Source organism: Patagioenas fasciata, chromosome 5 (assembly GCF_037038585.1).
Source record: "Patagioenas fasciata isolate bPatFas1 chromosome 5, bPatFas1.hap1, whole genome shotgun sequence".
NCBI lineage: Eukaryota > Metazoa > Chordata > Aves > Columbiformes > Columbidae > Patagioenas > Patagioenas fasciata.
Genome location: NC_092524.1, coordinates 32,024,239 through 32,312,596, shown reverse-complemented (window position 1 = coordinate 32,312,596; position 288,358 = coordinate 32,024,239). Strand labels below are relative to the sequence as shown.

The 288,358-nt window shown below is 41.3% G+C and overlaps 7 protein-coding genes across 30 annotated transcripts in view; 5 read left to right on the top strand and 2 right to left on the bottom strand.

Annotated features, from left to right (window-relative positions):
- DCAF4 (DDB1 and CUL4 associated factor 4) overlaps positions 1–6,361 on the top strand; it is a 13,916-nt gene extending 7,555 nt beyond the window's left edge. For all 4 annotated transcript variants that reach the window (XM_065840077.2, XM_065840076.2, XM_071809258.1 and 1 more), the window contains 8 exons: positions 1–40; positions 724–773; positions 1,913–1,992; positions 3,576–3,671; positions 3,783–3,880; positions 4,574–4,750; positions 4,955–5,069; positions 6,005–6,361. The exon at positions 1–40 is cut by the window's left edge and continues 104 nt beyond it. In XM_065840077.2, coding sequence (XP_065696149.1) covers positions 1–40; positions 724–773; positions 1,913–1,992; positions 3,576–3,671; positions 3,783–3,880; positions 4,574–4,750; positions 4,955–5,069; positions 6,005–6,198 — 850 coding nt within the window. In that variant the 3' untranslated portion in view covers positions 6,199–6,361. The remainder of the gene's footprint in view (positions 41–723; positions 774–1,912; positions 1,993–3,575; positions 3,672–3,782; positions 3,881–4,573; positions 4,751–4,954; positions 5,070–6,004) is intronic.
- Positions 6,362–13,589: 7,228 nt separating this feature from the next.
- On the bottom strand, positions 13,590–42,039 carry ZFYVE1 (zinc finger FYVE-type containing 1). 2 transcript variants are annotated; one of them, XM_065839535.2, is made up of 13 exons: positions 41,389–42,039; positions 40,102–40,296; positions 39,429–39,965; positions 25,225–25,729; positions 23,061–23,275; positions 20,813–20,919; positions 19,745–19,853; positions 19,076–19,173; positions 18,854–18,971; positions 18,311–18,481; positions 17,425–17,605; positions 16,797–16,910; positions 13,590–15,722 (listed from the first exon to the last, which is right to left on the bottom strand). In XM_065839535.2, the coding sequence occupies exons 3-13, from the start codon at positions 39,924–39,926 to the stop codon at positions 15,490–15,492; spliced, it is 2,349 nt and encodes a 782-aa protein (XP_065695607.1). In that variant the 5' UTR covers positions 39,927–39,965; positions 40,102–40,296; positions 41,389–42,039; the 3' UTR covers positions 13,590–15,489. The 2 variants fall into 2 exon arrangements, with proteins under 2 accessions (XP_065695607.1, XP_065695605.1); XM_065839533.2 differs by lacking the exon at positions 41,389–42,039 and adding an exon at positions 40,970–41,337.
- Positions 42,040–46,159: 4,120 nt separating this feature from the next.
- Positions 46,160–80,951, top strand: RBM25 (RNA binding motif protein 25). Of its 4 annotated transcripts, none has more exons than XM_065838164.2 (19): positions 46,160–46,357; positions 53,935–54,055; positions 57,827–57,876; positions 59,361–59,531; positions 59,819–59,876; positions 60,917–61,077; positions 63,754–63,936; positions 66,131–66,184; positions 66,434–66,517; positions 70,107–70,375; positions 71,311–71,533; positions 71,826–71,915; positions 73,580–73,653; positions 74,348–74,498; positions 74,850–75,174; positions 76,194–76,468; positions 76,901–76,999; positions 78,280–78,327; positions 79,399–80,951. In XM_065838164.2, exons 2-19 carry the CDS (start codon positions 53,950–53,952, stop codon positions 79,489–79,491), a joined length of 2,514 nt encoding a protein of 837 aa, XP_065694236.1. In that variant the 5' UTR covers positions 46,160–46,357; positions 53,935–53,949; the 3' UTR covers positions 79,492–80,951. The 4 variants fall into 4 exon arrangements, with proteins under 4 accessions (XP_065694236.1, XP_065694238.1, XP_071665355.1 ...); XM_071809254.1 differs by lacking the exon at positions 46,160–46,357 and adding an exon at positions 46,705–46,824; XM_071809253.1 differs by lacking the exon at positions 46,160–46,357 and adding an exon at positions 47,067–47,086.
- Positions 80,952–84,017: 3,066 nt separating this feature from the next.
- Positions 84,018–110,963, top strand: PSEN1 (presenilin 1). Of its 6 annotated transcripts, XM_065838126.2 has the most exons (12): positions 84,018–84,129; positions 87,669–87,812; positions 89,601–89,639; positions 92,489–92,745; positions 93,991–94,132; positions 97,858–97,925; positions 99,634–99,854; positions 102,090–102,188; positions 103,465–103,551; positions 104,399–104,572; positions 106,362–106,480; positions 106,781–110,963. In XM_065838126.2, exons 2-12 carry the CDS (start codon positions 87,729–87,731, stop codon positions 106,934–106,936), a joined length of 1,446 nt encoding a protein of 481 aa, XP_065694198.1. In that variant the 5' UTR covers positions 84,018–84,129; positions 87,669–87,728; the 3' UTR covers positions 106,937–110,963. The 6 variants fall into 6 exon arrangements, with proteins under 6 accessions (XP_065694198.1, XP_071665352.1, XP_065694193.1 ...); XM_071809251.1 differs by lacking the exon at positions 89,601–89,639 and having other exon boundaries at positions 104,405–104,572; XM_065838121.2 differs by lacking the exon at positions 89,601–89,639.
- A 20,219-nt stretch (positions 110,964–131,182) lies between these two features.
- Positions 131,183–180,335, top strand: PAPLN (papilin, proteoglycan like sulfated glycoprotein). Of its 2 annotated transcripts, XM_065839392.2 has the most exons (28): positions 131,183–131,226; positions 141,004–141,066; positions 152,943–153,058; positions 154,403–154,463; positions 154,755–154,857; positions 155,743–155,873; positions 156,253–156,376; positions 157,154–157,234; positions 158,432–158,604; positions 159,180–159,303; positions 160,322–160,448; positions 161,150–161,215; positions 163,670–163,877; positions 165,614–165,790; positions 167,083–167,239; positions 167,832–167,918; positions 168,457–168,745; positions 168,875–168,992; positions 169,687–169,816; positions 171,036–171,687; positions 172,436–172,573; positions 173,392–173,516; positions 174,410–174,548; positions 175,973–176,110; positions 176,774–176,901; positions 177,493–177,601; positions 178,903–179,078; positions 179,600–180,335. In XM_065839392.2, exons 1-28 carry the CDS (start codon positions 131,221–131,223, stop codon positions 179,773–179,775), a joined length of 4,122 nt encoding a protein of 1,373 aa, XP_065695464.1. In that variant the 5' UTR covers positions 131,183–131,220; the 3' UTR covers positions 179,776–180,335. The 2 variants fall into 2 exon arrangements, with proteins under 2 accessions (XP_065695464.1, XP_065695465.1); XM_065839393.2 differs by lacking the exon at positions 161,150–161,215 and having other exon boundaries at positions 131,184–131,226.
- Positions 180,336–183,373: 3,038 nt separating this feature from the next.
- NUMB (NUMB endocytic adaptor protein) lies at positions 183,374–278,542 on the bottom strand. Of its 11 annotated transcripts, none has more exons than XM_071809245.1 (11): positions 278,439–278,542; positions 219,981–220,124; positions 206,873–206,947; positions 201,635–201,712; positions 196,051–196,125; positions 194,001–194,141; positions 192,311–192,512; positions 189,868–190,170; positions 187,953–188,102; positions 186,949–187,092; positions 183,374–185,309 (listed from the first exon to the last, which is right to left on the bottom strand). In XM_071809245.1, exons 2-11 carry the CDS (start codon positions 220,104–220,106, stop codon positions 184,609–184,611), a joined length of 1,995 nt encoding a protein of 664 aa, XP_071665346.1. In that variant the 5' UTR covers positions 220,107–220,124; positions 278,439–278,542; the 3' UTR covers positions 183,374–184,608. The 11 variants fall into 11 exon arrangements, with proteins under 11 accessions (XP_071665346.1, XP_071665347.1, XP_065696035.1 ...); XM_071809246.1 differs by having other exon boundaries at positions 189,868–190,167; XM_065839963.2 differs by having other exon boundaries at positions 201,635–201,667.
- Positions 278,543–286,047: 7,505 nt separating this feature from the next.
- Positions 286,048–288,016, top strand: RIOX1 (ribosomal oxygenase 1). The gene has a single exon (XM_065840237.2). It carries the CDS (start codon positions 286,053–286,055, stop codon positions 287,973–287,975), a length of 1,923 nt encoding a protein of 640 aa, XP_065696309.1. The 5' UTR covers positions 286,048–286,052; the 3' UTR covers positions 287,976–288,016.
- Positions 288,017–288,358: the final 342 nt, after the last annotated feature.

Genomic DNA, 288,358 nt, shown 5'->3' with positions numbered 1-288,358 from the left:
TGTGGAGATGTATGACAACCTCTACTTCACAAACCGCAAAGTACCGTGTTCTGTTCCTGCTTCCTTTGGTTGTTGCATTCTCAGAATGCTGTACTTGGGAGGCAAAGGTGGAAATGCATGAGGGTTGGGGGAGGGATTAGGAGGAAAGGATGGAAGAATCTAGCAATGTGAAGCTTGGATCAAGGCAGAATCATAGTAAACTTGTTTCTGAAAGTCCTCAGTACCTGTGTTACTCCTCAGGAATGTTATGGTGCAATTAGAACAGAAGACTATGTAGCAGTACCAGCTTCCAAGGATAGTGCTTACTTCAGAGTAGCACTTGGCCATAGATGACAAAACTCATGTTGAGGGCCAGAAACTACTAAGATTTCCATGCTTGCTTCTTAGAAATAATTTTGTGAAAATGTTTTTATCCTTAGACATGAAGCATATTTAAAACAGGCTTTTGTAGCCTCTTCATGCTCAGATTCTTTTAATGATGATCTTTAAATAATAGGATGTGCTTGGTGCTTCAGTCCATGTTTGGACAGACTTCTCAATGCTGCTCTGTCTCCTCATCTAAGAGGAGTATGAGGCTAAAATGATCCTGTCCCATTACTGGGCTATTTAGTGGGTTGAGGAAGTTTGCCCAGGGCGTAGTTTTATGTCACCTTTGCATGGAAATACCCTTTCATGAATTGAATAAGAGATTGCAATAATAATAATGTCTTTTTGTGTCTGAAGGTAAATTCTGTGTGCTGGGCATCATTGACTCATCCAGATTCTCATGTTTTATATCCTTTAAAAAAAAAAAAGCAAAATTTCACTTCAGCTTTCACAAGTCTGCATCATGCTGCACAGAACAACTAATTTCCAGGAAGACCTTTAATGTAGCTGCCCCAGAAATTAAGTTTTCTGAAAAACAGAAAGCTATAAAAATTGATGGATATTTGAGCTAGTGAGACAGATGTATAGTTCTGTTATAGATACATGTAAAATTGTTCCAGTGTAATAGTAGGTAAAAGACCATGTTTCCTGCCCTGGAGGCTTCCCACTTCATTAATAACTTAGATGCTGTATCCACAATGATTTGATGTTTAGAAATTGCCCGGTTCAAAAGAACAACAGAGAAAAGCGAACTTTGTCTTTGAAGTGGACCTCTTTGAAAGGAGGTTGGTTGGTTTCTGTTGTAAACCATCCCATATTGGTTGGGGCAAGGTGAGAAGAGAGGAAGAAAGGGCATTTTAATGTGGGAGATGGCAGGCAACATGTGCTGTTAAATTGCCAAAAGAGAGGAAACTATATAGAAATGTGTGTAATGGATCATGGGAAAAGCCAAGCAATTAAGGATCGATCCAGAAGGTGGCAGGAGTTCATCAGGCTCCCTCACAGCTGGTCAGGCGTTGGGGATCGTTAGTTACTTTGTGCTTTCCTCTCATGATGTCACAGATTTACCTCACTGAACTTGAAATGCAGCTTTCAAATGCTATTTATACCTGTTATAATCTTTAGAAAGTATTTTAATATAATCTAAAGTGATTCTTCCCCACTTCCCCCATGTGTGCACACCTTTCTCCAGCTTATCTCCATGAATAACAGATGTATATTAATGCAGTGTAAAGATGAAAAGAATGATCCATGTAGGTGAGGCATTTTTTTCTCTATTGCTAGAAAGATGCCTTAGTATTCCCCTTATGTTGTCTTTCTGGTAGTGAAAATACACAAGGAAGAATTAGAGTTCTTTCTAGTTCTTTACTATGAAACAAATGAAAAGTCAAGACTTTATTGTAAACTGTAAGGCACATCAAAGGTCTCAAAGGGAAAATACTGTGAGCTGTGACTGTGTCAGAGTATATTGCTTTTAGCTATAACTGTTCCGCAGAATGTTACATTCTAGGGAGAAATCTTTGTTTTCCTTAACTCACGTCAGCAAGCTGTGTCTCATGGGAATTGCAGAAACACCAGGCTGTGCTAGTCTGCTTCCAGCATCATTGTTCAGCAGCACTAACCCAGGTAGGGTGTTTTTGTTTGTTTTCTCCAATTTTTGATAGCAATTATGGTATGAAAAGAGCACAAAGGAAAGGTTATTTCCACACTTTTCTTCACTAGCTGGTGAGACTGTTGTATTCTTGTAAAACTTACTCTGAAACAGTTTAAGAAGAGAACAGATGAAAGAACTTGCCTTAAGAATGAATTAACAAGCAGTATTCAAAGCACTAGTTTATTTTTAGCTGCTGCTGATGTAGTACTTGATTTTTGGCAGGACAGCACCTCACTTGTAAACATTTGAGATTTCTCAGGAGTAGCTTGACCTGTAAGTAATGCTCAGAAGCTGCACACAAGAAGTATTCAAATTTCCTTATAGACTATCTAGAATCATTGCAGAATCCCTTCTCATAGTAGCTACTCAAGTATGTTCAGTGGATTAATCCAAAGTGGAAAGCTGGTAAATGTCTAAGCACAAAGCTCCCTGTGCAAGTTCATGCTCAGTTGTGTGTAAGTACGATTGATTTGGAGAACCCTGTGTCTTAAGTCTGGCTGTAGCTGTATCTTTATGTATTTGTTTTTTCAATGTTCTTGGGGGCAGGACTTTATTAATTGGATTTTCTTGATAGATGTCAGAACCACGCTTCTTGAAGTCACACATTAGTCTTCTACCCCAATTTCCATTCAGATATGATGAGTTAAGTTTACACAGAGGAAATCTGTGATAGATAAGTGTTAGACTTATTTTAAATTTTTAGTGTCATGCTATTTATGCAGCCATTAAAAATATATGCATAGTGTTATGATGAACTGAAGAGTCACTGAAGATGGATGGCTAGTAGGCCAGCCTGCCCAATTGCTCTGTAGAACAGTTTAAGCCCTTCATTATAATCAGATGACCCAAGTTCCACCGATGTCCTCCTGTCTAGTATTTCCTATGGATTGGTTTTGGTATTTCCAAGTTTCTTGACTGACTTCACTCCTAAATTGTTGGTTTGAGGGACCCTTGCTAAGTAGATGCTGGGAGCAAAGTAGAACTTAACCAGTCTAAAACCGTGTTGTGCTGTTTGACATATGTATGATCATGGTGAATGTGCCATGAAGGAAGTGAAAACTGAGGGCTTAAAATTTGTCAGTTACTAGACTTTGTACAGGAGCTACATGAGAGAGAATCAAATCTAGGGTATTGTTACTTTTTTTTTTTTGTGAATAGACAGGCCAAGAACTTACGGCTTAGGCTTTGGCTAACCTATAGTTTATAAAGTCAATGTTTTGTGTTTCTAGCTCACTCATCTTTTAAAAAATGGCTTACTTAGTGCTGTAAGGCAAGTGTTATTCTTCTCTTTCCTGCCATGGTCAGTCCTCTGACTACTGAAAATATTTCACAATCTCTCACAATCATCTGTCTATACAAACTCTTAAGTTTTCAGCTTACAGTCTTGAAGTCCTAGTTTTGTTTCCTGTCTCTTGGGTAGCACAGGGGCACTAACTGGGCAACATTTTCTCTGCTTCAGATCAAAATGTTAAAAGAAATATGGAAATCCAAAGAAGCTTTCTGAGTTATCCTGTCCTAACATTTTATGGACTCATGTGTTGCTTCTCTCTCATAGGAGATCGACCTGGAATGCTGTGCAGCTTCAAGATATCCACTGCCTGGTCCTGTGCTTGGTGCCTGAATCCCCAAGCAGACAATTGCTTCAGCACAGGTGATCTGCCAGGCTAGCAAACACTTCTCTCTCAGTCAGAAAGACTTCTTGCATTAATCTTCCTGCTGCTACCCAAATTACAGCTAAACAAACATAATCTGTCTTCCTTAGGCCTGACACGACGAGTTCTTGTGACCAATGTAGTGACAGGGCATCGACAGACATTTGGAACCAGTAGTGATGTATTGGCACAACAGTTTGCCACACAGGTGAGAAGAACCGAGCAGAGCACTGCCTCATCAGTGGGCATTTTGTTCTGTTTGTGATGGGACTCATCACACTGTGTGAGGCTCTGATTGCAGTTACTGTTGGCAGCTCTTCCACAACAGAGCTCATGTGGTCTGATGCTTGCACACAATTGAATAGCAACAAAAAAAGATTAACTGATTTCAAACTCTGTGGTGATGGGGTGATTTTTGTTAATTGTACAGAGGTAAAAAGGAAATGAAGGAAGTATAAAAAGCACAGTAATAATGTGTTGTACAATTGGTTTGGTTTTGGCAAATGACCTCATTTTGTTAACACTCAATGTATTGTCTCTATCAGGAAGGAAAAGATCCCTATAAAATACTAATGGACTTGTTCACAGATTTAGTGAGAAGGGTGAAATCAGAATATGAGCATTCCCATTCCTGTTTTGGTGTTATGTTACACTACATTCCTACTTACCCAGGGGAACTTCTACAGCTAAAGTAAATAGTTCAGGTTTGAATGGAACTAATTAGTTGGCCAAAAAATGTTGCAGTGTGTATTAAAAACTCTGGTTCTTAATGCCTGTGTTAATAAAATAATTTGATGACTGCACCAGGGAGTCTGAAAGCTTGACATAGCTTCTGTATGTATAACTTGTAAGATCCTTTCAGATGTTACACAGTATGGTTCTGTCTCTTGGATTCTTCCAGACCCCAATGCTGTACAACGGCTGCCGTTCAGGTGAGATTTTCAGCATTGATGTGCGTCAACGCAACCGAAAGGGCCAGAGCTGGAAAGCGATTCGTCTCTTCCATGACTCAGCAGTTACCTCCATTCGCCTTCTTGAGGCTGAACATTATCTTATGGCAGCAGATATGGCTGGAAAGGTATGGGTATTCTGCTCCTTTTAGTACCTGGGCATTGACAGGTGCTTATCCTGGTCCCAAGAGTGGGTGCCTGTTCTTTGGGGGTTAGTATGGAACTGGGTGGTGGTCCCATACATGAGTCTTCCTCCAGATCAACTTATCAACCATCAAGTGCCCTCTGCTTTGTTAGTATATTCTCTTTCAAACAATTACTTCAACATGCAGATAAAACTCTGGGACCTGAGAACAGCAAAGTGTGTGAAGCAGTACAAAGGTCATCACAATGAATATGCTGTTCTCCCTTTGCATGTAAATGAGGAGGAAGGACTTCTTACAGCAGGTGGGTTGACTTTTTTCCCTTCTACTTGCAGAATGCGTGGTAGTGATTTTCTTATGCCTGAGGAACATTTATTACCTTACAGCTGTTGAAAGCTATAAAGCTGTTAATTCTTTAAAATTCACAAGAAACTTAGCCTTAGACATACTGTAGTATACTATGAAAATTAAGAAATAATGTCACGGATGCACACCTACTGTCATTGCTCCTGCATGGCACTTAAATGGCTTTATCTGCTATTTCCTGCAAAAGTTTCATTATGCTTCCCACAGTATGTGTCTACAGTAGAGTAGAAAACGCTTGATTTTGAAACTCGGCAAAACAGTGTGTAAATGGGAGACTTGGTGATAGCTTTATATAGAGACTAAAGACCATGTGTATGTTTATTCGGTGTGGTGCTTAAGTGGGTAGCGTGGTGATGGACTGAAGCATTGGTGTGTAAACATAATTCCTTGTAAACTGCTCAGGTTCATTTTGAATACACTTGGCTACAAGTCTGAGATTATTTGATCTTACTTGGGGTTGGGGGAGGAAAGGTACCAATAAATGAAGCAAAGTATAGCCAGGTTTCACAGCGTCACTGTAAACAGAGTGATCTCTCCTTGGATTTGTCAATACATAACAGAATAATGAGAAGCATTCAAGTTAATTTGACAGTTTTTCTCCCCTTTTTTGGCTTAGGAGCTTGATAGTGAGGAAAGCACTCTAAACACTGATTTTGTCTTACCTTTTATTGCCTAACAGAAAATGCACATTTTTCCCACTTTTGCAGTGTTCAGTGTGCAATTTCTGTTTTGTGAAGTATTGATAAGCACTTTGCCTCTGATGTGTGTAGAAATGGTCAGGCTTTTTTTCCCCATAGACCTTCTGCTTTTGTGATAATCTTGTAGAGCCGTGTACAGTGTTTTTTGTGTGATGCTGAATTCTTTCCTTTCCAGTTGGTCAGGACTGCTACACCAGAATTTGGAGTCTCCAAGATGCACACCTGCTTAGAACCATCCCTTCCCCTCACCCAGCCTCCAAAGATGCCATTCCCAGTGTGGTCTTTTCTTCAAGGCTTGGGGGTAGACGAGGAGTTCCTGGCTTACTCATGGCTGTCAAACAGGATCTCTACCATTTCTCCTATAACTGACACTGCATTTTCCTCAGGCATAGTCTACAAAACTGCACCAGTCACTAGGTGCTGCTGTTGCATTTGTTTTACCTATGTAATTCTGAACGTCCTCCAGCAGGTTCAGCAAATCTTGCTGTATACATCTGGGACATTTTGTAAATAAAAGCTGAATGCTGAGTAACTTCTTTGGCAGTGTTCATCCTCTTTGCAATCTAGCTATAAGCTTTGAAAAGCTGGTAGCTTGCAGTAAGGGCCTGACTCATGCTAGCTGAATTTGCTGTCAAAAGGCTGCCTCAACTTAATCCCAGTTTGGCCACAGGACCACTTAACTGTGGTTACATCCACTTTAGCAAGTGGGCTGGTGCAAGAGTGAATTAACAGAGTAAAGTAGATGGTGTTGAGAAGGTGACACTCTGGGTGTTCTGGAGCAGCTTTGGTGTGAATCCCTATACCAACTGCTACCTCTCAGTCCTTTGAGCTGGGCTATGCTAAACTTGGTCCTTTTCAGATGATGGAAGTGTGCCACTGCCCTGCCACCATTCCCTTTAAAAGGCAGCATGTGTAGAACAAAGCCCCTTTCCTGGTCCAGTGGCCAGGCTGAATGTCCCTCTTAATTTATCATGGTGTTTCCTAACTGAGTCCCCACCTAACTTGCAGTTTGGCAGGCTTACTTGTGCAGCTGTAGCAGGAGACAAGCCCAGCCTGGACAGACCACATCCTCTTTGGGATATGAGATCACCTGGGCAGAGCTGGGACTTTTGCATTCAGAGGTACAGCTGCGCCCTCAACTGCAAACTTGTAGCACCAGCTCCCAGTAATTAGATGACATCATATCTGTGTTTGAGAACAGTTGTTGTCCCATGGAGCCTTATTATCTCTAGCTCCTTCCCAGTAACCAGTCTGTGTTGGGCAAGACCATCCTGCAGCTGGTATATGTAGGAAACACTGATGAGATCAGGAGTCTACAGTGGGTGAAGGCCTTCATGAGCTAGGTGGGGCTTCTGCTGGGCTCTGGAGGACTTGATTTTTCTAAAATTCTTAGAAAAGCAATTCAGGAATCATCTTTTCATTCTGGGATCCACTTAGAGCACTTAGATGTACAACTGTGTCATCAGAGATGTTACTTTGCATGAGGTCCTACCAGGTCAGCAGGTGAGCACACAAACAGGTTATAATCACCTCCCTGCTGTCCAGCTGGCTCAGTGAGGTATAGGCTGCACATATACACAAAGGTAAGGGTTGCTGGTGACTACAGGTGTGGCCTAGAGTCAGGAGTAACCAGCACCAGCACTGACACCTGGGATACCATCTCTCTCCATTGCAGAGGGGTGCAACAGTGCTGAGCATCCTGGAAAGGAAGGGACTTGCAAGTCCATATCAAAGCTTTTCTACTTCACTAAATTGCATTCTTGTATTAAATAGTAACAGGGTCAATACCCATCTTTTGGCTGCTTACCCCATTCTCTCCATGGTATCTTTTGAGCTGGCATGATGGACTTGTGTTCCAAGGCCCTTCCTGACTTTGCTGTGTGTTGTCCTGTGCCTGTAGTGCTGTCTCTAAAACCCTTCTTGTAACTGAGCAGGAGTATTCACAGTTAAACAAGTGAGTTGGCAAAACTGTTCAGTCACATTTTTTTTTCCCAAAGGAGAGTGTGTGCTGCAGCATGAGCACAGCCCTGTTAACAGGGGTGAGGCACTCAAGGTTGTGGTGTCAGCCTGCTAAGTGCTCATTGAGGACTTGGTCTTGCAGCCAGTTCATCCCTTTGTATCTCTGCTGGTGCCCTGAGTTCATGGAACACACTTCATGAGTGTGTCTCTGGCTTGGCTTCATCCACAAGAAAGCATCACCTATGCCCTGCATTGCCAGTGCAACAGAGGGAGATTACATTCACAAGCCCAGTGCAAACCCAAGTGTATCCTGTGGTTGGTTGGTTGGTTGGTTCCTCTCCCCTTCCCTTCCATTTTTCAAGTGACTTTGGCTACAAGGGAATTACTAAAATACATGTGCTGGTAAGGTGCTACTAGAAATCCTTTCTGTCCTGCAAGGCTCCACACCCATTTCTCCGGTCCTCTCACAACCTTCAGGCCTAAGCAATGCTGTTCTAGAAAAGTCTCTTCTCAGCAACTCTTACTGCTCGCCATACTCGAGTGCTATGTGTGGTGATCTCCTTCCCTCTCTTCATATTTCTTTTACCTGTTAATCTATATAGAAGAAAACAGGAAAACCCTCCTCCTGGGAGCAGTGCAGTAACTTTACAGTGTGAATATATTCTGTATGAAATAGCTGTTGCAAGGGTAGTAAAAATGAAAGATGAATCCCAGCAAATATTCAAAATGGTATCTTCCCTGCCTGAGCATACATTCAAAATCCTCAAGACTTTCTTGTATCCCATTAACATCTAACTCTCATTTCCCTGTAGGCAGATTGAGCTGTGAATTCTTTACAACTATGGCTCCCCTGATACATCTGGCTTTAGTGTTCCTCTGCAGAGCCTTCTTGCTTACACAGAGTGGATGCTGCTCACAGTATATTCTGTGCTGCCCCTTCCTTCTACAGACCTTGTTTATAAGACCAGGGGGCTCCTGTTCTCCTCTGATGGTAAGTCAGTCTTGCAGGCTCCTCTCATTCCCTCTACTACACTTGGATAACCAAGACACCTGTTTCCTGGCTTGCTTTTCTCTTCAATTTGAGAAAATATTCTGCAATTTATCTTGATTAGTTATGTTAATTTGGGACGCTTTCTGTTGCATGCACAGTCATTAATGCATATAGCACAACTTTCAAAAGTATTTGCATTGACTCAGGTAATAATGCACGCTGCAACTAAGCATCTGTCAGGAAACAGAAATATAGCTAACCCATCCCACTGCAAACTCCTGACATCTGATGATCAACTCACAGTTGAGCTGGAACCTACTTTACATTGATATTCTTTCTAGAAAATATGTATGATTCAAACACTTGCAGGTAAGCAAGCCACAACATTCATTAACTCCCTTAAATGAGAATTCCAAAATTTAAATTAGCATTTAAACTCTCTTCAGTGCCTTTAACTCCAGTAATGCCTCCTCTGCAAGGACAAAACCATGCAACAATTGTGCTCAGCTACCGTGGGAAACAAACTAGGAATTGTAGCAGAAAGGCATCTTACATAACTGAAGATAGCTTCTTTCTTTCTTCCCTTTTAGGCAAAGTTCATAAAACAAAAGAAAACTAATTTGCTTTCTGTTGTTTCTAGGAGCCAAATGCATACAACATCCCTGCAAACACATTCACCAAACTAGTGCTTTTGCAGCCAACACTTCTAATTACGCCTGCAAGAACAGTCTGAAAGGAGAGGGAAGCAGGGCAAGAAGAGGGAATTCAGCTTCAGTGACAAATAGCAAGCAGCCTGCAGGCAGTGGCTACAGTATATTAAATCAACTATTTTGTTATGCAGCAATAGCTAGGACCCTAAGGCAGTTAAAAAGTAAGGAACTGCAGCACTCTTCCCTTCTGCTACAGTATCATAACACCATAATTCTTTGCTTTAGCTTCTCAGCAAGTACTAAATCTAGCTGGAGACTTTGGAAAAGCCAAACCTGCCCTCCAAGATAGGTTGTAACATCCCTTATCCAGCAAGCAGAATTTGTTTAGTCCCTTTTACTCCCTGGAGCAAGGCTGAGAGCAGATCACCAGCTTCTCCGCACTGACCAAGCTGCCAGTCCCTGCCATCAACACGATCATTTCAGAAGCTGCAGAGTCTTGCCCTTGGTCTGGTCCATATAGCCTGTTTCTGTTAAGTCATCTCTCAACCCTGATTAATAAGATCACATAAAATCCTTTAGGTCACATAAGGTTCTTAGACACAGCAGGCAGAAACTTAAACTTCCATCATTTTAACTTGAAGTTTTTAAAGCCGGGGAAGAGAGGGGTGGATTTGCTTTTGAGTCTTCTGTGGTGTTCATGTCTTTCTGTTGACCTTGATTTATTGCAGTGCATGGTTTCATGGTCAATTCTCCTCTATTATCCTGATGTATACTAAAACTAAGAGGTTAAAAAAAAAAATCAGTTTACTAGTCACAATCTCACTCTGCTGTTTTTACATTTTTGAGCTTAATAGAGACATATTCTAACAGTACTAAAAAAATGGGCATTCATTGCAAGGAAGTGAGAATTCAAGCCAGAATGTGTACATAGTGTTGAGATGTCCCCTTACAATAGCTACTTTGAGAAAATGTATAATCTAGCAGCGGACAATTCAGCTTTGGTCCCCAAACCTTCAGTTGCTGGTGGCTCCTGGCATTTACTATATACACTACATATACTGCGAGCTGAATCAAGCATCAATACTGACCCAAAGTACTTTCTAGACAGAGGTTCTGGGGAGAGGGGCTGGGGGGTTGAACAATGTTTGATCCAAGTGTTTAAAGCACTTAACAAGTTTCAAAAGTGAGAGCTAAGGCACAAAGTTGATAAACCATTTTAGGTAATGTCTGAAAATATAATCAAGATCACCTGCTTTTTTTGTTTGACCAATATTTATCCTATCTGCAGTTCTATTAATATCATAATAGCTGCGAAGCACTCTGGTGCCTTCCTGACAAGCCATCCTCTATAAATTATCATACATACACTACTGCTCCTCTCCAGTGCTGTAAAAGCACCTCTTAAGCAGAACCAGAAAGAGGTAGAGAGCTTGTCAAAATGTCAGAAATCAGAGTATTTCAAAATCTCCAGGCATTTTTTATATTAGAGTTTCTGTAATGCTACAATTAAGACATTTCCTACATGAGGACTTTATACAAATTGTGTGTCTTGCTTTATTTTTTGCTTGAGTTATATCCAACAAAAATGAAGTTAAAAAGCTGAATGCACTTCCATTTTGGCTTAAGATAACTGGCTAGCTGCCAATCTAGTTTAGTTTTGTCTTTGTCACATTATACTGTCGATTATGAAAGCCCTTATAGTAACTTTTTATTTATTTTGGCATTGCCATGATTTCATTGTTGATGTGCCTGTGCTAAGAACATAAACATTTTATGACATACTGTGTGCTGTGACTGACAGAATATATATGTCAACATGGCTTTACCAAGAAAGAGTGCTCAGCTAAAGTAGGAGGAGGGGATGGGACATGAACAATAAACAACAGACAGTTCTATGGCTTGTCCAAATCACACTCTGTTCTCAAATTATTGGCAGGCAAAGACATATCTGTTGGTGCCAAATTATATTACAGCCATCAAAAATAAATCAAATGCAAGGACAATCCTACAATATGTGGATCTACAGTGACTAACAACATCAGTTGACAATGAAACATGAAAATGAGAGACTGCAAAATAGTGTGATAATAGTACTTAAACCTCCTTGGGCTGCTTATGCTGGAACCAAAATTTGAAAAGCAAAGTCTGTATGACCAGGTGGGAAGCTGGAGTCCTGCAATGTTAAAGCCCAGGCTCCCAAAAGCAACAGGGGCATTTGTATCTCACCAGACAGTCACCTAGCTAAAATGCAAGGCAGATCTAACATAATGTTTATTTCAACAAATAAAACTCTTGTGGACATCAAAAGATAGCGAGGGTTGCCATGTTTTCCAGAACATGACCGAAGGTCCAATTCACAAGTGACAAAAACAGGAACAACTTGACCTGTGAGGAACTGGGCAGGAGGATGAATGAGCAGGAAAACCAACTGAGAAGCAGCAGGGACTAAAAGACAAAACAGTTTTTTCTTGCGCAAGTAGCTACACATTACAGTCTGCCACTACCCTGACAGTAGCTATGTGTTAGAGCCACGATGGCTGTCCTGCCATCTGCTTCCCTACCTGCACATCTTGGGTGTGGTATGCACCTGGTATACATTTAAGCCAAGTCTGGCCTGAAGGTTTTGGGTAGGGAGTCTAACTAAAGTCTGACTAAAAGCTTGCACGTCTATATGAAGTTCACATATATCTGCTTCACATAGAAAAGGAAAACCCACATCACCTATTTAAAGATGAATCTTTATGCGGAATTGGCACACATACCAACAATGGAAAAAAAAAAATCCATCAGAGCAACAATATCAGCTGTTGTGGTTTTTTTTCCTCTACAGGCTTGTTTTGTGGTGATTTGCGCGAGGAATTAGTTTTTCACTGGGGCACATCTTTGCACATCAATTAATTCACATTATTCTTATTTTACTCTATGTTTTTCACAGCATTTCCCAATCAGAAGGGGTGCAGGGGCTGCTTGATGTGCCAATCATCAATCTGACATCATTTTTCTGCCAAGAGATTTACATCAGTCAACTGCATTCTGTAACTCAGAACTTGCTTTTATCGTGCCACATCTCAGACCAATTGAATTCATTATCTCACCAAGACAGTGTGCTGATTTCAACTACTGAAATATTAACATTACAGTGAACTTCGGTTGATCTAAAGGACACACTATCATCTTGGCTAACTGCAATTTTGTGGTAAGTAATTAATTTGTCTTCGGTAAAACACACAAAGTGATCTTCCAGAAATTTCCTGGAAAATAGTCCCCTCCTATCCCTGTCCTTGTAAATAAACAAGACTTGTTTGCATAGGAGTTGGATTAGAGCATCAGAACCTGTCTCACACTGCTGTTATGAAACACTCACATTTTGGGCTTTTGCAGAGCCCCAGCAAGATTCCTGTTAACTGCCGACAGGTTTTGCAAAGACTCGCTCTGGTTAGATGCCACCAGTACCTCTTTACACGCAAAGCATCCCTCCTAAGAGTTTAGGAATAAAAATATCACAGGTTTCTACTACTAGGATTAACCCTTGTCATCAGATTGACAGCCCCACCCAAAGCACAAGATGCTCCCATGTTACTTACTTTATTGATTATGTTCAGGATTTCTATTTCCTTCATTTAAGTTTCCTACTATAATTCTTTCTGTCCACAGACATCGTTTAGAGCCCTTTTGTTTACTGAATCTTAATGTGTTAAAACCAAAACACGTTGGGCTCTGCTAGAATATGCATCTATTCCCTTTAAATAGCTAATCCATTTAATAACCATATTCTATACTCTGCATAGTCACAGCACTCGATACTGTCAGAAAAAAGGAAAACTCTGTGCACAGAAAACAGTAGTGAATTTAAACCTTACAGCTTTTTTTTTTTTTTCCATTTTGGAAAACAAAGAACCCAAATAATCCTCTCAACACAGTCCATAAAGAGTAACACCAAGCCTGCTGCAGTTTAAGCACCACATTTTAAGGACGAGATTTTGCTTTGCTGAGCAAAAGATTCAGCTCCAGGATAATCAGTCAAGAATGGACTCTGCATATTGACAGGTTGCTAAGTTACTAAGATCACATATGTATTCAAAATGTTTAGACAATATATTATCTTTTACCAAGTAGTAATTCTGGCTGTGACAAAGGAAAAAAAAAAAAAATCAGACAAGTTGTTGAAACAGGTGCCAAAGATTTTATACAAGGAATGTCATGGCTGCTTTCTCTTTGTGCATTAACATGGTAGTGAAGCCACATGCATAAAGGGCAAACAGGGCAAACCCTACAAACCAAGAACACATTGCTCACCCATTAAAAAATTAAAAATACTTTGAAGCACAGAATTATGCTGGATGTGCAGAATGTCTTTTAAGAGAGGACTTCTACCTACTCATGCCCTCCCTTGGGCAACTGTCGGTTTATGGCAGACCTTGCTTACAAAAACATCTAGGCAGTCCCCAGTAAACTCAGCCAGTACCAAAGGCGTCTTGGAACGTCTTCCAAGTCTACTCCCATGTGTAAGTTGGATGTAGTTGTGAAGGGGCAGTTGCTTTGTGAGTCTGTTCTTTCAGAAACAAAGTGGGGACCACTTGTTACAAGGAAAAAGTCAGTACGCTTGTTCAGAAGATAAAGTCTTTTATATCAGTTAATTTAATAACACAGTCCTAAACCAGGGTGTTGGGTACTCATCTACACAAGAGCACATTTAATAAGCTGGGGAAAAAAAAAAAAAAATCACAGTTCCGGGACATTGCATCAAACTCCAGCCACTCCAAGAGGAGACAGCTCTCATGTGGTAGAAGAATTCTTGTCTATGTAAGTCAAGAAGGGAGAATTTTAGGCAGTTCAATCCACAATGGTCTCTTACTTCTCATAACTGGAACCACGAATCCACAGTACAACACAGTATTAGTTAGGTTAAGTCATGGGTTTGATAATAAAATCAGTGAATTCATTGCAGTCCTTTAATAAAAGGATGAAGTCCAGTGAGTGTCAGTTGCTAGGAGCAAAGAAGAAAGGTTCCCATTTTCCAGGTGGATTTTTAAGTTCATATTATTAGGAAAAAGGTAAGTCCAATCTGTGCAGTTTCTATGCAACCATGTCTGAGAACACACAGGCTCCATAGACTCCAGGATCACTTAAAAATTGGGGGAAAAGTCATCACAACCCAAACAACTCAAACTTCATTTTTCAGAATTGCCTACATAACTTGTTCTCCTGTTCTGCTCTGGACAAAACTTTTAACTACAACAAGCTGGCAGAGCAACTTGAAGAAAACCTGAGTACATGAGAACATTGTCAGGGAGAGCAAGACCCTGCTACCTTTTGATCTGGTACTGAAGTTGAAATGGCAAAATCAGAATGCTTTGCCTTGTGCCATGTGATTTGCTTCACCTTTCAGAGCTCCACTGGTCTCTACCAGGGCATCTATTTCAACTTGATACCTCTTGCACTGCAAGACCACACTGTTCATACCACAGTTCAAAGAAACTTGCCAATGAATCTGGGTTTAATCTTCCATCACCAGAAGTACAGCACCTCCAGATGTACGGTTGGTTGAATTACCAGGTGAAACTCATACATCAACATCGGAGATTTCCTGGCAGCACAGAGTCCAAACCTTCCTCACAGGACATCATGATCAGCAAGATGTTCCACAAGAAGAATCAGAAGGCCAAAAGTCTGATCCAGCATAGTTAGGAACAACACCATCCATCATTTGAACTAGGAATACTCAAAGCTTCATTAGCCAACTGCATTCTTAATATACTAAATTATACATAGATATATATAGATATATATATTTTAAATTTGAATAAAATACACTGGATTTTTGTTTGCTGATTTACAAGGGAGCCCCCTCCCTTCCCCGCTTAATTTGAAATTAAAACCTAGAGGCTGAACATAAGCTCATTCCCAGTGTTCCAAGATGGATATAACACGAGAGGAGGCCAGAAACTGGAAACATGCACTCTGGCTGCAACAGGTTAAGAGGTGAAAGGGAGACCAGATATTTTCATTTGTAACCCTGAGAACATAAGGAATTGCAAAGATCTGGAGAAGAGCCTGGGGTTAAAGGTCACCAGGCTTTTTATTGCAGTTAAAGCAAACTCGGACTGGGTGATCCCATCCACGAGAGGGAACCGCTCTGCGGTCGTGTGAGCATTCATCACAGAATCCCTGGCCACAGGCCCGACAGTGGTGTTTGGAAAGTTTGATACTGAATTCCTTCCGGCAGTTGTGGCAGTGCAGGATTTCGTGGTCTGGTACCCAGTATGCAGGTCGGGCAGCATCTTTGACCAGACCTATGGAGGAAGTGAGGTGGGGGGGATGAGAAAGAGGGAGAAGAAAATCTGTGAATGTGAACATGTCAAGAATGTACCCTAGTGGAAGTATTCACATGCTGCAAGTCATGCCACCGCCATTAAGGGGAAGAAGAGGTGCTGTCAGAATACTTCAGTGCAATGGCCAGCCCTTTAGGCTATTCTCCCACATTCTGCCTCTCTTCAGAGGGGTACATTGTTTATCCTTAAATGGTGGCATCTCCCCTTACTCAAACTCTACCAGAGGTTGAGGCATTTGCTTTTTCCTACCTTCAGTTTCAGCTGTGGCCAAAAAAAAACCCTCAGTCACCAAACCAAACATTCAGAAATGCATGTACTGTCTGAACTGAGAAAGGGATTTATTCTGCATTTGATTGAGTTGGGCAACAAACACCCACAAGGGCGATGGCAGGACATGCTGTAAGCAAAGCAGTGGAGTGATGATCTGTGCAGTGAGTAGGAGGTCAAGTCCAACAACAGCAGATCCAAATGCAAAGTGTTTGCTGCCATACGCTGTGCCACACAGCACATGAAAGAGCATCAGACTTTCACTGTACTAGGCTCATCATTAAAGACTACATTACTGATTACTCTCCCATTGTTACCAACCTGGACAGCTTGAGATTCTCAGCCCTCCCCTGCATAAGTACCAAGTGCCAGCAGTATCCATGAACACTTAAAAGGCACTCAGCATCTCTGGAAGAAAATCGAACCTGATAAAGTGCTTCCTAATTGGCCAGTCTTTAGGGAATTCCAGCTGGCAGGTCACTGCAGTGATGTATCAGGGGAGCATGAATTACTCACAGCTTGGTGCACACAGACTTGCATGACAGGGAGAAAAGAGAAGGTATGAACAGCAAAAACGATGTGCTGAAAACCAAGAGGAAACATCAAGCAAGAGAGGTGCAGGGAGCTGTAGAACTCTTAACCAACAGGTGTCATAGCAGAGGTGCCAGCCTGTCACACAAACTAAGTTTAATCAAAAGTTTTGCTCTGTGAAACCAAAAATGTGTCTAGAAAAAAAAAAAAAATCCAACAGAAGAGAAAAGAGCTCACCTAAGGGAATGTCCATGGCTGTCACCACTGCTCCAAGAGTGTTCTGCACAGCTTCCCCCACCTTTCTGGCAATAAGTGTCCCCCCTTCCTCATCCGAAGGCAGCTCAGCCACATCTGCACAACACAAGAATAAAGGGCTCAACACCTCAGTCCAGCACATGCACCAAGCTTCAGTTAATTTACATTAGCAAAAAACCAGCAGCAAACCCAAAAGGCAACTTGGAGCTTCTCCTCAGCCTTTATATCCCACATCCCAAATCTTGGATTGCAGAGTTTTCACTTTCATTTCAGCAATAACAGACAAAATACACAGTTTGTGGAAACGGCAGCACCCCTGCTCTGGTGCTCACTCTACACCATCAGCAGGTGCTGGGAAAACATAGTAAAGATTCAATTAGAAAATAATTTTGTCAGGGGGCCAGATATCTGGTACCTCATCACAAGGGTCACCTTCCTGCCAAAAGACATTGAGCTCTTGAGCTTCCCTACTGAGGACATTATGCCGAAGCCCAGTTAGAACAACATGGTCTACACCCAATGGGAATGGTTGTGATCCAGAAGCCAGGGACAAAGACTTCAGACTAACTATTGCCCAGGGATAATTCGGTCACAATCAACTCAAAATTACCTAACTGGATGCCCCTGTTTTCATAGCAGTTGTCACACACACGCACTGGTGCTGGTCCCCAGCCTCGCTCAGGCACTGGACGGGTCTTGGAAGAACAGCCATCACAGAAGCCCTCTCCACAGGCCCGGCAGTGATGTTTAGTGTCATTATCTTTAAAAGGTGTGTTGCATTTATTACAACTCTAATCAGAACAACACAAAGAAAAACTGTTAGCTTGATCTTCCTTAACAGAAAAACAGAGAGCAGAGCTGAAATTGTGAAAAATATAGTTACACCTCAGACTTGTGTGCTACCAGCCCCGTAACTTTACCCTGGGGAAGTTAAGCCAATAGTTTGCTACAATTCACAATGACAAGTAATTACAGCCACAGCATGCAGGGCTGAATGGTGGGTATTTGATCTTTATCGGGTTAAGAATTCAGAAGGCAGTTTTCATTGAATATCTGTTTCCTGTAAAACACAGGGAATCCTTTTCTGGTTGAACTGTTAGGGCCAGGTTTTTGCATCTGGTATAATATCAGAGTTTAACCTCTGTACCTATATGAACGGTACTATCAACTGCAATAGCCAGATTTAAGACCATGATTCTTTGCTTTGAAGAGCAAGCTCATGCAAGCCAGGATTTTCTGTCAGAGGAGGTCACAAAAAGTAGGGAGGAAACAGTCTCTTTAGCAGGGATGGGCAGAGTCTATCTTCGTACTTTCTCTGGCTAAATCAAGAATGGGAAGAGCTAAAACCATTTCAGGGTTCCCAAAATCGTAGGAGAAGGGCTTGCTACAATAAAACAAGAAAGCATTTAAGTAATATAACATTTTGCAGATTCTAAAGGGCGCAGAAAACAGGTTTTAGCTATGCAAAGCTTTTGTGTACAGCAGCTGCCATTTACCAGGATCTGAGAGTTGGGTCTCCAGTAAGCTGGGGCAATCTGGTCTGTCAGCCAGGAGGTCACAGCTTTTGTGGGTCCCAGGCTAAGTTCAGATACTGATTGTGCCATGAAATTCATCCCATCTAACAAACGCTGGGCTGCATTATTGTTATCTTTCAGAAATCCATCAGTCTGGAATGAAATGGATATTCATTTAAGAATAAAAAGGGAATTTTTATTTTTTTTTTAGAAGCAGATGGCTCTGCAACTCCTGTTAAACTGGAGGGTGAACATGAGGAAAAATTCACCAGCCCTGCTTTGAAACACAGGGGTAGGTTTTAATGGTGTATCATTCACACAAAGTGTTCACAAACTGGCAAGTCAGCTATTTCAAGATAGCCAAAAGATGACTGAAGGCCCTTGTAAAGGTTCTTTTAAACAGCAGAGACAGGGACCAGCTCTAACAAAAGCAAATCCCTCTTCTCCATCAATGTCCAGAAGAACCAACATAAACATGTGTGTGACTGCACACATACACAAAGACTATCCAGCAACCAGACTTACCCCTGGCCAGACATGCTCGATTTCTGTCCTCACTACAGTGTTGACAGGATCTTGGTTGCCAAACCAGTACTGTCGGCTGCGGTACACTACCCCACAGTTGGGGCACTCAATCACGTATCTGCAGAAGGGCAGGATGGGTTACATCAGTGAGATACTGACATCCAGTGCCCCAGGCAGTATAGAAGTACCAGTGATCAGAGATATCTTAGCTGCAGTACTCACCCTGACCAGGCGTACTTGGCAAGGCCCAGCCAAGGGGAGTCAGTGGAAGCAGAGGTTTTTGGCACCACGCTGACCTCCATCCCTCGTTCATAACAGGCCTATAATACAAAGGCTCAATTAATACTGCACTCTTGGGAATCCCAGACTCAAGGTCTTGCAGCTGTTTGGTGACGTGAAGCACATAATTGTCATACAGTTTCCACAGCAAAGGAGAGCACTGATCAAAACTGATTTAAAAACAAACCAAAACCAAACCCACTGTCAATAATGACATCAGGGAAACATGTCTACAATAATAAAAGTAATGATCGTAGCTGTAAGTTTTCCTACCTCTGGAATACACTCTTCAGAAAAAATTGGCTAATACCAAGCAATGGGCATAAGCAAATAAGCATAACCACATCAAGCGTGTGGAAGGTAAATATCACCCAGGGTAAGAGCATCTGGATTCACGATTTAGCTAGCAAATGACACACAGCACACAGAGGTGATGACCCCTCCAAGTGAAAATACAAGTTCAATGGGGATCAACTTTTTTTCACCAAGGCCATGAGCATCTCTGCCATTTGAAAAAAAAATCCAAGAAAACAGACACCTGCCTGTGATATTCCTCATTTACTGGGCCATCCTTTTCCATTCTTCAGACCTGGTCCTTGTGTTGCTACTCACCTTGCAAGTATAGACTCTGTTATCATACTGGTGAGAATATCTGCATCGACTTTTGGATTCATGGGGGATGCCTTCCTTTGCATGGTTCATGCTCTTCTTACAGCCACACCTGAATATGCAAAAGCAAACCATGAGCTGATGCTGTTAGATATGGGACAGATGTCACCAAGAGTTTATTTATGCTATTATCTTGCATTTGTATAGGTGTTGCAACGCCAAACCATTTTCACAATTGTACATGAAGCAATGACATCATTCATGATTGAAAGGCAGGCTCTTTGGAAGAAGATGTACCAACTGTTTCACAGCACAGAGCAGGACCACACAACAGTTCAGTGCAGGAAATGATTGCTGTAGCAATTTCAGAGAATTTCAGGAAGGACTACCCAAATCTGGAAATCAATCAGGACACTGTTAACACTGCAGCCTTTGCAAGGAGCTGCTAGCGGCTCTCTAATGAGCATAAAAGAGCAAGAACGCAGCACTATATCACATTTAAGAGAAAATGTTTCCAGAACATAATCAGCCATAACATCAGGCTGCTATAGACCGCTCACAGACTCAGAGCACTGACTGCCATCTACTGCCCTTCCAGCCTCAATCTTCGGGCTTTTCCCAGAGAGCTACAAGCAAAGGTCTAGGTAAACCAGATTAGATCTAGTCACTGAACACAGCACAGGCCCATCATGATTTGTGCTTTAGGATTCTTTATGCTGCTTAGGTAATAAAAATGGCAGGAAAAATCATCATAGGAATTTTCAGGGGATTTCTTTAGACACTCATTTATTCCTGCCCTGTGTGCACCAGGGAAAAGATGTGGGCAGAACAGGTTTGTAGCCATACACACAAAGAGAATAGCCAAAGACCATACATCCAGCTGGGACAGTGGCTACAGCAGCTGTCCAATTCACATAAGAGCTGAATTTCAAGCAAATTCTGCCTGAAAGTACTAGCTGATAATAGGTGGTATCAGGTGTCAAGATGTCACAGAAACTTCATATTCTGTGGCTGTAGACCAGGGCAGCACTATCTTCTAGCAGGATGAGGGTGCATTTTTCATCTACATACCCACAGCTGAGGCACACAGAGGAGCATGTGAAATATTCATCTGGAAAGAAAGAGCTGTGAGCCATCTGGTCATCGGGGATCTCCCCACTGAAACGGTCACTCAGAGCCTGCCAAACAGGAAAGAATGAGCTGGTGAGGGACTGAGAGCAATGCAGACATTTTATGAAAGCTTTTGCAATCAAAAGCATGAGCTCCTCTACCGGAAGGAGAGAGTACACAGCTAACAAATCATGTCTTACTAACCTGGAAACCAAGACAAGGATTAGAAACCAAACAAGAAGACAATCTTGCACTTGTATGGAAGCGACCTAAATGCTCCTAAGATATTTAGTCTTCGCCTCCTGTCCCTACTTTTAATTTTACAGCAGAAATGGGTGGTGGAAGATTGCATCCACTTCTGTGCATACAACCTGTACCCAAAATAGCAGGGTGCTTGCTAAAAGGGCTTTGCATTCTGGAAACCTCCAGAAGGAAATTCAGAGTCATTTCTCACAGTACATGAAGACACATTCTTTGTCCCTCAGCTCACAAAGTGCTGCCCTGAGCTTACCTCTGGTCCCTTGAACCATTGCACTTCTCTGGTGAAACTGAGACAAAGGGATTTGTTCCCTTTCCTGGGAGCACCTGTTCTGACATTAAGTCAGTCCTTAGCACACTTTTTCAGTTCTTTTGGGTGTTACATTAAAACCAAACCAAACAAAACAACACAAAACCAAAACAAATAAACACATCCACCACCAAGACGCCCCACCCCCCAAAACTAAAGAAAAAACAAACAAACAAAACACACAAAAACAAAAAAAAAACCCCACCAAACAACCAGATGGTTATGTTTTTTCTTGATGGAGATCCGTGAAGGCATAAGATATAGCAAACTCTTCCTACAACTGAGGTAACTACAGTGGCTGCTCACCGTTCTCTTCCTCCTTCTGCCCTCCTGGGGAGGAGCATCTCTGCTGTCTAATGAGGGCTGACTGCACACACAGACATACATATCTCACTCAGCACAGCTTCTCTGCGGTAAGATCTCCACAAAGACATCTGACTTCACAGAATTTCAAGGAAACTACCCTCAAGATCACTTTCAAGATTGACTGGTACTGGTCAATGGACCCAAAAGTTAGAGATGTACACAGATCTCTAGCAAGCCTTGTGTCCTCTGGGAGTGAAGCAAAAAAATGTTTATTGGTAGTTAGTAGTGATCTGAACACAGAAACCACTTTACTGGACATGAACACACTAGCACTAGTACACTAGAAGCTATATCTGAAACTGAATTACTTGACTGTTGCAATAAAGTCCTAGAAATGATACTGGAATTAACCTCTCCAGCTGTTTTCCTGTTGCCCTGATACTTCCCTCTGTGCTTCAGCTACCCCAAACACAGAGCAGCTAGAATTATCTGCTCCAACAGCTGTGACAAACACCAGAAAAGCCTGCTAACACTGCCACCTTCTGCAGATATGCCCCAGCTCTGCCCACCCCTCCCCGATGACAGCTGTGCTCTTCAGGCCAATGAAAATATGATGTTAATCAGGCACTGGTAGCAACAGGTGGAAACTTGTAGGACAGACTGCAAATTTGAAGACCCAAAAATCTCTCTGACATCCTAGCAAGCTGAACCTTCTAAAAAAAAAAAAAAAAAAGAAAGTCACCAGCTGCTCTCTCCAATTCCTTTTCATCATCCTCCTCATCTGATGCAGTACCTCTGAAGTGATCCATCATTTGCCTTGATCCCACCTTGTTTCCTAGCTACCAACACATCTACTTCCTCCTTTTTGCCTCCTAGCCCTTGGGTTACACCAAGCTCAGTGCCAGGTTTTGCCAACCGTTAACTCCCTCCAAGTTTCTTACATTCCCTCCCCTTATGCTGAGGCCATCCTTAGGAGTTTCACCAGCAACTCTTTCTGGGCCTCCTCTTTGTAAATCACTGTCATTAAGTGCTTGTCACTCACATCATCAACTATTTTTTTCTTCTCCAGTCAGTTTCTTCCTGGCTCAGTTTTTTGATTTTGCTCTGTTTTGCTTTTCAACTTTTCTCGACCTTTCAGGGTTTTTGCTAAGGTGCTTGTTTGTTTTCAAGTGAAAAAAAAAACACCCAGCCTACCTGGCTGTTAGGCAAAAATCATCATTTTTGCGGAAGAGTTGCTTTATCTCCAGACACGTGCTCTACCTTTATTAGCTGGAACTAACAGTTACTAGCAACAGTGAAACAAATAAAGATTGTGACGAACTCTTCTCCACTTACTTTTAGTGCTTTGTAGATAACCCCAGGCTGTCTAGGTGACCGAGTGGTATTGTTCTCTAGTTGCTGTTCCACAGCTCGCCTAAGTCCAGAGAAATCTGTTGGAGGATTGTATGTCCTTGTTCCCTTGTAGTGGATTGAGCTGAAGGCCTCAGGAAAACAGCTTAGCTTCCGAAACCGATCCTGAATGAGCTTCTCAGGAACCTCAGAAGGATGATCTATATATAAGAGTATCAGCAAGTATATAAACAACTGATTGTTTAAAATAATATTTAAATTGCACAGTACTTTCATATGCAACACAGTGCTAGTTTTCTTAATTAAGCCTTCTAACACATCTGGAATGCAGTTGTTATATTTTACAAGGAAGAAAAGAAACAAACTGTTTCCAAAAGCAGATTCTGTTTTTTGATACACAGCTTTAGATTCTAAGACCAGCTAAAACAGGGAACATCTAGGTTTGGAAACACAGATATCCAGAATAAGAAGAATTTATGACACAGTGTAAGAAAAGTCCATGTCAGCACACTTGTTAGCTCTTCTCACCAGACCACAAATTGGTATAGCTAGTCGTAGCCCCTGATGAGTGGGGAACATGAACCTTACATGGACTGCTTTTTCTCCTTGCCAACACAGTCACAAGGATGAGCAAGGCTCTACCAAACCTTTGTACACAGTGAAGCACTTCAGAGCTGAACACATCAGGTCAGACTCCATAGAGTCGACCACATTCTTCTGCCTGCTCCCAAGCATCTGCCATACATCTCAGGATAAGACAGGCCCCTTCTTCCCTGCCCTGAAACTACATAAAACACACTTATCTCAATTATCCATCAAGGCAGATGGTTACAGCTTGCTGCAAATCCACATGCTAAGAGGTTTCTTTCCTAGGCCTATCATGATCAGAAGTGATCACGAAAATATAATTTTTTTACTACCCTGACTTTGCACACAGGTGCAACTATCACGATGGATCTCTAAGTCCAACCTGCTGAAACGGCAAACTTCAACAAGTATGTGAAAGTCTGCATTGCTAATCAGCAAATTGGTATGTAAGAAAACGAACTGCCTTGGCAGCTAAGTTAAAAGTAATTAAGAAGTCACTCTAATAATAACCAGAAAGAATGCCAAGTTCTTCCACTAGGCTCAAGACCTCACTGGATCAAAAAGCCAAAATGAGACCATGGGCCAGCAGGGAGCTGCTGTGGTATTACACGGCAGAAACCTCCCAGATGTTCACAGACAGCAGGACTGAGCCGCAGCCGCTGCAGACCAATGCATTAGGATTCTCACTTATCAAAGCACCAGAAATGGACAGAATGAAGAAAGGTTTCATCATGCCTTTTGAAACATGGGAGAAATGGTGCCAAGATAAGAATTTTATATCCCTGTACAATCAAAACCAAAATGTGCCGACTTCCATGGGACAGTGCATTTAACTCAGATGTACAAATAAAATACATAACTTAAATATGCATAATCCAGTGTGACACAAGCCAAGTTAAAAGTACTGGTGAAAAATACTGAAAGTGATAGGAATAACAGTGTGCCATGTCTGTTGCTTTGGCCATCAGATACTTGCACAGAGAAAAGTGGTGCTAAACCATCAGGTCTGAGCCACCACAGCCTCAGTCACAATCTCACACCAGCCTCCGAATGACACTGGTCTGCAGAATTTTAAAAAGTAGAGTGATAGTACTTGTATGTACTGAAGTTCATCAGTTTCATTATTCTTGCTCATCCTAGTTTCTACATGGAATTTTACTCTAGGTTGTTTTTTTTTTTTTTTTTTTTTTCGCAACAGGATCCTCTGTATCCCTGCCAAAATGTCAGGGTGTCTCAGTTTTCGCCTTCATCTGCCACATCACCCATACTCATGATCTTCTACAATGACCCCTCCTACAGCTGGCGGAACTCCCATCACGACCAGTCAGTGCTCATGTCCAGATGGCTAAGAAGATTATTCTAGCTGATCTTGGGTAGTCAGATCACCATCAGGGAATGTTCTGCTATTTCCATAGCCTGGCTCCCAGGCCAAGACAAGGGAGAGCAAAACTCAAACCTCATCTTCTATGTGGTAGTAAAGAACTCTGAATATTCAATGCAACCTGATAATTTATAGATAGCGTTTAGCACATTATAATTCAGTTTCTTACTGCCTACTCACCAGAGCCCAGTAGCTTGGTGTACACAGTCTCGTGAAAGATGATGACACCTGGACCCAAAGTTGACAGAGGAACATCTAGGCCACAGCGGGCTGTGGTAGCTTTTAGCTCCTTGGTGAAATGTTTTAAATAAGCCTCCGAGGCATCACCAAGGAATTTGAAGAGATCATTGTGGAGCCTGTCAGCACGAGTACGGTAGATGACAAGGTCAGAGATGGCCAGGACCTTCAGCAGCAGCCGTGTTCTCTGGCTCAGGTTCACAGTGGCCCCCAGGAGCCCCTCTGTATCAATTACCACGACTTTGCGGACAGGGTCATAGGCTGCCCAGACTCCAACTGTGCAAGACTCTTGGGCTGGAGATGTCTTGAAGACTTCCCGGCCGTAGAAGAAAGTGTGGTTAAGGGTGTGAGACTTGCCATCCCCTGTGTTCCCAAAGATGGACACTACCTTTAGATGCTGGTCAGGACTGCAGTCCAGTTTCTTAATAAAGTCTTCTTCATTCCTCACCTTCAGGAAAAAAAAAAGAGAGAGAGAGAGAACTATTATCTCTGTGCAAATGGAGTAGACAATACTGAAAATACAGCTGGTTTTGGGATTCATAAGCTTAACAAGAGTGATTGCTTCCTGTTCAGATTTCATCATAAGCAGCAAGAAGTCCAAAGCAAAATATTAGAAAGAAATTTTGTAACACATAAACATCAATGGGATTTAGGTTGTTCTACCACGTGGCTGTTTCGGAAGTGATGCCTCATGGTGACTACCCCTCTAGTGAAATCTCTGGTACCTAACGTGTTACCTGAAGCAGTCCTTTCAGAAAAGGGAGCACAACTCTATTAATACTTTCAAGTCTGCCAGAACAACTACTTGGAGCACAGCAGGCACTCTCAGTAACACTCCTGGCAAGCATCCAAATTCAGGTGCAAAACAGTGGAGAGTTTTTGTCACTTTAACATGCCTCATCCAAAAGCTGAGAACCAGTTTTGGGAGAAAAAGCTCTTCTGTGCAGCTGTGCTACATCTGTCCACAGCTGGGGCTCAGACACCGCCTGTCCCGCTCCCACTGCTCTCCAGATGAGAGACCCTTCAGCTGCAAGGAGGGCAGAGAAGAAAGCAAAGTTGTGCACTAGAGTCAGGTGGCCTATAAGCAGATCAAACTGTCTTTTACAGAAGTGCCACAACTACCACAATGATCTATTTCACAACTTACTGCATTGTGCTTTCTTTTTAAAACAACCAAAACACACACAAACACAAAACCAGAAAAGAGCAGACAGCGTTCAGCAGGTAACTTCTCTCTGGCTTTACATAGATTAAATGACAAGTGTCATGCTATTTAGGTTAGAGAACAGGGCATTTTCAATACTAGAACAACAGGAAATAGAAAAACAAGCAATGAAACGGGTTAGGGCTCTGTACAAGAGCCTGCTGTGTTTTTGTTGCAGAATACAGCCTTGACTTTCAAAGCTTTCTGGCTATGCTTGTTTATCGCTTGCTTTTTCTTCCTCTAAGAGATTTTATCCATGTGTTATGTTACGTGACAGTGAAGAATATGACAAGGCACTTTTTGAGAAGGATTAAATTCACCTCCTCCATCACAATTCCCTCCTCAAGGAATCCCCGTCAGCTGACAGGAGCAGGGCTTCCATCCCCTCCCGTCTATCTCTCAACTTCTGGAAGCTCCTTGGCTATCTCCCCCCTACACGTACAGTTGGAAGGTCTCATGATACGTGATCCACAGAGGCCATAAGGTAATAAATGGTTTCTTTGAACAAGTTTATTCTTAGATCAGCAATTTAGTTTAAGGCTCAGCCAGCCCCATTTGCCCTGGTCAAATCTATCACCAGCATTCAGATTTTGAAGGAAAATAAAAAACAGCCAAAGTGACAAAAAATAGCCAGTGTGCCAGATTGTGGTTACAAACAGCATTCAGAAAGAAAAACAGTGAACTGTAGGTTTTTTTGCAGACCCAAAGCATTCAAGGCAGCCTCACAGTGTGGAAAAAAAACAGAGAAATCAAAATGCTCTCAACAGAATATTTTGTGGTGTCTGTGGGAGATCACCAAGATACACTCAAGTTACATCTACACAAGACAATTGCTTTTTTTGCTGTGATTATTAGCTTGTCATCAGGAAGGTAGTTTAGATGACAGATACAGTTTCTCTTCGTGTCTCTGAAGATGATTCTGTGGATGAAAGCAAGTTCTTTGTTCATGGGATAGCTCCCAAAAACATTCACAGACATGATTATATAATAAGGTTATGTGTGTGTAAGCAAAAAGGAATATGATAATTTCTTCTCCAGATTGTTTTGGTTTTAACTCTCACCTCCCAAACTTCTTACCATAAGGGTGTCAGTCCCTCTTTTTGCCAGAGTCAGTGCCTGACTAGACCCAGTGATTCTGGCTATGGACTCCCTGGACAGTACAAAGAAATACCAGTCTTCAAACAGCTACTTAAGTATTGGCAGGACTAATAACCAAGGTCTTTAGGCAGCACTGGTTATTATTCTGGTATCCGTTTGGGAGAGTATGTGGAAGGGGCTGGGTCAGTAATGTCAGAAGACAAAGGACAACAGGAACCACAGGGATAAAGGTTGTTCTGCAATGCATTCCCACCAGTAAGAAACAGGAGTCAACTCACACAAACTCCACTGCAGATGAAATTGTCCCAAGTGGAGCTAATGCAAATGTCCACACCACCAGCCTTCTTTCACATTCAACGTACTTTAACAACTGCTGATGCCAGGGCAAGAAGAGCTGGATTGCTGAGCCAGGCAGAAGAAATTTGGTTCCAGATCAATAATCCTGATCATTCCAGCAGAAAAGTTACTCTGAATATCAAATCAGACACACATAGAACTGAGAGCTTACCCCTTTCTAAAGCTCAAGGCTCTTTCAGACTTCCTTGCAGGACAGAACTCTGAAGTGATTTGGACAAGCAAGTCACTCAGGAGCACAAGAACAAACCGAAGTCCAGCTACTCCAGTGTGTCTCACAGGACTTGGTAAGAGGTTGGAAAGAACTCAGATATGAAAAGAGTAAATGTTTCCAAGCATGCTTTACCAGTTTTCAGCAGTCAGATGCCAAATGACTTTGAGTAGCAGCTGCCTCTAGACAGTCGTGTTTGATATAGAACTACTAGACCTACCCTCTAAGGCAGGGGTGTCAAACTAATTTTCCCTGGTGGCCACATCAACCTCATGGTTGCCTTCAAAGGGCCAAATGTAATTTTAGGACTGCATAAATGTAACTACTCCTACATTTTTACAGTCCTGAAATTACATTCGACCCTTTGAAGGCAAGCATGAGGCTGATGTGGCCCCCAGCAAAAATGAGTTTGACACCCCTACTCAAACAGGATGTCTGACCCCTTCATGGACCCAGTCAGTTTTGGATCCTGTAACATCCTGTTACAACAAATTCCATGCACGCAGCAGGGGGAAGAAATAAAGCAAAAAAACAAGTCAACACAACCAAAAAAAGCCCCTTCCTTTTGTTGAATATGCTCGTATGTCATGGATACTCCTCGCTCTTGTGTACCTGTCTTCTTTAACCACTGCTGAGCACAGGGATCATACTCTCAAAGAACCATCCACAACAATCCCCATATCAATTGTCAAATTTACTTCCCTTGACCAAGTTCCTTTAAGGCATTTAAAGTCAGAGTGGGTATAGTAAGTGTGTCAAAGTACTAATCCTCCATTGTCTCAACTCCCACTTCTCTGTTTTGCTTCTCAACTCTAGAGAAGTTAGCATGGTACCACCCTCTGCTGCGTATACAAAGGACTTGTGTTTCCACAGCTGTGTCCACTCCCATGTGGACTCCACATCTCTGATATAAACAGCAGAGGGTAAATATGAAACCTTCCTTAAATTGCACAGCAATGTCAATTCAGAATAAAAACTTTGTATGTCTAACCTAAGAGGCATCTCTCCAGCCCCTTCTCTACTGTGCCATTTCTAGTATCAGAAATTCATTTACACTTTTGTTATTGATCTTAGAAGAATATTATAATCTAGAAAGAATAGTTTTTATTCCATCATAGGTTAGAATCATGGTTAGCCTTCTCTTATATTTTTAACTGCATTTCTGCGAGCAGTTGTCATCCAGCCCTTCATGCAGCCACTCCACCCAAGCTGAGCTGAGCTGAAGGTCTTCACGAGGAAAAAAAAAACACAGACCTTTACAGCTGGAGTCCTCTCTAAAGAGGACACAAAGACTCATACCACACTGTCATGGAATGCATTTAGATCTGAAGCCTCTTTGTCACCCATACTTGGAAATCTATTATACCCAACATAACAAGTTTCCTAGATGTGAGTCATAATAAAAGTAGAACTGTTTAGGAAGAGACAAGAAACAAGAACTGCTAAAATGACATTCCAGCCTACTAATTTCCTGGAAACAATGTTATTAAAATAATAACATGTTAAAAGCTTAGGAACAAAATCCATAAAATAGAATGTAGTTTCCAATGACCTGTACTCATATAACTTTAACTCTGCCTCCAGGAAAAACAAACACATTAAGTGAACTGGATATTTTTACCGGAGTTTTCTCCTTTTAAAACTCTTTATGAGCCTTCTAAGGCTTGCTAATATTCATGGAACCAGTGCACAAAGGCAGAGCTGTGCCACAACAACACAATAGCTAAAAACAAAAATCAAGAGCACCTCCATTTGCTAGTCTTACACTGTCATTTTGACTTATATTGGTACTTTTGTTGTTATGTTTTGAAATCTTACTCTTTGCTTGACCTAATTTTAACAGAGTATTTTTAATAGCTAAGCATTTTCTGCAATCAAGAAAGGTACCATCACATAAATAATTACATTTATGAGTCATTAGACTTGTCTGACAACCAGCACACAATATATTCTGATACACAACCACTAAATCAATAAAGAGAATATAAACTAACACACTTTTCGATGAATGGAAAAACAAGCTACAAGACTTGTAACAGCACATCCAAATACATACCAGCATAAAATTGCAACCATCTGATACAAATCAGTCTTCAAGTACAAGTGGTCAAAACAATCAAGTGGGGGAAAAAAGTACTCTTTGCCTTAAAGCATTACGTAACACTGGCAATACAAGCAATTCTGCTCACAGTTCAGAAAACATTTTAAAAAGACAATGCTTACAAGAACTCAAACTCACACCTGAAATCAGAGGAAGAAACAGCAAAGCAAGCTAAAACAAGATCTGCAACATTTTAAGCAGCCCTCAACTTTTAAAACACAAAACTGAGACAATTTTAGATAATTGATCTTAAGATCATCTATCAATCATTAAACCTTGAAACAGAATGGATCTGTCAGATCTGCCCACCTCAATACAGATCAGTTCTTTATGACACAGTTTCTAAATTCTGGCAGTTGTGTTTTGACTCTAAAAACTTGAGTTTCTATCCAGAGGTGGATTTACACAAAAGTCTTATGGTTGCGTGCCTAAAGCAACAGGTCCTTCTGTTGGTCATTACATCAGAATTTCAGTGTACATTGAAAACAAACAAGAGAAACATATAAAGCAGATTTCTTCCTTTCACTAAAGCTTATAAGACAAATCTAAGAAGAATGACCTGCACCACAGCCCAGTGTTGCCACCAAAATTCACACCCCTGCAGAGCTCCCCACAGCCACTGCCAGAAAGGCAATGCATGAATGCAGAGAAGCACAGCTGGCTTACGCCAGCAGCTCAAATGCAAGAGGCTTTTAAAAAGGCAACTAAAAACTCCCTGCATTTGCTCCAGGAGAAACTTTTTTTGATGTTCTGAAATGTTTCTTGCTACTAAGTGAGAAAAAGGATGGGGTAGCTCCTTGTGAGGAAGAGAAATTATCTGCTAAGTAACCCATGACATCAGCAGAGCCTTGGGAGGGACTCTGGACTATCATAATTCAAACCCTGTTTCTGCTAAGATCATAGACTAATTCAGGCTGAAATGGACCTCAGGAGGTCATTGCTCCCTCACAGCTTTGGAAGGCCTCCAAACAAGTGAGAAGACTTTGGTCAAAGCAGGTGGTCCAGAAGAATCAAGGCTGACTTATAAGTCCAAGCAGCTCTAGTTTTCTACCTTAGTTTGTCTCCTATACCTTTTCTTCTGCATGACTTCCCATGGAAAATGTCTTATGTCATTACTCGAGTCTTCCACATATAACTTAAAATTCATAATCTAATTACCCAAACATATTTGATATAGAAATAAGTGCCTCTAAAACATAAATTTCCTAAAAGTTCAACAAAAATAAACAGCAGAGTAGAAAAGAGAGACTCTAACAAGCTTTCTGAGGAAAAAGCTTGTCTCCTGCCCACTCCACACAACCACCAAGACAGAGGAGTAAGCTGAGCAGTCATGCTCACAGTTACTGGCTGGTGCATGATCACACATCGGCTGCTTCTGACCCAAAAGAGAGAAGATGTGGATCAGCATTGGGTAATGGGAGACAGACATCTCAAATTAGACTTCATTAACTGTACTGCTCAAAGAGTTACTTGTTACTATGTAAACATTCTACCCTAGCTTGGGAGAGTTTTCCCAAAAGCGAATGGATTAGTCTAAAGGTCAATGGAGTAGTTTTATAAAATTGTGTATGTCGTACCAGTAGTTACAATCCAGTATTCAGGAGTAAGTTATTATATTAATCACTGGCCCAGCAAACACTTAAATGTATTTGTCATTACTGTCCTCAGTAGTCTCCTAGACTTCAACCAAGCTGTCAGCAGACGCCAGCAACTTTAAGCTCTGAGTACTACAGAGCCTCAAGCCCAAAACAAGTGCCCTGACACCAGAAGATGAGAGTGCAAATTAAAGGAAGGAACAAACACAAAAAAGGATTTCAGGTTCAATTCCAACACTTCTCCTCAGCTTCAGCTAGTTTTGATATTATTCCCCATGCATGGGTGCAGGTCTGGCTTAACCAAAGAAAAGCATTTGTATTAGGGGTGGTTTTGAAGCTGCAGTTTTCTGCACCTGCTTGTTTGCCTTCACTGCAATACCACCTGTGGGTTCTGATCAGATTCATTCTATTAGGTTTTATACGCATCCACAAAAACAGTGTCCCTGAGCTGACCACCTTTTTCAGACCAAAGCTATCCTGTTCCTTCCCACAGCTCTGAAAAATGAATTCAGTGACAGTATTTTCATGTGTTTGTACAAAGCTTAACAGAATGAGTCTCAACAGGATCTACAGGTCCCTGCAACAAACAGGGGAGGTTGCCAGACTGCCCATGTCTGAAGCCCATGTCTATTACAGGACTCCTTCCTAAGTGAGACAGAGGTAAGAGTTAAATCCTGCTTAACAACCCTACCCAAAGAAAGAGACCCTATTCCAAAGGTTTTAAGACAGTGGTGGAAATAACATAGGGGGATTGGAGGCAATCCAATTTGATTGCACTCCTCCCTGACCCAAGAGGCAATACTGACTGAAATGTTGCTATTACCAGGCAAGTTACCCTCCTAGATGACAGCTGAGTTACATGAAACCGCTGAAAGCAGAAGCAAGACTAGACATCCCACTAACCTGTTTGCTAACTGAAAAACAGCTTTTGCAAGAACCCAAAACTAATAATGATTTTAAGGTAAATGTAACTGCTGCAGAAATAACACTAATTTAAGAGTGTCATCTAACTCTTAAAGAAAACAGGAAACAATGTAGCAGAAATAATTATTCTGTATCCTCAGTACCTTTCCAATTCTCCATGGATGTTAATTTGGCCACACAACTACCAATTGCCACCCCAATGTCACAGCTGTAGCGGCAGACAAGACATCCAAGTGAGCAGATTTTGCCCAGAAGACTGCAAGTCAGTGAGCAAGCTCATGCTGTAACTGTCTTCCTCAATACAACGGGTAACTAGGTTAGCTGTGCAGACACTACTTTATACCACTACCCTTGTTAAGAGGGGCTTTTACAAACTTACTTGTATTATAGTTTCATTCTTTCTAGTAAATACTTACTCAGGTTATTTTCTCAATTGCAGGGTGTTTTGACAGGAAGCCCTGTGAAACTCCTGCCTCTGTGATCCTAAAGCACAGCATTAACAACCCAGGTGAAAAAGTAGAAGGTACACTGCAGCAACATCTGCCTCCCAGTGATGCTTGCAGAAGTAAGGAAGCAGCTGAGATGAAAAGGACAGAAGGGCTGGAAGACAGCAGGCTGCCAGTTCCCTTTCTTGAACGCATCCCAAAGCACTCAAATCCTGCTCATGCCAGCAGTACCCAGGAGCCCAAAAGGATTCAATGGATAAATGCAAAGAGGAGTACAGCAAAGAAAGCACTAGAATATCCCCTTCCCCCCACCAACCCTGTTTAGTTCAGGAGCTGAACTAAGTTCAGGAACTCCTCAAATGAAACAGTGTGTAATTCAAGAGTGGCTTGCCACCAGCTTCTCTCGCCTGTGACATGCTCTCCTTTGCTTCTACACCAGCACTCATTTCAGCATAAAGACAAAAGAGACGAGAAGCAAGCAAGAGATTTACTTTAATTACAGCCCAGGAGAACTGCATCATGAATAACATGTAGGAGCAGTTCCAAGGAAAAGCAATATTTGTAAGTGGCTATGTTCAAATTAGCTAAAAGTCAGTCTGAGACTGTTTGTTGAACAGACAGTTCCTCTCCCATCTTCTAAAAATACTCTTCAAAATACTGGTATGTGTCCAGTGGAAGAAAGAACACTCCTAACCAGCAATTGCTAGGTAGTTTTTCTACTACTTTGTTCCAAGGACAGAAAAACAATGGTGATATAGGAAAGGGAACTGCAAAACTGATAACAGACTGGTATGGAGGAATACTGAAAAATAACAATGTAATAAGAGAAAAATTCCTAGACTATAAGACATCAAATTCACAAAAATACTTTGGCAACAAAACCTCTCGGAAGCACAAAGAGGAGGAAAACTCATCAACAGTGCAGCAACAGTGAGGAGGGACAGAAATTACATACCCTGATCCACTAGATCACACTGACCTAAACAAATTTGGATCCTTCAATGTTCCTTCTTCCTCCTTTGCAACCATGGCAAATATACCAGCTGTGACTTTTCAGTTCACAGGATATGGACTAAAATTCCCAGAAACTTACAGCTGACTGTGCTACCCTAAAAAACACACACACCCTGCCAAAATAACATTCTCCCAACAGTAAATCAAGCAAGAGTGTCATAGAAACTAGCACACTTGACTAGAAAAGGCATTCCTAGCAACTCCATTCACTCATCCTCAGACTTTGGCCAGCCTCAAATCAGTAAGTAATAAGGAAAAATCACAGTACTTTAATCAGGTTTACAGTAGGAGTAAGAAAAGCAATGCAGCTAGCACCCCTTAAAGAGTTATCGCTCTGTATGTGTAACTTATTAATAAGAGGGGATGGAGGAGGATACATGGACTGTTACACTGTTGAAGGCTTGTTGTTTAATTAATGTATAAAATGGTCTGCATTTAAATAAGGGCTACGGGTCATTTTGCATCATCTAAATGGACTGCAAAGCATTATATAGATTCTGCTCAGTATTTGCTGAGGGAAAGAGCTTAATCCTTGAGGCATCTAACCCTGCTAGCAGGAATAAAAAAAAGAATTCAAGGCATGGGTCTGGATTTAGGAAATGGAGATGTCTATTGGCAAAACAAAAAGACCCTGCTAACTGAAAAAAGGGAGCTCATACTTGGTATCTCAGGGGAGACCCAGTAATAAATGCATGTTCCTTTCTCTCACATAAAATTATATTGCTGGGGATATTTTTGGGACTAGCTAGGAGAAAAAAAAAAAACCTGCTTTTCTTCCTGTCTCTTTAGTAAGACGAGCTACAAAGTCAATACCTTTTATTTTTCATTGCAACCCACAGATTGGATAATTTCTTATAACAGTTAGTGTTTGGTCAAAGATCAGTGAACTCTAAGGCAGACTAACAACAATCAAACGTGTCCCCTACTTTCTATAAAGTATATGAGCCGAGTCCTTAGCGCTTTGGACAAAGTGTTATCATAGAAGCCACTAGTGATACTACAACCAAGTTCTGATCCTGTGGTAAGAAGTCTCAACATCTGTTCCCTGTGATAAAAATATCAAATTGTCATTATGCGTTGTTAAGCACTTCTTCTCTCCTACCTCAGAAGTGGTAGTAAATAGAGATCACTCTACAACTGATACACGGCTCTCTCCTTTATGCTAAAGAGCTCTATTGCAAAGGTATTGTATAAATACAAAGCTAAAATTGATACTTTTTGAGAAACTGCATAAACATAAGTACAAGAGACAGATTCAGACCAGTGGAAAAGTTCAAGAGACAGTGAGATGGTGTCAGGACTCAAAACAACTATCTTACCCCAAGTCACGTTTTTATTGTTGTATATTGCTGCACTTTTCTTAATAGATCCACAGATATAGGGGAGTTTTAAACAAGATCAATCAGTTCATTCTGTAAGTTCTTAAAGGAAGTGCCTCCTGTGTGCAAGGAGCAGCAGTAACGACAGCAGAACGATGCTTGTTTGAAAATTCAGCAAGTTAGAGATGAGAAAGGAAAGCTGACAGCTTGACAGAGCAGATCAGGAGATTCAGTTGGGGGATTTACACACACACAAAAAAAAAAAAAAAAGAAGGCACCCAGTTTGAGCCTAACACAGCAAAGAGGAAATGTGGAAGATGTAACGTGAGCAGTGACAAGTCCAAAGCAACTGACTGACGAAGTAATCCCCATACTATCATTCTGAGTACAGATGAGCAAGGAGGATAGACTATGTAGGAGAAAAATTACCAAGTAGATCCTGCAGTTATAAAGAACAATTTGATTCAAGTCCCAGCTTTAGATATGCAAGAGATTAGGGCCAAAAGTTTAATACTGCGTAAAGAGAAACTGCATAAGACAGCCTGAGGAAAAAGGACCTAGAACAACATCTAAACTGCAGGTGATGTAAATTTGTAAAACATGGACAAGATTTGTTTTCTGATAGAAGTTGTCAATCAGGTCTATAGGGGGCAATAAGTCCTGAAGAGGAAAGGAAAATTTGCCATGTAGGTTAAGACGGCTTGGGGACTAATTTACAAGAGTAGCAAAGCATCACGCTGTGTGGTGTGTGAGATACCTGCTGTGGGACTGCATGGGGAACAACCTCTCTCTCTGGTTCTTCACAGACTTGCAGTACTAACTTGCATTTAATTTTTAACATAGTTTTCTTAACATGAGATAACCCACCTTTTCTTAAAGTGCTCCAATATAGTGTTGTTATGATGAACATCACAAAGAAGCTTGCATTTCACAGGTATGAACTTGAGCTACCATCAGTTATCTACAAACAGCTGCTTCACAAGTGATGGTTTAAAATGGGACCTTTCCTGATTGAGTGGATTTGAAACTAGCACAAGAAGTCCTCAGCTTTCTGAGCTTATGGTTATGTCTGCAAAGTGCAAAACGCTCTAAACTAGATTTAGACAGGCCAGCACATCTGTGCAACATGGCACAATTATGCAGACCTCAGAATTATCATAGTTTCATTAGTGCAATGCTGAGCCAAAGCTTAGAACTTTCACCTCTCAGCTAAACTAATTTGCTCAGGCACAGATCCTTATTGATTAATCTGTGTTGCTTCTGAATCTGGAACTAGCTCAGTCATTGCTTACACACTATAAATGTCCTTCAGTTTTAGAGCTACCACCTCCAAGAAGCCAACAGGAACAACAAGATTAAATATAACCACTTGAGCTTAACAACTCCATGTTCCAAAGGAAACCAAAAAGAAATCTCTCTTGTTCCCATCTCATCAAGCCACTTTCAAGTTAGAGGCTAATAAAAATGTATACATCAATTATTTCAATCCACTGTGTTTGCTCAGCAGCATAACTAGCTCTGCCCATTTTTGTAGGCCTTGCATTTAACATCGCTATGGCAGAATCTACCACTGACAGCAAATAAGCAGTTGCCTCTCCTGTTTCCTAACTAATGCAATAATTTTCAAGTTCCAAAGGTCAGAAAACAGATTGTTAAAGACAGCTGGACTCCATAATTCTGATAAATACTCCTCCTGTCTGCTCAAGCTTGAAAAGCCACACATCCTCAAACCCTGAATCTCCACATTTCAGGTTATTACTATTTTAGCATTTTTGGACAAAGTGCTGGTTTAAATAGAGAACATTTTAAGGATTTCTCCCAAGCAATCATCAATAACCTTGCTACTGAGAAGCACAAAAGACTGAGGATCACTTTCCTGTAGCTAAATCGCCTGTTCGGAATTATCAAGAGCAAAAGATGCTACAGAAGATGTCTTCAGAGCAAGCTAATTATCTGACAGCCCTCTCCAAATCACTACAACAGCAAGAACTCTAAGTTAGCTGCCACAAAGTATTTTAATTGAAAACTCTCAAAGTACTTTGACACTGGCTGTGAGATGTCACATAAGTATTCCATCATGAGGAAGAGATCACTTTAGATGGAAGAGCACTGATTCAGCATCTTGATAGTGAAGCAAGATCATTTTTGAGAGCATTTTCAACCCTGTTCTGACCAAATTGCTATGATCCGATAAAGGGCCACTGCTGTCCCAAAAAGGAAGCTGACTTTATTGCCCATGACGTTAAAATACCAATGCACCAGCTTACAAGAGGCAGCCAGAAGTCTGCCTCAACAAGGCTTACAGATTCACGAGTATAAAGATAACTTAAACTGGTACAACCACACACAGCTTGTGAGCAGCTTGCCAGGACAGACCTGTTCTAATGCATCTCAGAGCTTGCTCTAGTGGCTAGATGAACATTATTAAAAAGACTGTTTCTTAAAGTCATAGTTGGATCTACAAGGAAGCACCTGCATGTTTAGGTGAGGCATAAAAACTTAGGACTGCTACTACACCTGAAACTCAGTTTACAGTCACGGGTGTTCTGCATAGTATGTTTTCTATGACAGTGCATTGTAAGTACTGCCATCCTTTCTTCCCTTTCCCCTCCAAAAGCCGTGAGAATTTGACAGTCAGTACACCTGAGCTGACCAAAATGTGACACAAGGATCTTGCATCTGTTCTATACTATAGTATAATCACACTGTACATTTCTATACTATGGAAGAGTGTGTGTATATATGAGATAAAAGATATCTAAGTCACATTTCCTTGCCACGTACGGCAGAAACATTGATTATTTGTAGATTAGTTATTTGTATCCATCATAGTAACAGTCGGAGTATCATCACAACTCTTTTTTACCACTGGTAGCATTAATATATTAAATTAGAGCAACCAGATACTGAGTCTTCAGGTGACTACACATTTTCTTTCAGTGTCTCCTGAACGAGGTTTAGCATGAAGGATGCAAACTGGAAGCCAAAAGAAAAAGCTGAATTTTCAGTTGTGTAATTAACCTGCTTTGTGACTTTCACACATTACTTTACAAATGTAAAACCAGCATTTTAACACTATAAAGTGCTTCTGTTCATCAAATGTAAGGACAAATAGAAGAGTTATTTAACTGCCTATATTGAATGCTAGACTCTCTAAAACAACGCCTCCTGAGAGGCTGTTCCTAGTCAACTAGTATTTCTGTCATTATTACCAGCAGGCCTACCTCAAATTGATGGCAAATTTCCCCCTCTTTCAGCAAAAGGCTAACATGAAATAATATTTCTCACAAGCAATGTAGTGTAACCATGGTGTCTGTAGGGCTTGGATGACACACTTTGGACCCTTATTTCTACTTTGTCCTATTTCTAAAAATCAGGTGGATTTACTGATGCTGAAGGAGGGTAGCAGGGGACTGTAGTCTTGTATTAGCACTGCTTGGTACAGTGCCCACTCCTAGTCATACGCTAGGAAATTGGCTGCCAGCACTCCCATTTGCAGGGTATCTACTGCAACACTCTCAGTTCAATTTTGTTCAGGAATGATCAGCATCTTGCACAGAGAGCTCTTATCTTAGCTGCGTGTGTCTCATTACAGAGTCAGTTCTTTCACCAGCTTCACTTAGCAAGCCTCTCAAGAGGAGGCTCTTGCCACACATAGGGTTTTAATGAACTTGACCTTTTGAGCAACTTGTGAGCAAGCCCACTCCAAGACACTGTCTTTTTGGCCCAAGATGCTCAGTTAGTGCCACTTAACTGGCTATCCTCGTTTTAGTACCATTGCTGCCAGTTACACTTCAAGTGTTAATCATGCATCAGAGCAGTGTGTCAGACTAAGAAACTAAAGGATCTCACCCATTCAAACAAACCACACCAGTTCTTACCTGAATTTCCTCAGTTTCATCCACCAAAAGGAAACTCACAACTTTCTCTGTCATCTTCCTTCTCTTGGTCTCCTCATCCATTCCCTCCTCCTCTTCCTGCTCCTGGGCTTTGCCAGGATGGTACACGGTGACAGGGTGCTTCCTTTTGTTCCCCCCAGCATGTGTTCTCTTCTGACACTCCACGCAGAGGTTGATTTTGCACACCTGGCACCTCACTGCTGCTATCTGCCTCGACCCCGTCATACTGGCATGCATTATGTTCCCATTGGCACCTCTGCAGGAATCACAGTACGGGACATGGCCGGGTCTTATACGGGTCCGTTCGTGGTTCCGTAACCTTTCTGGCTGATGCAGCTCTTCTTCACAACGCTGGCACTGTAGGCTCCTGCACTCGTCGCACTCATAGATAGCTTCATCTGTCCCACTGCAAACATAGCTTTCCTGGCACAGGAGTGTCGTGTTCTGTCCTTTCTCTGCAGTTTGTGTGTGGGCGCTCATCTTCGGATTTCTTTAAAGCAATGTTTTTCCCTCCTGTTTCTGTTTCGAACAAGCATACATGCCAGAGTCAGTTGCAAATTTAGTATTTTCACAAGGGAAAGAAACACTACAGGAATGCTGGCTGTACTTAGTTTTAAATAATTAATAGATGTTTCTATAAGATTCATACACTGACCTGCCTCCCAAGAAGAGTCTTGTTAAGCACAGATGAAGTTTTCTTTCTCCAAAACAAACAATGTGGCTGGTTTCATGTATTGTTCTGCCCAAGTGCCAGTATATGTTCTTTCTATGCTTAACTGTATAATGTATTTTCAGTGATGAGAAAAAAACCCCAGTTCAGCGTACGTCAGCAGATAGGACAAGTATTTCCCTGAAGCGGAGAACAGAGGGAGACAGTTGGGGACACAGAGGCAAAAAAGACATTAGAAATGCACAAGTGCACATACATCTACACACACACAGGACTGTGTCAATACTAGAAAATTCTCTGCTTTCACTTCCCAGCTAAGCTCCTCCTTCAGGGTTCACAGCATTTATTTGCTGGGAATTTCCTGATGTGCTTTACCAGATAAACAAAAAGCCGCTCTCTTTGTGCGCTCCCTCTGGCACCGCTGGATACCGATCGCTGCCGCGGCCGGGCTGACAGGCGGATTTTCTCCCCCTCCGCCCCCAGCTGCCACAGCAGCCCCCGACACCAGCGCCGGCTAAGGGCAGCCCGCGCACCGACCCGCCTTTGTCTCGACCTGCTGCCTCCCGGCTGCGCGGGGCCCCGGCCCTGCCTCCCCGCACCGGCCCTCGGCCGCGTCCCCTCCCCAGCCCGCACAGAGCTGCTCCCGCTCCGGGCTGACCCCTAGCACCCCCCTCTCCTCGCTGGTTCCGCAGCCCGGGCGGGGGCCGGCCCGGGCCCGGCAGCACTGCCCCGCGGCGGGCGGCACTTGTGGCTCGGCGGTGGCTGCGGGGTCGGGCGGGGGCGGCGGGCGCCCCCCCGAGCCGGCGGTATTACGTAACGCCGGTGCCAGCCGACGCCGCGCTCCCGCACCTACCTGGGGTTGCGATCTGCGCGGAGCCGGCTTGTTCTAAGCAGCGACCAGGGAGGAAGGGGGAAGCCCCGCGTTCCTCTCGCCGAGCGGCGGCAGCGGGCCGAGCGGGGAACAAAGACGGCACGGGACGGGGCGCCGCGAGCCAGGCTATTGTTTACAAGCCGGCGGCCACCCTTCTTCCCCTTCCTCCCGCCGGCACCCGGTGACTAAGGAGTCGGGTCCCGGCGGCCGCTTCCTCTTCCCCCCACCCCTCCGCGCCCGGGGGCTGTCCCGGTTCTCCTCCCCCAGGGACTGAGGCGGCGACCCGACCATGCAGGCGAGGCGGCCAGGGCAGGACCCGCGCCCCCGCCACCCTCCGCCCGCTCCCCTCGTCGCCAGCCGGGATCAGCTGATCGCGGGCAACTTCAGGGTTATTTTCTCACCGCGGAGACGGGAAGGCAGGAGGCGGGGCGGCGCTGGCACGCCGGGAGCTGTAGTTCGGAGTCCCGGCGCTGCCTCCCGAGAAGCCGGTGGAGGACTGCATGTCGCTGCGGGGCCTGCTGGGAGCCGTAGTTGCCGGGCGGGGCGGGAGGCCCGACATGTTTTTTCCCGGGGCGGAGCAGAGAGGTCAGCAGGGCAGAGGTGGCGGAGGGTGAACGCGCGGCGGGGGCGTGCGTGAGCTGGCGCGGTACTCCCGGCCCTTTCACCGCCCCCTGGACTTCTCTTTCTCCTTTGCTTTATATTTGTTCCACGCCGCATCGCTGGCGGGCTTGGCCGGCCTTCCCTGAGGGCAGGTGGAGATGCAGGCCTCTCTGCCCCGGAGGAGCGGAAACAGCCCCCAGCAGGGGGGCTAAGCTTTTTCCTTCCACCACCTGGAGAGCGAGCAGGCAGCTGCTCCCAGGCCCCTGGCCCTTGCACAGAAGCAGCTCATGGTGTCCACTGGAGAGAGAGCTGGGTGCCTGGCCCACTGGTACCATTCGTGTCTTTAAACAACGTCTTGACAAGTACTACCAGGCACTGTAATTATTGCCCTTTTTTCTTCTTTGTGACGTTATCTACAGACATAAGCTGCTGCTTATTTAGCTGAGACCCCAGATCTGAAATAGAGGCACAGGCCTATGAAAAAATGGCAGATTCGCAGTCAAAAACTGGAGCTGTGGGAATGGGTACTGGGTGCAGACAGAGATGGTCAGAGAAGCCCCAGGGTGAGGCGGTAACATGGGCCAGCTATGGCTGCAGGGAGATTTTGGGTTGTGGCACTGGCTGGAAAGGGCACGGTGCTACAAGAAAAGGACAAGTTATTTTTCATTTTATATGAAAGTATGTGATTTAGATAATATCCAAAAACATTTTTCTTGTAGAGTAGCCCAAGCAGGAGCAATTTCTCTTCTAAAGTAACCAGAATTTTTGGATGGATGCTTGGATGAAAAGCCAATGAAGTTACTTCACTGGAGGAAGGAGATGTGCTGTTTCCCTTCAGTGGACTTTATGTGTTGGTAACCGTAGGAGGGCAGCTATTAAGTGCCCTGTTGTTTGGTTGTATACAAATATCTTTGAGAGGGAGCGAAACTACGTAACTGGATACCCACACAACCAGCAGTGACTGTGAGTTTACTTTTTGTCAGGTATCATCATTTCACAAAACTGAGTTGGCAGGTCCAATTACCACAAAAATGAAGCACCAGAGAAGTTCCTAATGCTGGGAGTGACTGAGGCCCTGTCAGAATTCAAGTGGATCACTGAAGCAGTTTTGTTCTACTAGATTCTACTATATATATTCGTGTAACTAGGCATATACATGGTTTATCTATTTCTCTTCTATGCAGTTTCATTATGATGAATGACTGAAGACTGGCACAGTAACTGTCTTCCCCGTTCTCTTTCACACTATTACAATAATGTATTTTCACTCAGTATTTTGCAGAAAAGATTAACCAAAAAGATTAAGTAAATAGACTGATATATATAGGAATAAACTTGCTGAACCAAATGGCTTCAGAGTGAAAAAAAAAAATCCTCGATAGTGTATATATTTAATATATGTGAGGTAGAAACTTTAAAATCTCACAGCGCAATTCACGGGGAGTCAAGGAATCAAATCAATGAGTTCTAAGGGATTTTCCTCTGGGCGGCTGTATTAGGCTGGTAATGTAAGAGGAAGTGACTAAAAAGTACGAGGAAGAGAAGACAAAATGTAATTATTAATTTTGTGGTGTTAAAAAAAGTACATTTGAAGTATACTTTTATTGAAAATATTACAAAATGTACAAAGTTGCACTAGTTATTATTTTCTCCATAAAGCCTAAACTTTCATCCCCCACCATTTCCTGCTCCTTTAAGAAAAAGTGCAGCACTGCTCCTCTCGGAATAGGCACTATAGATTTATCTTTTAAATGCCATGCTTATAACCATAAGTTTGGGTTTGTTATATGTCAAAAATCAGGTCCAGCTGCTCCTTGAAATCTAGTTTTACTGATTTCCGTGGGAGTAACGTAGCATATCATAAAGAAAGAGAAACCTGCATTGGATAGAGCAGATAGGCAGTAAGCATCCAGGATCCCAGTTTTTAGTCACAGTTTTATAAAGACCGTACTTCTTCACTGCTGTAGTAGATCCTTTATACCCAGGGATTCTGGAGCTGTGGACTAGAACTCTGTCCCACCCTTAAAACATTTAAGATGTTGCATAGCCTCAAAACAATCTGACTGCTGTACCCCGAAATGCTGCCTAGCATGTTTTGAATGATTTCTCATGCTTGCCATGCAAAACAATCTGCAGACATAAACCCCACCTCTTTTAATTTTGGCCTTAATATTAAAAGCCAGGTGCTACAGTCTTCTTGATTGCCTTGAGCATGAAACACTGGAGTCCAAAGCAAGGAACTGAATAAAGTGAACTGTGATCCACATCTGAGAAGTTTCACAACTGAAGGGTAAAAAGATAACATGGATAGGTTTAGGGGTAGGTAATTCTAAAATTCAGTAGCAGAAAGAGTAAAGATGTATAAGTAGCTATTTTTACTGGATGCTTCTGATGCTATTCTTCCTTGACTAGGAAGGATACTGGAGGCTAAAGTTCATTATTTGTACAAGAGTAAATGCAAAATGGTCTATTTCTTTGGCTATACAAAGAGATGAACATCTAAATTGGGAAAGCCTTTGTAATGTTCCCTGTAAATAAAAGCTTGTTACAGCAGTACAAGTGAGTTTGGATTTCATTTCTTTTTCAAGCAGGGAACAATTTCAATCTGAGACAACAGCAGAGAAACAGGAAACTCAGAGGATTCCTTTTATGCCCTTTCTCTTTTCCTTGGTTTGTCTCAAGCTGCAAAATTAGTACAATTTTTACCATTTTTTATTTATAAATTGTTTGAAATTCTAACAGTAGTCAGTATCGCAGTTACTAAATTTGTATTAATTGAAGGGAGATATGCAGGCTGCATGGAAGGAGTTGTAATTTATAGAAAGCAAAAAAAATTTATGTTTCTGATAGGGAAAGGAATTGAATTCAATCTTGAAGTATTTCTTAAATCTGCTACTGCAGAAATATTTACCCTTGCATATCATCTTGTAAAGCAAGGTGATGAACAGGACCTGAGTTCCAGCTCAGTTGCTGACTGTTCAGTAGCACATGTGACATCAGTCACATAGATTTAATCTGCTTTGTACTGAAGAAGTCGATGGTGTCTGCATCAGATGTTTTTCTTGCTATTACAGGAGTAGGGGATTGACTGTCATTAGACTCTGTCTTTTGAGCACTTTTCCTTAAACAGTGTGTATAAACAGTGGAAAATATAGAGATAATAAGGTTGTGGGGTTTTGTTTGTTTTTCCTAGCTGACCCAAAATGTTTAACATAGTCTAAGTGCTAGAAGTGGGGCAGAGAAACTACTGGTTGTAGACCATGGCTAGGCCCAACTGCTTTATAGCAGAGTCTAATGACAGTCAATCCCCTACTGCTGAGTTTATGGCTATCTAAGATACTGGTGTTTACTCTTTTTGCCATGTAAATTATTAGTTTTTTTTTTTTTTTCAGCAGAGATACAGCCTTCCACGAAAGCCCACTGCATCCTGGGCTGCATCAAAAGGAGCATGGCCAACAGGTCAAGGGAGGGATTCTGCCCCTCTGCTCTGCTCTGGTGAGACCCCACCTGGAGTCCTGTGTCCAGCTCTTGAGCCCTCAGTACAGGAAAGACATGGACTTGTTGGAGAGGGGCCAGAGGAGGCCACAGAAATGATCAGAGTGGAACAGCTCTGCTGTGAGGACAGGCTGAGAGTTGGGTTTGTTCAGCCTGGAGAAGAGAAGGTTCTGGGGAGACCTTTTTGTGGCCTTTCAGTACTTAAAAGGGGTCTATAAGAAACATGGGGACAGACTTTTCAGTAGGGCCTGTAGCAACAGGACAAGGGGTAATGGTTTTAAACTAAAAGAGGCTAGATGTGACAAAGCAATTTTTTACAATGAGAGTGGTAAAACACTGGCCCAGGTTGTCCAGAGAGGTGGTGGATGCCCCACTCCTGGAAACATTCCAGGCCAGGCTGGATGGGGCTCTGAGCAACCTGATCTAGTTGAACATGTCCCTGCTCATTGCAGGGGGTTGCACTAGATGACCTTTGAAGGTCCTTCAAACCCAAACCATTCAATGATTCTGTATCTACACACCTCCTGACTTTAAGATTGCTTTTTCTTGTAGCTATCTAGATCCTTAGAATTTGAGAAACACAGCTGAAGCACACGTTCCCTCCTTATAAACACCCTCCTAAAGGCAAGAGGCGTATTTCCCAGGCGGCTGTGCCCGCGGGCATACTCTGCACCTACCGCTGTCACGGCCGGGTCGCAGCTCGGCGGTGGGAAATGGCGCCCGCACCAACCGCGGGGGCGCGGACAGGCAAGGGGCACACACGAGCAGCCAGGCGAGGAGCCGGTGCTGGCCCACGGTGGGAGGCTTTCCAAGGCCTTCAGCCACCCGCGCCGCGGCCGCCGGGAGCCCCGGGCGGCGGTATTTGACCTCAACATGGCGAAGTCCCGAGCTGGTTCAAGGCACCGCACCGCCGGCCCCCAGCAAAAATGGCAGCCGCCCGGACACCGGTTTTTTCTCTCTGCCCTTCTAGCCGTTCTTGCTCTATGGTTATATGCGTTGTTTTCTGCGTAAGGCGCGGGGGGCGCTCTGGCACGGCCGCTTCTATGCTCGCGCGGCGCGGTGCAGGTCGGGCCGCTGACGGAAGGGGCGGGTCACATGGCCCCGCGCAGCGCGGCGGCGGCTCGGTGCGGTGTGTTCGCGGCCTAGCGGCGCTCCGGGGCCTCCCAGTCGCGCCTCACGCAGCCCAGCAGTGTCCCCCTGCGCCATCCCCGACCCGCGCGGCTTGGAGGGGTCGCGGCCGCGCTCCGGACGTGGCTTCTGCTCCGCAGCGAAGGGGTAAGAAACGACGGGTTGCCGGGGGACGGGAAGGAAAGGCGGCAATGGGGCTTCAGCCGCCTGTTGAGAGGAGGCGCGGCTGGGCCGAGGCCGCTTCGCCCCTTCCTTGGGTCGGGGCAGGCGCCGGCGGCCTTTCGGCGGCCGTGGCCCACGCGTCGGTGGGGAGGCGGCGTGGGCCTGGTGGCGGGGTGGAACGGGAGAGTGGCCTCAGGGAGGCGCTCGCGGGCGGCGGGGGCCCGTCGCTTCCTCTCCCGCCCAGAGGCGTGGGAGCCCCTTCCGCCTCCGGGAGGCGCGGCGGGAGCCGGCCCCGGCGGGCGGGGCGGCCGGCGGCTCCGCGGGAGGCGAGAGGAGCCCGTCTCAGGCGCGGGACGAGGCCCAGCGCCGCTCAGGCGGCAGCGGGCGAGCCCGTGGCCGAGCGTTTGCCGGTGCCCGAAGCTGCTGCCTGGCTGTTCCGGCCGCCGCTGGCTGTGGGTGGGAGTTTGTTTTCCATGTTGGGGAAATGGGGTCGTGCGAGAAAACGTTTTTCGGCGGTGTCGCGGCAGGGAAGTTAATGTCCGTGCTGTGGACTGGTGTAGTCATCTGAAAACACGTGTTAGCAGCTTCTGCGTAGAAGAACGAGTGATTCATCCATGTCAGTAAGCAGCTGTGACATGTGTATCGGTGTGTTTTTCTCGTGGTCTCTTTTTTTCATTGTAGAAAAACCCATTGTTCACTTGAAGGAAAATAAAGGTGTGTGGTTTTTTTTTGTTATAGTGAATATCCCAAATGCAACTCTTTCATTTTCTCTATTTCTTTTTTTCTTTTCCCCTGGTATTAGGCCCTGTGTGAGCTTACAGGAAGTGAAATCTTAAAAGTTGTGTAGTTCTCAGTTTATTCAGATTAAAATGCATGCACACAGATTTTTAGGTTGTTTTTGGTTGTTGTTGTGGTTTCTTTGGTTTGTGGGGGTTTTTTTGTCTGTGTGTGGTTTTTTGGTTTATTTGGGGTTTGTTTTTTGTTTTGGTTTGGTTTTTTTGTGGGACAGGAAAGCTTTACTTCAGGTATTGCATCAGCATTTGTGGGACATGGTTCAGAACAAACTCAAGGAAGGAAGAACTCTCCCTGTAAAGAAGTGGTGTTCCATATAGGGCTTTGTGTTTCTCTGCTTCTGAGTGACCAGTTGCATAAATACTGTAATGCCACAGTCATGTTTGTGTTTTAGGAAGAGTTAGTAGCAAAGTTAGAGGGGAGAGTCCTTTATTTGACTGACTAGTGCTTTATATGGGTGCAGAGGCAGAGAATTAAGAACTAAATCAAAGATCTTAGAGCTCCGCTGACATGATTAATGGAGCCCTAGTTTAAAGGGCTTTTGGACTGAGGCTTTAGTTTGGATAAGCATGTTGCTTTTTGGATTGCTTCATGATAGTAGTTCAGGATGCAACTAATTTTATGGCAGTTAGTGAACACTTTCTAGATTACCTCTGAAAAACAGGCTTGAGTAAATACTACTTTTGTTTGTTCAGGAATAAATATACCTAGAAAATCTATAATCTGTTTTATTTCTCCCCGTGTCTGCTGTGTTTGACATAGATGCCTTGCTTAACTTCTAGGCAATTTTGGAGAAAACTGTAGGGCTCTATGAGAAAGTGGACGTTTTCACTGAGAGAATCAGTTTTCTTGAAATGAGGGATTTTTCTTTTAGGGAGTTTGTTTTTTGTGAGAAGCAATAATATAAACAACATCTCCAGTGGGTGACAAACTATGGGGTTATTTATTTTTATAATGGAATGGCTTAAAAATCCATACATTGTGTTGAGACTCTTGTAAAAGCCTATGTGATAGCACTGACTGTAACAGGTTGGTTTACCTCGTGTGTTTTCTCCAGTTGCTTCTGAAAGCGATTTTGTTACTCAGCTGTACCCATGATATGAGACAAAATGTACAAAATACTTTGTCGTAAATTAGAGGAAATTATTATTCATACTCTGTAGCTCTCTATGTAGTGACATTAGAATCAAATGCCAAACGTTGCATGATTTTTAATAGGAATTATTCTAATTCTTTAAAAGCATTGAAAACATTATTGTGTGTGAAAGCTTTTCTATAGGGACATTTCAGTGAAACATAATAATATGGATATACAAATTGGATGTCTTGGTATCACATCTCTTTAGCCAGGGTGTTAGTAAATAGCATAGTGTTACACACTTACCATAGGTGTGGATATTATCAGGTGCTCTTGTAATAATCTAGATGGTAAGATTATAATCAAAACTGGATTGTGGTTCATTTAAAAATAATTCCAGACAGCAAGTTTTGTGCTTACTGCTCCCTTATTTGAGGGACTAGCTAGCATGGCAATTTCATGCAACTTATTCTAGAGTAAGTGTACAGATTTTTTTGTAGTGCAGAATAATTTTCTTGGGAAAATGTCGAAGATAAGTAAAAATCAGATAAAGTAAATCAAACTAGATCAAGTTAAAATCAGACAAAGTAAATCAAGCTAGATCAGCTCTGCTGTCACTGCTGTTATGACACCAGATATTTGTATTCTTAAAACAAGCAAAGTTTGGTTACATGTTGAGACTTCAGGATTTTTACAGTTAATTTAAAGTTTGTTTAGTATAACATCAGTTCTACAGTAAGTATTGTAACTTTGTTTCCTGGGGAATTTATCTATTTTTAAAATATTTTAAATGTTTTGCAGATTTTTAAGTAAAAGTTGTAATGTGTAAACACAGATACTAAGGAGATAAATCACGTGACACTGGTAGAATTATGATGCTGCCCTGAGTAGGTGATATAATTGTCAGTTTAAAACACATTAGTTACCAGTGGTTTTTATTAGACTTAACATTCTGTTTGTGACATGCCTCTTATCCCCTTTATTAAAAAAATGAAGTACATTTTTAAAAATGGTTTAAAGAATGCTATGATTAAGAAAAAATACATTAACAGTGCATCCAGACTAGTACACATAGTCAGTCCCTTCTTGTTGGGACTCTTGGGAGCCAGAGGTAATAAAGAAGCATGGGGCAGCAATGTCAGAATGATGGTGATCGTTGTTTCGTAGTAATTCTGAGTTCTGTGTGATCTGAGCCCTGTGCATTTGTTCAGTGGTGTCTCAGAGCCTCCTTCTGGCCTAGTGGGGGTGGCACTGACTCGAAGTTAACACGTCTCCATGGATTTTGCCAACCCTTTGAGCTGTACGGGTATTCCTGTGCTGTCTCCCAGTTTCAGAAGACTGATGCAGCTGATGCCACATGGCATTTGATTCCACCAGGACTTATTAACCACTGTATGAAAGCAACTGAATTCCTTCTAGGCGGAAGTTGAACTTGGAATATTATAGCTGTGTTTGTGCAGTGCTTCCTTTAGTTAATAGCTTAGGCTGAATTTGAGCTGGGTCTGCTTAGAGTAAGCTTAGCTGTTTTGCCATCCACGCGATCATTAATCTACACCTTACAAAAATTGCACAAAGCTAATAAAGCATGCACCTATGTTACTTCGTTAGCTTGAATCAGAAATGTGCTTTTGAAGGAAATCTCACAGCTATCTGTACTTGAGAAACAGTTTTTCACATCCGTTTGCACTGTTCCAGTGGATGAACTGGATTCCTTTTGGGTGAAAATGTACTGAAAAATACACTCTTACCTGCAAATCAGCATTCATTCCAGGGCAGTGGACCTCCTCAAAATGTGTAGTGTGGACTTTAGGGTCTCAGCTCCATCTGTATTGTTTAACAGACCTGCTCTGGTTGTATAGCTGGCACAGACACAACTTAAATTGACTACACATGGACTCAGAAATGTGATACTAATCCATCATTTTGGGGGCTGTAGATGTCATGATTGCAGTCTTTTGAATGGTGTCAGGCCAGATGCTCACTGCTTTTCTTACCTCTGTATTTTTGTGACCACTGTAACATTCACAGAAATTAATCTGTCACTTAAAGAGCTGCTGGTTAAAATGCAGCTATCTAGAATGCTGCTTACATCCAGTTTCACTTGCAGCAACACTTTCATAAGTCACGTGAGGCTTTAAAATATCTCAGGACTGTGTAGTACCTCACTTACACATCTGAATATATTGGGGAAATTTGAAGATCACCCTCTACGATACTGAGACCACAGTAAATATGTGAGACACTGATCACTGAGCTGAACTGGGCAGGGTAGTAGGACGGTATGCAGAGAAGTTCAGGATACTGTTCCTGAGGTTTCTGCAAGTGTATTCTACTTAGATCCAGCTTAGCATTTCTTAACTTGCCATACCTAACCCTTAGTTTGTAGTTGCTTATACATTTGATGTCAGAGGCCCCTCTGACAGCTGGAAGAAGAGCGTGTGCGTTTCTTGTATGCTCTCTAGCTGCTGGCAGAAAAAATGTGCTGCTCAGTTCCCTTCATTGTAGCATCTTGGCTGCTGCAAGGAACTGGATGAATGTTCCTCTCTTGTTCAGTTCTCTCACTTCTCCAGTGAGCAGTTTCAGTCTTGATATCTGTTAATCCTCACAGCTTTCATAACCAAAACAGAACTGTTCTCTTTGCCATTTTCACATTAGTAGTTACATAGTAGCGAGAAATTCTTCAGTGTCACTGACAGCAGAGGCCCTAGAATTGGTCTGTGCAATAATTAAGTCAGTAACAGAACTAGCAGCTCTGCAAATAACTGTACAAATATGAAAAAAAAAAAAAAACAAAAAAAAAACAAAACAACACAGTGCTTCAAGTAAAATGGATTGTTGAAGCCCTACAGGTAACCGTGTGTTTCACATCTGACTAGAAGACTGAAAGACTAAGTTTGATCCATTCTTACTGACTTCCTTATTTCATTTATGCAGTAATGATTACTTCATTAGGTGCTAAATCTTTGCTTAAGAAAAAAACACAAAAAGCAAACAAAAACAGTAACAACTTTGCCTTTGTGCATATGTAACATCCATTAAGCGTGGTATATTTTAGCATCTTTCAAACCAAATAACTGTTTTGCCTCTTAGTCCCTAGGCTTTTTTTAGCTTCTCTGAAATGGTGTCTCATATAAAGTGCTACTCTGTTTCCCTGAAAATAAGACAGGGTCTTATATTAATTTTTGCTTCAAAAGACGCTTACTTTTTTACATGTATAGCTGCCTGGACACAATTTAAATTGACTTTTTTTAATGGACGGTACCTAGGGATTATATTTGGAGTAGGGCTTATATTTCAAGAATCCTCAAAAATCCTGAAAAACCATGATAGGGCTAATTATTGGGGTAGGTCTTATTTTGGGGAAATCGGAGCAAGAGAAAGGACTGCAACTACAGGCAGCCTGGAAGGTTACTTGCCCAGTTGTGTTTTGTTTGTTTGTTTTTTTTAACAGACCACTTCTTAATCTTTCGTGGACCTCAGATGGTGTAACGCTATTGCAACCTGTTTAGAACTGTCTCAGACCCAATTGCTCTTGCTTATTGCTCTACCATCCTGACCCAAAACAATTTTGGATTTTGTCCAGTTGTCTGTCAGCTTTCAGTACACATAAGGATTGAGAGCTTTAAAGACCTTAATTTTCTGCCCTTCCTAGGACCATTGGCTGGGGGTTTTTTTGGTAAAAAAGTTCCAAATAGTGATACCAAGGCAGATAAAGGAGTTTTGCTGCCTTCCATGTCATCCAAGTTTCAGATTCCAGAGGAAGGTTGGTTGATTTGCACATAGTCTAAAGAGACAATGAACAGTGTTCTTCCAAATGAAATGTTTTGGCAGTGCACCTTTACTGCTTTTCTTTGCCCATTAAGTTTTAGAAGTTCAAGAGTGACAGAAAGGAAGTGTGTTCTAAGGCATATAGATTCTAAGGGGAACAAAAAGGTTTTGTGTTTATTATATTGTATAAAAGAATCTTTATTGAACTGTTGGAGGAACGCTTGCATTTGTTCTCTTGTTTCTTCCACCATCTTAGACTTTGTGTCACAGAAGTGTTTGTATTTTCTCCTGGTGAGATGTTGATGAAATGCTCTTTGGGGCTAATTAATGACTGCTGTCTTCATGAACCTCTTGTAATAGATGTAGTTGTAAGTGTGTCTTTGGCTCATTTATGCTATAGGGTCATATATGTGTTCTTATACCAGACTAAATAGGTTCTAATGTTCGAAGGTATTACCCAATACATTTGGTTTTCCCTTTCATCCTGTCCAGTCCACTATATACGTTTATCTCTCATAGTTGTTTCCAGATGCTGTGGGAATAAATTTTTGCTACATGATTCTCTTGGATTTTTTAGCTATTTTAAATGTATCTACCATTATGGTAGAGTACTGATATTAACTCTTCTAGTGCTTAAGACTGTCATTAACTACTTGCTCCTGTACATGTGTGGATACACATCTGTCTCCAGCAAAGCTCGTTGCCTGTTTCGTGTGTGTTCAGTACCAGGAAGCTGGTGAAAATGTCTTATCTACAGAACTGTGTGTGTATCAGAATTTTGGTTATCATAATGCTTTTTCTCTAGGCCACACACCACAGTTTTGACTTGTGGTTGCCTGTTTGGAAAACAGTTGCAGTGAAGGTCTGGCACTGTAGGTTGTAAAGCAGTGTGTACGGCCATTGAGGAACGCAAACATTTGTGCAGGCAGCTAACTGGACTCTTCTCGCTTGTGACACTGTGTCTTTGTGATTTGTATCCACACAGGCCAATGTGTGTGAAGTTCCTCTGCTGCTTCCTCACTGCAGCGTGAGTGTACCTACCCACTCAGCAGTAATACTGGTGACCAGCTTTGGTTTTCTTTAGAACTCTGACGTTCAGCCTTTGTTGAAGACTTGACCATGTGAGGTTGTTAAGGTGATAGTGGAAGCAAGAACATATGCCTTGTTGCCTTGTTCCTTGTGTTAAGAGTGATCTTGAGGGTTGTTTTTGTTTTTGTTTTTTTTTGTTATTGGGTGGTGTATGTTACAGGGTCAGTAATACGCACATAATAATAACTGTCTGAATAGCAATGATATTAAAACAATCTTTACTCTCCATGGTAGCATATTGACTCTCAGCTTAGGGGCTATCGTCCAAGTTGAGCACTAGCGTGTGTACCAACTGGGAAGAGGGTTTGATGATCTGTTTTTAACTTCCAAGCTTTTAACTGTCTATGTGCTGGAATTTGGGGATCTCCCCAATGTCATCTTAAATACAATTCCTGTCAGTGCTGAGTATCAGGATGTCCCAGTTCTTTCTCTCATCTTGTTCCACAGTTGTTTTCAGATACTGCAAAAGATAACTTTATTTTAAAGAAACTGTACAAACTACTAAATGCTGCTGTTTATTTCACACTCCTTCTAAACCATTGGTATGAGAGGTCATATAGTGAAATCACTGTAGCTTTGAAATTGGATCCATCTTCTTGATACACCCTGTAGTTTTTGTTTTCACTTCATTCTGAAACACTTTCCTGGAAGTACTGTTTCTCATTGTGATAGAAGACTTGTACTACATTTGTAGCTTAATGAATAGCTGGCGGAAAAGAGTTCAATGTCCATATAGAGATTTGAAATCATTATGGACGCTTGTAATTTGCACTGCCTTTGTAATTCATGTTTGGGAATTGACTAGTACAAGTTTTCTTTTCTGTCTTTTTGACAGATTGTGACTGGAAGAATGTCTTTTCCACCTCATTTGAATCGCCCTCCTATGGGAATCCCAACGCTTCCCCCAGGGATCCCACCTCCACAGTTTCCTGGCTTTCCTCCACCTGTACCTCCTGGTAAGTTATGTTAGTATGTGAAAGTGTAGTAGCAATAAATTACCTTTTGTTATTCTGAATTGTATTAGTTACAAAAGTTACTGGCTCTTAAGGTATTTCAATAACTCTGATTCAAGTACATTGCAATTGATTTTCCAGTTTACCCACAGATCATGTCATGTAAGCAAGCTTCTTTTGGTCTACCAAGAACTGCTTATTGCTGACCAGAAATCAAGCCATTAGGGACAGTACCGGACTTTGTTTTAGACTGTTTTTTCAAGACTGAAGCTAGGTGGTGATTTTTGCCACTATTTTGACAATAGACTATGATTTTCAGTTCCTTTCAAATAAACAATTTTAACGAACTTTGGAAATGCTTGGGTACACTGAGTACATGTGGTCTGAAAATATGAGTAAACTTTCAGAGGAGATCCAACTTCCATTGTTTTTCTCCACTTTTTTAAAAGTTCCACTTTCTTGTATTCTGCTTCTTACATACTCTTCCCCACACATCTTGCAAACTTACTGTTACATTCTTTACTCGTTCTCATCTTCTGAAAATGAATCCCACCTTTTTTTTCTTTGCTCATCTGTAAGACCAGCCTCTGGTTTTTGTGTTGAGACTTTTAATTTGTTACTTTGGAACCACCTTCTTTCTATACATTGCCAGTATCAGTAACTGTGACTGAAGACAGGAGACCAGAGACCAAGTGGGAGAGAGGAGTATTCAGAAAACTGCCCATTTAAAATTTGTCACGAGGGCTGCAGAAAATAACTCTTGTCCTTATGGTCATAAGCTGTGTTGTGCACAAGTGTTTTGTAGACAATGAAGGCATTCAAAAACCAGATGGCTGAACTCAGGAATGGTTTGTGCACATCCATTCATCAAGTTAAACCTCACTTGCATTAATTATTCAAAACTTTTTTTTCCTGAAATCCATGAGATATTATCTGTTTTCTGCTAATGGCAGAGTTCTTGATTAGGTAGTATTCTGCCACCAAAAATTTCAGGTTAATTTAAAAACCGTACCTCTTTACTAGCTCCAGTTTATATATACTAGTGTGAAAAGCACCAGATACTTTACAAAATAACTTTCTGAAGAATATTTTAAAATACCTGATGTAAGTTTCTGTTCTGAACACTTGCTTCTTAATGTGTGTGACGATCTTTTTGTTCTCTTGCTGTGTTTGACTTTTTATATAAATAGTCTTGTTTCAGTATTAGTAATCCAAACAGTATGTAGAGTGGAGGAGCCTGGTGTTAGGCAAGTATTTAATTTTTCTCTGCACGATAGAAACATGATTTGCCTACCTGTACAGATAACATATTTTGTCATGTAGAGGATGTGGATCTCTAGTTTGTTAGCGCAATGTATTCAACTCGTTATTGGCAAACTGGAAATACCACGGTGACTTTATGAAAGTCTACTCTGAAGTTCTTCCGTATGTAGGATTACAATTTTAGTGGCCTGTAATATTATCTTTAGCTAACTGTTTGGCCAGCATTTCATGTTCTAGTTACCTTACTCAGCCTATATTTTTTTTAAAGGTTCAGCTGCAGCAGTTGGTTGTATAAGAATGAGGTTAGAAAAAGCGTTTTGCTTTGTTTAAAAAATGGCTGTTAAAAATAAGAAGTTCTAGGATTTCCCTCTCTTAAGTGGAGAAGACTTGATGAGGAGGTGATTCTGATAACTGTTGTCATCTCTGAAGATAATTGGACACCATTAAGATGTAAAAAAATTACTGTTCATATGTTGGAAATGCGGTATTGGGTCAGACCAGCAGTCTGTACAGCCTGATGCATTGTCGAGGCAATGGGAATACAAGATGGTATTTAGGGTGGACATGTACACCTGTCTGCTTTCTGAGTGTACCCTTGTGCAGCTGTGGTGTTAGGGATGTTACAGAGTATGATCTTTCATTTTTCCTTTCTCTTATTCTGGACCTGTCATTCATGAACATTTTGATGGTTTTGAACCTGTTGATACTGTCCATCTCCACTATTGCCTCTTCGTCAAATGTGAGAAGTTCATTAACTACTGTGTAAAGCACTACTTAAGATCTTATGTCTGTCTTTAAATTCACTGCCTACTTAGTGTCTCCCTCCTGCCTCAGTTCTGATGTGGGAGTTTGGTGTGTTGTGTTTTGTGGGTTTGCACGCTTCAGTCATGTTCCATGCCTTGTAAACCTGCACGCTTGAAGAGTCTCAGAGTGTGGAGTCTTTCTTAGTAAAGCAGCTGCTTCAACACTTAAGTCATGTAGTTGCTCTTCTCTAAGGCTGCGTGGTGTTCTTGGGTTGTAGAGACCAGGTCTGACAGCAGTAGTCAAGGTACAGGTGCACCAGGTTTTTATATAGCACCTATGTGATTCCCATGGTCCTGATCATCAATGTTTGCTCATGATGCCTAAGATTTTACTGGATTTTTTTAGCTTCTGCTGAGCATTGGGCTGATAGTTTCAGAAGACTGTCAGTGATAACACAAGTATCTTTACTGAGTTGTAACTTTAAAATCCAAGTTCAGCATCATGATAATTATAATAGTTATAGGGTTGCACAACCAGACTCTTGTCTTGGAGTAGTTGCTCTGGTCTATGAGATGCCATGGTGCATTAAAACTGAGAGCATGGGAAAGCAAGACACTTTTTGATTCTCTGGACAGTTTGGAGAGATAGGAGGTAGTATAACTTTAATATGAAGGGAGCAAGGAAGAGGATTGAGTAATGTAGAAAACAAATGATGGAGTTGAAGCAAAACCAGAGCAGATGAGGAGAAGGCTGGAGAATGGTGTCTGAGAAGTGATGGTGTTTCAGGACTAAGCACTGTAGAAACTCAGGGAATGAGTCCAGGGACAATAGGTTGCAGATATTTGGTTAGGATTTTACAAGTACAGCAGTAAGAGAGATGGAGAAGGGAAGGATCAAAAGGGAAGGTCTGAGAGTGAAAGGTGAAGGATTTTTTTTTTGTAGAATGAAAAAAAATACCTAGGCTGACTGGAGAGTATTTCTATGAAGAACATGAGATTGACTTCATTGTTCTTGAGTCTTAAGGTCTTTACTGGCTAGCAAGTAGTTTTGAAATCCCTTCACTTAGTATCTTTAACCTCCTATAGCAGCTGGCATGGAAAGATAAACAAACAGTCTTTATTGTGATCAGATATTGGCTCACATACTGCTTTAAGCTGCTGGTGAATTTAGTAGTGGGAAAGAGGGTATTGCATGGTTTCACCTGATTAAATATTGTTTTAAATTAAGTTTTAGAGACTTAGTCAAGTATTCACTGGGTAGGGAGCTTCTGGATTGAGGTTTTCTATGCTGCCTTTATTAAGCTATTCCATAAGTGGTAACGTGAAACCTGGTGACCTCTATAGGGCCTCATCCCTATGATGTAGCCAGAGTAGATTGTGCTGTGAGAATTGAGCAGGTCATGAATGAGATTATAATCTGTAGGACTTCAGCTGCTTTTGTTCTCTATTTATGGAATTCACTGCCTCATTCATCACATGATTATCTTCTAGAACAATACTGTGGTTTGAACGTGCTTTGAAAATAGATTTGTTTGCAACAGACCAAGTTGGAATGGTCGTATAGTAGAAGTGACTGGGGTGCACATGGCATGTCAGGGAACTCAGACTATGCTTGAATGCTTAAGGAATTACTAGTAATCAATACTGTGCAACTCTTTATTTGACCAAAATTGCTGTCTGTTTTGGAATCCATGTCTGCAATTAGTTCACTTGTATTCATCAGTAATCTCAACATGGCAGATTAATATAAATGTTTTGTCTTTCTCAGGGACCCCTATGATTCCTGTACCAATGGGCATTATGGCTCCTGCTCCAACTGTAAGTATTGCAGTGGATGTGAGATTGTAGTAAAATAAAACGGAGAGTAAAACTTAGATGTCAACAGTATGTTTGTTTTGCTCTGTTCCATCAGAGTTTGTATTATGAAAAGAAATGTTTCGCTTTAAATGCAACTATTATGCAAATATTATGCTCAATTCTCAGCTAGACAAAGTTTGAAGTAATCTCTGGGGTACTAGCTGCAAAGGTGAAGCAATTACTGTTCTTGCAAAAGGCTGTGCTTCTCTCAATACAATGATGTAGGCTTTGCCTTCAGGTCATCTGTGGTCTTTCTATGCAGTACGGTTAGGTCAGTTAGATTCCAAGACTCTTGCTTTTGAGTTTGTTGGCCTGATAGTGCTCTGGAGGCATCACCCCATCTATGTTTATAAGGCCATCATACAGCACTGCTGTGTTGGCCAGAAGATGTGTGTTAACAAGCTTGTAAACGATTTATCTTTTCCCATTTTGTAGGGGAAGGAATAGTTAGTTACGTGTAATAGCATCTATGGAAGAGCAAATGACAGAAATGTGTCTTCTTCATTTGTCTTACTAATTTCTAGTTGAAATTAAGGTTTGTGATGAAGGGGGAGGTGCTCTTTGAAATACAAAGGTTACTTCATGGCTTAAAGGGGAATTACTATTTCTATGATTTTGCATAAGTGAAATCTCCCCAAAAGCCTGAATTTTTTGTTTGCTTCTGTTATCTGTTACAGGAGGATATGCTGATGGTAACCAATGTGTTTATAAGACAAAGACACTAGAACAAATGCATTGTTCTATTTTCTGATGAAAATAATTTTTATTAAGTGATAACTCTAGAAGGGTGTTTTGAGAAGAGGGACTCAGTGCATATGTACCATTAAATCTTAGGTGGAAGGAGGGAAGTGCAGCAGAATGGAACAGTTGATTGTGCCTGTCTCTGTATGGTTTATTTTACAAATGTTTGCTCCTTAACCCTAAGAGGCTTTGGGTTGTGTATTGATTAAATAAAACAGTAGTGTTTATTCACTCTGTGAAAGCTTTAAGACCTGTCATGTGTCCATTGAAGCCTTTTGAGTCAGAGTTACTGTTCTATTTGCATCTTGTTTTTTACATTGTTAGGTAAGGTACTTCAACTTGCAGTGATTTAAATGTTGCAAGTTACTTATAATTTCTTCTACAAATAACTAATATTACTGTATGCTTACCTTGAGACCTTCTGGTAGCCATGTTCAGGTACGCTTTTTTTTTCCTGTCTGTATTTGCCAGAAAATGGCAGGTTTTTTTGTGTTGCATAAAGTGTTAAAGCCTGAACCACCTCGCTCCATAAACCTAAGGCTCATATGAAAATTTTATTTTTAAATATGGGTACATCCCCAGCTCTATTGTCATATGGATGTAAGTACAGGGAAGGGAAAAAAAACCAAAACACACAAACAAACAAAAAACCCAAACAAAACCACCACGACACTTTATTTTACACTCTTTGTTCCTCTTTCTAGGTATTAGTTCCTACCACAGTGTCTATGGTTGGAAAACATTTGGGAGCCAGAAAAGAACACCCAGGCTTAAAGAACAAAGAAAATGATGAAAACAGTGGTCCCACTACCACCGTTTTTGTAGGCAACATTTCTGAGAAGGCCTCGGACATGCTCATACGGCAGCTTCTAGCAGTAAGTACAGTGAGCTGCTTGTTAAATTTCATCTGTGGCTGCTGAATGAAGTAATGACCTACAAGCAGTGGATTGAAACTAAAAGCGGAGTCAGTCCCACTCACTGGAACAGTACTCCATTACACTTGAGTTTAAACTCAGTGAAGAGAACAGCTCTTTTTAAGCTGTAGACGTCAGTGAACTTAGACATATTTTGGTTTAACAGTTTACCCATTTTAAATGTCGTCTTTTGCAAAAAGTGGTGAAGTTTTTGTAGTTGAACATAATAATATTTATCTTTACTGCAGAAATGTGGCTTGGTTTTGAGTTGGAAGAGAGTACAAGGGGCATCTGGAAAACTTCAAGGTAATTGTTTCAAAATCTCTAATCAGATTCTTGTTTTTATTAACTGGCAGATTTTCAAATGTCTGATACATCTATGTTCTTAATAATTGTACATTTTAAGGTATTATATATGACACTTCAATGCTAAATACTGCCTAGCTAGTATTTTCTGTCCTTGGAATTGGCACAGAAAGAGAAAGTAAAATCGAGATAAGTTAAATGGAGAAATGTCTCGGGGGCCTAATTTTGCTCACCTTTGTATTCTGAGACTGAATCAGGTGGTTATAGATCATCCCGGACAGAGGTTTGCGAGTTTGGATTTAGCCTTCAAAGGAGCATATATGCAGGACTGTTAATAGTTCCTTCCATTACTGTGTATTATCATTCTCTCTTGAAGAGGTTTTCCTGATGTAAAATTTATCTTCCTTTCCTGTCCTCAAATCAAACTGATTTTTTTTTTTTTTTTTCTTGTGACCTTTCCCCAGTAGATACAGGAAACAATTTTGGTTACTATTTTTTGCTGTTAGTGTTTTCGTATCTTCCCTAGGTTGTTTTCTTTCTTTAAGATGTAGCTCAGTTTCTTCAGGTTCCGTGTGTGTATATATATATATATATCTATCTATATCTCTATCATACTTTGTTTATTTTGCTCTCATAAGGTGTTTTTCTCGTTTCCAACTTTCTGTAACTTCTGTGAAGAAACTAGTTTGAAATACCCCTCCCTCTAGGTTAACAGTGAGCTGTTGATTGATGTCCTTGGTTTTCAGACAATTACACCTCAGACATGTCTTCGTATAGACTGCATTCCTTAGTTCAGACATGTCAAAAGCTTTACAAGCACGATGTATGTATTGCTTTCACCTTATTCACTGGGCTGTTTGTTGATATTCAAGGACTAATGCACTGAATGATCTTTCTCTGACTTTTTATGTTCGGTACTTCTGTTTTTAAAAAGTGCTTAAGTTCCAAGTGTATTGATTCAAAACACTTTTGTTACACAAAGTGAAATACCTGAGGAGCTTTAACACTTTTTTACTTTTCCTTTCAATCATCTATTTCAGCCTTTGGATTTTGTGAGTACAAAGAACCAGAATCCACTCTACGAGCACTGAGACTACTCCATGACCTCCAGATTGGAGAGAAGAAGCTGCTAGTCAAAGTTGATGCAAAGACAAAGGCTCAGCTGGATGAATGGAAGGCAAAGAAAAAAGCTTCTAATGGGGTAGGTATATAATACGTGACTTTTTTTTTTTTTTGGCAGGAGGGCAATGTAATATACTTGCCAGATCAGATTGTGAGTGTGTCTCTTGGTTTCTGTTCTTGTCTCTGCCCCTATTTTGCTTTAGGATTTTGCCAGAATCACGTTAATGAGTCTGAAGGTATGTCAAAAGGCAGTGAAGTGTACCCTCTTAATTCACCAACGTTCAAACTTGTCTGTAAGCTACAAATGAATCTCTAGAAATAGTTCTGTAATTAATTCCAAAATGTAGTGATGTGTGCTATAACTTACGATTTTGTCACTTAGTTTTTGTTTAGAAACTTTTTGAAGAATATGAACTCCAGAAGTAGTTGTTACTTTGCCAGAGTCTGTAAATCAGCTCTCTGAGGAGAATTGGATTGAATTTTGCCTCCACTGGTGATCTACTACAACAAATTAATGAAAGGAAAGAAGTAGATCATTCAGTAGATGACACAGTTATCAAGCAGTGAGCAGCTTACTGACATTCAGTAGACAGGGAAATTGCTGTTGTACCATTCCTTTTTAGAGCTAAGGATCTGTTCTGGAATAATTGCAGATATTTGATATGTTGAATTCTTGTAAGATACAAAGATACTTAACTGAAAATTTGCATTGAAATGAATTTTGTCTATTTCGTTGCTAAAATAAGATATTTAACATCACAATCAAGTTGTTGGTCTTGGTCTCCTACTATTTTGAAGTTCTGCATATACCTTAAGATAGTACTTAAAACAACTGGTTTCTGTAAAATGAAAGTGAGAAGAGGCTTGTGTTCAGAAAACTTAAAATACTAATCGCACTGAAGCAGGCACATTTTAAAAATTCCAATTTGTAGTTGTTCTTAAAGGTATGTAAGATACGATGGGAACTCAAGTACTTTTATTTCATTTTATTTAACCAGAACTAGAGGCATAATGATGGTTTAAGTACCTGACATTTTTTTTTTTACTGTATACCCAGTGTATGGAATTAAATGCAATGGCTCAGTAGAGCAGAGAACTAACTTTATGGGTTTTAAATGGGATAAATCAGGGGTGTCAAACTCATGTAGGAGTAGTTACATATATACCATCCTAAAATTACATTCGGCCCTTTGAAGGCAACCACGAGGCTGATGTGACCCCTGGTGAAAATGAGTCTGACACCTCTGGAATAAATTATTAGCTGTTAAGGGAGGTAAGGGTTTGATTTCACTGCCCGTTCTGTTCCATACTTCCTTGTTTCCTGTTGGCATCACAGCTGACAGTACAAGCAAGCTTGAAGTATCAGTGGAGTTCTTGTGCATCTCTCTCATGTATTTCAATTTCTGTGAGCTCCTGTGGGTTACAGTCAACCCCGGGCTGGATTGATTGTAATGAAGCAGAGGGTACTGTCTGTGGCTTCAGTGAAGACAACAGTATATGTTGAGTCCCTTGAACTGCAGAGTGAGATTAGCTCCAAATGTTCTTTTAGTTCATGGTGGTGCAAAGAAAGGCTGTGAATTGCTGAGGAATATTGATGAGGCGTATTGTAATCATTTTGCTTGTGATTCCTTTCATACCATAATTGGTGTGCTGGTGCCACTCAGATCCAGAAGTTGCAACTTGTTTCTTTAAACCTTTTATTAAGAAATCAAACATGTACACTACAACACAATTTCTTATAGAGACACACCAACCAAACCTGTATCTAATTAGCTCCTCTCCCTGATCACTTCTCCCTGGACCTCTTCAATTCCACTCCCTATCACTACCTTCTAGCTCTTTTCAGCCTGCTCCTCCTTGGACTGGCAGCCTCTACAGCTCCAACTGAATCCTCCCTTCCCCCTCATTCTTAGCTGCTGCTCCATCAGACCTTTCCCTCCCCCTCACTCCACCCACCACCTATCGCTTGACGGGATACCCAGCTGGATTCTCAGGTGAGATTCCATTTTTTTTAAAAAGATTCAGGGGATCAAGAGGTGGGCTGCCTTGCTCCGTATGCAGATCGTTGTTCTACCCTTTCATGTAACATTTAGTGAAATGCACTTCTTTGTGTGTGTTCTGTTTCCTCCCTACAAGCTGGAAAGGGCAAAAAAGATGAGTTCCTAAGAGATCTATCGACAATAATAAGAAAGTGTTTGCTCTGCAGAGAATGTCTTCCCCAACAATGTTTTTTTAATATAGTTTTCCCATTATAAGTTGAGGCTTGAAAGTTATAGGTAGACATTTGGATTGCATGGCGCTTAAGTAGAAGGCTTGAGGAACTGCTGTTGAAATAACTTGAGGTTTTGGAGGATACAAGGTAGAAACTTGACCAAGAGCTGGACTATAGTGATTACCTTTCTGTGAGCGTGCGTGCACTTTCTCTTTTCCTGTCTACCACCTTAATCACCATTTCTCTGTTCTGTTTTATTATGCAATCCTACACTTGCCCTCTGCAGTCATTCCATATGTAAAACTATGTGGTCCCTATGGTATTGCCAGTGTGAAAAGATCTGACTAAAATAATGCAATGGCTAACTACTTGGAGATGGTTTGATTTTTGTGGTTATTTTTTGTTTTAGTGTTGTGGTTTTTTTGTTTTGTTTTAAGTAAATGCTGTAGGGGCATGAATGAGATAATCAAAGGTAAACTTCTGAAATAAAACAAACATTATTCTCAATTTGTTGATTCCTGTTACTTTGCTGTTTTTCCTTAGAATGCCAGACCAGAGACGACAAATGATGATGATGAAGCGCTGGATGAGGAAACGAAGAGAAGAGATCAGATAATTAAAGGGGCCATTGAAGTCTTAATACGAGAATATTCCAGCGAGCTCAATGCCCCCTCCCAGGAATCTGACTCTCATCCCAGGAAGAAGAAAAAGGAAAAGAAGGAGGACGTATGTGTTTTGATTTTGGACAAACCAGATTTTTCTTCAGCTCACCTTTATATAATGGCCAAACCTTGTGCAGATACTTTAAACATAAACTTCTGATGAGAAAACCAATCAACAAGCATTGATGTCAGCAGCAGTTTTTTAACTGGAAGCTAGTCAGTTATAGACACCATTCCTTCTGGATGGTTAAGGTATCTAAGTACCTAGACTTCTTGGAAGAACAGGTTTGAATCTGGGCAGGATTGAACCGACCTTTCATCCCTCTGAAAGTGGAAGTGCTGAATTTAGTGCAGTTTAGTCTGTATATGCACGTAGGGTTTTTCAGATGAGAATTTAAAAAACAACTGTAAAGAGCTCCTGCATACCATCTCTTTCCATTGAAAGATACCAGGGTGCTTTTGTAATGGCAGGAATTTGCTCTGGTAGTTTTTACAAAATTCTTCTCTCTGTTTATAGAATGCATTCTTGTAGTGTGCCTTGATCCAGCTGGTTGCAGCTGTCTCTCCAGATGTGGAAGCACTTCATTAGTTTTTTGTATGTAACCTCACAAGCCTTGGAGGGGTCCTTCAGGGATGAAAGGCGTATTGTAATCTTCTTGCCTTAAAAAAATCACTTTTACACACGTGTCAATTTGGCTGGATTTGATCATCCAGTTTTCATATATTGTGTAATGCAAAAAAAACCAACCAAACTGTTAAGCAAGAATGAATGTTCTGGTTTAGACCTGCTTCTGTGGATGACCTTTCTATGGAGTAAAACAAACTGGAGAAGGGGGAATAAGAATGAGCAAACTCAGACTTAGCTTTTCCAACCAAGTTTCTAACCATGGGAAAATGGGATTTCACAAGTACTCTTCTGCACCTAATTTGAAAGAGATTGGAAAATTGTTTGACCAAGATTTTCACCCACTTAAGTCTTCTGCTAAGTACCTATTCCAAGGCAATAATGCAGTTTCAAATGCTTATGGGGTTAAAATGTGGTGCAAGAAACAACATCTCCCTCAGGGAGCAAGTAAATCTTCCCACAACATTGTTAGCTGTGGCTCACCTGAGGTGTAAGAGTGCTGAGCTGAGAATTTGTTTTTCTTTCCTCTCCCTCCCTTTGGGAGAAGATGCTTTCTTTGATGAGAATTTATTTACAAATGAGACACTGTCTAATGTTATCAGCTGTATTTTTTGTTACAAACACTGTTACAATGTGTATTGTCCTGTGGGTAGATACATATATACGGCCATGAATAATGTTAGGTAGTTAAACACTGCAAGAGACCATTGCAGTCTTGGAAGGGCTGGGTGCTGAGTCTGTCCCTGCGACAGAGGGATATTCTGCTAGCTCTGTATGATGTAGAATTCGACCAATCAAGTAGACAAAAAAGCTCTGTTTAAATACATAGCACTTGTGGGTTGAAATTGCATCCCATCATCCTTCCCATACTGGGAAGGAGGAAAAGAAACTTGTAAGTTGCCATCTTTGGCCTGTGTGGATAGAGGTGGGAGTGAAGAGATGGTCCAAGCTCATTGCTCTCTTAAAGGAGAGAGGAGAGGAGGACTATGGAGGGTGGGGGGAAATGGAAGATGGATGCAGATCTATGGGGATGTGGGGTGGAGGGGGGAAACTCGCCAGCTTTGGTCCTGTTGTCCCCTGAAGGGCTTGATGTGAAGAAGACTCCCAGTGGTGTGAGCAGCAGAGTCTGTTGTTAGTTCTTCTGGATGAAGAATGACTGATGCGGGGGAGTTGAAAATGTGTGTGGGGAACTGAGAGTGAGTGGAATCTGGTTTTCAATTTCAAACACGGGGGAACCTCGCTAATTCGCACTAACTATTAGTTAGTAGGTGTGATCTACCAAATTTTGCGAATTAGCGAGTAAACGAAATCAAGGCATACCCACCACAAATATACCAATCATTTATATTGGCAAGTGTAGCTTAGTCTTGTTTATGATGCTACCATAGCATACTAATATCCTGTAGTATACTGTTATTTCAGTGAAGTCTTGCTAATATCAGACCTCACTATGTATTTTAAGTAGTTCAGAGAAGGGAGAATTAGCGAGGTTCTTCTGTAATTTTGTTGGATCAAAGAAATGAGATCACAGCAATACGAAATTGCTTTATAGTGCAAACATACAAAACATTGTTTTTCAGAGTAGTGTGCAATCTATTTTTAAAAAAAAAAATCTCCGTGGATTTTTCCGCAGATTTTCCGCAGATTTCCAGTGGCCCCACTGATACCTTATCCACTCATCACCAAGGTTCGTTTACATTGTAGGCTTTGACAATGACTATGTTTACTGCTAGTTGCCAGATTTGTGACTCTTGTCCATCTGATTTTTTTTTTTTCTCTCATTAACATCAGACTGTCAGGTTTGGTACTGCAGAAGGACTTTATTTATCTCTTGCAAGACTGGTTGAAAACTTCTAACCTTTAGATTTTCTCTTGTTCTCCTGTGTCTGTACAGATGGCTCTTAATGCTTTTCCTCCTGTCCCCCTTGTTTTTTAGGAGGATATAAATGCTATAGAAATGGAGGAAGACAAAAGAGACCTGATATCAAGAGAGATCAGTAAATTCAGAGACACACACAAGGTAGTATTCTTGTTTTTGCGCTTGATACAAATTAGGCTTTTTCAAAATCCAAAAAAACCACTTTTATAAAATTTAGCATTACATTGCAATATCACTTAAAATGATGTTTATATTAGGTTTAATACCCATATCGTTCTTTACAAGTCAGAAGAAGACAACCACCACGTTAAAGTGGCCCTTGACATCTTTATGCTAAGACTTTGATTGCTACTGAGTATTTTTCAGTCTTCTCACTTTAACATGAATAAAGGCAACTTAAGTTTCTACACATACATTAAGATATTTATAACTAAAGGCTAAACGGGGCTGCAGTATAAGACATACACTTGAGTGTGTTTCTGTAGGTAGATTGTAACATAATCCAAGATTTTATGAAGAGTTGAATCTAGAATTAAATTTAAGTCTTTTATTTTAATAGTTCTAAGTTGAGAGTGGGGGAAGATAAAACTAGGTCAGTGGTTACCAGACTTACCAAACTTTAGATGCATGGAAGAACTGTAAATTCCCATAAAGCTAATCTATTCATTGACCCCCACCATTATGATAGAGATCATATGGTGACTAATGCAAGATGAAACTCACAGCTTGGAAAGTAACATGGAATAGGATGTAAGTATGAGCTTCTGTTTTTTATTATACTTATGGATGCCCCCTCAGAAAAATATGCAAAGGGGTAACTGGCTTGGAAATGTTTATGCACATAAAGTCCCACTTCAGGGTTCCCACTTACGGAAGTTTCTGCTAATGTTAGTGCATCCGTGAATGTTTCTGCTTTGGAAAATTATACTTGTGGATAGTAAAGCACAACTATGCATGTGATGTTCTTACTTTAATGTTTAGCTTAAAGTTGGTGTTACTTTTTCCCCAACAAGACTGGAATTGTCTTTGGCCTAGGGAAGCATCAGCAGGCTCCTCTTTTGAGCGCACACTTATTTCAAAGTACCCCCAAATCAACGTTAAAGAAAATGTTAAAGGTACAGCAAGGTGAAGTATGCCCGTGTTACTCAGCTTTACCACATGCAGTGACTGGGGATGGTACCATGTTTTCACATAACTGTATCAATGTAAACACAAGTGACTACACATTGTTGTATGTACACGTATTCTGTTTTTCTCTTGGCTGAAGCTGTTGGAGATAAAAACCTGGGGAAAATTTGTAGAAGAAATTATCTGGAGAAGCCTGGCAATTGAACATGAAACTGGTCAGTCATGAAACTTCAGTAGAATGGTGTTCAATTCCGAGCCCCAAGTTGTCACTGGTACTAAAATGCAAACAAGTAATAAGTTAAAAAGAAAAGAAAAAATAACAAGAACAAAACAAAAAGCATGCTTCGTTGTTTCAGAAGCTGTTGGGCATTTTACTGCCTTTAATCTTATTATTGGAATGCTATTTTGGGTTTATCAACATTAAAAATCAACTGAAAGTCATCATTGTGTATATTGGATCTGTTTAAAAGGGGCTGTTGAATCTTTAGCAGCTGACTAGTGAGCACAGTGAACCTTTGCATGTTTTTGGTATGAGTTTGTAAAACAATAACCACAGACTGTCAGGGTGTCAGCATTGCAGGGGGCGTCCATTTACAGCACTGACGAGTCTGAAGAGAGCTCAAGGTAAGATTTATAATTCTTCTACCCGTTCATTTCTGTTCATTACTTCAATATATCTGATACCATTCCCATCCCATTACCCTTTCAGATCCTCTTATTTAGGCTGATCGAGCAGATAGAGGTCAGATTTTGATTACGAAGTAGACCAATTTATTTTTTCAATTGGATTTTAAGAAAGTGGACCTACAAAATGGATTTTAATGCACCGACTTATGTGTATGTGTATATTTTCACGTGTGAATATATTAAAAAAAAAAAAAAACACACACAAAAAAAAAAAAAAACCCAAACACTCTCTTGAGTAATCATTTTCTCACCACAAAGTTTTTGAGAGTGGCAAAAAAGCAGAAGTTCAACCAAAGAAATTTCTATTGGAACACCTAAGATAACCTGTAAGTATCAACCACTTCAGTATCTAAACTTTTCTTTAAAAGTATATGAAATTTGAGGTAAGTCGGATTTTTAAAAGTTGACAACCTAGTTTGACATCTGACCGTACTGAGGTTTAATACTGTAAAGCTCCTGTAAAATACAGTCCTTTATAAACAGGACTTCAGCCCAGTGTATATTGTAGAATCTGAGTGTTGCTTTTTCATATCAGTTTTCTACCAATTCCTACCATTTTTAGTCCCTTTTTTCTTTTGTGATTTCAATGTATCCAACATTGGTTTGCCTATATTGTGCTATCAATGCAGCTCAGTTTCACTGGATACATTAATCACGAGTAAATTAGCTTTATTTCTGTAATCCTTTGTTGGTTCTCTGGTCCCTGTGCCTTTGGCAGAAGAACACTTATCAGGTAAGATTGCTTTTTAAAGTTGTCTTAAATGCTTTGTTTAAAAGAAAAGAGAAAAAAAAAACAGAGAAAATGCCGTTTCATTGTTCCAGTTTTTAATTTCATTTCAGTGATGGTAAACGTGGAGCCAAAGGGGATAAGCCTGTTTATTCTGCTCAATATTTGTTCAAAAAAAATGGTATTCTGGCATCCATCAGGTTGAAATTTGGTATATTTGGTTGTTATTTGGTATATTTGTGAACCATGTACTTGCTCTTCCTCCCAGAAACATAGCTTATAGGCAAGGTTAATCCAGTGTTGGCGGTCCATGTCCTAGCACAGCATCTGTAAGTTAACACATAACAATTGCTTCCAAGGATGGATTTATCTATCATTCTGTTGATGTATTTTCTCTTGTCTTATAGTCTGGTCATAGGAACTGTTTCTAATTGAAAAAAAAGTGGCAGTTTTGTACAATTTCTAGTAAAACTGTAGCAGGTAACCCTTTAGTTTCTGTGTTTCAAAAGAGCTATTTCCAACCTTTTTTTAACTCTTTCCATCTTGCAGTGGTGGAAGTTAAGGATTCCATTCTGCAGAGTCCAGTTCTTACCAATGAACTGTTAGAACTTTTTTAGGGAGGGAAAAGGGGAAAGGTTGCAGCTCTCTTCACTGTTTAACCACATGCACCACGTGTAAGTGGATAAATTTCTTTACCCAAGTTTTCCTATAGGACTGTTTTGGTCTGCCAAGCCTTTTTGGGAAACAGCTCGCTGCCCCAATAAGCGTTCCACTGAAATGTATTTACCCAGTTGAACAGCATTAACTTTATAAGCCAGAAGTTCACTTTGCTTGTACCCCAGTGGTTTATAGGGCCAATGGAATTTGTGGCCCAGCTGAATCATGACTGGCAGTGCACTGTGTATGTGCAGTTTAGTCAGCTTGCAATGTGAGGCCAGCCCTACTCTGCTAAGGTTGGAGATTGCTGGTCTGTGTAGATCTATGCTTTTGCACGAAACTTAGTCTTGTGATTGCTGCATTTTGATTTCATACTTATGAGTTCCAAAAAATACCCACCAAACCCTATTTAATATTTTAAAATCAGTGGCGGTTTTGGTATTTCCATTACCAGCCTTGTGTGTTGCGCCGGGATTATCCAGTTCCTATAACTGCAGAATTAACTATGAAAGTTCTCTTATTGGTTTTTAGAAACTGGAGGAGGAAAAAGGCAAAAAGGAGAAAGAAAGACAGGAAATTGAAAAAGAACGCAGAGAAAGAGAAAGGGAACGGGAGCGTGAACGAGAAAGGAGGGAACGTGAAAGAGAGAGGGAGCGTGAACGAGAGAAGGAGAAGGAACGAGAGCGTGAACGAGAGCGAGATAGGGATCGTGACCGAACTAAGGACCGAGACAGAGACCGAGATCGTGACAGAGATCGTGAAAGAAGTTCAGATCGCAACAAGGATCGGAGCAGATCAAGGTAAATGCAGTTGAGTTGCTATTTATTTCAGTTTTTCCTGGTGCTACTAAGTGCGTGTAGTTCAGCAGATCAGCTGCCGTTCAGAAGAGAATGACCCTTGTAAGATCACAGTAGGAAATCGGAATTTTAGACGAATGTTGTATTTATACAAATTCTATAAAAATCAAGTATAAATATGAAATACTGGATTCCCTCCACAGCACAGGAATATAAGGACTGTAATATGCAGTAAGCAACCACCCAACCATGACTTCAACATACTGGTTTTATCTCAAATCTTCCTTATTTTTTGATGGGTAGCTTAGTTCCTATTTGAGGTTCTCTTATGCCTGTGGTGTCTTTTAGCTGAAGTAGATTTTACCTTTTCCTTTAGTATCTGGGGTTTCTTTTTTAGGGGGGGTGGGCAGGGGGTGGTGTTGTTTGTGTTTGGGTTGGTCTGTTTCTTAATAAGAGCCAGGGCGATTCCTCTTTCAGTCTTAAACTGTGACTAATGTTGGGCTGTAGATGCTGTTTTTTCCCTCTTCACCATAGAAAAAAGAGCTGTTTCACGTTTAATCGTCTTGTCAGTAGGGCTCTATTTCTGTAAACATGTAGGATTTATTAAGCACACGCTTTTATTTGTGGGGTTTTTAGCTGTCATTTATGGCGAACTACTAACACAATCTGGTAAGAATTGCTCTGTGCTCATGCTTAGTTTCTATAGATGTCACTGTTTAACGGTTAGCGCTCAAACTACTACTTTTAGGTAAATGACATTTTGAATATATTAGAGGAATTGATTTATGCCCGTTGCTATATCAGGTAATCCTTTTGTACAATTGCAGAAGAAGAATAACTTGCAAAATGCTATAAGTAGCACACATTTGAAGCTAAATTATTTGACTGAGTGGAGAGGAAGGCTCAGTACTTAACCTTGGACGGTTTCCTTTTTTCAGGGAAAAAAGCAGAGACCGAGAAAGAGAACGAGAGCGGGAACGGGAAAGAGAACGCGAACGAGAGAGGGAAAGAGAACGCGAGCGGGAACGGGAAAGAGAACGCGAGCGGGAGCGAGAACGGGAGAAGGATAAGAAGAGGGACCGAGAGGAAGATGAAGAAGATGCCTACGAACGCCGAAAACTAGAAAGGAAACTGCGGGAGAAAGAAGCTGCATATCAGGAGGTAGGTTGGGATTTTTAAGGTTCCTTAAGGAAATAATTGTTTCTGAGGGGTGATAGTAAGTCTTCTACTATAAAATATGTCATTCCTTCTCCTCCTTTTCCTAAATATAGTTTTAATCCTTTGAGTACATTAATTGGGGCAGAATCTGTAAGACACTGTCAGAACAACTTTAGACTTCTTATTGCCCCCTTAGGGCAATTTGTTTTAAAAAATAATCCAAACTAACTTTGAAGTAGTACTGCTATTCTTAATGTTCTTGAGATTGGAGTGAGTATTTTTTGTTCTCTTTTAGCGTCTTAAAAACTGGGAAATCAGAGAACGGAAGAAAAGTCGAGAATATGAAAAAGAGGCTGAAAGGGAAGAAGAAAGAAGAAGGGAAATGGTAAGGCATATTGTTTTATTTGTAATTCCCCCCACTTGTTCTTTTTGTTCCATGTAGAATGGAACATTCTTCTGCTATGTTTATGGATAGTGACAGAGCTCTCTCTTTGTATAAACACCACATATGTATTTATACCAAAAGATGAGTTAATAGACTTGAAAGAGAAGGTATCTAATAAGTGAGAGTAGTATTGAGAGTCTGGAAAACAAAGCCTAGTGGTTTGGTCTTGTGAAGGCAGAAGAATGAGAAGTAAGTAGCTGTAAAATACTGTGGTTTGATCATCATGCACTATTACATCTGTAATCTGAGTTTGTGTCAAATTTGTGGCAAAATCTATTACATGTTTTATGTCATGCTGGTGGAACTAGAACAGTCTTTTTACTTCCAACCTGCTTATGTGCCTGAACCTTCTATAATATATAAAATAAAGGTGTATAATGTATCTAAAACACTTTCTAAATTTCTGTCTCAAGTTCATTAGGTGTGAAATTATCACAGTTATGAATGTAATGCTTGGAAGTTTTGTCTGAAAAGACACCTTTGGAAGACAGATACTTCTGTAATATCATAGTTTTGTGCTAAAGTGTAAAGGAGTTATTTTAAATTATGGTGATGTTATTTCACTCAATAATTATCCCAGAGAAGGAGAGAAGATAAGAGAGAATTCTAAGTGGGAGATGGATTGGGAATTGCTTCAAAGCAAAAGATGCAGAGACACAGAAAAGAAAGAAAAAAATAAAACAATGTAGTTTCTAATTTTCTATTTATGTGGAATCTATTTTTTTCCCCCTGAATGCTTGAAAGGGAAAAAAAAAAGTTTGAGAATGACTCAAGGATATTTTCTGTTCACAGTCCTCGTGGATGCTGTACTGGCCGTAGATGGCAGTTGTAGAGAGCAGTGTTAAGTTTTGTGCTGTATTTATTTCCAACCATGATCATAATTTGTTTCTCAAAGTTATTAGCATAGGAATATCTTACTGTTGTTCTAAATATTGGATACAGGTTAGAATGTCCTAATTTATATTCACCTTAAAGAACTGATTTGGTTTTTTGTTTTTTATGTTAACAGAGGAGGAAAAAGTATCTCCCCTCTGTCCCCCTCATCCCCTTCAGTTTTAGGCCTGTGCATTAATACAGTGCCACGTGGGTTGGATTAGTAACACAGCAGGGGAGAGCTTATCCTAGAAGTATCCATTATATTTGGTTTTGTGCATAACTAAATCTTTTTCAAAAAGCACAAATCTTGAAACAAAACAGTACTGATAAAATACACTTAAACTGCCATGCTAAAAATATCCAATACCAGACTTACAGATTTGAAGAACAGGAAATTGGATTCTCTTCTTTTGTGATGTAACAAAAAAAAAAAAAAAAGAGGTGTGTGTATATTTAATTGACATGCTAAAAACAGAAGAGTAGTCTGCAAATCAGAGACATGATTGTAGTGGACTTAGTGGATGTACTATCTGCTATTGAATATATGATAGGAAGTTTACAGATCCCTGGAAGATGATGCAATTCCAAAAGCTTTCAGTTTTCTGTCTGGAAAACTCTATATCTTTAGTTGTAAGTATAGCAGGTATTTAATGTTACTAATTTTTAAACTATTAGAAATAAAACTAGAAATAACTTTATAACATTGCTTATGTTTCAATTTCTTGCAGGCAAAAGAAGCCAAACGGTTAAAAGAATTCTTAGAAGATTATGATGATGACAGAGATGATCCAAAATACTACAGGTATCTCTTTTTTTTTTTTTGATTCCTAACAGTAAAATCTTCATTGTTCGTTTTGACACTGTTATGGGCTTTGTTGGCAGAGGCTTATGGAGTTTATATTTGAGTGAATATGTGGCAATGTAAGGGTCATATAATTATCTGAATTATTGCAGTGTCACTTGCTAAGTACCAGAGGGAAAAGGAAAACTTGTTGCTACTTGTTAATGCTTGGGAGTAAGCTGCTCCTTCCTACCACTTCACTTGTGGGTGAGGCAGAGCAGAGGTCAGCAGGGAGAAGAGATCAAGTATTCCTCTAAGAAAATTACTACAAGGAAGTTGTAAATCGTACAAAGAATGAGCTTATTAACTCAAAGGATGGGGAAGGTCCTTCAACACATGACTAGCTAATATTTGCATCAAACTAATTTAGCAGAGCTGATTCTTGTCAAGTAAAAACCTATAAAACAATTTTGTTCTTTTTCGGAGAAGATTGGCAGTCACGGTTTTACATCTGTTTAATGCAATGGGATAAATTCTGTGTAGTCACGTAGGGAACTTGTATCTTAGATTCTTCCGTTATAAAAATAGAGGACAGCAGATGCTCTTCTGAATCTTCATTTAGTGGAAGGTACATCTCTATCAGGTATTCCTTGTATTGCGTTACAAGGTTCTCATTACAATGTTCTTTGAAATATAAAATCCATGTCTTTTGTAGGGGTAGTGCTCTTCAGAAGAGGTTACGAGACAGAGAGAAAGAGATGGAAGCAGATGAACGGGACAGGAAAAGGGAAAAGGAAGAATTAGAAGAAATTAGGCAGCGCCTTCTGGCAGAAGGACACCCAGATCCAGATGCAGAACTCCAGAGGGTAAGTAGCTGTTGGTCTGACAGGGAGAAGAGAGTGCTTGGTATTTTAATGGTATCGAGCAAAATTGTGTAAGAGATCTGATAGTTAATATTTGCTCTGTTTATTTTTTCTTAAAAAGAAGTTCAGAGAAGCAGTAAGAACACTGGAAACAAAAAATAATTTTCCAGATCTATGTTTGGATGGAGTTCAAAACCAAATTCACATTATTCGCCATTTTTGACTGTAATGCCAGTTACGTGTATTTGTTGACTAACAGAGACTTCTTTAGGAAACAGAGGATCTTAAGGTTCTTTCTGAACATCGCTGTTTTTGAGAGAGCTGCTTTTTTGTTAATGGTCTGTTTCATTGTAGATGGAGCAGGAGGCTGAGCGGCGTAGGCAGCCACAAATAAAACAAGAGCCAGAGTCTGAAGAGGAAGAGGAAGAAAAGGCAGAAAAAGAAGAGAAAAGAGAAGAGCCAGAGGAAGAAGAGGAGGAGCCTGAACAAAAGCCCTGCCTTAAACCTACTTTACGACCTATCAGTTCTGCCCCATCTGTTTCTTCTGCTAGTGGAAATGCAACCCCTAACACACCTGGTGATGAATCGCCCTGTGGCATTATTATCCCTCACGAAAATTCGCCTGATCAACAGCAGCCAGAGGAACATCGGCCCAAAATAGGACTTAGCCTCAAATTAGGCAAGTTTACCTTTTATTTTAATGTTCCATATTGGATAAGAATGAAAAAATGTCAGGCTGATTTAGCCACATAGTTTTCAAAATATATTGTATGTTTTGACATGCTTATATCAAACTCTTGTTATCCAGATGCTGTGCTCAATTTCTCCTATCCAGTTGGTACCTTTTATAGATCTCTCTTCTTCCAAAATCTGGATGGGAAAAGAGAGGGAAATTTTGGCATCCTCAAGGTTTAATTTTATTGAGAATGCTCTGAGCTGGGATTAGTTATTTCCACATGCTTTTCCACATTAATAGAAGTCTAAATATCTCTTTTCAAACTCATTGCTACTTTTCATTGATATAAATACATGTTAGATTTAAGCCTTAGATACTACTTATGTTTATTCACAAAGATACTTTTACAAGAAGAAAAATGAAAATTAGGTTATTTTTTCTTTCTCTTAGAGTACTACAATGAACTGATGACATTTGTGAATGGAACATGAGTGTAGAGTTCCTTAGTACTTTAGCACCTTCCTGGTGTTTTTTAAAAAATTTTGTTCTGAGTAGCAGAACTAAAGATACTTGTATTCCAGAACATTTCTGCATTTATTATTTTGAATAAATTATGGTAGAGCTGCAGTTTGAGTTCACATAGTATTAGATCTTCAATGAAAAGAGACTGTATTATATTAGGCTAACTAATTAAAGCTTTTCCTACAGCTAGATTGATTGCAGCCTTTCACTTCTGTGCTCTCTCTCTGCAAAGGTTTGAACTCATGCTATAGTCCTCTCTCAGTGAGGGTACTAGTTCGTTTCAGGGAAGAGAAAGAACACTGTATTTTTCAAAAATCTTGAAGAAACTCTGAGATCTTTACTGCTTTTGCCGTTTCTATAACAGAGAGATCAAAACACTGATGCTAGGCATTCACAGACATTTATATACATACAAACCGATGTTCCTTGAGAAATGTGTGAAGGGCAAATTAGCTTTGATTGCAGTTCTTGAATATGTTATTCTGTCTTTTGGGTTGTAGGTGCCTGTAATAGTCCCAATCAGCCCAATGCTGTAAAAAGGAAGAAGCTTGCTGTGGATAGCGTTTTCAATAAATTTGATGACGAAGACAGTGATGACGTACCCCGGAAAAGGAAACTCGTCCCTCTGGATTATGGAGATGAAGATAAAAGCAGTATCAAAGGCAGTGTCAATACAGAAGAAAAACGCAAACATATTAAGAGCCTCATTGAGAAGATTCCCACAGCAAAACCAGAGCTCTTTGCTTATCCTCTTGACTGGTCAATTGTGGATTCAGTAAGTTGATTTCTTTCAACCATTCACGAAGCATAAACCTTGGAATTGAATAGAAATCCAATGTTTCTGAGACCCTAGTAGATTGGAGCAGCATCATCAAATGGAATCTAATTTGTGTACTGTATTTCTTGTCCATATATAATACTAATTCTGAAGTATGCCTGCTTACTTTTGTTTGCTGTCTCCTGAATTCTTACTACAAATTGTCTAGCAGTTTTATGGAAGGTGGGGAAAAAGGTCCTATTCAAACTTGTTCGAATGGCTGTCAGAAATACTGCAGATGCCAAATTGCTAAGGATTATATTGATAGCAAAAATGTATCTTTTGCTAAATAGTTGTTTGGGTCTTCTAGCTGCCTATCTGGCAGTGTTGTTTCAGGACACTAAAACTTACAGAAAATATGTTTTTTGGTTTTTTTTTTTCTATTTTCAGACATTAATGGAACGTCGAATTAGACCATGGATTAACAAGAAAATAATAGAGTATATTGGTGAAGAAGAAGCCACGCTAGTTGACTTTGTTTGTTCTAAGGTTAATATCTTCCAATTCTTTTATGAAGTGTGGGTTTTGTTCCCTATTTAAGCTGCAGCAGTTACTGCCGTATCTGTATTGGAAGGCAGCCTGCTCTTAGCTTCTCTGTAATCTGTGATATTGGTCAGTAGAGACAGCTGGTGTACTTGGAATCAGCATATACCTCGGTATTGTACAACTTACCTCCTTTAAAGCCTGTGCACAGTATGTACATGTCAGATGCACCGTGTTATCTGTTAGATAAACATATGGAACTGGATAAAGAAATCAGCAGTTGACAAGAGCAGCTGTTTTAACTGATAGTTTTATCATTAGATTTCAGAGTTAATATCTCATTGACCATTAAGATTTTTAACTTTAGACCAAGATTTTTGTGAATTCAGGGGAAAAAAGCCAGTAACTTGATTTTTACATACATTTTTGGACTAACTAGATAAATTTCTTAAAAAGCATTTTGGATGCTGCTGTTGCTTTAGTAGTAAGCAAACACTAAGGCTTTAGAGTTAAATTAGAAGTCATTCTGCTATACCTTTTAGCCATTGGATGACTTGTTTAAACCAAACTCTGTAGCTTCTTCCATCCAATTATAAACTAAATTCTAATAACTTGCCTTTTTAAATCTGTCATGACAACTCTATGGCAGGGAATTTCAAAAACTTCTCAGCTTTCATGGTACTTCTCTTCATAATGGCTTGTCTTGGTTTATGTTTTAGGGCTATTGTATCAGAGGCAAAGCAAGTGATAGTTTGGTGGCACAGGTAGTTAATAGAAAGTGAAAAGTAGAAGTTGAATATTTGCTAAGCTTTAATTTTATATATTGATATTAAAAAAACAATTTTCTGATATTTGATTCTGAAACAAATAATTGAAATACTTAACTGAATTTTCCATCTGCTTGTAATGAAGAATGACAGATGGAGGATTTGGCCATTACCTTCCATTAGAGAATTCATTGTTGAAGGAAGGGGAGCTTATTCCTTCAATTAGGACAGCTTAATTGAAGATGCAAGGATAGCCAGCAAATACAGGACCTGTTAAATCTCTGGAGCTTCCTGGAACTTGTTCCTCGGTAACTAGCCATAAACTAGCACTCACTTGGATGGAATCCAGTGTAGTTTAATACTAATTTTTACCCTGGGTAATACTGGGAACTAAAGAACTGCAAATACTTTTTGCTCATGCAAAGCATTCAAAATCCTTGAGAAGTAACTGTTTTTTGTCCAAAGATGTTTGTATGGTTTACTCTGAGTTTTCAGCCTAAAATCATTTGTTTCTTTCAGGTTATGGCTCACAGCTCACCACAGAGCATACTGGATGATGTTGCCATGGTAAGCAGACATTGTGTAACTGACAGACCTTCTATGTTAATACTGAAGCTAATAGGCAGTTCTGTGAAAGAGTAGGAGTCCATAACAGAAATATTTGTTGTTCACAGAAAACATGAATGAGATATGAAAGCTGCTTTGATTAAACAGATTATGCTAGTGCAGACATGATTTTGCAGTTACAGCATCTAGTTAGAAATTGCTGATCCCTGATGAGAATTTCTCAGTATTTAGAAACATAGAACAAAGATTCTGTCCCTAACAGTAGAGAGAGGTAGGACTTAACAATAACAGAATTGCATCAGAAATATAAACTCTTATTCCTTCTCATTCTTGTAACTAGATTTTTGTAATTAGTGGTTTAATGGGTCTGTTCCCAGTTGATGACAAAAGGTGTTTTTTCTCTAGGTCAGTAAAAGCTCTTTTTTGCCTGGTATTGAAAGAGAGAAACTTTACAAAATAATGCCATTGTTTCACCATGTTTTCATACACTGAAAGGTGAATAAAAAACAATTGTTCACTCTCATCCAATAAGGAAACTTGAAGGCAAATTTGGTAGGAGCCAGATTCATAGCAGAAGTTAGTAAGTCGTTCTTGGTGTGATTAGTAGGTGAGACTGGGGAACTTCCTGAGGGATATTGTGCATACTAGAAATTTATGTGGATTCCCGAGAAGCCTGGATAATAACTTTGAGGAAGAGAATAATACTTAATAAATATTCAAGGAAGTTCTAAGCTGAAAATGAGCACAGACTAGGAGAGAATTAAGGGAAAATACCAGATGTATGTCTTGTTCTTACATTTTTCCCAAGCCTGCCATTGTTCTGCCTCTTCCCATGCCACTTTTGGAGACTGGTACTTTTAGTGCTCAACACCTGCCAGTATAGAATTAGAATCAAGTCAGATGATAACTGCAGGACAGACAAATTCACTGAAGTTTTACCCAATGCCTCCCTCAAAGGCTTAACTTGGATTACACTTCATCTACTTTATAGTTCTGATGTGTCTAAAATTAGTCTTTATAACAGGAAATCCTAACCTAAAAAATTGTCTATAAAATGTCTATTTCCCACAGGTACTAGATGAAGAAGCTGAAGTTTTCATAGTCAAAATGTGGAGGTTGTTGATATACGAGACAGAAGCGAAGAAGATTGGTCTAGTGAAATAAAGCACTCTCCTTGCTTCCAGGGTTCCATTTCAATTTTGGGCTTTTTTTTCCCCCCCCCTGTGATTCAGAGACTTTGAATTTTCTCTGTTCTCAGAGACTTGAGACCTGTATTTTTTATGTAGAAAATGTGAATTTTTTTTGTCCTCTGCTCTGAGGCTACTTTTACCCTTCTCAGTTAGTTATCTGAATCCTGCATTGGTTCTCTTTATAATTCACAAGGTACAATTACCGGTATGTTTTATAAGCTGCAGCTACTGTACATGTTCTCTGGTAATTTTGTTATGTTACTCTGGTTCTTGTAAATATTATGAAAAAAAGCCCCTGTTTTGCAAAACATTTGCACTTAATGTGGAACTGTATCAGTTACAGATGAAAACAAATTATTTTACTGCAAATTTATTAGTACTTTTTTTTTTCATACTCTCCCTCTTTTTATTTAAGGAATGATCAGAAAACAATTTAAATGTAAGTGGCTTGAGCTGCTTTCACAGAACAGCTTTGTGTGTTCATTTGGTCCCCTCAGCTGACTCTGGATGAGGAATTCCCTCAGACTTTTCATTCTGATGTGAACCAGCAGGAGCCTCAATACTTTGTTCCACATTTAGAATTACTAATGAAGCTGGGAACTTAACCTCTTACTGATGCTCTGCTTCTTTCCTAGAAATTGCAGGAAGTTTTTTATTCTTTGCTCAGTTAAAACAAGAGCAAGACCTCAATTCAATAAGTGCTATTTAAAGATATTTTTTTAAGCAGGGTGTCTTCTGCTCAGTATCATTTTAGCCCTTCCCTATTATGCCTTTTGTCTCCAAAATAAACAGATTTTTTTTTTAAAAGAAATTATTTTTAAAACATTTTTTTTTTAGTATTTAGAAAAAAAGTACCTGTTTTGGATGTAGCTGACCATAGCAGCTGACAAAAACTAAACCATAAGTTTTCAAACAAAGCGGAAGTCTTGTTTTTATCCATACTATTGGACTAGCCCCAACTTTTGTTTTCTACTGTAAGCAGTCTGTTGTCCACAAAAAGAGGGTGATATTTTCCTGCCTTGTTTATATGAGTTTTTATGAATAGGTTGATATGGTATAAATGATGAGATGTACTGTAAACTGCATTTTTTTATCTCATACCTGGGTAAGCAGACAAATTCATAATGTGCTGTGAGCTGTTTTGATTGCAGGACGACTGTGTTCCAGGGAGCAAACTGTCTCTACAACCTTTTTAATTTTTAAACACAATTCTTAATAGCAAACAAATTAAGTAAAGGTGTTCCAGTATCTCTATATTGTATTTAACTGAAGGATACAGGTTGACCTGTTCAGAAGACATAACTGTGACCTTGAGTTACTAGTTCTTTGTATCTGGAGAGGACACTTGAAAACACTGTTCTTAACAAATGGGATCGTGTAAAGGTTCCACCGTGTAAATATTTCAGATATTAAAAATGTATATATTTGATTTAAGGGCTGACGTTCTTTTGGAGTCTTGTGCAGCATGCAATTACATTTAACACTGCTTTCTGTATCAACAAGTGTTCCCAAATTAGGGGCGGGGTTTTTCAAACTATGTCCTGCTTTCTGTCACGTGACAAGAAGCCTGCAAATATACAAGTGATCCAAATATATTCTTTCTCATCCCTATAATACAACACACCACAAAATATTCTCTTTTTTTAAGTTGAAGTGTAACTTCATAAAAGTGTTACTTCTATGTTGTGCTTGAGTTCGCATGAGAATGTTTTGTTTTACATACTTACATGCTGCAAACTTCCTTTTTTTTTTTTCTGAAACTTGATGTTACCCTAAGAAATTACTTCCCCCTTTTCCGCATACAGTTTTGTATCAGCATTTACCAAAAATTCTCCAAATTCTAAATAAATTAAAAATTTGCTCTATTTGTAGTAAATACAGAGAAGGGAGAGAGTGAACTTCATGAGTGTCCCTTGTCCTGCTAATATGGCATCATTTCTCTGTCATTAGTAGCAGTTAAAATAAATGCAACAAGTGCATTGTAATGCCACTGTGTGGCAGATTACCTAATGTCCTTGTTGAGATTCTTCCGTGAAATCTCAACTTGTGAAACTTCAGATTATTTTATTCTGCCCTAGGCTGAAGCTGTATATTCATCACTTCTATTATTTATGCATTGGACATAAGCATCTACTCTTCCTAATGAGACTGGAGGCATCTGGGTGAGGAAGACATAAAATTTAAGCTGGAGTTTTAAATAGCCAGGTAAATAAGTATTTAGAAGCAGTTGTGACATTGAAAAAAAAAAACAAACAAACAAAAAAAGTGGAAGTCGAGGTTTTCTTCAGTAGTGGAAGGAGGAAGGAATGTTCAGTGTAGCATCTCTGCCTTGGCTTATGCAAGTACTTCAACAAATTTTCGTCTTTCAAAATGTAAAATGTTGCTTGGTAAAGTCACTTGTAGTGTTTATCTCGAATTAGTGTTTTTACTTCTCAGTGATAACAAAATATATTTTGTGTCTGATGCTAGGAGGGTAAAAACACAAATTACTGCTGAGAAGTTCTTGATATAGAAAGTAATTTTCTTTGTTAACTGTTTTGCTTTCAACACACAGTAACAGAATTATTTCAAGATGAACTTGGAAAATTTGGTGTAGAAAAAGCCTTTTTTTGCCAATGTTACAACATCTGAATATGCGATTTAATACACACTATGTGTGTTAATGTTGGTGAATGCACAGATTAAGAGTATACTGAGAATGAGATCCATTACCAAATCACGGGTTGCCACTAGGTATTCAATGCAGCATGCCATAGTATGATCCATTCTGTGATGGAAATGTACTTCAAGAGTTACATACAGTGCATAGAGGGGGGAAAATATCAAGTTATGCCACAGAACTGGGTATACTAGTCGTCAGTCTGGACTTTACTGTGGAACGAGGCTTTACACCTTAACACGTGTCCTTAGTCTTCAGGTAATCATTCTGTGTAACTGCTATTCAGTGTCATTTGGAATACGTGAGTATGAAATACAAAGTATCGTTGTGTTCATTAGTGTGCACTGCAAAAAAAAATAAGAAACCATGAACATGTAAGATTCATTACCAAGACTGATCTATTTTTATATTATTGTTAATTTGATAAGAGGCTTTTTTGTTTTTAGAATATTTAACTTGTTTACATACTGATTTGGTCTTTCTAATTCAGGGCATTTCCTTCCTTCTTTTTAAACAAGAGGCTGCACTAAAAATAGCCATCTAGTTTGATGACGGTGGCTCTAGATGTGGGCAGGGGGAAGGCCCCAAACAGTAGGGTTAGTTTCTTACTGAATTCCTATTTCTTGCCACAAGTGCTTTTCTGTTAATGAGTGGGAAGCATTAGACCTTTTATGCTTTTACTAAAGGGAGTTGCTAGATACCTCACTTGCAGGAACAGTACTTTGGAAAGGGGATACACGTAAAACTGGAAACCCTTGGTTTTTATATTACAGTACAGTCATGCTTTTTCATATTCTATACATTTTCTTATGTAGGAACATAGGATGTTGTACCTGCAGACGTATAAATTGGTACACAGTCATGCAGTGTGAGCGGTGTAAGGTATTGTGAATAGACATTTCATCATAGATAAAACATAAATAGAGAACAGTCTGGTGCAGCTGTAGGTCCATGTTTGTTTTCTTAAAATGGTAGTCTGATTTGGTTAATGGTTAGGCATTACTTTTGGTCTGAAACCACTTCGTTTTAAATGCACTTCATATGCATATAACCTACTGAAACTCAGTATTTGTGTTTAAATGTCCATGTAAAACTAACATTTATGTGTAATATTTTTGTGCCACTTCTTTTTCCCATCAGTCTTCCTGCAGCGTAGCTGAGTAGTGAAATACAACATCTGTTTTAAATATGCATAATGACACAGTCTCTCAGTAGTTTACTTTTGTTATATTTAGAATGATTACATATACCATAGCTTTCCCTATATCTTAGTAATCCAATTAGGTTCTGCATGTTTAAGAAGAAACTGTGGATTGCTCTCCAAATATCATGGACAGCAAGGTAAGTTTCAGGTTTGAAATCAACTTCATTTCTTCTACGAGTCAGTGGCAGTTGTACTAGAAGCCTCTTGAAAAGATGCCACATTTACTTAAAGTTTTGGGTTTTGTTTTTTTTTGTGGGACCCTTTTACAACAGGGTCACTGTCTTATATATGACTGAAATTCAAACCAAACACAACCAAGAAGTGTGTTTTCTCGTAACACCCCTTTCTTTCGTTGGTAACATCTCTTACAGGTTCCACAGGAACCTGCTTGGTTTTCAGGACTGCTGCAGGCTGGAGCGGCGGAGCGCTCTCTGACACCCACCGAGCCTGTGTCAGTCACCATCCCCTCGTCTCTATGTCCTGCTTTTGCTTAGCGACGAGCTTTTAGCTGCTTCGCGGGTCGCTGGAGGGCTGTGCTGGCTGGATCTACCTCCCGGACCCGACAGGCCCTCTCAGCCGCCCGCAGAGGGCCCGGCAGCTATACCAGCGCCCCGTCCTCAGCGTTTCCCGGCCGCCGCCGTCGGAAGTGAGGTCGCGGCGGAGGGCGGGGCGCGGGCCGGAAGGGAACGGGGCCGGGCTGCTGGGCGGCGAGGAGCCGGCGGCGGAGCGCACGGGAGAGACCCGTGCAGGTCGGTCTGTCAGCGGCCGCGCGGGGGGGCGGGGGCCGCCACGATCTCCGGCCGGGCGCGGGTCGCGGGTGCCCGTCGCTCGGCGGGCCCGGCCGGGCTAGGCAGCGTGGGGGGCGGGCGCGCTGCGCCTCCCGGAGCTGAGCCGGGGGCGCCCAGCAGGCCGGGCGGCGGCGGGGCCGTGCGGAGCAGGCCCAGTCCGGTGTTTGTGCGAGCCCTGCGCCCACATGCCCGCGGACCGGGGTGCGGTTCCTGGCCGCTCTCCCGGGCGGGCGGGGCTGGGGTGGGCGGGGTGGACACGAGTGGGGCTACGGTCGGTCAGGCTGCCCCGGGACCGGGGAGCTGGTGCCGCCGGACGGGGGCCTGACCCTCAGCCCCCCCGCCTTGGGGGCCTCCCCGCCCTCACGGCCTTTCTGGCGGACGGCGGCGGAGTCGCTTGCCTCGCGTGGTATTCCGCGCGGGCTCACCTGCCGCCGGGGAGTACCGGGACCCCGGCCGGGGCCAGGTTCCTCGGGCGGGGCTGCGGGCGAGCCTCGCCGGCCTCTGGGAGGCGGGGGGTGGGCCGGGAACGCAGAGGCTGCTTCTGCTCGCTGGAGAGACAGCCGGGCCCAGCGGCTGTGCTGGGGCTGAGCGGTATTTGCTCCTCTTCTAAGTTGAGAGAAACATTATGAAGCTCACTTGCGTGTTATCTCTACCTACTAGGTTGCAAAATATAGATGGATGAAAACTACAGGTGTAACTCCTGTTGTTCTTACTAAAGAAAGCCAAAGGAAACAAGGAAGGACTCTTTAGGCAGGTTGCTTTAATGTTAACAGCTTCATTAGAAAAAATGTTTTGGTGAGTCTGTTTTCAGGTAAAAGAGGTAAAAATTTAGTTTGTGTCTGTTTATGCACAGTTCATTTCTAGATTTCATTCATTCATAGTTGAATTTCAAACTTGGGAGTGTTTATTTAAAACTAGAAATTAAAATTGTTTGGGAAGATGTCCTGAATCTGTTTTCTGAACTTTTGAGTTTTCAAAAGGGCTTGTTTTGACAAATCAGAATTTTTAAGGCCTGTTAGACACTATCATTCAATCTTTGGTGCAGCTCTTCTGTCAGTTACTCCTCCCTGTCTTTTGTTTCTCTCTGCTTTTCAGTAGCAGTTGTTTCACAGAATCACAGAATGTTAGGGATTGGAAGGGACCTCGAAAGATCATCTAGTCCAGTCCTCCTGCTGGAGCAGGAACACCTAGATGAGGTTACACAGGAAGGTGTCCAGGCAGGTTTTGAATGTCTCCAGAGTAGGAGACTCCACAACCCCCCTGGGCAGCCTGTTCCAGTGTTCTGTTACTCTTACTGAGAAGAAGTTTCGTGTCATATTTAAGTGGAACCTCTTGTGTTCCAGTTTGTACCCATTGCCCCTTGTCTTATCATTGGTTGTCACTGAGAAGAGCGTGGCTCCATCCTCATGACCCACACTCACCCTTTACATATTTATAAACATTAATGAGGTCACCCCTCAGTCTCCTCCAGGCTAAAGAGACCCAGCTCCCCCAGCCTTTCCCCATAAGGGAGATGCTCCATTCCCTTTATCATCTTCGTTGCCTTGCACTGGACTCTCTCCAGCAGTTCCCTGTCCTTCTTGAACTGAGGAGCCCAGAACTGGACACAATATTCCAGATGTGGTCTCACCAGGGCAGAGTAGAGGGGAAGGAGAACCTCTGTTGACCTACTAACCACCCCCCTTCTCATACACCCCAGGATGCCATTGGCCTTCCTGACCACAGGGGCACAGTGCTGGCTCATGGTCATCCTGCTGTCCACCGGGACCCCCAGGTCCCTTTCCCCTATGCTACTCTCTAACAGGTCATTCCCCATGAGCTTGCGGTGGTTTTCTTTACCAGTCTTTAAATAGGATTTTGTGAGTTGATGTGGACTTTTATTTGTTTTCCCTGTAATTTCATTAGAATTTTAACATGCTGCTATATGAAAAATTTCACTCTAATTCTCCGCATTTGGATAAAAATACCCAACTTTTTTCTCTGTGGTGGCCCTGTCACTGAGAATATTTTACCAATAGCAGCCTTAAAACAACATTGTATTCTGTAGCTCAACCAAAGAGTTAGAGCAAGACCTTTAAAAGCAATACAATGCCTGTTTAGATTTTATTTAATTTTACATTTCATTATATTTTAAATTAGATGTGCTTTGTTTTTAATTAGAAACATGGAAAAGAGTCATTCTAGTGAGTACTACATTGTCTTTCTTTTTCCAAACAATTTGTGTACTCCCACTAGACATGTTAAATTGGTGTTGTCTCCTAATGGCTCTTTAGTGTAAGCTAGTTGCTTGCTGAAGTTAGTAAGCACTATACACTAGTCTTGTAAGATATTTATTTGTAAGTAGAGGAACAGCTTCTGAATCTTAGCATGTATGAAAATAGGCTTAACTCCTTCTTTAAGTAAGAACCTGTCTTGCAGCACTTGTGGCTTGCTGCTGCCAAAAGTGAAAGGCCTTGCTTTGTGATGTCCTCCTTTGTATGAGTTTCTCAAGATCCCTCCATACTTTAGTTGAGTATACTAAAAAGGCGAAAAATATTCTTGTTTTCTTTTTCTGGATTTGTTTTCTTCCATTTTAGTGAGTAAAAGTGACCGTAAGGAGGACTGGTGAGTGCTGGAGTTGGCACAAGGTAGGAGCAGGAGCCACTTGGGATGAAAGTGGGGGCTGGCACTCCACCCTCGAGGCAGTGCTTTACTCACTTCCCTGTGTTTTGTGTAACCAAGCCAGTGATTTATCTAGACCTACCCATTGTTTCTTAAAATTGTGGTATTTTCTGGAACTTGTGTAGTTATGTCACCCTTCTTCCTTTTTTGCCTATATTGCTTTATTCTCCTTTGTTATGGAGCACATGGTTTAATCATGTTTGTGTGGGAAAATATTAGCATGTGACTTTTCAACGGAAGAATGTACAAAGCTGTTAGAAATATTTATGTATATTTAGCTGATACATAAAACCTACAACTCGGGGAAATGAATGCACATTAGTTCTTGAGGCTTAGCTGAAATACTGGTTAGTGTGGCTCTAGGTCACTCTTAGGGCATTGCAGTATTAAAGATATATCCAGATTTTAAATGATGAAGTGTAAATCAATCATCCTTGCTTGAAGATTCCCCTTGAGCTTATCAGCAGTCTGAAAATGAACAACTTAAGGCAATTGTACTCTGCTGAGGTAAAAGCATACAAGTTGTGCTCTGAGCAAGTGTGCAGTCCTTCTCATGTATTGCACAAGAAGGAGTAGAGAACTGTTTTGAATGATTAGTTTGTTGTTGGCTTACTTCCGTGGCTGATGAACTAATTTGATAACACCTCGACAGTCTTCTTTTTATGCTGGAAAATCCCTATTATGACCCCTTAGTAAAGATGTGATACAATTCGGTATCATGGTGTAGGTAGAAAATGTTTGCCTTTGGTTTGTGTGAACTCTAAAAAATGGGGTAGGTAGATGATGGAGAACCTGGTCCTGTAAGAGCAAAGCCTTTTTACACATCTTTTTCCTTTCAGCGTTTCAAGAGGAAAGCTCCATTTTGTGTAGAAATAAGTGATTTTCAGAGGACAACGCCAATGACAGAACTGTCTGCACATTTACCCCAGTTTCAGCATGGGCAGCTGACGGAAAACTTCCCTGATAACCACCTCAGCAACACCGTATGTAACAAACAATTTTATTACCTGGTAGCAGTTAAAACATGATGAATAATGAGTGTGGATGAAAAGTTCAGCTCTGTCTGGACTGTTGGGATAATTAAGCAGTGCCAAAAGAAATACTCTGTAAAATATCTGATGTTCTAAACTCATTTTTATATACAGATAACACTTCCCTCAATTTAAAGTGGTGTTGGAGTGACCAAGCCCTTAGAAAAATCAAGATGATGTGGTGGGATGCTCCTTTGTCAAACATTGACCTTTAAGGGGATTTAGTGAGCTCTCTTGGTCTAGCCTGGCTGTGGTCTGCTTGATTCACACGTTTCTCAGATGCAGAGTTAATTTTAGTTTAGGTAGAGCTTGAAGCCTGGGTTTTGTTGTTGCAATTGCTGGGGGACTCCTCTGCAGGAAGAGCAGCACTGGTGTGTCTTACTTGTGAATAATTGTCAAGGTGCTCTCAGAGTTCTTGAGGTCTAAGGGGGGCGGGGGAACTCAAGCCATAAAGTTTTATATGGTTGCTTTGAAAGACATAAGCGCATAATTGTTGCTAAAACTGTACTCATTGTGCTGCTTGTGTTTTAGTAAAACTAAGTTTAGATGATCTGCTTGGGTGTGGTGCTCAGGCTGTTGCATTTGTCACGCTTGGTTCTTTGTTCCTGCTACAGCTCCTGTATCAGGTATCCTTGCGACACAGAAATGTTCTCGTGAGGCTGGGCCTCACTTGTAGACATATTTACGTTAGTAATTCGAGAGGGTATTTTGATCTCTGCTCTAACTCTTTTATGCAATCCTGCAGTTTAAGTAGAATTTGGAAAAGTACTTGCCTTTATCTCAGGTCAGCGTCCTGCTATATCAGTAAAAATACAAAATATTTTAAAATTTATCTGTAAATTAAGAAGTCAGTATGACTTAAGACCTTACTGGTTATAGAAACTGTTAATAAAAATAGAAAAGTGGAAACTTCCATACTGCAACCTTTGTGCTTTTGCTTCAGAGGGAATGAAAAAGCTTTTTTTTGTCTTGGACAGGTGAGAGATTAACCTTTATTGAACACTTCTGCCCAATTAAAAAGGCAGAGCTCAGTGCTAAACTGTGGGCTCACCATCCTTACAGGTGACTTGGTGATGCTCCTTCCCAGCAATGGCGGGCGAATCGTTCTGTTCTCACTGACAGACTGTACTGATTAATAACTGCTACTTGTGCTTTTTCTTGCCGTGTTTACCTGTAACTTCAGGTGCAGTTTCAATACTTAGTTGTAATGATTTTGCTCCTCCACGCACATCCACTTTGGTTTTGTACATATGTACAAGTGTATGTAGCTGCTGTGGCTAACAGTGTGTGAAATCACTAAGTGCTATAATTTGCCATCTCTTCTTCCAGTCACCCACTAAGAATTCAACCTGCTCTTCAATAGCTGTCACTGTCTAATGACCTTTAATCATAAGTGGTGTATGTGAGAACTAACTAAGTCTGTGCCCACTCTAAGGCAGGGGGGTCTGTCCCAATGTATAAATCTGGATTTAATTAACAAAAACTTCTTATCAAATATGCTAGTTTTTATCTATTGGTTCAGGGGCATTGCTCTGGGTTTGCTATTAACTATTTTCCTGATAGGAAGAAAACCCGTATCATTTGCTTTTGCTATTGTTTATTCACCTGAAAGCGCGTAGTTCGTAACTTACGTTTGCTTACGGTGTTACAACAGGTGTTACTGACTTTTTAGCTTCAGAATTTTCACTTTTAACTATGTCTGAGGAAAGTGAAGAGTCTGTTCCTTTGCTTCCACTTCAGCAAGAGTCCATGGCCTCTGCTCTGTTTAATACTGATCAGGTAGGATATGAGTGCACTTTGTTCTTTTAAGCAGTGGGGCACGCGCATGTCACATTTAGCTACACTTTAGGAACCTGAAAAAAACAACTTTTTCCTAGTTTTGACAGTGAATGAGAGAATAATTCGTATAGCTCTTTTGATGCTGATCTGGTTTTCATGCACTGTGTTTTAATATGTAAAGGCATTTTGTGACTCTGTTCCTAACTAGTGGAAGAAATAAAATGGCACGTACTGGTCTAATTTCTTCAGCTTTTATCGTTATGTTTCATTTTGCAGTTTTTTGTAGTGGTGTGCTAGTAGTTAATCAGGCTTTTCCTTTGGCTGCTTTTGTGTTTACTTTGCAAAGCTGTAGATTTTTATTTTACTTTTTATATTTCTGTGCCTAAGGTAGGGGTAAGTGCTCCTTCATGCAGGACTGCTGTGACAGCAGAGAAGGAGCAACATATTCTGTAAGTGTGCAGAAACCTAAATACTGGGTCTACTTTACTTGTAAAATGTTCCAAGGCTCTGGTCATCTCCAATGTAGTGTTACTTACGATCATCTTAGGCATCTTATTTATACAGGTAAGCTTATTGTTGTGTTATTATCGACTGAGAGAAACGGAGTATTTTGACTATCAAAATGAAAAAAATGTTCTATTTGAGCTATAATCTGTACAGAACAAGGTTCAGTTGCAGCCAACATTTCAGAACAATTAAACATGATCTCTTCATTTGCATTCTCCCATATTCCTGTTTCTCTCTGACTTTCAATAATTGTGTGTGAGAACTTAACGCAAAATGTCAAGTGATTTATAATGAATCTTTCATTTAGTAAGAAACAATATTAAAACCTAAGTCTTTTTCAGGACATACTTTAAGTTAATGATACAAAATTCAAATTAGGGTTAAAACCTTAATTCTAAGAATCTGGTTGCCTGATAATTTTAATTGCTTAATTAAGATAATTTTGGATTTTTTTTGCTCACCTTATATTCAGCTTCCTTTTCCCAAATAAAGCAGACTTTCTTAGAGGACAGTTCCTGAAACTCAGCTTAACTTGATCCTGACGATACCACAGAAAAGAAGTAAATACACAGAGTGTTTGGTGTGTATTGTTAACTTGTAATGTTTTGTAAAAGTGAGTTTTTCATGAGTTGGGGAAGTTGTAAAACTTCAATGAAAGATTTTGCAGCGTCAGTATTTGCAGTTCGAAGTCCAGGGGCTTGTACTCCTTAATCACTTAAGCACTTTAAAAAACCCCACTATGAGTTCATGAGTGTGTACTTAACATCTTTCCTTTCTGAGGTTGGGGCTGGGAAAATTCTGTATAAAGAATTCCCAAAATTACTGTTGATTTACCAAAAAACTACAATATGTTAATGAGATACAAGTCAGCAGTTAGGTTTGGAAATGCTACTAATAACAGGTAATGAGACTAACATTGCATGTTTCAGGAAAAAAAATTACCTGTATAAGAGTACTTAAGCAGAAGTACATTAGGTTGTTTTGAATGCCCTATGTTATGTCTAGAGCAATATTACTAAAGCTGAGTGGTATTTTAAAGGTATTGCAAAAGGTATCTTGCTTCAGTTTGTTGTACATTTTAATCTAAAGCTACTTTGATGCACTTGCTCAAAATGAACTGTTTGTAAAGGAAGTAATTCTGAAGAAATTAGATTCATTTTGTAACAAAGAAAAATATCTCACGTTAAACCTCTTGAGTAGAGGGAATGGGAACAGCACAGCATTGACTTCAGACGTGGTAGTACAGTAGGAAAAAGAGTAAGCTGTATAAATGGTTGCATTTTAGGACTTGTTTAGGGTGACTGATAAACATAAAATGGTTTTGTTTCTTTGTAGTCCAGACCAGGTGAAATGTAGCTCGCTCTCCTCTTGTGTTCTCTGTTTGTGTACACAACATATGGAATGCTGAATGTCCCTGGCTGATGAGGCTTCTAGGAGAGGAGACAAAAGATTTGTGACAGAGGAAGTGCAGGCCCGATTATTTACTTGTAGGTGGTGGTCCTGGTTTGTGGTTTTGCTTGTGGTTAATCTTAATTCCATTGAAAGTTTACTTCTGTCCTTATGTTTGAGTTAAACCCTTGATGTTTCATGTAGCAGTACCAGGAAGGCGAGGAGGCTCTTTTATATTTGTTGACAAGGGTGGTGGACTTTCTTCAATGTCAGTGGAGGGATGTAACAGTAGTATCCTTAGGAAAGGAGGGGAGAATCTGCACATTTGGTTTATCATGTTAAAACTCTGAGATCAAATCTCAGTATAAAGACTGAGAATTACCTGAGTTTGATCGCCATTTCTGTGTCATTCTTCTCACTACGTAAGTGGGAACACAAAACCTTGTGAAACTCCATTTTGCTATCTGTTCTAGTTAGTGTACTATAGTGGGAGTAGCATGGCAAGGAAAGTAGAAATTTTATTGGGACTTCTGTGGAGTTAGGTTCATAAATGTCTGTTTCTAACAGGTATAGTTAATTCTGGTCAAACTTTGAGTAATCTACTGTCATGCACCCTTGTATCAACTGTAGTTTGGATCAAGGGAAAAAGATGTCTTTATTCAATTTCTTAAGTTCTCCTTCAAGGAAGGGTGACATAGGCTGTTAGATGTTACCAGCCTTACTTTCAGCTGCTGCTGCTTTTAATATTAATGCTTCTAACACAACCCTGTGCTCCCATTCTTTTGATGACTATGTAGTGCAATTAATTACTACTATTTAAGTCCTTGCGTGGCAAGTGTTCTTGACAGTAAATGCTTCTTTACACCTTTCCCCCTCAAAATCATCTTTAGCTTATTGTACAAGAATATGATTGTGGATAGTTGCCAAGGAAACTTTTTTTTGATGTATTGCAGAATGACAACAGTGAAAGACGTCGCCATGATAATAGTGGGCGCAGAAGAAATGACAATCCTGAGTCTGAGACCAATGGGCAGCCACAAAACAACATTCAGCAAGTGGTGGAACAAGATGAAGAAGAAGATGAGGAGCTGACATTGAAATATGGGGCAAAACATGTGATTATGTTGTTTGTACCTGTCACACTTTGCATGGTAGTCGTTGTTGCAACCATCAAGTCTGTCAGCTTTTATACACGCAAGGATGGACAGCTGTATGTATCTATTTTTTTTCCCTGTCTTTTCAATGGACTCAGATAGTTTTCTTTAATTTCTGTTGCTTCAGGAGTCTAATTTTAGCAGTGAAGTCCCTCTCACTTCCCTTTTCCCCTCCACTAGCCCTAAGATGGTTTTGTTTTATTCCTTCCAGAAACCAGACTCTGTATTTGTGGTTCCATTGACATTTATTGTCTGTCTGGTGACCAGTTGGCATAATGTTTTGGTTGTTACTGCTTGATTCAAATCCTAGTCCTCATTTTAATACTTTGTTATGCCCTCTGGTATTTATAAACTCAATACTGAGCCAAAGCCATTTTGGTTGTGCTCTGCTAGAATACAAAGATTTTGGAAAAGGGGAAAAAACCTACTCATTTAAGTGAAGTGACATATATGCCAAGTTCTAGTTTTCCTGTGCTGTTGTATAAAGATATGCAAATGCAAGAGGAAGATAGCTTTATGAGGTTCTCTTCTGTTGCAGTTACAGAAACTTTCCTGGCAGGTTTACTGTATAGAATTTTGGGCAAAATACTAATATTGCCAAAAAAGTAATTTCAGTGAAAACTGATTTGAGAGAAAGGAGACAAAGGAAGAACACTGCAGCAAATCAGTCTAAATGTTCCAAGATGAAAACGTTTAGACAAAATGATTTGAAGTGTGTTTGGCTTTGAAATGTTTGTATAATATAAGCGTGTCATAAAATGTTCCAATAAAACACAAAAGTTTTTTTCACTATGAAAGTTGTTGATTAAAGAATTGTTTTTCTGGAGATTATAGTGTTTTCTGCCATCTCCTGTGCCCCCTAATTAAGTAATTTTTTCCCCAGGTTGTTGTATTACTCTAAGAAATAGAGAGTTGCACCCATAAGTAGTTTTGTTGGAATCACTGGGGAACTTTTCACTGTAAATCCAGTAGATGCTGTGCTCATAAAGATCTGGGTGCACTAATAGTTTCATGCAAGTCGTATCCAACCAGGTGGAGTTATCATTTTTGTTTGTTTTACAAAGTAGAAAATAGTAATAATGTAAGAATGTAGGAAAGGGAAGTCTTCAAAGGGTATTTTTTTTTTAAAGTGTGCCTAGCATGATACTATGTTGCATTTTGAATTTTGTCAAAGTAGAAAATGGCTGTTACTTTTACAACTCTGAATTGAGAGATTACTGCGATTTCATTTGATGTTGGCCTTGCATATCGGAAACATCTGTGCATTCAGTGGCATTTCAGTTGGCTCTTTGTTGTTCTAGCATCTACACTCCTTTCACAGAAGAGACAGAGACAGTAGGACAGAGAGCCCTGAATTCAATTCTCAACGCCGCTATCATGATCAGCGTTATCATTGTCATGACCATACTTCTTGTTGTGCTTTACAAATACAGGTGCTACAAGGTGAGTACAAATATAATTGACTTTAGTAATTGTGCTAGTTTGGTTTATCAGTACAGATTATCGAGAATGGAACAAAATGAAGTGTTGTCAAGGATGAGTGAGCGAAAGTAGCAGAATTGGTGATTCAGTTCACTGTTTAAATTTTGTGGCTTCCGCTCCTTTGACACAAGGGGAAGGCAAAGGCCAGGTGCTAACTCGGCTGGCTGTTTCCTTGGTTAGAATTCAAGTGGCATTGCCACCTGTTCCTGTGAAATGTACCATGTACTGAAATCTTCCTGTGGTCAAGAACTACAAAGTGAAGACCTGGTCTCACAATTTGAAATTGACTTGGGGGACTTTTCAAGGGCTCCCCACTCCTCACCCTGCCCCCAGTATAGAAGTCTCCCAGCAGTGTGGTGTGTGTGTACTGTCTGTACTGGCCAGACAATATCCTTATAGCAAACACAGAGACTCTAAGGCTCTTTTGTGAAAGACTTAAATAATGATGTAATTGAGGCAAGTCCAGGCTTAGCATAAATAATTGCAATGTCACCTGTCTGTGAGGAGCTGTTTGTGAAAATTCCTGAATGTCTTTCGATCTTAATGACCCATTTGACAAGGCTTAGCCTAGTAAAACTTCTTGGTGTAAGCCAAAACGTTGAATCTGTTTCATAGTTGTAAAACTGCCTGTGGGATCTATGCAGTGGCACAAAGCTTTGCTCTGTTTTGGTGTCAAGAGGGGAAGGTGCTTTTGGTCTTCATAACTGTGGGTGAAATCCCTTTACAAAGTATCTGTAGAGCAACTTGGGAAATTATTTCTACCTTAATCTGCATACAGCTTGGAATAGTGTTTTTTAAATTATGGACCTTCTCTTTTATCACATTCTCGTGTTAAGTCTGAACTGACAAAGTTTTCTTTTTAAACTGTGAATTGTGTTAATTCTAATGAAGTCAAATAACTGATGTACTTCAGCTGGCTGCCTTGGCAGCCAGGTGGTTCTCCTCAGGTGCTGAAGGCATCAGCTAGTTTTTTATCAAGCTTTTCACATTTCTGGCTTCCTTCTTGACCTTACAAAACACTGCACATTCTCCTTACAAAAATAATTGTACTAAAAATTAGAATGATTAGACAACATAAATTTCCTTTTCTTTGAAAATTACTTCTTTTATAATTATTTTCAGAATGACAGAGTATTTCTATGCTGCTGTACCAGAGTGCTGTAAAATGTATTACCTGCCCGTTGGATTCTGTTTTACATGCAGGTCTATAGAATGTAGTCTAGATTATTGAGAATTGAATTTACAATGAAGGAATGTTAGGCCTCCAACTGGTAGTGATAATTTGCTTATATTCACAAGACTGTTACCTGAAAACTCCACCGAAGAAAGGAAATACTATTTTAGCTTTACTGCTGTTAGTTTCCTGTGTTTCTCCTATATGTGATAAATTGAGCGTGGTCCTGATTCTAGTCCTTAAATCTAACCAGAAACAACATCTTTGAAGGCAATCCTATTTGACTAGGTTTTCCTTTTAACATATTTTATTCTATGCATTCTTCTTTGTTTTAGTCTGCCTAACCGAATTCTGGCTGTTGTAGCTCATTTTAATTATCTACATTCTGCAGTTCTTAGTTTTTATCCAAGTTGTAGCAGGCAAAGCTGACTCTGTAGCAGCAATCAATTAGTGTTGAAGCTGTTGTCAAGTGAAGAATGAAAATTCTTTCATTAGAAGGCAACAAACCTATCATGGTATGCTGCTAGGAAAACGCTGCCCGAAACTTCACAAGTAATGCTTTGGAAAAGTCACTTGTATGAAAAGAGACTGGTGATCTGGAAAATGCTATAGCAAATGAGATACATACCATGAAGAAAACGAACATCTGTGTGTAAAATACCAGCTTGTGTCAACTCTTGAAACTACCTCCTTTAGTACTGTTGACAGGACTTATGCAAAATGTGTGTAAACATTTGCTGGACCATGGACTTGGTGTTTGACATTGTTAGCATTTTACTCTTTACTAGAATGAAACATTAGCATTCCCATTATTTTCTTAAGTGGCAAGAAGGTTTAAGAGCTTATACTGCAAATAGAAGACAGACAGGCAGAAGTCTTGTTATCACTAAGAGAAATGACACAGCTTGCTTTGCCATTTTCTTAATATGGTTTCAACTAGTTTTGCAGAGAAATAAAATTACTGTTAGGTCACCACTTATACACCACTTATAAAGGTAGCTTTACAAGTGGTTTGGAAGTTGGATTCTGTTTCAGGTACCTATCAGTCCTTGGATTTAGTAGGTTGTGGTGTTTTTTCCCCCCAATTGCTATGAGTGGTGACAGTTTGACAGACTGAGACAGATACTTTGACAGTTTTCCTGCAGCATCTCTACAGGCACCGTACTTTTTACACGTAGGGAAGTCTTAAGTCTTTTTGAGAATACACTAACAAATATCGAAAGCAAATCTTAGATTAGCACGTTAAATGACAGTTTTGTTAGGTTGAAGGTTAAATTTGAACTTGGTTTAAAAGGCAGACAGTTAAGGATGAGAAAGGATGTTTCAAAAATTACTGAGATTTTAAAAATGCTTATGAAAAGCTTAGTGTTAGATTAAAGGTACTAAATTACTACATGTAATAGCTGGATTCTTAATTTGCTGGTAAGTCCTGGTTGCCTCACGTGAATGTGATCCCTTTAGTCTGTGTGCATATGGGTTTTACTTTTAAATTAACTTTTGCAAAATATTTTTAAAAAGATAACATAAGATGCATTCTGCTGCACATCTTTCAGAAGAAGAGTAGTAGATAAAACCATTTCTAAGCAGTACTTTGTTCTGGTGTACATACATAGCTAATTTAACCAGTTAATCTCCCACTGAACATGTCTCTTCAAAGCAGGAATTCTTATGCTGCTTGAATTTCTAGACCATTGCTTCTGACTGGTTATCTACTTGCAATGTTGGGTGTGGCTTTATGTATATGATTCTGTGCTGGTAATTTGACAAATACATGTTTCATTCTCAATTCAGAGATCACCAGAGTTACAGGGCTCTTCGATCTTAATTTTTAATTTTGCACGGTAAGGTACAAGAGTGGTGTGCACCTTCGTCAGTGCAAAGTCTGAGCACTTGTCATTTCCAGGTTTAAATCTATGCACTAAGTACGATCCTGAGCTGGTTTTTGTTAAATTGTTGGGCATGTGTTTCTGCTCTCATGTCAAAATTAGGGATTATGTGTATAGATGATTGACAGAGAACACAGAAATCCTTGTATAGTGATTCATTGATAACATGCTAATTCTGAATTCCAAAAGGTAAGCATTGAAATGCTGGAATATAGAAAAACTTTAATTCTATAACTGTATTCTGCAAATGATTCGGAATCAGAGCAGACTTTTTAATTGCGCAAGAATGAATCATGTTTTCCATCTGTGTTAAGGCTGGATACTTCTGCTGTGTTATAATGCCACTGTTATCAGAGTGGCCTAAAAATATACACATGGTAGTTTTCATTGTATAGAACCTCTACTGAAAGACAACAAAGCACTTAAAATGCATAAGGGTAAACCGAAATACAATAACGTGTATAGACTAAATATTAATTTAGCAACAACCAAATAGAGAGTTATCTGAATATAATTTTCTTACTTTAAGGTTATTTTCCCTTTTGATTAAAAGCATTTTTAAGTAGATACTAAATATCAAATCTAAAAAAAAAAAATACATATCTGTCTTGATGTCTTTTTTCCAGGTGATCCATGGCTGGCTTATCATTTCTTCTCTTTTGCTGCTTTTCTTTTTCTCATTTATCTACCTGGGGTAAGTGGATTAAAGCATTAATATGCTGTTTTTCATGTATCACTTTGTTTCTGTATGTATTTATTTTAGAACTAGACTTTGAATCTTCACAAGAATGATAGCGAATAAGCTATTGCAATATATTTTTTAGTTTTTTATAGGTTCATAGAGTACACATAAAAGAGAGATTATGGGGTTTGTAGGACATTTGATACTGTACAGGAGCTGTCCATCACACATGCATCACCAGAATAAACAATCTTCTCTTGGGCAGCGTATTCTGTCAGCATATCTTCTGACTCATACTACTCAAGGGCAGTTGTTTACATCACAGCTTTGGTGGCGGACTGTATGTGCAAAGACCGTTTGCATGGTGGTGGCAGTAGAGGATCAGCAGGAGAGAACCTGCTCTCTCACCAAAGTATATTCAGTGTTATTCTTTTCAAATTCGGAAGCGTGCCTTTATCCAGACATCAGAGGAAGTTGTACCTAATACTCGGTATTCTCTAAAACGGGCAACCTGACTGGGGTTTGTAAACTAGAGATATGCCATGAAATTATTATAGTGTGTGTATTTTTGTACTGCTTGATGATTCTTCTCTTTGAAGAAGCGTATTTAATTTGATCTCCAGGGAGAGAAAATGGTGTTCCTTCAGTAACTGATTTTTACCTGATTTTTTAATAATGACCTTTGAAATACAAGGCAATGTGTGTTGCACCAGTGCGATGCGGTCTGGGTGGAGACACATTGCCAGGCTCACTGCCTTTGGGTTTGGGTTGGAGCTGATACTCTTCCATGAGCGTGTGGACTGGAGGCTTTCCTGATGCTCTGCTTCCCCCCACCTCTCCTGCTGCCTCCCAGCAGCTCTGGCTTCCTTCTGCAGAGGTGCAGTGAGCCAGAGGTGAGTTTGTAGACCAATTATACGTGGTGCCAGTAAGGGGCATCCTGTTAACACGCTACGTCTTGAAAGCCAGCTAACAGCTACGGAAGACAAATTTCCTGGAGGAAAGCATCATGTAAATTATGAGATTCTTGGTAGCTCAATGAGTTGACAGGACTGGAATCTGCAAAAAGCCACCACAACCATTTCTTTCCAGGATGAGTGCAAATCAGCTGTGGCTTGGTGACAACACATCTGTCTATTTTGGTTTGCTACTTATTGGGGATGTTAATTAGTTTCTAGTGTTTGGTGTGACAGAGTGGCACAGTTCATCCAAAATGAAAGCTTTTACTTTACTGTTTGTGATAAAGAATAAAATAAAATAACCATGATATCTTACTTTGAAGCTAGCCAAGTGTTTCCTTCCATTCCACAGGTGACAGGTAAGGAGAGAAAGATCTGTTTGCCTTTAAAGGTCTATTATAACCTCACAAGTACTTATTCTTCTGATTTTTAAAAATCATGAGCATAATCAAAATGACTGGTTTTGCAGTTGTGTCCTTTCCTGTCAATTTCTGCTTTGAGAAGAAAGAGAACATTCATGAAAATTTTCAGAAGAGTGAAAGAGTTGGTGTGAAACAGACACTGGTAAAATTATCCACTTTGTGAAGAACAGTTAAGTACTAATTAGAGATAGAATTTTACATTTGTGCTACTGCATTGAATATGGAAATTGAAAAAAAAAAGTTCTGAAGCTTGCATCTGTAGCTTGTTTCCATTGTTTTAAGCAAATACAGTCCAAATCATTTTCCTTTTTGTTTTTTTTTTTCTCTTTTTTTGCTTTTTAGTGAGGTTTTTAAGACATATAATGTTGCCATGGACTACATCACAGTGGCACTTATAATCTGGAACTTCGGTGTTGTGGGAATGATTTGTATTCATTGGAAGGGTCCACTTCGGCTCCAGCAGGCATATCTCATTATGATAAGTGCTCTCATGGCCTTGGTGTTCATTAAGTACCTTCCTGAATGGACTGCGTGGCTCATCCTGGCTGTCATTTCAGTGTATGGTAAGGTCTGGGGTGAGGTATACTAATAATATGGTGGGAATTTCTTCTGTTCCCTGACCAGACCTTAAAAAAAAAGAAAGAGTGTGTGGATAAGGTGATTACAGACTTCAGAAGTAAGATCAGGAGCTAAATGGAGATTGGTCCCCTGCTGCTAAGGGCTTTGTGTGACTGTGTGATGCCATCTTCTTTCATGTTTACTGGATTTTGTAGTTTCTTTGGGGAGCAGAATTGAAGGAATTCAGAAGAGGAGATAAGAGGCCTATGTTGCCATTTTGATCTCTTCAGTGAAGTTGGAGAGCTTTTGGCTTCTCATTTTCCCCAAGAAACCTTGGAAACTACTGTATGTTCAGAATTTAGGAACTTCTTGTTTGGGTAAAGTCCTATATAGGTACAGATCTGCCCAACCTACAAATTGTTTGGACTTTTGGACGTTTGAACTGTTTGGACTTTTTATCCATGCCTGATAATATAACAAGGAAGCAAGGAGGGATTAAAGGCAGTTTTCTTTGCTTAAAGTCATTTTACAGTTGGAAGAATATAGTTGTGAGATCTGTTTCCCTGATTTTTTTTAAATAAAAAGAAAATTCATTTGAACTATTGCATATTACACTTTTTCAGAATGACTGAGAGATACGGAGATGCAGTTTTTTGAAAAAGCTTTAGAGGGCACTGGATACTTTTAGTAAGAAGATGACTCTATATCCCAGATACAAGTTTAGTTCTCGGGCAAGACTAAAATCCAGTTGCTTAGACATAATTAAAACATTATAGCTAAGTGTATCTATGAAGATATGCTCATAACTTGATTTTTTCTTTTTTAAGCCTGTAAGTGTGGTGAATGTGTACTCTGAAAGTAATAATGAAGACTGAGAATCTGTCCGATTGCAGGAGTTGCAGGGGTTAATAAGATCTGATTAGCTCTAGTAGGTCAGTGTGCTCCTCAGGTATCCTCTTCCTTCAGAGGGAGGAAAAATACCCTGCGTGTGTGGGCTCATGGATCATAAGGCACATTAGAAAAACCTTCCAATCCCTCCTTCCCGCTTCCACTCCTTTTACAACTGCAACAAATTGAGTATTCCAAGCATTCAGCCTTCATTCTGTGATTGCAAAACAAAATTACTCTTCAGATCGTATTCCAAGGCCGCAACTTGGTTGTTTTGAGTAAAGGGGAGGTAAGATTCATAGCCTGTGACCCCATGCTAAGAATTCTTTACTTGAGCGGGACCAACAACCCTCAGGTATGGGCAGCCTGCTCTGTGCAACATGCAGCTCCTGGCAAGTTACCTGCTCCTTTCGGTGTCAGATTTTTATTTCAAATGAATTTAAAGATATACAGTGAGTGGACAATTGCAAAAGGTAGTAGCAAGTTTAATACATAAACATAACCGTTTTCTGTCCAAATATGCAAGACGAGGGAAAAATAGCAGAGGTTGTTTGTGAAGTTGCAAATTTAATTAACAAACCATCAGCATTCAAGTGAGAAAGCAAATGGAGGATCTGATGGATCAGATTTTCTTAATACTGTTTTATGATCTTTATGAGTAACTTGTACAGTCACCCAATTTTGTAAGTGATTGCTTTTCAGTTAATTTTCGCTTGTTCACCCAGTTTCATATACTGTCCCATGAACAAGAATTGAGGGAAGCAACAAAAACCTTCTGTTTGTTTCCTATGCTAAATATGCTTTGAACACTTCTTGAATCTCTGCAAACACAGTATTTTTCCACAATGCTTAATAAACCTGTTCTTTTTCCTCTTGACATGCACATTCACTTTTTTCCCCTCTTTAAGCGGGAATAAATTGGCAGTCGTGCCTAATTTATAGAAGTTATTTGAGCCTCACTTACCTGTTGTCTTAAAATTTGTTTTAGCATTAAACTTGGGTTAAGAAAAGCATTGATAATAGAACGGAAGCTTGCATATTTCCGAGGTGTTAGTTGAACAGTAGCTTTTATGATTTGCTTTCAACTTGCAAGTGAACATACAGTTGCAAATGTGGAACAACACATTTTTTAAAATTTGTATGCACATTACAGTAAAATGTAAAGTAGGTTGTACGAGTGAGAATATTCAAAAGTATTTCTGTAGGATACTGGCTTGTGGCCACAGGCTCTCTCAGAAGTCTATGTTCAGGGTAGCATTTTACCCCATTACCAGTCTCTGCAAGTGTTATAGGAAAACCTTCTTAAAAGTATTTCTGTGTTGATGTAAGATTTATTTGCTCTTCATTCCCAGACCTGGTTGCTGTTCTGTGTCCTAAGGGTCCTCTTCGTATGCTGGTTGAAACAGCTCAAGAGAGAAATGAAACTCTCTTCCCAGCACTTATTTACTCCTGTAAGTATATTTCGTTAAATACTTATACACTTACGATCACCCACTCAGCTGAAGTGATTTTTCTCAGTTTTCTCTTGTTTTAACGTGATACTTGTCAGATGGAATTCTTAGTCTGTTTTCTTGGGCCTCAGTTTTCCTTTCACTGTGACTCAAAAATGTGGAACATCATCTGGCTAAGATCTTTCAAGATAAAAACCAGCATGTTTCGTTACAAAATACGAACAGAAAAAAATGGTAGTACACCTTGGTTTTGCCAAAGTAGTATGTTATTGGGCTGTGAATCAAGCCTATTCAAAAGGAGTACTTGTTTTTAGAAAATACTTATCAGCTTTCAGTGCTTGAATAACCTGTGTGTTTCTGGAAGGAAAGGGAGAAATTGCCAGGCAGAGATTCTTTTACAGAGCTATTTTCTACAGGGCTTGTCTTTTTTTGATACATCATTTCTCCCTGCATTTGCAAAAAAATAACCTGCTGAATGCAAATTGCTGTTATGAGCTGTGTATCAGTTGGTACATAATTCCACTGCTTCTGAAGTTCCGTGTTGCAAATCATAATCGTAGGGATAAACAGTGAAATTGGTTAGCCATAAATCATTATACCTGAAAAGCAGGAATTGTGTTGTGGGACTGACTGGCTACCTCAGGGGCAAGTTCACAGTGGAGAAAGAAGAGGGGTTTCTGTGTCTGTCACTGTTGCTGTGTTTTACTGATACTGCTCGCAGCAGCCTTTTCTGTTTTGTGGGAGGAGAGGTTAATGCAGAGAAACCACAAACTCAAATTAAAATGCACCATTTAAGTGTGACAACATTTCATTACCTGCAGATTGGAAATTCTTTGTGATAGTGGGGGCAGAGAACAAATGACTTTGATGCAGATGCTGCCTCTGATTGAAGTTACCTCAGTACCAGTCTTAATAGACTCTTTTACTTGTGGCTAAAAGAACTGATTAATGGCAAAAAGTAAATAATTTATTCAGATTTTCAGAGTGGGCCTCACATACAGGAGTAACTTCTCTTGCAACAGCTGTTGCCATATTTTTCATGATCTAATAAGAATAAAACTTTTGTTCACCAAAATCTGTAAATACATGTTGTAATTGGTACTGATGGTGTTCTAGATATTACTGTGCTTTAACGAGGGTAAAATTGCCTGTTGCAAAAGATAGTTCAGGGAGCAGGGGAGAAAAAGCCTGGATTGATGCCAGTGCTATCTCAGAACTGCAGACATCTGAGTATGTTATTAGCTGTGCCTTTTTTTTTTTTTTTTTTTCCTGGTAGCAACAATGATATGGCTTGTGAACATGGCTGAGGAAGATCCAGAAGCCCAACGGAAAGCTACTAAAAACTCCACTTACGATAAACAAGGTGAGTCTTTGACAAGCCTATATCGTTGTCATTTATTTGGAATACACGTTTATGGAGACTTGGTTTTCTTAGCTTTTAAAGTGGCCTGGTTGCTGTAGAAGAGTGAAAACATGGAGGCCTAATTAGGAATGATGAATCTGTCAAGATTTCAAAAATTGCTCACTTATTGTGCAGTTATTGTTCTTGCATTCATTTTTCTGAGATCCTGGATGTTGGTGGTGAAATGATTCTCAATAACTATTGACTGAGATCAATTTCTTGTCAAATTGGGATGATATAGTATAATACTAGCTCATTTATGTTTGTATTAAACACAAATGTGTCTAGTCCTCTTGGCTATGCAGCCAGTGTTTAAAAACATGGGCTTTTTTGTTTACATGTGTTATTAAAGCAGAACAGGATTTCTGAATTTAACATGCTTGAAGGGGTGTATGTATATGTAACTTGTAGTCATTTTTTTTATTTTACTGCAAAGTTAAGCTGTCAATATTGACTGAAAAAGCTAATGAAGTATTAGGTGATAAATTATTCCTGAAACTGTGATCTTTATTTAGGTCACCACAGAACTTCCACTCTGTTATGTCAAAGTACTCCTGAATCCTAGGGCTTGAGTGCAATTCATAGGTGCTATGGCTGCAGAGTGTACATTGCCTTCTGGTTGTTTAAATAAGTACTAAAATCCTAAGTGAGAATGTCTTGTAATGGTGTGTGCTCACGTTAGATGTTGCTAAGTATTATGGAATACCTGTTTTTATCTTGTTCTTCTATGATCTTACATGTGGAGAGATGGTCATGTTTTTGAAGGCACATTTTTGAAGTAGATCTTAAATGCCTGTCTTCTTTTGAGCTCCGGCAAACCAGACTCGGAATGAAGATGCTGAAGCAGATGATGGTGGCTTTAGTCAGGAATGGCAGCAACAAAGAGACAACAGAATAGGACCCATTGAATCAACTCCTGAATCACGTGCTGCTGTTCAGGCTCTACCCAGTAACTCTCAAACCAGTGAAGACCCCGAAGAACGTGAGTGTGGAATACTGTGTCTGAAAGACTTAGCAACTATCTGCAGCTAGTTAGTGCTAGTCTTAGTCATCCTGAGTGCAGGGGTGTAGTATGCTGTGAGCTAATAGCGAACTGAAGAGCTGCTCTTGCTCATGATCAATACTAACATGTCCCCTAGAAACAGCTGGAGCTGCTTTTTGGCAGTTTTTTTTTGCTGGAGCAGTGAGTGATATTGGCCAAAGTGATCCTCAGTTTGATACACAAACTCAAAACTTCAATAGCACAAACTGCTTTCAGGCCATTATGCAGCCCTTTGCATTAGCTTCTGTCTTTTTCACGCATTGTTCTGCTGTGTATCACCTCTTTTGGACTTTAGAGCCCGTAAATGTGGTCATTAACTTTTTTTTGCCTCAAGATTAAACTACTGTAATCCACTCTGCACAAAGCAATGTCTAAAACCTAATTGGAGACTGAAACAAATGCAGAATGCCATGGGCTTGCTTATTTTTCTCCAGCATCTTGCTGAGGTGCGGTATCTTTGGGGAGCATGTTACATCAATACTCAGATCTGTTTTAACAGACTCGTGATTTCCAGTTGGAATTTAAGCTGGTATTAGATTTGCAAAGCTCTAAATAAATTGGGGTATGCCTGTCTAGTAAACAGCTCTCCCCATGTGATGCTGCCATATTTAGCAGGTGCAACTGCTTTCTCTGATTCTCAGTTGCTCCTCTGTTTAAAAATACAAAGACTTGTACTTTAAGAACAATTTTGGAATGTATTTTGTCAAAAAAATTCAAATTCAGTGCATGTTGCAAATCTGTTTTCATTCTAGAGCTTAGAAAAATAACATAAAGATGCAAAAATCGTAGGATTTGAACTATTTTAGTTAGTTAACTGGTTAACTAAAATTCTTGTCTGACCAGACTAAGAATTTTCTCCCTCCTGTATTCCTACAGCAAATAGTAATGACAGCTGTGCAGTGATCCAGTCAGACTCGTCAGCCAGCATTAGCTTACTAGAAGTTTGGAGCAGCTTACTAGAAATTTGGATATTTCGCTTGTGCGGAAGGAGTTGTCTAGTAGTTGCCTTTGCTTATTGTTCTGTCATCCTGAAAGCAAGCACCCAAATTTTGTTTCAGCAGTGAAAGGGTGTTTTAGTGCTTAAGAGCTTTTCATGAATGCGCTGTTCTAGGCCTTGTATTGGAAACCTGCTGAACCTGCTGAAAGAGAGTAGAATTGGCTCTTTTGCTTTTTTCTTCTCTTCTTTTTTTTTTTTTTTTTTGATCGCCCCCTTCCTTTCTCCCCTCAGTAGTCAACCAGGTATAAGTTGCTTTTTAGACCTACCTTAGCAAGAATTCTGTAGGAAAATTGAGAGGGCAGTGCTATATTTTGCTGGGTATGGGTTTCTAACTGGCAAATGAAACATCATCTGCAAGTAAGCAACTTCTTTTTTTTCTCCTCCACTGGCCAGCTTAACGGAATTGTACTTGGATGTTTTGTTGAATATGACATGACAACCAAAGTGGACACCCGCCCAACAAATCTAGTTACAAATATCTGAGTTTGTATATACTGCATTTGTATGTACAGGAGACTAGGAATATAGAAAAAAAAATCTCATTATAGGATGAATTAATTGGTGTAATGTTCCTAAACCTGATTCAGGAGCGGTACCAGTTTTGAAAGTAAAATGTCCTGATTAGAAAGTCTTGTTGATACTTACTGTAAATCTGTATTATTCTCTGATGATTACTGATATGTAATATTAGTAGACTGATACTTAATGTGGCTATATATTCACTTTTTGCAGGAGGAGTAAAGCTAGGCTTAGGAGACTTCATTTTCTACAGTGTCCTTGTTGGCAAAGCCTCTGCAACAGCAAGCGGAGACTGGAATACAACTTTAGCATGTTTTGTAGCCATATTAATTGTGAGTATAATGTAATATCATAATAGGCATTGTTTCTGTTGTTCATCAGGGACAAAGTTGTAACTGCTACATTTTTTGTTTGGAATTCATTTATTTGGTGGTCTGACTGAAAACTGATGAGGGCTTCAGCTGTGATTTTCATTGGCTGTAAATCCATCACTTACGCCTTTAGTTTCGGAATGCGTGCACTGTACCTTGTATTTCTGTGGGATTAGTGTTTATATATGTGATCTTTTGCTTGTCAGAGTTCCCTAATTTCTCCCTGTGTTTTTATTTGTTTGTTTTTTTTCTTCCCCTTAGGGCCTGTGCCTTACACTTCTGCTTCTTGCCATCTTTAAGAAGGCCTTACCAGCTCTTCCAATCTCCATAACCTTTGGGCTAGTTTTTTACTTTGCTACAGACAACTTGGTGCAACCCTTTATGGACCAGCTAGCGTTCCATCAGTTTTATATCTAGCACACTTGATGCTGGTGTTCTATGGATATTTGTAGCAAATCTGGGAGGAGTAAAAATGTTTTTCCCTCAGTTCTCAAGTGAAACTGAAGTTTAATATTCAAGATTCCAAGCCTGAATCATCACAACCTCCTCCGATGTGTTTTGGTTTGTTTGGTTGGGGGTTTTTTGTTTGTTTTGTTTTGTTTTTCCTGAGACAACTGCTGCACTGGGCACCATATGAATTTTCCTGTCTGAAAGTGGCTTCTTCCTGATGGCCGGTCTAAACCAGATGTTATTATATCAGAGGTAATCTGATGTACATATCTCTGGTGAGGACCACCAGTGTGAAAATTGCGAATGCTTCCACCAGCAACATGATCTCTTACCACAGGTTGATTACATTCACAGCATTAAGGGTGCTCAGGACTTCCTTGGTGTTAACAGAGGAAGCTGACAGATCCCATGGAACTTGTCCCTGTAACCACTTGGAGAGGGAGAACCCAATTCAGACTTCTTCGACAGTGATTTTTTTTGACAACGGAGTCTTGGCTCTCTGCTTTGTGTAACGAGAAAGGACTTTGTAGCAATTCGACAAAGGGAGAAAGTACTGTCACTCTGGGAGTTCTCCACCACATCATAGCCTCTGTGCCTGAGCGTGCTTGGTGTAGTAAATTTAGGTTTTGTGTTCTTTTTTTCCCACACTGGAACTAGAGCCTCTTCTCAGTTTTAATACTTTGTATCCTCAAGCATGGTGTGCACCTTCTGTACACCTGCTGCAGTTTATGTAGCTACTTAGACCTGGACTGAATTATTTGGCATTAGTGGATCACAAAGCCCTAATTTGGATCTTAAATTCTAAAAGGTTAATAAACTACATTAAAAAGCAATTTCAGGACTTACTCTTTGTAATCTTGCAAGTCATTTTGCTAGAACACCATTTCAAACCCTGCGTTTGAGAATAGTCACTAACAGCATGGACTGCATTGTTGGTATAAGTTCTTTTTATTGAAATTCTTATGAAATAAGTAGACATTTGCAACAATCCCAGATGGACTTTTAGCTTGCCAGATCTAGAGGCCATAGTGTTATTATTAGCACTTCTACTACATCACTGAGATTTTTCTCTTCAAAAATACGGTTTACAATTCTGTTGACCTGAAGTATTGGTCACTCAACCATCTAACACCTCAGATTGGACAGGGATTTTTTTTTTTCATGCAGTATCTTTATTGGCGAGGATACTTAAGTTAGGTGAGATGTAACTTAATGTTACCCAGGAGCAAAATTTGTGGCCCTCTTCACTTTAATTATCTCTTCCACGAGGAACAGAAGATTGGAGGCATGAAAGACAGCTCAAAATCACTGCAAAGAAGATACGAGATTTTGAACTTCTTAAAAGAAAAATAATTGATTCTAACCTTAAAACTGCTAAACTCTGTTTTCTTCTTCATTTGAAAGACCTCGTTTATGAATAATTACTTGGAACTGAGACTTGCGTGAGATGAGGTTGTTTTTGCCGTAGGCTCTTACTCTGTACAAGTAATTTTTTTCAGAGGGAGGCACAGGGAGTGGGTACTACTGATGGGCATTCCATTTTACTTGCATTTGATACTAGAGTCCTTGCCAAGTAGAACAACTGTCAAACTCCTGAGGCAGACTCCTTTTACTCTTTGTCTGGGGCTTTGTTTCAGTGCCTGTATATTCAAAGGACGGAGACATCACAGATGCTCACCAACCATTGCCCAAATAAGGGAAGAAAGGCTGTGATGTGTAAATCTGCTTTAAAGCCAAGAAAGACTTACTTGATTGTCCTTGGAAATGTCTGTGTCTTTTCCAGTATGACTTGCTAACTGTAGTGTTAGCGTTTATGTTTGCAGAAGGTATATTGTCTCGGTCTCCTCTAAAGTACTTTTATTCATCTCATTTGTGTGCTGATTCGTTGTGGATAGCATTAATAAAGTAACCATATCAAAAATGCTTACACTGACTTTTCCAATCAACCTTGCTTGTGTTTTCTAGCATAAGTCACTGTTCCATATTTTGCTGCAATGAAACCTGACTTAAAACACGTTGTTTTGGCTTTTCTGGTGTTTTTTGACTTTGTTTTTTTACAAGACCTTGGGTTATTTTTATACTATTGTCACTTGTCCCTTTCCTGAGCATTATATCTAAGAAAATCCCTTGTGTGTTTTATTTGGTGTCCTAACTATTGTTTAATCATGTAAAACAGGTTTGCTAAGAGTTGGCATCACTAGCATCTGTGTGCGTATCTGAGCTGATTCCCAGGGAAGAGTTGTTACATAAATGCAGCAGTCATCTTTATTGTTTCGTTTTGGTTTAAGTGTGCACCATGGGAGCACCAGCTCCATTAAGAGTTGTTTTAGAATCAGTAGAAATACACAAAAGCCTCTCCACATACTTGAATGAGTGTTAGATGTACAACCCAAGAAAGAGCTTAGAATCTTCAAACACTACGTTGCCAGTCTTCCACTCTCCAGAGCTGCTTCTGCTACCCTGAACTTATAATTTATGAGCTAGTGTGGAGTTACAGTGTTGGAGACTATAAAATTTATATTCAGAGAAACTGTTCAAGTTTATGTATTTGAATTTGAAAATGAATTCAAAATCTGCTGTTCAAGCCCCAGCCAATGTATGTTAAAGTACCCAAAGTCCTGTGTACACCTTCAAAAACCAGGATGAAATTTTCTAGATTTGCCCTTTTATGCCAAGTCACGGTAGCTTATGTTCTAACTGAAATCTTGCAGCTAAAGATCATTTCAGTACTTAGGTCCATAAGGTTCAGTTGAGAACAGTTTTTGCTTGCATTTGGGTTGTTACTATGTAAGCATGAAGGTTGTGTCACTTTTCTCTCCTTTGTCTTAAAACACCTATCTCATTTGAGATCGTGAACCATTTCAGCTTGGTTAGCTTGGTATAACTGAAGGACTTTCTGAGATGTAGTCTGCATTTTTGAGAGAGTTTTTCTTACTGTTAAATTAGAATGTTAATGGCAGCCTGTTAGACTGTAGCTCTGAAAGAACCCTTGTGTGACCCTTCTAGCTTCATTCATCCCTTTTGTGCCCAAGCAGACTGACTGGTAACTTGTGTGACTGTTTCAGGAGTCACACTTTGAAACGGGGGATCATGAGAGCTTTCTCTCCTCTTTTTCAGCTTACAGTAATGATTAGTCTTCTTCTTTGGCTAAGCTTCAAATAAATAGATGAGAAAACATAATACTGAGTTACAGAATTGCCTGAAAATCAGCCACTTTCATTTCTCCTTTTTTGTGTGTGTGTGTGTGTTGGAGGGTGTAATCCAGAGCAAAAAGACTTCTTACAGCAAATGTGTATTATACTGTCATATCCATGTATGGCTACTGTGGTGGCACTCAAATTCAAATGTCATCAGCGTGAGGTGAGTCTTGAAGGTGCGTGTGTGATGCTGCAACACATTCCGAGTGGTTCTGACTGGGCAGGTGATGACTTCTTTGAGCCAAATATTCAAGGGCTGTGCTCCACTATAAAAAGCAGACTCTGACTATTTCAGGCATAGGAGACTGGTGCTTCTTGGTTATGTAGATATATACCTGTACCTATAGAGATGTAGATATGTATAATATGTGCTCTGGGCATGTAGATGACAACTGTTCTGCCATTAGTGCAGTCAAGAATTAAATATGCAGAAGTATCTTTTGGGTGGATGGTACTGTATGAAGAAACTTCTCAAAATGCTTTATTTAAAAAAAATACTTTTGGCAACGATGCTGTTGAAATCAATTTAATAGACGGTGGAACATGTCTGCACTGTGATTGCATCTCGGTGGTAACTTGGTCATTGGAAATGCTGAAACATGAACTAGAATGAAATTCTTTTACACTCAAAGCATTTGCTGGTTTTTTTACAAACACTGGTTTGTACATAATCTGAATTGAATGTGAATGTTTTTTTAAACACCTTTCCCGTTCTTGATAAAATACTTTTTTGATAGGTTATTGCAAATTTTCCTGTATTTGTCTAATTATTAAAATAAAACTTGCATGGATCCTGACTTATCTTGCCTTTACTATATTATTTTAAAGCCATCACTTAAAGCTGTTGGAGGCCTGAACACTGTAGCTGGTTTATTCAGCTTTTAGTGATTAAGATTTCTGGTTTAAGACACTGAAGTAGGTGCTTTTTCCCAGCAGAAGAGCTTCAGACTGATTTCTGTAGAAGTACTTTCTTCTAAAAGCTAATGTTGTGTTCATTTAAAGAGTCAGTCAAAGCCTCTTGCAAAAGCACCCATAAGGTATAATAAAGGTGTAAAAAATTATGAGTTTATACTGAAACACTCGCTGGCGTGATGAAGATCAGTGTTACCCATGAAAAGTGCATAGGATGCTGAGAAAGAAAACACTTCCTGAGCAGTAGTGTGTGGTGTTATTTTTGTGTTGATTTTATATCACTGTGATTGAAAAAGAGCTTTTACCTAGCAGCACTTTTGTTTTGGAGAAGTATTTACTGCAAAGTTCAAATTTGTCTGAGTTGACCGGCTGCCATTAAAGACGTTTCTTTGGGGTATTGCCTTGTCTCCGCATGGGAGACCTGCAGAAAGGTTCATCCTGACAAGTAGAAAGTGAGGCAGAGGTGGTAGGAGGCCTGCACAGGTGAAGAAGGAGCTCCTAAGTGAACCCACCCAGGAAACGCAGAAGAGGTTGAGGCAGGGGCAGTTGACCCAGAAGGAGCATGGAGTTGTTTTCTGATCCTGCAGGGATAGGGGTAAGAAAGCCAAGGCCCCTTTGGAGTTGAGTCTGGCAAGGGAGGTGAAGGGCAAGAAGAAAGGATTTTACAACTGGATAACTGCAAAAGGAAGATTAGAGAAAAAAAGGTGCCCCTCCCTGCTAAATGGGGCAGGGGAAGTTGTGACAAATGACAAGGAGAAAGCTGAGGTAATTGATGCCTTCCTTGCCTCAGGCTTTATTGTTAAGTCTGGCCTTAAGGAATCACATACCTCTGAGACCAGAAGGAAAGTCTGGAACTAAGTAGACTTAACCTTGGTGGAGGAGGCCAGGTTAGGGAGCATGTAAACAAACTGGATCTACATAGGTCTGTGAGGCCTGACAGGTAACTGTGAGTGTTGAAGGAGCTGGCTGATGTCATTGTAGGGCCACTCTTAATTGTCTTTGAATGGTCATAGTAGTCAGGACAGGTTCCTGAAGACCGGAAGAGAGCAAATTTCACTCCATTCTTAAGAAGAGCAGGAAAGAATTGGGGAGCTACAGGCTGATCAACCTCAGCTCAGTCTTCCCCTCAGGAAACTGACGCAGAAAATCATCCTGGAAAGCACTCAAGTACATTAAGGATAAGAGGGTGACTGGGGGTAGTTAGCATGGATTTTTTGAAGGGGAAATTGTACTTGACCAAACTCATTGCCTTCTACAATGAGGTACCTGGTTTGCTGGGTGAGGGAAGAGCAGTCGATGTTGTTTGCTTTGACTTTTATAAAGCTTTTCACACCATCTACTGTAATATCATCAAAGACAAGCAAAGTATGGGTTAGGTAAATAGGCAGTGAGATGGACTGGAGCATCCCGTGCCTGGAGCATCATGATCAGCAGCACAAAGTCCAATTGGATGCAAATCACTAGTGGTGTACCCCAGGCCTCAATACTGGGGTCAATGCTGTTCAACTTCTTTGTTAATGATCTGGATGATTGAATGGAGCACACCCTCAGCAAGTCTGCAGATGATACAAAAATGGAAGGAGTGGCTGATGGACCAGATGACTGTGCAGCCATTTAGAGGAACCTCAGAAGGCTGGAGGACTGGCCAGAAAGGAACGTCCCGAAGTTTTAAGGGAAAACACAAAGCCCTGCCTCTGGGGAGGAAAAATCCCAGGTACCAGTGCATGTGGGGCTCTGATCAACTGGAAAGCAGCTCTGCAGAGAAGGACCTTGGGGTCCTGGTGGACAGCCAGCTGACCGTGAGCCAGCAGTGCACCCTGACAGCAGAGAAGCTCAGCAGCATCCTGGGCTGCATCAGGACGAGTGTGGCCAGCAGGTCCAGGGGGTTGACCCTTCCTTTGCTCAGCACTGGTTAGACCACATCTGGACTGCTGTCTGCAGTTCTGGGCTCCCCAGTACAAAGAAGATGGGGCTTACTGGAGCGAGTCCAGTGCACGGCCACAAAACTGTGCAAGAACATGTGTGTTTCTTAATTGCAATCTAGTTCTGATGTGTGAGATGATGAAATGTTTTAGGAATAGAAATAGTTTTTGGAACTAAGAGCTAAAACTTCCTGTAAAAGTGAGACTTTGGACCTCGTTTGACTTCTGCTTTAGTAGTATCTTACTGAGGTTAAATACTGAGCTTGGCAATATGATTCTAATATGCTAATTTAATTCCAATTTGCTTTCTTCATTCCATTTTTAATGTCATCTTTTGGGAAAAATAAATTTCTTTTGACAGCATCAGCTCTCAAGGATATTTTGTCTTGGTCCGTAGCAGTCACTGCTAGGTATTTTTAAATTACAAAGAAATCTCAAAGGTATGTTTAAGGCTGAATTCTGGTCTGTAAATGTCAGGATTTTGTGAACTCCATAGAGAAAAGAACTAGCCTCCGTTTACAGGAGGTAACAGAACTGGGGTTTGGGTAAGGAAGCAATCCATCTCTCTGGATTTTACAGCCTGAATTTAGTTATTTTCTTTTTAAAGCCCAATTTGCTGCAGGAGGGTGATTTCAGATTGGGATTAAGAGGCACTGATGGGTAGTACCAATGTAATTTGATTAGATTTGCTTTTTCTCTGTTTTGAAATATACTTTCAATCTAAACTGACTGGAGTAATGAATATACTTCTATGTTCATATTAATTTTCTGATTGCAGTAGTTTTAGATAAGGGTGCCGCTTTGATCTGGGTAGTGCTGCTGTCAGAATTAAGCATTGTACTTATTACAGTTATTGTTGTACAAGTCAGCATGAATGTACTTGGTGATTGCCTCAGAGCACAGCTGGATGTCCATCAAATGTAGTGTCTGCATATTTGATTGAATCAATGGCTTATTTAGCCATTCTCAACAATATAACACTAATCACAGATACAATAGCCTACTCAAATGAAGAATGTCCTGCTGCCATCTGGTTATTGGCAGACTTATGCCCTGGGCACAAGCTTAGTTGATAATGTTTGGTATTGAACTGTGCAACAAATTCTACTTCCAGTTGTTACCTATGAGAAAGGAATTATTTCAGACTTAGACACAACAGAATATCTGTGGGTGTCAAGGGGGAGATTTGTAAGAAGATCAGAACTGGCAGGTGTCTGGCAGCATGGAGCAGCTCCAGGGGCTGGTCAGCCCCGCTGGGCTCTGTTTTGGCACAGGGGTTGATAGTGTCTGGGGGCAAGAACCCCCACGCTGCCTCGGAGCAGAGGTGGGAGAGCAGTGCAGGTCCTGGTGCCTGCAGCCAGCTCCCCACAGTCGTCACTTCCAAAGCTGTGATCGCAGCCGCATGGCAGCACTGGGCCTTTTTTCCTGCTTTCTATTCATAGTGCTCGTAACAACGGATTAAAGAGCACGATAAAAATATATTCTTAAAAAAACCAGACTGTTATAAAATATGATTTCCTTTTGAAGGACTGTATTTAGTACTTGATGAATCCTGTAGGCGAGGCATGTGTGCGTTTCCAGTCACTGCCAAGGTTTCAGAACTATTTTAAGAGCAGCAGAACCTGACTGTTGTCATAGTAGCAATAAACCTTTTAATCCTACTTCCTGCGGAGGTGAAGCTGTTGTGTACTTAATCTGCTTAAGGATCATCAAGGCTGTTTATGTGACAGGGAAGCAGGGATGCAGCACTGAGAAGATGCTACTTGTTGCCTCCAGAAACCTTAGTGCTTTTTGTCTGCTTTGATAGTGTTTGACTGGGATTTGCTGGGAGACGGATCTTATGAGGAGCTGGTAGGAGGACAGTCACCAGGGCAACTGGCCTTCATTTATACCAGTGTTTTGGCATTGACAACTTGTTGTCATGGTTAAATGAAACCATTTCTAGGTAGTTCTTGCCACTACCATGGATCTCCCAAAATTTAAAAGCAACCTTTTTGAAGAAGTCCTTTCATCTTCAGTGCTTCCATTCCTTTGAGTATCTGAGGCTTCCCAAACAGCGTTGAGTCACATTTATAAATTGCTGCAAAGTCTGTAGTCCTTGGAAAGTTAATTTTGAATCCCTTGAAGTATTTGGATAATGCAAGGTGACTTATTCTTAAATGTACAACAGGTAGTGATGTCAAATCTACAGAAAACCAACAAATTCTTCAGCTGTGTTGTTAAGATCAGTTTAGCTAGGTAGGAAGAATTTTAAACGTCGTATCAAAATAATCATTATAATAGGATTTTCCATCCTGAACCAAAAATAGAGTGAAAGTTTGTTCATGTGTATCTATAACTAAAACAGACCTTCCTTCTCACCAGATCAAATTTCTTAGTAATTACTGAGATCTGCATCATTGCAAATTTATTCGGTGTTGTCCAGTTACAGTACTGGATTACAAATAAGCAATATACATACTTTTTGGTAGTATTTTGATACACATGTACTGTATAGCAGCAACAGTTTGGGGATTTTTTGTTTGTTTGTTTGTTTTCCTGAAGTCTGCGTGTTCTGGCTGGAGGGACCCTCAGTCTTTAGGACAAAGTACATGGCAGAGTAAATAAAATAATGTTTCTAAGGCTATATATATATATGATTGCTCCTCTACAAAGTTTTAATCATGGGTAATAGTTTTCTGCTCCTTCCCCTCCTTTCTGGATGCCCTTAGTCAAACATGAGATGAAAAGATGTGTTAGACAAACCACTGACTATTATCCCCGTCCCTCTGTCCGTGGGTGGATTCCTGGTATTAAAGGGAAGCCGGCCGGTTACTGCGAACATTCTGCAACTCTTTCTTGACTGAAATGCTGTGATAGACTTAGCAGTTTGGAATAACTAACTGCACCTTTGGTGACTTTTGTTTGATGCCTGGTGTGACCACTAAGCCTTTTGATCAGGGTGCCATTCTCACTGAGTTACCTGGGCCATCTCTTGGTTCCTGTACATCCAGTCTGCCCGTGCAGGCTTTGGAGATGCTGGCTGGTCTCCATCCTCACCGAGAGACAGCGGAAGGTGGTTCCTTCCTCTTTTCCCTTCTTTTCACAGCGTGGGCTTCAGACACTGCAGGGAGGGAGCGGTGAACACCCCCCAGTTGGGGCACAGGCCAAGGAGACTGATGTGGGGATGAAATCCCCTCGGCCAGTTCCACATTGGTCCCCAGGAGGTGTCCTGTCTGGTGTCCTTACGAGCACACTGCTCAGGTGGGCTGGAGGATGCCTTCCCAGCAGAACGGTTTGCATTTCTGTTTGGAGGAGCTTTGGAAACTTTCCCATTTGACACTCTGAGTGCGACAAAGTTCTTATTTTAAAACAGCTTCTATTTTGAAACATTCTTAACGTTCAGATTTTTCACTTGTTTATTTAATCTGAAGGTTTCAACACTTCGTCCCACTTCAAAGGTTTTTTTCACCTTGTATCTTCAATAATTTTATGGCATGAAGCAACTGTTTCTCTCTCTTCTTAGATGGTAAAAATGCTGGTAGAGGGGTTTTTTCAGTTTATATAAGCAACCTGTTACTGTTTGGTATTTATGCTACCCAGTTGATTTCTTAGCAAGAACTCCACCCGGTTTGGGGATAATTCTGCTAAAGGTATAATTTTTTCTTTACTGAGCTGTATTATGCTAAATTTATTCTTAAACGTTTTGATCTGACTGTTGAGTAGATGGAGACTGAATGGAAGAAAGTACCTCTGTATTCATTAATACCCCTTTAGACACAGTACTGAGGCAGATTGTTTTTTTTTTTTCTCAAGGATTTTGATCATAACTTGGGGTGGATATCCTTTTGGTGCAGTATTTTTGATCAAAACCTGTAAATAATGTGGTTTTACGTCCAGCTCAACTCAGGTTCTGCTAAATTGCATAAGATACGATTAATACTTGTAATAGTAGCTAAAATTAAATTTCATGTTTTAATAAGAAAGCAGATTTTATCAATAGTCCCTTAAGCTCTGCAGGGTGAGATCATCATTATGTCAGTGTCTTCCACACTGCTGGGTATTTCGGCACGTGTAGCAATGGTCTTTGTCTTTTATTAGAAACAAATTGGACAGGTGGGTACAGATGTTTCCCGCTCCCTGTTGCAGGAATGGTCAGCACCTCCAGGTGCTGCTTGGTCTTTAATGTTTGTTTGTTTGGTTTTTTCCAAGTGGTTTTACTATAATTATAGAGATGAGAATTCTTTATGCTTCATCTTGTAATGAGTTTGTTTGTGTAATGCATTTACCCAAGTGGGCTTCCTAGGTGCTGAAGCAGAGAGCTTGTGCCTGCTGCTCTGGCTGCTGGACACGCCACTGGGGATAAACCAGGTACAAGTGAAAAGGCTGCAAGAGAAAACAGCATGGAGAGACCTAATGCTATCACTGCAGTTACTGGTGCACCGAATGTATTTTAAAAAAGAAAAAAAATTGTTAAAATAGTGACTGTTGCTAGCTGGGAATGGTAACCTTAAACCAGCTACAATGAGACAGTACAGTGCTGTCTTCCACCACAGTTCTGTGAGCATTGCATTTAGTATTGGTGTCTGTGGCTGATAAAACTTGAAATAGCTACAGCAATTCAAGTATGTGCCTGAGAAGGTGAGGTATGTGGTTTTTTAGCTTTACTTCTTATTCCGCAGGGTTTATGCCAAGTGGTTTTCTTTATCAGCCTGAGGAGTTATTTAAAAGCCATTCTTGTTGGGGTTTGCAGTTTTTAATTCCCATTTAATAATACAGGCTAGTGAATTGTCCCCGTTGTGTTGCTGAGAAAATCCCAGAGAGAGAGTAGCTTACTGATTCATTCCACAAATGTTCCCAGCACCCCTTTTGAAATAAGCTAGACACTGTGGTATGCTTTCAGATGGATACTGAAGGGATATGATTTTTGTGTCTCCTCCTCAGAGGTATGCACATAATAGGAAACCTGCATTTCTGGCTTGCTTGTGCCTCTGGGGGAGAGGAACAGTTGATTCTCTTTGGCTCAGGGACCCGTGAAGAAGCCATAAGTATGTCTCACATGAACCATCCCCAGCTTGGCAGCCTCATACTCTCATTTGCTTCTAGTGCTAAAACCAGCATAGTTGAGTGTGGTATTGCAGTGAGACAGGGCAGCTCCCGGCCTTTATGGGAAAGCAGCAGAACTTTCACTTCCACCTGTGCCGCTTTCTACAATTTTCCTGGCATCCACAAAAGCAACAGTGGGTGTTCCCTGGGGTTGCTGCCCTGGTTTGTTCTCAATTAACTCTGCATTTCCTGCTTTCATATCTCTCAAATCCATGTGCATGAGGGAAAGATGGAATAGAGGAAGAACACTCAAGGGAGGGCTGATTTAGCAATGGTGTCCCTCAATGTAGTGGGTACTATAGAGAGAGGTTGGACACCAAGTTTTCCTCACTTGATAAGGCTACTAAATGACCAGACAGGCACCATTTGGTTGAGTCCATACAAGTCAGTGGTGTTTTCAAAATGCTGATTGCACAGTCTGGCCCTTAATAACTACAGAAGCATTCTTACAGCAGAGCTATCTTCCCTAGAATGTGCAGAGGACCCAGGCCTGACTCCGAAACAGTCCTAGAAATATCTTGCCATGCAATTTTCAATCCTTCTTCCTAAAACTGTTTTCTTGAGCCTGCAATTTTGAAACCAGCATCTTCTCTGAATATTTGTCTAAATTTCAAACTCTACTTTGACCCTTTTAACAAGATGCCCAGAACAAAACATTACATTTCACCTCCAGCTGGGTGAAGGGAGGGAGACGCTGAAGGTGCTTCATGCCCCTATGGTGCAGTGCCTCTATGTAGTACAGCCCAGCAGTGCGTTGACATTTTTCCCCTGTTATGTTCTGTCACAAATTTCTGTCTGACATGCTATTTCCCCAGCACTCCTGACACTGCTGTTTGCTGTCTGTCCTTGTGCACTGAATTCTTGTGGTTTGAATTGTTTTTCTCAGGTATGCTGTTCTGCATTTTTCCCAGATGAATTCACTCTTGTTGGTATTTGCCTCTGCCTCCAGTTCTTCTGCAACGGTAGAGCCCAGCATTGACTAAAGGTAACAAACTGCAGTTCATGTTAGAGTCTCATTGCTGTATTTCTCTAGCTGAAGTGATTTTTGCATCATTCTCCCACTGCAATTTTCATGAGCATGTTTTCAATTCCTGCTTCTTGTTTCGTCAAAGAATACTTTGAATCAAACCAAACCTAGTAATGATTCCCATCTTCCTTTGTTAGAGACTCCTCTCATGCTACTCCTTGTTTTCATTTTATATTTTTATTTCAGCAGTGTCTCTTACCCAGTTTCTGTTGCCAAGATTCTGTCTGTATCCAAGGCAACTTCAATAATTTTGAGAGTAACATAGTGAGAGGTGATGTATCAATTACTAATATCCAAGTAAATGACCTCTGTGGCACTCCCTTCATGCATCCCTGTAATTCTGCTTCATTTAAAACGTTTGGGTGCAGTGTGTACAGTTGTGGAGACAGGGAAGATTCCTTACTAATGAAGATCTGCTGTTTTGTAATGCTGCAGCATGTTCCAGCCTATTCCAGTGCCATGTGCATCACGTGGCATCTGGGCTGACAGCCAGCGCAAATGTTTCTTCAAGGACTTTAGGACATATTCTAATTATGTTTAGATTCTCCCACTCTCTTTTCATCTGAAGGATGTCACTCTTTCTGCTCATTTCAAAGTGCGGTGCAAAACCCTCTGTCTGCCAGCGTGAGAGGGGCCCACTGGTGCCCTTGTGTGGGAGGAGCAGCATGGCTGCCTTTGTGAGTGACTCTCGAACCTCCAGCTGTGAGAAGTCCCAGCCCTTTGAACACTGTCAGAGCTTGGCCAGCGTCCAGCAGCGTTTTCATCCAGTGCTGGAGGAGATATAAAATCCCCTGGAAGAAAGAGCTTCATTTCTAAGAGCCTGACAGGGGAAAAGCGGGGAATGAGTCGTGGGATGAAGCTTCTGAAATTCTACATAGGTGAAAAAAGCCAATGTTTTCTGGAGGAAAATTAAGGAAAAATGTATTTGTGGGAATCACAGTGGGAATCACAGTGATTCTGTGATTCTATGCATGTGAACACGTGTTCTCTCTCAGCCTGGTATTGAATGTGTGTGGTGCGACTACAGGATCTTACCTAGGGGTGATGTTTAAGGGAACTGGAATTGCAAAACTGTGTGTAAGAATAAAGGCCGTTATGCACTGCATTGGAACCTAACTTCTGCAAGGTGAATACAGTAAGGACAGATCCGTGTCTGTATGTGATATATGACAAGTGAGACTGTGCATTTCTGTGAGTGTGTAGAACAGGCTGAGGGCTTTTGAAAAGGTGCAGACTCAGCCTGGAGGAAATGTTCCTGATGTGGGGAGGAAGGAGAATGATGCTTTTCTGTCCTTAATTTGCAAGCTATCCAAGCACAAACCTATGTTCTTGTCTCTGCCATGGTCTATGGCCTCTGACCAGACAGTCAGTTCTAAATTGCATGGGTTCTTTCCTGGAGAGCCACATGCAATAACACCTTATTTTCAGCCAAATTAATTCCTCAAGGGTGATAATGTTACATCAGATCCCTGGCTAATTAACTATTCTTATTGTCTAGGCAAGTGCATTAATTAACTGGATAGATAAGAAAGCCTGGGTCAAACTTCAGAAAGTCGGCCAGACACTCTCAATCCCTTGTGGCTGCTGGGATCATCCTGCTGCCTGGTGTGACCTAAGTAATTGGTGTATTGTCAGACTGGCATGTCTCAGTCCCTGTTCTCACAGGTTCACGACACTGTTCAGTAGCGGTTCAAGACTCTTTTGTGGGTGACACATGTGTCCAGGAAGAAGTTTTTGTGTTCAGGCAGCACCTGATAATGAACTGGAAGTAGCTTGGGAACCCCTTCAATAGATCATTTGGCATATAACTTCTGGGGACAATGTTACTTATAAAGCCGAAGTGACTTCAGGAGAGGAATGGGACCAGGGTTCAAAGTCTCTAGCCTGCATGTCATGAACAGAACACGAGACACCTTTCAGTGGTACATGGCCCAGTAACTGTGTTTGCCACTGACTGTGATAACTGTTGTAAACTCCTTCAACAGAAGATGGGGTACAGGCTGTTGTGGAGTTTGTTGTTGGATAGACTTTCTCCTGAAAAAAAAGAAAATTTATGTTCTGTTCCTTCCACTTTGCCCAAGCGTAATATTAGGAGAGACGAAGAGAAACTGAGGATAATTCTCTTCTTTTCTTATACTCTGCTTATATTGCTGGAAGCTTGCTTACCTCAATATATGTAAGACAGAAGTCAGGCTGTGCTCTTGGGATTGGGGGTGCAAGACTGGAGTAGGCGCCTGGATTGAAGAGGTTTCTTTGTACTTTAATGGGCACTGCAAGGGGTTCCCAAGAGAATTCTTCAGATGAAAGCTGTTTTTCTATGGGCAGGCTGCATAGAGCCTCATTATTGCTCTGGCTTTTGCTGCACAGCACATATGTTACTGTGGGGTTGTCAGCCCTTCAGTAGATTTCTTCAGTGCAATAAAAATAAGTAGATTAACCAAGCAAAGAAGATTAGAGACACTTTGGGGAAGGAAAGGGAAGGGAAGGGAGGAGGATGATCAGGAGGGAGTATAAAAACGGATCACAAGACTGTGAGTGCCAGGCTTCCCGGTGCATGTTACACAGGGTGGCTTTCTTTGTCCCTTTCGGGTTTGGGTTAGGCAGGCTGAATCGAACGGATCCCAACGCCATGTCCAAAGAGAAACTGGAGTCACTGGTCAAGAACATGGAGATCATGCTCTCTGAGGTAGAGCAGCTGAAGATCCACTGCACCAAGCAAACAGAGGAGGTGAACCAGGTGGTACAGGAACTGCGCCGGGAGAACAGGGAGCTGACAGAGAAGTACGAGCACATCTGTCAGGACCTGAGGGAGGCCAAGGAGGCCATTGCCCAGCTGCAGGACACCAAGTTTGCCTTTGAGGCAAAGGAGCGGCAAGCACAGAAGCTCAACCGGCAGCTGTGAAGAGGCAGGAAAGAGAAGAGAGAGATTTCTCAACCTGATCTAAACAGACAACTTCAATCGCTGCAACTGAAAATCCCTGGATCAGTATTTTAAAGCAACCCTTTCCCTTTCTCTTCAGACTGAACCTGTGTGCTGGGAAAAAAAAAGGTCTCTTTGTGGAGGCAAGATCTCAGGCACAGCTGGAATTCTGCCCCAGAAGGCTCCTTTGTTAATGACTAAATACCTCATTATGCTGGGACGGAAATCTCATTCCAGAGTTCCTTGTCAGAGATCTGAGCCACAGGCGCACCGCGATGGCTGCCAGGATCTGGACACCTTCTCATGCCCCATGAGGTTTGCACGAGGACAGAGCCCGTGAAGAGAACTTTTGCTGCCTTGAGCCACTGGAGATTGCTGTGCCGTGAGAGTCTGTGAGACAGAGAGGAGTATCATCAGAGCCCCTGTTGCTCTGTTTCGTTGCTGACTTTTCTCCGTGGCGCAGCGAGGCTGGGGTGCTGTCCTCAGCAGAGTGTCAGCTTCCTCACTGCCTCACACCGGAAGACATCCACAGGAGATTACATCGTGCCTCATGCTTCCAAGTACTTGCTATCAAGGGCATGTTGGTCCAGAGGGTCTTTTAATGCTACTACAGTTGGTGTTGTCCTCTTCCAATTCCAAAGAAGGAAGGTTTCTGTCTCAATTTCCATTTCAATAGCATTAAATCCTAGTGACTCCATGTTTAGTATGCCAGAGTTAAACCTTCTCTGAATGTAATGCTTTTTTAAACCAAAGAGCTATGTTTTGGCACTGGATTTACTTTTCTTGAGCAGAACTAACATGTATAAACGGACCGGGAATTAGGAGGGATAAATGTATGTGGGGTGTGGGGCTAAGAATTGCTTGTCAGAGGTTTTGCTTTCAACTTTCATCTCCTCTCCTGTCTCTCTTAAGCAGCATTTGGGGCAGCCAGTGCAAAGCCCAGCTCAGAGCAGGTGACTTTTGGCTCCACAGTGAAGAGCAGGAGATCCCTGGGGGGAGCGAGGAGAGATTGCGAAGGGGAAAAGCCTGAATGTTTAAACAGCGAAGAAGCCTGAATGTCGAAACGGAGAATAGCTGGAATAGTTCCAGGAGGATCTTTCTTCACGTTGGCTGTGATGTAGCCAGCTTCCTTCTTCCCTCCAAAGCTTTGCTGCGTTGCTGTCTCTTGCCCAGCAAGCTCTCTTTCCCTGGGTGGGGCTGAGGTTTGGGAGAAGCAGGAACACTGTTCCCATCCCCGAGGGGTTCAGGGTCTGTGTGGCACCAGGAGGCCACACACATGGTGTGGGGTGGAGGGGACAAATGGTGCTGCAAGCCAGGGGTCAGCCCAGGGGAAAGGGAAACCTGGCTGCTTCTGTGTCCTCATAGAGACTGGGGCAAGGGAAGAAGTCTTCAGCAAGACCTCCTCTCAGGAGTCAGGCCAGCACTGGTGAAAATAATTGTAGCTTTGTCATTGAGTGTGAAAATACTGAGATCAGGCCTAAAATTGGCTAGTTATTGTTCCTTCCCTGTTCTCCCCTCTGCCACATCAGTCTAGGCCAGATCCAAAACCTTTGGAAATTAAAACCTTCCCATTAATTGGACTGAGCTCTGGGCCAGACCTGAGCAGAGGGCGGCTGTTTGTGTGGCAAACAGAGCACGGGACATCCATGGGGAACAGCTTTTCCTGTGAATCGCTGTAAGTGGGAGCTGTGACAACATGTTTTGCTAAATTTTTGTGAGCTAAACTTATTTTTTGCTACCTTGGGTGGAACAGGTTGGAATATCTAGAAAACATTTGGGAGATCAGAGACTGTCCTTCATGTTTTAAAATGTAATCTGAATACAAATGACCAGCCTTGACCCTATGCTCTTTGCTCACCAGTGACAGCTTGAGGAGGACAAGAAATCAACATTAATCACTATATTTGTTTGTATAAGAACTAAAAATGTTTTCTCTTGAAATTAATTCTCTATCCCAAATCTTCTTACCACCTGTGATTTCTTCTACTTTTAACATACCATTAAAATGTAAAACCAACAATAAAAGGAAAACAAACAGCTGAGGGAGCGTCTGTTTTGGATAAGGCACTGCCTCATTCAGTGCATGTGGATGTTATTTTTTGAGTGTGTGTGTTTGTGCTTGCTAAATATAATTATTCCTGTTTAAATCCTGTGCAACAAGGAATGGACTAATGCAGACCCTCCAGATCTCTCTGTGTTCCCAGGTTAATCTCTCCAAATGAGATTTTCTGTGTGGCTGCCAAGTTCGCCCTACGCAATATTTAAATCCATGATACAGAAAAAGAAAATGGGATTGCAGTATCCTTATGACTGGCTTCTTAATAATTAGCAGGATTCAAAGTATCTGATTTTAAGGAAAGCCATGAGAAAGATTTCATGTAAATGTCTTAAGATTAGGCATGGGACATTCAGAAAACTGGATGCATCACCAAAGGCTAGAAAAAATTAATAGAACACCCCTTCCCTTCCAATAGACTCGGTTGTGTCCTGGTTTTGCTTACATGGGTTAATCTTGGGAGCAGTTTGGGCTGTTTTAAAATCAATGTATGTCCAATTACATGTAGGTCCTCTCTTTTTTTAATATGCAAATCTTTGTGTATCCAAGTATGGTCTTAGCAACAGATCAGTGCTTTCACTTGCATCCTGAGGTGCAGTGTATTGGAGCGCCTTTCACAACAAAGTTTGCCTGGAATTAGTCACAGCACTTTGAAGTTGTTTCTGCTTTTTGAACACTGACATTATCAGTGTATGCTGCTTTTCTTCTCTAAATATCTAAGGATGAAGAGCTGAAACTTGTGTGTAGCATCATCAGCCTGTTCAGAACGTTGGCCTGAATAAAAGTCTCACCTGATTTGATTGAGAGTCAAAATAAATATGAAGTGACAGGCTTACCATTTCCCTCATCTTGGAAAGGGTTGAAGATCTAATTATTTTAATACAAAAAGGCAATTTATTTGAAGGTTCTCTTGGAGAGCACAGCATAGGAATTGGCTCAGTTGTCAAGAAGGGACTAGGAGAAGAGGACCCAGTTAGACCAAGTGCCTGTGAGTTGGTCCGTTCCTGGAGCAGATTATAGCAAAATACTGATGATTGCATTGGTTTTCTCTGTTCTGGGCTGCATTGTATGGAAGTGTACAAGAAGGGATACTGGATAGGAATTAAGCTGATACCTCTTTCTCTGTAATTCAGCACGAAAATCCTTGGGTGAGGGAGTTTAATGATGCACATGAGCATATGAGCTGATGGATGGGAATCCTGGCCTAGTAGCTCACAGCGGACAAGAAACTGTGTTGGTGAATCAAAAGTAGAAAGTAGAGGTATTTTGGGATCTGTAAGGAGTGTGAAAAGAAGCAAGAATTTGTTGGGGATTACTCACTTACTGAACAAGCAAAAATGGGCTGCTGTCATGCAGACAGAAAAACATGGGGAAAATCTCTCAAAAGTGGACTAAAAGTCCCCAAAACTTAAAGAAAGCACAGCTGTAAGACCCTGCATGTAAGAGGTGAAAGAGCCCTGTGTGATACTTATTTCATTACATATCACATCACTGCTCATGTAAACTTGCCTTTGGAAAGGTCTCCAGATTTTAGAAATGCAGTGTCCCCAGGAGAACCTGTGAAGGTCAGCGGATAGAGTTTGATCCTCTAGACTAAAAATCATGTGGGAATGTGAATACGGTGTAGAAGGTGATTGTTTCAGAAGTCTGTTGGGTTTAGGTCTGTGTGTGTCTGGTTTTCTGTAGTATAGTTGTTAAGTCCTCAAAGCCCTGGCCTAGGGCATCTGGAGTTATGTACCAATAACCCTATTGATACTGGAGTCTGTTCTCCATGTATCTTACTCCAGTTTGCATTACTGGCTTCAGTGGCTGCATGCTGGCAGACAACGATAAAATTGTCTCTGTTAGCAGCTGGATCTGTACAAAAGTTGTAGAGGGTGAACTCCTCTGCATGAGTCCTTAGCATCTGAAAGAGTTAATGGTTAGCCAGGTCTCTGGAGCAGGTAGAGACCAGTGCAAGAGTTACTGCAAGAGGCTTTGATGCAGTTAAGTTGTACAGCAGAACTCATCAGTGTCTAATATACTTTCCACCTTTCCACTAAGGACTGTCTCCTGGGTGTGAAATGGAGCTTCTTTTCCTGAAGGATTGGCAAGAATTTGTTTTATATACTGAGAGGCTGTGATTCAGAGGTTTAAGTGACATGTCGGTCCTGCGATAGTGAGAGAGAGTCTGGGAAGAATGGAATTATTGGTGTGATATTCAAGTCTGAAAAAAGCTCAGTTCAGATTGAATCAAATTTTACTTTTCTTACTTTTCTTTAAAAAATAAGAACAAATTCAGTGGGTCCAAAGGTGCACTCTTTTCAGAGTGAGCTGAAGCCTCCTGTTTCCAAACTCTTGGGCAGCTGACGGATGGAGTGATATGCTGTAGTGTCTCCAGTAGCAGTGAACATGGTTTGCCAACCCAGAGGCCCTTATTTCTCTACCTTGTCATTCAATCATCAGCATACTTACCTGGGATGTCAGGTTACTGTTCAGCACTACCTTGTGCTCAGAAGAATTTGAGCATATCCCCTGAATAAATGTCCCTGAATAACACAGGCTGAAGTATTTAAATGGCTCTGAGTTTCCCTTGATTAGGCTACTACACTTCTCTAAGAAACTGGATATTAATCTGAAAGCAAAGCAAGGCAAAAGTCCAATTTTTAGTCATGTGACCTAACCATAACATCACATATCCTTACCCTTTGGCTAAATGACTGAGGGATAATGATCAAGAACACCAGTTTAATGTCTCTACACCATGGTTTCCTGGTCACAATAGTCTCCTGGGAGGTTATCAGTTCTCCTAAACAAACTGAGCACAGATCCTTCAGTTCCAACTTCTCTTCTGGAGGCTTTGTGAGTCTTGTCTGAATTTCTTGGATGCTGCTCAGGGGGAGGGGAGAGGAGGTAGAAGAGTTAGGAGTGAAGTTCCCCCCCTGGGAAGAAGGAGGGATGGGGAGAAGGTGTTTTTAGTTTTGTTCTTATTTCTCATTAATTAATTTCTCTGAAGTCAAGTCTGTTTTGCTCATGACAGTAACTGGTGAGTGATTTCCCTGTCCTTACCATGACTGATGAGCTTTTCCATTATATTTTCTTCCGCTGTCCTGTTGAGGATGAGGAGTGATAGAGCAGCTTGATGGGCATCTGGCAACCAGCCAAGGTCAACCCACCACAACACTGTGACTGTTAGACAACCATAACCAGTTAGACTGGAGCTATGTCCAGTGAAGCATGCAAATCTTTAGATCATTGAAAACAGCCTCTGGCAATAAGGAATCTTGGTGGGTTTGCTTCTGTTAAACGTACTTCTGGAGCATAACAAAACAGAAAGCCCAAGTCCTACTACTGATCTCTGGCCATGTAACTGTGGAAATTCCAGTATCACAGCTCCTGTAGAGGTTGCTTCTTTCCAAAAGCACCTCACTGATGGGATTAGAAGGGATGTCTTGTTCAGCAGTATCCATTTACTATGCATTCACCTCAACTGTTTCTTCCTGGTGATCACATCGGTGACACCCAGATACGGTTTCCTCCAGGCTAGCCACTGGGGAGAGCTAGTGGTGAGAGGCAAATGCCTGTGGTCCTGACTGTTCACTCCACAGTGAACTGGGAGTGTCTTCTTAGAAGACTAGAATGGTCTCGAATCAGTGGACTATCTCTCTTTCACTAAATGGTAGGTGTTGAAAACAATTTCCATACAGAGATCATGTTCTTTCTCCCAGAAAAAACGTATGCATGCAAAACTCTCTGTGGAACTATAGGGCAAAGGTTTCCTTCATGTTTGCATTGTCTTTTTCCTGGTATGGGCTGGCCTCGCATTCAAATCCCACACTAGCAGACTCTGATTTTGCCATGTCTCTACTGGAACCAGCAAGTATGAGCGGATTTTTTTTTTTTTCCTTTTGTTAAAAAAGGGAGTTTCATCAATGTTTCCTGTTGCTTAGTTGTGGTAAAAGTCTGGTCATTTCTTGTTTTATTTCAGCATCTCAGGAGGTTATCTATTAAGCCTTCATGGGGTTAAAAATGAATCCAGATGTGTTTACGCAGTATCTGCTTTAATGCAGTAGGCACAGCTGTTTTTTGGATGTATTCTGGCTAGACTCCAGCATGAACAGTCACATTTTCCCTGTCTCTGAACTCCCTTGTCATTTTAACTATCAACAAGAACACAAGAACACTACTAAGCTTGGTATTTCAAAAAAAGCATGAATTGTGGGTTCTGCTACTGCGAGAAGAAATTTTAAGAATCAGGTATTTATGAATTCATCTGGAGTCGCGGGTTTTTTGCCTCCTAACTTTTGAACCTTTGAGGTTGGATTTTGAGCATTTTCTTGCCAGTGATGCAGTCTAAAAGATTTAAACTGATCTGAAAGTGTGGTTTACTCATATAACGTCAAGGGTTCAGATTTTGGTTTGATCAAATATCATGAAGCTTAGGATATAACTGTGACATCTGGCAGGATGGCCACAGCCAATGGCCAGCAGAGAGCATAGGTGGGTAAAGAAAAAGCATGTGCTGATGTAACTTCTCTATGATGAAAAAGTTGGGCCTACAGCTTGGTCCAGGGCCCGATTTATTTTCTTAGAAGAAAATTCATATTTAAAGGGGAAAGACAATAATTTATATATTCTTACTAAGGCATCAGCAATGTCCAGTTGTTGTCTCTCCTGACAAGGGGAACATAGGTAGCCATGTCTCAACACCACCATTAGGCCCTTTTCTGGGGTGTGTTTTATCTTTCAAGTTTTTGGGGTTCCCCTGCTTCTTGTTCGAGGTGTTGCCATTTTATTTTGGTTTTCCTGTTAGGGTTTATCCTTGTTTATTGTGAACAGAATTGGTTTGAACAGAAAAGTACAGGATTGCTTGTGTGTGTGGAAAAGGTGTGACTTATATTTGAACTCTGTCCCCTGTGGGATGTGTAATAGTAGGATTTGAGTAGCGTGTGCCTTTCATGGCTGGTTGCCAGGCAGGGATTGACCAGCAGGACTGAAAAGAGCTGTAGGCCCGGAATAAAATTATTTCTGTGTCACCCAGTGCTCTTATGAGGCTGCTAGAAACTTCCTATTTTATTTGGAGCTACGTGTGTCCAGGCTTGTCGACAGTTGCCAAGGACATTGTCTCCTTTTATCATCTAAAGCAGTAGTGTGGCCAAAAAGGGAGTAGTGATACCAGTTCTGGAAACTTCATTGCACATCTTGATGTCTTCCCTGGATGATCCAACACGTGGAATTACCTAAAGGTAGAAGCTGCATCTTTCCTTCTGAAAGCAAGGTTCTCTTTCTCATGGTTTCCAATGAACTACTGATGAAACAGGACTCTAAAACTGAAAGACAATCGAAAAGACTAACCCAAACTTAAGACTTTAAAGATATTTTCATAATCTTGGAGACATCTGACATAAAGTAGAGTTGAAATGCTTGTAGCTTTTATAATTGCTGGACCACAATCTATTATTACAGATTGGTAATCTCTGTGTTTCAATATTTATTTGTTTTACTACTAAGCAGAGAACAAAATTGGGGTGGGAAGGGGGGAATTGTCTGTTTTCAAGACAAAACAATAGCAACACGTAAGTTGTTATGCAATGGTTTCTCTAATATCCACATGATTAACAGCACAAGTTTTTCCTTGTAATGCATCCAACAAGATTCCTTTTCCCTTAACAGTTTTCTTTTTGTTATTGCTAAATTCTTTCTTCATGGGATTTTTCAGAGGGTTTCTGAGTTATATGGCATTTGTTAGAGGAAAAAATGGAGCAACCTGAGCAGCCATTGTCTTTGCTTAAATTCAGATCTGTATCCAAAGTGCTGGTATTTTCAGACCTTAGGGATTTGCTTAACTGTGCCTAAAGCCATATCTAGTTGTGAATTGTGTTTAAGTTCAAACTTTAATTAGTCAAAAGCATATCTGTGAGCTGTGATTCAGGCTTTAATTTTAAAGCAAATGTTAAGTTAAATACATTTTTTTTTATAGTTGGGAACTCACTGAAAATGAATAGTGATCTGTGGATAACTGTCTCTCTTTTGATATGCTGCCCACAGCTAAAATAAAACTAGTTGCAAAGGGCCCCACCCCTGCAGTAACTCAAGGTTTAGAACCCACGTGTGTGCTCACACAGGCTACGGGAGCTAGGAACAATTCCAAAGCGTGCATGAGTGCGTGCTTATGACTCTGGCTTTCCCAAGCAAAAGCAAAAACTCTTGTGAAGAAACTTCAAGGCTGCAGGGGTTAAATGAAATACAACTCTCCTTTTCCTGTGCAGTAAGGATTAGTAACCAAACAGAAGCTGGAGAGAAGAGCGTTTGAGAGACACTGTTTGAGCCAGAACTATAGGAAAGTGGGCTTTGAAGCTTGGCTGCAGAGGGGTGTCAGTGTCTCCAGCTTTTGCACTCACCTTGCACAGGTACACACAGAAGGTAAGAGTTAACTTTGTATTCTGGGCTGTCTCCTGATCCCTCTATTGTGATATTTATTTTCTAATAATCTTTTCAGTGTTGTTCGTGCTTTTTAAACTATTTTTCATTTCCCACCTTTTTTGCCTTCATTTAAAAGAGTACAGGAGAGATGAGAGACTGGAGTCCTTATGGATGCAAAATCTTATTTTGTAGAAGGCAGGCAAGAAGACACTCCATGTACTTGGTGAACATAAACCTCTTTCACTCGCAGTTAGCTACACTGAGACTTAATGCAATCAAAACTGCTGTTCCTGACATTATAGGTGAGGGGAGCAGGGAGGTGGAAGAGGAAGGTTTCAGTTTGATAGGATGCTGGACAAAAGTAGCAGGGATGTTGACTGGAGAAACATAATTTTTGCTGGTAGGAATAAAAGCTTGCCCAGGTGCTAGGACTCTTGTCTCTCCAATGATCACCTCTGGAGTACACAAATACTTCTCTTCATGCGCTGAGGGGAGGGAGTGCCTTCTAATCTGCTTTGCATTGCTTTCAGCTGTGTGAGACAGTATCCCTTTGGGGGCTTCCCCCCAGTCAAATGGTGCTGTCAGAGCCAACAGAGCTGCTTGCGAAAAGGGGAGGTTTGCAGGCTTGGATCTGTCACCCCTGAGGAAGCCCGATGCCTTGGTGTTCCTCGTGGGTGGGCAGGTGGAGGCAGAGGAGCAGCTGATTTAAAAACTGAGTTTCAAATCTTTGATGAAGGTAATGCAAGTCTTGGAGTTCATAGTTACTAGGAATAACTGGTGTTAGTACATTTCTTTAGGTCTGTCTTTAAAGACCCTAACAGGGTTTTGTAAACACTTCCACTTATTACTTTTGAAAGTGTCTTCACAATACTTGGAGTTTATTTTACCACTTCTGCATTACACTTACGAGTGCCCTTCAACAGGTTCCCTGCAAGCTGGCTTGCCTCTTAAATATTTCTCTCCTGGCTTCTTAGAGATGTACCACACTCTGCAATGCCAAAGCATTTCCAAGTCTCTGTAGACAGAGCAGCCATGAGAAACCATTCTTTCTGAGGTGCAACATGTTGGTGAGCCAGTGTGCTTTGCAGACGTGTGTTGGACAGCCACATTCTGGATTTTTGGGACAAATGCTCTGCTGTTACAGGGAGCAAATGGAAGTGTTTGTGATGAGCAACAAAGGTAGGTAGGACCATGTATCTTTGGCAATATTTATTCATGTTAGTAAATAACAAGATTAATATTTAAAAAAAAAAAAACAAAACTTGCTGTCTCTGGAAGTTTTGTTTTTAGCATATTTTCCTATCCAGTGCGAGATAATTGAGATTTCTGTTTCAAGCATATTTTCAGGTTCTCATACATTGTGGAGCATCCTGACATCTAGGAGGTGTTTGTTTTTAAAATCTTTTGCTTCATGAATGTAAATTCTTGGTAGCTTCACAGAAATGCTGGGGTTGGGGTAGTTACTCTGAGGCATGTCCATAGTCCAAATCTGTCTACTAGTAAACAGTCTGCTCTGTAGCATTTGAAAAAAGCTGAGTGACAAATTATTTTGAGCTGACTTTTCAAGCAAGGCTGTAGGTTTTTGTTTGCTGGTATCTCTGTGTATGTATATCTATATATGTATATATCTATATATAGAGAGATAGATATATAGATATAAAATAGAGTTAAGTATCAAACAAATGAAGTTGTCTTGATTTTAAGGGGAAAGTGGATATCTCCATAGCATTATAGTAGCATAATGAAGTTAGAGAATGGATGATCTTGAATGCTGTTGCTCAGTAAGTGCAGTACTTTTTGATGCAGATTCTATATGTCTCTTTTTGGGTTGGGTTTGGCTCACCCTCAGATCCAGCTACTTAGCAGCTTGGTAAAAGAGAACACTGGTAGACCTCACCTAATTGAGTTGCTTAAGGGATTACTTGCCTTGCAAATTAGGCCCCAAGGTTCAGTTGGCATCTGTGTGAGTGGCTGTGCCCTGACTTGCTGAAAGAGTTTAGGAAATGGGAACAGAGTTATGTTGTTGCAACTGGTTTTCCTGGTGGTACTTGATTTTGAGCTAAAAGAGCAAATTTTATTCTAAAGAAACACAGGCATTCTGATTAACTGAGGAACCTAGGTGGGAGTGGCAGGGAACCACACACTACAAACCTCTGGTATTGATTGAGGGCCCCTTCTTCTGAATGCAATGTAAATAAGACAAAAAACTGTTCTGTGCTTCAGAACAGGTAGGGCTTAGGCTGCCAGAAGGCTTTCTCTTTGTTCAGAAGGGTCCTCAAATGTTAATAAAATGTTAACCATTTTATTAGATCATGTATGTACTTTGTGACTCATCAACACAAAGCAAACAAATAGCCTTTTTTATAAGAGGATGAGAGCTGCTGTTTTGTGAAAGACCAGCATCTAGAAAAGATAGAATTACAAATATGACAGTTCTCATGCTTCATGTTATAGGCTCATCATTAGTCGGGTGAGGGGGAAAATGTTCTCCTAGTGGCATATTGATGCTCAGTGAACTACAGAGGAAATAAGTTGCTTTGCTGTTAGGTCTGTGGGAAGAATTATACAAAACTGATGATAAACCCCTCAGTGTACCCAGTGTAGCTACTGAGCCTAGACAGTGAAGGATGATTGCTCTGATTCAGTACAGCCATATGCAGTTATGCCCATAGTATGATGGACTTGTCAAAAGAACTTATTTCACTGGAAATTATACTCTGCTGGCTACAGTTTCACTGCCTCATTTTTTAACACTTCTGGTTCCAAAATGTGATTTGTTGTGGTCCAGTTTTGTCTTGGATGATGAATAATAAGGATTACTAGATGTCTGAGGAGGGACTTTAAGAGGATTTGAGTGGGTAGCTACTCATATTCATATTCAATGTACAAACCTCTGTTCATGCTTTCTCCCACAGTAACAAGCTCACCCCCTTGACATGCAGACGAGACGTGCAGAAAACAAGTACCATCCACAGATTGTTTATTTCTCTGCCTGGCCCTTAAAGCGGTAATTGGAGGCTCTGGTTTAGGCATTTGTGGGAGAAACCAGCTTCAGAGTAAAGAACAAATTTATTTTTAGATCACACTGTTGTCATTTTGCTGTGATCACACAGTCAAGCATGTGCTTCCTTTGAGATCTCTCCAGGCACTGCAGTGTGATCGCACCCTCCTAAGATCATTTCTGATGAAGTTAATTTTTAGTGACAGATGAAAGATGCTAGGTCTGGTATCCTTAGAGACAGCAGCCCTAATTCCACTGCTTCATAAGTTTGTTAGCCAAAAGTTCCAGGTTTGTTTTTTTTTTCCTCTTCATTTCTTTTGCAGAGTAGGCCCACTGACTTCTCGGGGGAGGAATTCCTGCTTCATACTGCTGAAGGTGTGTCTGCAGCACAGTAAGGGTGATTCCTTAGGGAACAGATGTACCCACACACGGGTGGCCTGCTTGGCATTTTTACAGATAGATACAGTTAAAACTGAGTTACTTTTTCTTTGTTTTTTTAAAGCTATCTGGTTCCAAAAATGATGTAGAGGCAGCCACAATCAAAACCCACATGAGGTGAATACTCTCATGTTTTCCCATCTATGTTATTAGTCCTGGAGCAAATTTATTTAGAGGTAATGCAGGTGTTCCTTACGAATACTACAAGCATACTGTTGAATGTGGTGCTAGCAACCTCTTGGTGAACAGAGATGCAGATCTTGAAAAGAGAAATAAAATAATTTGCATTGTTTTAAAGTTTCCTTTTGAGATCACACTATTTTAAAAAACTTTTTAAACCCCTTGCACGAGTCAGAAGACTGCCATATGTATATTTACGATGGAGTGAAGTTAAATGAAATTGGAAGTAATTTTACAGCATTGAAATCCTTTCTTTTCCTAAAGAATTCCCCAGGATTTGAATTGGAAGGGATTAATCTCAGCTAGCTGACACTGAGCAATGCTCAGTGTTGGGTAATATATTATTTCAGATCAGGCAAAATAAGGCATATAATTGAAGCTTGAGCTGTGACAGGACAGTAGTAAATGTGAATGGTTGTTAGCTATTCCTTTTCAATTATGTTAGTGTTTGAGATATTATATCCTTGTCATGTATTTTCCATAGGCAGTGTATGGCTTTTTGTTGCGATGTTAACTGTCTAAATTACTCTCCATGCACTTGTCTTTATCCCTATGTGCTCCCAGATTTAATTAGCAGCTAAGAACAGTAAGGCTACCAAAATAGAAGGCAGAATCCTGTCTTTACTCCTTATAATAAATCCCTAGCCGCAAACCTAATAGTGGAACACTGGCTGCAGAAAATTGAATCTTGGCTGATACTAATAGGGAGACAGAAAACTGTCCTCATGAAATACTGTATTAGCTCCTGGCATAGTCACCACATTTACTTGGAAGATGCTGCTTCCCTGACCTAAACCTTAGATGCTTCACTGTGGATTTTGGAGAGTGAGACAGAAGCAGGTCAGCCTCTTCCCTACCCCCAAGTAGGGCATGGCATGAAGCCTCACTAGGGCTTCTGTGTGTTTCCAAGTCTGATCTTGCTCTTACACCTGACGATTTTTCAGTTACGGTTTTGTGTAATTTTAGCATTTGGATTAAAGCTGTGTGACAGAGGCTGCTACAGCTTCCTCAGGTGTTGCTGAACTTGGCATTGCTGTAGAAGTCCTCTGTAGAAATGTTGTCACTCTGAGTCAGCCGCATTAAGTGATGTCCCAGTGAAGATTTCTGTGCCTGTCATGAATCAGGCTGAAGGCTGAGATGAAAGCCTCTTGATAGAGCGATCAAGAAGATGCTTGTATGGCACCACTGCTCAGTTCTCCAGCCAGATGGTGCTCTGCTGCTGTGCTTATTAGTAAGTTTTTGTACCTTGTTTGTTTGTTTAACAAGGTGAATGTTAAACTTTCAGCTAGAATAACTTTATCTTTCATAATGTGCGAAATATGGCTGAAAGTATATCTCAGCAGGACTAATTTCTTGATGAAGACTCTTCAACTCCTAACATGCATTTTGAGTGAATTAATAAATCTGGATACCAATGGTAAAGATATCTCCTTAAAACTTTTATTTGTGCAACTTGTGTCATGCTCTTCTTTATTTTCTCTCCCACTAAGCCCTTCCAACCAGTCTTGTATTTAAACACATCTTTATAAACATCTATCTGTTGCTTTGTATATAAGCAGCTCTTCATGAATGTGGTTCATCCTGTGGTCAAGGCAAAGGAAATTTGGCATCCTCCCACTTCAACAGGAATGTGCACACTAATTGGCTTATCTGCCCTAGCCCAAAGGACATCAGGTCCAGGATTTTCTTTGGAAAAATGTCAAACAAAACATGGTTTACTGTAGTTACAGAAGAAAACAGGCATATTAAGAAGTATCTTGCATGTGGCATCCTTTGCCTAAAGGGGTGATTAGTTTCTTGGTTCCTCTGGGCTGTGTGATGTGGTTCTCCTGCTCTCCCAACTCTACTCTCAGCCTAAATGAAAGGAGCTTTTTCCCTACCCTGGATCTTTGCTCCATGGAGCCCCTTTTTCTCCTCACTTTCATCTCATGCTTTGCTGTTGGTATGTATTTTCTCCTTTTAACTCTTCCACTGAAAGCTTAAAAGGTGCTTCTCAGTAGACAGGGCAAGTAAAAGGAAGCTGGAACTGAGATATGTTGGACATTTGAGTGCAAAGCAAAAATCATAATGTCTTTAGAAAATGTAATAAGTCTAAAAGCTAAAAGACTTTGCTTTGAGTAAATGGCTAAAAAACAATATGCCAATGGATAACTGGGCAAAATATTACCATCCTTTCTGACTTCCCGCCTCCTTCAACCAAACTTCTGAAAATACAACAGCTGAGTAAGAAATGATGTGTTAAAGCGGGTTGGAGTTGGGAGTGGAGGAACAGGAAGGAAAACTCTGAAAAGGTGTGAGCAGTGGTATCACAATGGCAACTTCTGCCTTGCTGTTGGACGTGCTAAACTTTACAATAAGTAATGTCTATCTATATTGCAACAGGCAAATATTTATTGCAAAGGCAGCCAACCTGTGGCTCGCAAGCAATGCAAAAGCAGCTTCTGTGTCAGGGCTACCTCAGATGGGAATAATAGAGCTGTGCTGGGTAATTCAAATCCTCAGCTGGGAGATGAAATGAGCTTTAAGGACCTGCTGAAGTATCGCTAGGTGGCTTTGCTACTCCCAGAACAGTCCCTGACCCACAAATGTGGTATGTGTCTTTGGCCAAAAGATTATTTAGAAATGCTATTCACATGCAAAAGAAGACCAATCTGATAGGCTCAACAGAGGAGAGCCATATAGGACTGGCTGTCAAATTATTTTCAAAAAGAACTGAGAAAAACCGAGACCAATAAGCCTATGAGCAATGGAAGTCATGAAACCTGTGCTCTTCTGACTTTGTGATCTGATTCTGTAGTGTCTAAACATCTTAAGTTCATGTTTAAGCAAGGCTGGATTATTTGTAACATCTTTCAAGTTTGGATTCCCTCTCATTGGGGAGGAAAAAAGTCATCTGAACAGGTTAAAAAATTCTAACGTGTCTCTCTGTCCTGGCCTAGTATTATTTCCCTCAAACAAAAGTTAAATTTATGTTTAGGAAACCTTGAAATTAGCCAACTGATTCAAAGTTATTTTTACATATATATATATATACACGGGCAATGTAGATGTTGTTTTCCTAGGAACCTGGATGTTTAGAGGTTATTTGTAGAAGATGCCAAGTTTAAGTAAGCAATCTTGAACCTTGGTTGTGCGCTGGAAGGTGGAGTTTGCACAAATATAAAATAAATACAGGAGTCATTAAAACTGTCCTTGATTCTGAAATGTACTCCTTGTCTTAATGAAGATTTGATTGATCTTGCTAAGCCTGTATGGCCCTGGACAAGAATTTGCAACTCAATGTTTTTACAGCAGTTCATTTCTGGCTCCATTATAGAGAAATCTCCATGTGTTGTTTCTAGACCTTCTATTTGTTAAGACAAAAGCTTCTTTCCTGAGTGGGTTCAGTGTTAAGCCCTGAAATAATGGTGCTTATCCCAATTTCCATTTGTACTGGAGTTCTTGTCCAGAGCTATGAAATTCCAGCCATTTCCTTTGTGGTGCTCTGGCCCTTCTGTCCACAGTGCCAGGGAGAAGGAGGTGCTGTGGAGGCAGTTCAGAAAGGGCACTAGAACATCCTTTCAGAAGTTTCTGAAATTTCCACAATATATGAATGGATCCATACTGTTTTGGAATAGAAGTAAGGGTCCTGAGCTGGTAAAGTCAGAGCCAAGTTTGAGCTTCTCTTTGTTCAGAAGAGCTTGGGCCAGCATCTCTTAGTCCAGCATCTGGGCTCTTTTTGACACAACTTACAGAAGGCTGGAACCAGTCATCACTTCAACCCTTTTACTCGCCTACCCTGAACAGTTAATGCCAGATGTGGCTGGCTAGGCAATTTGAATCTCTTGTGGTGTATGGAACAGATACTTTAGCTGGGTACTCCACTAGTTCTGGTTCAAGATTCTGGTTGCTTGTTACTTACTTCGAACTGATTCTCATAATCTCTCTCACTGAGCTAACTTCATATTTTAGCTCTATGGCAGGAATTTCTCCGTGTGAGCTTTCCAGCAGCTGTTCCATATCTTGAGCATAAAGTCACCATTTCCCCTTAGGCCTTGCTGCTGTTTCAGGATGGAGGGGGTGGCGATGCTGCTCTAGCACACAGTGGGAAAAGGGAGCTGGGGAGGGTTGAAAAGAGCTGAAGAAGGGCAGGAGGCACAGGGAGCAGCAGCTGCTGTTGTTACAAGTGAAAGCACTGCAAAACACTGTCCTTTTCATTCCTTCCCCCGCACACCCAGCCTTCGGTGAGAATGGCAAACAAGCAGAATAAACATATGCTGATGTATCCCAAGTCCTACAAGGAGTGAAAGAGCTGTTAAATCTAGAAACAGAACTTGACCTTTTTTCAAAGGCTTCAGGCAGATTCCCCAATCCCATCTGTGTTGTTCCTGGTTAAAAGGAAGGCAGAAGGGATCAATGCTGAATACAAAATCTGAGGAAGCTTTTAAAATAACAAGTTTGTTGAAGCTCAGAGAATCAGACATGAGATTAGTTCTGCAGTGGGGGACTTAATAGAATACAGAAGGCCTTGTTCTTCCTTCTGACCATCCTTCCTGGAATCTGTTGACTAGTTTAATAGGGCTGGATGGTCTAAACTTTTTATTGTGAAATTTGAGCCAGATGTTAGACATATGACTGCAGTTTCCACGCAAGTGCAATACCAAAAAAATACAGGTGAGCACCAGAGCTGTAACCTCTTGCTTCTTTAATGCAGGAGATTGTCTCAAACATTAACTGCTGTCTCTAGTTGTCTCCTCACTGAATCTTTTTATTCCATCTGGCTGAAAACCTCCACCAACCTGGTGAGCTAATTCTCTAGTCTCTTCTCCTGGAGCCCAGCTCCCTCTCCATCTCTTGGCTCAGATGCCAGGAGAGACTGAGTGGGCAGCCCATTAGTCACAGAGCAAGGCTGCTGGAGCAAGCGATGTGACTTCCACGGCCATCTCTGTGAACCTGGCAGGTGCTGGAAAGGAAGACGGAGAGAGAGGAATGCTGGGGAAGAGAGATTTTTTTCTCTGGGCAGTAGGAAGAGGAGCTGATCAGTCTCAAAGATTTACCTCAGTTTGACACCAACACCATTCAAGGAAGACACTGTTTTTACAGTGCCCTTTGCTTGTGGTTTGAGAACATTATAAGCTGCTTCTGAAAATCTTTGTGGTTTGTACACACAGAACTTGTAGCAAAAGGGTCTCTCCTGGCTGTCCTTATCCCATGAACGTGATTTGGCAGTTGGATAGGCTTGTGACGCAGATCTAACATGTTTTGGCTATTGGCCTCAACAGCAGAGATTGTATTTGGCCTCTTGTGGATGGCATCTCCAAGTTGTTCCTTCGTTGACTTGAATGGGAGGAGTAGTAACATGTGTGGGTGATACAGAGTACACAGTCTTCCCTCAGTTTCTTAAGAACAACTAACCCGAAATTAATGGAAGCCTAGTCATATAAAAAGCTTCTGTAGCTTCATTTTCTTATTAATCAAATGATTGGTGCTCAGCATATAAGGAGAGAAGCTTACCAGTTCTTGTTTTCCCAGTTTGATTTTCCCTGTTCAGTACTATTTTGCACACAGAATTTCGTGCAACTGGATTTTCAGCACTCAGTGGCTTTTACATCTGAAAAGAAAAATATTAAAAACAAGTTTTCATTCCCAGCACTGTAAATGTTGGGAGTGTCAAAATCCATGGTATAAATGGACTTACAGAGTTGAAATCAGCTGTGATTCAGTGAGGCCTAGCACTGTAAGAAAAATGGTTGCTCATCATAAAGTAACCTGAAATACACAAATACTAGATCAAGTAGGTTTCATTTTCGGTATATTTTGTTTCTTAATTGATATTCTTATGCAACAATTACTTTATATCAATATTATCATTGCTAATAGTGATATGCATTCTGTATTTTGGATTTAATAGGTCAGACTAAAGGAGTTTCATATGAAGTTTTACTGTTAAAACAGATGTTGTTACAATGACCGATGAAACTATTCTTCCTTGCTGCTTTTATGCATTCTAAAAGGAAGATTTCTCTATCTTTCCTTTTCCCAAGCTAGAAAGAAGCTTAGACTAGGTAGAACTGTGCTAGGAATATCTAATCCATCTCTTCGTTCTGGGCTCAATCAACTGGTCATGAGGTCATGAGAAAATGGTCACAAGAAACAGGCAGTCTCTAGTGGCAAAAGTGTCTGTAGTCACAGCTGTAAAAGCTGGTGAGTGGTGGTTGGTGTGGGCTTGGTTGCTGCAACTCAAAAGACGAAGAATAAAGTAGCAATGGGCAATGGACCAATGAAGTATTGTGGTCCCAAATGTGCATAAAGCCTGGATTTTTAGGAACTGTTGTATCCTGTTGTATGCTGCCCTACCAGTCTCTGTGGACTGATATCCTTTCTAGCTCTGCAGAGGGATATAAAGACTGATGGTTGAATCTAGCTATAGCTGTCCATAGTGAACTGTAGGATTTTAAACAAGCAAGATCACATAAAGACAGACATGAAGCTTCACAAAGGAGGAATATAGAATAAAATGTACAGAAATGTTAACTCCGGAATTTCTTACCTTGGGTTGGTTGAAATAATTAAAATCTTCAAGTATTTTATCATATGTATATGTAAAAGGGTGAGAGGGAAGACATGCATCAACATGCATCTTCCACTGTGCCCGGGGACGGTGTTCTCGTCATTCCAGAGGAGAGTTCAGAGAAATATTTTCACTCCATAATTACATTCCGACTTTATGTGCAGGATGATTTGTCTTTGCAGTTGCCATCATCTATTCAGGGAGTGTAGTGATAAAACCATTTTTCTACTCTCACCTTGATTTTAGTTCTACCTTTGTTTGTACTGCATGGTATTTTAGCTTTCCCGCTGTACACGCAGCAAAGAAGCAAGCAATTCTGATCAATAGTCTTTCTGTTCCCACAGGCAGAGATGAAGAACTTGTTCCTTCTGCTCATGCTAGCAGTGATGCCACTTTCTGCATTTTCGGTAAGTAAAAGCTTTTCTGAACACTGTTATGAGAAATGAAAGACAGTTCTGCGAAGGACTGTCAACATCTACAACTCAAGTGTTTTATAGAAAGCATTCCTGAAAGAGCTAATAGGTTCAAGTCATTAGGCCTACTGTGGTACATGTTTTGAAAAATCTTACATGGCAATTAAACAACAAAATTCTTGTAGTGTCTTTGTGTCTGGTTTGTTATCTGCTTCAAACCTACAGAGATTTGTCACCTGAAGTAAAAATAAAAAAGAGTCTTTGGTTAGCTGTTTTTTCCTCTCTTTTCTTTTGTCTTAGTGTCTAAGCCACATAGTTTATCTTTACTGGGGGAGATAATCTTTAGTTCAGCCAATTTGATTTTGTCAGAAAAAGAATGCAGCTATTAGGAACTGGGGTTCCTCATCCTTTTTGAGAGAGAAGTAGGATCTTTCTGAAGTAAATTCAGTTTGAGAACAGTTTCTCTGAGTTTAACTTCAATTATATTAATTAGTTGGACATCTGAGGTAAAAGGTGGCCTGCTGAATAGAGTGGAAGTGTTAGCAAAGGAAGAAGTGTTATGTTTGTTAGGTGTAAAGGAAGAGAGAAGAGGGGGAAAAAAAGAGGTAATTATCACCTGGAGTAAGCGTTTTGTGGGAGTAGTGAGAAACTATAAATATGCCATTAAAATTAATGAATCCGTAACTTCTAATCTTTAGTACGATTATGAATTTCTGCTCCTGGATTCAGCATTTGCAAATGCTTTCTAGGCCTTCTTTGAAGATCAGGGATGAGGGACCAGAAATTAAGCAGTTTGTTAGTCATCATAGATTTCCTATCTTACAGATGGAAATAGGCTTAAAGAAGATCTTAGTAGCTCACATGTAATAGAAGATGGAGTTATATTTTAAAAGAATCAGAAACATAATGCACTGTACAATTAATCTGTTCACCTGCCTATCTCCCGCCTGGTGAATTTTTGGAAGGGAAATGACTGAAACACCCTGCAACTGTGAAGGCTGACGTGTCTTTGTAGCATTAGACTGTCTCCTGCATGCAATCAGTAGTTCCTCTTGAAGGCATGCTGCATGAAAGGAGAAGGTTTTGCTTGGCCACCATTTAATTTCAGTTTCCCAGACATGCTGGATCTGTCCAAGCCATGAGGAAACAGAATGATCCGGCAGCACTGAGGCACTCTGCTGTGGTAATTCTCCATTTTCCTTTTTGGGAGGGAAGAGAGAAATGGTGTTGGCTTCACACGGGCCATTCTTTACCAGATGCTAATGCAAATAGGCTGGACCATAACAAGAGGGGGTCAGCTTCTAAGAGCTGGAGCTGGCAGGACTGATTGTAGGGATGCCAACGCAAGTTTGTGCTAGATCAGACTATGCACCAAAAGAGTAATTGGGCTGCCTGAACTCCCACAGCCAGGACAGCACTGGAGAAGCAGTGACTGCACACCTCTGTTCCACTGCTGCAGAAGAGGAGTGGTAGACCTGCTGCTATAAATGCAAATTTTGTACATCTGTGATGGGAGAAAAGAATGGAAGAAGAGGATGAGACTGAAAACAGAGGCAGGGAATGCTGCATGATTGGAAAATAAGTTGGAGAATTGCTTGCTGTTCTGCACCATTCTCCACTCCTTTAGGGCTTCACCTGACACAGCAAGCTTATTAAAATATAACTTTAATCCATGTCAAATGGCACTGAAAAGATCCCTTCCCTGTGCTGTTCTTTTGTAATTCCCAGTGGCAGAGGTGTAAGAGATAGTCAGGTGTCGTGGTGCATATCCTCACACTGATGGAGAAACACTTCCCTTAATGTGTAGTAGCATGTCTCTAACAAATTGAGGCTCTGTCACTTTAACTCTGGTAAATACTCGATCCAGAGCAGCCTTGTAGCTGAGAGGGCAGCACTTGTTTCTTTTGGTATCAAATGAGCTGCCAGTATAGCAGCCCAAGGGTAGAAAGGCGGGTCACCTCCAGCTGTGCAGTGAATAGTGCACACTCCGGGCAGAAGAAGGTGATGGTGGGAGAACGAAAAAGAGCAGAAGCAGCACAGATGAGCATGTGCGGGTTTTATTCCGGAATGAACTGCCTACCTCTTAGATCCATCCTGTCCACCGATGCAAAAAATGGTTGCTTCTCAGACACCTTTTGTCCCAGAAGCAGGAAAGCATGAACTTGCAAACACACGGACCAGTGGTGCTAATGGGAGTACAGCTATAAACATGTGAACTGCAGGCTTACGCAAGGCCAGAGAAGCTGGGTCTACAGGGATTCATGTTTGCTTGTGATTAAAGGACATAGATTGTTGCCTGCAGTTCTTTATCTGTTCTTCCATTTTTGGAGTGGAGTAGCTGAAGTTGGTTTTATTTTATCGATTGTTAGGCTGGGGAAAGCAGCAAGCAGAATAAGGGCAGAAATGTTGACAGGGCTGAGCCATCAGGAGCAGCTGAAGCTATTGCCTACATCTTCTCTCTGCTCACAGTCTGAGAGCGGCTGATTTATCTGGCAGACATGACAGGCAGCATTAAGGAGCAAGCTGCTGAGGATTTCCTGCCTGGGGTTCCATCCTTAGTGGGACCAACTAAACTCTTCACTTCTTTCCAGCAAGAATATGGAACTGGTCTTACCACACAGCACCTGTGGTGTCTGTGCCTTTTCACCAGGTCACCCTTTACTTGTAGCTCCTTTATTGTTTGCACTGTGGTAGTATTAGAAGGTATAGCTGGATGGCCAGGAGGAGTTGTGTTTAGGGGTTATACAAAGAGAAAACAAAGATGTCTCTCCATCTTATACCCTAGCTGTTAAAACAGACTGAGACAGAATAGTCTAGGGCAATTTCAGGTCATCCTGTTATTGTTTTCAGGAAGGCTGTGAGCAACAGCAACAATGGAAAATGCCAAGTTCAAGTGTTTTTGTCATGATTCCCCCTGTGTTTTCAGAGAAGGATAAAGTGATATAAAACTGGCTGAGCCCTGTCCATTAGCATTACTGATAGAATGGTGCTTCTGGTGATTTAGGGAAAAAAAATTCTGAAGGTTTTTCCATGTGAATAACTCTTCTATTATTGTTGCGTGCATATATTTGGCGTGATTGCGTGTGTGTTGTATGCTTTGGGGTTGCTTTATGTTTATTAAGCATGACACTAATCAGATTTCTCTCTGCCTCAATTTATTTTTTTCAAGTGTGATTTCATACTAGCAAATTTTTGCATCTGGAATTCCTTCTTTCCAGGTTGAAAATGTCTTATCTGCCCACATCATGGGACTGTTTCAGGGGAAAGTTGCTCATCAGGAGAAGAGTTTTGTTTAAACTTTTATGATCTGTAGGCATTCTCCTGGAGAAGCTGGCAGCTCATGGCTGGATGGGTATACTCTGCAATGGGTAAAGAACTGGCTGGAGGACCAGGCCCAAAGCGCTGTGGTGAACGGAGCCAAATCCAGTTGGTGGCTGGTCACGAGTGGTGTTCCCCAGGGCTCAGTATTGGGGCCAGTTCTGTTTAACCTCAATGATCTGGATGAGGGGATCAAGTGCACCCTTAGTAAGTTTACAGATGACACCAAATTGGGTGGGAGTGTTGATCTGCTGGAGGGTAGGAAGGCCATACAGAGGGATCTGGAGCAGCTGGATCATTCAGCTGAGGCCAATTCCATGAGGTTCCACAGAGCCAAGGGCCAGGTCCTGCACTTGGGTCACAACAACCCCAGGCAGCACTACAGGCTCTGGGAAGAGTGGCTGGAAAGCTGCCTGACAGAGAGGGATGTGGGGGTGTTGACTGACAGCTGGCTGAACATGAGCCAGCAGTGTGCCCAGGTGGCCACAAAGGCCAGCAGCATCCTGGCTTGTATCAGGAATAGCATGGCCAGCAGGACTAGGGAAGTGATTGTGCCATTGTATGCCATGCTGGTGAGGCCCCACCTTGACTCTTGTGTTCAATTTTGGTCCCCTTATCATAAGAAGAACATTGATGTATTAGTGAGAGTGCAGAGGAAGGTGACGAAGCTGGTGAGGGGCCTGGAGCACAAGTCTGGTGAGGAGCAGTTGAGGGAACTGGCGCTGTTTAGCCTGGAGAAAAGGAGGCTGAGAGGAGACCTTATTGCTGTCTACAGCTACCTGAAAGGAGGTTGTAGCATGGAGGGTGTTGGTCTCTTCTGCCAAGTAGCAAATTATAAGACAAAAGGAAATGGCCTCAGGTTGTGCCAGGGGAGGTTTAGACTGAATATTAGGAAAAAATTCTTCACAGAAAGGGTTGTCAAGCATTGGAACAGGCTGCCCAGGGAAGTGGTGGAGTCACCATCTCTGGAGGTGTTTAAAAGGCATTTAGATGAGGTTCTTAGGAACATGGTTTAGTGCTAGAGTTAGGTTATGGTTGGACTCGATGATCCTGAGGGTCTCTTCCAACCAAAATGATTCTGTGATTCTATGATTAGCTGATAGATCATATTCAATACTCATATTTGTTCGTAGATAGTACTGCAGGAGTGCTTAAAGTGAAGGCTGGTCTGAGGCTTGGCTGAAAATCATATTGAAATACTTTTCGTATGGATAGTACTGCTTTCTAGGGCTTATCATTTCTAGGTTAAAATTATGGTTTAAATTTCTTCTAAAGAAATGAACACTGTCCTTTTTTAAACACTGTTAATCTATTGAGTAAACTTCTAAACTGCAGATCTGACAGAAAGTGAAAAAGGTAGAGAAGAACCTCAAAGTTAAAGTCACACAGAAACAGTGAAAATTACTGTGAGGAGGGAGAAAGAGGAGGAGATTTCATTAAGGTTCTTATTGAAGGAAAGGTAAAAAAACATGCACAAGAATAATTTGGCTGGGTAGGACCAGTTCATTTTGCCTTATACCCTGTCTCCAGCTAAGTCGCAGACATGTCTAGGAAAAACTATAAAAAGAATGGTAAGTAAGTACAATTTCCCCAGTACAATTCCAGTCTCCAGTTACTTGTAGTTTACGAACCCTATGAGTGGGATATGACTATTTCTCTTGCTTGAATTTGGTCAGTGTCTCCTTGAAGCCATATAGACTTCCAGCATCACAGCATTTCTGTCATATCACCAAGATCCAGCACCTGAGTGGTATAGATCAGCTCATATGTAATAAGCTTATTTGTTAAGATATGATTTGTGCTTTCTCTTCTGCATCACTTAAGTTACCTACATGAAATTTCAACTGTCATTTTAGTTACAGGTCACATATACTGTAATGTCTTTCCGTAGTTCTTTGCAATATATCTCTGATTCCCTATTGTCCTTTATAACTCTGAATTATCCTTATCAGCTGCCTTCGTTGCTGGTGTTTTTGGTGTAGCTTATAAATGTGTTGAGCAGTTCAGGTTCCTGATGGAATTCTGCTGTTAATGTCAGTTCTTGCAGTAGATGGAGATTTCACTCCTACCTGTTTTTGCCTTTGGGACTCCTGCTCATCATTCATGCGAGGACTTTCCTTCCAGCTGCTTAGCTTCCTTCGAAGCTTTAAGTGTTGAAAACGTTTTGGAAATCTGAGTGTATCTGACAGGTTACCCTTGTTGACATCTTTGTGAATCTCTCAAAGAACTGCAATAATCTTAGAAGGATTTGCCTTCTAAAAAAATCCTCGTTGACTTTTTCCCAAATATACTGTATTTATGCAAGTGCCTGTTAATATTGCTCTTTGTTACAATTTCTATTGATTTATTAGTAGATGTCTGGTTTACACTATGTGGTGTATAGCTTATAGAATAGTTTGGTGTGGAACATCTTCACCTAGATCAGGTTGCTCAGAGCTTCGTCCAGGCTGGCCTGGAATGTTTCCAGGGACGGGGCATCCACCACATCTCTGAGCAACCTGGGCCAGTGTTTTGCCACCCTCATTGTAAAAAAAATTCTTACAAATCTAAATCCAAATTCTTCTAAATCTACCCTGGTTTAGTTTAAAACCACTACCCCTTGTCCTATTGCAACAAGCCCTGCTAAAAAGTTTGTCCTCGTCTTTCTTATAGACCTCTTTTATGTACTGAAAGGCCACAATTAGATTTCCCCACAACCTTCTCTTCTTCGGGCTAAACAAGCCCAACTCTCTCAGCCTGTCCTCACAGCAGAGCTGTTCCAGCCCTCTGATTGTTATTTGGCCTCCTCTGGCCCCTCTCCAACAGGTCCATGTCTTTCCTGTGCTGAGGGCTCCAGAGCTGGACACAGGACTCCAGGTGAGGTCTCACCAGAGCAGAGCAGAGGGGCAGAATCACCTCCTTCCACCTGCTGGCCACGCTCCTTTTGATGCAGCCCAAGATACGATTGGCCTTCTGGGCTGCAAGTGCACGCTGCTGGCTCATGTCCAGTCTTTCATCCGCCAATACCCACAAGTCCTTCTTGGCAGGACTGCAACTGCTCTCAATCCCTTCATCTCCCAACCTGTACTAATACCAGGGGTTGCAGTTCCTTGAGTTGCCCTGGGACCCTTTTGTAAACTGGTGTCATATTTTCCAGTTTCCAATAATCAAATGCCAAGGTGGTTTTAGCTGAGAGGCTTGTCTACTAGTATGTAAGGGTTTATCCATTTCAACTTGAGTTCCTGGTAGGTCCCTTGGATAAACGACTTCTGGTGACTTCATACTGCGCGTTTCATCCATATTTCCAAATAAGTTTGGGCTCATAAAGTTTTCTCACAATCCCCCTCTTTGTGGAGTTTTCTGAGTGTCCACAATTTCTTCCACAAGGATTCCAAGAATTAATTTGACTTCTCTGCAGTGGCTGTATGTATTTAGAGAGTACTTTTTATAGCCTAGTCAGTTCCAGGCCACCCGGAGTCTCTGGTATGCTTTCCATTTTGGAAAAGTAGCTATTATCTACTCTGATCACCAGCCAGCAAGCCAGCACAGTCCAGTGAGACAGCATGTGTGAGACAGCAGCCATGTTCTTCGAGCAGCAACTGTTTGAGTGGTGTAACATGGTGTTTTGTTGCCACTTGTTAGTCTGGAAAAGCAGCACAACGAATCATGGAACAATTCAGGTTGATTATCTCTAGGCCCTCAGAGGTGCCCAAGGAGTGAGGGAAACACCAGGGGTAAGAACATGGCTGAGATTTAGGTTGTTTGGACCTGTGACTGCACACCTTCACTGCTCACTTTGGACCGTATTGTAAATTGATGTTTGCTTTGATAGCTTGCTAGTATTTTGGTTGCGTTTGAATTGCAACAAGCCATGAGGAAATTACTCATGCTGAATTGCTAGTCCATGTTTGGTTATATGAATTTTGTGGATCACTGCATGCCTGCAATGTTTCTGTATGGGAAGCACAGTCCTCTTCCCATGCATAGTTTCCTATCCATCTCATCAGACTGACTGAGAAATCTTTCAAGGACCCTTTCTGAAGTACTCCTACATACTGTCAATATTTTCTGTCTTTTGGAGTCAAGTCCCATTCATAGCTCTCCTTCCAGTGCCTGTTTCATTTATAAAAATAAATACTATATATAAGTATATATTATGCTACCTGGAGTCCTTTTCCAGATCTGTGTGTGCGTCTGATTCGTATTGGTATTGTCTCTAAAAGCAAAGTCTGGAGCTCTGGTGGCTCGGAGGCAGAGTCTTTTTACTCTCTGGTTATATCAGACACAGTTGGCCTAATAACAGCAGATGCTGCCATTACATTAGCAGTGCACCTATCTAGGATTTGATGAAAGCACTGCAGTGTTCACAGAAGTGAAATCACTGGCCTTCTCAACTTTTATACCACAGCAGCCTGTTTACCAATGAGCACCGAGAGCATCTGGTGCCAGAGCCATGTGCATCATCAATATCCTCAGAAGCTCTGCATTTCTCTTGTCTTAACAGGCAATAAAACTGGATACAGCAGTTGGGCATTAATTGACTGTCTGTTCTGGATGTTTTAGAAGGCAAGTAAGATGGTTGTATGCTTTCTATGGTTTTTTCTGAAACATTAAAATATTGTTGCAGATGAATTATTTTAAACACTCTTGATTGAGCAACAATTTGAAATTTATTGAGGTAGGTCACAAGTTTAATACATGATTTCCACTGGCACTTGATTGACAGCTGATTAATAAAGTGATTTAAAACAATTTGCTGGGATTTGTTATAATCAAAACAGAGACTTGGTCAGAGATTTGAAAATGGCAAGGGTCACAATGTACTTACAAAGAAATAAATAAGATTACACACATATGCACACAGATATATAGATAAAAACACCTATATACAAATTTATAAATCTCACACTCATGTGCGTGTTAATTCATGGATAGTTGAATGTATGTAGGGGTATACCTGTAGGTAAATTTAGTGAATTACTCATTTTTAATGTGTTTGACATTCTCAACAGGAATTCCTTGAGTCTCAAGAAATCTATCTTTGCCCAATCAGCAGACGATAATCAAGCAACATGAAATTAGGCCTTTGGATACTTGCAAAATCATCAGTAGACAATCTTTGACTCTTCGTGAAACCAGCTCTGGCAGGTGTCCCTGTCAGAGGGCAATGCAGGTCACAGCCCCTGGCAACCCCAGAGAGCTCAACCGGCCTCACTCAGAATTGCTTTTTATAGGGTTGTGAGATCATTTACTTTAGTCACTGTTTTTCCACTCTGACCACTCACTTAGGATGAGGTGACAGTCTGACATTTTTCCACCACTTGTCTATGTCCAGAATTTTTCAGATCATACAGTTCCATGCCATCCTGCTCAAGCTATGATGTGGGTTGCAGGTGCATGAGGCTGTCAGCAGTGACCGACCGTTGCCACCTCCCCGGACAGATGGGGGATCTTTCCCACCAGGGCAGGATCCCCAGGAGCATGGAGGGGGTACCTCAGGATTTGGGCTCACTGCATCTGTGCAATGGGAATTGTTCTCCCCTGCATGCTTGACTTACCCTGCTATCCAAGTGGTCCAGAGGTAACTGCAACCACCACAAATATGTACCTGTTGCAGATAAAGGATCTGTGTTCTTGTATGCATGCTAGACTGAAGCAAGAGGGAAATGGAGTTGAGTGAATCAGAAACAGTGATTAAGTTTATAGATTTTTATTTCTGGGGTCCAGGAGGAACTGGGATTTAGCCTGGCTGGCAACAGAGTCTGAAGAGAGTAGAGAGAGGCTTTAAGAACAGAAACTAGTAAGAGCTGATAGCGTGTAAAAACATCTTCTCATAAGATTATGTAATAATAGTTTTCTTATTAATATGCAGCTTTATATTTGCCTGCATACACATACATGTAGTTGCTGAAGTAATGAGGACTGTGCACAGATTTCTGAATGTTGGAGTTCGACCCCATTAAAATATTTCTGTAACTCTATACAGCTTTGAGAGGATTCTTCTGGCTGATGCTTCTTTTAGGGTATATATGAATGGAGTGCTTCTGAGAAAACCTTTGCTTCTGCACTCTGCAGATGCATAAACCTTACAACAAAGAGTCCCTGCAGATTTTGCTCTCAATAGGAGGAATAAAGAATTCCATTTCTGTAGGAGGGATATTAGAATATTTATCAGGTTGGTGTGTGTGTCAGGGAAGGGCTTTCTATCCTAATTGCCTTCCAGTAATCTGACTTTCAAATACGCTTCCTCTGGATTTTTCTCTACATGTTTTCTCCCTTATGCTGACTGAAAGGTCCCTTGTTTCCAGGGTGAGCTAATACTCCTCCTATATCAGTCAGTTGATACAGAGGAATAAGACAGAAAAAAAAAAAAAGTAGTAGCATGCTTCATTCTTTTGAGAGTAAGGGAGGAAGGATTACAGGGGGAGGAAATATGTGCCTGAAAGAAAAACTTGGGAAAATAAGATGCCTTGGTGGAAGCTAAAACTCTGTTGATGGGATTATCTCCAGAAAGGCAAATCAGAATGCAGAAGGCAAACACTGAACTCATAATCTGGAATAGAAGAATGGGAGAAGGGTTTGGCTAAGGGTCAGGGAGATGTTGACTTGGCAGAGAGAAGGTATGTAGAAGTGGCTGTAACCTGGGTAGTGCCATTGAGTGAGCAGGGTGAAGGCAAACAGAGTTAGTCTGAACCAGAAAACTTGTCATGAAGGATTTTGCTTGCAGAGGTATTAAGAGAGAATTACACCAAACTTGTGTGAGGGAAATCAAATAACATGAGTTCAGAAGAAAGTGTTTCACATTAGAGCAATATGGGTAATAGGCAGAAAGAATCTGCCGTGACTGCAGTTAGATAGTTGTGGATAATTTGGTAGTAAGGGCATAAATATGATCAGCTAATATCTCTGACTGTTGCTCTGGCAGCAGCAGGGAATTATTCCTTAAAAGAAGGCGAAGAGTGAAACCAGGTACTAATTCAGGGACATATGGTCAGGCAGGGAGTATGTGTAGAAAGTTACAAAAACTGTTTACATGGCAAGGGAGAATTAACCCATGCATCTTGCCTGAGTTGGACTCATTGGTTAATTTGTTAGGATGGCTTCTATTTCTAGCAGAGACCTGGGTGTTCTATGTAAAAGCAGTTATCAGCTAACTGAAGCAAATATTATGCTTTCAAAGTGAGGACCTTGTGCCTTCTCTGTAGGTCTCGGAACGTGATCTGCCTGGGTGCAAAGTACTTGCTGAGTAGGGTTAAGATTCCTGCGATGGTGAAATTCTCCATTTCTATGTTCCTCCACTCCAGTGGAAAACCCTTACGATGGCTCTTCCCAGCTGGGTGATCATCAGGGCATAGTTCACATGAGGATGCAGACAGGACAAGAGGAAGGAATGGAAACAATGCATGAGCAGGGAAACGTAGAGGATGAGAACGTAGGGTGCTGTGTCCAAATCAGAAAGGGCTGTGTGAAGCCAGAGGACAGTCTGGGACCCAGACTCAGGGTTCTGCAGATTTGGTGCAATGGTCTGTATATGGAAAGGAATCAGCCCATGTGACTACATCTCAATAATTTTTTACCTGTTGTTTCTCTGCCTGTCTACTTTTCACCACATCAAACGTCTAAGTGACCAATGTATGCATTACCTTCTCAGTTGTATATTATACACATAAACAGCCCTATAGGCACAGCTGCACAGCAAACCCTTTTTTTACAGCATTACTCTGTGTATAACCCTGCATTTTCCTTCTTTTCCTAAGTGGAACTAATTCTGTTGCATCTTGCATTTTTTTTTTTCTCAGGATATTGCTATTCTTCCCTCTAAGCCCCCATGTCCTGCTGCATGTGGGTCCCATCAGCTGCAAGAGTCCCCTTTTTTCCTGAAAATATATTATATGTACTTCTAAGATAATGTTTTTTGGCTCAATCCGTTGCACTTGTAATTTTTTGTCTATATTAGCATGCTTATTTCTGTTAATGTCAGGATCCATTCATACTTTCTAAACACAAAATTAATCAAGGCTGTAGCTAGTGATGGCCCAGACCTCAAACTCATCATTGGGAACAGTTAGGTAGGCTGGGGAGCAAGATCCATGTATGGAATTCTGCTACAGTAAAAAGTGTGTTCCAGTGGTTTCCTTACTGCTTCCTTTATTTCTCTTAAGTGTTTGGGTTGGAGCAAAGGATTTGGGATTAAGTTTCTCTGTTGATCTGGTATGGAGTGACAGTGGTCATAGTCCCTGAAGTAATTAATTGCCTTTGCTGCCTTGCTGAGATGCAGATGTTATCCTCTCTCGGATATATATTTGAAAGTGCTGAGATTCTATGAATAGACAAACAGTAACAGTTTAAGGGAGATTATAAAGATCGATGTGCCATATGCCTTTAGAGGCTTGACGTTTCTGAGGTATTATTCTCTGCCGCTTTTCACACTAGCAACACAGCCCAGCAAGATATTCCCTTTTCCAGGAGAACACATAGGAGCTCTGCTTCATTTTCATTGTGTTGTTTGTTTTTTTTTTTTTTCCTGTGTTGCCATGTCTGTTTGATATGTCTGTGGGGGTTTTTATCTACAGGGCCACCGCATGAAACGTCAGATTGATGTCTGGGGGAGCTGGGGTGAATGGGGCAAGTGCAGTCGGAGCTGTGGCGGTGGAGTCAGCTTTCGGCAGCGGCGCTGCTTTTCCCAAAGGTAAAGAATAACCTCCTTTTTCTTTCTTTAAATGTGTTTTTCTGTTACTGAGCTCCTGGACTTATGTTCCAATACACATTCAGAACAAAAAAGACTTGATGTTTGATTCCAGGGCAATAAATTACCTGTGTCCATTTTGAGATGATCCTCAGCTTCAGTTTCGTCACTACTGTTTTGAATAGCACTCTCTTCAACGTGTCCTTGCTCTGGCTCCTTCTCTAGAGCAGAGTGGTATCTCTCTGAGATCTGAGGCTGTGCAATCAGGCGGTTGGAATGGCAGGAGCTCCTTCATCCAGGTCTATCTGGCAGGCCTGGGGCAGATGAAAAACAGTCCAGAGCAGCAGGTGCCTCCCCTGAGAGCTGGTGACTGTGCCAAGATTTTCTCAGGCTGATGATTCCCTAGAAGAAATGGAAGAGTGGAGTTGGCTTGAGCAGCATTAGTGCTGTGCCATCTCATCTGCAGCTGGGTGAGATGCAGTGAGGAAAGTGACTGGGACTGCACCTGTTGGGAATGATGGACCTTTGAGATTCTATTGTGGATAAAACAAAACAAAACCAAAAAAGAAAAAAAAAATCAAAACAAAAAACCAAAACAAGGCAAACTCTCAATAATACCCTGAAACAGCCTCTTTATGTTTACAGAAATGAGAGGGGGATTTTTAATGGAAGAATCCAGTTACGGACCACTGCTTCTTCCCACCCAGAATAAAGAAGAGTCTCTTTTGAAGGCTGCCTGCTGTAGTATACACCTGCCAGAATCCCTGAAAGCCTGTTTCTCCATTTGAGGAATACTGAGATGATAGACATTGGTTGGCTTCTCAGATCAATTTCCTCTGTAACTGTTACTCCATGATTCTCAGATGGAGTAATTTGACTGGGATGAGGGTGTTGCACACTTTCCATAGGCGTGTTTAGCTCTTCCTACTACTTTGCCTAGTATATATGCACATAAACAGCAGGTGAGATGCTGTGTGTACCTATTCTGAAGTGGCCACTACCCTCCAGCTGGTTCTGGTACGGACACCTTGACTGTTTGCTGGTGGACAAAGGACTAAAAGCTCTGCTTCTATTATTTAGTTGAAACATGACCCTGAAGAACTGTACTGTAATCATTCATGGTGCATGTCTCATTCATGACAGAATGTAAACCATAGCAGAAAAAAAGCATGAGAAGATCCCATCTTGCTTTAGTGGAAAAAAAGTGCATTTTAGTTACTTTGCTGTTTCAAGAAACTGTGTGAGGGTGATATGCTTGATGTGAAGGTGATTTGTAATGTCTGCCATGAGGTGATTTTTTGCATGTATATTCTTTAGAGACCTTCATGTTGTTTTTTTGTCTTCCAGGACAGAAGGTACTTCTAGTTGCATTGGACCAACTCGAAGCTATCGGTCATGCAACGTTCAGGTACAGCGCTCTGGTTTTGCTCTTTTTTTTTTTTTTTTTTTTTCCTTCCTTGCCTATTGTTTTTTTTCCCCAAGACAGACATCATATTGTTCAGAGGCAATATGTCATTATTAGCTTCTCTGGCATCACTGGTGAATGTGGTTCCTCAACAGCACCCCTTCAAAAGCATATTGAATTTATGTCCCTAACTTTATATGGGAGCAATAACAAATAAAAAGCAATTTTTTGTTGTTCACTGATTTTTCCTCCTTTTTATAATGGCCCGATACAAATATTTTCTCCTCCAAACAGAGCTGCCCAGAAGGCTCTCAGGATTTCCGGGCAGAGCAATGTGCAGAGTTCGATGGGACAGAATTCCAAGGAAAGAAATACAAGTGGCTTCCATATTATGGAGGTAATGATAAATATGGAGGGTTACACTTCGTCCCTAACTATGAACAGTATGTTTTGAAGTGATTGTAATGTTTTCGACTATAGTATCCTCATAGGGTACTTCCTTAGCTGGAGGATGGGGCAGCGGGTGGCATGGAAAAAAACTTTGCCAGCAGCAAACCATTACTCTCACAAAGACACTGGGTGCATACACCTCTTGTAACAGCCATTCTTTCAGAAATATTGCCCAAGAAAGCTGGAACTGATTGCAGCTAGGTCTTGAAGTATTAGAGAGGCAGAAGTTCTGCTGCATTTTTCAGTATTGGCAAAAAATAGGAGCAGGGCACAGGAGAAACAAATACGTATAACTGATGAGCACTACAGAAAATATGACAATTGGCCCATGCTTTCTTGAAGAATCAGCTCAGAAGGCAGGTGTAGGAACCAGCAGTCCTTGCTCTGAGCTTTGATGTGTTATCATTCACAGTTGTTTAACAAATTACGAGGGATTTCAAGATGAATTTAAAGTTTTGTTTGTTGGTCATTAAGATAACAGCTCCCTTGTGTTCTGTATCAGGACTTGTTCTCATTGTAGAAAGCCTTGTACTCCAAGGGAGCATAAGAACAGTCCTACTAAGGAATAACCAAGTATCTGCCTGGCCCAACGTCCCCCCTCCACCACTGGCCAGCCAAGGTGCCTGAGGAAATGGTTACATACAGTGAGGCTTTACCAGGGTTTTTTCCAGCCCCCAGCAGTTTGTGACACAGAAATATGTTCAGTATCTGCCACTTATAATGTCAGCCCATTCTCTGTTTCTGCTCCTGTGATCTAAAACCAGGCTGCTGATGTGTTATCAAGCGATCAGCCATATTATATAATGTTGTTTTTTTATTCTCTCCTAACCAGCACCTAATAAGTGTGAGTTAAACTGTATTCCAAAGGGAGAAAACTTCTACTACAGGCACAAGGAAGCAGTGGTAGATGGGACTACCTGTGAACCTGGCAAGCGAGACATCTGTGTAGAGGGAGTTTGTCGGGTTAGTCATCTTGCTGTTTCCCTCATTTACCATCGTGTCTGCCAGTCTTTCTGTTGCTACCCTTTATTCTACTTGACCTTTCATAATAGCATCAGAAAAGGAGGATTGCTCAGCTCCCAAGGTGCTGAGGAGCATGTGGACAGCATTTCTCCATCTGTCTCTGAATGTGAAATAGAAGATGCCAACTCTGTCCTCCTGACAACTCTTTCCCTGTCCTGACTTCCCAGACTTCCTAGATTCAGACTTCTCATTAGATCAGTCCAGCATTTGGCCATTTTTCTTTCTCCTTTCTCCTCTTTTCTCCTTCTTTCCTTTTCGCTTTCCATTTCTTCAAATTTCATTACTGTTTATTCATATCAATACTCCTGTGCTCTGACAGGCCGTTGGCTGTGATAACATGTTGGAATCTGCCAAGGAGGAGGACAAGTGCTTGCAGTGTGGAGGAGATGGCAGCACCTGCTACAGTGTGAAGGGCACTTTTGATGTGCCCAGCCTCCCCAAAGGTACAGATGATCTAGGTAGTATGGTCAGGTGAGAAAGAGTTAAACCTAACGTCAAGCTGCTACAAGGGCTGGTGGGGACACATGCTCACATGATTGTTATAGACAGGCTTGAACGTTCACTTGAAATGTCTGTATGGCATGTGGCTCTTCAGCTGCTTTAGCATCAGAAAATGTATTGAAATGAAAATGGCCATATCCTGGGAATCACTTCCTCGGTCTCTTCTGCTCTTCTGAAGTACTTCTGCTGCTGGAGTCTTTCCCTGCTTAATCTCCAGCAGATGCTGTGAATGTCCCATATGAACATAGCCATATGTCTCCTTCATAAGACTTTCTCCCTGTCCAGTGTCTTGATAGCTCCGCCAGGATTAGTGCAAGGCTAAAAATGGGGCTGCATGTTCTGAATTTGGCCCATTTTGAAAAATTTCAAGATAATAATTAAACTCATGGCCAAATCTCTCTGTGTTGAGTTCCAATATGATGCTTGCTGAAATTCCAAAGATTTTAAAATCTGAAAAATGCCCTTTGTACTGATTCCTGTGCTTACTTTTCTGAAGCATATTTGGAACTTTTTACACATGGACTGACCAGTGGATATTATAGAGTGAAGCAATTCAGAATGCAGATAAAGGGACAGCTGAAATGGTTCAAACCACCACCATAAAGCTCATCCAGTTGTTCAGGCACCAATGAAACCATAAGCATCTTTGGCACAGAAGAGTGACTGTGTGGCATCCACAGACAGATATTGAATAATCTTCTTTATTTTTTTTTTTTCAGGTTACAATCAAATCTTCATCATCCCTGTGGGAGCCACAAGTGTCCAAATTAAGGAGGTTATGCCCAGCAGGAACTTCCTGGGTAAGTCTCATGTCAGAACCTGTGTTTCAGTCCATTTGGATTCCAACCATTGTGATAATTTTTTTTTTTCAGCTATGCTGGGTTATGGAATGATTATTTTGAGGGCTTCATACAGCAGAGGGAAATATTATCTGAAAATTAGGATCTGAATGCTGAATATCCTTGAAGTGTTAGTGATGTTCAACCCTGGGCTTCAGGTTTACCTCATTTTCTCTCCTGTGGTGATCTTTCTGTTGAGAGGGGAATATAAATCCCCAAACAACATTCAGACTTCCTGCCTGAAACCTGTAAGGAGTCTAGTTAATACAGCAAACTTTGACCATGAGTTCTGTTGTTTGCTTGGTGAATGTAAACCTTAACTACTCCTGCCATCCAAAAGTTTGGGATGGGCTTCTTTTCCCCATAGGTATCTTCTGGGTGGGTGTTTGTCTGTACAGCCTCAAGCTCTGGTCATGCTGCAGAGGGCAAAACAAAGGGAGAAATCTCCTCACCAAGATTTCTGTCCAAGACTGAGGAAATTCCAGTGGAGAAAGATTCAGAAAGCAGAAGAATATTTGCTTCCATCACCCAATGCTTTGGGCAAATCAGACTGGTGATGTTTACCCTTGTAGGAAGTCAAATTCAGCACAAAGTTCTTTGTCTTATGAGCAGAACATCTGATGAACAGGATAGTGATGTAGAGGCAGTGGGGCATGAATCCCATATCTTAGTGGCAAGTGGGACCAAGACTGACATGGGCTGTGCTTCAGTCACTGACAGTGGGGATTGCAGAGACAACACTGGAATATGCTGGAGGCATTTGGTTGTGCAGGAAAAAAGTGCTTGGTTTGCAGCAAAGCTGCAAGAACCACTGAATGTGGAACAGCTTCCAGCAAGACAACCTTATGGGGGAACAGTATTGTTGGAGGATCACCTTTATTTGCCACACCTGCGATACAGTGTTGAGTTGAAACAGGAGCATCCCTGTGGAGTTCTTATGGTCCTCTTTCAATGTGTGAATTTATGCTGTGTCGGTAGATGCTACCATATTAGATTGTCACTGTATTTAAAGGTTTCCAACACTGATGTAAAGGAACTGCAGTTCAAATGATGGAGCCAAAAGCTCTGTGGATTGCCAACACCCTACTAATCATGTGTCAGGTCATAGCTGTGTTAATTTCCCGCTTTTTCTTCTCTGGTGTGTGTGGGTTTGTCCAGCTGTCAAGAACGTGCGAGGCGAGTACTATCTGAATGGGCATTGGGCAATTGACTTCAGCCGAGCGCTGCATGTAGCCAGCACGGTTATGCACTATGACCGTGGCTCAGAGGGTGATCTGGCCCCAGAGCTGCTCCATGCTCGGGGCCCCACCACAGAACCCCTCATCATTGAGGTAAGCGGCCATGCCTGCCCCCTACTGATGGTGCTGCTCTCTCGCTTTGTGCATCAGCCTTCACTTTGTGCATCAGCCTTCACTTTGTGCATCAGCCTTCACTTTGTGCAGTGGGAACGTGTTGGTGGGGACCACACGGGGAGGACCGGAGAAGTGAGCGGGCTCTCAGAGGGCTCTGGTTCTATTGCCCAGAAAGGAGGAGGGCAAGGCTTGATGCTGGCTTCCTGCACATCCCCTTGGGCACTGACTTTGAGGGAGAGTCAAGTCAGCACCAAATGGGGTTGGGGCAAGGAGAGGCTCCAGGGCATTGCTGGCTCTAGTGTGCTGCAGTCCAGGCAAGGACACTTACTGTTACAGGAGCAGCTGGTCTCTGAGAGTGATAAATGTACCCTTCTCTGAAAAATAATGCTGTAAACAGTAGCACAGAAGGCAAGGAGAAAATACCGTGTAGAGAAGTGCCCTGTGAATGGGAGGGAAGCAGGTCAGCTTGGACCCTCAGACATGGTGGGGACATGCTGCAAAGGGGAGGAGTGCTGCTGCTGCCATTTCTCTGACTTTATCCCATGCTTTCACAGCTCATCAGCCAGGAGCCAAACCCAGGGGTACAGTATGAGTACTACCTGCCTGTGCAAGGACAGGCCTCGGGTTACAGCTGGAGCTATGGTTCCTGGAGTGAGTGCAGCTCCGAGTGTGGAGGAGGTAAGGGGACAGGAGCTGGTCTCTGGGCTGGTGTGGGGTTTATGTCCACCCCCTGAAGGCAGAGTGACTGTGTGCTGCCCTCTGCAGCTGCTTCCCAGCAGTCTCCTGCTGGAAGATGACACAGGGCAGCAGGTCAGCTGAAGTTTTGTCAAAGGAGGGTCACACAGGGGAGTCACAATAGGACTGTGTCCCATGCCTTGTCCTGTCTTATTTTCCATGACTTGTTACTAGGATCTGTTGAAGCTCTTCATAGGTAGCTTTTGGTTTATGTTGTTCTGCTTCAGTTCTTTATGTCTTTCTCAGGTGTTTTCAAGCACTTGAGGGGTCCTCTCCAAGCTGATCTGGCCTACATAATTGAGTCACATCATTCCTTGCTACCACAGCCTGGAAGATTCCCCCTCTGCAGAGGGACTGTCAGATTTCCTGAGGTGTCATATCATGTTCAGTTTGCAAATTCTTCCGTGGGTGAAGTTATGGATTTTAAGCTAAAAAACAAAACAAAGCAAAACAAAACAAAACCCAACAACAAAAGTATGAAACTAAAAAACCTCCAGCTGAAAGTATGCAAAGTTTTATCAGCCTCTTCTGATTTTCTGTGCTGATGGCCATGTCAATAGCTTTTGGCTCATTGTGGTTGTTGGAGCTGATATTGTCTTTGCTTAGCATGCTTATCCTGTAGGAAGCAAGAAGAGTCACAAGTCTTTTATCCAGTGTCCAGTCTTCACAAGACTGACCTTTTGGGTCTAGCAGGAGGCCACCAGCTCTCTGCTGTGCACTGCACACACCATGCAGGGTTCCTCAGCTACATTGAACTATTTTGTTTTTCTTGCCCTTCCAATGGACTCATACTGTTGGGAGGAATCATTTGTACATATAGTGATAGACCAAGAACCACACCTGAATTTTCCGGCTTGGCTGGGGCATGACTTTAGACATTTGTCTTGCCAACACCAGTGCATTTCAAACCTACTCCTGCATGGCTTGCATTGACCAAGATATTATCTTCCTTCTCCTTCAGGTTTCCAGTCGCGCTTGGTGTTTTGTACCATAGACAATGAAATCTATCCAGACTCTATGTGCAGGAATAAACCACAACCAGACAATAACCGAACATGTGCCCTTCAGATGTGTCCACAGACAAAAAGGTAAGATTTCCTTTCCTCTTCTGCACTCTGACTTCTTCCTTAGGTGCTTTTGGAGCCAGGAGAAAGAATGACTCTCTCGCTACTGCTTTCCACCAGCATGGTGCTCTCCAAGGAAATTCACTTCTTAGAGAAAGCCCAAGACAAAGGATGTTGATAACATTGTGATGAGCATTTCTGTGTGCACAAGGCTTGATATGTCATATGTTCATTTTGTAGACCAATTAAATTTGCTTTCCAGCATATCATTGTGGAAGACAGTCCTCTAGTCCATGTAGGAGACAGAAACAGATTCTTTGGTTTTTGTTCTTTTCAACTGGAGCTGGCAAAAACAGAGTAGTGGGTCAGAGCTGGTGTCATTTCATGTAATTTCTGCATTCACAGTGTCCTTGCTCTTAGAAAGGGCTGGGTCCTAGAATCTTTTTGTTCTCCAGCATTTTCAGACACCTTTACCCAGCCATTTCCACCTTGTCCCTTGCTGACATAGCCTTGCAGTTGATTTCACCTGGCTCTTATGTGAGCACACAGAGCTGCACCCAGAGCCTTAACTGTGTATCTCACTGTGCATGTGGTGGGTGCAGTGGAGGCCTATGAGAGTGCTGTTGTGGGTGAGAGGGCACTTGGCAACTTGGGAGCATTTCTGAATACTGTAGCCTGTAGCTACTTGCTTTAAGTTCTTTAAATCCTGTGTTCTCTGTATAAAGGACTTCTTACATCTATCTGCCGCAAGCCTGGAGTCACAGTGGAGCACGGAGCTCTCAGATGAAGAGGTAACAAGGAGAAGGAGGCTGCAGAAGCACAGAAAGGCAGCTGCTCTCTTCTGCTTTCCACCTAGTTGCCCACTGAAATATATGGGGATTTGGGGGCTTTCCTCTTTCCTTTTGATTCTTGATAGTGAAAATGATGGTGGAGGGTGCTGCCTGGCAGCTTTGCTTAGGTGGTTGTGCATGCTCCTAGTAACTTGGGACTGAGAAGAGGGATGGGTATTTTTCATAGCTTTTGGCTGCCTTTACTGATAATTGGTTTTTCCTCTGGAATCAGGGTAGAGAGATGAAGGGATGTTCTAGAATGTTTTTGTTTGGTATCAAGATAAAAGAACAGAAAGGAGAAGAGAGCACGATGGATTTGGAGTGTGAAACATTGGCCAGGATCCCAGAGTGCCATAGCAAAAGCCTCAGAGTTCGTCAAAAGCTGTTCTTTCTTTAGCATGAACCCTACAGCAGAAAGAAAAGTGCCAGTATACTGCGATGAGTACAAGGATGTGACAGATACAATACTTACAATGTACACTGAGGTATGAGAATTAAAAAGATAAAACTGAAACAATTGTCCTTCAGCAAACTGCTAATAGCTTAGGACTTGCAACGCTTTACTCTCTGATGAGGGTCCCAGCCTTAGGGGTTGACATTGTCTTACAAACCAAATGAAACAAGTGTTAGACAAGATGTCTTGGATCACAATTGAAGAAAGCTGTAGGTGAGCCATCTAGTTGATACAGCCTTCATGCACTGGCTGGGACTTGACTGCAAGGGGAGGCAGCAGGTGACAAGCAGATCACCATGATGCTCCTCTTGCACCACCAGGGCCTTTAGACTGCACAGCACACTGAAGTCAGGAATGGAACATCATGTTGTCCCTGAATTCAGGCCATGTAAGCTGTGTTCCTGGCTACCCAGGCGGCTTTGAGACACGGGAGTGGACAACTGCAGGGATTATAGCATCCAAACCATCAGATTGTTTTGTGAGCGTTCACCCTTCCTTTAGAAAGGGTGTATCATTTCTGTGACAGCCTCAGCAACCAAACAAAGGACAAAAATCTACTTAAAGTTTTTGGGGCTTTTTTGTGTGGGCTGCTGTTTGGCCAATGGAAGGAATAAACCAGCTCTCTACTAGCTGTCAACAAAAAGTTAACAAGCACCTCTGAGAGTGTCTAGCATTGTTTGCAAGCAGAGTGAGGTCTTGGCTTGGTTTTACTGTTTCTGATAATGCCTGGAGTGTAATGAGTGGTTAGAATCATAGAACAGTTTGTGTTGGAAGGGACCCTTAAAGGTCATCTAGTCCAACCCCCCTGCAATGAGCAGGGACATTTTCAACTAGATCTGGTTACTCAGAAACCCATCCAGCCTGGCCTTGAATGTTGCCAGGGATGGGGCATCTACCACCTCTCTGGGCAACCTGTGCCAGTGTTTTACCACCCTCACTGTGAAAACTGTCTTCCCCGTGTCTAGGCTGATTCTCCACTCATTTAATTTAAAACCATTACCCCTTGTCCTGTTGCTACAGCCCGTGCTAAAAAGTCTGTCCCCTTCTTTCTTATAAGCCTCTTTTAAGTATTTAAAGGCTGCAATAAGGTCTCCCTGGATGGAGACTTCTCCAGGCCAAAAACACCCAACTCTCTCAGCCTGTCCTCACAGCAGAGCTGTTCCAGCCCTCTGATCGTTTTTGTGGCCTTCTCTGGCCCCTCTCCTTTCCTGTGCTGAGGGCTCCAGAGCTGGACACAGGACTCCAGGTGAGGTCTCATCAGAGTGGAGCAGAGGGGCAGAATCACCTCCCTCCACCTGCTGGCCACGCTCCTTTTGATGCAGCCCAAGATACGATTGGCCTTCTGGGCTGCAAGTGCACATTGCTGGCTCATGTCCAGTCTTTCATCCGCCAATACCCACAAGTCCTTCTCCACAGGGCTGCTCTCAATCCCTTCATCCCCCAGCCTGTGTTGATACTGGGGGTTGCCCCAACCCAGGTACAGAACCTTTGCACTTGGCCTTATTGAACCTCATAAGATTCTCATGGGCCCACTTCTTGAGCTTGCCCAGGTCCTTCCAAATGGCCGGTGTGTGTTGTTTTTCTTCTAGCTGATCTGGATAGTTTTCTTTTTTTCTTGTTCATTTTTTTTTTTCTTCAGTGTTCCATTCAGGCATGACGTTTTTGCAGATATCAAGAGACCAAAAGCCATGGAGAAACATCTTCCCCTTCTGGAAGAGCTCTGCACTTCCAGAGTAACAAATGTTGCGTAGTTGGGGATTTCTCTCTGTAGTGGGACTCCTGCTCTGCATTGCCAGTAATGCTGGGCAGCGCTTGATCAAATTGGAACTCACTTCTAACTCTACTCTGCAAAAGGACGTTTTCCCTGCCTGATTACAAAGGGGATACAGCACTGACCTCCCTTGTGCCTCTGGACAGTTTAACTGGACTGCTATTTGTTTGCTTGATTCTGTGACCTGCAGGTGGAAAACAGGGGAGTGGGGACCCTGCTCAGCTACCTGTGGTGGGGGCACCCAGACTCGCTCTGTTTACTGTGTGGTGTTTGACGGTCAGAGCTCCCAAGGGGTGGTGGATGACGCTGAGTGCATGGCCTTTGCCCAGCAGCCGCGCAGCAGCCAGCCCTGCAACATACGACAGTGTGCGACCTGGAGCACGGGGCCATGGTCGGAGGTGAGTTTGTGGGTAAGAGCCAACTGCCTCTTCGCATGTACTGAAGGAGAATATGCCAAAGCTTCAGAATAAAGAGCCAGACTCCTTTTCTGGGACTGTAAAAGATGTGTGTCCCTAGATATGTAGTATGCAGAGGTACAGGATTTGTCCCTGCAGTCCTCCGAACAAGTCCTCCAGCTAGCTAGCAGCTGTGCCCTCCTATTAAACACATCCTTGTTCTTCAAAAATGTGCGTACCCCTGCACCTCTGTTCCTCTCATTGCATGTTCTTTCTTCTCTGGTCCTTCAGTCCTTACCCCACTCCTGTACTTTTTTCAGGTCCACCAGACCTGGCCCTGGCCAAGTTTCTGAGTCAGGCCTGGTGAAGTCAGAGGACGGGCATGAGAACTGCTGTCCGTCAGCAGGTGATGTGCAGTAACACTTCCTGCTCTGTAAAACAGGAGTTCATGGCTCCTGCCTGTGCTGTTTAATTACATGCATATCACTGCCTCAGCATTTCTAGCCCTGGCCAGCAGCACTAAAACCACAGCATTCGGTAAGCAAGATATCGGTGACCTACTGTTGGCTGGGTGTCAGTGCAGGGCTTCTCCAAACACAACTGTGTGGTGCATTTTTGATGCCTGTGTGCATTTATATCTCCAGGAAAGGAAACCATTCAAACTATATGTGCTCAGTGCTGCCAGCCAGGAGTTTAGAAGGCATCTTAGGTTCCAAGGGCTTAGAAAGTAAAGGTAGTGTCTACTCAATCCCTAAAGCACAAGTGAATTTTCCTCTTTTAAAAGAAGTACATACGTGCTTGCAATATTTGATTTACAATCTTGTGGTGGTACTTTGGTGCAACAACATAAAATGCAACTTAAAGGCATGATAACCTAGACTGTAAAATCTTGTTTTGTTTTGTTTTTTCACTCTCATGAGATACAACTTCAGGGTCGTGGAGTAAGAGCACTGTTTGGGGAAGGCACCAAGTGTCCTGTTCTTACAAACTGATTCCTATGTAATTCATTCTGGGGTTCTCAAAAGCGACTGTGTTTTGTGTACTCTCAGAGATAAAAGTTCACTCTAGTAAATGAGTGGCTGAAACTCAGCTGGGAAGCTCATCTAAAGTGATTCAGACTGTCCCCAAGTTAATGCTCTCTGTAAGAGACCTTGCTAATCCATGAATTCATGGAGAAGCAGGCTGGATTCCAGGAAACACCACTGTGAATTTAAGAAGGCGCTGAAAACATCACAAACCAGTTACTAGTATAGAAGTTGTGTCACCGCTTCACATTGTAAAAATGGAGCACAAGGTCTTCAGACAGAAGACATGAGAAATACAAGAACCAAATCTTTTTCTCTTCTCTTGAATTCTTTACCTTGAGCTCATTTTAAATAGGAGTGAGGTTCCAGATATTTCCTGCCATTTATTGTTATCAATGTATTCTGCAGTAATGATGTTTTTCCATAGTCATTCTCCATGTCTTCTTTGGTAGAGATCAAGAGAAATTATATGACTAGGCCAAAATCATCCAGCGAGCTCCAGATCTCTCAGACCCTATCTGCCATGCCTTATAGTTTCTTCTACAGCATAAACAACCACTCTGCTAACAACCATCCCAGAAGATGATTTTGACAATGATTGGTTGTTTTAGGAAATCTCAAAATTATGCTCTGTCCTAATGTTAGGGAGCACAGCCTAGAAATGCAAGCAGAAACCAGGTGCTTCTTTGTAATATTTTGGGCCCCTTTCTGCAGTGCTCAGCCAGCTGTGGTGAAGGGGTTCAGACACGGACGGTGACCTGCAGAACTCAGCAGGGCTCTCAGGCTCAAGACTTCGCCTGCCTCATGGAGCCAAAGCCATCGGCCACCCAGCCCTGCCTTAAGGAGAACTGCATCCAGGAAATTGGCTGGCATGTTGGAGACTGGGGCCTGGTGAGCATCCCGCTTTCATAGTCCGGAAATAACTGATTATATTGCTGTGCTCCTCACAAGCCAGCTTTCATCTGTGCAGCCTGCACGTTGGCTGGGGCTGGCAGCATGTACTGCTTCATTACCCGTCCCTCAGCTCACAGTTGCCCTGTAACTGGCACTAGTGATGCTCCAGTTAATCTGCTGCCTGCTTTGTGTGCAGCTGCTAAAAAAATAAATCCTTCTGAGGGGGGGATTATAGTTTCAGTGGCAGTGGCAAAATGCAGCCAATAAGCTGAAACAATCCACTCTTGCTGCTTATTCCCAATTGTTCGCTGCATCGCTATGAATAACACAACAACTCTCTGGCTGAGTGTGGCTCAGAGCTCCAGGTTTCAGGACTGGTCATTGTGTTTGGTGATATGGTTTAAAGTACATTTTTGTAATTGTTCAGATAAACTGTGCCTCAGCTGGATTAGTCTTGCCTTTGTGGAGGGAGACAGACTGTGTTCAACCTGGGAAAAGTGCCAGGGGGATAAGGTAGTGGTAGATCAAATGCATCAGGTGACTTTCAAACACATTTTCCCTTCTGTGCTAACCAGACCAGCTTGTTCTGAGTTAAAACATGTTACATCTGGTTCTTCATGAGATGTTGGCCAAGTTTTAATAACAGCTAAAGAAGTTGCATACCTTAAACTGATCTTTCTTGGCCTGTGGCTTTCTGATAGGGTTCCTACCTACATATGAGTAAGAGAGAAATACTCTCCCAGTGTTTGTAGAGCTTGCCCATGAGCAGGTAGGTTACACAGACACCGGCCTCCTCTCTCCTCCCCTGAGCTGCTGCTCATTGGTCCCTCCTCATCCACAGCTGCCAGCGAGAGGAACTCCAGTTAGCTGCTTAAAGAAAGACACCAGTTTGCTTTCCCATTGCAAATTGTTGGTTTTGCATGCATAGTTTAAAACTGACTCTCTTGCAGCTGGTGGATCCCCATAGTATTGAGATGCCTTCAGGTCAGGCTGAAACCAGTGACTCCAGCTCCCTAACACACCACTCAGCAGCTCACCTGGATGTTACAGGCTGATCATGGCTCAGAGCGTAATACTTCAGGGCTAGGTGCAACGTTTGGCAAAATGGTTTAAAGTACGGTTTTCTAATTGTCCAGATTAATCCAGATGAAGTATTGTTTGCTTTGTCTTGGTGGAGGAAGCTATGCTGAGTCTGCAGCTAATCATGCAGCTGTTCCACACTTCGGGCCTGTGGGGTTTCTGCATTCACCCTCTGTTGCCTGCTCACGTGCCTTGTCTCTGTGCCCAAGTGTTCAAAGAGCTGCAATTCGGGCATCCGGACACGCCAAGTCATCTGCGCTGACGGCGACTCCAAATTCTACAGTCCTGAGACGTGCAAAGCCATCCAGCCACAGAAACCAGCCACCCTGGGCAGCTGCAACATGCAGCCCTGCTACCTGCCACAGCGTGAGTGGTGTTGCTGCACACCTAGCTTTTTCTAAGACGCTTTTGTTTAGGAGTAGAAATTCCCAGCTCTGCACCAGCTGTTCTCAGCTTCTTACCTCCCTGTCTCCATCCTCTGTGTTTATCTTTTATGCACATAACCATGGCATCTTCAGAGCACCAGTACCTGTGCTGTTTGACAGGCTTGAGAACAACATTGGTATGTGTTCCTTTTGAATTCAGTACTGGGTGATGGCTCTGCCCCACTCCATGCTACAGACTGCCCTCTGCACTCCCCATCAGAAAGGACAGCAATCTGTGCAGGCTCGGTAACCAAAAATTAGAGCCAGCTCTCATCCCTCTGTGGACCAGCTCAGAAGATTTTGCTTGCTGTCTGTGTCTAGTCTTCATGCCAGAGTTGAAATGCTGACTTTTGTCAGCCTGCCTGTTGCAGGTTGTTGTCCTAGAAATCCAGTTGAATCCAGTTGCTGCTCAGCAGCTGTTACAGGAGAAAAGAAGCATTTTCATCACCTTTAGTCTGTTGAATGCATTTGCAATTATTAGAACACAGAGCTGGACTGACTGCACTTTTTTGTGTGTATGTCTCTCTTTGCAGAGGTCCCCAGTATGCAGGACACTATGGGATATGATGTCGCTCGCCGGTCCTTGCTGACACGTTACAACCCAAAGAACCCTGCCACAGGTTTGGAAGAATTTGGTTAGTTTGGGTTTTTGGTGATGGTGGACTTGAAACAGAGTGTGGTAAGGGAAAGATTCCTCTTTTTCTCTGTTTCTCTCTTTCATTTCATGGGCTTCTAGAAATCTGTGGAGCCAGGGACAAAGCATAGATTCTTTTACACGACAGTGAGCAGTATTTGAATCTGTTGATGCAAAAGAGACTGTACAGTGTATAGATCCCCGGTTCTGGCAGCATGTCTTAAGTGCTGGCTGAGAGAAATGCAAATGCTGCCCAAAGCAGATCATAGGAAGAAGAAAGGATCGTGTGAGGGTACCACAGTAATGTGGCAGGTCATTTGTCATGGGGCAACAGGAAGAATGATCAGGGCAGTGAGCAAAAGAACCTCAGCACAACCAAATATAGAAGAGTGTTCCAGAAGACACACCATCAGATGAAATCCTGATATGGAAATGCCTTGCGTGTAGCCATAAGCAGGTGGAAGTGAGGAAAACTGACCAGATTTTGATGCTAACTTGCATGCTTATAGGAGTTCTCTCCACAGATTCTGGTGATGAAAGGATGCTCCCTGGGAGCTCCACAATCCATAGTACTTGTGGGAATCACCACACCCCACCCAGCCAGGACCGCGGCATCAACTTGTTGCCTGTTCACTGGGAGTCCTTGTCACGTTCATCAGGTTCCCATCAGCTCAGCTCCTCTCAGGACCGCGCTTCTGGGACCAGCTCCCAGGACTGTCACCAGAGCCCACACGGCTGCTGCCCAGATGGACACACTCCGGCTTCAGGCCCTCTGGGGAGAGGTTGCCCCTTCAACATTTGTCACCGAAACAGGTAGCTGGGAGTAGATAGGCCTGAGCAGGGAGACATTGCCGTTCCTGGGGGCTGGCTGAAACTCACAGCCTGTGCCTGTTGAGCCAGGCAGGTCAGGTATCGCTGCAGCCCTTCTGCCTCTGCCCATAGGTACGGATGCTGTCCTGATGGAGTATCAGCTGCCCGGGGTCCAAACAACATGGGATGCCCACAATATTACCGTGATGTTCCAGTAAGCAGAAATCAGCCCACTGCAGCTGCTCCAATAGTAAGTACAAAACCCTCTGTGTTCTAGCCATTTGTCAGAAACAAAGATTCAGATTTGACCCTGGTGACTCAGGTTGTGTGTTTCTGTTGTACTTCATCTCTGCCTGTAAAGCTGGAGAACCAATACTCCAGGCATGGCATCAGCCTTTTGGCCCACTTTGTTCCTGGTCGGTCTGGGGCATCCACCTGTGATCCTCTGTAAGCCAGGGACAGAGTGGGTGGCTGGGAGATGTCTGAGAGGTAGAAAAGCATCCCATGTAGAACTGATTGAATAATCCTGAGTAACCAAATTTCTGTCAGTCAGAAACTTGCCACCCAATTTCTAGGAGAAAAAATGGGAAACATATGGCCCCTCTTTATTGCCTTTGTCAACTCTGCAGATCAATTGAGGGCAAATTAGTCAGGAGGTAATTTGCCTCATAGCCTGGGGTGCTCAGTGGGGCCAGCTGAAAAAAACAGCCTGCTGCTTGGCTGGTGAGGTCTGTCTTGCAGAGAAGTGCAGCCCTGGCTCCATCACTGACAGCAGAGTTTCCCACCCCTTCCCAGCATGAAAGCCTCTAGGAGGCAAAAAGACCACATAGTGGTTCCTCTAACACCTGGCCTCCTGCAGCCGACAGCTTGGACACGGTGCCTTGCATGTGCTACTGTCCTCACGTGTGCATGATAACTTCTGGCTTTCAATTCCTGTCTCTAAGGCAAGTCAAGCCTTGTCCCAGCAGCACCCCTCGGGCGAGTGCCGCAGTTCCCTGTACGGATGCTGTTTTGACAATATCGCTTCAGCTTCAGGCCCTCAAGGGGAAGGATGTCTAAATAGGCCCAAATACCGTAAGTGATGCTTTGGCTTCTTGGTTTAGAAATGTAGGAGGAGTCCTACAGAATCCAGTAGTCTGTGGAAGTTTCCTGTGTAGAGATTCCGCTTTCTGTAAAATGTAGTCAGTTATCTCTTTGAAAATAAATTCTGCCTGTTGGCTGAGGCAGGGGAAGCTTGGAGGGAGCATAGAAAAGCAGCCACATGGTTATGTCAGCTACCGCAGAATTTCTTGTTGTCCTCTGCTGATAGTTGGGCAGAAGTGTGTTTATGTGGTCTCTGTCAGTCTGTAGGACTTCTGGGGACATGTTTGCCCCTAAGTAGACACCCTGGTGCATCCTGGAGTGCTCCAAATGAATTACCTGGGTTTGGGAGATATATGGCCTCACTGAGAAAGCAGAGCCATGCTCAGCCTTCAAACAGCCCATGGACAGTTGTGGAATGAGAGCTACAGCTAAGGATGGAGGTGTTGCTCAAGGCTGCATGGAAGTTTTCAGCCAGCAGAGTTCAATACAGTGCCTGCTGTCCTGTGAGGGCACTAGAGCTGCTGAACAAAAGCATCTCTGCTCCTCTAGTTCCAGCTGTATCCTCTGCAGACACATTGCTGCTGTGTTGCCTTGCCCTTTTGCCACAGCACAGAAATTGCTAGGTGGTTAGCCCAGTGGGGCTGCCCTGGGGAAAGCTCTCTGGATCCTCTTTGCTCAACCATAGCTTGGCAAAGGACACCTCAGTCAGAGCCCTGCATCCCATGTTTGTCAGCATGTGGCTGTGATAACTGTGACTCAGAGCACAGGGCTGTTTGTAGGCACATTGGGCTGTGCTCCTCTTCATATCAATGTGTGAAAGGGTGTTCTGTCATTCATGAGGCTTCACAACTGGGTCTAATCCACCTGCTTTGTGGGCTGGAAATGTGCAAGCAGCAGCCACACGTCCCTTGCAGGAGAGGAAGCCCCAGAGCTAACTTTGCAAATTCACAGTTCCCCAGGAAAGGTCATAAAGCATCTGTCTAGTATCTAGATTCAGAAATGTCTCTGAGGTTGGTTCTCGTTTCACCAGTGGCAAAACTGGGGCAGAAAGCTGCCCAATTTCAAAGCAGAGCCAGGTGTAAAACTCAGGTGTCCCAGCTGCCCTTTGCCCACGAGGCACATCAGATCATCTAGGTAGGTGGCTTTGAAGCACCCAGACCTTTGTGCTTCATGACCCTCACATCTCCCTCTGTTCTGCACTTTTTGGTAGCGTATCCTGCCATGTGCCTGCTGCCTAGTGCCCACGGCCCCTGCACAAACTGGACCACACGCTGGTATTTTGTGGCTGTTGTTGGCAGGTGCAACCGGTTTTGGTACGGTGGCTGTCACGGCAATAAAAACAGCTTTGCCTCAGAGGAGGAGTGCATGAGAGTGTGCCACAACTCTGTGGGGGTCAGTCCTCTGGAGCACCAGCCCTCTTCTGGCACCGGAGCCCCGCAACGCCAGCACACTGGCTCTCATTCTCATACCAGGGATGCTCAGGGTCCGCAGCAGCCACCCCTGACAGAGTCTGCAAGTCACAGCCAAGAAGGAAGAGCCTATGTGGCTTCACACCCCACACAAGACAGCCACAGACAGGACAGCTGGAGAAGTGAGGTGCCACCAGAGTCTTTGCCAAGGACCGGTGTGCTGGAGAGCCAGCGCTGGGGCACCCAGCAGAGCAGATGGGACAGCCGGAGCCAGCGGCACTGGTGGGAAACAGCCGTGCCGGGGCCCTCCCAGAGGCAGAGCAACAGTGCCCAGCAGGTGCCAGCACATGAGGGCAAGCAGTGGCACAAGGCTTTCGGAGCAGATGTTTCCATGACGGAGGGATTTGGGCACCAGGTGTCTGCAGACTCATTCGCAGCATGGACTCTGCACAGGTGATGATTTTTTTTTTTTCCTTCCCCTGTTTTGCCAGCTCATTGTGAAGCATCAGTACAGCTTCCTCTGGAGTAAAAGTGTTGCCCCAACTGGGACCAGCTAACTGGGAATACCCAGCAAGGGATTGGCTATATATGTAGCCCTTTGGTAAATTAAGTTATTCAGGTCCTGGAGTATCCACTCTCTCTTTTCTCGCGCTCTCCCTGCTCTCTGACAGGCACTGGAAGTATGGTGTGTGAAAAGACTGCAGGATCCTGGGGTCTTTGGGAGGCATTCTTACACTGTAAATGAGAATCCATAGGTGTTTCGCTTGTTCTCACAAACAAATTCAGCCGACTCTTGAACTTCAGAGCCTTTATCTCAACACTGTATAGAGCAGCAGTGGGTTGTTCCAGGGAAGACTTTTTGGGTCAGGATCCAGACAGTGTCACCTCAAAAATCGGGAGTGCATAGAGCTAGATACGAGTGTGTCTGCACTGGATCTGTGTCTGTGTACTGAGCTAAATCTAGGTCCTTCAGAAAAAGGGGGGTTGTAGGACTCTCTCTCTCTTCCTGCAGCATTCATTCTGTCCAGAGCAGCCTTTTTACTTTGTTAGGAAAGGGCACCCCATGTGTTTCATCTGCTCAGAGCTGAATAGGCAGCCAGTCCTGCTTTGTCCTGTGGTTGTGACTCATCCAGAGCCACATTAGAGGACCCAGAGGAGAGGAAGGCAGCAGAGATGTCAGTGGAATGGCTTTCTCTTTCAGAACCATCCTAGAGGAAGCCAAGCCCTTTCCTGTGACAGCAGTCGTGGGACAAAACGTCCAGCTGGTCTGCAAGACAGGCATGTCCCCCTTCTCCAGAGTGGAGTGGATGAAGGACAGCCAACCAGTCTCCTCTGACAGGTGAGCTCAGCCCCTTTGTTGTAGAGCAGATGAGCTCCTTGCTGGGCGGGGGGCCCAATATGCTTGCCTGCTTTCTTTGTAATCTTGGTGTTAACATTTTTTAAAAATAAATAAATAGATAAATAATTAAACAAGCCCATGTATTGACTAAGAGCATGAACTGTTCCCCTGGTGTGTCCACAGCAGAAAGATACACAGCCTGCAATACTATTGAGGCGTTGGCTGGTGTTACAGGGCACAACAAGTGCTGTCCCATAGCAAGGCACAGGTGGAAGCTGACAGATGACAGATGTAGTGATACAGAAAAATGTTCTCTGTGTTGGATTCATCATGAGGCAGCACTAAGTCAGTAGTCCAGGTGAAGCTTGTAGCCAAATAACTCAGAGTTCCTCTGGCTGAAAGTTTCTGGCAGTCACATCCAAGATATAATTTTTTTTAAAACTACTTTTAAAGTCTGTTTTTCCTGGGAGGTCTTTTTCCAGCAACAGTTCGGAGCCAGACGGTCACTTTGTGTTGTGAAAAATCACAGTTAAGAAGGGCCCAGTCATGCTTTTCTGTTTGCAGATGACTGCTGGGACTCACGCTCCTGCCTGTAAGGGCAGTTTGCCTCCACACGGGAGAGGTTTGCTGAAAGCAGTTCCCTGTTTTCCCACCTCAGTTTTCTCTTTGTTCCTGGCCTGCTTTCTCCCGCAGTTATTTCCCCTGTCTGTGACCCCTGTGTGGTCAACAGGGTTTTGGATTTTTTCTGAGCTGGGGAGGGCACTACATGCTGGCCAGACAGAGGCCATTCATCCTTCTCATCCTTCCTCCTCTCGCAGGCACACCTACCGCTCCGACAGCTCCTTAGTGATCAGCCGTGTCAAACCGGAGGATGCCGGGACTTACGCATGTATCACTTCTGATGGGAGGACAGAGAGACGACAGATTCAGTTACAGATCATAGGTGACTTACCTTCCACTTAAGACCAAAGAGGTAGCTCAGTGCTCCTTGTTGGCAGTTGTTGACAACAGGAGCCACAAACTGTGCCAGCAGCATTGCCTTCACTCTATGGCCGGGATGTCCCAAGAGCCAGGCAAAACAGTTGGTCTCGTCCGCTGTAGGGCTGCCAAGAGGCAGTGTGGAGGCAGCAAAGCTTCTTTTGGTATTGCCTATTGAAAAAGCCTTAGCCCTAAAACACTTCTTCTCCTGCAGAAGCCACCCCATAACTGGAGTTGTGGCTTGCCTGTAACCTGCCACATTTCCAGCACAGTGAGCACATTTTCCTCCCTGAGACCCATCAGCTGCCTCCTGATCCCAGACATGAGACTCCAGAAAAGGGTTTTCTGCAGTTTCCTGGACTTTCCATCTCACACTATAATGCGACCTGTCTGCCATAGCTCTCTGTGCTGGTACATTTATGTTTTGTGTTTTGCCCAAACAGGTCCTCCTGGGTAACAAACGATTCCCTGTTGTGAAAAATGTGCCTTATTTAAGAAACAAAACCATACAAATATGAAACACTAGTCTCAAAAGCCTAGGCACCCTGTAGCCTTCAATCTCTGAAGTGTGCTTTGTCGCAGCAATGGCACATGGGGCAGAAGGCATTGTGGCCTAAGGGATGCTGCAACATGTTCACTGACAGAGGAGAGAAAGGAGTCTGAAATTGCTTGCCTGCAGGTCTGTGACTCTCATTAGCAGACAACGCAGGCTTACTGCACTAGTCAGCCAGAAAACAGATGGCTGAAGGGCTCTTTGGCTCCAGTTCAGCAAGCTCTCCCAAGCTCATAGAAACCCTACGCAAGAGGCCACAACAAGAAGTGTCCTTTCATTCACATATGGCATTTTATTTTGAATAGAGTACCAGAATGCTGTTCTGGCAGAGGGCGAGAGAGGTCAGGTCCTTCACAAGGAAAATCAGCAGCATCGTGAGCTCTCCAGAGGCGGGAAGGCTGCGCAGGCAGCCGGTTCCTCTATGCATCAGCAATTCACTTACAGGTAAGTTCATGTACAGCAACGGTTTGTCCACCATGCCCAGCTGATGAACCATATGGCATCTCTTCATGTAGAAAAGCTGAAGATTGGAAAGGTCTTGGGTCAGCTGTTCTGGGGCATGGTTGGGAAGCAAGCAGTACTGAACTGCTGACAACAGAAGCGGGAGATGATCCCAGTCGCAAGTTGTCTTCTATCCTCCCTGAGGGTCTCTCGAGAGAAGCATATTCGGAGCAAAGATGTGCAGGGAGGCTGACAGCAAAGGAACTACGTTCAAAAGAAAGTAGAAATACCAGGAGCAGTACCCTTAGATGTTCAAGTTAGTGTAAGCAGAAAAAGAAACCTGTTCTATAAAAAAGCAAATAGGCACTGCTTAACTAGCACAAAATAGGAATATGTAGTATGTTAAAAAAAGCTCCAGTTACTTTAGCCCCCACCCATTTATTTTAAATATTTTGTTAACAAAACAGTTTGACTCAAAACTCTCCTCATGTACTGGGTGGCATATTTTGTAGCTTCTTGCCTGTTATTTTGGTGCTTCTAGGTCCCACAGAAATAAAAGCATGCAAGTTATTTTTGCCTTATATGAAGCATGTTGGGGCTTCCAATTAAATGGGACCATGATCTGATCTCTCCCTTCTTTTGAGTTTACAACATAAAGCCTAGCCAATTTGCTGAACTCCCCAGCAACCTCCTTAGCTACTTCTGCCTGAAAGCAGAAAGAAGTGACTCATTGAATTAAAAACATTGAATTAAGGCCCTTTGGTTTTGTTTTTTTTGAGATCAAGAATTCAGGTCAGAGAATGAGGGTGAGGAAGATGATGTTCTATTAGACTCTGAGAACATCAGGGTTTCGTTCCCTTGTAAAGCTGTACTTACAGGAGAGCAAAGCACATAAAGAGATGAGTGGTGTGAGAGCCTGACCTCATCTTTTCTGCCACATGAAGAGGTTGGTCAGCTCCTGGGCTTTGCGTGCGTTCAGGTGATTGAAATGGGCTTTTCACATCCCCCAAAAATATTTGTTTGTTTTTGTGTGCCAGAGAAGCGCCTTGGGGGAAGCGTTCTTGATGCCCTGTTCAGGACTTTGTACCGCTTGCTGTGTGCTCATGTTCTTAACACTTCGTAGGCTGTTATCCAGAGGGTTGCCACAAGAAACAGGGTTGCTGCCTCTAAAGGGTTAAGCTGGCTGGTGGGAGTGCAGCACCAAGCTGTGCTGAACTGAAGCAGGAGCTGATGGAGGCTGCTCTTTTCTGAATGTTGTGAGTGAATGTTGGTAATGGCAAGGTCCAGAGCCCTGGCGGAATTGTGGAAACTACCCTTTCCCTTTGGAAGCAAAAAATATGGTGTGTGCTTGAAAAAGCCTTGTGTTGAAGGTCAAATGCTGAAGGAAGAAGTTTCTGCATCTTTTGCTTTGCTTGTGGGCTTTGCAGATTGAGGATGGATAAGAGCGAGCCCTCAGTAGTGGAGGCCAGCATCGGGGAGAGAGTCAGACTGCCCTGCGCTGTGGAAGCATCGCCAGCTCTCACCATTGAGTGGCAGAAAGATGGGCAGCCCCTCTCCTCTCCCAGGTGAGATCCCTGGCAGCCCCACCGTCCTCACAAGCAGGTTCATGTGGAGGAGAGCTGCCTCCTTGCCTTGCCTCCCCTCTCTCCTCTCTGAGGGAATGGAACTGCTGGCCACACAGCTGGGGCCTGTCCTGCTTTGGGCTGGGCAGCTTCTTCTGTTAGGGCCAGACGGTACGGGCCCAACTGTCCCAGCCTCGCTCATAGATCAAAGCCTGAACATGGCACCCTCCAGCGAACAGCTGTGATACAGGGTCTACAAGTGAGCCAAAGCTGGAATTAGTTCATCCACAAGATCAGCAAAAAGAGGACACATGGCAAGCAAACTTGCCAAAATCCGGCTGGTCTGTGAGCCAGGGCAGAGGTTCAAAGCAAAGAGAGAGATCAAGTGCCTGCAGTGAACTTCCACAGCTCCTAGTGCTGTTCCCTGCAGCTCCCCTCACCCTCTGCTCCCACAGGCTGCCCTAGCAGTGAGTTTTTCCAGAGTCTTCAGCAGTTGTACTGGGATTTGAGGACCAGGAGTTGCATTACAGGTTGAACTGAGCTGTTGCTAAACCTTTGCTCAGCATTACCATAAAATTATGCACAAGGCTCAGCTTCAGCTCTGGTAGCTGGAGTCCCACCCTGACTTAAGCACAGGCTGAGGGGCTTTCTGGTTTTGTTCCCCAGACACAGGCAGCAGTCAGATGGGGCCCTGGTGATCAGCCGAGTCAGCTCTGAAGATGTTGGCTTCTTTACCTGCATTGCCTCCAATGGACGTGATCGGGACCAGCGCCAGGTCCTATTCCGACCTCTAGGTACTGGATGGGTGGATGCACGCGTAGCATGTCCGTATGCACACACCTGTGTGCACACAAGCAGGAAACAGGGAGGGCTGGGCAGTGTGGGTTTCTTGTCTGGCCATGACTCCTGGCTTCATATCTGACATTCAACAGGCAGAGTGAGGGCAAGGGAGGAGTGGGTTGTTTTACCCAAGGGTAATCTGTGTGTGTCTAGTAGATCGTGTTGCTCCAGGTAGCTGGGTAGAGGGGCTAATAGAGCAGTAAGAGTGACTTTCAGGGCCTTGTTCCTGAGACACTGGTGTGGAATGGGTATAGGAGTAAGAGGAACTAAGGAGGTGGTTCTTCTGTGCACGTGAGGTACCTGTGTTCAGTCAGAGGAAAAAGCTCTTCAAGGCCTCTTCTACTTGCCCTTGCTTGGGCCAAATTCCTTAGGAAACCCACTTTCGCCATAGCAAGAGCATCATAGCTCCAAATATGCTGTTTCAAGGCCTAAGGGCTCGTAGCTCATGATAGCATACATTGGACTTATCCCATGAGGGAATGCCGCTGCTGCCAGGGCAGCATGGCATTGTCCTTCTGCTAGTGATGATTTCCCTTCCGGTTTAGGAGAGCTGAGGATCACTGGTCTTCTTCCGAGCATCACAGTACCTGAGGGCGGGACTGCTCAGCTTCATTGTACAGTGACTGGCAACAATGTGAATATAAGGTGGTCAAGGTGAGCTAAAGTGAAACAGAACTTGCCTTCTCTTTTTGAACATCCTCACCCTCCAAATAACAATGCAGGATGCCTGCCAGGTAAGAGAGAGAGTTCTCAGCCTTAGCATCACCTGCCCTTTCCTGATCAACTTACCTGTTACCCTAAAAATCCTGGGTAAGATCCCTGTGGGGTGTAGTGGTCTCCAAGTTTATGTTCCAGCCAAATAAGGAGGAAAACAGACTTTAACCTAAGATTTCACAGAATTTGGAATGGCTCCATGCTGGAAAGCTGGTGACATACATTACAACAGCAAAAACTAAAAGTGAGTAACCGGAGGAAGATCTTCAGTTGGTCTTTACAAAATTCTCTCTGCCTAACCCTAACAAACATTTTAGCCCCTATGATAACAGCAACTCTTCTCTGAGCTTCCTGCTGCAACAGTTCTCTGCTTCTACTTTCAAGTGTGAGTAAAGAAGAATTGAAAGTGCTTTAATGAAGGTAAAGGAAAAGCTGTGTCCTCTTCTCTTGATGGTCTACAGTGAAATTCTGAACTTGTGCAAGTGTTTGGGAGCAGGTTTTTTTCCCTTTTTGAAAATAATCAGTTCTGTTTTGGAGCCGTCTTTCAAAGGATCCAGAGAGATGGATTGCTAATTGTTTAAATCCCTCTGCTCCAAGGGTTAGGCCTGAAGTGGGCCATCTGACAAAGAGAGCTTTTCTTCCATGTGTAAGTTTGGTATTGCAGTTAACAAAATGATGTAAGTTTCAGAGTCTGAATGAAACCCTTTTCACTGAAACAAACTTCATTTCCTTGATAACTAGGAGTTCATAATTCAGGCGGTTTTCCTGTTAGGCACAGAGTATATCAGCAGGAACAGACACAATCTTGCTGGTATTTTAAACATTTTTTTTTAAATACACTTATAAGAGAGAGGAAAGAGGGCACATTGCTCACTACCCCATATGTTCCTCAAGCAATCTGGCTGCTATCAATGCCAGCCTAATAAGCACTGCCAGACCACAAACTGAAGAGAGGGAAAAGCACCCTGTATGTTCTCATAGTTCCTCAAACCTCAAAAATGTGTAATAGTGGAAAGGGCAATGTCTTTATACCGCGCAAACAGCCAGCTACCTCCCACACAGGCAACGGGCTGACGGATGCAGACTCACTTGGGCTCATGTTGTAGAGCCAGGTCATGACCAAAGATTTCTTCTTCCTTCCTACTGAATTTGTAAAAATTCACCCCTTCCAAAGAGCACAGGGAGATCCTTTAGCCCCCCATGGATGGGAATGGTGATGATACAAAATTTTTTCGCCACAGGAACGGAGTCCCTATGCGGGCAGATGGTCACCACATCCACTTGTCCCAGGATGGAAGCCTGATCATAAGCAATGTCCAAGAGGCTGATGAGGGATCCTACACATGCAGTGCCTACAGCAGCAGCAACTCTGTCAGTGCCAGCACGGAGGTGAAAGTGCTGAGGAGCAGGCCTAGCAGTGAGTACAACCTGTCCTCCCCGCTTCCCCAGCATCATGCTGGCCTCTTGGCCGCTGTTGTAAGTCTGCACATCGCCTGTGCCGATCCACCACCGACCTCAGACTCTCTGGTTGTGCTGCCTGAGGAGCCCCGTGTTCCCTGGGTCAAAAAAGAAGGACAGGGGGAACACACCAGGGCGCTGGGAATCTGATTAACTTCCTGATGCCAAAATGCCATAGTTGGTTGACAAAATAGTTTGCTGCAAGATTCGTATTTGAAGTCTGGACACTGTCCAGATGGCTTTACACAGGGTGTAGGGTGGGATCAGCCCCAAAAACTGAATTCTCCTACTGTATTCACCAGAGATATCAGTTTCTTTCTCATCTCTCTCGTTGATATTGGACTATATTTAAAACAATCCCCTTAGAACTGGCAGGGTGGAGAAAGCAGGAAGCTGCTCTGTGTTTTGGGAGGGAAATGAAACCTAAGGATAAGCCCTGGCAGTGTATTTACAGCTGCTTCACCTTCTACTTGGCTGCAGCTGCTGTGAACCACGTTGCGGACCTGAGCAGAGAGTGCGTGGACCAGCCACATCTTGCCAATTGCGACCTGATCTTGCAGGCCCAGCTCTGTGGGAACCAGTACTACTCCAGCTTCTGCTGCGCCAGCTGCTCTCGCTACCAGCTGCAGGACAGGCCCCGTCATCACCGTGGGTGACTGACACCTCCACGGCCACAGGCGATGGATTATAAGACTGGAAGTCTGAACTTTGTCCTTTTCCTTCATGAAACTGTTCTGAGAGCTCTGCCCTGCCAGAGAGTGCCACCCTCAAGTTTATTGCAGACTTCTTTCTCCACCCCCTGTATGCCTTGTTGTGGCAAATCCATCTCTTCACTTAAGGGTAGCTGCTGTCGTTCGTAGAACAAGATGACACTGGGAACATGAGGACACTGTGACTTTAGAGGCGGCAGATAGATAATCAAAGAGAGAGAGACCAGTTCTTCATACAAGCATGCAAGAGAAGTGCTCTTAAAAAAAATAATCTCTGAAGTGTTTGAAGATGGTCCTGAACTGGCTTAACCAAAGCACTAATGAGTGGAGAACATTTGTAATCTTGGAGAGCACTTTCCATCTCACCGCAAAGGGCTCTGGCCATGAGAAACAACTTGATGCATATAAAAGTAGTGTTCAGGTCCTATGAGATTACAAGCTTTAGTGGTACAGCTGTAATGTCATGTTACCATAGCTGTTTTATTCCAGTAGACCTGAGAAAAAGTTCTAGTTGGTTCTGTTTGGTTTCTATCTGACTGTAATCAGCTTTGGAGTGAAACTGCAGAAACGATGCCTCACAGAAAGCACAACACAAAATTGGAGAATACTTTCAGCCCTTCCTGAATGTTAGGGGTAATTTAGATGAATACGCCAACACTATTATTCTGAGATGCTGCAGTTAAAATATCACTCTAGGAAGGCTCAGCAGGTTGGGGTTTTTTTGTTTTTTTTTGGTGTTTGTTTGTTTGTTTGTTTTGGGTTTTGTTGTTGATTTTTTGTTGTTTGGTTGGTTGGTTTTTCTTTTGCTTGTTTTTTTTTTTTTTCCTGAGACAGAAATGTGCTGTTGAATTTATTGCAAAGCTGGGCTTGGTGGTAGCATTGCCTTGAGGTTGCACTTCGGGAGGCGGAATAATATACACATAGAAATGCATGTAGGGGCATTTGTCTTGCCAGGATAAACCTTCCCATGATCTGCTCTGGTCTCAGAGAGCCTGCCCCTGTGTGTGACCTGGGCTGATTCCTGCTGCTGTGGGCTAACCAGGGAGGACTTCAGATGCACAACAGCTGTAGCTGAAAAGCATCCTTTGTTTCAAGACAAACACTGTGGGGTAACAAGCACTTGAGGCTGTGAACGTGTGTCCGGCATTTAGCGGGGCGGGGGTTGTGTGTGGGGAGGTGAGATTACGGGAGGATTTGTTAAAGCAGAAAAGGCTCCTGGGTGTATTCAGTATCTCAAAATGGAATTATAGCTTCTGAAAAAAGCATTATTTACAGTCTCCACAGTATTGTTGTACCCTAGCATCAGCCTAACAGGCCCCCTCTTTCTCATTTCAAAACTCCCTGCTGAGGCTTGGATGAATTAATCAAATTAATTAGCACCATCACCCACTTATTATTTGTATAGATGTAGCTATAAACAAGTAGCCTGGTGTGTAGTGTTGATGTTGATGATTTGTTTGGGGTGGTGGAGGTTTTTTTGTTGCTGGTTGGTTTTTTTTGTCCTCTTCTTTAAGAGTTCTGAGGAAGGCAGCTAATTCAGGACTGTTCTCACACCACTCTCCTCTCCTTCCGTGCAGACTCAGTACTCGGGCAGCAGTAATACATAGGTGTAAATCCCCAGGCTTGACAGCCGAAAGCTGGTTTGGACTCTAAAGCCAGTAAATCAGTTCAGCTGCACCTAAAAATAAGAATTACTAACCTAATGATTGCACCATCTTCAGCAGAGGTGTGTCATCAGGCTTGGACATGCTGCTTTAAGATGCAAACAAAATGAAAGTTTAGAAGCAATCCAGTAAAGGCGTGAAAGGCGGCAGTCACACAGCTATTGGGGTCTGTAGTCTGAGAGATTCTGCTTGCTAGAAAAAGACAAAAATAGGTGTTTTGCAGTTAAGACCCTTTAATTTGATTAGTGAAAACTTCCTCTGCTCTAATGCATTACAGCGTAAGGTTTGAAGTTGTCTTCATTGGATATTCAAGCACAGTTAGAGGGGCTGAAGACCACCTAATTTTATGTTAAATATAAGATCATGTACAAACACAGACTAGCACCTTTTTTTTTTGGTTTTTTTTTTTTTTTGGTGTATAGGACATTTTCCTATTTTAGTATATAATGTGACTCTATTGAGACCAAGGATGTATCATCACAGACTATGTAAATTCCAGTCTTAGTGAAGACCTCTCAGTTGTCATGTGGCAGGCACAGAGCATAGGCAAGGGCTGTGGACCTGCTCAGGGGCATGGCTGGAGTTATTGTGGTTATATCAGACCCTTTTGTCCCTGAATACGCAGTCAGAGTTCTGTAACAGCCCTTTCCATCATGTCAGAGGCTCTATTTTTAGAATATTTAAATATTGTGTTTAGTCAGCTTTCATTTAAGCTGTGACCAGGGAACACTTTCTCAAGACCTGTGAAGGCTGTAACAGGCACCCACATTCTGATGGGCAGGACGTCAGCACTGAAGGTGCTCAGTGAAGTGTTTGTCCTGACCTCCTGGGTATTACGGCTGGTATTTGAAGCCGTGCAGTTCCCTGCTTTAAATACGTGTCAGCACTGCACTAGTTAACTAAAGGGTCTTTTCTGTTTCTTCTGTTTGGCAAGCTGAGCTTTCCCCTTGATATAGTGCCACTTAACTGCCTAACTGAATTTTTTTGAGAATCAAGATGTTAACTTTCTTCCCTAACCAATGGATTGTAGGAAGGCTCTATCTCCTTCACTGTTATCTCTGGGGCAGGGGAGGGATGTAGCTACACTGGGCTATGTTCATCTGAACTTTGGGCACTGCTGTGAAAGCTATGGCATATCAGGAAAGCAAGCATGAACAGCCTATTCTATTCTATTAGAAATGTATACATTTATTTGCTTGCTTTTTGAAAGCTGAAAAAAAGCATTGGTACTATAGGGAGTGTTGGTCCTGACTATTCATACCATACTGAACAAAGGTAAGAATTGACCATGTCCCTGCAAGGCTTGCTGTACTCTGGAAATGGAAAACTGCTCTCCAGCTCAAACACTAGAGCCCAACAAAGAGAACATTTCTTCCCCTTCAGGTTTCACAGGCTGACTTTTCTTGAGGTCTAAAACTACCAGAATGCAGTAAGAAACAGTCATACTAACACAGTAGGTGTCAGCTTACTGGGAGAACACAAAAGGAATGAAAATACTGTCTTATGCACCTCTTAGGATTTGCACTCCTGGCAGCAGGGAAAAGAAAACAGAGTGAGTTTTCCTTTTTGAATGTTACTGTCTTCATATTTGTCTGTATGTAAATGCTCAATGTTAGAAAATACAGTGATGTAAACCCATTATCTGATGTTTTCAGCAAAGCCCTGCATTTCAGAGCTTTAATTAGCAAGGATATCTGCAAGCCTCAAAGTTCAGGGTAGCCTCATGTGCTGTAAAAATGAGAGGTGCTAAGACACCATTACGGAGCATCTAGGTTGGCAAGCAGCGCTCTTCTACATCCCCCAATAACAGAGAAGACACCCAGAACGGCAAATGCTGAAAACTGAAAGGGGGAGGGGAATAAAGCTTTCACAGACAGTGCTTCTACCACCAACATTTATTTTTGTTAAAGCAGATTATAAATCATCAGTACAAATATATATAACTTACATTTGCTTGTAAGGCCAAAGTTTAAAAGTAAAGTTTAAATGAGATGGTTTTCACAAGTCACCAGAGGCAGAACCTGGACCAGCTGCAGCCTTAACCACAAGGTTTCACAAATCAGTGGGGAAAAAAATAAAAACAAAGTTAAAAACCTCTAAGATCTATTGACAGACAAACATAAAATGGTTTCCCAGGTAGCCCCAGGATGTAGATATGATTACAGTAAGTTGTCACAGTAGTGTTAGAACCAATAGATTAAGACAACAAAACTGCAGCAATACATGAAAGGAAAAAACCCATACTATATATAACATGTAGCTTCATTCCAATAAAAACCAGTAAATTTTCCCCATGGTTTTCAAACCATGACAATACTGTTCTTTAATTTTCTTTATTTAAAACTACACTATCATGACTTACTGGGCTGTGATTGTTGTTGCAATATGCTACTTACAATGAACAGATACAAGAACAAGCTAGAGCCCCTTTTTCCACCCCCCCAATATTACTTACAATAAGAATCAGAGATAAATCAATCTTATGTACAATTTCTTACATCCAACCCCCTTTGTTTTTAACCTTTGGCAAGATTACTTACAACTCATACAGCTTTTAATAACCAACTATTTAAAATATTCTAAATGCATAAAAATAAAGATTTTGGCTTTACTTTATTTTTTACATATAATATTCACTGTGTTACTCAAAATGGAAGCTCAACTTTTTTTCCACAAACCCAGCTTTTGCTAAGCAGGTGACAATCTCCCACCCATATCCACCCCCACCCCACCCCAATTTTTCCCTGAGGGGGAATGTCCAGGACTCACACGGCATCGGGAGGACTCAGGTACAAAATCTGCCTCCCTTTCTGTGAGATAATTGCTGTTTCTGCAGAACAGGCTTTGGGACTGGGTGCCTTGCTTTGCTCTGTTTGACTTCCAGCTCTCCAAGAAAGGAGGGAATGCAGACTGGGGCAGCTCCAGCATTTCTTAAGAACTGCACGGTAAATTCTCTGTATGTTTATATCCTTCTCGTAATTGCTCCCTCTTTCTAACCCATTTTTGTTTGAAGGGACCTTTGGGATTATCAAAGCAAACTGATCAGAAACAGTCCCCTCTGCTCCCTTTATCCCTCTATCCTAATGTACATTTTATCCACCCCCTCCGGGACTGCTTAGAGTTCAATCTCAAATGTCTTCTGTAGATCACTTGAGAAGGGGTTAGTCGGCGAAGGGTTGGTGCGCTGCTTTGTCTTGCTCTCCAGTGCTGCCCACTGTGCTTCGAAGGGGTCTACCTGTGGCGCAGCGGGGGGCTGCGAATGCTTGTCCTCTGCAGCCCATTTCCCACCCTCAACCCCGTTGAAAGCTGCAGAGCCGTTGTGCTGCACGGGCGGGTGGAAGAAAGGGCTGGCGGTAGCGCTGTTGCTTTCGTACTGAGGGAGCGTCTGCTGTTTGACAAGACTGGGTGACTGATGTGGATGGGCTGCGGGAGCGTGGCTCGCCGTGCCAAAGACGTTGGCCACCATCTGGGAAGGTGTGATCCCCACCACAGGTACGCTTGGGGCTGCATAGGTCATCCCGTTTGCTACGGCGTAGGGCTGCGCTGGAATAAACGGTGGCTGCATGGGCGGCACCACACCCACCGGCACAGGCTGAGGAGCAATGAAGGTGCTGACTGGGTAGGCTGGTGCTGACTGGGAAGCTGCTGGAGGAGGCTGGAGGAGTGGCTGTGGGGCTGGGGCTGGCTGCTGCTGGGCTCTGACAGTCTTTGAGACCTCTTCCAACCAGCGGTCTGCCTCTGAGGGAGTACGTCTGTGGTTTCCTTGGAAAGGACTTGGTGAGGCCGCACCTGAGGAGGTGCTGCTCCATTCAGTGCCTGGGAAGGAAAGCGTGGGGAACTCATTAATGTTTCCAAGTCCTCACCCTTTAATCAGTTAGAAAGGCTGGAGGATGTACACAAGAACGGACAGGCCTCCTCTCTCCACAGGACAGACTGCCACCAACACTGGAAGCATCTTCATGCATCCACTCTACTGTTCTGTTATAGGACAACGTTGATCAAGAAAGGTGGATTTTTTTTTATTTTATTTTTTTTTTTTAATAGCAGAGATCTGAGACTCCAGGGCATGCAGGAGAGCTGCCACCTGCACTCAGAACTGGGGAGCAATGGTCTGTCTAGTCCATAACCACTAATTCCTCTAACTGGGGAGTATCAGCTTCTGAGGCTCAGGCCTGGTCAATTAAAACACCAAGCTATACGGAACTGTTTTTAAGACTCATTTGCTCTGTATCCTAAATCGCCCTCTCTAGGCAATAATATAATGGTACTCTGAGTTTAAGACAACATTCATTTTTCTGTCCCATACATGCTGAAGTGTAAGTGCTCACTACAATATACATGAACATTTAAGGCAATACATCTAATCAAATGACTATATAATATGTAAACTATACTTAATATGACTCCTTTGTTTATGTTCTTCCTCCATCTCCACTTTTCCCTTACTCTTTTCAGGTATAACTCAAGTTGTTAACCTCTCAAACCCTTTGGCAATGCTCAACAACTAGCATCTATAAAAACAGTTCTGGTTTTTAACTCACTCATCTTTAACAATTAAAAAAACCCACCACCAACAACAAAAAAACACAACAAAACCCACACACCATCATTTCCTTTCCTCTCACAGTTTCAAAACTATCTCCCCTCCAGCTGAATTCTGCTTTTCCTTCTCCCTACCGTTTCAAATTCTCTTTCCCTCCCAAAGGACCTGCTAGAGATGGCTCTGCAATTCTTGTGCTACTGAGTGTTTTGGAGAAGTGGAAAATCATTACTGCTCAGTAGTCCTCATTGAGCCTGATCTCATTAAATGCCACCTAAAGATTGGTTTACTGTTGTTTCTACAGCAGGAAACTGTTCAAGGCAGAGCTCAGGGTCTCTGTCTTAATGAAACTGTGCCTGGTACTCCTACAGGGCAAAGCAGAACCTACTATTTCAGTAGCAAAGTTGCTCTTTTCGAGCTGAGCTTACATTAGGACAGTTTGGTATCACACGTGTCCACGTGGCTGACAGCCATTTCAAGTACCACCTTACATTGTATATAACTACAGACAAGCACTGGAAGGACAGACTAAATGTATTAAACAGAAGAAATGAACCTCTAAAGCCTTTAAGTACCCAACTTAATCTCCCTTTGCATATGTTAGTGGAAAGAACACACAAAAGATGCTTTTCCCTTCACCTCCACACACACACACACACACTATTTCATTACTTCCTTTTTAAGCAGTGGATTTTCTAAGATGCTGCCAAAATAAGAATCAGTCCAGCTTATAGACACAGAACCAGCGAGTTCATCGCTTCCCTCCATCCAGTTGTGCAAAGTGCTACTACTTCCAGCTTTTGTTAGTGTTCCTTCCACTTGCCATTAAGTGGCACTGACAACTGTCTCAAGGGCTCGATTATGCTTCTGATTCAAGTTCTCATAGCAATGCAGAGGATTTACTTCCACTCTTACCAGTGACCACGGCTGCAGCTCCAGTATGAGCAGCAGGAGCATGAGCCCAAGGATTGGTTTCCCGAACTGGCAGAGCTGTGGACATTACAGCAGCTTGGGATGGTTTAGCAGCAAGCACACAGAAGGCAGAGGCAGTGCCATTAACTAAAATGGGAGCAGACAACATCAGTGCAATTAATTCATGCAAGGCATGCACGTGACTGGAATGTTAGTGGACCATGTCATACCTACCAACATACAACAATTCTTAGACACTTCCACATGACAGCATTTCGGGTAAATTAGCCAAACTGGACTGACAGCCACTAAAGGTAGTAAATTCCATTTTACGAATCCAACACTTGTGAAGAGAATTGTGGGATGGTGGATTTTTATGTATTTGATGAGGTCTTGAGTTCCGATGATCGGCTGAAGTTAAATTTGTTGTTTTTATGTATAAAGAGATATGGCTCACCAGAAGTTACTGTATGGTTACTTTTAGATTCAAAAGAAGAACAGATTATAGATGCAAAATAACGGTAACTACATTTAACAAGGAGAGGTTATTTTTTCACATGACTTGTATAAGAGCATATGAGTGAAATGAAGATTAGAGGCTGCTATGAGTTCTATAGTTGGCCATCTCTCCACAACTTTTATAAGAGTGTGCGTGAAAAACAGTAATCACGTGGTGGCACAAAATCCCTTCCCTTGTGGGATTTAGTTCCTGTGAGACTCAGTTGTTAAGGTTTTTGCAGTTCAGGAGGCAGAAAGTTAAAATAGTCATTATCTCAAAGCCAGTCCCTTTTACAGGTAACTATCGTGTGGTAGGTGCATGAACTTCTTGTTAAAAACAAAAACACAGAATAACTACACAGACAAGATGAATAAAGCAGGATGCATTCCCCCAGAATACTGATAATAGGACTTGCACAAGAAATTAAGACCAGGTGTTACTGAAAAGCAACATTATGTGCGTTCAGGCCTCACTCAGCATGACCACAGCATGCAAAGCAATCACAAACCTTGAAAGGCAGGAGACTGTGGTGCGACTACTGTCACTGGTTTTGTCATGGGGGCCGAAGAGAAAGGATCTTCTGATGGTGTGCTGAAAGCACTGGTGATCTGAGAGCACAGGGCACTAATGCTGTCTGTTTCCCCTTCCACCTCAGGGACTAAAATGTAAACAGAATTCATTAAATTAGAAGTTTAAAGGATACAGAAACAATTTATTTTATTTCACTAACGTGAAACTGAAACGTAATTAGTTCCCTTATGTCCTAGATGTTCCTGCTACTGATTTGCGTGACAGTTTTAAAATCAGTTTTGAAGACCTGACCTGAAATAGAGGGTAAGGAGATCAGCATTCCAGATTTAAAGTCAGTTATTACTGCTTTTCTGTGTTAATGCAAGAGGATGTTCATTTCAGAAAATAAAAGGGTTTTCTATAGCTTTAGTAGAGATCTAAATCTTCCAGTATTAAAGTACTAAACATATCAAGGATTTGGCACTAAGATTTGGCACTCTGCAAAATGAAAATACTTATGATAGGTTTAAGTGTTCCAGCAACATACTTCCACAGTAACTAGATGAAGTTTAAACGTGTTGACAGCAATGTACAGTGGCAAGTTAAGTCTAGAGATAGAACACTGCTTGCTCCAGTTCAGCAGTAGCTAAAATCCCTGGCTCCTGTGATAGAATGATGAAAAGCAAAAGCTCAATGATCTAATAAAATGGATGCTCAGTTTAAAACCAAGCATCAGCATAATGTGGATAAAGTAACATCTGGAGTAAAACTGCCAACTGACCAGATGTTCTCATTATTACTAATCGCACTGCTTTTCAAAAGCACTGATCATCAGTCCTTCATTGCCCAAAACTGACATGAGCAGTTATAATTAAGCACAAATAGTATAAAAAAAAACCCATGCTATGTCTGGACACAACATGCAACATATTTAAAATTCATGGGGAGGCATGCCCAAAAATTGATTCTTTGAGGGATATTCCAATACATCGCATGTGGTACGACGGCAGCACTGACAGCGGCATATGTGGGAACATGCATCAGAAATGTCCTGAATTACAAACCACTCAGATCGCAGTGTGCTCAGTGAGCATCGCTACTAAGCTGTGCACTATGACTGCTCGGTGCTGATCTTAAAGCAAAGATCACCAAATAATGATTGTAAGAGAAGGCTGGGTGGTTTTGTTGGTTTTGCCTTTGCCACAGTAACTTTCACTTAAAAGCTTAGAGCCCTAAAACTAGCTCTGTTGCCAAGTGCAAGTACAGCTGGCTGGCAGGATAACCCAGCTAAGGGGATTCTAGGACTTTACACAAGGTACTGAGCATCCCAGGTGTTTACATTGGGATGACACTATAAAACCCCACTACCATCATGTGAAAACTGTGTCATGCGTTACTGATAGAGCCAGCTGTACCACCTGAACAGTAAAGTTTCTTTTAGTGCGAGGTAAAAAGCCACTTCATTGCTCTCAGAAAGAAGAATTCAGACAGGCAGAAGGACAGACTGCAGGAAAGCATCACATGATCCCATGACAAGTGGTTAAGGCCTCAAAGGGATTTGTCTCTCAAGATGCCCTGGCATTAAGTGGAGGAACTGGTTCAGTGACTCAGAGGGAAGAGCTAGCACCTACTAATTCACCAACACCCATTCCTGGAACACTTCAAACTGCGCTCCAGTATTTCAGACAGCGATTAAAGCTGTTTGTCTTCTGCATGTGAATACTGCATTTTAAATTCTTGCCTACTTCCAAAGCAGAAGTTTTCTGACACGGCAATGCTTGTTCATGAGAAATGATCCACATGAGGCAGGAAGAAGGAATTACTAGAAAATAGGGAGTTATTTGAAGGCACAGAAAAGGAAAGGAAGAAGAGACAATTTAAGGTAATGTTTCACTGGAACCATGTGGTTTTACCTGAGTTTTTCATGGGGAAATCAGTCTTCCTTTGCACTGTTGAAGGCAGCTCATTTATTCGCAAAGACAACTGGCGTTTAAAAGGAGACATCTTTTGGCTAAGGGCAGGGAAGCCCCTGAAAGACCCTTGCCTGGCAAGCTGTTCTATAGGGGCATGCCTCCGGGGAATAGCATGGGGATTGCTCATTTCTTTATCCAGAGAGGCAGCAGCTTCAGCAGTAGGAGAGGTTGGTGAGCCAGAAGAGGGGGCAGTATTGTTTGGTGCCGCACCTGGTGCTACTGTTTTCGCTTCTGTTTCAACTGCTGGAGGAAACAGGGTGAGGTTAGACGAGTAAAGCAAAGTAGTGTCCAACTGCCTGTTTTGAAAAGATTAATTGGAGGAATTTGCATAACTAGTACTCTTCCAAATGAGTTTTTATATCACAGCAGAAATATAATTTCTGTATACCTTAACTGTCTTCACCATGTCACTTTACGTACATCCAGTCATGGTCTTATGTAAGCATTCTTTCTAGTTAGTCCTGAGACCCTCAGGAATACTTGTAATTTATCTGTGATAAAGACTGAAAAGCATATTGTGTGTTTGAGACCCTTATTTTGCCTCACACAGAACTATGGCTGAAATATAACTACAGACTGTATGTATGAAGTCACTTAGGGCAGCTCAGCTCAGCAGCAGTACAACCCAGCTCTAGGATTTTGTTTTCAAAGGCGCCCTCCTGCCCCTGCAGAATCAGCAGCAGTAACCAAACACACTGCACAAGCTCCAGCAGCCAAAACAAAGGTAGCAGCAGCACTTAATGGGTTGGGCTGCATTCAGTGCTGGGGCTGCAGCTCTGCCAGGGAACACCCAACAGAGAGATGGATATGTGCTGCAAGGCAGATCCAGCCTCTGAGCTGACAGGCCTTGCTACCATTACAGGATGTTCCTGTGTCACTTCGTGAACTGAATTTAGTTGTAGTGTTACCACCCAGTCACTAGTTATTTGCACTGGAAGCTCCTCCAACTTAAAGTCAGCTGCTTCACTTTGTGGAGTTCTGCATAGTATCACAGTGTTCCTGTCTACCAGGCCTAACGGCAGAAATATCGTAAAAAACCTAGTTTAAATGATGGCATCTATGATTAGAACAGCAATGTGGATTTTTCCATCTCTAGGAAAATTCTCACTCACATCATAAGAGAATTGGCTTTAAGGACAATAAACACAGCTCAATACAGCTGGGCAAGGGGAAATTTCACCATCCTGGTGTGAACTCTCATTTTACCTATATTGCTCTCCAAACATCTTAGGGAAAACAATGACATTTGTGGTTGGCACATCAACAGAGTAACTTGAAGTCTGATACAGAGAGGAGTCACACCAGAGATTTCTGAGGAGCTGGAATGGTAGGAGGAACTAATTATGTTGTCTTGCAAGCTTCAGTACCCATGAGTTGCAGCTGCTCGTTCAAGTGAAACTTTTCTAATCAGTCTTTCTTGGAAAGGATTTCACACACCTTCATTGAGTCAAGACTTTGACTCATGCCCTCAAGTAACAAAGGCCTTGTGTTTAAGCTTCATTTAGCACATTTGAAAACTAACGCATGGGAACAAGCAGATGGATGATGAAAACGAAGATTAAAGTTTTGCAACTGAGGGGCAGCCTAAAACTTGCTGTGGAACCCTCTGAAACAACAGTAGTTCAACTCCATTGTAAAGAGGACTATGAACAATATTTATAATATTCTTTTTGTTAGCTGTAGAACTCTGCTACTTATAATAAAACTTGGGCAAAGAGTTCTGCTTTCACTTGAATTTCAGAACACTTTAAATGGCTAAGGTGTAAAAACTAACTCCTCTCAAATCAGTTAGTCATTGATTTTGATTGTAATTAACAGTGCAGCAGTTATGTGTTTTATGGGAGGTGTTGTTGTTTTGGTTTGGGACTTTTTCCCCAGAAAGCAGACTGTGATTAATCTGTTCTTCCCTCACACAACATGACTCTAGAACACTTTGTAACCTGCCTTTAAAATAAAAATAGATTATTTTCTAAGAAAAATGCATATAATTTTCTGTTCATCTACCTTAAACTTTAGACTACAAAAAGGATTACTTCATGTCTGGCAGGCTTGTTACATTTTTACAACATTTTTCTAATAAGGCCTTTTATTACCTATGGTGTTCTCTGCCATAAAGCAAGCTGACAAAACAAAGTAGGAGCAGCTTCTACATATGAAGTCACTTGTACTTTTTCTAGAGATGTGGAAAAACATGTTGCCAGTGTACCTGGGAGCAGTTTTCATTTTGTGAAAGGACAAGCACCTGGGAATACGATTTGTACATAATAATGGTAAAGAGTGGGAATGCTGCAAGGACATGAAGTCTCAATCCTTGCACAGGCTCCAATTCACCTCGGCACTGGTTTTGCTCACTGTGGATGACTGTTTAAGTCGCAGCCCCTACCTTTAGCATCCGGCATCTGTCTCATAATTTCCTCTCTCTCCGCTTGTTCAGTAGCTGTAGTGACCCTGAATGACCCCTCTCTAGTGAATGTGGTTCTGCTGGCATCAAAGGTGGCCGTCACTCCACACTCCTTCTCCCGCTTCTGCTTGCGCTCCAGGCATGCTGCAAATGCACAGCCCACGGCGTGACTCAACCTCTCCCCCTGCACAAGACAACATTGCGTCATACAGTCACTGGAACAGAAACATACGTGTGCTTCGAGCATCGCAGAGCGACAACCTTGCTTTACAAGAGGAATCTCATTAAGGCATTAAAGAGAACTACTGTAATTGGTCACCTTTTGTATGGCTCTAAAATTAAACCTGGTATATAAAGACTCCCACTGACTAATGCACAAGCTGTGTTCAAGGAGGCCACCCAGAAATGAAAGAGATTGTCAGATAATCTGTTTAGTTCAACTGCTCCTAAAATGCTAGTGCGATAACATGCCTGCACTGATCCCTCACCTCTGTACACATTTGTGCACAGAGAAACTCCTGTAAGGCCATCTTCTCTGTAAGTCCCAGGACAGATAAGAGCTATTCTCAGATGGACAAAGTTTATAGAGGGCTCAGGGAGGCACTGCTGTGTGCAAGCATGAAAATTAAAAGTACAGTGGTGACTACTTACACCTCTTAATTGACCCGACCAAACACACGAGTTGGTATTAAAAGCACATCCATTATTAACCATGATTAACCCTTAAGTGCTTCTGGAAAGCACTACCATTATTAAACAGTGAGGTCAAAGAACTGCAATAAGGAAATTCAAGTTGGAGGAAGCCCAGGAATCCAGCAGATACAGCAGCTACAGCTGAGCCAGATATGCTATAACTACCAATAGCTCAATTCATCTGTAATAATCAGTACGTGAACTGACCCGTTATTCACAGAAGAAAATAGAAATGTTCCAGCTCTAATATAAGTTTAACTGGGAATTTCTAACTTTGTGCTTTCTCTTAAAAAAAATGATAGATTTCCAAGTACAATTGCTCTGAACATGCAGCTATGTGGGGTTCACACAATGAACTTGCATGAGGTTTCAAGCACTTTGTATAATATTCAACAAAAAGCAGAAAAAGCAAGAGGCCAGATCATGGAGTTAAATAACTTAAGTCTACACAGCAAGAGACTGACAGAGATAATTTCAAACCTTCTACTGGAAAAAACTCTTATCACTTAGAAGCAAACAGGATGCTAATTTAATTCAGTTTAGCTCCATCCCTTAATATTCAAATGACTTTCCACTCAAGATAACATTTGCATACAAGAGGTTGCATTCTTAACCAATCTGTATTTACTCACTATGATTTTACCCTGGAAAAACTGTCATTGCCGTTTCAGTTTTTGGCTGTATACATTTTCAGATGAGAATATCTTCTATTTTTAGAAGAGTAGTTCCCTTCTGCTAGAGATGTCTGAGGCTGACTGCATTCCTGCATGCTGGGCACCGTTTCTCTCCACAAGACGATACCAGAGACGGATGGCAAATAATTCAGATATAGAGGATTAGAACTAAAACAATTTTCAAGGACTAAGTAATATTTTAGCTGACATCAAAACGTACTGCATTATTCTAGGTAGTTAATTTTGCCGAGCATAATTTTCAGCTAGAAGCTGGGAGAGTTGGACACACACCATATTAAACTTACCGTGTCCTTTACAGCCATAAAGCAGTGGCATATCCAGCGTCTCGTTGTGCCATCTCGACAGATGTAGGAGAATGCCCGATCAAAGTTCCTGTCAGGTGCGCAGAAAGAAACTTTCTCTATTGTCTGATCAACTATAAGATCCTGGAGGGGAAAAATCCGCCCCACCCCAAAATAAAAGAAACGTGAGAAGATACAGAGAAATTCTTGAACAAGTAATTTTCAGTATTAACTGCAAGAAGATGAGTTATACTAAAAAGAGCATAGACAGAGGATGTGGCTTTAATTATCTGTCAATGAATTCACCATTCAGAATCTACTCCAGTATGAAATAAAAAGGACAGATGGCATTTTCCACCTTTGGTAGAAGCGTGCCAAGGTACCACTTGAGAATTTAGGGACCCAAACAATTCCTAAGATCTCTCCTCCAGACTATGAAGCCCATGTTTTTGTTGTATTTTATTTTGACAGCAGCTCTGGTAATCTTGCAATCAAAAAATCCTTACTGTGGCTAAAACACAACACCGAAACTTAGAAGGGAGGTCTGCCAGTGGGAAGGTCTGGCAGCTGCTACACAAAAAGCCAAAGCTGATCTGCCAGTGGGCTAAGTCGGGATGTACCAGCGGCACTGGTACTATCAAACACCCTCGATTTGCTCCCACAGACTGAGGAGAAAAGTGTTTCTAAAAAGGAGATAGTAGAATTAAAGAACTATGGCATCTTACTTAAAAATAATTTTTTCAATATTTTTTTCAAAACTGTTTCTTTTGGTTGGTGGTTAGTACTTGGCACCTGTGTTAATGTATTCAACCACCAGGAGGCAATAGTATATGCTCTTTTTAAGTCCTATACTTTTAATTACCTCCAGTGTGTGCACAGCTTATTAAAATTCAATTTTTAAAGATTTGATATATGCAGTAACATTTCTAAAAATAATACATGTACTATTATTTTCAAATGAGGCAATCAGTAGACTGAATTCACCTGCATCGGTATGTTTGTATTCTTAAGAGACAGCGACTGTAGCGCTGATGAACCAGAGCACAGCAGCGGCCCTAGGGAAGTCTGGCCACAGAGTGAGTATTTGACAGGTGATTGTACTACAGAAGGATGTGAATTATCTCTACCTGCTTCTCAGTGTTGGCTTACAGAAACCATCTTTTAGTTGGACAATGTAAATGATGTGAAAATAAAATTAATTATTTCAGACTAATGAGAGTAAAATTGTTGCGATGGCCATGCCATCTTTTAAAATACTAGTACGCTTATATAGGTAAGCCTAATGGTCTTAATTTCTAATTGCCTACATCTCGATAAAACCAAGAATTGTTTGCTATTACTTGCACGCAGTTGCTGTGGTGGTACGCACTGTGCTATTCCACGACTTAAAACAATTGTAAAACAATCTAGAAGGATGTCACAAACACATTAGTCTTCTTCCACTTCAGACCAGCAGCTAAGAGATTAGAATTAGAAATCATCAAATTTTATGTTACTCTTTAGCTTGAGTCTGAAGGCAAAACCCTCCTATTTCATCTACGCTCTTCATTGCATTTTTGGAAGGTAGTTTGTGTTCATTCGGACCCATTCTAGGATTTGGATGCACTAAAAATTGTATTGATTAACATGAGTTTGTTCATGTATTACTATTGCACCCTTCTGCAGTGGTGCAGAACGAAGTCAAGGGATGCTCCAAGCTCAATGTCAACAGAACTTATCAGGAAAAAAAAAGGTTCTTCTGGTAAATGCAACAAAAATATTCCAATCTTGTGCTACCTGCCACATTTTATGAAATATGTCTTGAGAGTACTGTGAAATTAACTGGGGAAAAAAAAATACCAAGTGTACATACATTTACAATAAACTACTCAACTAATTAAACTAATTACACACTTCAGTCTTCCTTTCAAGTAACAACACTTGCATTAACATAAAGATTGGTATCCATTTGAAGATATAGCACATACATTAAAATAATATTGGGGTCCATTTGAAGTTATAGCACATACATTATTACAGAGAAATGCAAAACTTTTGTAAGTGGAAATCTAACCTTTGTTTTCTCATCTACAACTCTGAGTCCATCCGCCGAAACCCACAGGACTGCTTTAACTGCTTTCTTTCCAGACTTTCAAAAAAAAAGAAAAGAAAGGAAAAAAAACAGTTTTATGCCAACAGCATCAGACTGTCACCCGCTTCCCCTTTCCAAGAACCATAACATTAAGTGTAGATGAAGTCCACGGTCAGTAGGGTGCCCAAAGCCAGATACACAATCCAAGTTGCAAAACATTCAGAGAACCAAGCCAAAGCCAGTATTTCAGAAACAGCACATCGTGGGGATGGGGAGAGGGCACACAACAGGTGGAGGCAAAAATAAGGTGTATATCCACCAACAGTAAAGAATTCAAGACCGACCAAGTGGGTGAAGAATTCCACTAAAGAGTCAGAAGACACTAATTCATAAGGAGTTACACCACAGGTAGCTTCTTCAGCACAAGTTTAAACATAGGAAAATTCTTACCTGGCATTTCCACGAGCCCTACCCTCTGCCCTTACAGTCGCATGGCATAATCATGGCATCATCTTAAACCAGTGTTAAAGGCACCCAAAAATCACCAGTTCCTGTGTTACGAGCTTAATGCTAAGATCAATCATCCAAACATGTTCCACTAATTTATTAAGAGCTAAATGTCACATCTTGGATGAGAGGCAGAAAAATAGGATTTCCTAACCATTTGGTGTGTGCAGGTTGAGAAGGCACTGGTGCGAGCAGGCTGGGGCAGCGGAGGAGCCGCCTGGCTCCTCTCCAAGATCTGACTGTGGGAACTCGCAGCTGCTGCAAGCTGAGGGTGAGTCCAAGTGGGAAATGCAGGAAGGCTTCAGGAGCCACTTACACTACAGACTCTTTCTAGACTGTTTACTTTTTAAGGGAAAGTCACAAAAAACAGTATAAACACTTGACACAATATTCTTCTGAAACTAACTCATTAAACAGAAAATAGGTACGATGTCAACATAATTTTACAGGTTGTGACAGAACTACTACTAGATTTTTTTTTTTTTTTTAACATGTTAACTTAATTCACAAGCCCCATACTTTAAGCCAGTCAATAAAATATTCTCCCCATAATGTTTTTTCAAGCACTAGGTTTACATAGTTTGTGGCTGCTAATGGCACCCACCACAGACCACTGCACGGAGTGAAGAGAACAACATCAGCAAAAGATGAGGGGGTATCAGCCAGTGCCTTCATGCAAGAATTTCTTTTTAATAGTTCATTGTAGATGTATATAATTTATATTCATACAGCAAGTAATGGAGCAAGGACACATTCTGGCATAAGCTACCACATGTTCCAAGTCTGCAACACCAATTTTAACACTATAAGGGTGAAATATCATGGAGTGAAAAGTCTCTTGTTATATCACATCAGTTTCATTCTCAAAGAAAGCAGCAAGTGCAAAGAAAATGGGCCTGGCAGAACTTCTGTTTGTTTTGGGGGAGGAACTATTTGTCCTAATTTCGGAAGCAGCAATGACACCCTGAGCATTTTCAAAAGGCTTGGTGAGAACAGAGAATGGCACTGACTTGTACGGAAGAGTGATTAAAAGAGAAAAGAGAGAAAATAAGCACAGTGTGAAAGCAAGCTATGCAGAAGTGCTTGCAGAAGCAAGTTTCTAAATATCTATCCCCCAGAGAAGGTTTAAAGTAAAACTGTCTGATTCTGGGATGCCTAGTGAAAAGAGTATTATGTAATATAATTCAAAAGGGAAGATGTACTTAAATTTACCATCGTATGTGTTCAAAAATATTGCAGCATTTAAAAGTTACTTCTAAATTCTGATCTTAAAAAGCATCAATACCCACAAAATATAGTTCATATTTTCAATGCTCAGGTAGCTTCCATACCCTAAAAGCCCCTAATTAATCCCCAAAACAAATGGTTTGCAAAGGTCTGTCTCCTTGAACTGTTTTAAAAAGGCATACCTGTTTCTTAGAAGCTGTTAATAAGTCTTAAAAGCTTTATTTCAAGCAAATACAGTCAGAAGAAGACAATGCCTCCAGGTAACTGTCTGGTTTAGATTACCATCATTAGAAACAAAGATAAGTCTTTCTCCAGAAAACAAAAACCTTCTTTCTGCAGAAATAGTGAACAGGTTCCTGATGTTTGCATTAAAGTCAAGTTTAACTGAGCTGGGTACTTCGTAAAGCAGTACTGATCTTCAACAGAGCTACTCCTCACCTGTTATTTTACCAAATGAGAATTTAGAAACAGCTAAGACACGGAATTTCACATTTTTCAGAATAAAATGAAAAGGTTGAAGGGCTAAGTCCCCATCTCCCATTAGAAACTTAAGGTTCCTCATGCAAGATAACCAATCATGGGTTTGCTACACTAAGAGAAAAACAAACCACACTTTCATCTCTCAATTCCTTCTTCTAGATTTATGATCTGTGCATCGCTTCGAAGCAGTAAGTCCTTACAGTCTATATCCCAAACCCACAACTACTACTGCTGAGCAACATACGATCTTCTCATCTACTAAATCCTCAGCTTAGCCGTGCCTACAAGTGGCATATAAAGGAACATACTTCTACAGATCAGTTTACATTGGATATACAAATCAAAGTACTACTCCACTGTGGGTGGAATATTGCCAAGTATATCGTGATTACAGGGTAGACACAAGCAGCCGCACTCCTGGCACACACTGGACAAAGATCAGACCTGATGCAAGACACTGCATGGGAAGGGAGCTCCAACGCGTGATTGCAGCTTGTGCACAGTTATAGGTGACTCCAAAAGTATCTAGGGCAAATGGCCAATATTCACTGGAACAGCGTGGTCTTGAATGTTGCTACCAAAGGACTCATCTAGGCACCCAGATCAGTAGCTTGTCTTCCTATTCAAGAGTGTGTGGATGACAGCGCTGCTGGAGGAGAGCCACGTGTGGCACGCACTCCCGCAAGCCCGGCTTGGCCGTGCTGAGTCAGCCCCGATGGAAACCTGGCTGCTCAGCACTTCCCAGGAGCTCGGTAACCTGCGCCAATGCGAGACTCGTTATCTGGAGTAATTTCACACTCAGGTCTCCAGGAGGGCAGGTGAGGCACCTGTCCTAAGAGACAACAAGGCCCAAAGACAAAGCAGGACCACTACAGGCTGGGCGTGAGGGAAACCTCTCTGACAAGTTGGCGATGCCCCAGAGATACATGTACTTTCCTAATTAGCAGTGCAGGTCACAACAATTTAACTGTTAGAAGTGACAGGAACATGGAGGTAAGAGGCAGCTGTATTGTAAGGTGGAAAATAAAGTTTTGAGGATGCCAGAGCAGAAGTTGCCCGTTAAGGCACTTTTAAAATACTTCTAAATTATGTATAGTCTTTCTGCCTGTTTTATTCTGTTCTGAGACTTTCAAACAGCTGTAAGATGTATCTGGAGCCTGAGGTATATATAAAGAAAATGTTTCATTTCTGACTCTGTGTAAAACATTGCATGATAAGAAATACATGCACTCAGAGCCAAATATGAGAAAGATAACCGAATCAGTACTACTATTCATTACAACACAAAAGCTTTAGCTTTAAAATATGAAGAACTGCCTAAAAAGGCAGTAGATTTGGTTACATTGCATATGCTATGCAAAAGAAAACTGCAGAAACCTACCTTGGAGCTATCTACAGACATCTCATTTTTATTTAAAGATAAAAAAAAATATTTTCAATACTGAACATTTCCAGATACAAATCCATCAGATTTACCTTTTAGGGAGAGAAAAATACAGACAGGGAAAGCAGCAAACCTGTCTAGAGTGACTTTTTGAAAGCTACTAATGTGTTTTCTGAACTGCAAAGGTGCTTAATATTCTATTAATCCCAATGCAAGGCATCTGCGGAGAAATTATAGATGAGACAGCCAAAAGATATTAAGAGCTATTAGTATTTCTCAATTATTAATAGGAGAACAGCTGTCCCTTTCTTGGCAGTTTTCCCCTACATTTGAGCTCCAATTTTACACCAAAGCTGCAATAAAGTCACTGGGCTACGATACTGTGGAGATATCTAGACATCGTGGATTTAAGTGTTTTCAGTGCTAACTAATGAAACTTCACAGGCTGAAGTAGAAGTAGGTCCCTCTGGCAAAATATTATAATAAAAGACAAAGCAAATCTACAAGGCTCTGGTAAAGTACCAGACTTCATAAAAAAGCAACCAAGATGTAACCGGGAAGCTGGCTTATTTAATAGATAAATATCTGTCTTTGAGGTTTTTAATTAAGTGCTATGCAAGTATCTGTCCTTTTACATCTTTGCTTTCTTATGTACCCTAATGTAAACTAATACCAACAATCAGAAAGAAAACTAACATATCTGATCAGGTTGAGATGTGCGGGGTTTCTGTTTCTTTTAAGTAAATTCTAAGCAGTATTTAGCATTTTCAGTTGCAAAGCAAATGGCATGTTTTGACTCCAGTCTTTGTAGATTCCAGTTCTTAAATTTCATTTGCACATAGGAATGATCTGGTTAATCTAACAGATCTCCCACCTATGATATTTTGGCACTAAAAATATTAACAGCCTTTTACTTCACCATCACTACATTTTAGATGGGTGCTTTCCCAGATCACAGAAGAAACCTCAATTGGGGAAACAGCTGTCCCTGTGTGATATGCAGCACTGACTGAAACGTGAAAAAAGAGCAGCTGAATAAACCTCATTCAGTCCCCAAGCAAAGCCAAAACAAATCTGCAACCAGAGAATAATCTGCTCCAAAAGACTTTTTAATGTATAGAAGTCATAAACCTGTTAGTTTCTATTTAAGCCAAGATTCATTTTCTAACAAGATACTTCAGAAGCCACATCTTATATTAACTCCATACGTAAACTAAATAAAATGTTTTTGAGGAATTTTAAACACAGAAGTTGGGAACAGATGAGAGGCAAAAGAGAGAGAGATCTCTTCCAGTGGGCTACCCGTGCTGCTCTGTAGAGATGGAGACAGCAGGAATAAAACCACCCAGCTGTCAGTACAGCGTGTTCTGAATAAGAACAGAGAGTTGCTTCCCTTCACGTCTCAGACACTGTCCTCGTGAAAACAAGAGCAATGATTGAAACAGTAAATTTCTCAGTTATAGAGCTGAGCTGCAATTAGAAAAACATAGTACATAAACGCCTAGTCTCATCTTCATATACTTTTGTATTAGGACTGTGCTCAAAAAAGAAAGGTTTAAGAGATGGTCTATGTAGGCACCCTGCTTTCCCCCATCACCAGCACCTGGTGCCAGGCAGCTGCCCATGAAACACTTACAAGGCACAGACACCAACTGCCCTGTAGATATTTGCCCAGGTGATGTAGGCTGGCACAAGTTTAAGTGTTTAAAAAGAAAATTCACTTTTTTTCAGGAAGATCAAATTGCTTCAGAACACTGGATTTCTGATACTGTCCAAATGGATTCAAGTTCCTGTTTCAGGTTGCCTTTTAAACCATATTATTTATTTGATCAACGTATTTCCGAGTCTGCTGTAGAAGCAAATATTCTGAAATGGATTAGGGGACTCTCAACACCCTGATTTTATGGCAGTGCTATACCAGGGATGTAACTCCTTATAGTGCAAGCACAAATGAGGCATTAGACTTACTTTTCCAAAGAAGCCTTTGAAGAACTTCCTTTCCTGGAGGAACAGGGGGGACAAGTCGAGCGCTATTACTGTAGGTAGCTAAAATGTCCCAGGGTTTCAAACCAACAAGCACACACAAGAATAGGGTTTGGAGGGAAAGGAAGGGGTTTTTAGAGTTATCCATGAGAAGGTGCGACAGGCAAATGTGAAAATAATCCCATGAAAATGCAGACCAAAGGGCACGCACACAGTTCTAATAAGCTACTGCCCTGAAATTGGTGAAAAGAAGAGAACTTCAGCCCCAATTTCATGCAAAGTGGTTACTTTATTTTCACTCTCTCTTGTTTAGTCCCCTTTAGTTAGGTTATAAACCAAACTTGGCAGCAGACACGGTGGTTCAACAATTAAAATACTGTATGGGCTCTTGTGAAATGCAAAGCTCTAACTCCAGAATTACTGTCAAGTTTGCTCTGTATTGATCACTCTTTCCCAAAGCAAATGCTTTGTAAGCTGGAGAAACATGTATGACTAGTGTAAAGCAGGGTTAAACACAGTTTTGTTTTATTTGTTGCTTTGGTTTGCATGCTTATTCTTACACCTCATATCTCACGCAGTCCTCTCTGAACAGTGAGGAATTTCATCTTACCTTGTGGTCCCTTCCTCTTTCCCCCTCTGTAAAGCTTTCCAAGGCTTTATACAATATTTATATGAAGATTAGATATTCATTCTACAACTCTGAACTGATAGGCTGAATAAGAACCCTCTAAAGTCAGCTCAGACAGGAACAGTCAGGCACATGCAAAGATACCAAGGCCTGAACTACAGCTTCCTAAATTTCTTCAGCCTGGAAGTGATTATATCGATTGCCCAATTCATATTGAGAAAAAGGCAGCACACAATTTTAAGCATATTTGCATGCAGTTTAGCTTACTGGCTTTGTTACCAGACTGTGGAGATAAAAAAAAACAACCCTGCAAGATCCGAAACAACCTCCTGAGAGGTCGTTTCTCTGGGCCGGGTACGAGCTCAGGCACACGCTGCCCCTGGGCCAGGGGAAGCTGGAAGCTGGCGCCCAGTGCAGTGCTGCTCCTGCTGCCTCCCAAACCACTGTAGTCGGGAGGCAGCCACGGCACAGCAAGGAACGGTGAGGAGGTGGAGAACTGCAGATGAGACAGAGAGCGTCTTTGCGACAGCCCCTGACCCCAGATTAACACCGTACAATTCCAACATGTTGATTGCTGATAACAATATTAAAAATATTATTACAAATATCTTGGGGCAGTGCCTCAAGAACCAATTGATAAGCAGGGTTATATTTAATACAAAGCTCTGGTTCTGACGCAAGCCAACAAAAGCCAGGAAACACAAAGCTAAGAAGGGAGTGTCAGTCTCGACTTTGCATTTCCTGACTTGTGTTGCCCTGCGCCTCTGCCCCGTGTCCTTCCACAGAGCTTTCCTCCCAGTATCTGTAACATCTTCATGTCAACTCAGACAGTGCATAAAGAACATCTCTAAGTTCAGTCAGCTGAAAAGCTTAATTTTTCGAGGTAGGAATGGTTATGTATTTGGACAGGATATGCTGAACGCTAGGAGGGGAACTAATGGATTAATCACAGTGTTGCGTACATAATGAGATGGGGTTGGATGCTGCTGCCAAGTTGAGCAATGACTATTGCATTACACTAAATAACAGCTTTTTAAAGATAGCAAAAGCTAAAGAGATCCACAGAAGCTACCTCATTTTTAGATGATGGTTAATTTTGTTCTCAGCAAAGTGCTTGTTAAACAAGATTATTTTTTTAATAAACTAGAAAAGGTTAATGGAAAAGGCATCATGCAAAATGGATTTTAAACAACACTAAGTTAATGTAGTTTAGAGATAACTAATGCATGTTTTAAAATATTAAATTATGTCTCTTTACCTGCTAAAACAAGAACATACATTAAAACAAATGCATCATTTAAAACAAAAAATGGCAAGTTAGAAACAAATACTACACACTAAAGCTGACTTAAAATGCGACATGAGAGAGCAAACTTTTGTCTTTATATGATTTTCCCACACCTGAGTCAAATACACTTACAGGGCACTTACAAAGTTATTTTCCAGTTTGTGCTAAATATTTTTAATTCAGTGAAACGGTTCTGAAGAACCAAGTCCAAATACAAGGATCCTACCACATACAAAATGTATACACAGTTAGTAATATATCCCTACTAAGGGAGAAATGTAAGCTACACTGGAAATTTCCTGCTAAGGAAAAAAAGGCAGGCTCCATTAACCCATGTTAATAATAGACTGACAGCTGAATACATGGGTTTCTGAGCTGTTTAATGAGACTGTGGTATCATTTCATCAGACAAAAAATAGGAACATAACTCCAGTTTGTCTTCATTCTAAACAATCTTATAATCTGCACATTATAGCAGTGGTGGTGTGCAATTTCAGAGCTATAAAACTGTAACAACAGAATACACTGTGGATGATGGACTCTATCTAAAAGTGACTTCTTTTATTCAGTTGTTAATTAAACAATGCCTGAATAAAATGCTCACCATCACCTGGTTTCAAGTTCTGCAAGATGCAGTGCTCAAAAACAATTACAACACATTAAACAAGCAGCTAATAAAAAAAAAAAACCCTGAAAGGTTATTTCCCACAATAAAGAGACAGAAATATTTGTTTGCATCTTTTCTTTCAAAAAGCAAAGCAGAAATTAAGCTACTCCTAAAACCAAGATTAACATTGTTTTATATTCTTCTCGACAAATCCCATTAAATGTTTTAAAATCCATTAGTCAACGCTGAAGAACAAGACTTCAGCTCCCCAAATGAATTGCCAACCGCTGGAGAACAGGAATCAAGAGGAAAAAAAAAAATCTATGAAAATAAGTAGACAGAATTTAACTTTTAGAATCTACAAGATACAAATATTCAACAATTCTGTCTTAGAGAGCTGAACTATTAATTACTGACTGGATTTGTAAAACCTACACATTACCTGCAAAGAAAACAGTAAAGATTAAAATAGGCCACATACATTTTGGTGTAGTTTAACCATAGGAAAAGTGAAGTCCTTTTCCCCTTAAGATAGTCTTTCCGTTTGAACACTGCAGCTAAAAAATTCTAATTCTTTCAAGACCAAGAGAAAGCCCATCAGAATAACCATGTACTGTGAAAGCAAGAGACTACCACAAGAACAAACTGTTTTCTTATCACATTCCTTGCATGCTGAAACATCATCCAGTGGTCTGGTTTTTGCTAATTAAGAGAGCATATTGTACAGAAAAAGAGCTTTCAGTAATGGCAGAGTTTAAAACCTAAACGCTTGGGGTGGGGGGCAGGGGTTGAATTGCAGTGAGCAGCCCCAAATGCACCTTGGATCTGATGGAGTCTGGCAACTAATGTGCACAAAGTAGTTTCAGGGCCCAAGGAGAATTTCACCTTTACTTCTCAACTTCCAACACTGACAAAGGAGACAATGGAAACAGCGTTCCTAAGAGACGTGCCTCTATGTAAACGAGACATCAAGAACTTCAAACAGAAGAAGAGATCAAAATTATCTGAAGAAAAACATTGAATTTATGAGAAAGGGTAAGCTGGTGCCATTCGGAATTTGGAACAATGACATAGCACAGAATAGGGAAATGAAATTGTTTACTTCCACAGAACACACTGTAAAAGTTTGATATCCAAATCTGACATTTGAATCAATAATTCAGGTGATCAAGAATCACAATCCTGGAATTATCCAGATGCCAGAAGAAACTGGGCACTCTGCTTTTACTGCATCTCATTATCTATAAGCTTAGCTACACTTAGCTGGCTTGTGGGCTTAAAGTTTATAAGAAAACTAGAAAACAAATACTTCACAGCATAGATCCCCAGAGAAGAGAATGAGAGAAGTTGCATGAAGTAGATACTGCAAGGTTATTTGGTGTGCTAATAGAAAGTATTCTGATAGAACAAAAATCAGAATGAGACAAAAACGGATGCTATTCATTATGTGGCCAGTACTTGCACTTTCAGCTACATCAACTAACCCACAGAACAAAGGAACTCATTTATATTTTGTGAGGTCCTTTTTAATAAAAATCAATCACCAATCACTGCTGGACTGAATGGGAACAGATGGGATGCGGCTTTAACAGGTTGCTATACATTAGCTGCGACAGAAAAGAATGAAAAGACTTTTAATCGAAGCACTAAACCAATTCAGAAACTTTACAGCACAACATAAGGAAGAAAAGATAACCTATAATCCTCTGTTGTGTGCTAGGAAGAAGGGAAGAACAGGTTTAGCTGGAAGCCAGTTGAGCTCTCACATTTGGTGAGGAAAAAAGCAATGTCCAGTAGCAGATATCTTAAGCTAGCAAAGGTGCAGTAGAAGCATTTGGTGTACTTTTTTTGTGGAGCTACAAGAGTTTCTTCAACTAAAGGCATCACTGTAGAATGCATATAGCTAAGACACATAAGAGAAGTGATGAAAAGGACTGCAGTTCCCTATCTCCATTCAGACTTTCAATGTCCTTTCTCCTCCTGTTCTCTTCAACGCTGTTGCAGCCTCAGTTCCTCGACAGACTGATCACTGACTTTTTTGAGTTCGCTATTTCCGCAGGATTTTGTGATACGACTACTGCAGGAAAGAGATGACAAGACCTCTTCAAATGAGCCACAGAAATACAAAGAGCTTTGAACGAGTGCCATTTAGAGGAGCAAACGTTCACAAAAGCCAAACTAAGAGCAGCCCACTTCATGACATATCAGAATTAGGCAGCCTTCAGGCCACTCTGAGCAGATGCAAGCCAGATTATTTCATGCATGACTACAACGTTGCAGTGCATTAGAAAAAAGCAGCCTTAATCAAGTAATGTTTTGTATAATAACGGTGAATTAAGTCACTATTAAAGTGGCAGGCAACAGAGGGAGAGAGAGAGGGAGAGGAAAAGAGAGAGAAAGGGAGAAAGAACTGTTAAAAAAACAATGCTTGAAGTCCCATGTGGGTACCAACTTATTCTGAAAGGTCACAGAGGATTTTTACACTTTTGTTTTGCAAATAGTTTCTGGGAGCAGAAAGAGCAGTTGCAGCTCTCTGGCTCCCATGGCCAGATGTGCACGTCCCCTGACCGCGGCCACGCTCTCCCACCGCCAGCTGCTCCCCTGCCCTGGGACACCAGCTCAGCCTGGAGCTGGGACCCACCTTCTCTCGCAACACTCACAACCCCACAGCCAGCTTTTTCATGAAACAAATATACATACAGATTTCAGTCTCTTCACAGCGTCCTCACAGATGTGCATTCCTCTGGATTCGTCCACCTCGACATGTCCCAGGTACTGCAGGAAAGAGAGCGGGGGGGCGAAAAGCTTAACAGCAGCTCCTTAAACTCCCCGGGTTTAAAAATGCAATCTCTGAATTCATCTCAGTTCAGCTGGGATGACGGACATTAACACCATTTTCCTAGCCTTCTTTTGAGACCTGTATTTGGAGGTTCGACTTTGTATTTATATAGGACACCAACATCAGTAGAAAAGTGTGATACATCTAGAAATTTGGAGGGAAAGACAGACTTTCCTTACTCGGGGGAAAAAAAGAAATTGAAAAGTAGAAATGTACTTCCCTGCTTATTCAGCATGAGCTTTAGTCACTTTTTTCACCAGCATACCATGAAAACCTCAAGTCAATAAAGATATGACTGTGAATAAATTATTTTAAAATAACGATAAATACATTTATTATTGAAAACTGAATTATCCTACATAGTAAAATAACCAAATACATTTAAACGTTCATGTCCAAATACAAGATATTTCAATGTTGCAAACAAAACATCCTTCTTTTTTTCTCCTCCCCTTTTTTAAAATTATAGGCCAAAACTGTTATCTTTGTTACAACACCAGGCTTTTATGTGGATGCTGAAACATTCATCATCCTCACAAAAATTTTTAAAATATAACAGTTTGCTGTATTTTCATCTTATCAAGAACTATTTAGAAAAACAAAACAAACCACACCAAAACAACAGTGAATAGAAAACGCAAGTCTCAAAGCTTTTAAATTAATAACCTAGAATAACATTAGTCTACAGAGAAAGCAATTTCAAGAAATACAGAGTGTAGTGCTTGGGGCACTATAGATAGTTTCATTTTAGATTGGGGGGGAAAGAGGAAAGAAAAAAAAAGGTACGAAGCTTCTCAATTTCTCCCTACATTTCCAGTCAGGCTTTTTTGACAGGGGAAGGAAATGTTCTTTAAGAAACATTCATATCCTTACTCAAAGTACTTAATTCTTGAAGAAAACCATAGAAACCACTAAGGAAAAGCCTTCTGAAGTTTTGTAATAAGAAGTATAGGTCCAAGAATCTTACCCCTATTTACATAGGACTGTAAAAATTGTATGCAATTCAGCATTTATTTTCTAGACTAGCTAGACAGCGAAGAAATTCTTTTAAAATATCAGAATCAAGGATCAACACTTATCACTTAATGCAGTGGTAAACCTAGGTTTAATAACCTATTGAGAAGTCCCACTCCATCACAGAATATTCTGTCATAAGTTATTTGACAATTCCCAGGTTTTGTTTCATTAATTAGGCACCATACTTAACTAGATGGACAATAAAAATATTTGCCCCCTTAGCAACACATTGAAGTACTGTATCAGATAAATCATAATAGATTCAACTGAATGGACAAACTGTTCTAAGGATTTAATATAAATTTGAAGGTTGAGGGGTTTTTCACAAAACGCAATGTGCTCCAAAAAAAGATTCTACATACCACCCTACATACCATTAAACTGCTGAAAGATTTAAAAGATCTTCAGGGACAGGAGGCTTTAACATTAAATCTCACTATGTGGCATTTTTAAAACTGAGTAATCTAGATAGAACAATTCTGCAAGAATTTCATTTAAACTAGCCTCACAGCTGGACAACAGTTTGAAAAATAAATTGCATAGAAACTACAAGATAAATTAAAAAGATCTGACACTTCAGAGCTTTTTAAAAATGAGCTCTGTGAGGCTGAAGCCTTATAACAATGCTGGACCTGCCAAAACAGCAACTGGACTCTCTTAGCTGAGCCTGCTCAACACTTTTGCAAGTTCTTAATTTCTTCAGAACACACACAAACTAGAAAAATTTAATCCTGAAAATACACAAAGAGTAACAACTAAAGGTGCATTTACTACGTGTCTGGAAGACCATATTTATACCAACAGCTATCTAATTTTAATATCTTCCATTCTGCCATGACTCCTCTGGAAGTTCCAGAGGCACAGAAATGCTGCCCATATTTGTCACAGGAAAGTTTTGGGTTTAGTAACTTAAGACAGTTTGTCAATTTCTCTTTAAAAAAGGGAGGATATAGACAGGAACAAAGCTGAGCTTCTCAGAGGACAGAGAAAAGGATACATGCATGGAACAAGCCATCTAGTTTGCATGTCGATTACGTAAAGTATTATACAAATACAGGACAACTTTTGGATTTCCTGAGCTATGCGCACATCTCATTTACCCCAGTGAGGGCAAAATTTTTCCAACGGAAGATCCAAACCATTCAGTCCCTGTACTTGGCAACCTGCCTTTTGCTTGGAAAAGGGAGAAACAGAGCAGGGTAAATATTGCCTCATGTCACACTCCAAAACAGACAACCGTTTTCCCCGGTGGTGCCAAACCGCTATTCAAGCCTCATGCTCCAACTTCCAGCAATCAGTCATGCCACTGCGGCTACAGACAGCAAGTTTAGCTGCAGTTTTCAATGCTGCTTCCACTCCAGTGAATGGGGACATTATTGCACGTATCAAGTGCATCTACCCACAGCAAAAGGGTACAATCCACAGACCTCATTGAGCATCAATCAATTCTGAATTATAAAAGAAATTACACTGCCACACAATACTTCTTTATGATATAGAGCACAAAAGGTGCTTTGTTTGCAGTTACACTTTACGCTTTTAGCCCTTCACCAAAAAAACCCTTGTTCTTCCCATTGCACTGTTTTTGCAGGAGCTCATCACTATCGGTATCGGTGGCCTTGCATGTTTTACCAGCAGTTTCAAAATCCTTCCTGGGTTTTTCCTGGGGAGTGGTGGTGGTGTGTTAATTCCTTATAGATACCGATATATTTTTAAATTTGTTTCTTATAAAAATAATTTTCAACTGTATATTCACAACACTGTGGTCCTCCTCTTTTATTAGCCAAGTCTCCCTTAAGCAGCAGGTCCCCTTCCAAGTCTTTAGGCTTATTTCTAAATACTTTTTTCTGTCAGGCTGAGAGTAGATATACATGGCTCCTGTATTTAACCAATGCTGCAATAGTTATCTAACTTGTAATGGGTAGTAATCAGACAAATATTTCTTCAAGAAACTTGGCAAACAGCTTCACTACAGACCTTTTCTAGTACCCTTACATTTAAATCCTAACTGTTAAATTGTAATTATATCAATACATCATCTTAAATTTAAAATATTAGTTCATCTTATTAGTGCAACAGCATTTTACGAGTGACATTTCAAAACTTGATAGAGAAAGCAAATACAGCTGCTAGTTAGATTAAGACATGGTCTGTTCCTTCCAGTCTGAAATGGAAGTTAAACACGTGACAAAAATAAACCTTCACCAAACTCTGTTGTCTTGCCATAGGAAAGAGATTGTGTGGAAACCACTTTAAAAAGCAGGCACACAAATCCCACACTTCTATAAACAACCTTTCAGGATCTCTGAGAGGAACTTCCCTTGGAAACTAAAGGAGAAGAAACAAACTGTGAAGTGCCCAGGCAGCAACTTGTCCAATGTAAGTAAAATCTAATACAAGTCCATCATGGCACGTTACCACAAACACACTTGAGGACTGGGACACATAATTATGAGGTGCACAGAGTCAATGTAAACTGTGTAAGCCCTCCCATGGTGGCCGATGACTTCGCCGAACAGTAAGGAAAGGGGTACCCCGGACATATTTGCAAAGAGCACACCTGGTCACAGGGAATGCCGCTGGCATTCCTGGAGAAAGCAAGTACTTTTCCATCATGAAAGTGCAAATAGTAGGAATGCAGCATTAATATTGAATGCATTCCTACTTAATTTCCATAGCAACCAATGCATGATAGTCATGACATCAGCAATTCTCAGCCATAGGATGTTCTATAACAGATTTAATTGTTATATCAGAAATTAACCACCAATGCTTTTATAGAAAGCTAGAATCCTTGTGGGCAGAGTCCACATACAAAGTAACATAAAAAAAAGCTCTAAATAAAATACTTCCAGGGGCTGTCAGAGAACCCTTGACACAAACATTTTTAAAAAGAAGTATTGCTTATATTAACATTTTCAGGAAAAAAAAAAAAAAAGAAGACAGCACAGCAAGTAATAAACCTTCCCCCACCAAACAGCTGCCCTCTTCAACTCTGGGCTTTATATTCCTTTTCACAGATGGTGATGTTTGGTACCAATCACGAGTCAAACAGACAGCAATCGGCACAGGAACAAGTTAAACTGACATATAGCAAAACACTCTTTGAACATGAAAAGTGCTTGAGAAACTTTATTCTCTTTCTAAATTTTAAACTTTTTCCAACTTAATCCAAAAAGGAACAACTTAAGTTACTATATCAAGTGGTTTTGGTGAAGCTGTCCTACTGCCTTCCCCCAAACACGCACAACTGAAATTGCTCCTAAGAAAGCATCAAGGGCTGATGTATCAGGTCAGAAACAAAACAAATCCAACATCTGTGTCCTAGTACAAGAAACACTATCCTGATCTTCTTTCTTTGTTTTCATTTATTTCGCAAATACTAGGCTGACTCAGTTTTCAAAATTTCAAAGTTCAACAATAATAGCTGGCAAAAATAAAGATCCTTCACCGGAACTCCTACCAGCACAACTCACTCGAGCCAGTTCTGTTTGTTCGAGCCTCCTAACATGCTGCTACGGTCTCTCTTCCAAACAGGCGCAGCTACACAGATCACTGAAGCTCCCTCTGTATCAGCAGATGTTCACATGCACTGTTTTATTTGCAATAACAGATGAGGTTCTTCAGATTACATTCGAAACGAGATGGACATGGGAAATGAGCTTACTGCAAGTCTTAGCCAAGGTGTCCCGTGCCAGGCAGCCAGCTGCCACTGAGGGAAGCACACCAGCATTTTCTTGGTGTTTTTCCTAAAGGCAGTGCCATTCTTCCTTCTTCCTCTGTGTAAGTACTATGCCCACTACAACTGGAGTACTATTTGTAACTATAAGACTGAGTGCTGGGCATCTGCATGTGTAGATATACTTCTGGTATTGCTCAAGAATTAAAAAGCCTGAGCTTCATAGTGAAATGTTGCTGGCAACTAGATATAAGTTTAAATCCAGAAAGCCTGGATACGTCTTAAAGCTGAGCTACGAGCTACTTTTCCACTGACTTCTGCAAGATTTACATTCCAATGTTCAATAATTTATTTTTTCTTTCCTCTCTCAGACTCATGCTCCTGTTTTTTCAGTTTATCGGCTTGAAACAGATGTTTGCTCAGACAGAGCTGCAGAAGCACAGGCAACAGAAACTCCATGATTAAGTATCAACAAGCAAACAAAGCCCAATTCTGCTTAGTCAAAGCTACAGGTTAGTTATGACACTACACATGTCCTTAGGGTCCAATTTCTTCCACTTCCCTAGGTCACCAGAAATAAAAATGTCTCATCAACCTGCTAAACCCTCCCCCAAAACAGGAGCTCTAACAGCCTAAAACTGCTAAAGGTCTCCGAGTAGCCTGGGTGAAAAGAATCTAAGTCTAAAAACAAAGCAATATCTATACCAGTAGTTCTCTGCATCTCTTCACGTCGTATCCACCTAAGAGCCACACTGTGCATTTCACTTACTGGTTCCCTCAGTGTGAACAGAAACAACATTGTTAGGGAAGACCCTCAGGATCATCAAGTCCAACCACAACCTAACTCCAGCACTAAACCATGTCCCTAAGAACCTCACCTAGACACCTTTTAAACACCTCCAGGGATGGTGACTCTACCACTTCCCTGGGCAGCCTGTTCCAGTGCCTGACAACCCTTGCCGTGAAGAAATTTTTCCTAATATCCAATCTAAACCTCCCCTGGTGCAACTTGAAGACATTTCCTCTCATCCTATCACTTGCTATTTGGCAGAAGAGACCAACACCCTCCATGCTACAACCTCCTTTTAGGTAGTTGTAGACAGCGATAAGGTCTCCCCTCAGCCTCCTCTGCTCCAGGCTGAACAGCCCCGGTTCCCTCAGCCGCTCCTCATCAGACTTGTGCCCCAGGCCCGTCACCAGCTTCGTCGCCCTCCTCTGCACTCTCTCCAGCACCTCAATGTCCTTCTTATAATGAGGGGTCTATACTAGTGAAGATAAAGTAGCAAAGCTCAATACAGGATACATAAATGCTATATTCTTCGTGTTCTCATGAATCCCTAAAATGAAGTAGAGAATGAACACAAGAGGTTACGTAGGACAGCATTTGCCTCAAGGCAGGATCCACTTCCACAGCTACACCAGAGAGGTCAGCCTTGAAGTATTATAACATTTCTGTAAGTGGAGATCAACAGGGGATCAACCTTCCACCCTGTAGCTTATGTGCCTCACTGTCAGAAAGGGACATTGTTTTGCAGAGTTGTTGCTCATGTCTATCCTAAGTTTCCCTTGATGAGGTTTAAACCCACTATTTCCCCTTGGCTCCTTTACAACTTCGTGTGTACTGGTACATTTAGGTTTTCAGTTGTTCATTCCGATGGGCAATTCCTACTTTTCCAGGAATTCAGCATTAGTAGATAAATTTAAAATTCCACTAAAAAAAAAGAAAATAAAATCAAGTGTTGATAGCACAAAGTTTTATAAACACACTGCACAGGTACACATTGTATCTTTTCTTCATGTCCTGCAAAAAATTCAGTTTCCATTTGACACTGGAAATCTCAATTTAAAACAAACAAAACAAAAAAACCCAACAAACTGCACACCCAGAATTAAAAAGTATAATCCAATGAAAGCTTTTTATTTCTAATACCTAAATTACATTTAAAAGAAATATTTCTGGGAGGACATCCAAACCATTTTTATGTCTCTAACCATTAACAGTCATATATTTAAAACAATTTGAAGTTTATTAAACAATTTAAGAATTTGACCTTGGCCAAAGACAGAAGAGTTGTAAAACTGAGTAAGCAGCTTCATTTAAAATTTCTCGTTTGCAAGGCTATTCAAACAAAACTAAGGGTTGGACACAAGTGTGAAAAATTTAAAGATTAGAGATTGCATTACATTCTTCTTAATCATGATAAAAATGCATAAGAATTTATTTGAGGCAAGTCTCACACTTTCTGTTACAATTGCCATTCTTTTATAATTAGCTGTCTTCCAGCTTTTTTCCTGTGTTTTCAAATACTTCAAGATTCAAAAAACGTACCTTTGCTTGCTGCTGCATTAGCATTCAATAGGAATGGTTATTGTTCATTGCTAACATCAATTCATGCCTTAAGAGGTAGGGATTTGCAGTGTTTCATGTGTAAGGCTGTACAACATTTCAGAAATCAGCAGATTTGTCACATTAACTTCTCAAAAATACTTAACATAGTTTCCAAAGACTATTCAAGCATATCAAGCTTTCACTGTCAAAAATATCACATGCCTAATTTAAAGGCACTTCAGCATCAAAGTGTTGGTAAGCCCTTTCACAGTTACTATTACTTCAAATTAGAAGTGCATTTAAGACATAAAATAAAAGCCACAGTTACCTGTGCTGAGTACCAGTACTTTCTGATCTGGAAGAACAAAATGGCATGCAAGCTGTTTTTACAAACTGATTAAAAATAATAAGTTATTTTTAATATGAGATTTATAAATCAGACACTAAGCAATAAAGTTCAATACATAAATTCCAAAAACAAAGAGGACCACCGGGCAGCTACGAGTGTACGAGAGCACACAGCGAAGTGACAGAAACGGCCTGTTTCCCACTGATGGTGGACTCAGCAGAGCCTCGTGTGGCCTGGTGACACAACATGTGGGGCCTGGTGACACAACATGTGGGGCCTGGTGACACAACATGTGGGGCCTGGTGACACAACATGTGGGGCCTGGTGACACAACATGTGGGGCCTGGTGACACAACATGTGGGGCCTGGTGACACAACATGTGGGGCCTGGTGACACAACACAACACACCGCCAGGTCATAGGGACCCCAGGGCTGCGAACTGACACTCACAGGTCCCAGTGCGGACACTCTACAGGACTCAAGGCAAGTTGTTTCCTTTTCTTCTGCCTCTGCTCAAATGCAGAGCAATAGTGTCCTCCAAACACCTCCCACCAAAGCAAGCGCTAGATAGGAAAAAGTTGAAGGATATTTACCCTGAAAAGCCAATTATTTTATGTGTGAATATACAACTGTATGCATATAATTTTTATTTGTCAACACGAATACAGAAATCAAAGTTCAGTGGAAAGGCTAATTCAGATGATATCAGGCACTTAACAGCAAATCCTGGACTCCAATTCCAAAAATACAAATGTGGTTTCTTACTCTTCCATACGGACTTTTTTCACTGATATCTGTAGCCTTCCAGTCAGAATAAACACAGTATAATACGCAAGGAAACTTGCAGGCTGTAGGCAGTAGTAGCCTTAGACACATTAAGGTCAAAAGAGGCTGACCACCAAAAACATAAAAGAATAAGACTAACTAAATTAATCTAAGGTATATGTGACTGTTGCATCTTCTAGAACCACAGGTGGGAACCAACTATTAATATTCTGTTTAACATGTCCAGTTGGTTAGAACCACCAAGAAAAGAACTTGCAAATGTTTGATTTGTTTGGTTCTGTTAAGCAGAGGGAAATGACCTAATTTTTCTTATATAAATTTCCAAGGCCAGTTACACTAAAGTGCATTTGAATGAATAAAAACTACTTATCCAGAGGGACATTCGAAAAGGCATTTCAGACAAAGGAAGCCCTAGTGTCAAATATTTTAGTCATTAAAACATGGAACTGCTGCATGTTCTCAGTGAGGTAGTGTCTGGACCAAGAAAGCAAGTTTGAAAATGTGTTTGTCAATGAACTTCATTTTTTGCAATTACGATGTATAAAGATTATGTAAAAATACATCACAGCACTGATAAGCATGGCTGTCATGTCTGTTAGAATCATCTACTTTTGAACAGTTTTAAATACAATGTCTCAGCCTAAGTCCCTTATATATTACATGTATCTGGCAGAGTTTTTCCCTTGGAGAGAGGAAACACAGGAGTTACTTTTTAGTTTGTTAGGACAGTAGAAGAGAATTCACCCCAAAAATATACTTCTACACAGATTTTTCAGCAGCTATAACAGTACCCCATTTAATGACAAGGCAACTCTGAGTACATCCATAAAAACCACAATGTATCGTGTCTCCGCACCACAGAAGTTAGGAGAGCAATACCATTTATGATCCAAATAGAACAGCAAAAGTTTGCGAGTCACACTTGTCTAAACACAAGTTTAACATACTTTTCATCCTTTGCTGACAGCCAGGCACCTGTCATACACATTCGGTCATACGCTCCAGCATCTGGCTTTTCTTCCAATGCAACTTTAGCAGATTCGAAACAGTTTGCACAGCAAAGCAGTGTAGGAAAGTCAGTAGCCATCCCAAGGCCCTATTTTGAATGTGTCAGATTAGCACCTCAAGCATGGTTAGATTTCCAACACAGTGAAGAGCTATCTGTAAATACAACCTATGCATACTTAGATGACTGAGAAAATACGATCATTAGCTCATTTCATACAACACAGCCACTCCAACTAGTGGAAAAACACAGACTGTTTTTTTAAAAAAGTGCTATTGCCTACAAGTAACAGTACGCGCCCAGGATTATCACCGCCCCCGAAGTTATAAGCACAGCACTGGAAAGAACCAACTGTGCATCAAATCCACTTCCCTGAATTTTAAAGTAACAAGGTAACAGGAATTTTTTGAACGCTTTCACAGAGCTTCTTCTCTATCAAAATGAAAACAATCCACAGATGCATCAGATTTGCTCAAAATCCAACAGCACACTTACAGACTTCCATGAACAATAAGGATCAGCTGTGTAGAACAGAAAGAGCTTCAAGAACTGCTAACACAGAAAACCTTTCAATAACATTAAATCTGTGTGCAGTACAACATCCTCAAAGCACAATGAGTGAACAGGTACTGGAGTTCCTGCCCAGCGCTAACAGAACGAAGCCTGCAGGCAGGACGAAATCCTGTTTGCAACATGGCTTTCAAAGCGCTGCCACATGTTCTTGTAATATCTGAAAAAGGATAAATCTGTGTGAGCACTCTACAAACACCCCAACTCTGAACAAAATATAAATGCCTAAAGGCAAGAAGTTAAAACACACATTATCTTAACACTGCTTTAAGAGAGTGACTTATCTTTCACCCAAGCTTTTATCTTTCTCTTTTACAAGAGAAACTGAGAGCAAATCTTACCTAACTGCATTTGCATGAGTCTACTCTCTCCAAAGAAGGAATGTTAACAGTCTTACCTGAATAAAATAGCAAGCATTAGAAGAAAAAAAGCCCTGAACATCGCTGCTGCTACTACATTGGTTTCACTTGTTTTACTTTCATACAGAAAACCTTAAAGACAGCCATAGAGATACTTGTTAATAGTTCTGAGGTCTTCGCAGGCTATAAAGGTAAAACTATCATAATTCCCTGCAAAAGCCAAACCAGTCTTTCCACTCAGCTATGGAACAGGCTGCCCAGAGAGGTGGTAGATGCCCCATCCCTGGAAACATTCCAGGCCAGGCTGAACGGGGCTCTGAGCAACCTGATCTAGTTGAAGATGTCCTGGCTCATTGCAGGGGGGTTGGACCTTTGAAGGTCCTTTCCAACCCAAACTATTCTGTGATTCTATGCCTTCAGCTCCAAAGAACTACAGACGATGATTTTTAGAGGCAGACCATAAAGAATATGGACAGACTAATTCCCCATAGAAACAGATTCAACTGTGGTTGAGCAGATGTGCTACGGCAATGGGACACTGCAATTCCCACTTAGGAATTTTAAGAAAATGAAGATATTTTCACCACGTTTCAGACTTGAATCAACCATTTTCCCCCAAATATCTCAGGTTATTCTGCTCCATTGAAGAGCATCAGGAAGAAAAATCACCTCACCAGTTATTTAAGGACATAGGCAGCAGAATACTTTTCCTGGAATGCATGAATTTCCTAATAATACCCAAGAACGGTGTGACAGGATACTCTCCTTCAATAGCTCAAAGTTCTATTCTTTTTGCGAGCAAAATATAGTACCACCCACTAAACCGATGACTCTACATCTGGTTTATCTTGTTCGCTCACAATAGTAACATACTTCCTGTCTCTATCTATTAAACACCAGTTAACACCCACTTTGCATCCCAAGCCTAATAAAAATTGCCACTACTGCCCATCTCAAGGCACAGTATTTTGGAAGATAAATTCTAATCAAATAAGCTAAAACACCTCTTAGTGTCAAATTGTTCTGATTTCAAGTTTTCATCTAAGTGCAATGTCTTAAAATATTAATAGTCTACCATTCTGACCGAATAGAGAAACTTATGTAGAGATGTGTTTACTTCAGAGTATTTTTCCAATGAACAGATTAAATTAATTCAGTGAATTCCAATATAAAGCAGGCAAATAATGGTAGAGAAGTGCCATTATGATGACAGGATGCAAAGACTCATCCGTTTCTATGGCTCTTCAGCACAGAATAGCCTAAAACTTTTTCTGACTTTGGGTACATGTGCTCAGAATAGATGAATGCTTAATTTAAATACAGGAAGCATTTGTCATTATAAGTGCAAGTCCTGACAGAGTTTAAAAAAAGTCAGTCTTTAAACAGCAAGAAGTGGTTCACACCCTTTGCGTTCAGTAAAGAATTGAAAATGTTGGAGTAAAAGTAAACGTCTAGCGATCAAGCATTTTGCTTTTCAACCTGTGTAATGGCTAAATTGTTAAAAAATAACGATCCTTAAGCTAACAGCTCTGTTCTCTCCTAGATGGTGTCAGACTTTAATCTAAGCTTGAGCTTCCACAGAGCAGTTACTGGCTTTCAAAGCTGTGGGAAAACACCACCTCAGTTTAGTATTGGATGATAGTTCCTTCCTTCTAGCAGAAAACTAATACAAGACAAAGACAAATAAGCAAGCAAGCAACCATAACAAACTAGAAACGTTATATATGTTTGAGTCTATGTAAAAGCACACACATGCAACTACAGTATGTTAAAGTAGGGCATGAACTTAGAATAAAAGTTCTCAAATTTATTATGTAACTGCACACACCCATAGCTTTAGAAAAAATATGTAACAGACAGTTACAAGAGCTCCAATTAGCAACATCAACTGTGTAACTATCAGAGAGAATTACTTTAATTATAATACAGAAAAACTAATAAACGGTCCCTAGGTGTCAGAACCATAGACTATTTTCCTTATGTGTAGATATTTAATTTGTTAGCTTTCCGTAAGTGTCATCTGCTTACAACCTGTTGTAGAGTTAGCATTAGTGTGCTTTGAGGAAGAAAGCTTTTGATTACAAATGGGCATATGCAACAAGACACCTTAAATTTCATAATTATTTTTATTATTATTTTTGCAATTGTTATTAACTATTAATTGTTATTGTTATTAATATTAACACAACATTATTTTCTTAAATAAAGGGGAAATAGAAATGGTGACACAAAAGAAAACACCTACTTATAATACTCTAATAATTTGGAAAGAGTTGTCAGAATTCAAAAAGGTAATTTCCATTTCACATGCATTGAGAGTCTGTAATATACACACACACACAAAATCGTAGCACAAGAAGGCACTCTCAGAGGTTAGCAAGTGCTTATAACCTCAAGCACTGGAAGGAAACCCAGGTGTTACTTGCAGTGTTTCCAATGATCAGAAGGGAGGAAGGATTCCTTTCCAAGCACAACTCACTGCTTACCTGACAAGTCAAACCGTAACTGTAACTCCACTTTTATCAGAAAGAACCGAGTACCTTTCCATGCAATCCAAGACATCTATCATTTCTGCTTTTCCAGAAAAATGAAGACAAATTTATATTACTCCTTTGCCTAGCTACATGATTTATTTCAACTAGATAATAATGTAGGATATCTCAGACAGCGATTTTCCGAGGGATTTGTTACATGAGTCATCTGGCTTTAAAAAAAAAAAAAAAAGCCACATCCTTTGCAATGAGAGCTGACTGTAAAATAGGTCAGTGTGTAATGAAGCATACCCCTGGCTTATGTTTGCCAAAAAAAACCCCAAATAATAATTCATGGCAAGAGAACCTCATGGATATTGAAAGAAAGGGAGAAGCTCTTACCTTAACAGGAAAGCTACACTTGCCAGTACGAACACCTTCTTCGTCAGTCTGCCACTGATGAGGCCTGCTGGCCTCTGGGACATAGACATCTTTCTTTCTCCTAAAGCTTTGCCGTAATTTGTTCATTTCTCAGATTTTCACGTCCTAGAAGAAGAAAAAAAAGAGTATTGCCAATAGGCACCAAAACACGTATTTAGCCACTTTGGATCAACCACTATAATGACAAATGTCCCTGTGAAAAATCTGGACTTCAAGTCCCTGCAAAAGGAAAATTTTTGGACATAGAATCAGAGAAAGATAGATATTCACTTCAATGTGGAAAACACAAATCCACATTACTTGTTTAATATCTTTCCACAGCAACTGAAGCATTAGACCCAGGAATAACTATTACTCTGAGCATAAGGTTACCTAAAATAGCTGACAGGAAAGCTCAGAAGAGTGATGCACATGAAAACCTGCCTCTGCAAATCCACACTCCTACCTAGAGCGACCAAGCAGGACACCAGTAGCACAAGCTTACAAGGCACTCATGCAAGGCGAGCATTCATAGCTCAAAGATTGCTCCTGAAATTAGGTGCCTGTGCTGTTCTTCAAGCACATGTGACAGGTTTATGCTTTTACCGAGGGGCACAGTCCAGCCCTTGTTCAGTCTAGTCGTAGAAGTTCATACATTTCAACGAGAAATGCACTGAATTGACTTCCATGTCCTGGGTAAATTCTAAAAAATTACACACTCCTACCTCTTCAGAAGAAGACAACAGTTCTGCAATTACACTTCCCAAACTCAGAATTAGATGTTTTTTACACACTATTATCTTACGTATTGGTTTCTATATACTACCTAAACTACCCTTTAGACGTGCTTGCTTTTATTAGATTCAAAGTACAATTAGCTGAGAAGCCAATCAAATAAATTGCTTCTAATAAAAAGACTCAATATTCAGCTACAGAAGAAAAATCATATGGAATACAATGTGGGGAATACAGAAAACATTCTGAAATTTCTTGAGATATTGTTGTTCTTTCTTGAAAAAAGAAACCCACTTACAAACATGACATCTCATTTTGATAGGAAAAAAAAGACATCACAGAATGCAACACAGCAAAATTGAACTGCTTATATATGCTTATGTCCCATTAGATTAACTAAGGTGCAGAATACAGATGTTTCTGCGTGTCAATAGGCAGCCTTTGAGTGAAAGTAACCTTAAAAGCAGTTTGAACACTATTTTCAAGCCTGAAAAGATCTAGTGTTTTCCAGTTAAAACTATTTGATATAGGTGAGAAAAAAACAACACATTCATGTTTGCAGTATCTGGCATTTAAGAAGCTCAAATGCCAAATGCAACCATTTCAAAGCTGAAGAAAAGTCAGAAATTAAAAGCATTACAGAAAATCACTGTCCACTACCTACTTCTGATCAGCTAAATTAAAAATATTGAACTGTTTTATATCTCATGACACAGTCTAGCCATTCCAAATAACAAAGCGGTGTGAGTTTTGTCACTGATTTCCCCAAACTTTCCTTTAGCTATTGGCACTTTCTTCCTCAAGCTCTAAGTCATCAGGCAAGTTGTGCTGGCCCAGGTTCAGTTCTCTAGAGACTTCCATCTTTCCATAATCTACTAAAAGCAATATTGTAAAATGATTAATAAAGATATACCCATGGATAAAGAAAAGACCACTTTATCAGCAGAACTGAGAAATTTAAGCGTGGTGATGTTAATACTCGTCACAGTGCAAAGAAGCATGCTACTCAGGTGCACGGCTCAGTGACAAGTGAATGCAGTGTCGCAGGGCGTTCTCTCAGCATGAGGGATAAGTCCACAAGTTTTTTCTACAATGAGACCAAACTCTACTTTTGCAGCAAACACCTGTGCTCAAAGCAATCAGGTGTGGCACTCCAAGCAATTCAAAATCTCTCTTGCAAATTAAGTGAAGGGTTTGGATGTATGGCAGACGCAGGACGACTGCCCCTGGAAGGCAGCAAGTACCTACAACAGCGACGAGATCCAACAAACAGTGTAAGAGGAAGTTACTCAGGGACGCCCAGTCACAATTACCTAGTTATAAAGCAGTGTTAGCTTCACTCCTTCACAGCTGCAAAACGCCTGACATAACGAGTAACATAAAATATTGTCTTGAATTTACTTGTGTCACGGTTTAATGCCAGCTGGCAACTAAGCACCATGCAGCCACCCACTCACTCCTCCCTCTCCACCCCGGTGGGATGGGGAGGAGAATCGGAAAAAAGTAAAACTCATGGGTTGAGATAAAGACAGCTTAAGAGGACAGCTAAGGAAGGAAAAATAATATACAAAATGAGTAATGTGCAATGCAATTGCTCTCCAGCTGCTGACTGATGCCCAGGCCATTCCCAAGCAGTGACCCAGCTCCCCCAGCCAACTCGGCCCAATATATATATTGAGTATGATGTCATATGGTATGGAATATTTCTTTGGCTGGTTTGTGCCAGCTGTCCTGGCTGTGCCCCCTCCCAGCTCCTTGTGCATCTCCCCACTGGCAGAGCATGGGAAGCTGGGAAGTCCTTGACTTCCTATAAGCACTACTTAGCCACAACTAAAACATCCCTGCGTTATCAACATTATTCTCATACTAAATCCAAAACACAGCACTATACCAGCTACTAGGAAGAAAATTAACTCTATCCCAGCCAAAACTAGGACAATTTGGTAGGATTTAGAGATTAGAACAGCTGTGCAAAATAAAAACATGGACATTTCTTAAAACTAAACAAGCCGAAACAGCTCCTCTACAAATGCAGTTTCTTTATTTCACAAGCGAAAAGCCATTTGAAGATCTTTGAATGTGCAAAGGCAATCCTGAAAGTTTTAAGAGGAGGTGGAAGCTTTCTATTCTCCATGATGGCTTAGAGAGCCATTTGAGCAGTATTGTTATGTATTTTGCTTTACAAACAGCAGACACAGGAGTCTGTGCATCCCTCAGTGTAAAGAAACCAGAATTTCAAGGCAGGGGGTGTTCAGTCACCTCAGGCAGGTGACACGTACTGCAGCAAATTGACACACAGCAGCTCAGCTCACGAGGACAGACACGGGCTCTTTTCCCTGCCGAAGGCCGGTGGTGCCGCAGCACGATGAGCAAAACCTCTGCTCCAGCTGCTCCAGTGCAAAGCTCAGGAGGCCGCTCAGCATGAAGCTTAAAGCCCAGCTGCCCAACCGCACACTCGGGTGACTGAGAAATGGCTGTAGGTACCTCCTGCCAAAAAGGGCAACAGGCTCCTAAACCGATACAAATAGATGCAGCAAGGCTCATCTGCCAGCACTGAGAGTATGACTGATTTAAAAATGCTTTGTAAAAATTTTAGACCTACAAACATGTAAAGACAACCTCTGGCAGTTTTCCAGGTAACTCGGAATCTCAAAAGCTTCAGCGACTAACAAAACAAGGGCTGAGCACAGCATACAGCTGCTGTGCCACTTGTGAAATCACAGCCTTGTTGCCCTGTCATAACATTTGCTTACGTGAGCATTTCCTTGGACCTCTCCCAGGAAGCACAGCTTTTGCCCATGAAACTGGCTCCTTATCAGAGATTTATTCTGATCAGGAATCTCAATCCATAGGGGTGGGATAAGAATAAGAGTTCCTCAACTACACTTCCTATGAGAAGTTGAAGTGGCATTTTGCCCAAAAGCATTTCCTTTTCACTGAAAACCAAACCCATTTTCCTACATGTTCTGATTTTGAGGTCATGTTGGCAACAGGCTGTTTTAAAAATAGCTTATTCTATTTCATAGAAATGCTGACAAATAGCAAGATTAATTTCTGGTCAGGCAACCAGAGAGCTTTCTCCAACTGCCATACTTGGATTTTCTAAAATGTCAGACTGTTTTGAGTAGGTTGCAAAATAGTTTGCCCTGTAAACACCTAATTTGCTGGTAACATGCATGTCAGCCCAACATAACTAGACTTGCTATCTGATAGGAAATCACTAAGTAAAACAATTCACACAGGCTGCATATTTGAGGATTCAGGAGAGAAGCACATGAATTCCTGCAATTAAGTGCTGAAATTTCTGCTAATTTTGTCTAGAGATCAAAATCCCTGCACAGGAGCTCTAGACAAAAAACAAGTGAGCATTTTCTACTTGAATTCTTTGCAGTGCACTTCCCATTTCCACATAAGCATCACACACGCCTGCTGACACAACAAGGGACTCCAGCAAGCTCACAGGGTATTTTCTACTAAACTTACAGCATCGCTGTTTCATACTCTGTCTTGGGATTATGTAGGCTGAAAGTTATCCGTCCCAGATTTTTGTCGTATGATTAAAAGTGTTTTAAAACCCCCCAAGAAGAAACAAACCAAACCACCAAAGACAGACTTTCCTTTTCACTTTTACAACCCCAAACTCAGCTTGGGCCCGGAGAGAGGACAACAGAAGAAAAGCATTTGATGACAAACCTGGTAAAAAGCCAATATGGGAAAAATCAAAACCTAATTAAATCACAAAATGTAGCATTATATCAAACACAAATCAGTAATGAAGGCTGAAAGCTCCGAGATCTTCTGGGGAAAGGACACAGCCACTTTGGGTTCTGCTACATTTCAAGGGTATCTGTACCAGAAGGCCAGCTGCAGACAGCTCCACATCTGAAGGGTCATGCCCATTGTGGGGAAAAAAAAAATAAAAAAAACACTTACACACAAAAAATAATTTAAAAAGTGAAGCAAAACAAACAAACAAAAAAACACACACACACCAGGAAAACCACCAACCATTTTTGCAATCCAAGAGATTACAACATCAGGCTAAACATTAGACCAGTTCCCAAATCACCCTACAAGCACCTACAAAAGGCATGGAAAAAACAAGTTATTTACATAGTGAGTTTATAAATTTAAGTTGCCATTTATTTTTATGCAAACTGACGTATTTTTAATATTCTGAGAACACAGCCCTAAAGCCAGTTTAAGGAGAGCTTTGGCACTGTCATTTTTCTGACCAACTGAAAAGGTATTATTTTAACCCATCTCAGTTCACTGACAACTCTGGGCCAGCACAGTGACAGATACGTTGTCACAGAGAAAAGTGCATGTTGAAGCACTCTCGGCTTCATTGCCTTGTGCATCATCGGGTTATAGCTGCAGAACAAATTACTGCAAGATAAACTAGCATGTTAATTCATGTCTTGTTAGCTGCTTTGCTGTACAAATGTGCTCACTTTTACCCTTCAGTGAGCACAAGCCAGCAATTTATTCTCTGTGAGAGACGGGTAAGCTTTCACATTAACTGAAGTGAGATCAGGCGGGAGCTGATGATGATGCAAATCTGGAGCTCAGCTTGCATGGCAGGAGTTTACCCATGGACTCGTATCTTCAGATACGCAGTTCATTTACATTTTGCATAAATGTTTCTTGCATAGCAGTTGCTGCTACAAGGTGATCCAAACTACAGAATCTGCAGGGCAGGAGGACAGTATTGGTACCTGAATCGAATCCACAAATTTAAGCAGTTAGATTTCAGGTTAGGGGTACTACAAGTTCCACACTCCTAAGCAATCACATATAATTTCAACACTGAGGACAAAAAAAGCAGCACAAAACCATTTTTATCTTTCTTCTAAACTCTAGCCTTCATAAAGGTTATTTAATCTGTGTTTGATTATGCAGTATCTTTTTTTGTTTGCAATGGAAAAGGATAAAAACTGATTTAGAGTCTCCAGTTCAGCCAGTTTTTTAAAACCATTCAGACGGTTTGGGATCACTTCCTGTTTTCTCTCAGAATTGAATAGTGTTTCCTATTTTTTTTTTTTTTTTTTTTTAATTGGTAAAGTCAAGTCAGAGGTCAAATAAGGGCAAAGTACTCTCTGCAGCCTACAACAAAACAGAGTCGCCCAGGGGTTACCTGTGCTTTGCAGCACAAGTCCTCCTGCAAGCCTGAGCCATGAGGAGCAGACCAAATTGACACACCAAGAAAATTTCTAGAACTATTCATTCCGAGCAGCAGGGCAATCTGGGTTTCAGAACAATGTGTTATGGGGATCATTCTAAAATTTACAAGACTCCACACAAAACTAGTTGCATTACAATGTTACAATCAGACTAACTAATCTAAAAAAAAGTATAATTCGTACTTCTATTGCCTGCTGGCTGCACACACAGGTGAGGTAGGAGCAGCTGCACAACTATAAGCTCCTACATGCTCTTTCCCAGTGAAATACACCTAATATTACTAATAAAAAATAGGACCAAGCCAAACAGAACCCCAAACCCAGAGCAACAGGTTCATCCATCTCAAATATGTTTTTTGCTTAAGAAATGCCAGGCATTTCTTCACATCAAAGCTTTCTGAATAAGGATGTGTTTTTCCTGCCAAAGTTATCTGATACCTCAGACCTAAGAGGACATGTAAATTACCTTAATCTCACGGGGGGGGGGGGGCCCACGGGGAGTAAAGTGTTTGCCCTCAGAAAATTCCTTGGCACCCCTGTGAAGCTGTATATCCTCAGAAAACCCCATGGCTTTGAGTTCTTGTGCAAGTACAACCTGGTCACACCTGTCCAAGACTCATGTCTAACAGTTATCTTTTTAGCATTATCAAAACTTGAATTTTATTGTGAAATCCGCAAGGATCCGCACCAGAGAACACCAACATCCCACACTTCCATATTTCAGGAGAGTATTCCACATCACTTTTTCCTATAAAACTCAGTTCACTGCTGACACTTCAATGTTATTGTAAGTCCTGGCTATAATTGAGACAACTAGGACGTCAGCAAGGAAATGTGCTTGTTTCAAGCCATTTTCTTGGGATAAGATTTGGTTTTGGCAGGCTTACCTGCAGCATGAGCACAAATATAAAGAAGCAGTTCAAAACATTTACATCTAATTTTGCTTTCTAATGCACAGTCTGAATCTCTAAATTTAAGATGACAAGGTAAGAACCTTTCCTTTATAAGAAAGAGACAAGCTAGGAAAGCAAGTTGATTGCTGCCAAGTTAAATAGTCTGTCTCTGTCTCTGATGAAGCTGCCAAACTGGAGTTTTACTTCTCTGAAAAATCCTTATTAATCATCACTGCTAAACAAAAGGTCTCCCCTCCTCTCCCACTACACAGTACAAAAACATGCAATGCTCTGTCTCTCCAAGCCTCCTGGGAAGGTTAGCCAAAACTTGCTGCAATTGCCCTGCAACAGCTTCTCTGCAGTTATTCACCAGCCCAGGAACACAGAGTACACTTATCTTCTAAGGAAGAAAAGGTCACGCCATGTGTCAGATTTTGAGCACAGAACTTTGAGCCTTTTTGTAAGTCTAGATCCCATAAAATCTAATTAAATCCAGCCCTGTCACACTGAAGCAAATGAAGCCATGTAACCATATGAGCATTCTCACTAAAACGTTAACAGCCCTGCTTGCGCAATACGGTATGACTAACCACATTATTCACCACACGGCTCTCCAACTCATTTACCCTTTCATTACCCAATTAAGATCTAATAACACAATACTACAGTAAGCATTCTAAGACATCAAAATACACATCGAGGTGAAGCATGAGTTCATTTGTTGAGCCAGTAAATACATTTTGTAGTTATTATTATTATTTAGAGTTCAAATTAAGGGGATTTTCCTTTTTGCAGAAAAACAAAGTGTTGCAATACGGAATAAAAAGAGCACTGAAACAGGTAATCAGCTGTAGAAAACTCGGCTTCCAACAGTGAAAGTAATATTTAGATCACATTTTGAAAATACAGCAGAAAACGGCAACCTTATGCTCTTTACAGAAGACCGGAGGTCAGAGCTGTAACGATAATATAAATTTCCCTGACAGCATTTTTAGACATTGTGATGCCCTGTCATAAGACGTGAGGTACCAGCCATCCTCTCAAACCCATCAGATTTCTTGCCATCTCATACCTGAGCTAAGGTAGCTGATCATATAAGCACTCCACAGCTGTCTCCAGAGCACTTGACAATTCTGTTTGCATCACAGATGAGCGGTGAAGAAGGGAAAAAAAAAAAGTTCTGACAGCAACACCTTACTGTCAAAAAACAGAGTTACACAAAAATTGCAGATAGCTTATGAAATATCAGGAAATTAAATCATTAACTGTAATCCAATACACCATTAACAACTGTGCGGCTAAAACATTCAGCTACCAGAAGCCCTGTCCTAAAGCTTAGGATTTTGTTAAACATGCCAAACTCTTCAAACATAAATATCCCTTGACTGCAGCAATTAAGTGAGTATTCAGTATAACACAACAGAATGTAAAAGATGTACCAGCACAGCAAATCTCAGAAAAACACAAGGCAGAAGTTATTCCTAAAGATACGCAATGCTCTTTCTAGCACTCATAAGTCACTTGCATCTCCCGAACCTACGAAGTTCAGAAAAAAAAAAAAGAAAGAAAACTTCATTTTCTCCATCAATAACTATTCTAAAGCAAAGGTCCCAATTCACTCTATTCCACAGTCATTGGAATTTCTGACTAGTCCTATACGATATGCTAAAGTCTTTAAGTGCAGAGCTATAAAGCAGTAATCCCCCATAATCGCCCTAAAATTACCCTAAAATGACTGTCGGTCACTAGTGAAAAGCAGGTCTCCTAAACACACTATGTAATACAAAGCAAGCTCAATTATACTACCTCTAATAACCAAAATTAAGCAAAAATTTTCTAAAGAAACACTGGCTGTGCCTGGTGGAAAGCAGTTCAAGCAATTCTGCTTTTCAGCTCATTCGCACTCATGTGAAGATTTTTAACTAACCAAGTCATTCCATTTCCAAGTGAATCATTTACATTTAGGGCAACAAAATCTCAGATGACTAAACAGTTTTAAAACACGAACATCTCAGGTTTAAAAGGTATCTTTACAAATACATGCTGGGTTTAGAAAATAAATTAGATATTAAAGTAAGCACAGAAAGAGCTGAAACAGTGGGAAAATATTTCCTTTAATCATCGAAATCCAAGAACCCAAGCTTGAACTTCAATATGTCAAATCTCACAAAAATAAATGCTTTTCAAAATTACATGAAAATAACTTCTACAAGTAAAATCAACAGATTTTATTGGTAAGTCAGTCACAAATCTATGGTTTTTACACTGGAATGTAAAAATTTCAGCAGGACCTGTGAGTATTTTATAAGTAAATAATCAGTGTTTGAATAGATAAGGAATTGTATTTAGTACAGCAAAAATCTCCTGCTTAGAAGCGGTCAAATATAAATAAATCCATCATAGCCTTGTGCTATTGACCTGATCATTACCCATTTACTGTGAGTTCAGAAACATACGAACACACACCGTATTTTTGTTTCTAGATCATGAGCGCAGAAACAGCAGACAAACAAGCTATGGATCCAGAGCACGCATTTCAGGAATCAACATGCACTCTAAACTGGATTACTTGGGGGATCCATTTTAGTAAGGCTAAAATAAGATGTTCCTACTGAAGCTATTACCATTGCGTAGGAAAAGATCATATATCATATGTTTAGTCCTCTAATCATGTAACTGTCGAATAAGCAAACAGTAGTAAGAATGATTATGAAAGGAGCAGAACAAAACCAGTAAAATACTGCAGCATGAGATCAGACTGTGCTCAGCTTCAATACCACATAGTTCTTGTAGTTAATCTACCCTTTCTGAAATGAAACTAAAAGGTGCAGGAAGGTAACAAGGATAATTAGGACCACATCAACAGCTTCTGTTCAAGGACAAATTAGATACATCCAAGGTCCTCACCTCAGAAAAGCAATCTGCTGGTAGGGAGACCCACAAAAATTATAGTACCACAAGTGTTAGAAAATGAACAGGGAATTATGATTTTCCAGTCTTATGTTGTAGAAATTGCAGAGAAACAACGGAATTATCTAGAAGCCCAGGTTTCAAAATGAGTATTTGTCTCATGATACAGAATTAACTTGCACAATCCCTTGCCTTGGAATGTTAAACAAACTAAAAATAGAAAAGGATTTTTTAAAAAGTTTAATTACGTGACCAAAACTTCCAAAGGCTATTAGAAACTACAGTGTAGGTGTAGCCTCCCTTTCAGTCCAATCTGACCTGGGATTATTTCATGTCTGCCTTAACCTTCTGTTTTCCCTGGGGATCCAACATGGACTGTATCACAGAGAACCACTGTGCTACGGAGCCCTTGTTGGGAACCAGCAGCACCCACAAGCTGGTCTCCCTTCACCACCAACTCGACTGGCCAAGTCCCCACATCCCAGTTGTAACAGCAGAGCTGTCAGTCCCCGGTGACACCAGGACAGCAAGAGCTGCCCCACCATACGGGAAGGGTCTCCCTTCCCAAACCCACAGATGCAGAAGTTTCTATAGCTCAAGACATTTAAAGGAAAACCAGCATATGAAGTTGTATATTCCATATAGCTCAGAAAATCTGAATTACTGTGACAACCAGCCATGTGCACACTAGTCAATCTGAATTAGAAAATGAAAGTTATCTTAAACTGCCATGAACTACGTGTGAGGAAAAATTAGCTCATCCATTCACAGGATGACAGACTCCTTGTTACACCATCCCTGCAGTGGGCCCAAGCGCTTCAGTCAATCACTGCCTGACAGCTTCTATGTGGCAGGTCAAGACACTTTACTCACTCCCATCCTCCAATGGTTAGATAAATATAATTGAGGTCCTTTTATCTGTGCGTTTTCTTCAGCTTGTTCATGCTAAATCAGCCACACTTCTGACTGCAGTCAATGCAGAGGAGGAGGATGAGTGCCACAAAAGGCATTTTTAATATTAATTTATAACTCAAAGTGAAACTCTGAAGGTTCTGTGTCAAGCTTTTGTTAAAATGGCAGGTTTTGATAAAAATAATGAGCCTAGAGAAAAGATACAGTAACTTTTTATGGCTGTCAGAACACCAGAAAATCATTTGATCATCCCTCAATAAGCCTAGCAACACAAACAACTTCACTTTCACATAAAAGAAGGGCAGAATCTTCTTAGAGAACTTGCTCTGGTGTCCAGCATAGCAAATGTGGCTGACTTGTAAGAATGCAAGTTTTTCTCCACATAAATATTCTTATTTATTGTATTAGGAATTAATGTTAACATTTGTACATCTGTCTAGTGCAAGTTTCGAGTTGTTCCATAACTCATCTCTCATAATAGCTCTTTGCAGAACATTACCGGGAACTAACAGGTTTATTTCCCAAATCTGATTGCTTTACACAAATGTAATCAAATCAGAAGCTAGCTTAACAAAGTCAGAAACAAGCTACAGATTCTTTTAGGCACACAGGATACAATATTTTCTGAATTCCCCCACCAGCTAAATACCTTTAAAAACATTCTGCATCCTCTCTAGAGTCTAATACAAGCCACATGTTTCATCGCCCACAGAAGAACCCACAAGATGTTTAAGGAATCTGTCACCATATTCCCTGTAGAGGTGTCTAAACAATTCCAGCTTTCTGGTACGATTTTGTATATACGGAACTAACATTCCTTATGATCACCCAGCACGTAAAGCCTCGTTTTGTGCCTAAATGTTTCCCATGTCTGCTTACTGCAAAGTCTTAAGAAGATCCAAGCACAACTTTAGCGGCATGCTCACTCAGGGATTTGGAAAATTATATACAGCAACATAACTAAAGAGATCTCTTTTTAAAAAGTATTTAACTTCATACAATCCTGATCTATATAATCTGTGGCAAAAAATTCCCCAAATCCAAGTACCACAGAATCAGTTACCAGAACATAATGTTTACATGACAACACCACGCTGACTGGGTGACTGACACTTTTTTTCTTCAGGTTCTGCAATAGTACTTTTCTTCAAAGTCCCCCTCTCAAAAATCTCTCTCTTTCAAAACTATAATCTTGACTCCATGGATACATAAGGAAATATGAATCCATGGGCTGGAGGAAAAAGAAAAAAGATATTATAAAGTCAAGTCAAATAGGAGCTAAAAAAAGATTTGAGAATTTACGTCCTTTCCTCCCTGTACCACCAGAGCTACTGGATTTGTAGATTACTACAAGTGCTTCTTTTAAAGAACAACCCCACGATCTGAAATTGTTACACCATTATACCAAATTGCCACAAATCCAGTCAAGGCTGGGCTTTTCTTTGTTCACAGCAACAGACCTGAAGCTTCTCAGACCTATGTCAAAATCTTTTATCTTACTAATTTCAATGTGTGCATGTTATCAGTTGTGGGTAATGGGGGGATCTCAACGCAACTGGGGAGGATTTTAGGTGGGGGATTTTTCTGGTCAAAAAAACATTAAGGGATAAAAAGACAAATCAATCAGACTATATATAAGGTTTGAGGTTTTTTGCAAGAACTCCAAGTCAAGTTTTTCAGATCCTCTCTTATGAACAGATGCATATTTCCCTGCCTACTCCATCCTCCTGTCACTCGGCATTTAAAGCCTTTTGCTTACACAGATAGTAATGTTTGTCTTTATGGAGGCAGCAGATCAGAATTTAACTGCTATTGCTACGAAATCTCACAGGCCCTATATTGTGAAATCCTGATAGTAATCTCTCAGACACTTCCTTGAACAGAAGTTACCAGGTTCCATTATGACCACTAAAATTAGTAACACATTATTGCTGGTCAGCAACAATATATTATGAATCTACAATTACATGCTCAGTGAGAATTATCAAATACTGCTTGAGGTGTCTGTAAATCCAGGGGTGCACACATCCAAACTGGTTATTTATACTCACACTAGACCCAGTGGTGGGAAAAAAAAAAAAGTTCAGTTATATAAACATATTTTCAAGTATACCTAGCAAGGAAAATATATTTCTCTAAATACTCAGTAAACATCCAAACAGATTGTTTCCGGCCTTTTCACCTAATATCAAATAAATCCAAGTTCTTCTATGGTAATGAAGATTTATTTAAAGAAAATATTAACAAATGGAAGCAGTATGTTCAATTCTCTAACAAACCAGTCAAAATACTTGTTTTTTTCAGCACCACAAGGAGATCTGAATTCCAGCCTGTAGTCAACATTTTAACCAGTTAGTCCAATATAACACCCCCTAGTACAGAGGGGAGGGAAGGAAAAAAGGAGAAACCAAACACACACTCATTTCATTATCTGAGACAGACTGCTCCAGACTAGTAAAACTGCTTTGACCCACTAACTGCACTGCAAGCACTCCCATCAGCATTTCAGCTTCTAGTCAAAATTAAATCTATGGTAATTTAGCACTCAAGCCAAGTCTCTGGCTTAAAATATAATGGATTCAGCCTTACTGTACCACCTTTCTGGTCACGAAACACTGGGGTTTTAATTCAACTTTTTTCTGCTAGCTCTCTTTCCCATATTAATTCCAACTGTTAGCATACCAGTTTTGTTATCTCTTTCAAGATCAGCATGGACTTTCTGCTACAATACAGACAAGTACTATAAACAAACATGCATTAAAAGCCAGAACAAGCCTCTGCATGTATGTTTTCCTTACAAGTTGTACTCACATCTCAAAATGGATTTTAAGAAAAGGCCACAATGTGCATCCTAATACCAACAGTTTAAAGTAACCTTCATGTAATAATAAACAACCTTCACTGAAATTGTTTGTAGAATCTAGACATTAAGATCAAAAGTGTTCCCATACTCTTAGTGCAGCCAGACACAGAACACTTATTAGTGAGATGCGAAGTTTAACCAACAGCACTTGAACAGCTGATCAATCACACATTCAAAAGATAAAGTTAAGATATGCATCTCAAAATGCTAGTGTTGCCTTTTGGGGTCCCAGTTTATCTATGCATGGAGGTAAGACCTTCTTCCACAAATACCAAAATCCCATAAATATTCAAATGGACAAAACTACTGTTTTGCCATTACTCATGAACAGTTCTCCCACCTAAATGTAGTAGTTTAGAATCTTAGAATCTCTTTTTAGCCCTGATGTGAAAAAAAAAAAAAAAAAGTCAATTTAAGGGTCTTTTATTTCAGCAAAAGCTTCAAATGAAAGGATAATTACAATCAATGTCTGCTGAATTAAGTCAGAAATATCTCAAGCCATCAGTAAAGCAGATTTTGTCACCTAGGGCCAGGTAAGAGCTACAGAAATACTGCAAATTCTACTGCAATTAAGCACCTGTTAACTTTATTTAAGCTAAGTTGCCAGCTGAGACACAGACAAAAAGAAAATGGTGTTCATTATTCAAACAAATTGAGCTCTTGGCTTTCTTGTTACTGTTGTTCAAATCCATGAAGGAAGTCCAATATTAACATCACACTCAACTACAGAGGTAAGAACAGAGATCCCTAAAACTGTCCTCCCATTAATTACATTACAGTTATAGAAATTACCTCCCTCACTCCTGCCATGATTCTAACCAAAATAGGATCCTGTTTATCACACAGCGGATGACGCTTCCATCTCTTTCAGATGGTTAAATATATCCTATAGCCACACAGTAGGTCACTCTCTCCCAGGAGGTCTGGCTGCCCATGAGTGCCGGGGCACAGGCAGGGCTGTCCAGAACGGCCCCAATTCAGCAGCTCCACCAATGCCACAGTCCTCACCAGCACACACCAGTCTGACGGGACCATCTCGGTCGGGCTGGGAAATCGACAGACGTCTCCTACCTTTCTAAATCAGCTGCTGTTCACCACAGTAAAGCAGCTACAATGATCTACGGTAACACAGTTTGGTGGTGGAAAAAGAGAGAGCAAAAAGTGCATTGCGCAAAAGCAACACACGCTAGACAGCCACGTGGCTGCAAGAGCCTCTCGTCATCTTCTCAACTTTAAACTGCTTGGCAAAGGAACAAGAAAAGTCAAACAAGAAACTACCAGGAAAACAGTCTTCATTCTCACTGGGTCTCATGTTCATCAGAAAATCCCACACCCCTTGGCAGCCCCTCTGCGCCTGCAGCACAGCACCCTGTTCGCACCCACTCCTCACACCCAGACACAGCACCAAGCAAGCGGCAGATCAAAGTAACCAAGTCATCACTCACAGGAGTTTCCTCTGGATAACACCTTCAGATTCTACCATTCTCCCTATGGCTTGTTCTGTATTTTCCCAGTTCAAACTTTACCTCCTGAGATAATCTACACAGCAGCATCTTACTTGCATCTTTCTGGAGCTGCACACGTGGCACCAAATGAAGAGCTACTGCTATTCTAGGCAGTGGTCTCCTCCAGTAATATTATTTTCTGGAAAAGGAAAGCATTCTCAGACAAGAACTACAGAACTCATCTCTCTGCAAGAGGTTTCTTTTGACATTTGTAGCAGCCTAGCTTACCACTGTAGCTAGAAAGGCTGAAAGCATTTGTATAAAGCCTTCCCTCTAAATACAAGCATTTTATCACACAGTTTTCCCAGCATCAAGACTTGAGGCCAATTTTGCCTCATGACAGTAAAATTATGCAAGTGTCTACAGGCGTTTGAATTACATGCCTCAAGAAGTACTGTTGGAAGCCACAAACCACCTTTCCACAAATTTCAAAACACACATATTTAAGAGTTATGCCAAACTGATTTTTTCCAGTGTTTAGGTAAAGTTGATAAGGTCACAAATATTACCCCAAAAGACCAATCATCTATGCAATAACATGTTTGGTTATTTACACTCAGTATTTTGTGTAAATAAGGGTTCTTCAATGAAATTTATCAAGCTGCAAAAGTAGTAACACAAGAATTTGCAAGGGCAGACCAGTTTCCTGTTGAGAACTGAAGCATGTGAACAAGTTCAGAGTTCATAATGACTTCTATATTCTTATCATTTCCTCACTGTCTGAGAAAATACTCAGTAAAGAAAGAGGCCAGATTTGCAAAAATTGGGTTCTCTTTTTCCACCTCTCTCTATTGTGAAATAATACCACTGGAAGTTGACCTCCAGGACTGTTTATATAGGGATTATACAGAAACATTTCTATGTAACATATAACAAAGTACACAGTGTCTGACTATACAAACCAACAGAACTTCCTTGGCCTTTCCAAGTCTTGAGTTTGAGCAATGCCAACACTATTAAGTGACAAGAGTTTCCAGTACACTCATGTCGACGTTTCCTGTCGGGAGTTGCTTGTCACAAGAAGGAGTCACAGTCCATGCATCATGTCTGGCAGCTACTGTGGGTTCGCTTTTTCCATGTTCAGTCCTCATTTTCTTGCTCGTACTTAATCCTTCTGTGTTCAACCTTAACTCACGGCTGAGTCCTGTCTTGGTCAGTCAACTTGCGTTTCAGAAGCTTCTCAAGATTAAGCATCACAGTCACACTGACTGGGAGTAGACTTACTAGTGTTACAACATCAAACCTGAATCTATAGCAGAAATAATAGGATGAAATTCACCATACACAGGATTCTAAAGCCCAAAGCTGAAAAGCAATCACAACTACAGAAATTTTTAATCCCATGACTCACAATATTTTTTAAAATGTATTGAGTTTGTGAACTACACCAGGTCCTTCTCATTACTCAGGTAACTTCTCTCTCCCTCAAATCCTACGGAGAAAGAACTAAATATGAAGGTGACAAAATAAGTTCACAGTCTGGAATGAAATGCTTTCCATCGCCTCCAACACGAACCTCTGAACTGCGGCAGGCTGCTGTAACTAAGCCAGGATCACTGAGGCTCTCTTGGATTGTCCTACAGACACACCCAGGAATGCGACACACGCCAAAGCCCAAAGCTGCTCACTGACCCCGGCGCAGGAGGAGCCACAGCGAGAGCTGAACAGTTCTTCACTGCTGGAATAACACATTTAGGCAGGTTTGCTAGAAATAATCTAGTTCTGTGGATGCAGGAGGAGACTAGAAGACCCAAATACTAATCACAAACTGAGTAAAGGTTCAGCAACATGAAATAGAGGAAAAAGGGGCAATTCAGGAAGTGGACAACTCTAATGCACACAGTCTATGCCATCAGAATCAGGGGTTTGGTCTACAAGACCAGCTCCCCTTTATATTACATTCTGAGGTATACAATCCTGTTACTAAATTATCTTTTCTAGACAAAACAAGTAAAATTTGCATGAAAAAATACAGTAACTGGTAGCAGATTGCCTTGTAACATAAGATATACAGATGAAGACAAAACACGTGTTTGACATACTGCCAGGCTAAGGAGGTCTGAGGTTTGTATTGCAAACCCCATTCTGCAACAAGAAGCAATTCCGTGCTTTCTGTCTCAGAGAGGGGCTATAAGACAGAGTTGTTCCATCTCACTCCTACCCTGCTTCTGCAGTGAAACATCGAACAACACAGGCAGACTGAATACACGTTTTATTAGCATGAGCTTCTATAATTCCTGATGTAGTGGTAATTTCCAAAATAATTGAGATTAATCTTTACAAGTTTCAGTTTTTAAAACAGCACGAGTTAATACTTGGACACCAGTGCTGAGGAGGTAAGCCGATTCCATCTTTCCTTATTATCTAATAAGGCAAAAGATCCAAAAAGATTTGAATGACCTGATAAATTAACTCCAGAGAACAAACCTAACTTCTGCCCGTGCTTAAGATCATATTCATAGACAAACATACATATGATCTGTTCCATTTTTTGCAGTTTTATTATTTTTACTCCAGTGTTTGGGCTTTTTTGTTTGTTTGTTGGGAAGGGATTATGTTTTTCTACTAAGAATATTTTTACTTTTCAAAATATTATCTGAAGTTACTTTTCTACTACGAAGGACTTTTGTAAATGTTGTTACTGTTACGGGCCTCTTCTGGAAGCCACCCCTGACTTATGAAACAATTAAAATCTGAACAGATTTAGAAAAATAATCTTACATTTCACAAGAGTCAGGACACCTAAAGCAAGTTTGTAAATTTTTTTTCCTAAAGGGGTAGAGGGGCGGATATTGTGCAGGACAGGGATATTTGACATACTGATTTCCCTGCTGTTGAATAGAAGGATAGCAGCATTCCTAAAGTATTGGATAGTCTTGAGGTTCAGAGTGGGAGGCTATATTTCCTGCTGGATAATAATGTTACATTACACATAAAAATGGTTCTGTTTGTTAAATTAAAATAGCTACAACATGTGAAGTTCCCAGCAGACCTCCCCTTCTCTCTGAAGGGAGACTCCTCAAGGTACCAAAGGAGCTGCAATACACCAGCAAGGGAAATGACTGAACACCTCTGTAAAACCTAAGCATCCCAGGTTGATGAACATTATTTGAAGTTAATCCATGCTCATCTCAGTGCAAAATCAGAGCCAAGTACTCTGACTCTGTTTCTGTTCTCCTCCATTTCAAAAACAATTGTATGAAGGAGAATTAATGTGCTTTTTGAAGATACAGTTACCTACAGATTACAGGAGCAGGCAATATGTGTCTGTGTTACTGAATATACATTACATCCTAGGTCTCAGGAGAAAAAAAAATTAAGGAAATAAGGACTAAACCATAAATAAAAAGAAATTATTTCCTTGTTAGCACAGCTACTGCTAAGTGGCACCATATCTAGCTTTTAAGGTGGCTAATTATTGACAGGCACCACAGAAGAAATAATTTGTAATAGAAATCTGAATATCAATAGCATTATGGATCAGCTTACTGCATATGGTGTTTAAAAGCAAATCCAAGCAAGGCTCGAGTCTCCAAACTAGACAAAAATTCAAATTTATCTATTAAATACAATGTAAAAAAACCCCCAGTGTTACTTAACACATTTCAAAGGTTCAAGCTGTTTCAACATGTCAGTAACCAGCAACTAATTTTCTGAATCTATTTTAAGTGGTCAAAGATTCCCACTATGAGTACAATTATAAATACTGTTTAAAGGTATCACTAAATTTAAAGGTTTTGGTAGAGATAAGTTCAGAGAACTTGAAAAGCATTTCTACACAATGTTCTTTGCTACATTAGCATGCACATTTTAAAAAGGAATAAACTTCCTAAGGATGCCTTGTAATTAATTTACAATCTTTCCTAGAATCTCTCAAATTTTAAAACTCACAAAATCTTAAGGTAAAGAGATATGGTATTCAGTTTTTAAGAAACGAAGGGGAAGTTCACAAGTTTAGTTCAGGGAGTAAACACATTACTCAACTGGTCAAAGAAAGCAAAACTGACCAAGAGTACATTATTGTCCCTAATTCAATCAGAAGAGCTAACAAATACCTCCTTTAACATTTTGAATCCACTGCACCCAGTATTTGATAAAGAAAAGCCTTCTACGAAACACTCGCTTCTACCAACAGAATTAGGTTGTTGGTTTCCATAGTACTTAACATTTGAAAGAAAATGTCTGTTGTTTTAAGAAGTCCAGTGATTACTGCCCACAGAGACTCAGCCACTTACAGTACACACAAATAAATCCAGACAATACAGTTCTCCAAAATTCAGAGCACGAACAGGTAAACCTCTGTAAGAGAGAGTATAAGGGGACATGATACCCAACAGGGAGGGCCCAGACAGCTTTCCTTCTGGGTCAGGTACACTGCAACATTCCTGGAAAACCTAAAGAAAATGGACGTGGCCTTAGGTCAAAAGCAAGGCTATGTCCAAGGTACCTAACTCGGATCTGTAAGAGTCCACACAAACCGAAGCCATCTTCATCTGTCTGGTTTTGTGCAGATTTTGGTAGCACCTGCATCAGTTCGGAGATACCTGACTCTCAAGCAAACATTTTGTAAGAGACTAGTACAATCATTATATATTAGGACATCGCTATTAGAAGCAGCAGCTATCTCCTGCTGTGGAAACTTGCACAGCTTACCGTGACTACCTTGTATTACATTCCACCAGAAGCAGCACTGATACTGTCTACATGATATTAAAAATATAATCTGCTGAACCCTTTTGTTGTTGTTGTTCTACAGTTAACGTGCTCATAAAATCCTTCCTTCCATGACAGAGAATGGAAACCAGTGGTATCTAGAAGGCAATAGGAGTCCCTTTTTGGGTACAACAGCTCAAGCGAGATCTGTAGTGCTACCATGCCTCTTCTGCAAAGTCTGACCAATCCCACCAGTGGGACAGGCCACCACAGGTTCCTCACTCTCTGCAGGAGATGCCTCATTTCCCTCTGCATCTTCAAGACTCGCTGATAACCTAAGAAAACTTGCAAAAACAACTGGTAAGGAGCAGGGTAACATCCAGAACGAAACCATTTAAATAGCCTCTCTTTTATATAAACTGCATAGTATGTTTGGTTCTACAAATTGAATCGAGTGTTATTTTGTGAATCCTGCTTTCACCCATGGTGCCCAAGTTTGTCGTATGACTGATACAGGTACTTTACTCTTCAGTACGCACCTATAAAAACTAACTGTGCCCAAGAACGGATCTCCAGGCCTACTAATCAGACAGTTACAAGCCTCGGCAGCAGAAAGTTTCAGCCTATTCCAAAGGAGCGTAATACTTAATGGAAGCATGGAGGCCTACAATTACATAGTTAAGTCCCAATATACATCTTTACAAGATTACAGCTGGAAAAATTCACCTGTCCTGAGAAGAAGCCAAAGGCAGAAGAGGGATTAAGACAGTCACGAAGACATTACCAGAATCTCACACGTCAGCCTTGAATTACAGAAGTCGCTGCCGTACTTTATCCCCCCTCATCTTCCCACAAATATTCAGTCAACCTGGTTTCCCTAGACAGTAAAAACTGGAGTAAATATCTACAAATACTTACAAATAGAGTTTCTTTTTTTTTTGTTGTGTTTGTGTGTGTTTGTAGGTTGTTGGCTTTTCTGCCTGCGGGGGGTGTTGGTTTTTTGTGGGTTGCGTGTGTGCATGTTTTGTTTCAGTTTTGTTTTTTTAAGTCAGAACACAAAAAACAATATTTGATTATAACTACCAGGGTTGTTTGATACAGATATACACCAGCTCCTGCATTTTTGTCCAGTTTTCTTTAATAAACTTAATAATTACATCATGCCAAGTATAAGTTAATGCTTGTACACTGGATTAAAAGCCCTGTACGAGCTGTTACTGGGTTTAGAGAGATCAAGTAATAAGATGCACATGTCCTAGAAGAGAGGAGACTAATTATCCATCTGAAAATCAGCAAGCACCCAGCTGCACAGACCCTGCTTCACCACCAAGAGCAGAAAAGCGAGGATTCCCAGCCAGCAGCTCTGACTGCAGGAGGTACCAGAGCTGCCACCCCCACTAAGATGCACCACCCTCACTAAACATGCTGCTGCTTGACAAAAAAGTTCACTACAATATATATACTTCTTTTTCTAGATATCTTCTCTAAAACACCCCATCCCTTTTCAATTGCACATGCAATTATTTCATAAGAGCACTCCTCTGGATTATTACTTCTCTTCTCACATTAAGGCATTAAGTAGCCTCAAATCAGCAGAAGAGTACAGTTGTAACTGGAGAAGTGATTTTGCCTTGTAACTGTATCAAATTTAATCTTTTGAAATAATCTTTAAATTCAGCACCTCAATCTTAAGACAAAGATTCAGAGCACGATCTTAACACTGAACAATTAATTTTTGACAACATATGCTTTTTTTAACTACAAAAAGGATTTTTCAGGTTCCAAATTCTGACCACCTGTCCACAGAAGAGTAACATCATCATGAATTTATACCCACACACAAAAATTGAATAAGTGCTTTCAAATAGTGTTATTTGGGGTGATAAATTACATCTGTATTTCAGGCCCTTGAGAGAATTCTCAATATAAAAAAAAGCATAGAAAAAAAATGCACAAGCTATACAGTAACAAGATATATTCATTATGTAGGCGATCATCAGCAATTTGAGGCTTGTTTTGTTTTTACATAACCAAAGCTATTAAGATAATTATGCACCACCTACTGTACATTCCACATCTAATGTATTTGATCAGTTCAGTTTACTGGCTGGTATTAAAGGCTTTATCACATCTGCAACCTTTTCTCCAAGAAGGAGGCACATCTTCATCTAAACTGAGCTAAGTAGGATGAATGGGATTAAAAAGGACACATTATTGAGCCTTACTGGTGTTTTATCTCTCAAGATCTCATAAATAGTGATCTAAAGTTCATCATGGCATCTGCTTAACCGTATCAAAAGACTGGTAAATTCACCTTGAAAAAAAAGTTTGATGAGCTTCTGCGAAAATCCAACGCAAGTCTAAAATGCTTTTTGCTATAGTAAGAAAGGGTATAATAAGCAAAGCAAGCCCCTCCTTCCATTTGTATCGAGGTTGTGGAGGTAGGAAGGGCAGAGCATATAATAACACTTTAATATCAGTGCTTTAACTTTCTGTCAATGACATAGAAAAAGTACAGACATACCATGTCAATCTGTAAACTGAAGAATAGAGGTTGATGCAAACAACACTGGGGAATAAAACAATTTGTAAGATTCTTGAGGGAAAAAATGCTTTCTGAGGATTCACAAAATCATCAATCCCATTTAGAAAGTGGAAGTGAACCTGATAAACCTGAAAAGATGCAGTTTTAATCCCAAACTGAAGTGTACTGTAAAAATTTACACAGACTGCAATTATGGTTGCCAAGGAGGAAGGGGGGGGAGAAGCAGCAACTATTCTTCAATTTGAGAATCCAAAAGCAATTCTTAGAGCTACAGATTTAAGTCAAGTTTTAGGCAACATCATCTGACCACTACCCAAAACCTGGGGCAGCTGAGGCAGTGACTGACTCCGCAATGACATATTTATAGCACACAGAACCCACACACCACTACTTACTCTATAATTAAACACCAAAACAAGATGCTATTATGAACACAATGTCTCTGACAACATACCACATTCAGATGGACACTGAAATACCTTTTAGATAACTGAACTCTATCTAATCTGGAATTGGTATTTCCTGGCCAATGATGACTAACTCTTCTAAACTATCATTAACTATCAGGAAATACCCACCCCCAACATCAATTACTATTTAAACATATAACGAAGTGTTATGTTTTAGACACCTCCACTCAGCAAAATATCCTACGGACAAATGTCAGAGGAAAGAAAAACCCTTTCCACTAGACCTCAGGTAAGCAAAGTACAAGATCAAGTTGTAATACTAATAGAAAAATGTAAATTAGGGTCAAACTTCAGCTCGCTTAACGTGTAAAGATTCACTGAAGAATGCTGCTGGGCTCTAACGCGGTCTGATCTCACTCCATTCACCCATGCACAAAAACGCTTCCTGAATTAAATCGATCCAAATCACTCCTATGCTTCGGATTATGGGTTAAAGAATTGTTCAGACTGGTACTGTATGAACTTCGTACAGCAAGGATAAAGCTCTTTGGAGAGCCCAGCGCCACTTCGCTGTGCCCCTGCTCCATCACAGCTTCCCAGGTGGGCTCCCCTGGCCCCGACCAACTGCAGCCCCCAACAACCCACACAAAGGAGAGAGATGGACCTCAAACTGCAAACTCCAGCCTCCAGGAGAATTCAGGCCTTTTCACCTCCATTTTATGTTCCATTAAAAACAGCAGAGAAAAGAAAGCACATCTCAGCTCAAAAAAAAAAAATTGTATCAATTCAGTAAGTGAAAGGCAACATCACATTTATATTCAGGAAGGCTCGGGAGTGGACAATTGTCCTCTTCATGTCTGTAGAAACCAAAATTAAAGACTCTCAGCAGGGAAGTCACAGCTTATAATCCCCTCTTGCCCATCTCCCTGAAGGTACTAATTGAAAGTTTTCATCACAGTAGTCAATACTATGTTGTGAATATTAAATCTAATCCAAATAGCCTGCTTGCCCTGCTTCCCATGATAACCTCTCCTATTCTTTTCCCCCCCTTTAAAGGGAAAGAATTTGTTTTACAGCTGCCACAAGTGCACCAGAATTACATCTAGTTTACTTAGAATTACAAAACAATTATAATCCCTGATGAAATTGCTAGGTGCTATTACTATATCATTTTTCTATTAAAATTCAACATATTTATCTTAAATTGGCATGTGGCATTCTGCAAGTCAGGCACTTCTTAACTAAATCCTAAATTTCTAGCAAGTATCAGTACTTAAAACTTCTACATCCAAGCAAGTCTCTGGCATTGTATCAACAATGATTTTGCTTCAAGGAACATTCTAGTCAGTAGAGTCTTCTGCCTGAATAGAGCAGCTTTTGCAGCTTTTTTTCTTAATCATGAAAAAAAAAATATATATATAAAACCTCTTATGGAAATTGATGTTCAGTCCCAACCTTGCTCTTAGAAGAGCTACGCACTTATCAAACCATTGCATTAGATCTTTTGGCAGCCCTTTTAGTCGTAATCAGAGATCAGATTTACATTCAGGTCTTGGGGGAGGGGCGGGGGGGAACAAAAAACCACAACAACCACCAAACATCACCAATCACTACAGCACAACACACACATTCCCCTACATAATTTCATTTTAAATTACAAAGACAGCTCCTTTGCATTCATCTGAAAGCATGTTATAGGTCATAAGTAAAATGGGATTCAGCTTTCTTGGAGAACATTTTCAGGATCCGTTTTCTAGACCAGCACCCCCATAAGCAGAGTGTTACACCTGGGAAAACACATTAAATTGCTGGTTCAGAATTCAGTGTGCAGAACAGTGAGCAAATAAGCCCAATCTTCATTAGCTGCATTCCTTGTGTCAAGTAGTTCTTGGAAGTGTTACATCCATGCCGCTGAAATTAAACTAGTGACACTTCTTCAAATCAGGCCAGCTAGGTAAGGAGCAGCAGTAATAAAAGTAATCCAGAAGCAGCGCTCGCCTCATGGCCCCATAAGGACAGAAGGGAGGTGCTCCACAGAAAAAATTCACCAGGAGATTTCCTGCAGAAAACACAGCTTTAAAAACAAAACAAAAAAGTCCTCCCCAACCCCGTCCTATAGTTTCACTATAAAGTTGTTTACCGGTCAGTTTATATAGATGTGAAGGATGCATATTATGAGTTGGGGTGGGGGGAAATCCCCTTCAACATTTATATTGCTACATTTAAAACAGCCCTGTCACACAGGGTGAAACAACCTGCTAAACTGTATCAACAAAGCAAGGGTAGAGTTTTAAACTGGAAAGTTCAAAGGTCTTCAAGAAATTGAGCTTTCACATAGCACAGCTTTGCACACACTCCAGTTTACAACGTGGACTTTGTAAAGATTTGTGAGTCTTGCAGTGACGTGTTTCTGAGTACACAACAATCTGAGGAAGCAGTGAAGCTCATACCCCTCTTCTCTGCAGACAATCGCATATCAAAGGCGCATCATTGTTTAAAATGGCTCCAGTTCTTAAGGATGAAGATCTATTCCCTGTCCTGCTCTGACCTCCAGGGAGGGACACACTGTTCACCAAAACATCCTGTCAGGAAAGCAGTAACCAGCTTGCAAATTTGGAGATCAGGATAATAAATACACTTTTGCTAGTTACTTATTTCAGCTTCCAACAAATTATTGTCAAAGAACACTGGGGCTTTTCTAACCAAGTCTTGTCCACTTAAGAAATCCTGGTGAACATGTCCACTCCTGCAGCTGGAGGGAGCTGGGAACAATCCATTCGTTAAGCTCTGTATGTGGTGGGTCTTGTGTGAAAGCTTTCATTTGTTACATCCGTTCTGTTCTGAAGTGACATATTTCCTGAAATGGGTTTAGCAGAACAAAATATTTATTTGCTATTTCTTACAATATAGAGATTTGGAATTTATCAGAATATAGTCCAGGTCTGTTCACTAAGAAAAAACATATTCCTGTGTTTAGGAAAGATGGGATGTTTAATTGTTATTTGTGACTTATTCTGTGTTTCCCTTTTTAGCACTATATTCCCCAGACCTGTGGGGAGATGCCCATGACACAAGAACAAAGTCAACAAATATTTTGATCACGCTTATTTTCCCTGTTTCTTAGTACTGGCACCAAGTCCTTATAGAACAAGCTGTTTAGGTCAATAATAAACTGCAGGGTTCCTAAAGGAACTGGTAATATTTTACCAGTTTCCCTCCTAAGTAAAGTTACTGCTCTACTGGTCACAGAATCACAGAATGTTAGGGATTGAAAGGGACCCCAAAAGATCATCTAGTCCAATCCCCCTGCCAGAGCAGGAACACCTACATGAGGCTACACAGGAAGGTGTCCAGGTGGGTTTTGAATGTCTCCAGAGTAGGAGACTCCACAACCCTCTGGGCAGCCTGTTCCAGTGTTCTGTCACCCTCACTGTGAAGACGTTTCTTCTCAAATTTAAGTGGAACCTCTTGTGTTCCAGTTTGAGACCATTACCCCTTGTTCTACCATTGGTTGTCAAAAAGTCTTATCTTGTCAAGTACACAATTAACAAAAAGACTGGCCCAGACTACTTGGATGACTACTTCAAATGTGGGTTTACTATTTTGTTGTTGTTGTGGTTATTAGACCTTTACATTTAGTTACCATTTCTCCCCAAGATGGAGCACTGATCTTTGAATTTTTCTCAACATTTATGCAAATGAAGAACATCAAAGAAAAAAGCAACATTGATTTTTTTTTTTTTTTTTTAGTAAAATGTCTAGAAAACTACAAGAAAGCTTCATTCAGTGAGATTTTATTTTGTGCTATAAACCCTGAAAAAATGTTTACTGGACTCTGCCAGATGAGCTTGCTCTCATATTTACTTCAATTACCAAGTGTCGGTTTGCACTTCTAGATACTTGAATTTGAAACTGAGATGGGGAAGAAAAAAAGCTGGCAGGAGACATCTCAAACAGTTAATATTTTTTCCAGTTCTCTCTCTTAATATGTTATATTAAAATAACAGCTAAGATTTTTTGAGGGACAGAACGTCATTTTAACAAATAGCAAAGAGAATTGTGCAAGTGACACATGGTCAAGTCACGAAGTCAAATTTGAGCTTGCATATATTAAACCCTAGTTCAAACAGAGAAGCACACTTACATACTATACTTTTTAAGCAATGGCAAATCACACAATCTAGACTCAATAAACCAGATGTCAAGATTTACAGATTCTGGTTACGTTGTTTTTAATATATACACACCCTTTTCCTATAAAGCAAGATTGAGATATCTATTTTTCAGGAACTAAAAGTATTGCTAAATTCACAAAAAAATATTTTAAATAGTGATAAAATGTGTTAATAGACCGAAAATATTCAGAAACACATTTTTTTAATAAAGCACAGCTATATTACGAGCTGCTAACTGAGCTTTGTACAAACTTGTAGAAAAAAATATTCAAAGAGTTGTTACAAAATTGTTTGGCTTTCTCTGTATCTTTAGGATTCATCTTAAATTGCACTGAGCAAGATCTAAGTGCAAAACTTAGCTCTTGAGGTCCAATTTCAGACTGAGGAAAGTACAAAAAAAAAAAAAAATAATCCTGGCAGAATTTTTATAACCTACTGTACCGCTTAACTGCTTGTAATGCTATGGTTCACATATTATTTTGTGTCATAATTATCCCTATTTTAAATGAGAAACCACCTCTGGTATAACACTTCTTAACTGCATTGCCATTTCAGAATCTTCAGCAAACTACGTAGCAGTCACTCTTCTGCCCATATTGGAGAGCTGACTACAATACCTTTAAAAAGAAAATGAAGCTCATTTGATTCCTGCTTGGATCTAGACATCTGGAATCAAGTATATACATGAGGAAGAACCACAAAGCTGCAACTGTATAAATATTTTTCTTATCAATTCCCTGCCAAGAGCATCTCAAAATCCTAAGACTAATTTAATACACAAGAAATAAAACTAAGGTCACACAGGGTTCTAGAATCTGGGTACCCACATTTGGGGTAAGTGAGATGTATTCCAGGGCCAACATACAGTCTCATCTTGGATCAAATTTTCCAGATTCTGTTTCCTATGAACTTATGGGGTGGAGCTGGTGTGTTCTTAAATTGGCGTAACGATTATCACTGATTTTATCACAAGAATTTCTGGCATCCACTTCAAATAACAATCCAGCAGACAACACACATTCCAGCTTGCATTATTAGGATTAAAACAGGAACCTCTTTCCATTGACATATTCCTTCCAACAAGGATTATCTAAGCAATTGCCAAACTGATTGCAACTGATTGCAGTACGATGATGCATAGGCACTGAAATATATCTGTCAACAGAAAATGCTGCAGCAAATTTAAGTCTTCAGAAGTTTGATTTATAAATAAGCTTGAGAATGTCTCTTTAAAAGTGGTTATTAAAACAGTACCTTGGAATACATAGTGCATATGGAACAATATTTCTAGATTCAGTACACTAGGAGAGATTTTTGTTGTTTCGTTTTGGTTTTGTTGTTTGTTTTTTTTTGTTAAACCTCCAGTCAACCAGCCTGCCTTCTGCCCTCTCATACAAACTCCTGATACTTGTGCAACTTCATTATCTAAATGAATATGCCTGGATATCTAGCACTGATGCACTAATAAAAATGCACTCCTAACTGCCAGATCTACCAAGCCAACCTAAGTAAAACAATAACCACAGAAGCCCATGAAGGTGTGGTGTGTATAGATGAACTTCTGTGTCAGGTATTAGTGGCACCAAGTTAAAATTTTTCTTTGCATAATCACATTAATCAAGCTATATATATGTATATTTTTTTTTTTTATTTTATTTTTTTTTTGCTTAACTATGTTGTTGAGTATCTCCATTCTGGAGACTATCTGTGATTTAGAAGCTTGTGATGGCTTTTTCAGTCATACACCACCATTCATGAAAGAACAAAGCCACAGACGGATGTCACAGTCCTAGACCGTGATAAACGTACTACTACAGACCAGCACAAAACCCTAAATAACAAAAACTGGTACCGTGGCCTTTTTATCAGAAAAGAGCATCATTTGTAGCATATAGCTATTCCAAGTTTTTTTCCTGAAGCTTGTGAACTGTTACGTGCTTCTAAGATCAGAGGCTACAAAACTGTTGCTTTTCTCTTGTTCAAGCAAGTGTAGTCACATTAGAATTTTGTTTTATAAGGTTTATTAAAACCTTCCATAGTTCACACAATCCCTACTATTAATACACAAGTTTGGGTGTGATGATCAATCCAGGCCATCATCTTCAAGTCCTCCTTTTGGACTCCAATTCCTTGTACCATGTGCTTCATATGGCTACGTAAAAGGTGCTTAACATACACCCCAAGAGTTCTATTTAAGCTATTTTGGTTACCCATAAACGCAGACAACATGAGGAGTCCGTTCCTAGTACTCCTCTTAGCTCTCACACTCAAAGGCCTTGTTTCTTCACAATCCAATTTTGTGTAACCATTAACTCCAGGTAAAAACAAACAAACAAACAAACAAAACACCAACACATTTCTAGAGAAGAGAATTGCAAACCAAGACTATATGAACATCTGAAATATTGAAAAAGATGTGTTTCAACAAACAATAACATAAAGTGGCAACACTTGTTCTGAAGACTTAAAGACAGCTGGACAAGATGATGCATTTTAACAAATAACTTACAAATCACAGGCAACTTGTGGCAGCAATGCTGACATTACAGACTGTGGGTTCAGTAACACCAGGCTACACAGCCACAACCCTGGAAGTTCTCAAGGGCCAAATCATACATAAGCTGTGATTAAAACCACTTTCACATTCCTCGCTTCACTGAACGATGACATCGGTAACATAAAATAATGGTCCAGAGATGTGAAAAATCATCTCCTTGACACTTCAAGTACTCTTAAAATAAATGTTTTAGTTTTGTTATCACATTCTTCTCTAGGATAGCTACTCTTCAATAGCTCTGTCCAAACAGTTTTGCATATTTTTAGTCTAATCACCACACTTAAATGGCAGGATGCTGCCTGAGCCCGAATACAAGCAGCCTGCCAACAGCCAGCAACAGTACGAACAGCGAAGTACGGGGATGGCGGTGCCGGAACGCAGATACCCTGCTAGAGCAGATTTGCTTGTTGAACCTTTTTGAACAGAAGATTCCTGTCAGCCCATTTCTTCAGCCTGTCAAGGTCTCTTTGAATGGCAGCACAACCATCTGTTGTGTCATCTACTCCTCCCAATTTTGTATCATCTGCAAACCTGCCGAGGGTGCACCCACCCCATCATTCAGGTCATTAATGAAGATGTTAAAGAGACCAGCCAGACTATCAGCCCCTCGGGTACACCAAGAGTAGTTGGCCTCCAGCTGGACTTTGTGTCACTGCTCACAACCCTTTAAGCAACAACCAGCCAGTTTGCAATCCACCTCACTGTCCACTTTTCCAGCCTGTATGTCATCAGCAAGATTGTCAATGAGGATGTTAAGGGAGAAAATATCCAGAGCATTGTTAAAGCCAAACAATATCAACCGCTCTTCCCTCATCTATCAACCTAGTCATGTCACCACAAAGAGCTCAACAGGTTGGTCAAGCATGATTTTCCCTTTGTAAATCTACGATGACCATTGCTCATCATCTTCTTGTCCATCATATGTTTGGAAATGGCTTCACAGGAGAATTTGCTCCATCATCTTCCCAAAGATCAAGGCGAGGCTGATCAGTCTGTAACTCCCCAGACATTCTTGCCCTTCTTGGAGGCAAGAGTGACATTTGCTTTCTTCCAGTACTCAGGAATCATCATCTCTTGTTATTGTCTTTCAAAAATAATTGACAGTGGCTTTGCTACAACATCAGCTCTCTCAATACTCATAGATGCATTCTGTCAGGTTCCAGAGACTTCCTCAGAGCAAATTTGTTTAAATGTTCCCTTACTTTGTTCTTCTCTGCCAATGCTAAGTCTTCATTGCTCCAGAGTTTCCCCCTAGTCTCCGAGGCCTGGGACTCCAGAAGGTACATCTTACCAATAAAGATCAAGGCAAAAAAGGCATCAAGTCCCTCAGCTTTTTCTATGTTTTCCCCAGTCTTCCTTCAGCTTCTGATATACTTGCAGAACCCTTTCTTGTTGCTCTTCATGCCTCAGAACACTTACCTGAAAACTGAGCTTTCAGAGCCACTCCCAGTCATATCTTTTCTACATTCCATTACTGTCATTCCTCCCACACAAAGGTGCAGTTAAGTTCATATTCAAAAAGTACAAAATAAGGGAAGGGGCACTTCTTGAAAAACTTATTATTGGGCATATTCTAACTTAAACATTGTAAAACAATACAAACAAATCAAGGAAACCCTAACCAACTGGTTAGAATTGGCTCCAAATTACTACTCTATCCTGCTTAACCTTACAACACAAGTCTCATGCTAATGATGGCTAAGTTTGCTCCTGCAGTCAAAAATAGAGAGCCTGACTGACAGATGTGATAGGCAGTGGAATGAACGTGATTAGGTAGGGAGACAGCTGTCTCCTCAGCAGTCGCACAACTTCCCTGTTTATAACTGTGATGAAAGTGAATTGTTACTTTCAGGAAACTGAAATGATGCATCCCTGTGGTTATGTATTCCGGTGTTTTAGAACATACAGCTCTTTCATCTTGTGTATCAACCCATACCTTACAGCCTGCCCTGCATTTCTAGGGCACAGCACTGTCATACATATGTGAAGAGGTGAAGTGTCAAAACAAACAATTTACAGAACTCACTAGGCCTGGATAGTATGCATTAAAGAGCTCTGATTGTACACAGCAAATATGCACATACTGAGGGCAGTTTTTATGCCACAGGACAGGAAGTGTTGCACTCACATTTGAAGCGTGGTAGAAGCAGTTCTGACACATAGTTATGAACCATGCTTTAGGGTGATACGCTGGTTTAAACAAAGTGTCCCAAACTAACAGGAGCAGTGAAAGCTCCAAAGAAGCACAGAATAGCTGATATTAACAGCTTGACATGTATCAAGACAGATGAAAATGAGATCATCTTTACACTTACAAAAAACAATGTCTTCCCAAACTTAAGGCTCAAAATAATTTATTATTTTGAGACAGGCTAGTAAGTGGGACAAACAAAATCCCATTTTGTAGAAATCCGAATATACTGTAGTTGTCATTCAGAGTTCTTGTCAACTACATTCAGCCAAGTTGTTTAAAGATGAAATCCATACTTGGATTTTCAGAAAGCTTCTGACAGAGGGTGATAAGTAGTATTATGTATCAGAAACTAATTCTCAGGGTGACAAAATGTGGCTATAGGACTCCACACTGGCATCTTCTCTCCCCCAAGCTCACAAGCCATCAGTCTACACGTAAGTGTGTACATGGCTTTCACTAATTAATACAACTTGAATGTTTCCTTCCTGCCATTCCTCTTGCTCTTATACGTGGGCATATGTTGTGCCATGCTGTTGCTGTTCTCTCAGGTAATCTTCTCCGGCTGGAGGCATCACAGCCACTCTGTGACACAGGGCAACTGAGAAAGGCACAAGGAGTCTGAATAACTGTAGAAATGGCAACAAAAGAAAGATTAAAACAACAGTATATCCTTAAGCAGTTCCCTACAATTCACTAGCTCCCAAACTGATTTAACAGGTTTACCAAAAAAAGCCTTTGAACAAAACTTTAATTAAGTCTATCCCAAAACAAGCACTCACTTTGGCTCAGTGCTCTAGGTAAAAAACTCCAGTGCATTTACAAGTATAATCAGTACAGGCCAGTCCTCTCCAACACAAGTACTGCTATTTTTGTTTAACCCCAAACCACACTGACACTGAAACAGCCAGCAATGCAGCTGTTTCATCTACTTCTACTGATTTCCTCAACCAGACCAACAAAAGCAGCATGGCAGACAAAGAAATGTTGGGAGTGGTACCTTCAGAAACAAGACGGTGAAGTTTTTTCATGTCTAAATGTGGTAGTGAATACAAAGATCTGCCTGAGCAAGTATTTTTACTAGTGAAAATGTATCAAACCTGTACAAATCAATATTTAACCCATCAGATTCAAAACTCCATAGAATAGATACTAAAACAAATGAGCGAAGAAGAAAAATAAGTTTCTATGAAAATGAGTAGTGTTTATTTAAATTGCACGCATGTACTAGATACCATTAACTTCCACGCATTCAAAAAGCAAAGTTGCATTACTTCTCAATACAAGAAGTGAAAATAATACCCAAGACAGCTCATGCCTCCCTAAAGGCCAGCATACCCAAAGCTGTGTCTATATCAACACAACCCTTATCAAGTATAGGAAAGCCTAACTGGAAACACCACTACAGGTCACGCTGCTCAGCATTTATGTCTAAAGTGGCACCTGAGCATAGAAAGCAGTCTGCTTTGTACCCCTACAAGTTATTTCTGCAACATCCAAGGAAAAAGTGTGCTCACTTGACAAGAAGCATTTTATTAAAAGATTTTAAAATAACTATTTTTGTCCAGAAACTGGGAGCATTCAGTAATTCACAGATACGCGGCTGTATTAGAGTCACAGTTTTCAGAAAAAGCTTCAGCACAGCAAAGCAGAAAGTTCTTACTTGGATCCACAGATCAGACACAGCTCAGACAACTCCACCTGGTCCTTTACTACTTTGACTTCTAAAGAAATGAAATTTCGTTTACAAAACTCAGAAACTTAGATTAACTAGTACAAATTATCATTTCCATGCTGTGGACCATTTCGTATTATTACTTCTCTTTTCCAAAGAAAATTTCTGTGTTTGTCACAGGATCTCATCCTATTTAATGGCCACTGCTAACAACCATCAACCACAACATAAAATTTGTTTTACAACATATCTGTTTATACCATATGAGTCTGAAAGTAAAAAGAAAGGAAAAAAAAAAAAAAAGGGGGGGGTGGAAATCTAAGTACAGGGAACGGTTTTCCTGCTACTTGTTTTTAATTACAGTGTGCCCAAAACTCAAAATCAAACTCAATAGCTGAAGGCCCTAGTAATAGTTTCTTATTGTTAGTCTGTCTCACGGATTTCACCATGTATAAGCAGAGGAACCATATCCTTAATAATGAGTTTCTCTCCAGGGCTAGAAATATCATAGGTCATTCTTCAATACGAAAGCCAGCAACAAGCTCACCACAGCTTTCCAGAGCACTAACAGGGAGCACTAAAAGTGAGCTCTGCTAGGTCAAATTTCTTAAAGGGTTTGCTTAAGGACATTCTGTTTTCAGAAATATTGATATGACCAGGAAAATCCTACTAAATCTCACCATTTAAGCCCCCCCCAGCTCACCTGTCTGCATTAAACACAAGCATACTGTGACTTCTGCACACAACGGATATGCAAACAAACAGCAGTAGACATTCATAAAGACAAAACCAAAATAAAAGGTCTTCAGATGCTGAATAATGGAATTTTCTGCTAGTTTTCCCAAAGCACATTGTTGGTCTCATTAGTTTCACAGCTAGAAACATCAAGATTGATACAAGCAGCACAGGAAAACTTAAAACAATCCCCCCAAAATACTGGATCACAAATTAAATTAAGAAACTACAACCCAAATACATATATTTTATATTATGCTGGTTACCACTGAACAAGAAAAACTGGTTTGCCCACATGGACAAAAGAAAAGCATGACTCGCCCAACCAATGTTTCCCTAACTCAAATTTACTAAAACGAACATGCACTTTAGTCTATTCTTGGGGAAAACCCAATGACTGGACAGATTAAAGTGTTTCAAGTAGTCTATAGTTTCCCTTTCTGAACATGTAAATGGCAGAAAACGGAAACAGCGTACACTAAGACAACAGATAAGACAGAAAAGTTGTAATGCCAATGCATCACAAAGAATTTGAACTTAACACAGCTGATATGTTTGCATGATAGCTGAATATTTGAAAACCTTTGACCTCACCAACAGGTTTGAGAATAACAAGAGCCATCAAGATGCAACACTCCATCAGTAAAGCTGAATCCCACCTTCTTAGGCATCTCAGAACTTTCATAGCAATCTCCTAGAGAAGATATTTAGATACTTCCACCTCACTTAGACTCCTTTTTCTTTTTTTTTTTTTTTTAAACATATCTGCCATCACTTGAAAAGCTTTGTCTGGAAGTAGCCACATGTCTTCCATTATAAAATTATTAGCTATTCTGCTTTTTTAGAAATTTAATAATTCAGTATAATAGTTATAACTGTAAAGGCTTCACAGATGAGAATTCCCAGAGACTAAGAGCACAGTGACAGCTGGAAACCTTGCTCCAAAGAGATATATACAATCTATGGAAATAGAGATTTTTTTTTTTTAATATATCCTTTTTATAAAACAAGTATCTAGTTTACTCAGGGCAAAAAATGTTTCTAAGGTTTAATGCTACTATGTACAGATAGACCCAAGACCTGTAGGATACTGCTACAGAACATTTTTCTATCCTCCCTTAAGACCAAAGCACCGTATAAAACTTGAGGAACTGCAACATTCAGAAAAGGCCACCTCTCCGTGTTCCATAAAGAATATTTTCTGTTTTCTCCTAACAAGGATTAGACCTACTTTCTGTTGTTAGTATTACATAAAACTTGAAGAAGATTTCAAAAGGAAAATTAGCATTACTATTCATACCCAATTTTTAGATATCCCTGGTTATGAAAACTTGGCCTTCCCGCCTCTCTTCCCCCCACTTCTCTCTTCTCATCTTGGGACATAATTCTTCAGCCTTAGATGTAAAACATCATAGGGAAATATCTTTAAAGTAAAATATTAGTAGCTTTATTAAAAAACACTTGCTTAAATATTAGTCCTAAACTACCTTAATATCCATTTAAAGGACAACTTTACCTTTTACAGACTAATTTCAATAAATTAAATAAAAAGCAGCCTGAAGACAAATCAAGTTTTTTTTACTCATCTGTGTCTATATATAAATAGAGAGGAAGGCGAGAGTTACTATCTGTTTGTTTTAGAAACAACCACACATGTAGCAGTCCAAGGTCATTCATAAAAGAACTTCTGGGGGTGGAGCCACCTTTGAATCGTGCTAATGGGGTTTTGCATCCCACAGGCTTAAAAGAGTCCTCCAAAGCATCAGCTCATGGCAAGTAAATATTTTCAGCTGCATTACATGGGGCATCCAATAGGTCTGGCAAAGAAAACTTAAGTTCTTACCATACTAACAAATTACAGGTTCTGCTGTTCTTCCACACAAACTCATCCAATAGAGACTAAGATTATTGGCTAAAACCACAGACCAGGTCTGTATTTACTAAAAACAGAGCATGACAGCAGTTTACATCATGCTACCATAAACTTCTCCTGTTGATATGACAAGTGCTGGGGTTTTTTCTTATATTTATTTAACCCACTCTCATCTTTCATAATAGCCTTCTCTCAATGGAGAAAAGATGAAACACACACAGAGGAGACATGATTGACTTACACAGTAGATGTTTCTCAGCTCTGCCAGGTTATTAGTTACAAGAGTTCAGGCAGTTAATTCCCCACTGCCTGATTTTACACTTTAAATATATTTAGTTTTATTTAGATAAGAAAGCAAAGTTTTTACATTTTGGGTATTTCTGTAGTCTGAATTTATGGTTAACAATTTAGCTTTACGTTAAATCCAAGCTCAAGTTCCAGTTTCAGAGGTCTTTCTGCACAACGTGTTTCTGTCTTCAAAAAGCAGATGGAGAAAGACAAAAGCTCTTGAGTGGGAGGAAGCAATGGAGAAAGGGAGGAATGTACCAGCTTGCCAAAAATGTGCCACAGCCTGTACAATACAATGTTAATAATTCTGCCTAATGCAAATGCAATAAAGGTCAGCATTTTATATCCAGAGTCAATCCCTTTTCCTATTACTGGACAAAAAACACTATAAACTTTTTTTTTTTTTTTTAAAGAATGACTCATTGTACCATTCCTTTAAATTGAAGGGTGCCATCTGAGGTTTTTAACAACATTTTTCATAAACTGCTTTCAGATTTATAGAATGAAATATTATTTTAAGGACTCTGATTTTTTGTTTCTGGATTTATTTCCAAAAGTTTGGACAGCATTTTACACTAAAAAAAGCAGTGAAGTACAACAGGTTTTTCAACTTCTTAGGAAGATGGAGTTTAGTATTGCATTATGCTCATTTTTGCTGAGAGACACTTTAAGAGAAGTTATTCTAAACAATTTTAAAGAGACCAATTCAAACCATATTCTATGCACTATTAGGAGTATATATAAATCAGTTCATATCTGGTAGAGAGGAAAGGTCAGGTTTTGACTTGCACAATTCAGGCATAACTACACTGTAGAAATATTTCATTTTACCTCCTGCTTCTTCTATTGTAAGTCCTATTACATTCAGAAAATAAAGTACTTTCAGAAGGAACACTCCATAGGTTCTAATGTTTGCTTCACATCTTGGGAGATGGTGCAACAGCCACACCAGCTATTCAGCAAACAAAGGAAGTGCTTCTAAGCCCATTTGTGATGCATGGTTTCTATGTTACTAATCTGAGAATTAACCAGATCATATAATAATAAAGTAATGACATGTTTCTTTTTTCTCTACTCAGAAGTCTCCAGACCTCCATAATGCAAACATTTAACAAACAAGAAATAAAGTGCAATCTCGCTATTTCTCTCATAAACTCAGAGCTTCTGTCACAAGAATCACCATAATCAAACTAACCTCTCTTATCATGATTTCACAGAGCTAAATATAGGCATATAAAACCCCACAAAATTTAGCTGCATAATTTTAAATTCAACTGGGTTAAATGTTTACCCTTGTGATCAATTAACAGGATTAAGAGGTAAATATGAGCCCACCAGGGAAAGGAGAAGAAGATGCTTCTATTTGTGTCCAGCAGAGATTAGAGTTAGGCTTAACACTGCTCGTATTGTACTTATGCCAGGGAAGAAGAATATTTAACAGCAAAATCTGCCCATATCAAATACTGACAAATTCAGGGGTAACAACAAAGGACTACATTCCTTCTCACACTGAATTTATTTCAATATGGATTATGGTAAGTCAAACATAAGATCGTGTATACGCAAAAAGGAATACAGACTAAATTTCCATCATAGGGACTATCTTGGTTTCTAGTTTTGGCAGTAAGAAAGCGAGGGCTAGGTGAACACTTGATGCTGCACAAGACAGAAGCAAAGACCTCAGGACACATAGGCAGGGAAGCACCATTGGCAATCCGCTCACCACATCTCCCTCCCTCATGGTTATCGCTGAGGTGCTGCCTACGGTTTGGGTGCCCACATTTTAAAAAAGGCTTTGTAACATCAGGTCCTCATCCCTCTCCCACACATGCATGAAAACTGAGCTCTTATGTTCAGGTTAATTGACTTCTGAAATATATAACAGAAAACTAGATCATAATCTAAACGACAAAGACTTCAAACTTCTTTTCATCTTTTGCTTTTTTCCTGTGAGATCAAGTGGCTGGCATTTGATACTAGACTAATAGTTGCATCTTACTTTTAGCCACTTGAATAATTTGCCAAGGCACCTGAGGAGAATCCAACATTTGAAGTTTAAAAAGAAATACAGAGAGGGATTTATGGCATAACCTATAGTTCAAACAAAACATCGCTTTGCTGCTGTAGGTTTACTGTGTGTAAGCTTTTACCACAGGAAGTCACCAAAAGAAACTTTATTGTGTCTAATTTCTAACTATAAAATAAGTTGGCTTAGTAAAAGATTTGGAATTAGACTACATTAGTGTAGTTCAAAATGGTGCCCGTGGGAAAGAAAGTAAAATGAGGAAAACAGAGACTCAACGTAAGCCTTATCTAAACACTAAGCAGCTAGATGTGGAGACAGGAGTGGAGGTCTGCATGTCAGAGATGAGACTGGTTGCATTGTAAAGCTGCCACCTTTCTCCCTTAAAAAAAAATAGCTGCTGGGGTGCCAAGGGGAAGGGGAGACCCAGGCTGAGATACCAGGTGCCCAGTCCCCAACACCACCAGGCTGAATGAGCTCGCCACGTGGCATGGTAAGCTTTTGTATAAGCTCACAGACAGCGCTTAATGCTTTTCTTCTAGCACTTCTTAAGAAGCATTCTTCTCTTGAGACAGAAATTTCAGTACTACCACTGGCCAAATTAATGCCATCAAAAACACTTGCACCTCCTTAGATAAGCCCACATACTTGACAGGGTATCAGAGTCCTCACTTCAGACAAAGAGGGAAGGAACTCTGTACCTTATTATCTTGATAGGGAATTTCATAAAGGCCAACACTTGGGGTGTGCTTAGCACAGGCAAAGGGCAAACATGCAGCTCAATACCTGGACACTAACCTGAATCACAAACAGTAAGGGAGGGGGTCAGTTATATAGATTTTGACAGAATAGTGCTCCAGATCCCACAAAACTTCAATTTAAGCAGAACTTTGCCTCTGACTCAAACCCTGGACTAACACACACTTCACAAAAAGTCTAAGCATTTGTCTTCGCTGTTGTTTTGGAGGTTTTTGTAGGTGTTTGGGTTTTTTTGTTTAATTTGGTTTTGGTTGGTTTGGTTTTTTTGTTTTAGATACTCAGAGTATACTATGAACAGATCAATTTAATTGGAGGTGTGTTAAAATATATATACCACACCACTAAACTTAATAGAGCTATGGGAATAACTGCTATGCTCTGCTGTTAAATAAACATTACTCTTTTTAATTCTATCAGGATAAAGAGGAGATACCACAAGGCAAAGTTTGTTTTGTTTTTGTGTTTGTGGACTTTTTTGTCTGGTTTTAGGTTTGTTTGTTGTTTCTTTTTTTATTCCAGAGAGAGGGAAAAAAGTTACAGGTAGCTGCATTATCTACAAATGGACAACTTGAAACTTGGGACCTGCTTTTGCACAGCCCAGTGTTTGCAGACTGAATCAATACACAGACTCTCAGCAGCTAGGATAAAGGCAGGCTGAGCTACAGTGTATGTATATATTGTCCCCTGCAACAAAGCCTGGGAGCCTCTCCAGCAGAGGCAGCATCTCAGTGACAGAGCCTGCACCGTGCAGCAGCTGCAGAGGAACAGAGCGGTACCACGGCACAGAGGTCTGCCCAGGACAGAAATTGGTGAAATTGTAATTCTGTGCGGAGCTGACAGCACCAGCCGTGTTGCTTCATCAGCCCAGCTGAAACCTGACAGCAATGCTGGTTTGGATGCACAGTAATAAGCACCAGTCAATAGATCTTGCAGGATCCAAGTTGACTTTGCATCTATGAGTCTATTATTCAACAATCCAGAGAGAAATCCCAAAACAAAAGCAGGTATTGACGATATCTTAGGAAACACAAAGATTCAGAAGCAAAACAAAAAATTCTGTCTTAAGGCCTGGATTTGGACCCTAAGCTAAAAGTAGGCTGTCTCTCATATAACCAGCAGGCTTCGAAGTATTACAGCCACTAATAGTTCAACCTATCAGGACTGAGATAACAGCAAACTATGGTGGATCTTTTCAGAAAGTGCAGAGGCCAACCTACAACCTGCAAGTTTGGGCTTTTACTCCATCTGCACCAACAACATCCCCCATAGGGTAAAACAAAAATAAATAAATAAATAAAATCTGGGTTTTTACAATCTTTCAGTATTGACAAAATCTCTTCCACTTGGAACTTCCTGGTTAACTAGAGTTAAGGCACTGTAACACAAAGCATTAAGAAGTAAACTGCAATTTTGCCAATGCTAGGAATTGTTTCAGTAGACCTATAGAAACTATGGGGAGTCAAATGGTAAATGCTAAATTAAATCTGTCTTAAGTTGTCTAGTTTGTGACTGTACTATCACCAATAATTTTTTCCCAATACTGACAGTTTCTCTACTAGGTAGACTTCAGAGACTACATTTAAAACAAATTACACCGATTACTATAAACTGCACTTCACAATTTCTTTTGGACTTTGGCAATAATCTCCCCCAGTTATCAGCGCAAACCCTTGGAAGACTTGAACCATTATACTGAGAGTCTCAAGGTAACTAATGCCTACCTCCATTAAGATAATTAAGGAAGAAAAGCAGAAAAGACTTCTTTAATATTGATTTAAGTGTACACTTGTATGCAACTGAAACTTAGTACTTTTTTTTTGTATTATTAACAATTATCGAACCTTACCTTGGTCCTGCTTGGTTTGAATACATGTGTTCAAAAATGCTCAGCTTAAAGCAAAGAAAACCTGTGAGAAATTCAGCCTTTTCTGTTATTGATACCTAAATTGCCTTCAAGTTTAGGAGCACAACAGATGAGAGAATGAATAAATACAACCAGGTTTGCACCTTACTGGTGAAGTATGTCTCAGCTACCTTTACAGATTTTCTTTCTGGGAGGAACAGTCTGACTCAACAAGTTACTCCAAAAGCAAGGAGATCCTCCACTGCAAGTCTGCATGTTTCGGATTCAAATTCTGACAAATTTACCTTTTGCAGAATTTCTTTTGCCAGCAGTGCTAGACCTAAGGATAACGAATACCAAACTGCTTCAGTATCAGCACATTACCCAGTTCCCAGACATATATGTTCTTTTCACTATTGCTATTATTTTTAAGTTCTATTTTGTGACTGAAAGCTGTATTAAGAATACTACAGAAGACCAATGCAAAGCTCATCTAGAGATAGAGACTTCATGTTTCTTTGGTAGCAATATTAAGACAAATAACGATGTCTAAAAATCATCTTATTCATCCAAAAAGCAAGCCCTTTTCTTATAAGTTGATACTATCTGTTGTTAATAGGCTCTCAGTGCTGCTAATACTATTTTTTTAGAAGTATCAGCTTGCATTTAGCCTCCTGTAGTCCAATTTTAAAAATACCACATACCCTTTAAGCATTGTCAGTTGGCACTTGTGGTTAACACTGCCATAGTCCCAGCAGAGTTGAGGCTCAGCAGAGAGACTGGAAATTGCCATTTTTCCATTTCTACTGCTACCAACTGACCCAAGATTCTCTTAGCAACTGGGCTGAAATGGCCTTTACAGGAAGGATTCCTGCAGACAAGGCTTCATATTTTAAGTCCTGCTAGTTGAAAAACATCACCCATCTTCAGTCATTGTTATTTCCAGTTCACCCAGCATTTAAGAATTACGTTGTCTGCTCCAGTGGATATACATTGACTCCCAACAAAGCCAGTTACAGAGGATTTCTGGTTGTTTATGTATTTTAACACAAATTCCAATTGTTAGATTAATCATGAACACTAGTAAAAGTATGAGCCTGAAAAGCTTCAGTTGGCATGACTGAATTAACTGCAAATTGAAATTAGAGACTTGTGACTTATCACAACTGTGAGATCTTTCCCTCACTTTTGTATCCAGAACCGATTTTAAAAGAATCATGGTAGACCTTGTGGCTCCAGCACCTCTTAAAACAAACAAACAAAACCAACACACAACAACCCCAACACAAAAAAAAAAAAAAAACACAACCAAACAAGCTTTGCAAATCTCCTCTATTCAAATAGGCCTCACTGTGTACTTACAACCTTTAATTACTTTTTTTTCCCTTTTTTGAAGTGTCTTTTGAACACACCCTTTTGTCTTCAGGAACTAATGTATTTTTTAACCCCTGAAAATGAAAAAAATATCAAATTAAAATGAGACTGTGGGAGGACAAAAAAGCTTGTCTTACACTTGCCTCCTACAGGATCATTGCTTACACTAATTTAGCATAGGACCTCAGAGAGACGGGGCAGAACATATCTTGAATAGCAAGAGTCCATTTCACTGGAAAATAACCATGTAGAATTATAGAATCATAGAATCATTTGTTGGAAGAGCTCCTCAGGATCATTGAGTACAACCATAACCTAACTCCAGCACTAAACCATGTTCCCTAAGAACCTCATCTAAATGTCTTTTAAACAGCTCCAGGGATGGTGACTCCACCACTTCCCTGAGCAGCCTGTTCCAATGCCTGACAACGCTTTCCATGAAGAAATTCTTCCCAATATCCAATCTAAACCTCCCCTGGGTCAACTGGAGGCTGTTTCCTCTTGTCCTATTACTTGCTACTTAGGAGAAGAGACCAACACCCTCCATGCTACAACCTCCTTCGAGGTACCGAGTCCTGGAGTGCTTCTGCAAGAAGATCTTCACTTGCACCATCTAGTCAGAGGCCTCTACAGCCTGTTGGTTGGCAACTGCTCTGAAACCAGCACCTAATGTTTGAACTCCAGCAGCACCAAGTCCACCTGGCAGCACCTGTGGGACTCAGAGGACAGGTGACAAGAGCTGCAAACCATATCCAGGTAAAAGCTTTGCCTGTTCTGAGCAAGCACACCTCACCATAAAAGGAGCAGGAAGTGTTCTTTTGTCTACTCAGTATGAAAATGTGCCTTTCCAGGATAACATCTGCCCTTTCAAGTCTTCTAAAAGTTTTAAGCTTTTAAATTTTCCCACTTAAGAATAATAGAAAACTGAGTTTGACAAGAACAAAATTAATTTGATGCATGATCAAGTTTTATGAAATGAGTAGAAGAGGAAAATAAAAAAAAACAACTTCCTATACCAACTTTAAAAAGGTGAACTTCATCCAGACTATTTGAGAATCAAACAAAAACTGCTCTCGAAAAGCTTCACACAATGTCTCTGCTAATATGCATTCTCACTTTGAAGACTCTCAGCCTTTCTCCTAGTTCAATTTCTATTAAACTCTTCACTTTGAAATGAACCTCTTCACAATCATAGTAAAGAGCTTGTTCTGAGAAGAGCCACGTCAGAAGAGCTGCAAAGTCAGAATCTGAAATAACTGCTATCAGAATTAAACAAGTTGGATAAACCTAGCTGGACTCAAGGCAACTCACTCTCACTATAATTTAAGAAATTAAACATGCTACATAAGTAATCATTTCAGGAGGGAGGATGTCGGCAAATAACTTGGATTATCAATCACACTTATTATTCTGACACCTCCTTTGTATTAAACACTGCTCAAAGGCATCCATTATTTATAGATTTCCCTGGGCTCAGACTTCTCTGCCACTATCTTCTTGAAGTATATCTGTAGGACTATCTCCATGCCTAAGCATGTCTCATACTTCGTTTTGAGGCAGCCCACTTTGACACCTGCCAGCAGAACCTCTGTGCCCATGTACAAGCTATTTCACAAAGATGTGGGCATCAAGGAATTATTTAAAAGGTCAATTTCACAAAACAATACAAGAGTTGCTTGCCAAATTCAGAAAGAATTTTGATCTTTGTCTCCAGCAAACCAGGATCGGTTATGTGATTCTCCTTCACTTGGACTCTGACTTCAAAAATCTGCGTGCCTATCTATACATAGAGATTTAGAAGTTACTAGAACAACTGGTAGAGCTTTTCTAGAAACACCAGAACACCTTTTGGAGATACAGTTATAGGAATAACCCCTCATTACTTTTGGCATAAAAATAAGATTTACCCAACACACACACAGTTTTATTGGATCACTTTTACAACATCAACACACAGGAGACCCGACAATTACATTCAGCAAAAAGAGTCAAATCACAGCTCCGCCACAGTCCATTTGGTGTCACACACCAGAATGAAGAAGGTAGGGAGAAAAGCACACACTCTCATTTCTCAAAATGGACCATTCCTACTAGAACTCAAGCCCAAATAACATCCTATCAGTGAATTACTAACAATTTTAGAAGAGTAAGAATGGATTACAGTGTTTAAATGGCACAAGCAGCTGGACTTTACAATGGCCCACACAGTTCTGCATCCACAATAAAACTGAACCTACAGCCATTATGTTGGGAAGTTTTGGGCAAACACAGACCCCTTTTAATAAAATCAAAGCATATATAATCCCATTAAGATTTTTCTAGATAGCTGTCCTCATCACAGAACTAAACAAACCGGGAAACCACATATTTCAAACTCTCCTGTTTACTGCCTATTTAAAGTCAGACTTGCATATAGTAACGCTCAGTCACCAATCTTTAAAGAAAAATAGACTGCAAACTAACAGTCAGAAAATTCCATAGAAAGGTTAAGGATAAAATACTAAGGTATATCTGAATAAACACAGCAGGCATCTTTACCAGGAAAACAAATCGAAGCGTACTTAATATTCAGTTTCTTCTCCTAAGTTACATGTGACATGCAAGTTTACTTCAAAATAACTTTTAAAAACAGTGATTACTTGGCATTTAGCATCACAAAGTATTACAGAAAAGTTGTTTGGCACAGACTGAAATTAAACACTTCCTCCTACTCAAATAAACGTTACTGAGTCTATAATCACACAGCATTTCTTTCATGGCTAAAATTCTTTAGCTCTTCCATAAATACAAGGTGTTTACCTCACTAATAACTAGTCCATGTGATGAATTTCAAACTTAATTGAGCTCAGCTATACTTTAGGTTTCCTTGCACAGGCTGTTAAAAGTTGACAGATGTTTCTTCTGGAATTCTGTACTCTTGTCAGAACTTGTTTGGGGACTAACAGCCTGACAATCAGCTACATTACTAATTCAGGTGTGGGTACCTGGTACTGCTGCACACTTTTGCTAGAAAGGTAAGCAGTAATTAACATTACAAGGTGTAGACTTGATGCTTCAGTAACACAGAACACAATAACAGCGATCACGCCCAACTACAGCCTGGAACAGGTTAGATACAGCAAACTGATGGTTCCCCATCTTTAACAAGTGAAATACATACTTTTATAGATTGTACCAAACAGGGCAAGTGGCTGCACCTGCACTCACTAATGCCCCAGGGTTTCAAGCAGAGAAATACAAATTCTGCTATGTTTGATGCAGCCTTTCTGAAAGCAAGAGCTGATTAAATCAAGACATTTCAGAAACCAACATACAAATGCTTATTTCCATTACAGCATCTGCATCTAAAAACAATGCTCTCTGAGCTCTCTATAACGTACAAAGTAGCTCCTAAAATAAATCAGGTTTCCTAGGCAGACAAGAGGTTTCTCTTTCTTCCCCCAAGTGGCAGAGAAGGGCAGTCAGCGCTGAGGTGAGATGACAGCAGACATTAAGAACCTACAACCAATAAGCTCATTCTTCTCACAGACTGAAGTTGCTCAAGGTTTTGCCTAAGTGAAGCTCTCTAACACACCTGCTCCCATGCAAGCCCAGCATTTGTTCCCTCTGGTCACAGCTACACAGTTCAGACACCCAGCAGATATCCTCAAAGCTAGTGCTTCCCCGCCACCATCCACCTAACACCAACCTACCTGCCATATAGAATCATAGAATCATTGTGGTTGGAAGAGACCCTCATAGAATCCAACCATAACCTAACTCTAGCACTATACCATGTCCCTAAGAACCTCATCTACATGTCTTTTAAATACCTCCATATGATCAAGTAGCCCTCATGCAAAACAAAAAACCCACACATACCAGTTAAAGGTTTTACATCCATACACTGAAGAGGAAAGAAGAGCCCCACAGTCCCCAAGTCAGTCACCACACCTTCCACCATCCTCTCCTCCTCCAGAAAGGCACCCTGACAGCTGGGCTTGAAGGCCGTGCTTGCCCTCAGCCCACCTCTCTTGTTCAGTGCATCTTTTATTACTTCTTTTGGAATGAGGAACATCTCAAAGTGATGACATGAAACACTTCCCCCTCACAAAAAGTTGAAACACTGTACTTTTTCAAGGGCAACTCCTTTGTTGTTTACTATTTTGTGCAACTTCTTTCCCCCCGCCAACACACAAACAACCTTGTTGCTCTCATCCAAGCTGGGTTTAACTAGCTGCAAATGTCCTTTTCTATTCCCTGCACTGGAGAACCTACACTGATGTAAATCATAATCCTTTCACACACATTTAAGACCAGGTCGTAGGAGGCACCTGTACCAATCCATATGCCCATTGGTCCTCATAGTTCCCTTTCTCCCTTTCCTCAGCATTTGCCAGACAGCTCAGAGACAATTCAGCTCATTGCAGCAGCAGAAAATACCCACTTTTTGCTGGTTTCATTGAATGGTTATGGTTTACAATGGAGTCAAACACAGAAGACACAGCAGAAGCATGTGGTGGGCAATGCGAACACTTCTACAAGTGGCAGTGAACAGCCAGGTTAAGAATTCATGAGATACCCAGAACCACCCTTGGACATCCTCAGTAGTGTCACTGCCAGGATCAAAAATACCTGCTAGTGAACAAGACTTGCTTGGGAAATACATTCTTGAGCTTACAGCCCACACCCTGGGCTGTTTCTCTGAATGCCATAACACTGCCTAGAGACACATCTACCACCTCCTTCAGTGGTATTTTAGAAGGAATGACCCGCGAACCACAGAAATGTTTTAAACTTCAAAAGAGGCTTACAACTATAAATCCCAAAGGTCATAAGCATCTTGCAGCTTACAGCGTGGCACCTTAAGCCTAGAAAGTAAGAGGTCTCAAGACTCATCTCCGTGTTTTATTTGCTACGCTGAGCAGCAAATACCCTTTCTTTTCAATGACATTCTTTCATTCCTAATTTTCCACCCTGCACCACACAAGAAGAAAACATGATTGACAACCCTGAGTCTGGTATGCCGAGAACCTAAATATTAACTTCGCAAAACATAAGTCTTCTGAATTTAACCCCAAATAACCTATTAGCAAATAGATCTGTAGAACAAAATAAATTAAACCAGATCTCACAAGTCTGTCTTTCACTAAAAGAACCTGCACCTTTCCCCTTGATGTTTCAATGGGAGAAGCTTAAGGAAAATGAGGAAGGAAAAAAAAAAAAAGGAGGCTCTATCAACCAGTTGCATCTTCAACAACCTGTGCAACACGACAGAACATTTTATTTTGCAAAAATCAGCAAAGAATTTGCAGTTTTCCTCAACATCCTTTATTTCCTATGCACTACAAGAACTCTATACAATGTGCAGGACTCATTCAAGATAATTCTCTACTCAATCAGTGAAATAAATCAAATCCGCTACTGTCCTGCCTCTCCCCCTTCCTGTTAACACCTGAATTTCTGATATTCAGATGCTCCATTAGTTATGGTTAAAGAAATGTTCTGCTACCTGCTTTGAGACCACTACACAATGATGTAGACTTAGTACATAACAAAGGAGAATTTTAAGCATGTTAAACTATTCTGATTGCCTTTCAGATAAACCATGATATTTCTATTCCCAGAAAGATGAGTCATAAAAACCTTATATGGATCTGAAGAACTTCCCTAATTTTGCTCTAGAGAAGAGAGAGTAATGAAATATGTTATAGTCAAAACAGTAACTACCTCACACTTTTCCACGTGTCTGAACTTAAATGATCCCAACCTCATTAGGAAACTATAACTGCACGAAAATAAAACACATTAATGACAGTTATCTTGTTTAAGTCCTTTTATTGGGACTAAAGACTTGTGAGTAGGATATGGGAACATGAATTCCTACCTTTAGGAAAAAAGAAAACAACTTCTAAATTGCATGCAAGCAAAGCATTAAAACCCAGGAACTTCTGTAACCCAGTTCCAAACTTAAAATGGCAGATAATGAGGTCCCCAAAGTAAACATAGAATTATGCAACATCTAATTTAATACAGTAACACAGCTTGCTTTAGCACCTAAGCATAAATGAGATTGATGTCCATACACTCCATACCAGGATTACAAGGGAACAACACTTTTTTTTAAAACAGTCTATTGAATCTAAATAAGTACTCATTAATGACACCTGACGTGGCAACTACTATTTGTTTGGTTTTAAAAGATGAAAACACCTAACGTGGTGCTTCTGAGGAAAAAAAAAAATAAAAATCCAAGACTATCCTTGCTACTCCCCTAAACTGGTAATTGTCTTCAATCATTCTGCTGTGCCTAAAAGCAAGAGCTAAGAATGACCAGGATTCAAGCTACTTTGCTTAAATTTTAAGAACTATTAAGTCCTGAATTAAAGGGCTCTTCAAGGTTCCATGTAAATAGCTGTCAAGAGAAGCATTTCCCAGTGTATTTTGCACTGGTACCATTCCCCACTTTCTGAAAACAGAATGTCCCAAGAATTAGGTTTGCAGCTTTAAGCCAGTAGTGTCTAGAGCCCTGCCAGCCATACATGCCCACACAGCCATAAATGCTGTACCGCTTAGTAAACCAAGGAAAGTGCAGTATAAAAATACAATATTCTGCCATGAATTGCTGGTGATACCCACAAATGCCACAAAGTATATCTGAAAGCAAGTCCTGGAAGATCAAATTAATTCTAACTTGAATTTCAAAATACTACAGCTATAGCCATTTTATCCCTACCATAGAACAGTAGCCCTCAGGATTTGGGGGTGACATGATGCAAGACTGGTAGATGCCAGTCCCTTTCACTGAAGAAACTAGGACAGCAATTTACAGCAGATTGATCGAGTGCCTCTGCACAGAACTAGACCGGATGTAATGCCATCTCTCATAGATGAGTCAACAAATCATTAGCTATTTCACAAAAATAAAGTCAAGCATAGTTGCAACTAATCAGTTTTTATACTTCTGATACATCTTACAACAGAAAGATGCACATTAGAAAGTTGCCAGACCACCTTTCAAAGCAAAAAGGAAGATTATGCAGAATTTATGTAGACCAAACACTGAAGAATTAAACTGAACAACAAGCAATCATTTACATGAAAGTAACATTAAGAAGACTTTAGTAAGCATGTTTGTACACTTTCAGATGCAGCTGGAGCAGAGACAACAAGTGAAAGCGGAACAAAAACCCAACCTCATAGCCTAGTTCCACAAAAGGAATGAAGTTTTCCATTCTTTGTAGAAAATCTGAAGGAAGGAAGATTTGGGACTACTTTTTTTTTTTTTTTTCTAAGGTAACATTATCATTAGCAAGATAAACGGTATCTTCACAATCACCTCATTAATCATTTCAGTATTTGCCTACATTTTCACACACCAATTGGTTCCATTTCTCACTTGATGCAATGCCATAAAAAGCAAGACATCCATTCAATTACTACTCTTTACTTGCAGAAACCCCCACTTCTAGGGCTATTATGTGAGGTGACAGAACTAAGTCTGGTCACCAGATTGTGATACACTATATGGGGAGTAAGGGCTAAGACAACAAGCAGAACCCAGTTGGTTCAGATAATATCTTGCCATCTACTAGAAGCAGACAGCAAGACAATGTGGTGGTAGCCAGAAGATCTACCACCACTGATGAATTTGAGATGTGTTCTCTACATCCTATGGCAAGATAAGTAGCAGTTGGCTGCTCACATAACCACAGCTACAGAGGCCTGTCTACTGAAGACTGATGGGCCATCGTTACTGGTGGCCCCTCTCCTATGCAGAGATCACTTATGCATCTAGAATAAACTCCAGGGAAAGAGCTCCTGAATGCATAACCTTCACCTCAGGTGGGACCTTTAGAGGTTGAGAGAGACAGGCAGACAGAAGACTTCCAAAAGGCACTAGCACACAGTTTCATTAGCCATCTGCAGGACCCCTGGCAATTCCTTTGAGCATTGGCACAGCCTCTCTGCTTCTTCTCCCCCACCCAAAGCTCCAGTGCTGGCACTTGCAGAAGTGGAAACAGAGAACTGAACCTGATGAAAACAAACCTGGAAAAAACAAATCATTCTTATCATTTATTCAGTTCAAGAAAAGAATACACAATCAAACAGTCCTGGGATGCTAAACTGGAATTCAGAATTGCAAGAAGCATAGCCATCATCAGGTAAGACTGGAGAGAAAATGCAATCCAGTATCTCAGACAATTCCAGGACACATCACACTTCCAAAAAGTTTCTTACCTCTGGATATCTACTTGTTCTTTGTCTGAAATGCAGGAAATGAGAGTAATAAACTATCAAATCAAACAAATTATTGCAGGCGACACATCATCCCACAGCAGAGGGTAAGCCATTTTGTGCAAAACTGTTTTTTCCAACCAAGTGACCATACTTCGTTCACAGCAAAGCATTACAGTCCATTATTAAGCAATTAAGACAGGAAATTGAGGAATAAGGAAATTAAGACAGACTCCGATAGATTTTGATTCTGGATTTCCTCAAAAATAATTACTTTTATCAACTCCTTAAATCATCCTTAGAACTTTCAAAACAACAACAACCCTTCCACAATTTGGTGTGTCTGTATATCTACCTCAGCACTGCCTGCCTCAGAAGAACTAAATCTACAGTACAAGAAGAAAAGTTTAACAGTTGTTAAATTACTGTGTGTTAGAGACATATTTTTTTTTCACTTGAACAATGAACATTCTTTTCTCTCTAAGATTTGCAGACTTGGATCCTCAGCTTAAAGTCAATAAATAACATAGGCAGAGAAACCATGTTGACTTTTTCTAGCCCCAGTTATGCTCCTGGCCCATGCATAGGCAAGATACTAAACACTACGTGGATATGACTACCTTGAGAACAAACTCTGGCACACAAAGTAAATGTCCAAAGCAAGAGTTAATTACACAGAGAATAATTGATTACAACTGAAAATAAAACTGAAGTACAGGACCATGTCTGAAATGTAAAGTAATAGACATGACACTTCGCTCTCAGTATCAACATTCAAGATTGTGCATTTAAGCAATAAAGGTCATTTCTGAGGCACAAATTTTGTACTTTTAAGAATGAAGAAAACTTTCCGATAGTACTATGCAAACACCTCTTTAAAGGGATGCACCCTACCTTGCTAGACAGCAAAAAAATATTCCTATATTTTGGCTGTTCAAGTTTGTGCCAAGCCAATATTACAAGCTTTCCTTTAATGCCTTTGAAGAATTATAAACATTTGTACTGCAGTATTGAGGAAAAATAAAACAATGACCTTATTTGGAGGATAACACTCACAGACTTTGAATATTCCTCATGAAAACCCAAGACACAAAGTAAAAGGCTAAGAGAAAAACCAAAAATTTATCTTGAGGCACCACTGTGCTATTCCTGGGGATAGCACAGAAATTACTTTGTTACCATCCCATTCATTACAGTCTGGTGATGGAAGAGTCCCTAGGCCATCTAAGCTAGCAAACAAAATTTACCCAAACAAAATAAAACCTGAAGGAAAAAAAAAATCCACTGCATAACACTATTACAGCCATTTGAATGAAATTATAAACAATCCATATTCCAATAGTAGTATAATGCACCTAACCATAACACATCCAGAAAGCTTGCCAGAGCATTCAGTGACCCTCTTCTATCTGTCAGTTGCACATAGTAAATCCAAGACATAGATGAAAAAAATATATCATCAACTCTGAAAAGACCAACCATTTTATAGAATCTTTTGGTAAATATCCTGGCAAAAAGATACAGACTGATCGAATCGCAGTTCTGGCTGGTGCTCTGCTCCCAAGGTCAGAGGAACACGCAGGGCTGCCCCATTGCGCAGAGACTAAGTGGCTTTTCACAGGTTACTTTCTTTACATAGGAAAATCCACACATGGTACAGTTTAGAGGCGCTTTAAACAAACAAACTGCCTCCGAAAAACAAATTTATGTCAATTAAAAAAAAAAACAAGTAATACTAATATGTAAATAAAGATGTATACGAATGTTGTGATGCTCTTTCAAAGCCACCCCATGCAAACCCAGTTAAAGAAAGAGCACATTACATAAGAGATGTTTTTCACATACATACTGTAACCTACACAGAAATATCAAAATTTACAGACGTAAGCAAAATTGAACACTTCGTAATTTAATCTCTGATAATTTTCAAGGTCTGTTAATATGAGAGAGTGCACAATTAACTGTTAAGTAGACTACTGCTAATTTACTGGAGGGGAGCAGAAGGAAATAAACCCCAAAAAGCTGCTATATCAATAAATATCTGCTAAAATACAAAAAGTAAAACCAATATCACAACCACTGAACTCTATTAAACCTGGTCTATGTAAGACCTTAAATCAGAAACTCTTAATTCTTATACATGATATTTTCAGGCTGGGTTAGGGAATTTGATGCACAGATGATATACGTTTCAACCTGAAATGCGATGACTTGACAAATACAGAGTCTGCATCGATCAGGACTACAAAAAAGAACATCCGCAGGAACCCCAGCTCAGCACAACGTGCTAAACCTTGACTAGTACCATCTTAATGACAGGTAAACTCTCAGGCTTTTTAGACCAGATTAAGCCACACAGGCTTTTTGGAAATCGCATCACATCTCATTCTTGTAAATGCAAAATAGCCAGCAGAAAGACCATGGTAAGCAGACTTAAAGAAAAAAAAAAAAAGTATACACTTTACAAAGGCATATTAGTAAAGCAGGGAAAAAGGTTGCAAAATTCACCTATCCCAGTGCAGAGGCATGAGCCAGCCGTGAGCCCCAGTGCCCAGCCTGTGCATCTCTGTAGCCCTGTGGTTACAGCAATCTGTAAAAATCAAATGAGTATCAACTGTCTTTTAACGAGAAAAAGCACCCACTGATTATTTTCCACAGAATTTAAGTTATTACTTCAAGAAAGAAACAAATATTAGATCAAAAAGCCAAGCTAGCAATTAAGTTTCATGGGACTACAGTATTTGGTTATTTGCTTCACAGAAACTGGTCTAGTGCTTCCAAGTTACAGAAAAAAATACAAGAACAAAATTAGAAGGCTACTCTTAAACACATTTAGAAGGAAGGAACATATCTGCTTTTTACTTTATACGCACAATATGAGGGAAAACATGAATCCAACACTTTTACCATCAGTTACTAAACAAAATTTAGACTCGGCCTATTAGCAATTGCAAACCAAGTTCCTAACTTGTGTCTTTCCTCTGTACAGGGAACAAATTCTCATGTCTCCTAAGAGTTTTACTCCAGCAGTTGATGAACTAATGCCTTTGAAAGCAGACTATCGTCACTCAAAATCTGAAGTCAACACACAAAGGTAGCAGCTAACTGAAGACCAGAGCATCTAAGAGCCACTAAGCATCCAGCTGCACGGCAAACCAAGTAACTAGGAGAGTTTGGCATCTACACACTCAGTGGTGCCTTCAGCAAACCTCACAGCCTGGGAAAAGCCAAGGTATCTTCAGTTCTGGTGGATTACCAAAATGAGCTTCTTTAACAACCTAAAATCAGTTCACTGCTGAGAGTGCAGCCTCGACACAGGTTTGAACTGCATTAATCAAGTTTAAACAACATTACAAGTAGAATGGAAGACCCTAAAGGTTTGAGGCTTTTTCCCTAGAAAAATAAACTGAATAAGAGTGGTCACATTCAAAGAACAGTTATAGAGTAAGAGGAGTTGTGGCCAAGTACACCAGTATATGTTTTATCTTAATAGCCTCAGGAGTACTTGTAGCTCCTAGGATCTGTGCCCTGTGAAGAAGCCCAGGCCAATGACCAAGTACATACCTACAGAAAGTAGTTCTGATGAATAAACTCGCTGAACATATATAAAGATTAAAGAGTACTTTTTACTACCCAGTTCACCAGGAAGTTCAAAATTGTTGTTTCCTGGAAAAGATAACCAGAAAAAATTCCAAACAGTTTGGTCCAAGTTTTAACACAATGTATTTGAAACCACTATTTCACTTATAAAGCTAATCAGTACCATTCTGGCTTTAGTGTCAAAACCTGCCAGCAAAAAATCTCAAAAACACTACAGATTCAGCACTCAAGCCAACAGCTTGTTTCTGACCCTCAAACTCTGAAATTATTGGCTTCACATTTTCCTCAAGAGCACCTTTATATTTGGCATTTGTATTCCTCTTTCAGCTGATTTCTCACACACAAATCATTCGTCCTGACACACTTTCAGTCACAACAGAAAAAGAAGACATATAAATTACTATCCAGAAACATCTTCAAGACATCACGTATGATAACTATAGAACACCAGGACTCTACAAAGAATTGCTCTGTAAGGACAAATGCCGAACAAAGCAATTCAAGTTTTCACAAAGGTATCACCACCTACAACACACTTGAAAGGATTCTGGATGAATATGTAACTGCAGTTACACGTGACATTATGCCATTTATACTCCTAGACTGACGGCAGCTTATCAATGCTTGCAAGTCTCAGTCAATAAAAAAGCAACTAAAAAAAAAGCACACAACCACAACCCACCAGACTGTCTCCTGCACAGTGGAAATGTCTTCCTGATCTACTAATGAAAGTTTTCTTCTTTCTGATGCAATATCTGCTTTAACTATACACTGTAAAGAACATCAGTTCACAACGGGTATTTGATGGATCCCACAATTAAGATGAGAACAAATTCTCTTCCAGACACAGCTGTGTCAGTCTGAGGTTACTGCGCTTGGCCCAGTCCTGGCTCCTCATCCTCCACTCACCGCTGTTACCACCCACATCGTGTCAACTGAGAAAAACAGAAGAACGCTCTCCAATTTATTTGAGGTTTTATCAGCCAAGACGCCTTAAAACAGCTTGCTATAGGTCTTTATTAACCCAGGTCATGTTGATGGAAAGGTATGGTTCCAGAAAAGCTCAGGGAAATCTAAATCAGAGGTACTTTATGGCCTCATCTCCCACCCCCTACCTCATTCACTTCAACAGGAAGTCCCATTCCCACCCCCGACCTTGATGGTCAGCCAGTTCAGGAACACGATCCAGCCAAAATCCAACAAAGCAAAAAAGCAATTCATTACCAGCCTGATTAACTCCCTGACTTTGCTTAACTCACAGCCACAAAGGCTTCTTTGCCAGGAGGGGAAGATGCACAGTCAGGAAGGAGGTAAGACCACCATGGTCCCAGTTTAATCTGCCAAATTTCCTGACAAGCTTAGGCAAAACCAAAATAGAGCTGCTTCAGAAAAAAAAGTGGTCACAGCCTCTTCCTCCTCCTATGATAGCAGTAACATCTGCATAGGCATGAAGTCAGCCAGTTTAGGCAGGTGATCCAACTGAAGCTCAAGATTTTTCTGTACCACTGTTTTCAGCTGGATCAGCAAAGAAGGACTAACAGAAAAATAGCTCCTTTTGGTGAAAGCACTGTCAGAGAAATCAAAGCTGCTCTGCTGGTAATGCAGTAACATGACTATAGAAGACTTGTTAAGTCTTAGTTTGATTGGTGCTTACACTTGGTATTCGCTAGAAAAAAAAATAAAGAAAAGCAATATACTCTAAGGTCATTTATTAAAATTGAGATCCCTGAACTGAACACATAATCTATAATTTTAATATACATTCCCTGATCAACAGAAACTCTAAATGCAAGATTAAGGTCATGATTTCACATTAGTTTAAACCAAGCTTGCTTGATAAGCTACCAAAATAAACAAGAATATAAATAACCTTTGACCCTTCCCCCAAAAACAGAACAAGGTCAGCAGTGCTGGATGAGTGTAGTAAGTAGGAAAGGACCTCAAAGTCAGCAATTACATGAGCTTAGGCTGCCATGAGAATCTCTTACCTAAAGATACTGTGTAAAACATCATTTGTATAGACTACATAAGATTTACCTTTCTATAGCATCAGAGCAACTTTTTTTTTTTTTTTCATTGTTGTGCAGCTCCACCAATATTACTAGTGGAATAAAAACAGCTACAGGCAGAATTCAAGAATCCTGTGTGGTGCTGTAACAAGCTCTTACAAACATGATAAAAACTCTATAACAATATGTTTTCCTGATAGCCCTATTCCTGGGGATGCAAGCACTTTTGCAAGGATTTTCACTGTCATTTCAGGAGTTTTTATCCCACCGTGCTCATTATGGTGGGAAAGAAAAATACTTACAGATCATTCTGACAGCAAGTAGCTATATCAGACTACAAAATGTAATACTTAGAAGCCTTGCAAGTTTTAAGAGCCCAGCGTGGTTTGCTGGTTTGTTTGTTTGGGTTTTTTTTTTCCTAAATGCGTAATGCTGACAGCTACTAATATAAAATCAGAGGGATTCACAAGGCCCCCATAAGAAGATAAACAAATTTGTCTACTCTGTCTGGTTTACATGCACCTTCAGTTTCCACATATTTAGGAGAAGTAATAAATGCAGGAAAGTAATTCCCAGGCTGAAAAATAAATTTTCTGCTAATAAGGATTTAAATGGCTGATTTGAATTGCATTTTGTATGTATACTTTAGGAAAAAAAATTATTTGATATGTTACGTTTACAAGTTCTATAAATCAGAGTTTTCACTGAGGCTTAAAACACCTTATTCGATTACAGATTAAAATGAGATTACTGTAGGATAACTCAGACTATCAAAAGAGTTTAAGAATCACTGGCAAGGATGAAAACATCTCATTTTTTTTTTTTTTGGACTTTGCTCACATTATTTATTTCTTCTGTACAATTTTTGCTAAGGAGAAAAAAAAGTGGCATTCCCACAGAGAATTGCTAAGAGATGAAGAAATGGAAAACACACACTGATCAGCAGAAAACCATACTCTTTCTCTATGGTTACTATTAACTTCTACATAATCACGAAGACGGTTTTAGCATTAACCACCATAGATCAATAAGTCAAATAGAATGATGAGTCAGAAATCCATTTAAATATTTACACTTTTTGCTATAAGCCATACCTAGAGTAATACTGCAGCCAAACAGAATGACTATGCCTTCCATTTTACCCACTCTCCTCATTTGGAAGCCTATCTGGAGAGGTAGGGAGATCAAAAATACAAAACAACAACAAAGCAAAATAACAACAACAAAAAAAACCCTCAAATAGTACAATCAGACACTGCTAATGGTTATAAGCATCTCATACTTCAGGCAGCTGAATTGAGAAACATTGACAACAACCTTGAAAACACAGTACCACACAGAAATAAAGTCAAAAAGCTCCCTTATCATTTCATAAACCATTAATGAGCAGGTTACATAAATCTACTGAAGAAGTTGTAGACCGGAGCTGCTGCAGGACATTAACTCTCCTCTGATGGATGCATCATTTCATTCTTGAAGACTGTTCATCTCCGTAAGTGCAATAAAAGGAGTTCAGCGCGTTGCAAAGAGAAGCTGCCTTCCAACCCTCCATTATCTCCCGGGAGCCGAGGGAGGCGATGCCCGCCCCGGTAAGCGCCCACCGGGCACCACGGCCACTCCGCCCGGCGCTGCCGACCATCCACCCCCCCTGCGCCCCGCAGGACGCGCCGAACCCGCCGCCCGTTCCTTTGTGCAGCCTGGCGTGCTGTTGCACACGCAGAAAGGGACCGGCCAAGCCACGAACCGGGTGAAAAGAGACGAGTTTCGCTGCTTGCGGGGGCCCTTTCCCCTACAACTCGCGCTGCGAGACCGGGCCGTCAGCGCCCCCGCCTCGGAGCCCCGTCCCGACGCCTCCCAAACTTCACAGCGCGGAGACGAGGCGGAGGATTCAGGGGAAGCCCGAACTTGCCGGAGCCCCGGCGGCCCCCGCTCGCTCCCGCGGCCGCACGGAGGGCGGGAGGCCATACAAAGCGCCGCGCACGGCGACAGCCGGCCCGGGAGCGGCCGCGCCGGAGGGACCCTCTGACGGAAACCTGGCCGGGATTCAAGGCCTAGGAGAGACCGCAGACACAGGCGGCCCAGGAGAGGGACACCAGGAAGCGGCGGCGTCCCGGGGGTCGCTCCCCCGGGCCGGCAGCTCGACGCTCCCCGCACAGCCCTCGCCCCTGCGGGCTCCACCTGCGCCGAGCCCCCGCCCCACCCCACCCCACCCCACCCCACCCCGGGGATCGCGCCAGGGCCCACGCCACCGCCCCTCCTCCCTCCCCCCGGGTGGGGACCTGAGTGTGCCCCTGCCTCTCCCCCAGTCCCCGCAAGCACCTTCCGGGGGCACCACCGCCCCCCACCACCCGCCGGCCCCCTCAGGCTTCCACCGCCTTCAGCGCAGACCCCGCGCACGGACCCTCCACACCCCGCGGGGCTCACACGCCCCCGCCACACCCGCCCACGGCTTCGGTCCCCGCGCCTGCCGCGGCGAAGGCCCTACCCCGCGCCGCGGCCCAGCCGCGCTCACCTGCTGCCCGCAGCCTCCTCCCTCCAGCGCCTCCTCAGCCACCCGTCGCCACCGAGCAGCGCCGCTACCGCTCTCCCCCCGCCCCACCGGCAACTGCTCCCGCCCACACCGCACGCCACGCCCATCCTGGCGGCCCATTGGCCGCCCGCTCCGTCGTCCGGCCTTTGGATTGCTGCGAGAAGCTGCTCGTCAAAGCCTCGACCCCGCCTCTCTCCGCCCACGGGTCCCGGGTGTTTTATTCACGCCGGGGCTTTGGCGCCCCCACTCTTTTGCTGCTGCTCCTGATTGGCTGAAACGGTCGGAACGGAGGGCCAGGATAGGCTGCCAGACGTGCCAGCTGCGGCGATGGGCCCGCCTCTGCACTCGGCTTAGGCTGTGTTAGCGCGGCGGAGAGTTGGGTTGCGCCGTGGGAAGGCGGGTGGTAGCGGTCTGCGCCACGGCAGCCGCCCCTCCCTGGGGTGTCAGGGCAGAAACCAGCTCTCCTCCCCGCCTCCCGGAGACCCGCCGGCCTCCCGTTGATGCCGGGGGTGTGGGACGTGCCTCCCATTAAGCGGTTGGCCGCCTGTCTGCGGTTTGGCTCGGCCGTGGGTCTCATTCTCTCGCAGCACTGAGGCAGCTCCTGGGTAGGCGGGGCCGCAGGGCAGAGCCACCGAGCCGAGGCACCCTTTGCTGGGGTTTCTGCTCTCTGAAGCCGGGGAATGGCGGGGAGCTGAGCTGCTAGGATCCTCAAGCCTGCCAACAGGCCCTGTGCAATTGCCTGCCATGAGGGATTGCTCAGGGGCAGGCGCCTGCCGAAACGTGTGGCTGACACTGCTGCCGTGGAGACTTCACCAAGCGGGGAGACACCCTGGCAGCTGCTGGGGAGCCCCTCGCAGGAGAGGCAGCTTCCCCGGTGTGGGCTGGTGGCGTGAGGAGAAGGACAGCAGCTGTGGGCCCAGCCGTGGGGCCTGGTGCCGCCTCAGTTTCCCCCCAATAAGCTTCATGTAAGAACTGTCACCTTCCCCAGGGGCTGCGGTGAAATGTGCACACATAATGTCCTCCATCAGCTAGAGGCCGGGTTAGCAGGGGAAAGGTGAGCAGGCTCCTCTCTGCCATGCGTTACCCCCCGTGACTGGGACTTTCTGAGATCAAAGATATTCTTGGGTTTCCTTCCATCAGCCCAAGAAACTCAAGCGTGCCTCCATTTTCAAAGCAGAGGCAGTACCAGGTGCTGAATTCAACAGCGAGGCTGCACTTCAAAGGGAAGTCACCAGGGGAATCCTCTGCGGGCAGAACCTGGGTGACTGCGCACAGGGCTTGGCCTGAACGCGTTATCCAAAATACACGTTTCCAACAGCTGCCTCCTCTCACCAGACTTTCGAGCAGCTACTTCATCCAAAATGCAAGGCAGAACAGTTCCCAGAACATTCAGCTGGAAAAAAAAAATCAGGAAATTCAAATGCAAAGATTACATCAGGTTTCTCTGCATCGTTATCTTCTCCCTGCATGCACCATCCCCCTATTCCTTTTTGTTTCTGAATCCAGCAAAGAAACAGAGCAACAAAGAATGTAGGCCTTAATGTTAACTGGCAAACATCCAGAAAATAAAGCAACTGAAATCAGTGGGAATTTCAGAACATCATGTGCAAAAATCATTTACCAAGTTCACATAGGAGGTACTCAGGATGAAGTATAAGTGAGACACTGAGTTTCAAACTGATGCTCTGACCCCCGAATTACCCCTTGGTCACAAATCAAACTAAGAAGAAAATACCTTTTTTTTTTTTTTAACCTTCTTCTTACACCTTTTTGCACATCCCTCATCTTGGAAAGCAAAACCAGAGAGCTGCCTTCCCTCTCACAGTTGCTTCTCAGTTACTTCCAGACTGCTGCTCTCAGCCAGGACCATGACCTACCTGTGTTTGAGCCAAACATATTCCAGACGAGACATTTAAACTGGTCCAGAGTTTTCTTCTGGTTTTATGAAACCTAGAGACATTCCTGTCCAGGCAGAGCTCTTCATATATTGCATTCATAGTAGTTTCAGTTTAACTCTTCATCTTATTTACCATCTCTGGATTTCAGACAAAAATATTTATAAAGCATGGTGCCCTAAAGCTTTATTTCTAAGGGATAATTCCTGTATTATAAAGATGCTCTGCTCCCAAATGTAAAGTATTTGAGGGCTGGCAAGGGAAAGACTGGGACATGCTATTGTAAATAAAGTTCTAATGTATGCTTCATACATATAGCTTTTACAAGTATTTATTAGATAACTAAATTGATTTGTTGCCATTACCGCTTCTCTGCTCCGCTGTTTGTATCTCTCCCTAACTCGACCTCCCCATATAGTCATTGCTGACCAAAGGGAAAGGGGACTGTGGTGGGAAAGGACGATGACCCTAAAGGTCACCGAGCTGGACAAGCTGCACATCTAACATAAACTGCACATTCACTGTGCTCTGCTGGGGGTCCTAGTCATGTTCTGTGTCGTCAGTCTTCCCACAGAGAGCTTCCATGTGAGGGAAGAAATTAATTCTCCTAGGGCTGATACTGGAAGCAAGGCTTCAAGGTGCCTTAATCCTTATGGATAACAAAGAACTGGAGGAGAATTCATAGTATTCCCAAGAAATCCAACCCAATTTCCCCCTTTACACCTTTTCTTTAAGGGCAAGAACAGGGTAATATACAGGATTATTGGACTTGGCAGTTCCTGTCATGGCCACTTACTCCTGCCAGCAGAGCCATTCTAGCTGAGATCCTCTCTGGTCTTAATGGGATGGCAGGATGGTACACTGTCCCCTAAGGACCGGAGACTATATTACACGCACACTCATGAAAATGCAAACTCGGTATCCTCATTGCAGATACCCGGAGGCTTAACATCATTCTCCCCTATTGGCTATCTAAAACAATGTCAGTGATTGAATCTCCCTTCTCTAATCACACTGTAATATTATCCTTTCTAGGAACAAGCCATACCAGTATAAATACTACAACATAAGCATTTTTATGCCGCTGTAACTGTGGTCACCCAAGAGGAATTCCATCTTTTTGATAATACAAGGGCAGGAGCTTGTGTGTGTGTATGAGCACTGAAAATGTTCAAAACTACTTCTGAAAGGTGCCATATTGTCTAGTAGCAATATAAATCTACCAAGGGAAGCAAATATGCAAGTACGATGCAGGGTTTCCCCTGTCATGCTCTGGGCAGACTTGAACAATATGGTTGCTAAACCAAGACATCCTGTTTGCACAGTATTTCCATCTTGGTAGTGCTGCGTTAGAGGTGAGAAGCGATTTCAGACTACTGCAGAAAAACTTCGGTCCAGGCAGCTTTTACAGGCAATAAAAGGTAAATACTTTTGAAAAGGAGAAACTTACAGAAGAAGCAAATGTTGAATGGTGCTGCTATACATTAGTACGGCTATATGTTCATTTTGAAATAGTAGGCATAAAGATATGTAATGAGCAAAGCTATGCCACTGCCATCACTAATACAGGAAGGATATGAATATCAAGAATCCTTTAAAGTCTTTTTCCATGGAAAAGCATCACCCAAGCAGCTTGTCAAGAGCTATAGTCTGTGCATATCAAAAGAATATTCTCTAGCACAAGATACATGATGTATGCAGGAACAGCTTGACTATACCTTCTGTCTTGATTGTCTAGATGTGATTAATCCTACAGGGCAAATACATCATTCATGTTCTCTTTACTTTCAATTTAGGATGGAGATATTCCCCTCGTAGCCATTTACTTCTCTTCTTCCACTGAAAAGCAACAAGACTGGAGTCCTGGAGTCTGCAGCCTCACATTTAGTCACTGCCTACAGAGTCACTGCAGATGGTATCTGCTCAATGCAACCAAATGCTAGATGGTGTCTATTAAGAGCACAAAAAACTCTCAAAATTATTTCTAAATGTTTAGAAAGTACATATGCATTGTCAAGGGAGTGCGTGAGCTCAGTCAAAGGTTCTACTCAAATCCGCTATGTAAATTCAGCTGTAACTTACAAATTATGAATTTTATTGTCACATGGAACAAGAGGAAATGTCTGTGCTTCCAAATCCCTCCAAAAAGATAATTTCAGCGTGAGGACTAGACCTTGTAATTATTATTTTAAGAATTTGTTTTAATTGGACTGTTCCATGGCAGGGAAGGCTTCTTTTCTCAGTGGGACTCTGTGTACAAGATAACCAGGATTAAAGACCACAACCAGTCACTGAATAAGAAAATCCCTGAGAACAGAGAAACAGCTGGAGAGAGACCAAAATCTCTGCCAAGAGATGCTTCAGTGAGTGAGTGCATTCACTCTGATGAGGGGGGCCAGAGGATAGCTCTTGAGAAACAGTTCCTGAATTAGCTTTCAGTCTTGTTATCTGGCAGTGAACTTTATAGCTTTCACAATGAGGAGCAGGCTTCACAATCCAGCCCAGAGTCCTTCCAGCGATGACACACTGAATGCCACTAGGCTGTATGAGGAAGATTGTCAGGGCTCTAGCTAAGGAAACCCATTAGTGAGGGCTTGAAATGTTCTTTCTCCTTACTGGGTATTGCTTTTGGCATGAAAACAAAACTGGCAGTGCAAAAGGAAGGCTGCCAACAAAGTAATAATGAAAAAATGATTAAACTGAGTTTAACTTTCTAAAAGTGACTGGTTTACATTAGTGGTCTCCCAGGAACACAGAGAAAGTACCAGGCAGTTTGCATGGTGGTGAACAACTGAGTATCCAATATGCAGAGGATTGCAAAGGATTTCACCTTTTCCACTCGTTAGTGAAGATTGCTCACAGCTATGCAGGATCAGGCCTTATCTGAACTGCTCTTTAAACTTGAGATTTCCATTATTTGAACAGGGAATGGCATAAGGTTAAAATATCAAATGAACCCTACATATCTTTGAGGTGTCACTTATTTATTTTGAAGTCACTTGCGGCTCTTGAATAAGTTGTGCTCAACAAATTTTTGATGTCCTCTTAAATGTGTGTGGCTCTTTGCAATGCAGCTTATAAGCTCATGAAGTCTGAGCAACTCTGTGTTAAATTCTAATTAAGAAATTTAATTGAGCGTCCAGTTGCTACTCTGCCTATGTGAGCAGCAGCTGGAGACTACCTAATCATTCAGAGATCTGTGCTACTTCCCTTTCGTTTATTTAAAGAGCTGTACGTGACACTGTTCTTTCTTTAAGACAAATTCCCTTGAAATATTGGACAACGAATGAAAACAGCATGTAGACCCTGTGGCTATTCCTAGACAACCATCTGAGTATTTTGTAAGTGATTCTGGAGCTCTCTGTTTCTGCCTTAAGTCAAAACCCTTTCTTGTGTAATGCAGAAAAATAGCAACATTCTGTATTCTTGAAAGCATTTACTATTAGAAAGGCTAAATTGTCAAAGGAACATTTTATTGTCATAGAGATTTCACCACCATTATTTTCCACTGTGTCCTTCCCTCTGAGACTTTGTTATACATCAAAAAAATCAAATGTCAATCATCTGTCTCTCAGTAGTAGAAAGTGATATCCGTACAAAGATCAGAGCCCTCGAATGAGACTTTGAACCTGCTATACTGGTAAACACCCAGAATAGCTTCGCTGCAGTCATTACAGATATTCTGGTGTAACTCAGGTCAGCTCCTGTGCACAGTGCCCAGCTTCTTCTGAGAAGTATCAGTTGCACTCCAGTAAATTAAACAGCAACACAAATAACAACCCAGATGCCCAGATTTTTCAAAGGTCTCCTCCTGCCAAGCCTATTTAGCCATGCTTACATATAATTAAAGCACACAATAGCCTAACTTCTACCATATTTCAAAGCGCCTGCATCTCGGTTTTGTTAAGGGCCCAGTTCTGTTGAAATGGTTTCAGCTGATAAGATTATTCTGGTAAGCAGGGCTTAACCTTGGGAAAACAAAGAATGGATTGAAATAGAGAGTTCACCCTTCCCTTCTCTTCTAGTCTGCACATGCACGCCCGGCTGCTTGTGCTTCCCTCTTGTTTTAAACCCCATCCACACCATTCAACTTGCCAGGAAAATGCGGCATCCCCTTCCACGCGTGTTTCCCACCGCAGGGGTGCAAAGCGCTGATCGGCCTCTGCCACCTGCTGGCAGCGCCGAAAACGTTCAGGTCGTTAAAGCGGAAACAAAAGTGCTGCCCACGCACAGCCAGAATCCAGCTCTTTAGCTAAAAACCGCCGTAGTACAAACAGGACAACTTTCTGCTGCTGTCGCGTTGCCCGCAGCTTTGGCTGCGAAGGCTGTGCCGGCAGAACCTTATCAGAAAAACACCTTCAAACTTGAAATAGTTGTTATTGCATATGTACAAAATGGGTCTAGGCCACTTGCAGCACAGTGACAGTATGAGAGGCTGTTTTGTGCTGTTTTTAAGGCAATTCAAAAAACCTTAAACCTCTAGGATGTCTGCATCTGTTCTAGAAGTAAGACTTCAGAGCTGAACCCATCCTCATTAGGCCTAACTAATGATTTCTGGTCCTGAATTGCGGTAAAATTGAAATGCAGATCTTGGTTAAAATCCTGGCAATGGTAGAGTTAAAAGAGGTAAAAAATCACTTTTCAGCTTTGTATCCTAGGCCCAGGATGCTAAATGGCCCACGCAACAGATCTGCACATGCCGTGTGACTGTTAGCTGCCTGTTTAACATAATGTGTGAAGCTGATATTCGTATCTGTGAGAGGTTAATAACACCTTTGTGAGCCAGAGGGTGCCTGGGCACGCTTGGGTAATTGCTCCAGTTGAATGCTTTAGACTCCCAGCAGCCTCTGGCAATGAAATTCCCATGCAAAATCCATTCTGATGAATTATCGGTGTCCATCAAAGACTTTTCTCACGGAAGTATTGCATAGTGAATTTATTTTACTGAAGCTTGTTATTGATCAGAAAAGCATCAACACAGTCTGGCTATACAAACCCCTATAGTTTTTCACATTTGCCATGAGCTGGGTCTCGCTGGTCTGTCCTCTGCCCTCCAGCAAAGCTTCCTGTGCCAAAGCTGCAGCCTCCGGGGGCGCAGAGCAGCACACCAGAATTGGCTCCATTCAACTTGGATTTCTATTCCTTGTGCAACAGAACCTTATGATGTTCTTACTTCATCTCACCTCATTAGGCTGTAAAGTAACTACACGCTGTCCAAAAGCACAACCTCAACGGTACACCTTTGGAAAAGGAAGACTGCTTGCTCAGAGCATCCTTACAGAATGAAGCTTTCCAGCCAGGGAACAGCTCTGGCTACAGCAGCTCCCACCGGCATGACCTCACCTTTCCTTTACCGGACGCGGGGATGGACCTAAGTCTGGTATATTTTAAGTGGATATGATGATAAGATCACAGTATCACAGTATGTTTGGGATTGGAAGGGACCTCAAAAGATCATCTAGTCCAATCCCCCTGCTGGAGCAGGAACGCCTAAGTGAGGTCGCACAGGAATGTGTCCAGGCAGATATGACAGCCCGTTTTATACAGCATCACAAGCACACATTCAAAGCTTCCTTCCGCGGGCAGACGTGCGGTCTTTCCCCGCGGGATCCACCTGCCCTGACATTCCGTGTCCGGGGCGGTCCCGGGGCGCCCGTAGGGGAGGCCCCGGCGGAAGCGGCTCGGCGGGGCGGGGCGGTGCATGCGGGCGGCCATGGCGGCGGTCGGCGGGGAGCAGCAGCTGGGCCGGCTCTCGGCGCTCTCCGTGTATCGCCGGGCGGCGGGGGCCGGGCGGCTGGAGCGGCGCCGCCGCGGGACACCTCTGCCCGCGGGTGGCAAACGGGCTAAGGCGCGGCCGAGACGCCGCGGGGCGGGAAGCGGCGGTCCGAAGCCGGAGGCCCCGCCGCTGAGCGCCGCTGCGCCCCCGAGCCGCGTGGAGCCGGGCAAGGAGCGGCCGAGGAGCGGCGACGCGGGAGGCGACGGCCCGGGGCCGGAGGCCCCGCCACAGCCGCCGCCGGGCGCTTCCGCGCTCCCGCGCCGCTTGGAGCGGGCCAAGACGCAGCCGAAGAGCAGCGGCGCGGGAGGCGGTGGCCCGGAGCCGGAGGCCCCGTCACAGCCGCCGCTGAGCCCCGCCGCGCCCCCATGCCGCTTGGAGCGGGCCAAGGCGCCGGCCCGCGGCCCTGCAGCGAAGCGGCAGGGCGGCCCCGCGCCGAGCTCGGCTGGCCCGCGGCCGGCGGGGGATGGCGGCGGCGCGGTGGGGCTGCTGCGGCGGCTGGGGCTGATGGAGGACAGCCGGCAGCGGGCGGCCGAGCTGTTCCGGTGGCTGGTGGCCCCGGTGGCACCAGGAGAGTTTCTGGGGCAGCACTGGGAGCGGGCGCCACTGCTGGTGCAGCGGGGTGACCCCAGCTACTATGCGGGGCTCTTCTCCACAGCCGACTTCGACGCCACTCTGCGAAGCGGCGAGGTGCACTTCGGCACCCACCTGGACGTGACCAGCTATGCCGATGGGGTGCGGGAGACGCACAATCCATCCGGCCGGGCTCTGCCCGCCGTCGTCTGGGACTTCTACCAGAACGGCTGCTCCTTGCGGCTCCTCAGTCCCCAGACCTTCTCCCCCACTGTCTGGCAGTTCCTCTCCATCCTGCAGGAGCACTTTGGCAGCATGGCGGGGGCCAACACGTACCTCACGCCACCAGGGACGCAGGGCTTTGCCCCTCACTATGATGACATCGAGGCCTTTGTGCTGCAGCTGGAGGGGAAGAAGCACTGGCGTGTCTACCGCCCCCGGACAGATGCTGAGGTGCTGCCACAGTTCTCCAGCGCAAACCTCACACAGGCTGAGCTCGGAGAGCCCATGCTGGAGACGGTGCTGGAAGCCGGGGACCTGCTGTACTTCCCCCGTGGCTTTATCCACCAGGGTGACTGTCTCCCTGATGCACACTCGCTCCACATCACTGTATCCTCCTACCAGAGGAACTCCTGGGGGGACCTCCTGGAGAAGCTCCTCCCAGCTGCCCTACAGATGGCCCTGGAGGAGGACGTGGAGTACCGGCAAGGGCTTCCCATGGACTACTTGGGGTACATGGGGGTTGCCAATTCAGAAGCAGTCGACGCTCGCCGAACGGCCTTTATGGAGAAGGTGCAGAGCCTGATAAAGAAACTCGTTAACTATGCACCCATTGATGCTGCTGTGGATCAGAGAGCCAAGTCATTTCTTCATGACTGTCTCCCACCGGTGCTTACACAAAGTGAAAAGGCTCAGAGTGTGTATGGCTTCCCAGCCCGGTGGCAAGATGGAGGCCCCCATGATGTTGATATACTCATAACAAAAGACACAGAAGTACGTCTCCTTCGCCATGGCATTGTTAGATTGTGTAATGAAGAAGCAGGTGTGATGCTCTATTACACAACAGAAAACTCAAGAGTGTATCACAAGGAAGAACCCAAGTTCCTTGAGATAGATCCTGAGTATACAGACAGTATTGAATTTCTCCTGTCTTCCTATCCAAACCATGTCCGTGTGGACAGCCTTCCATGTGAAACCTTGGAGGACAAGATTTCTCTAGCCACTCTCCTGTTTGAGAAGGGCATTCTGATTACAAAGAAACCTCTGGTGCAAGTGTAACTCTTATTTTTTAACTGAATAAACACACATTTGTTTAGAAAGTGTTCTGTCTTGTTCTCACCTTACACCTGCTAGGCATGGATCAGTGGTCCAGATCACAGTATCTCATCAGGTGGCAGAAGGGCTTTGGTGTGGGTAGAGCAATCAAATGCTCTGATTATAACAGGTGTCTGCTCTAGGAGCAATTCTGCATGGCTGAGTGACTAGGGAGGGGAAGTGCTTAATTTTTTTGTATTTTCCTTTCACCAGTGATATTAATAGATAAATTCAAGAAGCTAGCAAACTTGCTCGCAGTTTGTAATTCATCTGTGTGTTTACACAGTGTTTTAAAGCAGTCTGCCCTACTGTGGAAAGTACTGTCATTACTCACGGGCAGATCTGGT

What these genes read in the sequence shown, in the direction of transcription:
- NUMB (XM_071809245.1), bottom strand. Translation starts at nt 220,106, where the DNA reads ATGAACAAATTACGGCAAAGCTTTAGGAGAAAGAAAGATGTCTATGTC. An exon ending in CTGTGAAGAGACTGAAATCT is followed by an intron (nt 201,713 to 206,872) that starts GTATGTATATTT and finishes GGGACATTTTAG; the next exon opens with CTACCTACAGTAATAGCGCT. An exon ending in AGCTGCAGCCGTGGTCACTG is followed by an intron (nt 185,310 to 186,948) that starts GTAAGAGTGGAA and finishes TTTCCTTCCCAG; the next exon opens with GCACTGAATGGAGCAGCACC.
- RBM25 (XM_065838164.2), top strand. Translation starts at nt 53,950, where the DNA reads ATGTCTTTTCCACCTCATTTGAATCGCCCTCCTATGGGAATCCCAACG. An exon ending in CTTATCCACTCATCACCAAG is followed by an intron (nt 66,185 to 66,433) that starts GTTCGTTTACAT and finishes CTTGTTTTTTAG; the next exon opens with GAGGATATAAATGCTATAGA. An exon ending in AAGGATCGGAGCAGATCAAG is followed by an intron (nt 70,376 to 71,310) that starts GTAAATGCAGTT and finishes TCCTTTTTTCAG; the next exon opens with GGAAAAAAGCAGAGACCGAG.
- RIOX1 (XM_065840237.2), top strand. Translation starts at nt 286,053, where the DNA reads ATGCGGGCGGCCATGGCGGCGGTCGGCGGGGAGCAGCAGCTGGGCCGG.
- PAPLN (XM_065839392.2), top strand. An exon ending in GCACGGGGCCATGGTCGGAG is followed by an intron (nt 163,878 to 165,613) that starts GTGAGTTTGTGG and finishes CCCTTTCTGCAG; the next exon opens with TGCTCAGCCAGCTGTGGTGA. An exon ending in GTGAATATAAGGTGGTCAAG is followed by an intron (nt 177,602 to 178,902) that starts GTGAGCTAAAGT and finishes TTTTCGCCACAG; the next exon opens with GAACGGAGTCCCTATGCGGG.
- PSEN1 (XM_065838126.2), top strand. Translation starts at nt 87,729, where the DNA reads ATGACAGAACTGTCTGCACATTTACCCCAGTTTCAGCATGGGCAGCTG. An exon ending in CTCTGTTTAATACTGATCAG is followed by an intron (nt 89,640 to 92,488) that starts GTAGGATATGAG and finishes GATGTATTGCAG; the next exon opens with AATGACAACAGTGAAAGACG. An exon ending in ACACGCAAGGATGGACAGCT is followed by an intron (nt 92,746 to 93,990) that starts GTATGTATCTAT and finishes TTGTTGTTCTAG; the next exon opens with CATCTACACTCCTTTCACAG.
- ZFYVE1 (XM_065839535.2), bottom strand. Translation starts at nt 39,926, where the DNA reads ATGAGCGCCCACACACAAACTGCAGAGAAAGGACAGAACACGACACTC. An exon ending in CACCAAGCTACTGGGCTCTG is followed by an intron (nt 23,276 to 25,224) that starts GTGAGTAGGCAG and finishes TCTTATATATAG; the next exon opens with ATCATCCTTCTGAGGTTCCT. An exon ending in GACCCAACTCTCAGATCCTG is followed by an intron (nt 17,606 to 18,310) that starts GTAAATGGCAGC and finishes TGTTCTGATTAG; the next exon opens with AGTTGTAATAAATGCAACAC.